This window comes from Cyrtonyx montezumae, unplaced genomic scaffold (assembly GCF_038088225.1).
Source record: "Cyrtonyx montezumae isolate F1298 unplaced genomic scaffold, pur_monq_1.0 scaffold_5, whole genome shotgun sequence".
In the NCBI taxonomy this organism is placed as follows: Eukaryota; Metazoa; Chordata; class Aves; order Galliformes; family Odontophoridae; genus Cyrtonyx; species Cyrtonyx montezumae.
In genome coordinates, this window is record NW_027072056.1 from 12291974 (window position 1) to 12540677 (window position 248704).

Sequence of the window (248704 nt, forward strand, 5' to 3'; positions counted from 1 at the left end):
TGGTCTTCTATTGATCAGAGCCGACAGACGGTCTTTGATTAATAATCTCTGCATCGATACTCACAACTGATACCATGCCAAAAATGCCACCACCCGACTGGATGGATCCAGTTCCTCGTACTACAGGACACATTCAGCTCCAGCCAGGGGCACAGTGATAAGGCTGACTGTATTACTAATTAGGAAAACCTGAAACAAGGTATTCCGTGTTCCACTCACCACAGAACACTCTCCCTTCTGTGCAGCCCAGCAAATAACCCCCAAACTTACATAGTGCCCCTGATAAACTAGAACCCTTACAGAGTGCAAATAGACTAAATCCAATAATTTATTCATTATAAATTATCTCCTGTTTTAGGAATTGTTAGAATGGAAAGGCCATACTTTATGGTGATAAAGCACTTCTAAAGAGCCCGCACTCTGACAAATTGATGCTGACTGCATTTCCCTTTGGATGAAATGCTGCTGTCCCCAGAGAGCAGGCGTTAAGCACGTCCAGCATAACCTCAGCTTTAAATCTCTGCCTTGGAGGTCTTCCACAGAACAACCTGTGTGTTATTCTGCTGCCCTGCCACACTTGGCCGTTATCGCGTTCCCAGCCCCAAGGGCTATGAGATGCTACTGCAAAGGGAATTTCAGATGGGGCTGGTTAGAAGTGGAATCCTGCCACCATGCCAATGTGATGGTGTAAAGGAGGCAGATGCACAAGGACAAGGTGGTGGGGCGGGGAGGAGGGTGCCGGAAAACACGGGATGAATCTCCTGGGCTCAGCGTTATCTCCTGTTTCCTTTGAGAGCCCACAAGGGACGGCCTTCCCAAAGCAACCTCTGAGGTGGCCTGTCCCGCTTTTGTCTCCTTCAGCAAAAAAATTTCTGCCCCAGCGGCTCCGAACAAGGCTTCCATTAACTCCGTCCCCGCGAGGGCAGCACGTGGGACAAAAAGCCCAACACCGCGTCCCGGCCCTCAGACAAGCCTGGAAACAAACGGTGCAGGAATTGGTCAGAATAGAATCACCCGCTCGGTGTCAGCGCATACATTTACCTACCTCAGTGTCTATTCAGGGCCCTTCCCAAAGGGCAATATTAACAGAGACAGATCGGACAGCATCGCTATAGCAACGTCACCGCCGAAAATTTATGGCTGCCCTAGCAAAGAGAAACCCTGCCTTAGGAGCCCCACAAAGCGCAGGGAGCAGCCTTGGTTTTACAGGCAATTCCCTTTCCTCTTACTTTCACTCCTTGCAATAAAACCATTCCAGCAATGTGAGTGGAAGGAAGGCGATGGGAGGACGTCCACGCGCAGCAGAGCTGCGGTCTGCGGGGCTCCAATGTGCACACTTGTCAGCAAAGCAGATCATCGTCCTGCTGCAGGAAACCTCCATGCAGGGACAGCTCTCCTGGTGCTGCCACACACAGCAAAGCCCAGGGCACAAAAGGCATCTGGATGCTGCATCTGAGAATTAGGAGGAAAAGCAAAGATAAGAGTTCCCGCTTTCATCGAATCACCAATCACTTATTTTTCCTCCATGAAAGTTGGTGGACTTCAATAAAGTTCTGGGGAAAAGAAAGGCAGGACAAGCAAAGAAAGCTGTCAGCAAAAGATGTAGGAAAAAAAGTAGGACTCACTGCAATGAGAGCTGCATAGAATAGAGGATATTAAATCTAGCAATCCCTTAACTCTCTAAATCAAGAATGCTGATCTGCCGTATGCGGTGTAGGAACTGAGAATCTAGGTATGCCTCAAACTAGTGGAGCACAGGCCCCAGTTTTTGAATACAGAGATGTAAGCCTGAGAGCAGGGATCAGGTGGATAATGGGACCGAGCATGGGATAGAGCATCACCTTGGAAGATCAGCCAATGCAGCCTCCACACGAGTTTTACTGTTTGCAAAGGTGGCAGCAACTCCATCCGCCCTGTCACAAGGTTTGCGTTCTCATGGAGCCAAGTTCTCAAGGGGAGAACGGTCTGGACAACTGCAGTTTGGGTCATTGGTTTGACTTGAATGGTATAGACATGTTTTAAGGCAAATGCAGGAGGACTAGCTGGCAGATCTCTTCCAGCACAGCATATAAAGCATGGAAAGAAGCATACAGGAACAAGATACCAAGTTAAGAACTGGTTGTTCTGCAAGCATTAGTACCTGTCCTGTAAAACCCTTCTCCTTTGAGGAGAGACATCTAATCTCCTCATAATCTAAGGAAACCCCTAAATATGAAAACACAATGTAATCTGCCCAAAGCCCCATGTCACTTTTCTCTGGGTTGGCAAGTGAGTTCTTTTCTACATATGCTGCAGTACCTCCACACTACAACAAAAGCAAAGTGTACCTGCTGAACTGGAGAGGACAGGACTGGTGTAGAAGTTGTAGGTACGTATGAGGAGTTGGGTGCAAGTGACTGGAGGGGATGAAGGACAATGTGAGGCTGAAATAGGGAGCACCTAATGAAGCACCTCATCAATAGGACTCAGGCAAGTCCTTCTTCAGCATTATCACTGATAATCTCAGCATGGGAGGTGGTTCTAATGAAATATTAGGACAAGGACAAAAGTTTTCGGGCCTCTCAAGAGGGAAAGAGATTCTGATGAGAGAGAAGACAAGAGAATCAGATAGTTGCAAGGATTGGAGTAAGTTAAAATAACTATGCACGTAGGGTGCAGCAGCATGAGTTTCCGCAGACACCTGAGCACTCAGTAGGAAATAGAAGGAACATTCCTGAGTGTATTACTCACACAGGTAGGCTGTGAGCAAAGACATGGAGATGAGAAAGCCTCAACAGCTATCACTCTAGGGACTGAATTAATAAGAGGCAGATACTACAAGAAATCAGAACCCCCTATTTATAACTGTTGTGGGAATTGAGTCCAGCTGACTTGTTGACTGCAGCCAGATCTCAGCTCACCAGGTGGGCTCCTGCAGGCTGAGCTGCCTGCCCTTGTGCTGTGTACAGGAGCCAGTAAGGAAGCACACAACCCCTGCACATCTGACTTTGTCAGTCCCTCTTTTCCCCTGGAACTCCTCAGCTGGGAGAAGTACAGCAATCCTTCTCACTCTCTGCACTGCAGGGTTATTCAAAGATTCTTAGATGACATGGGGCAGCACAGATGGCTGGCTGGGTGCTGTTCTATATGCTGAGCATGGACAACAGAGAGGTTAAACAGGGAGGAGGACGCTTTTATGTTAGTGGCATGACCCAGCCTTTGGAATCTGGTGAAGCTTTCAGTGCTGGGAAAGCATTCAAAGCACTTGAAAGTTGGAGTCTCAGGTGCTGACTTTCTAAGTTCAGTAGGCAAGAATCATTTCTGGAAGGCAGTTCGTCCAGATGCCTCACAGACACTTTCACTTCATGATTCTTGACAATTTACAGCGTTGATCTGCATTAAAACCAAAGCAAAAAGCTCAAGTTAGTTTTGTAATTATGCTGCAGAGCAGCCTCCAGTGACCTTCCATTAACATCTGCTCTGCACTGAAAGCTGAACATCAATTCACACTAGTTATGAAAGCTGGGCATGTAGCTACACCTCATAAGTTGGAGCACTTGGTGTCCTACTGCTGCCCTGGCTGCAACTTGTTTATCTACACACCAGTATGCTAGCAAAAGTATCCTGAGTAATGGAGAACACTCAACAAGCTCTGCTAGAATAATTCTTGGGTGGACATCTGGAGGAAAGGGCCTGAAGCGTGCACTGGAGCTGTGCCCTCACACAGAGACTTTTTTTTGGAAGTAAAACCTCCAGGTCTGAGCTATGCTAATCTGCCTGGGCCTGCTCTGCCTGTCCAAGCTCTAGCTGGAAAGTAAAGATGCTTTTCCAACAGACATCAAGCAAGTAACTCTATATTGGTACAGATAGTCTTTCTTCCCCTATAGACTTGGGTAAGGAGTTTCAAAGCGGTGTGACTGCAGTTCCTGCAGGACAGCCACATGCGGAGATCTCCTTCTGAAAATAATGGCACATTCATATAGCTAAAAAGCACGGCTGAAGTCACCAAAACACTTCTAAGTCAATCCCAAGACATACCCAGCACCCCAACAGACAAGTGTGACTCTCAGGTTCCAATGTCAGCCCCCTATATCTGCCATTTACGGGACTACCAGCAGACTCCTGCGTGCCTGCTCACTCTCCTGGGTTCTAGCCTCCTCCATCTGCCCTTCTCTGGGGCACACAGCTCCCACAGGCACAACAGATTCCTCCCTCTGCTCATTCTTCCATGCTTCCCAGGGCTCTGGGCTCCCACAGCTCCATCACACTGGGATCAGCAGTGGCAAGTTTCCTGCTCTGGGATCATTCAGGAATGAGAAAGGAACAAGAAAAAAAAATAATGATCATTTTGAGGAGAAACTCCACTGCATTCCATCTAAGACTTCATATCCACAGACAATGCATATCACGGCTCATAACAACAAACAGCCCCCTCCAGATTCCTGCCAGATACTTTTACAGCACAGTATGGTCCCTCCTTGGCCTCAGTTTCTGCCCTTCCAGATTTACTGGATAACCTCTGCAAAGTGGTTCTCCCAGTCTTAGTGGTAGGAAATATTTAGAGGCTGATGCTACATGTGATAAACAGCCCAGCCCTTGGCAGCAGTACGCCAGACCCTTCCCCTCAGCTGTGACCACAGCTTCTCCTTATTAAGCTCCTTACGTCATTAAGCGGCCCCACTGGGAACAGCAGAAAGCACAACTGGGAACATTAATGAAGATCTACAGCATTACAAGAAAAAGCTCAATGAATCAACGCCTCGTGCCTTATTCCCATGGCCATGACCTGTCCCCATTAGTAAGAGAAGAGGATTTGAAACAGGAGAAACCTCCCCTTCTCCTCTTTCCCTCTAGAGAGTCCTGCACTGCTCAGCACTAACGGCTGCTTTTAGGCCACAGATCGTGCTCAGGCTGCCCTGGTGCACCCGTGTGTCAGACCTCACCATAATGCTGCCCACCCCAGCAGCTGGGACCCGTGCTGCCTCTCTCACACATCCTTTTTCCAGCTGGCAGAAGCTGCATTCACCCGCAAAGCAAAAAAACAACCCAACGAACCAAAAAGAACCAACAAAAAACAACCACCAAACCCTTCTCTTGTGACAGAGCGGAGCCATCATTGGGCCCCAGGGCTCAGAATTGCAATCAGCAAGAGATATGAGACAGAAAGGGAGGATTAAGAGATTTCAGGCTGCCTTAGGAAAAGCCACAAAGCATGTGTAAGACACTGGCTCACACAGATGAGAAGCAGGTCTTACCTACTGAAATGATGATCTGAAGCACATGTTCAAAGTATACCACAGGAACCTGGGTAGGCAGCTGGGAGATTAGGACAGGGCTTTACACCTGCCCAAGTTCACTCACAGCTGGATTCCTACACCGATCAAATAGTTCAGGGCGTGGAGGGACAGGGTGAGGGCAGGGGTTGTGATGAGAAGCCCTGTGCTGCAAGATGAAGGCAAAGACCCACGTCAGGCCCACCACAAGCAGCCATGCCCTGCAGCCCCTGCAGGCACTTCACCCCAGGGCACCTGACCCAGAGCACAGCCCCGGGGAGCAGAGCCTGCTCCAAGCTCCTGCACCAACACCCCGAGGCCCAGAGCTGTCTGTGGGAACAGACCTATGTGTCTCAGTGTTGTGTCACACCACAGGGACATTTCAGTTTCCATCTGCAGGAATAAGCATGGGTGAAAAGCATGGAAACTTGGACAGATTTTCCTCATATTTCACATGCTTGCTGGGCAAGTAAACCAGTGACCCTCAATTACTCAGGTTAAACTCGGGGTCATTCAGACACAAGGTGGGGGGTATCCCCATTTTTACCTACTGGGGCACGAGAACGTATCCAAGGCTGTCCTGCAGGGAGTTATTGTACACAGGCCCTGCTATTACCCTGCTCTTCTTTGTACCTACTCTGAGATTAGAGGGAAGGACTACACAAAACAAAACAACCGCACATTTCTTTGCAAGGGGTTTCTGTGTAGGGATGAGCTCACTCTGCAGCAGTGAAGGCTCAGTGTGAGAGCTTCACTTTGCAACAAGGCAGTGATTGACCTGTGAAAGCACTAAACTCTTCCCACCTTGCTTTTCCTGAGGTGCAAATCACAGCTCCTGTTCCTTCTAGCTTTCTCCTTGTGGCTCCTCTGGGCCAGCAGCAGCATGGTGGCAGCCTGGACTGGGCAGGGCATGCTGCTGCCGCACAACCCAGAGCTCTGAACATGGTGGCTGTGTCTGCTCCTTGCAGGAGAGCTGGATTTCATCTGCCTTGGCCTCTCTGCTGAAAAAAGCACAATGAAAGAGCCAGTCAGCAACATCACATGCCAGAATACGTCTTCAAAGCCAATGCAGCGACCGGTGCTGTTCCAGTGGTCCCCCTCTCCCTTCATGAACACCTCGAGAACAAAGTGCAGTGCTAAGGCCGGGAGCCCAGCTCATGCTGCCTCATTATCTTCTCAGCCTCGTTTAGTCTTTGTCTCTCACGTAGATGGTACACTGTCAGGGGCAGTGACCACGACTTAGTTCACCGAGTGCCAGACAACTGCTGGAGTTCAGCTAATGATGAGGCAACTCCCATAGATGCATTGTCTTAAGAGGGAGTTTTGGCTAAGTGAAGACTTCAGGGATTTACCCAATAATAAGTCAGTAATTCAGGATGCACTTAAAGACACATTCAATGTGCCTTTGCAGCAACATCCTTGGGAAGTGAGCATTTGTACTCCAGAGCACAACTGTGAGGAAGTCTAATATTAATTAGGAAGCAAACTCAAGGGCCATGAATAGGTCCTCATAACAAAAGATCTTTTATTGAATAACTGTAGAGGAGTGCAATGCCAAAGTTTTTGTGCCAAAGTAGCAATAAATGAACTGCAGTTAATGCCTTTAGGACCGGTCTGTAAATTCAATATTAAAGAAAATAAGAAACTTCTGAAAACATCTTTTAGAGTACAGTGAAAGAAAAAAAAATGAATATAAACTTAAATAAAATACACAGGTTGATTCAACCTGTTTCAGCTGATAAACAGCGTGGTACTTGCTCTGTGCCAAAGTGACACTTGACCTCTATATATCTTCTTAATGAAGTCAGCATAGAAAGACACCCAGCGAGCCTTTGTAACACTGCAAGCGAGTTGCAAGCTGGGCTTCACTAATGGGAGCTGTCACTTGGTTTTTTCCAGGTCACAAACTAAGAAGAGCAATTAAATCAAATTGGAGGCTGCACAGATTGGAGCAAGCCTCAATAGGCCAGGTACCTAAATCATTAAAGATGTAGCTCTTTTCCGTGATAAATGGTTGAGGAGAGTGAAACGTGCTGCTGGTCATTAATCTAGGCTAATCAGTTTGAAAGCTGTGTTGTTTTATTTAGTAATTAATAGGTTATTTGAAAAAAATGATACATGGCCTATAGAGCTGCCATCCAGCAGATAATAATGCAGAGCAATGGGGAATCTCTTGAGGGCAATTCATGCCTTTTCAATTATAGCCATTGGCAAAACTCTGAAAAATGGCTCTGCGTTTGTATTGACACGTAGTGAAGAAACACACTCCGATGAACATAGCAGGCATCTCGTTGCATGGTGCTAATTGCTCTGGCCTACCCCTAACACAAACCTCACTAAAGCAAAGGAAACATTTTAGAGCTTCTTTCCATCCCTTGGATTTACAGCAAGTGCTCATCGTACCCTTCTGATGGAAGTGAGGAAGAAGAGCTGTTGTGTGGCGATGGTTTGGTCTGCAATAAAGAGGGGCCCAGCATTTTTCTTTCCCAGATATGGGCTGTATCCTCACACCAATGCACAATAACCACAGAATCACAGTTTGTGAGTGAGATCCCAACTGTAAAAATCCCAACCGTAAAAAGCCCAACCAGTCAGAACTGCTCCAGAAGTGCTCCATGGGATACTCAGCAGGTTGAGACTGAACACAGTTTTAAGTGAGGAAGCTAAAACCTATTTCCTGGGGAACATGCTGAGCAGGAACAGCAGTCAGTCAGTCCCTGCTGTCCCACATGTTTATTGAGGGACAAAATACACAGGACTGGCTGTCCATCTTTGTCCTGCAGCAAAATCAGAGTGAGCAGAACCAAAGTGAAAGAGTCAGTCCTTTTGTGAAAATAAGATGTAGGAATAATGTGGATCCCTTCTAACTGCAGTAACTAACCAGCCTGTGGAAGGTCACCATCACCCAGACCCAGCCACATTTCTGTTTTGTTTTCTTTTTTACACTTGGCCTTACCAGTTATTTTGCACAAGGGAGCCTAGACACGTATGCAAAAGCAAATAGCTCTCTCATTGCTAGCGACAGGTACTTCAGCCTCACCAGCAATTGCTTCCAGGCAAGAAAACCACACATTCCCGGAACAGATTTTTGTCCTTTGTTAAATATAAAAGACAGCAGGGAAGTTAATTCTGCCAGAAAAAGCCTCTGCACAAATCCATGAAAGAAAATGTCCCTAGGTTTTATTAAATACATAGACAACAGCTCTGGCTTAAGGAATTGCTGAACTGTGTGTTACTGGCAGACTATGCTGAAGTATCATGCATACTTGTCCTGTTTTTCACTATATCTCAGGCATGTGCTGCTGGCAACTGTTAAAGACAGGATACTGGGCTACCCAGACCACTGGTCTGATACAGAATGACTGCTCTTTTGTTAGGTTTGTTCTCTCAAGGTTTAGAGGAAGAGAAACGCACGACTGAAACCGCAGCTACAGAAAGGAAGGGCAGTACCACAAACAGGTGGGTAAGCACAATGCGAAGCGATGGCTGCGTTGCTCAGCCATTGGATCTAACCAACTGTACTTCAAAAATAATTGCTCTTTTGAGGAGTCTTTCTTTGATGGATACACGTAAGTTCATAAGTTCATAAGTTCATAAGGTTGGAAAGGACCTATAAGATCATCTAGTCCAACCATCCTCCTATCACTATCTCTACCCAACTACTAAATTAAGTCCTTTAGCACCTCATCTAAACGCTTCTTGAACAGCGCTAGGGATGGTGCCTCAACCACCTCCCTAGGCAGGCCATTCCAGTGCCTGACCACTCTTTCAGAAAAGAAATGCTTCCTGAGGTCTAATCTAAATCTTCCCTGGCGCAACTTGTGGCCATTCCCTCTCGTCCTGTCATTACTTATCAGGGAGAAGAGGCCTACCCCCTCCTCACCACAACCCCCCTTCAGGAAGTGGTAGAGTGCAATAAGGTCTCCTCTGAGCCTCCTCTTCTCCAGACTAAACAATCCCAGCTCCCTCAGCCGCTCCTCATAAGACTTGTGCTCCAGGCCCCTCACCAGTTTTTGTTGCCCTTCTCTGAACACGCTCCAGGGCCTCAATGTCCTTCTTGTAGTGAGGGGCCCAAAACTGAACACAGTACTCGAGGTGCGGCCGTACCAGAGCTGAGTACAGGGGGATGATCACCTCCCTGCTCCTGCTGGCTACACTATTTCTAATACAGGCCAGGATGCTGTTGGCCTTCTTAGCCACCTGGGCACACTGCCGGCTCATGTTGAGCCGAGCATCAACCAACACCCCCAGGTCCTTTTCCTCTCTACATTCTTCAAGCCATTCTGCCCCAAGCCTATAGCATTGCATGGGGTTATTGTGGCCAAAGTGCAGGACCCGGCACTTGGTCTTATTGAACCTCATCCCATTTTGCTCAGCCCAGCTGTTCAGCCTATCCAAATCCCTCTGAAGGGCCTCCCTACCCTCAGGCAGTTTGACACATCCTCCCAGCTTTGTGTCATCTGCAAACTTACTGAGGGTACACTCAATTCCCTCATCTAGGTCATCAATAAAGATATTAAACAAGATGGGCCCCAAAACTGACCCTTGGGGGACACCACTCGTAACAGGACGCCAGCTGGACTTAACTCCATTAACCACTACCCTCTGGGCACGGCCCTCCAGCCAGTTCTCCACCCAGAGAAGAGTGAACCTGTCCACACCACGGGCTGCCAGTTTCCTTAGGAGAATACTGTGGGAGACCGTGTCAAAGGCCTTGCTGAAGTCCAGGTAGACTACATCAACAGCCTTTCCCTCATCTACCTGTCTGGTCACCCAGTCATAGAAGGAGATGAGGTTGGACAAGCACGACCTGCCCCTGGTGAACCCGTGCTGGCTGGGTCTGATCCCTTTATTGCCATGCACGTGGCGTGTGATCTCCCTCAATAACATCTGTTCCATAACTTTCCCTGATACCGAGGTCAGGCTGACAGGCCTGTAGTTCCCCGGGTCTTCCTTACGGCCTTTCTTGAAGATGGGAGTCACATCGGCAAGTCTCCAATCTTGTGGGACCTCTCCAGATAACCAGGAATGCTGATAGATGGCAGAAAGTGGCTCGGCAATCACCTCTGCTAGCTCCCTCAGCACCCTTGGGTGGATCCCATCTGGCCCCATGGACTTGTGGGAGTTCAGATGGAGGAGAAGATCTCTGACCGTCTCTGCTTGAATCACAGGGGGTGCATTATGCACCCCGTCCCAGACTTCCAGGTCAGGGCAAGTACCATTTGGATAACTGTCCTGTTTATTAAAGACAGATGTGAAGAAGGCATTGAGAACCTCAGCCTTTTCCTTATCATCTGTGGTTATATTGCCTGCCTCGTTGAGTAAAGGAGGGAAATTTTCCTTAGTTTTTCTCCTGCTGTTAATATATTTGTAAAAGGGTTTCCTGTTCTCCTTTACAGCAGTAGCCAGCCTAATTTCAAGCTGGGCTTTAGCATTTCTAATTTTCTGCCTGCAGATCTTGGCCAGTTCTCTGTAGTCACCCCAAGTAGCCTGACCCATCTTCCAGAGGACATAGACTCTCCTTTTCTCTCGGAGTCTCAACAAAAGATCCCGGTTCATCCACACTGGTCTTTTGCTCCTCCGGCTTGACTTACAGGACTCCGGGACTGCCTGCTCCTGTGCCTTTAAGATTTCCATCTTGAAGAGCATCCAGGCTTCCTGGACCCCTTTACCCTTCAGGAGCAAGTCCCAAGGGACCCTTGCAACAAGTGTCCTGAACAGGTCAAAGTCTGCCCTCTGGAAGTCCAAGGTAATAGTTTTGCTAGTCACCCTCTTGACGGCACCCAGAATAGCAAACTCCACCATTTCATGGTCACTCTGGCCAAGACAATCTCCAACCTTCACATCCCCTACTAGTCCTTCCCTGTTAGTGAAAAGTAGGTCAAGCAAGGCATCTCCCCTGGTAGGCTCTTGCACCAGCTGAGTCAGGAAGCAATCATCCACACATTCTAGAAATCTCAAGGACTGCTTCCTCTGCGCAGTATTGTATTTCCAGCATATATCAGGGAAGTTGAAGTCCCCCATGAGAACGAGTGCTGGCCATCGTGCAACATCTACGAGTTGTTTATAGAACATCTCATCTATTTCTTCATCCTGACTAGGTGGTCTGTAACAGACCCCCACCACGATGTCACTCCTAAGGACTATCCCCCTGATCCTAATCCATAGACACTCTACTTTGTCATTTGCAACCACTAGTTCTTCAACATCAAAACACTCTTTGATATAGAGAGCTATGCCACCACCCTTTCTTCCCTGTCTATCCCTTCTGAAGAGCTTGTAGCCATCAATCCCAGTATTCCAGTCATGGGAGAGGTCCCACCATGTTTCTGTAATAGCTACAAGGTCATAGTTAGCCTGCCTCACAATGGCTTCAAGCTCTTCTTGTTTATTGCCCATGCTGCGTGCATTGGTATAGATGCACTTCAGCTGAGATATCTGCCTCACCCCTTTTTCCAGCACAGCCTCCTTAGGCGCTTTACTGGAGAGCCCTGTTTTATCCCCTTCCCCCGTCACAGCTAGTTTAAAGCTCTCTCAATGAGTCCAGCTAGCTCCTGTGCTAGGATTCGTTTCCCCCTTTGGGATAGGTGTGTCCCATCAACAGATAACAGGCCAGGAGCCGAGTAAACTGTCCCATGGTCAAAAAACCCAAAGTGTCTATCTCTACACCAACCTCTCAGCCAGTTATTCATCACTTGTGTTTTCCTAGCCCATTCTGTGTCCTTCACCGCCCCAGAAGGTATGGAAGCAAACACCACTTGTGCTCCCACCCCTTGAACTAATCGCCCTAATCCCCTGAAATCTCTTTTCATAGTTCGCAGACTTCTCTGAGATATTTCATTGCAGTCTGCCTGAACTACTAGTAATGGGTAGTAGTCGGTGGGGCAAATCAAGTCCGGGAATCTTCTAGTAATGTCCCTGATTCGAGCCCCAGGGAGACAGCACACTTCCCTGCGGTTTGGGTCTGGTCTGCAAATGGGGCCCTCAGTTCCCTTTAGAAGGGAGCCACCCACTACGATCACCTTCCTTTCTTTCTTAGTAGCAGCAGTCTCAATGCACGGAGGTGACTGCCTTGCCATTGGTGACCTCCTGCGGGAATCTTCCTGCACTTCACCCCTTATAACCTCTTCAACTTCCAAAGCTGCAAACCTATTGCTTAGGGGTATCTGGGGGCACTGGGGAGGCAGAGGGGGAGATCGCCCACGGCACCGAGTAGGGACTCTCTCTTACACTGGAGGTAAGAGGAGAGAAGAAAGAACCCGTTCAATGGGGCAGGAAGCAGGATCCGCCACGCAGGAGCAGCATCCACCATGCACACAAAGCTTGCGAATACAGGCTGTACAGAGTTATTAAACCTGGTTGTGGGGTCAGGAGAGTAAGCCAAGAAAGCTCCAGCCAGCTTAAAAAAGCACCCACTAATGAAAAACTTTACCAGGAAAGCAGATCACATCAAGGCCACACAGAAGCCTCAGATCCTTTAAGCTGAGCTTTGAAGACCGGTGGTGACAGACCGACAGATAAAGGCAAGGTCACAGGCCATCCAGACCCCCTCCAACACACCGTGCAGCTGAGTTGCAAAGAAGAAGAAAAATCATTGTTGCTATTTGACCAAACATTATAAACTAAAAATAGCTGAATATCTCTGATTAGGAGAATTCCCAGGGCTTACCATTCTTGCCACTCGGGGTCCAATTTTTCTCTCTTTTATTACAGGCATTAGGCTTTGGACAATACCAAGGCTACAGAGGGCATATGTTAAGTTAGTCTAAGCCTGCACCGTGCAAACCTTTGCACCCTATAAGCTACTTTGTTGAATATTTCTGTCTCCAAATGAGCTGTAAAGGCTGCAGTTGTTCTGGCAGCAGCCAGCACAGCTCCCATTAACAGGTTTCATGAGTATAATTTTCAACAGTATTAATAATCATCCTCATAAAAGTCCATGAGAGGAACTTAACGGACTAGACTGTTTTTATTTCCATGAAATTCCTGCTCTTTTTTAAAAGTTCTCCTTGCTGGGACTTAATATTCTCTACATTCAGACTTCAACCACCTCCTTCCAGACACAAGCTTTCTTGCTTCAACTGTGCTAGTGCCAAATGAAAAGTCTGGCCAGACTCTGCAGGTTGGGTTGAAAAAGTCAAAGGTGAAAGCAGTGCACCATCAGTCGGTCCCGTCAGATGGGCAGGGTGGGGCTCAGGGGAATCATTAGCTCTGAGCAAGGATTTTTCTTTGGACATCAGCTGTTGGGAAGGCCATGGCATGCTCTGTTCCACAGAGGATGGTAACAGGCTGGGGCTGTCCTCTACAGGTGCATGGTTTAGTTCCAGATGAGGATCTTGGGCCTGAGGTCAGGCAGAGGATGGGCAGAGGAAGGATTCCTCTGCTGTACTTGCATGCTTGGCTCACTTCAGCAAAGCAGAGTATCCCTCCCTTTCCAGGAACAGAATAGCCTGATTATTGAAGAGCAACAGTACGTAATGTTATGGCTGAAAGAGAGTTTACTTAAAATCCAAGCTTCATTATCTTTGCTTATGCACAGAAGAACTGAATTACTAACCTCTTAAGTTCAACATGCAGTCATAATTAACACTCTGAGGCAACGCTCAATTCAAGATGGTTTGTATTCCATATTGTATGGTTTGTATATATGTAATTCAGCAGACAAAATGCAGAATGAAACCTCAGCACTAGAAGCTATAACACGAACTTAGACAAAGTAGAGTGATGATGTTAATCAGTGAGAGTAATAAGCTTAGCAAATCAACCTGTTGACAAAATCCATCACAGAGAATTGTTAAATCAGCCCTCAGTGTTTCTTTCTTGCTTATCTTTTAGCCAAGGCAGAAGTTAGAAGCTTGATGCAGATGATCACAGAGGCAAATTCTGGTCTTTGCCATCTGCAAATACAAAATGGTCGGAATGGAAATACACATAACAAATTGTATACAAACAGATAAGGAATCTTTATTTGTTCCCCAATGCCTCTAAAATGCCCAAGAAAATAATAAGAAAAAACTAGGACTGGATCAAATACTTCGCACCAAAAATGAGCAAACCCCTTTGGATTTCCAGTGTCAGTGGAAACAAAGGGCATGAAAACCTGCACTTAAGTCAGAGGACACAAGCAACACTGAGCAACCCTGAAAACCCAAGATCAGTGTTGACAGAACAAACCCAGATGATCATCCATATGCACGATACCCCAGAATCTCTCCTGTGGACCAAGCAAACACATCAGCCCAGGTGTATCTTAGACCTAGCAGGTTTTCAGGTTGTTATAAATGAAATCAGTGTATACTATCTTATAAATATTCACTTGAAAAGTTATCCAGCTAGTTGGCCAACTTTCTCTTCATTGTCACTTAAAAAAAGGAGTTTTCTGTGCTGTGTTTGTCTGGGACTGTCTTTTCTGAGTTAATCCTTGCCTCAATTGCTCATTACAGTAATTGCAAGCAAACTGCACAGCATTGTGGAATCACAGCGATGACCGAGCAATGCGTAACTAATGGGAACGGCATTCAGAGAGACCTGAAATCCTGAATACTGGCAAAATGACTGGAGAGGAACTCACAAGCAAGTGGAAATTCATGCCATAGTTCTCCCAAAATGTTTTTGACAGAAGACTTAGCATATCCCCTCCGTCCTCTGTCACCTAAGGTGATGCTATTCCAAGGGAATCCTTTTGTCTCTTTACTCTGAATTAAGTTTGAGTACACGAGTGCTGTTTCGCAGAGGACTGTGAGAAAGCAGATTTCAGACACAGCATACTTCCACGGTGAGGCATTTCCAGGGAGAAAGGCCATGCCAAAGGGCTGCCTGTAGAATTCTAGTGAAGTGGAAAAGCCATCCCTGAATTTCTCATCAGCCATGTGGGTTTGCATGATTAAAACTCAGTAGTTTCTTCCAGGGCTCTCAGTGCTCCACGTGGCATACCGTGCCTCTCTTCTCTTTTCTCCACGTGTCTGATCAATACAGCCCTTGCTAATCTGTTTCTCCTTGGCCATTGGAAAGGAGTAGTGGTTTTGCCTTGCTGCACGTGAACACACACCTTGTCCTCCAGACCCTTCCCCTTCTCTGCAGCCCTCCTTTGGATGCTTTCTAATAGTTTTAAGTCTTTCCTCTTCCGCACACGCGGTGCTGGAGGTGAGGTGGGGGGCTAGGCCCTGCTGCCAGTCTCTTGCACACAGGAACTCCCCTCAGTCTCCTACTGCAGTAGCTGCCTGTCTCATCCCCTGCCTCTCTCTTCACCCTAAGGGCCCTGAAGCTCTAGCTGAGCCTTCCAGGAACAGTTTCTTCACCTACAAGCCTCATTCTCTAGTGAACAGTGTACAGGGATATACATTATCAAAAAGCAACAATCACATGAGTTGAGCTTATTGTAAAGAAGGGATAATATCAGCTTGGAATGTGTGGAAAAAAAAACACCTCAAACCCCAAAAATATCTGAACCGGACAGCAACTGGGAAATGAGCTTGTTGAGCTTGTGCTGTACCCAGCATTGGTAGGCATGGTCAGAACAGCAGCCACTTCTGCTGTGCACGTTTGCAGGTGGACATGAAAACACAGCAGATTTACAAGATGGATGGGCTCTTTTCTGTCATAGGGCTGATAGCTCCTGATTTCCTTTGTCCGCTTCAAAACTATTGCTAAAAAAAAAACAATAAACAACAAACCTTTGTTTTTTGTAGGAGCAAGAAAACTGGTCTTACTGCTCCCTCCTGGCTTTGGTATCAGTCAAGGCTGGCACAGTAAAGGCCTTGTTCCTGCCTGGAAGTTCAAGACAGTTTTGTTTAGGGGAAATAGAGGCTTCAGCAGCTGCTTTATGGTAAAAAGAATCTAATAGACAATAGGTGAATCACTCCCAAAAGCAGTCACTTGACATCAGACACAAAAGCTTCCAGCCTCATGATCAACGAGCCTCTCTGAACTGATATAGGAAGAATTACAGTGGTGCTTTCCTGAAGCACGAAGCTTTTCCTCTCCTTTTTGCTGGGAACACAATTACAATCCCAGTTCCCAGCCCCCTCAGCTCTGTGAATTACAAGAGTCAAGGCTGATGACAGGACTTGTCCCATCTCAGCACCTGGCTGGGAGCTGCGTGCTGGCCTCTTCCTTGTTCTTTGACCTTAGACTTCTTTTTAACATGTGACTACATTATCCTCAAAGACAGAGCTGTTGTTGTTTTTCTTTTTTCTTTTTCTTTTCGCTGAAACAGAGAAGAAAAAGAAAGCATCATTAGTTTAAGCCCAAAAGGCAGTAGCCCAGGCCAACCTTCTGTGTCCTCCAGGGTTATAGAGCTGGTGGGTATCTGTCTGGAATAGCAAAGTCCGTCATCCACAAAGGGTCTTTCTTTACAGATTCACCTCCTAACAGTGTTTGGTTTAATGTTTCATATGTAATAACTTAACAACAAGGTACTTTTCCAGGAAGACTCACTGTGATTAAGGTTCTCTACCATTTTCAAACCGTTGCCTAAACAAAGACTGAACAAGTTCACATGAAAAATAAAAGATGTGGGTGAAAGGAGAGATGTGAAGCAAAGGGAAAGCAGACATGCTGTAATTCTCAGCCTGGACCTATATACGAAAGAAATAATAAAGCTACAGTGAACAAAGGTCGAAAATAGCATGGAAGAAAATCTGTGTCAGTGTCTCCGTTCTTCTGGGACATGCTCCCACTAAAATGCACACAGCAGAATTACTCCAGTCTGACCCAGAGTGGTGACTCATGTGAGCAAAGGAGCCGGAGATGCTCAGTGAAGCAGAGGGGAGCAATGATGAAGTGAAACTATGGAGGCTGGGACTAAAGTGACTGTGGACCTTTATGGAAGCAGGAGCAAAGTTTGGTTTTTGAGAGGATAAGGGGTGAGGAGCAGTGCTCTGCTCAGCTATCAGGATGTGCGCACACACGCGATGGAATTTTGTATCAGCTGCATTTTGTTTCTTCCAATGCATTACCACGGAAAAGAAAAACTAATGGGCTTGCAACAGAGCATCGCCTTACCTGAGGGGATAGCATTAACTGTACTAATTCACAGTAGTTGTTTATCTTCCTGTCAAGTACTTTTCTCTACTTTCAGGCTCTTGAAGCTCGATCTGGACTCCTCAGCATAGACCTGCAACATAGCAAAGAAAGGTAGAAAAGACAAAATAAATAAACAAATAAAAAAGAAAGAGCTCCTTCAGCAGCAGCCTTGCCATTGCCTCCAGTGTTTTCAGGAAGAGTGTGGCTAGTTTCAGCATTGGTTGGAAGTAACCATGGCAGAGACAGGATGTTTGGTTTCAGAGAGCAGGCAGTAAGTTTATATTGTCAGAGCAAACACTTGCAGCTCTAAATCACAACATCCTTTGCTGTTTACAAAGTGTGTTATGCCAGAATCAGATGCAAAGATGCACTTCACAGTGACAAAAGAGGACAACACCATTATCCTGCATTTGTCAACAGTGTTACAGTGCTGAAGACTTTAGTTCAATATTTGCCAAGCAGTAAAATGAGCAATGCCTGTCAGTTTGTTGACCTAGATGCATCTGTTACTAGAAAAACTATATTGAGCAGACAGCAGTTCAGTTTCAACAGCTAGGGACTCACATCCAAGGAGGTAAGTAAGCGTTACTGAGTCATATTTACAAGAAAATTGTTGAAATCTTGCCCTGGTTGTCACCAGGATTCAACGAACAAGTGCCCTTATGTTGAGACACTTCCAAACTAAGCGTAGCAGCTATTTTGTTAGGCAGGCAGGCAGGCACTACTACACTTGCAGACTGAAATTTCAAGGGGGATTTAAAACACTTTAAATATCCTTTCTAAAAAAGGCTGAAAAACTTGCTAAAAAGTTACTTTCACTTTAACACAGCACGATCACTGTAGGCTCACTGACAGACCCCCCTACAGGCTTCTACATGTTAGACCACAGGGCAGTGTGAACAGTACAGACACTTTTGCAAAGACAAAGCAGGGAACAACAGTGAATTAAGACCAGAATCAAGCATGTCCTACTGATTCAGCCTCAAAGGGATGATAACACCCAGGCTACAACCCTAAGGGCAGACTGCCATCCCTGCCCTGCTGCGCTGAGCTTGCACCCCTGTACCTGCAGGTAAAAGTGTCAGGATCAGGACAAGGTCATGAGAAACCCCCTTAGCACACATCTCAGTCAGAAAGTGAGACAATTTTACAAATGCTTCGTTTGTGAAATCTACCATTGACAGCGCCTTTGGGTTTCTGTAGAGCTATTTTTGCCCACCTTGCCTCAGGAAGGACTCTGTCAGATGGGTGTTTACCAACCAGTAAATGCACCACAACAGCCATGAGAAATCCTGGTGTGTTAAAGGCAGGGTCCCACCAGTTAGCTTCATCCTGTGCTTTCCTAAGACAATGCACTTATGCCACAGCGATTCCTCCCCAGCTTACCCAAGCTCTAAGAAAGGCTTTTCTTTGTGTTTTAAAAGAGGCCTTAGATGCTAAGATACCACTCTGTTTTCTTAGGTAATGTCACAAGACTTCTGGTTTGGCCACACAGTTGCTCTTTAGAAATGAGAGTCCCAAGCAGAAGCATGGACAAGTAGCAACAACACTGTGATCTTTTTTTAATAAAGAATAGAGAAAAAGAGAGAGAGGAAAAAAGAGATCAGGAACTTAGCTCAGTCGCTCTGGGAACCCGGCCTTTATGCACTGTTTACCAAAAGGATGAGCTGGGAAAGAGCTGAGGGGCAAATGTGTGCATTAGGTCTCACCTGCTGCTTCTCAGGAGTCATGAATATTCTTATAATCCCGTATCTTGGCCCAACGGCCTACAAGTCTTTTCATCACAAAGCTCAATTTCAGTGAGGATCCCAGCATTGTCCTAAGCTTCAGCAAGCGGCTCAATATTCCCTTGTTTCCATGTGAAAACAGCCTCTTGCCACCAAGCAGTCTCCAACGTTTCTTTGCTACCCTTTATTAATTACATTTGTCTTTCAGATTAGATTAATCATGAATAAACTGTTCTGGGCTATGCATAGAGCAGGCAGCAAGTCCCAGTTTCTGAGGTCGCCTAAGTATGCGTACCTGGTACGTATGCTGAGATGTAGGTATATTCATCAAGTATGTGCTACACACTCTGAGTTAAAATTAAGATGCAAGAAACTAGCCTGAAAAGGGATGTGAGCAGCTGCATTAATTAATTATACTGCACACATATTTCAAGCTAGGTGGCTTACTGTGAAAATCTCATCTGACCTTCAATGCATCACAGGCCAGAGAGTGTCACCTGGCAGAGTAATTTACACAGGGCAGAGGAGGACAGGGAAGGAGGTTGTGCTGGCAGGAAAAACAAACAGGGTGTGTGAAAACATGTCACAAAGCAGGGCACAGAGATAAGCCTCCACAAGGTAACCCACTGCTAGCTCTGCTCCCAGAAGCCTGGCTGAATTCTGAATTTCGGGCTCTGGGAAATAGGGACCTGTTTTCTTTTAAAACAAATATTGAATAGCTTAAAAAAAAATCTGCCTTGCAAAAAAGATCTAATTGATCAGAGCTGCCAGATAAAGGCCAAGAAAAGAACTAGACTTTTGTCCACTCCTTAAAGAAAAGGTGTTACATGTTGAGAACAAAAGAATAGCCTTCCTTGTTAGCAGTGGAGGATTTTTTTTTTAGTTTTCAGGGCTTTATAACATCAATATTAATGCTGTCCTTGGCAAGTACTCACAGAGCTACATACCACAAGCACTGGAGTCCTCTGAAAGCATAAAACTCCTTTAGCAATAGGAGGTGGGGTGGGCAGGGATTGGCTGAAACATTTAGTCCGTAATTAATCCTAAACTACAAAAACAATTTGCACATACAAATAGCTTCAGGTTAGGAGTGTTTGAGATTACAGCTGTTAGATGAGCTTGTCTTCCACCTGAGAACGTAAACATGACACAGAGCAGTCACAAATGAAGCAAAGAGCTTGTTTTGGGGATGCCCCAAAATGCAGAAGTTTACTTTCTGAGCTTAACACAAATTGTATCATAAAATGTCATTATCAAGAAGGTCTACAAACACAAGTGGAAAACCTGTTAACATGTACAAGAATAAGATAATCATATTTTCTTGTATGTACCAGCAAGCTACAGTTCACCAATACGATATCATAAGCACATCTCCAGCTTTAAGGCAACACTCTTACCTGGGATATGACCGACTCCTTTCATTCCCTTTTTATACGTATTTTTCACATCAGCTGCAGTACCAGACTAGATCTAGATGAAGTTATTGCAGAACTGTCTCAGTATCTGATTCAGCTTGTGGAAGCCTTCTGCAAAGCACATGTGATGAGCTCAAATCATAAACAAGCCTCTCACTGAATTTCTAGAGGAATAAGTTGATGGAGGTTGTCATGCATCACCCATTCACCTGTGAAAGATGTATGCTGCTGTGGCAGTTAAACGATCCCAAATGTTTCTTTTCAGCAGAACACTTCCTTGAATACAGTGTGACATTTTTTCCTATTATGATTTAACTATGATTTCACACTCCAGATACTGGAAATTTACTGTGTACACTTGAGACTCGAGGGAGTAATATTTGCATGTTATAGCTGACATCTTCGGAATCCATTCCTTACCATGTAAACGTCATAGCACTGAGTGCAGAGGGCAAACTGACAACTGCACAGGATAGCTATGATGATATTCCCATCCCATGTTTTACTGCTGGTCAGTTTCTCTATTTTTTCCTCTACAGAAGGATGCACAGTGCAGGAAGATATGTTATTAAAGGACTCATTGCTCCCAGAATTCAGTCCTGGTATGCAGAAAACCGTTGCTTTCCTCATCTTGAAACACATGAGCCAAGATCAAATCGCTAAGCAAACCAACTTGGTGTTCAAACCTAAGACGCGCTCTGCCAAGTTCACATGTGGGTCTGAAATACTGCTCTGCAAACTGTTGCTTAGTGTGCACCATACTCAGTATTTCCCTATGCTTCAACACATTCTTCCCAGCAGAAATGTATTAACTCTGGGCTGTTCAAAGCTTGTGCTTTGTTTGCTTCCCGCATGCTCTTAAGACAGATGTTTCAAGGCATGAAATAGGATATAAATGTGTTCATAAAAAAAAAGCATCCAGGTGTTGAAGCAATGCTCAACGTAAAGGCGCTCCATTTCACTGCTTTCTCCTTTAATCTGTCAATTCCAGGGGACCGAGCGTGTCAGGACACGTACCCAGAACACTTTCTGCTCGGGTGAGTTCAGACAAGGTCTGCATTAACTCCTCAACCTGCAAGAAAATTATTTGAAACAAAAGGTTCAGATACATCCCCTTCCTTCCAACAAGCCTGGAAACAAATGGTACAGGAATGAGGTCAGAAAGGAATCATCCGCCTGCCATACCGCTGAATTCATTTACCTACCTCAGAGCCCATTCAGGGGAAGGGGTGGGATGGGGAACAAGGGATGATATAAAGCAGAATGAAGCTCTGGGGTCGCTCGCTACATTACAAGATTTGACAGGCCTTTGCCAGCCTTCAGCTTCTTTGTGTCTTTCACATAATAGAGAAACACAAACTGAGCAGCCTGTGATCTGGGGATTGCACTATTAGACGGAGCAAACTCTTTGCAAATGCTAATAGTATTGTAGCATCCTGTCAGGCAGCAACACAAAAAAGGATGTTGATTTTCACATGAAGCAGAACAGGCTCATTGTACAGAAGGTTGCAGTGAACGTTCCATCCTAGACAGTAAAAGTCATAGGCAATTGGCTCGTGGAGATGGGGCAAAACACTGCTTCAGACGTCCTTAAATATACCGAGCACACTGTTAGCTTAACAGCTGCTCTGTGAGGCTAGCAAAGATGACACTTCCTTGAAAGTGAAAATGACCTCTGTACTGAAATGATTTCTAACCTAAAGAGGCTCATGTTATCTACTGTACGTGACTACTGTTATTTTGGCTATTCTTTCATGAAACTTTTATAAAGTATCACTTTAATTAGTACATCGTGTCTTTACATGAATTAGGAATGGTTTAATCCAACTGATTAACCTTCTCATTGAAATTCTTTGGGTGAAAAACTGGAACAAAGCTCATCTTGTTGGTTGTCACTACCATGTATAGTACGAGAAATCATCTTTGTCTCAGAAAATGACACTGGGTTCAATGTAAAAGTGACAGCTTGGATATTTTCACTTTCCGATGTGCTAAGGTGTGGAGCTGATGGCAAAAATCAGCAACGTTTGCATACACAAATGTATTTTCCATGCCAGCACCACAGCGTGGATCAGTTACAACCTCAGTTTTCTTCTAGTCTCTTCCCTTTGATTCTGTAGTTATATCAAATGCTAAAAAATTCTCAACCACAGCCTCATCTTATGAAAAAACACCTCTGCGCTAAAAGGTATATAGAGCACTCGTAACAAATGATAGCTGTAAGAGTTATCTGACAACACAGAACCCATCTTGCAAGAGCTTTATAGTGCATTTACTTTACTAAATAGAAACAAGCACAAAGATTTCTGCAAGGGAAGATAAGACTATGAACTAATTATAAAATAGAACAAGATCCAATATATCTAAACTAAAATAAGAACCTCAACAAGTACCTAGGAGATGGTCAGTCAATATAAGGGCACCCTATGAAGGAAAGAGACAGAATAGTTCAAGATTTAAGATTGCTTGAAAGCTCTGTATCAGGGTGAAAGCTTTTTTCTTTATGCCAGTTATTACGGTTTATAGAAAAATATATTCCCATTGTGGAGGTGATTCTAGAGGTCACATCTATATATGAGACAGCAATAGCTGGAAATTAACTAGTTCATGCTGCCAGGGTAGTTTGTAATCAGACTTTTAGTCAAATCTCTCCTTTCTCTTCAGACTTGACTTTTTATTCAAGGAAATTCTCAAACAAGCTGCACACACGAAGGAAGTGGAAACAAAAAGTAGGTAGAGGAAGCAAATGTATTACCTGCTGTTTTCTGTGACCTTCATCAATGCACACCCCTTCCACGTGAGGAAGCACCATCGGGACGTTTCCTACGGCATCTCAAAAAGACAAATATCTTAAAGAAAATTTCTACTGTCACTCTGCAAAAACATAGAGGGATCATCCACAGATTGGGTTCATAAGGCAACATGTTCAAGACAAAAATATCCTGTGACATCTCCAGGAGCAAATTCCACCCAGAACGTTGAGTTTTAAATGACTGAAGGGGTCCTGGGTCAGACTCGTAAACCCCTTACTTCAACATTTCTCAATGGTAAGGTGATCATTAGTTTATGCTCTGAAATAAAACACAATATAATTATCACTAACTTGGTGCTCATACAACTCTTCTGAATCAGATGTTTTAGTACCATAACAGTATACTTTTTTCACAGTTTAACAAATGAGAAAAAGAAAGCCTAAGTGACTCAAATACAATAGAGCTGTGTTCAAAATTCATGTTTTATTTTTCCTTCAGTTACATTTTTATTCAATAAATATCTAGTTTCCATGGAATACATCATGCTAAGTCTTAGATGAGCAGCACAGAGGTCGGAACTAGAACTACAGGAACAACACACAGAGATGAACACTGGACTACTGGATGTAATATTTTTCAACATTTACATTACACAGAATTTTCTGACAGTGATCTCTTGAAGTAAATGCAAAAGTTTTGTGTATTTTTTTATACAAAGAGGAATTTAACACAAGTACAGACTTATTTCACTTGCTATACAGCTATGGAATCTTCTTTCAGAACTGTGCAAATATACATTTCTAAAGTTACTGTCAGAGAACGAGGATGATTGAAGCCTTTTTTCATTTTTCCATTCTTAAAAACTCATATTCAGAAAAGTAGTTTTAAACAACAAAAATAACCCCCAAACAGTAGGATCACCTTGCAATATTTAACTTCTCAACTCTTTATGAACAGCTCTATGTTAACTTCTCATACAACAGACTAAGTTCTTAATTGTCTGAATATCTGGGGAACATCTTACCAAAATTTCTTTTGCTTTCACTGTGGGCAAACGAGCACAGTAACTGTTGTAAAGCAGTCAGGCTGCTCTCCTTTGATTGCCAGGAGTTTAGAAATCAATAGCCTTTTCCAAAAGAGAAAATAACCTATGTCATTTTTTCAACCTTCATAATGAGACAACTTAAAACCAAACTGTTTAAAGCCTGACATCTTCTTCCACAGAAGTATTCAGAAATGTATCCAGATCATTTGTTGCAAAGTGTGGGCAGAAAAATATAGTGGTGATTAATCACCGGGCACCTATCACACAGAGCCTGTATCATACCTGCATTTGTCAGAAGTGACATTTCTGTGACAAAACTAAAACGCAGAGGATAGGCAATCCTTAGTTTTTACTACACTGAATTACAGATATCAAGTGGTTATGGAGGGACTCTGTGCACAGCATTCATATCAAAGTAATTTTGGTCTTATAGTAGCTATTAGAAACATATCATTGTATTTTTGCTTATTTACTTCAGAAGGTTGGACAAGTTGGAATTGTACAGACTATCTTCCTACATTTTACAGGTAATCAACTTAGTCTGCGTCTATTGGAAAGGGAAGATTTAAAAAGGAAATCAGTCTGTGCAATGGCAGAAATGAAATGTAATTGGCCACAATTCCAAGGAACAACATGTATTAGGCAAGAACTGGTAAAGGAAGCCGCTGTTGGGATCATTTCCTGAGCCAAACCTTTTAAGGTGTCAGTGAACAGCAGTCTGCACTTTCACTTGAAAGCACTTGAATTCCTTGAATGAAGTCTCTCAAAGAGAGTTTTGAGTTTAAATAAAATTCACAGCTTCTCCTCAACAGCTCAACACCATGCTTTAAAATCTGTACCAGAGCCATTAGAGACTGTTTCAATGACAGCGTAACAGAAATGGCATGACTTAGAAGGGTGTTGTAACGTACAGCCAAACACTAAAACTTTGTGTTAAACCTAAGGAGCATTTGCAGGCAAGAGTCCGACAACAGATAAAATCCCTTGATGAATCCTGATCCAGCTCCTCTGTACAAGACCGATGACAAAAACATAAGCAACTTCCTGTCAGGAAAAAAACCCAGCTCTTAAATGTAGAACTCTGGCAAGCTCCCAAGCTATCTCATCAAGACACAAATCAGGTTCTTCTGTCACATACATGTAGCTTCAAAAATTAAAAAAAAAAAAAAACAGGCTGGTTTGATTTGAGTTTCTCAATCCCAGGAGACATTAATTTCTTTTTCCTCCAACATTTCACAATGCTCCCCAAAAGGTAAGAGACAGAATGGGACATGAAAGCATTTTTATTCACTCTTCCTTGTGCATGGTATCCTGGAAAAGTCTGCATTCCTGTGTTAAGTTGCTGCTGAAACAAAAGAGATTATTTTAAAATGTGTGCAAATATATCACAGCCCTCAGGCTTCTGTTTTTTGCGAATTAATACAGAAAAAATGAAATTTGGAAGTGACCTAAGTGCATATATTTTTTGTTTACAATACACAGTGCCTATAAAGAGAAGATTTCAAAATGCTTTACAGACAAGAAAATTGCTTCCTCATTTTCATTCCAGTTTGTTACACTGTCTCTTAGCATAGGAAGAAATAATGAACTGAGAGTAATCAAATCAGAACAACTAGCCATTAACTGTATTTCTACTAAGTTTCATATCTGCTTGCAGCATAAAAGCTGAAAGAGCAGTTTTACATGTGTAGAAGCAAGCAGCTGCAGCAGCAGCCTGGCACTGGAGCAAAATAAAAAGGAATTTTCACAAAGTCTGTATGCAAATACATCCTAGATATGTGAATAATTCTTTTGTTCTGAACAGTGAAGAAACTGTAATAATTCTTTTATCATCTGCACATGATTACCTGCTTGAACAATCTATTTTTCTTGATGGAGGGCTTCTATGAAGGCTTCAAGTTTTTCCTGGATTTCCCGAACTTTTTCTGGAGGAATTAAAGAGATCACGATTAAAACATCTCACTACTTCAATTTTTCCACTTCAGAAGAAAAGGAATAGTCTCCTTTGAAGAACTTCTGCAAACACATTTCATGACTGTCATGCTTTATTAATAATTCTAAATTTTCCCAAAGCAATCTCACATTTGTAGAGAAATCCTGTACTTGTATTTCAGAAAACGGAAGCTTCCATTAGGTCATGTGCAGCAGAACTACCTTACACCTGCTACACCGAGGGAACTGTCCTTATTCTCCACAGCAAGTGCCACAAACACCACTAATCATTCTAAGAAAAGTTAAAAGCCATTGACCTTCCATCAGGCAGAATTTCAGGGAAGCAAACATCAATATTCAACGCCCCTATGCAAAACGGCGTGCACGTTATTATGAATGTTTAAGGCTTACACTTTATTTCTGTGCATTTTGGCAGTAACTATATGGATGTGGGCAGAGCCTCATTTTATATAAAACCTAAAGCTGGGAATTTCTTTCTTTACAAAAGCATTACTGGAACGCAATTGCAAATAGTTACCACTAATAAAAAGGCAACGAGGATTGGGAAAAACACAGAATTAGGCATTCTCATCCACTCTTTTCCCAATCCCATTCAATACTTGTGACCACATAACCTATTTGATTTATTCAGCAGCTTATGAAGCAAGGTTTGGAACCTAGCTGGAACTGAAAGCCTGCAAGCTTTCCTGCATATTCTCTCACCACATTCTCACTGAAGCTCCTTTATAGCCATGAAAAAAAATCACAGGTCAGGAGTATGAGGGAAGGGGTGGCAAGTGTTATGATGCACAAAAATAAGTTAGATGAGAAGAAACATGTAAGAAATGTCCTCCCCCCCAAAAAATAAAAATACTATTGGACTAGAGCTGTAAGTTTCTTTGTCTGAGATAAAAGTTTTGAGTTTTTCTTTCTTCCTTTAATAAAAGCCTTTATATATTCTATTAATGTCTTCTTCTCTTTATCAATATCATATTTGCAAATGGGCTTTGCTGAGCTGAAGTAACAGCAAAAGAGAAAGGGAAATACAGTTTTCAGCCTTAAAAATAAGATACATGAACATCATGGTGGGGCAGGAAAAATAGGACCTCAAACAGGAATGCAATAGGAATGCACCCAAGGGAACTGAACATTTCATCTAGTAACCAAGTGACAACCCCACAGATAAGGCTGAAACTCATTCTAGAGTAGTAATAATGGCAAAACCCAACAAAATCCCATAGCCCTGTCCCAGCAGAAGTAATTTGCATTTGAAACAAACGATGGAAAACAGCCTGCAGGGGAATGAAGAGGCCTTGAACTTCCATCTGTACAGTACAGCATTTTGGTGACATCTTTTACTCTCAGCACTTCAGTGTCCCCTTCCGCAGTGCTGCTCCTCTACTAACACAGAGGGCCTGCTGGCTTTGGTATTAAATAAAGGTTACAGTATGAGGGTGAAAGCTGTATTTTTAGAAGTTGTAGAACAGCAGTTGCTGATTATTTACCAGAAGAAGTCTTGATTGAGTTTAGCAGACATAACCTTTGAATGCTGACAACAGGAAAAAAAATAATAATCCTGTGATCACTGTGCTCCTATGAAGTTAATTTGAAGTATTACTATCTTAAAGTAAAAAAAAAAAGTGGGCATTTTTTGCATGTCAGTATGTAAACATTCTGTAACATAGCCAGCAGCACTATGGTGTTTATTTAGCCAGCCACACTGCACATCTCACAACATGGATGCTCTGCCATCCTTTATAAAATTAGCACTGAAAAAATGCTCTTTGACATAGGACAGAGTCTACCCATTTTTGGACCATGTTAATCCTGCATCTCCCTCTCCAAAACTGAGCAGCAGTTCCCAGTGGTAACTGGAGACCACATCTCATTAGATTAGTGCTCTTAATAGCTTTGATATTATGTGTATATAGTTACTATATATAATAACTGATACATTTTCCCTCAAATATGCTTTGTACGTTGATCAAGCCATTGACTCTGTGAAAGCAAAGAGATTTAGCAGTATTAAATGCAAATATTTTCCCTACTCAACCCCTCTGCTAATGTAATATTAATGTCTTGAAAATCCATAGCATCAGCAAAAAACCTCTAATTATATCACCTTTAAAAAAAAAGTTTGTGCCAACAAAAGCTATTTTAATTTTCTGATCAGGGCGTATTAAAATAACAGGATAGTAAATATTTATTCCACCAAAATGTACTGAATCAGCTGTGTTTGTTCAGAGAACAGACATACTAAAATTACCTCCATCTTATGAGCACTTTATTAGTTTTTATACTTGGACCAAATTGGAATGATTGCTTAACTGTAGTAATTATGAGGTCTAGAGGTAACTCAATACTTTGAAAAAACACGTGAGCTTAAGAAAGAACAGTTGCAATGAGTGCCAAACAGCAGCAGTTCCTCATGCCCTGCCTTGCACTCCTAGCAGCAGCAGACAGCAGCTGAACACTGATTTTCCCACAAGTCCACTCCATAGCACCAAGAAACAGTTGTATTAGTTCACTTTTTAAATAGGGAAACAGAGTTGTGCATTGACAGTACACACACCTCAATAAATCAGTAAATATAAGTGCTTAGCAATTTTCTAAAGAGTAGGAGTAGAGTGTCTGCAGCTCTAGTGGCCAACAGGCCCACCAGCACTACGTGATGTTGCATTTGTCACAAAATGTATTGTTCCAGTTCAAGTGTCACATGCTATCTGCCTTTAAGTAAAGAAGTTTTTGAATGCAATTCAAAATTCTCAGTGAAATAGAGAAACTCTGTACCCAAATTTGCACAGTTTTCATCGACAACTTGATCAAGATGTTACTGGTTTAAGCCTTCCTGAAAACAAAATGTGCTTTAATTTAGACGAGTATGAACATGTCAAACCCAGAATATCTCTTGAGTTTCAGACACAAACACTCACAAGGAAATTAAAAGACAGACTAAGTGATATTTCGCTCCTTCCATGTATTGTGGTACTTTTCCCATGAAGTAGTAAACCTTGGATAAAAGCATTCAGTTGCTGGCAAAATGATTTCTGTAACATGCTCAATTACCCCAGTACTGTAATGAAATGCTCCAGTAGGCTGGAAGGACTATTACATGTCTTATTACACGGTGCTTCTGAAGTTTAAATATGCGCTATTGCTTAATGTTACCCATAGCATCTAGAGAGAGCACAGTATCTGACAATTTTAAAGCAGAGCTGAAGTTGCTATCTGTTAAAAAGTGATCCAAAAATCAAACGGTATCAACAAAGAACAACTGTAACCAAACTTGTTTCCACCTTCAGAGCAATGAAATTCACAGGCCGAGGGGAAATGAATGGCTATTCTACTTCCCATTTACCCTGTGTTTACCTAAAAGATAAGCTGGTTCATACATCAACTCCTTATGCCTCTTGATCTGGTCATGAATATTCCCATAATCCTCTCTCCATATCCCATAAAACTTCATTGACAGAATGAGGAAATTCTTTCATCGGATGTCATGAGATCCTCATTCATGCTCAGTCTATCCTTATCTCCATATGAAATGATATTGTTACCCATTCATTTTCTTTTCATTAATCCTGTGATACTAGATTTAAAAGGCTCAAACCCAGACTAATTGGTCTGTAATTAGGATTTAGATATGCTGTGAACACAAAAAAAACCCCCTCACACTCAGAGATAAGAGTTTGCTTTTCTTAATATCGTAAGCTGGTCAGAAGAAAACCTCTTCAAATATTCATTCTTGCAAGGCCTGCACGCTCACTGATGGCAGCCTGTTATAACTAAGATTATCTACCAACTAACAGTGCAGAGGCCAGGGAATCACTCTAACATGAAACAGTTGCAATAAGGCAGCTATCAAACAAAGCTCCTGAGGTAAGGCCAAGTAATGCCAAGATAATATTAAACAAATTATGAAAGTAAAGCATGTTGCTGACTTATTCCACCAAGACTTTAAGTAGCAAGAAAAAATATATTTTCCAACTGCATTAATTGGTTTAATGAGAGATATGATCTCCCTCCACAAAATCTGTCTTTTATTCTGCTTCTAAAGATAAATTAATTTTCATTCAAAACATACATACTTTGATACAAATAACCAATGGGTTTAGTGCTGCATTTCAGAAGAAAAATCATGTCTCTTTGCACTATTGCTTGGAGGAAGCTACATGAGTATTTTATCATACGAGGCCAACAGAAAAGCTTTCCTGTTCCCTATTTACAACTTTGCACATATGGCATCAATTTTCAGTTGCAGCATGATGAAAAATAGTAACTTCTTTCCAGACAGAGATCCATCTTCATTTTGTATTTCAGTGCAGCACACTGCATGAAAAAGCACGATAACATCTGCTGATACCTCACTGTAAATCCTCCTGTTCTACAGCAAAGTGTTTTCTACCTCTAACTAATGTTTACATGGCTTTGATATTTTGCTCTGAGTTTTGGTTACAGTTCAGCACCTCCCCCTCCTCTTTCTCCCCCCCCAATCTTTCCTTCTTAATCCCTTTGTTGCCTATAAACATTGCCACTGCTTGCTATGCTACTTCTGTGTTATGGTTAATTAAGCATAAAGGCAAAAATCTAGAATTTACTGCTGTGAACACTTCATCTTTCCTCCAGCAAAAAGGAAAGCCCGACCTGTATTCAGATTTCACCAAAATGCCCAGAAGCACGCTATTAAAAACTGGAAACATGGATCCACAGTTTCCTATTGAAAGCTGAATTCCAGCTTAGGGCTACCCAAACCACAGATCCCACGTGTGTACTCAACCCCAACGCACAGCCAGGTAGAGAACTGAAAAAAAACCCTCCTCAAAGTTCAGCCTTTTGCACTGCATTCCTGAATTTTCTAGAGGCTATGCAAAAGCTAGACTTCTTGTTGAAACAGTAAGAGGCAACACACTAAAAGCCACTCCAAAAATGCCCCGGAAAGCAGACTTCCCCCGACTGTTACAGGACCTGCATGGACACGCTTTCTCCTGCCTCACCACTGCAGCCTAACAGCTCCTGTAATTCACCGGGCGTTGCAGGGTCGTGTCCTGCTGACGTTTAGAAAATCCTTTCAAGCTACCCATCACATTTTTTTGCCAGTTTCCTCTTGTTTGCATACCATGCTTTCCTCTGGACGGGGACAAGAGGAGAGCTAAAATTTTAAGAGGGGAAAAAAAGCAAAACCACCCAGGCTGCTCTTAAAGAGAGAGAACATCATTTATCAGCTGCAAAGACAGATTTATAAGTAGAGGGCCCCCTCTGTTCCTTTAAGGCTGCAAAACAGATGGGAAGTGAATGGACAGTCAAAGGGTCAAGAAAACACATGGGAGGTGCTGCTCGTCTGCTGTATGCATGTTCCCAGCATAAGAAAGAGGTCAAGATTGTAACTGCATGGCTGGGTGCTGGAAAGGCCTTTTCCTGAAGCTGTTATAAAGACAAACACTGTTCCTCATCCTGCTGTCAAACTGCTATAAATATTGGTTTGACAGGAGTTTCAGCATCTACTTTTTTTTTTTCATGAAAAGGCTGAGCAGGAAGATGAATCATGAGAATGGTTCTTAAACAATTAGCTCAGTGTAATAAAGCCTGCAAAACTTCGAGAAGTTTAAACAAATTAATAATGGTTCATATAGTAAATCCACTCATCAATAAACATGTACAACTTTTAAAATGCAAACTTGCAGAAAACAGCTAGCATAGCCTTCAGTTACAAGCAATTAAAATTGAGTGAAGGTGCTAACCAATGCTTTCCTTTATGATGACAATGCTTCCTATACCTATTGAATCTGGTAATCGATTTTACAGACAGCTTCATTGAATTATTTCCATAAATTCTGATTTCAAAGTGCATTTCCCAGTGCAATGGGATAATTCAGATGCAAAAACTACATAAATAAGTTTATAAATCATGTTTCCCCTCATGATTCCCTCTACCTTTATATTCAGAGTTGCTGACAACTTTTCTACTCATCTTAAATCCTGTTGCTATCCTGAGACAACGGGCATTTTAATCTGTGCAACATCTACAGTGTGCTCCAGCTATCAGTCCCAGAAAGCAGAGGAAGAGGACAGGGACACATTCTAGGCTCCTGAAGTGCATCAGGTGAGATGTTTTCATTACAAAATAAATTAAGCCAATCATTTCAATATATTTTCAAGAAATATTTACTGTAAAAACTAGAACAATTCATTAGGCATACTCTTTCATACTATTATTAAGGTCTCCAGGTGTCAGTCCGAACATCAGCTCCACAGATATGACTATCTATAACTGACCTGGCTGAAAATCTCCTTTAGAGATTAACAGAAGAAATTAATTTAGGCATTAACAGAAGAAAACATCAGGGAAACTGCTTTCTACAAAGATACTGTGAGCGAAAACTTTTCCCTCTTACAGCTACAGCAGGAAAGGGGAGGCTAGATTGTGTATCTGGGCTGCTGCAATGACATCTTAGTCTTGGGTCACTTTAGGCAGGAAAAAAAAAATTGAAGTTGTCATCACTGAAGTTTGTTGTGATGCAAGTATTCATACTCTGCTTATTGTACCTGAGCAAAACTACGTTACCTGTAGAAAAGAGCATCACTAAGTTCAGACTTAAGGGAACCAAGAGGCAGTAAAAGAGACCTTAATCTGAAAGCACTTCAGCTATTTTTACAAGGTACTGAGCATTGCCACGTTATTGTAGCATTACTAACAATGCTTTTTAGCACCTGAAATAGAAATTGCGTGTTGTGCTGATGAAATTGTAGGTTTCTAATCAACCAGTGTCCTGACCTGTAGCTGCCCAGATTGACAAGTGAGACCTCTGCAACTTCATGGAACAGCTGCAGCAACACATTTCCCCCGCCTCAAACAGAACAGAAGCTCACTGTGTTCCTTGGAGCAGCCACCAGGGCTCTGCAGGCTGGTGAGCATGAAGTCCTCCTGTGCCTGGCAGGGCAGGAGTGCATGAAACTGATGAACATGGTTGAAGTAGAAGTGACAACTACGCAGACTTCTGACTTTACATGTTTCTAAAAGTTATCACAGTTAAGTCCTGCTTGTCTCCAGAACATAAAGTAAACATTACCAAAGGATGATGTAGTATACATTTCTATATTGTCATTAACACGAGCTTAATGTACAAATGAAGCTTAATAAAGGTAATTATTAAGTTTATGAGAAGCATGATGTCTGCAACAGCAAGGTAAGGCTTGGGTTCCTTCCAGTCCTCTGTCTCTACCTTGGATTTTTAATTAAAACAGTACTAATAACTCAACCTTTCAACAGAATTTAGTTTTGCTGCTTAGTGGACAGCTAGTAGGAACTTAATAGCAGAATGACAAAGAAACCTCGTAAAACAGACTCACATCTCGAGTCAGACTTATGAAGTTTTCATTTCAAAATTAAAGCTGTTGACTTTGAATATATTTGAACACAATGATATTCATTATTTGGGGGTGGAAATGGCAAAAAGTAGAAAATAAAGGCAGATCAGAAATATTCCCCAGTGATTCACCCAGTGATGTAAAAAAAGTTCACTTTTCTTTTTCCTAATCGATGCAGAAAGACGTGTATAACTGTACTATTAAGTTATGTATGGAGAGGTCACCATTGTGTTTAGCTATAAAACTTTAACAGTATAAACAACTGATATATGTTCATTCTCCAACCAAAATAAAATAAACCAGCAGTTAGCATACTAGATCATTATCTAGCTATCAGGAATATTTATGTGAATTTTTTTTAGATCTTAATAACATGAAATTTCAGTTTCGATGTCAGAAACTTAGTGAACTTTAAGTGAAAAGCATGTGGTTCAGTTACTATTTTATTATTTTGCCATAATTACTATCAGAAAATACTTTACATTTTTTTTCAATCTTTTGTATAGACTTCCAGATTAGAAACAAAGTACAGTGTACAATAACATTTAAAATCATTACACTGATTTCTCCAGCCCTTGGAGATGTGAATGTTACTCTCTGCAGTACTCATACCAAACACATAACTACACTGCTTAGTTCAAAATTTTGCATTTATACAAATAGCAGTCTCTCAACGATGAGTACTTACAACTTGATTAATAGCTACCATCAAACAGTCAGTATTAAAAAGAAAATATCAACCAATTACATGTCTTGATCCTTGCATCACTAAGGGCGTTTTAGGAAAAAAATCAATTTGGCATACAACAGAATGACCCTCAAGTACACGAGGCATGGGCTGAGGCACAGGTCTAGCACAGCAGGCATTAAATATGTCATTACTCATGTAGCAGTTTATCATTATTTTTCAATGTCAGCTTTAAGTGATAGACTTCACTTAGCCAGTGATAAATGTGCTGAACTTTGCAAGGATCTGTTTTAGAACCTGGACACCAGAGCCTAACTCTTCATCAATAACTTTAAGAAAACACAGCAGACGGACCTTGGTCATCTGGGATTCTTAAGTAAAGTAAACCATCACTCCATCACGGGAGGTTTACAAGTGATGGATGTTCTCCCTGGAGGATTATTTCCCTCTCTGAGAAGATGCAGCTTTTAAAGCGCTTTCTGCTGTGACACAAAGCAGGAACTACCTTATCTGCATTTTGACAGAGACCAACCTACACATTCTTCTGGTTTTAATTCTTCAGTCTCATGCAGCTGCCCCAGAATTCGAAGAGAAAAAAAATAACATAACTTAAACTTACCTACTAAAAATAACAGGATGCATTTTAGTTGATTTGCTGTATTCAAAAGCAAGGGAAATGGAAGACATGGATGACCACACTGACCAATTTCAAGCACACTGCCCCTTGCCCATGCATCACAGAGCCTGGGGTCCTGTTCAGGACTCAAATGGAGCATGGGAGTCCTGCTGCCACCTGCATGCTGCTGACATCGGAATAAGCTTGAACTCATTTGACACACACGGCCCACAAGAGCGCTTTAGTTGATTGATTGAGATTTAGGCAGAAATGAATGTTTTCTAAGTGACAGTCTGCCTCTGATAAGATGCAGGCCATGGAGCATCCTGGTAGAAGCTGCTGGCAGGGGACTGTGAAGATAGCAGCTACCTTGCACGCGTTGGAGATGTATTTGATGACCCCCAGGGAGAAACAGCCCCTCTGTTTTTGTCTAGATAAAAGGCCAGAGCATCTCCTGTGCAAACTTCTAGCAGCTCAGAGTCAGCTCAGAACTACGTGCTTCTCAAAAGCACACTGCCACAATCTGCTGAATGGAGTGGAACAAGACTGCTGCCACTTCCATGAAACAACTCACAACTATGAAGTGACTACATTTTCCTTTAGTAGCTTCCCGAGCAATAGCTAGGCAGCAAGGAAGGAAAGAGAGCACAAAATTACTATAATTGTGCAAATTCTTAAAAACCACCTCTCCATTTGGATTTCCTGCAACACTTCCATTTTTTTCTACATTGTTCTTTGAGAATCCCTTGTGCAATATAAATGATAACTGGGCATTACAGTCAGAATTTTCAAAATTACACCTTTTTTCTCTCTTGTACATGCTGAAAACTATGCTGCTTCTGAACATGCACCTTAAACTACTAGCAGATTTTGCCCTTTTACTCTTTGGTTTCCAGGGGAAATTATCTGAGATCTACCCATCTGATAGCAGAACTTTCTTCCTACATCTGAGCTTTTCCCCCTACGCAACCTTTTAACCTTTTAAAAAATGTAAAGCTCATAACAGCAAAGAAAACAGAAGTAAAGGCATTAGAAAGCCTTGACAAAGCCAAGGGCATATGTAATCAACACTGTCATGTAGGACAGAGGTGAAAAATCAAAATACTGTTGACAGTCAACTCGAGACTGAAATTTAATTAGACTACAGTAATGACTACAAAACAGTATTAGTTTCACACAGCATTTTAATTCTGCAGCTAACAGCAGTGAAAGGAAAAAAGCCATGCAATTGCAGAGCTAGGCATTGTCTGCAAATACTACTCACAGACTTTATCCTCAACTTTGCATAAATGCATAATGAAAAAGGACAACTTGCTTGGATTTAAATCAGTCTGCAACATACAACAAACACAGGGCCCACTCAGCCAAACGTAGCACAGAAATCCCAGATCCTGAGTCACCAACTTCCATATGGAAGTACCAGAATTACTGCTAGCTTTCTAACTGCATTAAGGTTGATTATGTATATAGATGATGATATTCAATCATTTGAGCTCAAAGACAGTTTAAAAAATAGAACACAGCACAGTACAACTGCAAGGTTTATATTCAGCTGTAATGGATTCAACAGAAGTATCCTGAGCTGACATGGAAGCAATGGCTTTAGATATAAAACTCAGAAGTATTTTACTATAACGCTGATTTTTTTTTTTTTATAAACTTTAGTCTTGAAAATAATTAAGTTCCACAAATTATTACATTTTACAAGTTACAAATGTATGACAAAATTTAAGCAAATGGCCCCAAGCTAAGAACTGCCTTTTCTTCATGTGGGGGCTCACTACCTACAAGTTTCAAAAGGCTTTTTGTGCAGAACGAAGTCTCAGCTAGCCCAGGACACCTGTACAGGTGTCAGTGTTACCGACAAACAAACTTGCAAGGCTGACCCCTTCACATTCAAACCTAGTAATTTCAGGATCAAGTTTCCTCAGGCTTTCTGCAATGACTTTCCCCACCCAAATGCATTATGGTTTTATATAAAACTCAGGGATGTTCTATGATTGTTGTTTTTTTTTCTTTTTTTTTTTTTTAAGCCTGTGAGGAAATATTGGATGACCTAGGAAAGATGCTTTCCATGTACTAGCCCTCTGAGAGATTGTCCTGTGCAAAAATCACATTTTTACACAAAGGATGCCTTTATAACACTCATACCTTAGCTCTCTGAAAGGAATAAAGAAGAGGAAATAAGCAAGATAGAACATGCACATTTTCTTAGGCTCAGTAAAATATTTTGTCTTTAGTGTACTAAAAGGCAAAGCTCCTGCTGATAGCCTGAAATTAGGATTCACTGTAGGTACTCAATACATGTGTACCACCTAGCATGTTTTAAATGCTACTGCAACACAGACATTTGTAGCTCATGTTTAGGATAAAATACTGGAAGATCCCATTCAATTTCCTAATTTCTTAAAGCATTTGGATTGTAACAGTCAGCAAGCTTCTTTACTAAATATAATCTGCTATGCATTTGCTAATGAGGATTAGCTGAGAAACATGCCCAGCTCTTACGATATTTATAAATGTTACGTGAATTTTGCTTGTTTATGTTACATAAAACAGTAGAAAACAAGGAGAAGGCAAGGCAAATGCATCTTCCCCCCCCACACGAAAAAGGCTAACATCCAAGAAACAAATGCCCATTATGGAAACAAACGCTCACTGTGTATGCCACATTCATGCATCAAGGAGAGAGAAACAGTAACCAAAGATGAGAGGCTTGGCACCAGCCCTGGCTGCCATGCTCAACTCCCTCACTCCTATAAAGACCACTCATTGCCATCTTGTGTTGGAAAGTTGCAAAGCAACTTGACTGCTGTACAAAGTTCACACTACAGAGGAAGTTTCCTTTGGAATAGATGAGAAGTGAGTCCAGCAGAGTGGAATTCTGAAAACAGATGGGTAGTTCTGGGAAGCCCTTCACTGGGAGTTCAACAACAAACGTGGCCATGTTAAATGGTCTACAGGAAGATAAGTTTTATCCACACTGTCAGTTTTGCTCTGAACTACAGAGCACTTACTAAAATTACTACCCTGTCACTTCTGTTAAGAACAGAAGAAATAAAACATTCTTTATCTTGGAATAAAATTTTCTGACATACACTTTTTTTTTCCCCTGAAGAAAACATTTTGCCCACTACTGAAAACCAGAAGGATATAGCTCTTTCATACTAGCAGAGATGGTCTGATGTCAGAAAGAATTATATAAGTAATCAAGTGTCCTTAGAATTGCCATCAAAAAAGCCCTGAAGCTCATGAAATGCCAGCAGTTTTATAGTTCTAACAACTTCTGCATAAAAAAATACATTTTAAATGTATTTAAAAGACCTTTCAGTAACTTCAGAGGCAGACTGCTTGAGTATTTAATGTCAGTTAGAATACCACATAAAACCATATAATTCATATAATTTAGCAAATATAAAATATGACTGTTAGATTCAAGAAATACCTTCTAAATACTTGACAGACTTATTCAAGATTTACTCACCTTCTAAAACACTGTTACAGTGTAACTGATATTTAAAATGCATAAATGAATTGGAATTTTAGATGAAGTGGAATTTTTGTGTACAGCTACACACACTTATGCACAACACAGCTTGCCACCACTGCATACTGGATGTTGTATCCAGCCAGCAGCAGTGACTTAAAGCCTGTAATACAAACAGGATAGCCTTGACAGGAGGTATTTTTACAAATGAAAATTCTCCTTCAAAATATTCATGTTTGCCATAATACTTTCAGCTCCTCTTCCCTATTTTCCTTCTTACTGAACCACCCAGCACACAATGTGTTTAAGATAATGACTTAGCTAAGCATATAGAAAAAACACCAAGTTGCGTGTAACATAAGTTTCAAATCAAAGTGCTTTGTCCTTTGGCAGTATGCACAAGCAAGATGCATCTGCCAACTGGAAAGCAAATGTAAGTTGCCTTGTTGCTGATAAGGCCATCCAACATATGGTAAAAGACCTGGCTATGATTTTCATCTGTCAGACAACTTCAGCAGAGCACTTCACTATAAATGCTGCACCAGAGTTGAGAGGGAGTTTGTAGACAGCAACATTAAACCAGGCTCCTCCAATGGCTCAGTATGCCAGAAGTGCCCAACCAGATGTTCAAGACACAGCAGATTCCTTGTTTCCATATCCTCAGAAAGACAACAAAAAATACCTCAGATGTGTGTTTTAAAACAAAGCAAGGGAAGTAACTAGGCTGACTGTGCTGAGCTGACTTATTTCTCACTGAAGAAGTTGGAGCTGCAGCTGGAAGCCAATGCAATCATCATCTCATCACTCAGCAGTCAAGAAAGGAAATGAACTATGAGGAATTATTAGTAAAAGACCAGGTTAAAAACCAGAAAGAACTATAATACAACTTATAAGTCCAGAATGCAGGTACGGCCCAAATACTGTGTGCAGTTCTGCTCTTTCAATTCAAAAAGGGTTTAGTGGAACTAAAAGGGGGAAAAGGGTGGCCAGGCTGATTGAAATGGGGAAACAATGTCCTTGCAAGGAGCAACTACACAAATGAGGATTTTTCAACTCAGTAAAAAAGAACCATTGCTGGTAGTATAAGCATCTATGAAGTCATAAGCAGCACAAAAAATGAATAGATTACATTCAGATTACCGAATGTTTTTCACAGCACAAGAACTAAGGAGAACCAAATAAAACTGGCAGGTGGCTCAGAAACAAACAAAAGGAAGTACTTTTTCACACAATGTGTAGTTAAACTCTGGAACTAATTGCCACAGGATGCTGCAGATGCCAAAGTTTATAAGAGTTCAAAAAGCAATTAGAGAAATTCACAGGAGGAAAAAGAAATCCATGAAGGGCTATTAATCACAAAGATATTACCTCAGGATTAGGAAATCTTGGAACTACAGATTGTTCAGTGCTGAAAGAGCACACCAGACAAGTACTGCTGTATGTTTAACCTGTTCATATTCTTTTCCTTAAGTACCCATACCTGCTCACTGCCAGGGACATTGCTCTGGGATACATCCAATGCAAGACTCTTTCAAAATCCTATTAATCCTTAAGACTGGTGGCACAGGAATGTTTTAAAGTCACTTTTTCCAATTTAGCTATCCATCTTATGCTCTGCCCTGTCTTATACCTTACAAGTTCTTTTTTCATCTCTCTAGTCCCAGGGCTTCTTTATTTCCACCAACTTAGTATTTGTTCACTAGAACATGCATTAACATGATACATATGAGGAGAAGTACATTAAGTATGGGCTCTTATCTGAAGAGAACAGTACATTACAAAAAATATAGTTTCTTAGAAACTGTTCCAAAAGTCTGTTCACTCTTTAAAATATCTAGAATAAAACCTGAGAAGTAAACACTGAGAAGCAGCAAAACTCAGGACCTAAAGGCTAGAAAAAGAAGCAGCATTCATGTACAGTGCTGAAATACCAGTCTAGGATGTAGAACACAAACGAAACTTGCTCAAATAAGTTTTGGTATTTGTGTGAGCCCTCATTACAAGATTGGGTCATCAGGCTAGAAACTGTTTGCCTTCAACCACTATCTTGAACAAAAAGTAAAACACATCCAGTGTTCAACATTAAAGGACTGACAGATGGAAGTACGATACAGTTGCCATATCAAAAGGAAGCACTCTAACCTCAGGTCTATAAGGAAATTTTTATAATTATAGTTTCCAATCAGGAAGCTAATCTTAGCCTCATATTAACAAAATTACCCTGGAAATTAAAAGACAGTTTGTAAGCTTTGGAAGAATGATACAGTGGAAAAAATTTTCAGTAGGAATGGAGTGCCCCCAAAAGTTAGCTGATTTAAAGATGGAGCTCAAGATAAATGAGTGAGCTGGATTGTATAAACACAGCTGCCTGCAACAGAGGGAAACCAAACTTCATGACACAGGAGATCATTTCCATTCCATTCCTAATTAAAGTACAAGTACTCTACAAATGTGTGTTGTGGGAGCGAGGATTTTCTTTTCCTAAAGCACAATTCTGATCACCACTGAATGCTCTAAGAAGGAAATGCCTCGTAAAGCCACCTGAGAGTTCAATGCATTATGCTATCAAACTTTGTCTCAGGAGTACAAAAAAATTGCAACACAGACAAGCACTCTAGTCACTATGGGAACGGCAAAGAAATCCCTCTTCCCTGTCATTTGCCTATAAAAATTATAACCACTTAGCAATAAAAGCATGCAGAAAGTAGAAAGAACATCGCTGATTTGACTACAGAGCTGAGCAGTGGCAGTTTTAAAATCTTCCCGTAGGTGCAATAAAACAGAACATGTCAGCATATGTCATTTTGCACTGAATAATGATTATTTCGTTAGAAAAATGTACCAGGATCTGGGACCCCCTGAATCTAAAAGAAATACAGTGCAAAGATGGTGCTTTAGCTATGTAATAATTTTAAAAACACATACTGCAGAAGTGATGCATACATACACAGACAAGGTGATCTCAGAGGTCTAACCTGATTTTATAAAACTAAAGCTCCAGCCATTACTGCTTGGAAATGAAAGGTTACTCCTGATGCTGGTAAGAAGCAAAGCTGGCAATGCAAAAAAATTTAAGACAACTTCAGTGCCAAATAAAACCAGATTAATTTAAATACTCTGTTTTAGTGTTTTGTTTTAGTTGTTAGTGTAGTGATGGCACGTGAATGACCCACAGAGCATTAGGTGTTCTTAGCCTTAATTTCCCACTCTTAAAGACAGAGGTAGATTGGAATTTGTTTCACTTCAAACTGGTTCCAGAAGACTACTTACTGAGATCCTCTGCAAGCTGGACCCTTTTGCCAGTTAGGAGCTTAACTTTTTTTTCATTGTCCTCAGCAAAATCTTCAAGCACTTCCTTTACATTCTTCTCTAAGCGTCTTACTGTTAAAAAAAATAAAAATAAAAGTGAGTGATAAGGCTTTTACAACTGTAATGGCATCTTACAACTGATGTCCTTTTAATATCAAACATTTTATAATTAAGGAACACTGCAATATTAAAATCAGAAAGAATAATACAATTACTACTTATTGAAAAACTCTGCTTGGAAGAAGAAATTTACAATTGGCACCACGTAAGTTGAAAATATTTTAAACTGGAAAGCATCTCAATTATTTGACAGTCCACTTACATTAAATCATTCTAATTAAACAATTTCAAATTAATGTAAATGAAATTCAATTTTTATTTACTTTATATCCCTTAATCATCCAACCTGGACACAAAAGTTGCCCAGTCATGGTAAGCATGAAAGGAACAGGCAGCAGGGAATGCTAAAAAAGCTTTCAAAAAGATTTTTTTTATTTCAAATACCTCAACTCACTGTGAGCTTTACCTTCTGTATTGGTAAGCTGCTGCCTCAGTGTATTTGCTGTGATCGACAGCATTCGCTGTATCCGCCAGAAGAGGACAATATCATTACATTCAAGCTGAAACAAGGGAAGTTGTAGTATCAGACCTCCAGTGAAATGCACTCTCAACAACTGTACAGGTACATATATGCATCCTGATCTTGCACAAAAATCCCACAGAATAACTGCTGGAAGTAACGAAGACACATACTAAAAATACTTCTCTAAAAACACGTCACCCCTATTTGTTTGTTTGTAACAAACACATTGGAAGATAACTGCTAAACTCCACAAAGGGTCTCCCTGTCTGGCAAATGTCTCTGAAGACAGTGTTGAGCCAAGGTCTATATTAATTAACAACAGAAAAGACAGCTCCTACACCTGCAAAGATGGCAGAAAGGAGAGGTAACATTGCACCAGGTCACCTTCTAAGACAAAAATAAAAAAGAGGAGGCTAGACATCATGAAGCTGCAGCTCTCTATCCCATTTCAATTTCATCTCTTACAGAAAAAGGTATTTATGCACCAGATTTCTGGCTCCATGGGGAACACTGTTTCTCATTTAAAAGCAATATAAAATTGCACAGAATATCTGGTAATTTCCCTTTAACTTAAAATACAGTGGTAAGAAAACTGTATATTCTTTTCTTTGTAGGAATTTGTGCACACAGTCATTTGTTGTGTGAAACTGCAAAGTCCTTTAACAGAAAAGATAATTCTTTACAACCAGGTCACTGTAAACACTATAGTTGCTTGTTGGATTTTTTTTCCTGTTGATTACACACAGCTCCAAGCATTAACTCTAAGCCTCTATTTACCATACTTAATCCATAGAAATGCCTTTAGTTAATGTTTTTCCTCAATGTTTAGTATCAGCAAGGAAAACTAATATCAATGTAAAAGTGAGAGAAACAGATACCAAAAAACCACGGCTAAATCCTGTACAATACTGCTTTTAACAGTGTATTTTCAACACACATGGACAAATGATGGTTAGTTTGTAGCTGACTCCTAGTGGTCATTTTACATAACCATCGCTCGGATAGAGTTAAATCACAAGCCTTAAGGAAAACATCCAAGATCACCAGCTATGTTAAGATAAAGAATACAAAACAAAGGTTAGACTAGTTTAATGTGTATATATATATATATATATATATATATATATATATATATACACACATACACATATATATATATATATACACATATATATAATCTGCTCTTTAATTTACCTCCGAGTCTACAAAATGCCTCTGATAGTAATAGAAACCTCTTCGACAAAGGTTGCAGTGGTTCAAAGCAGTCTTCAGGAAATACCTTCTATAAATTTGGTGCCACGTGTCTTTTATCTAGAGAAAAATCAGTACTTAAAATACAGTTTTAAATTCTGTGCTAGAGTAATACAAATTATGCTGCTCTTGGCACAATGTAACCTTCACCTTAACATTAGGGATACATTTTTGAGTCATGCACATTCTTTTACTAGCTAATCTAGATTAATCTAGAATTACTAGCTAATCTAGACTAAAGCACAGAGAAATATTTATTTAATGGGTCTTACGTAAACAAAGATTACAAACTACTCTTCACTGGACTTGTGTTCCAACTCTTCAAAATTAAATGCACCCACAAGTATGACTCCATAAAAAAAAAGTATCAATTGATTAGATAGAAAGAAAATTCAGTTCGTGATCTGCTCATACAGCAGATGTGGATTTCTACACTGACCTTTACAGAAAAGGTATGATAAATGCCACATGAGAAAGGCAGCCAGTATTTAAATAGCTCTTCTACCCTTAATAAGTGCATGCATGAATATTGAAAAGGTAGCTAAAGTTACTGCAGAAAATAAATCACTGTTTAAAAAATCCACATCTATTACGTATTATTTGAATTTTCTTTTATTTAAAACCTTATGTTTAATTAGATAAAAGGTATAATTTGGTTAAAAGCCCTACTGCATTAAGATAAATCACTTTTCAGAATATTTTAAACCTACATTACATTCCTTTAGGTCACTCTAGTAAAACTGCTTTTTTGCAAGTATTTTTTACAAAACTAATCTCTCTTGGACATAGCTATGAACTTCAAACAATACGTACAACTGAAATGAAAACTTGCTTAGGAACGTGGAACATGTTTTTATTATATCTTGCTTACAAGGGCTTTGATTCTACTGTGTAACACATGAACAAAGATTTTTAAACAAGCTGTGGCATAATTCAGGTCTATACTGCAGGCGGGAAAATCTGCTCAGCAGATTCTGACAGATTCCAAAGTGTTGTACTGCACTTGTCTGACAGCCAACAGAAGTGTGTGAATTGCGTGCAAACAGCCATTTAGCAATCCATTTGGAAACATCTGGATTACACACTCAGTATTTAGATACAATCTTTTGTACACTTCTTAAAAGGATCATTCAAACGTTCATAGGGAGCCCCCATATGTTTTATTATAACGTGGCATCTTACCAGACATGGGTCCACTGTTATTCCTCTTGCTTCAAGATTCTTTCTGACAGTCGTCACTTCATCATTTGCCAGATATGCTGCATGTTCTTCATTGCATTTGATTAACTTCTCAAGTTCGTTTTTTGTTTCATTACGAATATTCTAGGATCAGAATGATTAGTTGGAACTGGTTATTACAGACACAGACATCATCAACACCTTCTCAATCAACAGCCTGTACCCTAATAAGCCATAACAGTATCAAATACCTTTGACACATTACTACATTTACGTGATCCAAAAGAATATCTATCTGTGCACAGACATCTCAAATAGAGTACTTATATATAGCTAATTAACTGTCTTTTTTATTATTATGCCCAGAAATGTAGAAGAGGAATAGAAAGGTAGAAGAAAATCAAAGATGTTGGCTTCCTTTCCTCTTCATGAATAGCTACAGTTGTGGTCCACATTTGTACATTAAATTATTAGACTGAGCTGCTCTGCAAGTCCCTATTTAGTTTTAGACTGAAGTAGACATTCAAGCAAAAAATTTACCTGAATTTTTGTGTCATTTAAATAAACGTAAGCCACAGGCTTTCTGACACCTACAAGAACTGTCAGCTTTGCCTACCAGCTAGCAAGAAGTCCACATGGTGCTGAGTTCCATGGTCCATACCTTTGAGTTGTCATTCATTACATTCAAGTTAATTTAGGTTGAAACGACTACCCTTCTCCCACAGTTGGCTGCACAGTTGACTGTAAAACTCCTACCTTTGAATCAATTACTTACTACTGCATTCTTTTAAATTCTATTTACTTCTTTAAAGTATGATTCAGTTTGAAAAATATCTAGAAAAAGTAACATAAAAAGCTCTTCATCAGTGGGCACTGAAAGGAAGCTGCTATTTAAACTCCAAAGCAGCAAACTCCAAAGGCTCTGAGCAAGTGAGAAGTAATGAAAGTAATCAATCTGAAGATACAACTGTGACAACAACAGTGATAATGCTATCATATAGTAATGAAATACAGATGAAGCATGGTAGGAAACTGCACAAGATTTCTGCTTAATAGTGAGTTTTGCTTCACACTTGAAAAAATACACAGGAGAATAACATCCACCCTCCTTTCATCAGTTTCTCTCTACTGAAAGAATAATATCGAGCTAATAGCATATTAGTAAGGATGCAATTCAACTGCAGAACAGTTTAAAACCCAGTATCTATTCATAATATGAAACAAATATATAGAATTATTTGTGATTTAATTAAAACTTAATAAAGAGAGAAAGCAATTGCAGAGTACTTGAAACAAAAGTTTTTCTTAAAATCTTGAAAATTGTGTGAAAAGGGTATGTATTTTTGAAAACTCACCTACATAATGCAAGTTCTCTAAAAGTTGGGAACAACCATTTTATTTTTTATTTTTGTTATTATTGTTGTTATTATTTTTAACTCTTGCCCCTGCCTCCTCCTTTTACCTGTTCTTTGGAGCGTCCTATCCAATACAACCATCTCTTTTTCCAGTCTGGACCCACCATATCTTCAATAACAGATTCAGCTAAAAAAGGAAACAAAGATATCACGTGAAATATATGGAATCAGCCAAATTTAAAGTTTTAAAATTAGATACAAGATTGAGAAAATACTTCGTGCCACAGGTCAGATATCTTTCAGCAAAATTAACAAATGACTGCCAATCAGAACTGGTACTTCCAAGAAGCATGTAAGAAACATGACAGCCTTCCATGTTCACAGGCTCCAAGTTTCAAGCCAAGAGTTTCAAATGAACTTGCATCAAAATTAATTTTGCTTGATAACCATAACTGGACCAACTACTTTGCTGAATTTATCTAACTCCCTTATATATTTCTCTGTACCATATTATTTTATTCTCTGTATCTCTTATCATTTATCTTCCAGAGGAAGAGCAGTAGCTTATTCAGGCTGTATCCTGACATTTGTATTGTATCAGTGCCATTTTAAACTAACTCAAGTTATGTTTGTACAAAAGCTTGCATTGCAGAGATGAGGAAGCTGGCTCAGATTAAAAACATGACTGGAAGACACTGCACTACTCACTGTCTTTGAGACGACTTTGGAGAGTCTCTTCCATAAAATGAATAGCTGCATCCCACTGCTGTTTATCAGATATTGACCGATCTTCTAAGGCATTGTGCTGAATCACTCGCTGCAATACAGAACTTCTTTTTAGGATAAAATAAATCATTTACTTGGTTATAGTAAAAAAAAAAAAAACAAAAAAAAACACCCAAACACCAAAAAACCCACCATGATTTCTGCTATTCTCTTTGCCTTTTGATGTCTATAACGACAGCATTTATTGGGCATATGGAATTTATTCAAACAGTTTTCATGGCATTGAAAAAATATTTTCTTGTGCTTTTAACTCTTTTGTATAGCCTAAGTAAAGTAAAAATAAAAAAAATGCAGCAAATATGAAATCCCTTCAGATCTTAGAATCTTTAAAGACAGCAGTGAAACGCTGTTGTTTTATGTGGCTATACTTAACAGGACAAGTAAGCCAACAGTGAATTCCAATAAGGTTGCCCTTAGCTGACCACTGAATTATGGGGGGCTTTTTTCCTGAACAACAAAAAATTATTATTTTATTAGATGTTATTTAGGGAAACAGTTAACAAAAGATAATCATAAAATGAATTGAGAAACATTGACTTAAAGCATTTCATAGAAAAGGAGAGATGGACATATTTCTCTATCATTTTATGATCACACTGAAAGAATAAAAAAATGTAATGTGCAACTTATCAGATGATTTCAACAGCATTTAGTCAACAATATAAAAAAAACCCACTACATTATACCAGGCTATCCTCTGCTCTCTCATTCCATTTATGGCGTTTAATACTTTCTTCTTTGACAGCTTGTTTCAGTTTATCAAAGATATCATCATGCTCTTTTCCTTTTTGTTCTGTCATGAAACGGGAAAATTCTTCTTGCAAAGTCTCCCATGCCACCTAGAAAGTTAACAGATAATCATTGCTTTACACTGACCATAGTATCATACATTAACCCATAGAGTAACACTGGTGTAAGAACTTATAATAAATTTGGGTACATTCTGAAAATAATGCACAAGCATATGGTACTGAATTTCCTTTGCCTTTAGCCATTACTAAAAAGGTCAACGCTGAAGTTTACTTCATTATGTGGCAGGTGGAATTCTGGTAAAATTACATGAATCTGTTCAATATAAATCCTAGTGTGAAGGATTTAAGCTTTCAAAATGAGGACTAGGGGTGGGTTACTTGTTAATTTTTTTGGCTGCTGGTGGTGTTTTTATATGGGGTGTGGAGGGGGTGTCTTTAGCAGAGAAATTCACTAGAAGAGCAAAACATGTTACTCTTACTGTATACATATGCTTCTTGATATCAAGATCACACTAGCCTTCTCTGACATGCAAGCTGGATAGAAGAACTGTAGGTAGCCTTTATCCCTCAGGATCTATGTTTTCATGTTATGAATTAGGACATTTTTAAAAATACCGGATATGGTAAATAGGAAAATGAAGCACATCTTTATTTACAGAGTTGAAATATCTTAATTTGACTAAATTCAAACCTCTACTGCTTTATTTGGCAGTTGCTTGTCAGTCCACTGCTTCAGTTTGATGTCTACAGTGGTGTTAAATGTCCCTGAGTTCATTGTCTGTGCTGCTGGAAGGTAGATATTCTCAATCACATGAGTAGATACCCTCTCCCATAACGTCTTCTGAAGAATCTCCTCCCTGAAATGCAAAGTTTCAACAATTAGGTAGTTTTGTATTGGAAACCATCATAACAGGTGTGCATTCAATTTGCCAGAAAAAGCTCCTAAGCATCAGAGTATAACCAGAATCTGCTTAGAACTAAGGACAAAGCTACACACAGTTCTGCCAGAAAAGACAGCTTAAGAAGTTCACTTCTACAAGGCTTTTGGCTCCCTCTGCACAGTAAGGGCACTTGCATCTTTTAATACTAACAGTAGAACTGTGCAGAACTGTCTGTGCATATTCATGGCAACAGCATGGTGCAGACTGTAAAGCACTGAAACATTTTAACAAAAAATTCCACGCCTCCATAACAAAGCATGTAGGTTTTGTTTATGTTGTATTCCAATTTCTTTGTTGGAACAAACTGTAGTTTTCCATCTGAGGTTTTCATTGATTGTTCCCAGATTTGATAAACAATGAAGCAAGTTGCAAAGTCCAACCTCGCACTAAAACATGCACTGACATTCATTTATAAACATGCCTCAAGTCACTACAAAACTAAGCACCACTTTCCTATGTATGATGTGTTTCAAGAAATAACAATGGAAACAATCTCACTTCAACTTTTTAAAATGACAATAAACTTACTCAGGAAACTTTGCAGCTGCAGTGAACCAACTCAGCTGAGCAGCCAATACCCATAGAGGCAGACATCCCCACTTTGGTCCCCATGGTCTACAGAACAAGTTGCAGTTTCTTTGCCAGTTAATTTGATGCTAGCTCAGCATGCTAAATCAACTTCCCATTGGGTCATAAGAATGACAGATGTGGTGGAACAGCGGAAACTGAGAGCCCAAGACTAAAACCACCTTCTGTGCTAGCAGAATCACTTACCACCCTTTTCCTATAACTAGGCTAAAGTTCAGGACATAAACCCCGTCCCTAACAATGTCCTTACTCAAAGGCATTTTTAGACTGAGAAACATTTCATATATACCACTCCTCCTATCGTTTCAACAACAGCATAACTGAAAACTTCTCACTTGTGTTTAAACACTCCATGAGATTTAAAAATTCTGAAGCTCTCTATCAAACATGTCAGCATAAATGGTTGTAGCTTTACTACTTTTGGAAAAGATCTTGAGGATATTTAGGGTAGTTCATTTCTACAGAATTTAAATGAACTGAAGCATTTAAATGTTGAAAGAAGTCACTACACAACAATTAATTTTGCACCCGGTAAAAAATGTTTTCCTTAAAAAGTTTTGTTCAAAAATAGAACCATTTAAATAGTGCCTAAGAAAATACCAATTTTGATCAAGAATGACTGCTGCTAAAAGAAATGAGGATGCAGAAAATTAATTTCACTTACAGGGTGTGCCAGAAACTGTCTGTTATAGATTTTATCACCTACAAATGTACTGTAGGAAAAGGACAGTCCTCTGATTAAGAAAAAATGCAATCTCATTTCTTCTTTACTGATCAATAAAAATGCATTTTTGATTTGCTTCATCCAATCAAACAATTGGAAAGAACTGAAATTTTAGTAGAATAGAATCATCTGTATTCATCAAAAGCACTGCTGGTTTTAGGCTGCCTGTAATTGCCAATAAAAGTAATTTCTATGACACAGGTGTCTAATTCTACTTAATAGCTCATGAGGTGCTATAAAACTAGAATCACCACTATATGCTAACTCTCAAAAGAAATGCATGGAAACATTCGTGTTATGCACCCACAGCCAATAGCAGCAAATACCAGAACAGCAAAATCATATTATATTTGGACTGCAACATAAATTCAGGCTTATCCAGTGCTTACATCACCTCCTCTGCTCACATCTACATGGCTGGACTTTCTATAATGTCATTAAGAGCAAGACATATTTCTTAATGTCCAAGAAACAGTTCATTTCAGGTAATTGAAAGCAAAGGCTTAAAGGAAACTTTGATTGTCAGTTGTGGTACAGAAATCCAAACATTGGGTATTCTCTTCTCTGCCTCCCTCTTCAGTGACTTCACTATGCAGTAATGCTACACTACTCTCTTTCTCACCTGCACCTGCCTTACAGACAAGGGTAGCTTATTAAGGTGCTTCATTTAGGCAATAAAGGAGATGCTACAAGTAGGATGAAATTCTCAGACATCCAGAGTGACTGTTTTGACAGCCAAGAATTAAATAATCTTTCAACTTCCAAACCTCTGAAATCTATGAAGTTTACTTCCTCCCAACTCAATGTGTTATATATAGAGTTTTGACATGCACCTTGGTACAAAACAGGAAGTTAAGAGGGATTACTGAATCAAATGAACATCCTAAAAACATCTTTATTATGATCACTCCCTTTCATTTTTGAGAAAAATCTACTGTTCATTATTCTGATATACAAAACATGAACTGCCACAATTTTTGTAAGTGGATTCTACAAGTTTTTGCTATCCTAGACATTTCCACGTGGACAAATGAAATAGTAATACATTGCCCTAAGAAAATAATCTCCTTATTCATGTTGGATAATTTTATTAATAGAATACTTTATATTTTAAGGCTAAATTTCTGCAAGACAACTAGAAAACTGAAAAGTTACCATACCAGTGCTTCGGTGTGACCTGAGTCAGACTTATGACTTCATCAAGAATCTCATTCTTTGCTTTTTCAAACAGTTCATTCTGTGCAAGAAGAAAAATATGAAATATATGATGTTAATTTATCTTTATTTTTACAGTTTGATCCCATTTTCAATTGAAGAGGAACAAAAACATTTTCTTTGGCCATTTTGAGCCTAAAATGGTACCTTCTGGACACATTCTGGACAACGTATGTGCTTGTGATAAGCTACCCTAGTTTAGCATGCATCTTCCCACCCATCTCTGACATGCCTCTGGCCAGGCATGGCATTTGAATATTCAGTCTCTATAAAAGAATTATAGAATGGGATCATAACTGTTTTGTTACTCTATCTGAAAGAACAGGGAATGTAAATTCATGCCACTTTTATTTATCATGGCCACAAAGAAACACAGATGTATCCCTGTGGGCAAGTTAGGACAATTAACTATATCCTAGAGGAGTGAAGGACTTGTTAAGCATTAAATTACCACAATTTAGAGGCGCATTACTTCACACAACATGAGAACTTGTATTTCCTTCCCCGAGGATAATTTATACTGTCCCCACATTTTAAAGGGTTGGTAATTTATGCTAACTTTAAGAAACCTCTACAAACAAGATTAAATGGAATGAATTTTAATTCACAGTCTTTGCAGCACACTGTAGAATAGAAATTAAAGCAGTGATGTAATTTACCCTGTCAAGCTCTCGCAACTGGGGGTAATTGTTCTTCCATTCTGTCTCAAGATTGAAACGTGTGGCTGCAAAGAGGGAAAAAAAAACATCAGAAAACAGGACTTAAATAGTCTATATGCACTGCATGATTATTTTAAAAAGTTTAGGAGTTACTGAAATTGCCATTGACCTTGCTTGTGACAAATCCTCCAAAAACTTTAAGTGGATCAGTAAAGGACGTGTTTTTGCTGACTGTCCTACCTATTGACTCTTCTGGCACTTATAACAAGTGAGTCCTTTATATCATTAATTATTTTGGTATGCTTTTAGAAAGATTAACTGGGACAATTACCACTTCATGAGACGCAATCATTTAACATATGAAACAACTGACCAAGCACGCTAGCAAAGCATGATTGTGGAAGAACTCTGTGACAACAAATCACTATTTCACTTTTTCTTTTGAAGACATACCCTTAAAAGCATCTGCTTGCTGCTCCACAGACTCTCTCACCATTTTCCAAAAGCAATCTGACACAGCAAGACTTAAATTCTTCGTTGTTACTTGGTGTGCCTTCAGCATACATGTCCTGTAATGAAAAAGAGCAATAGGAAATTCTTTCCATGCATATCGTTGATTCCTAGATTTCTTTTTCCCTTCATGAGGAAAAAAGCTTTGTCTTCTGTAGCAAAGAATAACATGACAAAGTGCACCTGCTCTAAATTCCGTTTTCTTCCTACAAAACATATCCAATACACAATCATCAATTTGAGGTGAAAATGACGTAATAAACTCTTTAATTCTAGAAGATGCTGTGTTAGGGACTGCAATCCTGCTGACCACGAGCCTCACTTTCAAGACAGGAGGTCCAACCATGTCAAATCAGAACTCCTCCAGCTCAATGAAATTCCAGTAAACCATATAATTTTTAAACCATATAATTTTATTTACTACTTAGAAGCACTCACATCTGGGCTGTTTTCATTCCTCCCAGCTGTATCAAACATCCAGGCATAGCCTGGGAACTAGTTTATCTTGAGCTTCTGAAGAGAGGCTCAGAACAACAGGAGAATCAATTGCTGCCTGAAGATGCCTCTCTCTCTATCTCTGTGAGTGTTAATTAACCAGGCTAGTGTGGTCATCTCAGCAAGCTGCTTAATTTAAGCAGAATACATCTCAAATAGCATTTTTGCACTGCAATCCCTAATAATACATTCAACAAGAAAATCTAACTTGAGCATTTACCAACATGGGTCCAGTTTAGTAAAAGTAATAAAATCCCAACATACTTCAACAGCTTGGAATTCTGAAAAAATTCTTCTTCATACTCTTTAATAGATTCAATGCTTTCACTGCTGTTTCCTGGAGAAAGAAAAGAGTGCTGCAACAGTTCTACTTAGACAATTTTCTCTGCTAAGAAAGAAAAACAAAATGTAGATCCAGAACTCTCTTTACCTTTTCCAGTAACAACTGCAAAATAACCTAAAGCTTTCATTGGGAAGAGTTTGCCTTCAATTATTTGCTGGATCTATGAAGATAAGGATAAAAAGAATATATATACATGATGAATTTATATATAAGAATTTCATCAGACAACTGTACGTTCTATTGATACTTAAAGAAATAAAATAAATGTAAGATAAAAAGGCCATCCATAAAACAAAGCATGTAACAAAACACAAAATAAAGTAAAAAGGCCTATTCCAGAACAACCTAGAGCCTTATGATCAGGTTTCATTTCCCAGAGCTAATCTGCAAGAAAGCATGCTATAGTCAAGCTGCGACTTGACATGTCACTGACATGACTAAGCTTAAGAGATATTAAAACAGCAACCATAAAAAATAAAAATCACACTGAATATAGAAATAAGCACTCAAAAATATCCAGGACATGTGGGCAAGGTCCAATATTTTGACAGAGCCACAACTATGTGCGACTACAGCCATCATAATATGAAAAAAAGTTTCAACTCACCCTGCTTGGGCTAGCCACATTTTTCTCAGCAAGATCAACTTTAGTAAGCACAAAAATTGTCCTTTTTCCCTGAGGATCCATTTGGCTGACTAAGTCTGTGACAATACTGCGTTCTGCATCCACTGATCCATCTATAATAAACAAAGTTATATTTTAAGGTCTATATAATGTAACTTAGGTTACCAAAGATACAGTAACCATTAAATATGTTCCACATTACAACTCAATAACAGTAAAAATTACATCTATGCTTAACTTCTGGGTATGTACAGAGAAAACGAGGTTCCTAGCATCATTAAGATGTCCATTCACTGTACAAGTTGTATCAAAAATCACTTTTGGAGGAATCTTGAATCTGATTACTACCATCATTTTCTATTTTCTTTTTGTCACTGACACTAAAGATACCTTAACTAACAAACAGACATCTCATAGCATGCAGTTTTGTATACTGTAGGAATTTACCCCATGGAGAAAAAAAGTATTTAATCAGGAGTGTTCCAAAAGGAACATAGGAATTACAATTAAAAAATCCTGCCACGTTGACACTCATTTATACTGTTATTACCTTGAATACAAAGGATGATGGCATTTGGATTCTGCATGTAGGCTTTGCTGATGCTAAAAATAGTTTCCTTTGTATCCGGAGCCATTCCTGATGTCACAGTCTTTAATATATATACAGAAATACACATTAAAAAGACAACAGAAAGATGTAAAAAAGAAAAAGAAAAACAGTTAATCACAACAACATTACTTAATTTACAGAACATAAACGTTTGCTTTTTTTTTTTTGCATACTTACACTAATGACTCCAGGTAAATCAACCAATACCATTCTCTGTAGACCAGGACCTTTCACACTTAAGGAGATAGTCTGTGCAATAAGATCGAAATGATATGTTTATACAAACACATGTCTACTTTGTCAGTACCTAACATACACACATGTATGTAAATATGGATAGTTTTTATATACACATCTAGCAACAGTCTGCAGTTTTAAATAGAAAGTCCAATTTTATATGCACACATTTATGATATAAAACTGATTTTAACAATTTAAATACAGTTTGCATAGAATAAGGAATAAAATGGAGACAAACTGGATACACAGAAGTATTGTAATTGAAGAATACTTACAAAAGATAGACATGTACAGATAATTGCCACTAAGTATTTGACAAGCCTTACCTCAGTGCTAACAGTGCACCCCTCCTTCACACTATTTCGCATTCTGATTTCTATCTCATTCCTCAAAGCTGCGAGCTGTTTCAAGAAAAGATATCAAATCTATTTCAATATTGATCTCAAACTTCCCCAATTGTGATAGAAGAAAAAAATCACAAACATTAACAAAAAATGTTTACTTGGAGATCGTTCAAGATCTCTGTTTATAAATACAAATGAGTACATTTATAAATGTAAAGTTGTGTCTCAAATGCACCAGGAAAGCATCATGCATCTTGAATAACTAGTTTGGTAAACATGGCACTACACAGCAGATCACCAGTGGAGTCTTGCACATTCTCCCCCTCCCCCCAAGTTTCCTCCTACAACATCCTTCCTGTCTAAGTGCTAGTAAAAAAATCATATTAAGAGCTACTTTAATATCTAATATAATGCTTTGCTCCACTCCACATTTTATTCTAATTAAACAGGAGCAAACAGCCCATAAAGATATACAGTTCTTCAGAAAATTAATCAAAATCTCATTAACTTCCAGCCATTTCTTTATACTTACATCCTCTTCTTTGGTCAGATCAAACTCCCGAGAGCTGTCTTTGAATAGAGCCACATGGTGAGGACCTTCACTAAGGGTTACCTAAATGGTAAAAGCCTTGCTTGAGAAAGAATGTTAAATCCAACACAGAGAAACATTATAAATAGATATGTATTCTTGTGATTGCAGACATACAACTTTTGCAAGCTTGTTAAGCAGAGAATCATTGTGTGGGCTGTAAACACAGGAGTACTTGTAGAAAAAGTACAACATGGGACATGCTGATTCAGAGATTATTAAGCTTCTTACCTTGACAGGGGAACGTGTCATCATCTCCCCAGACCCCCTAGGGAAAATTCGGGCTTGAGCAATCATCTCTAACACGCTGGTTTTTCCTGCACTTTGATCTCCAACAACTACCACCTTAAGTGAGAATTTAAACAGCAGATTATTTTGGAAGCTTAGACAACAGAGGACTGAAAGTATGTTAGTTTATACCAATACTAGCTGTATTATGTTTTACAGCAAATGCATTCATCTAAATATGGAACCCTGAAGAAATGCTAACTTCTATTCATGCTAAAAATTTGATTTTTGCTTCTAACAGCCCAGTCCATGAAGTGCTTAATCTTCCAGGCTATCTAATGACAGATGGAAGGGTTTGCTATTCTCATGACAGTTAGTACTTCACAGCTTGTGCATAACCATTTCAGATAGGCAAAAGGTTGAAAGTTATTTGTCTGATAAGATGCTTCTGCCCACAAAAGGCTAAGTTGTAATGAGCTGCTGTCACCTCTTCATTTTACTAGCTCATTATAGAAGCTGCTAATGCCACAGAAGGCTGTGCAAACATGCAGCACTACAGTAGGAAGTTAGCTGGGTTACTTTTATCCTCTCAGCTCTGCTGGCACCCACCCTGAAAACAACAATTTTTACAGTGCTGAAAAGGATAGGGTACACCAGGTAAGACCAATTAAAATAAAGGGTTGAGCACAGCAGCAATATCCATGTCTAGGTAGGGCTTTACATACAAGTCAAAGCAGACGTGACATACTTGTATTGGTTACTCTCAAAATTCACCATTTAAAATGGACAATATATTTTCATGCAAAAACTCTGGTCTAAATAACTCTGGATTATACTTACACATTCTATCCAATTACAAGATAGGACTTTAATTAAAAAAACAAAAACAACAATCCAAAACACAACCAATCAAACAAAAAAAAAAAATCAAACAAAGTAACTGAATTCTTCATTGACTTACTCGAGGTAGGTGATCTTGAGTGTTATAGCTGGCATCATAATCAGACAGGATATCAAGTACTTCAGAATACATATCAATCAAAGATTTCTACAGAAGTAAAATAAAAGAAAACACTCAGCCTACTAACAGAACAAAGACTGGGTTTCAACTGTATGCGCTATAAATTCAACTGTAAAAGCATGTTCACTCTATTCTCATTACTTGATCCATAAACTTTCTATACTGCAGCACAGGGTCTGTGACACCTTTTGTATCTGTGGATGAACACAACGTAGCTACAAGAGCTTCTTTCTGAAAGAACAAAATAAGGGCTCTCGCATACAGCACAGGAGCAATAGCATTCAGGTTTCACAGTTTCGAAGTTACAAGGCTGAACTGAATTTCTTTCACTAAAAATCCAGGCACAAGTTCTCAGCCTACTGAACAGTAAGTATTAAGAATGACATTGATAGTTCAAAATCTTCCTGTAAAAACAGGAACTCTGTCTTGCAGCTTCCAGGGAAAGAAGTTCCATACAGACCAGCAAGTGACACAAGGAGAGGCAGAAAAATGGGCAGGGAGTTGGAAGCATATTTATTAGCAAATATAGCAAAACTTTATAAACAAATCAAATAAACAACAAACCAAATTACAATACATACTTCCCACTAAGTTATTTAGCTAGAATGATAATCTCTTTACACTCTTCAACCAAATTTCTAGAGATAATACTCTTTAAAGATGTCAGCATATAAAAGCCTTAACTGTAAAAAAAATGTATAGAAATATTATAATAAATGAATGCTGATATATGCATTAAGAAACAAAACTTAGTGAAACTGTATTCTAAACTGATGATTATCAAATAAGTACCTTTAACTTCCTCTGATGAATTCCTTTGTCATCTCTTTGCAGTACCAGTTTTCTTAATTCTTTGTTCTCCTTCTCTAACCGCTCAAGCATCCGTTGGTATTTTAGCTACAAAACAGTGTTACACACGTACTGCTGTAATTATGGAAACAGTACAGCTTAAAAAAAATTTCACCCATGAAAAATATATATTCCCTCAAGCAAGTCTTGAAAAAAACCATATAAATAAACAAATAAACAAACAAATATGTCTCTATATAAAAACCTTTGCAACCACTAGGTTATATTCAAATAGAAGGCCAGCAAAAGAAAATGCTTAGAATGTTTTTTCCCAGCAAAACAACACTTTCTTCAAAGATTTTAGTAAGAGCACAGTACCAAACCAGGGGACAGAAGTCAATATTTAACCACCTCCAACATCAGTTTCAAAGGAGCTACAGATATACAGCTGGAGATAAATTAGTGTCAGTGGGAACTTGGGCTGTTCAAAAAGATCACACAAGGACTAGACACGAATTCACAAGTTCAGTCTAGACTCTTCCTTAAAATTATAATCCCAATGCAGGAAAAAACTCAGTCCTTTTATCAGCTCAGTCCTTTTGAGACACAGACCATGATATACTTCTGATGAGATATGTACAGTTGTGATACCTACTTCAAAAACTCGTTAATGAAATGCAAATGCATTGAACTGTGTAATGTTAAGAAAAAAATAATAATGTCAATCTTTAAAAAAATATATATAAATAAAATGCATATGCATATATGTGGGTAATTTTGAAAGGATGAAAATACAAGTAATAGCAAATATGTAAAGAGGCTATAAAGTACTCTAACAAAACAATTTGTCTATGCCTAAGACTGAATCATCTTAGGAACTAACAAATACAACAGAAGATTACAATAACCTGAGAAAAGTAAAAACACAGAACAAAGTAACAACTTTATACTTAAATAAAAATAAATATTAGTAATACACATAAACCAGGGAGAAGTAATCTACTTCTGGCTTGCTAACTAAGGAGATCAAAGCTTTATTGCACTGAGATTGGGTGAGGTCCTTACAAGTTTATGGCAAGGCAGCACACCTAGGACGACAAGGCAGATCTTTCTAGACCAGAACTGTAAGTACTACACCTGAGGAATTTCAGTTCTTGTCCTGTAAAGTCAGGCTCTGATGAACACTGCCTGGCTTATATACATCCCCAGGAACGTAATGACAATTGTTTTCCTTGATGGAGGACAAAAAGATCCTGTGTCTTCCTGAATGGCATTCCACATATCCAATATTATTTCCAGTTTTCCTTTTAAATCCCAGGTATTCAGTCAACAAATGCACTTAAGAGCCTCTTCTCTTTACTAGACATGACATTTTCTAACTTAATGGATTAAAATAAGGTAGGTAAATATATTTCCATTTTTTAACAAATATCTTAAATTTCAAGTACATTTTTTGCCCAGTAAATCTGAAACTGTGTCAGAGGAATGTCTACCTAAGATATTGGTAAGTCAGAAACGTTACCTGAGTGCGTAGAAGTTCTTCCTGAAGTTGATCCATCTTCTCTTTGTCAGAAACCTATCAAGAGAAATAATCATGGCTACTAACATGCTGTTTAATTAAGTAACAGAATCACAAACTAAAAGCTCCATTCCACATAAGAAAATTGACTTTACGTGCATTTTAAAGCAACTACGATTAAATTTACGCTTGAAATTTTATGTTGATGAAAAATTCTATCTGAAACAGGAGGATCACAGGGACGTCTAAACTTCAGTGCATGCAAATGCAAAGCTAACCTTTCAAGACTTAATACGAATAAAGTGGGCTTCAGGAAAAGCAAAACTTAGTCTGGTGCTTAGAGTTTTCTAGGCATTGGCCTCAATATAATTTTATAGTTGAATTCTCATTATATTCTATGTTAATGTCCTGAACTAGCAGGACTTGATAATATACAGTAGCTAAAACATCTGCTTGCCACACAAATGACCACCAGGTGAGTATTTACTATTTCTGAAACTTGAAGAGGATTTTAATTTCATATTGTTTTTCAGAATTACAATCCCCAACCATCACGCTCAACTTCATAAATTGTAGTTAGTCAGGATAGTCTTGGAAGGTTATTTTAGAATTATTTGAATTACAGTATAATAGAAAAAAATAGAATATTGAAACATTTTGTAGTTCAAATCATAAATGTAAGACGTTTTTAATCAAATACTTTTTAGATTCATCAGGAAGATGTCATAAACAGTTGTTCTAAAGAATCCAATTTTAACGCCCCAAAAACAAATCTATGAACGCAATACAAATTCATAGGATGTAAATCATTACAAGAAACACGAAACCTACGGTTGACAGATGAAATATTAAATTCAGGAAAAAAAAGATCATCAATACACTTGTTTAAAGAATGATATAGGCAAAAGCTTAAGATTTAAAGCTTGTAACACAGCTCAAGTTAGCTTCACATCAGAAATAAGAATTATCTAACATGCAAAGGACACCATCACTTCAGCGGACAAATCAATTTAGTTACTATAATTTCACTCTAGCTGTTACAGATTAAACAACAAATCACTGTTATCCATAGAGATTGATTTAATTAGAGTGTTGAACCTATAATACACAGGATCATGTATGCACTTCATAGGAAGCAATTCATGCTGACATTTCCATCTACATCCAATTTTTTTATTATTCATAACCATTAAAGAGGAAGTACTGCAAATTAACCTTTCCTCTTCTCTGCTAATTAGTTAGATGACAGCAACTGCATCAGAAAGAGAACTTTAGCGCACAGAGAAATTGATGCCTGCACCAACAGCACAGTATATGTAAATGCTTGTTTACATATACCTGCACGTAAAACACCTCTGGGACATAAGGGGAAAATAAAACAGAAGGACAAAGAATGGTGAGGGGGGTCAGAAAGAGCAATACAGGAAAGAGAAGGTAAACAAAGTGGTTCTATCTTGTGTAAATTTTCAAAGCAGCTAACACCTTCCCACTCTTAAGCAAGATCTTTCTGAAAGTGCCCCTGGAGCCTTACTGCATCTTTGATTTGCACACTGACAGATCACTTCCAATCACATGAGCATTGTCTTTGAATGCTTGCCTGCAATTAATACATACAGTGTTTTCAACATACAGTTCTATATATTCCTAATTGCTTCATAATTTGCAAAGCAATGTTAAAACTACCATAATATTTTAAATTACTAACAATCTCACATGATTAATTTAGGATTTCTATTCATTTTTAGAAGAATTATGGAAAAGTAACTGTTAGAAATGCCTAATAAACAGACACACACGCCAATATCTGCCTAATCCAATTCAGTAAGATCTGGACACTGAGATGCTTCCTTCTTTCCATAATGCCACCATAAACGCTTATAGTAAAATAAAAAAAAACCCTGTATGATAATTTTAATCATGCATTCTTGCATGCAAGATGCAGATACCTATTTACTAAGATTAGCAGAAGCTCCCATTTTATTCTTTTACTGAGTCACTTATTTTGCACAGTGGCTGCTATCTAGCAACTCTCATCCCATATTGTATAAAGCATGTGTGCCTCTGAAAATTCAATACATTTCAAACTTCAGTTAATTGTTTTTGTGTATTCTCTAATCAGACTATAAATAATTCTAAAGTAATTATCTACAGAAGAACCACAATGATTTCCAGTAATAGAAATGAAAACATCAAGACTTAGACATAATATACATAGGAAACAGCCATGCACATTACAGCTATTGAAGAGAAATCAATTACACTGCTACATATTTATCAAAAGATTGGCAAAAAAAAAAAATCAACAACAATCCATTACACTTTTACTTTTATTCCTTACCATGATTGTAAGTTGAATAATAGTACTCATTACCTCACAGTGAAGACGACTTAGCATTGAATAATTAAATTAAAACGGAAGATGTGCTAGTAAGTCAAGTGACAGAACTTCAAAGAATAGAAAATCATTTTCTCCTGTGGGCAGGCAAGCAAAGCAATGAAATTTAAAAAAATAAAAATGTTAGTTGAATGCCATTTTTGCAGGGCATAAATGACTGATTTCAATGACAATAACAACTTCTTCCAAAGAAGAATTTGGATAAATGGTTGGAACACTGGAATTTGTCTTCACATCAAGATGTGAAGGAAAATGGTTTATCACATTTTTCAACTTGCTTCTTGTGACAAAAAAAAAAAACCCAAACAAAAAAGATTTTTCCCCAATTATGTGTATCAAATATTGTACTGCTTTTCCAGTAACTTCTACATCTTCATATATCTCATAATAAACTTCAAGCTACTATTGCATATTCAGTTGTCTCAATAACACAATCTGACAGAGACTGAAGGAATTACTTTTCCTAAAGAAAGAAGTGAACAATCAGAATTATAATCAAAGACTATAAAGGCCCCTGAAGACATACTTTCCTTTACTACGTACACATCTGGAAAGGAATCAATGCAAGGATGAAAAAAAAATTCTGTTACTTTAAATCCAGAAAGAATATTAGTTACATAAATTTGAAAAAGGAAATGTAGGAAAAAAGGAATCACACTATCATTTTTTTTTGAATTATTAAAGGAAGATTGACAGTTTAGAGTGATTAGGAGTTGCAAAGCTAAATTATAAATATATATAGACAAGAAAATAAAATACTTAAATTTATAAAGCTACTGTAGTTTCAGAGAACCAAGTGATTATTGTAATGACCTCAATTAAAGGACTAAAAATCATGACCAATTGAAGCTGCGGAACTACGTCTAAAAGCTTGATTCATATTCACATTTACTGTGCTCCTCTTTCTGTGGGAAATATCTTGAAATCCAATTCACCTCAGCTGCATCACACTAAGTAAATTGATTAAATCATAAATGAAGTAATTAAAGTCATGTGGAAGTGTTCAACAACCACAGTATACCAGTACAAACTGCTTTAAAAGCATCAACAGATAAAGGAAAAGCTTGGATGAACATACAGTTTTTAACAGGAGTATTGATTGCCTGCACACATTTATTTCTACAGAGCTGCTGCTACTTTCAAACTGGTAATGTTGTAAATTGGGAATACAGTGTTGCCAGAGAGCACCAGCAAACAGCTGTACTTCTATCTGGTACAGCCAGTAAGCAAGCAGCAGCAGGGCAAGCATTGCTGTTTATTCACATTCTCTCCTTATATGCACTTCTTTAAGGAACAGCTTTAAGGAACAGGTTTTATAGAGGCAGAGAACACAGAACTTCAAAGTGACATGAAGTATTTATCCTGTTTTTAATACCATGCTTAAAAGCAACGTGGTTAAACCAAAAAAGGACTGCACAGCTGTACAGCAGTACACAGCAAGTAATAATTATTTTGGTCCATGACTTAAATGTTAGATTTTTTTTAGCTGAAATACAGGAGGCTGAAGTATTTGATTAGTGTGAATACGGTATGTATTGTCCCTTAAGCCATCACCTTTCGCTTCTGCTGGTATGAGCCCGTGTTATATTGGCCAGCGGCTCTGCGTGCCTCCTCTTCGTGCTGCTGGATTTGTTGTTGTAACAGAATGAGTTCACCAAGCAGGCCCTGCCATGAGTTTATAATAAAAAGGAAAGGAAAAATTGGGGGTGTAAGGAGAACGACGTTAAACCAAAGGGCATGACAAAGACAGATGAAAAAACAGGTGTGAGAATGTGTCAGTTCAAACAAAAAGGAAATTTTATTAGCAAGATCTCTTGCTAGCTAGCTGGGTCTGGATAAAGACAGCAAAACCAGGTATTTTGCAAATCCTGGTAAAACATGATAAACATTTAGCTAGATTTTATAGTTCTATTCAACAATATTTATACGATCTAGGTGCTTAATTCTAATAGAATTCAACCAAAATCACCTTAAAATTTTGTCAAATGGCTAAAGATTTCATTTCACTTATTTATACCAAACAAGTACCAGCAAATTTTCACAACTTAACTATGCAAGTATTTAAACAGTATTTTGGCAACCTTGCATGAAGTGGTACACAAAAGTTAAACTGGTTCAACCCTTGCCACAAACGCAAGAGCTCCAATTTCACTCCTGCTCTCAGAAATAAAAAACCTGTATAGAAAGATGACTTCTCCTGCTACTTAGCCTTCAAGAGAAGCAAAACAGTTTCTAGAGCATAAAATAGCCCTCACTTCCACAACATCGCAGTTTATAATAACGTTATTGTAATCCTTCCTGATCAGTTCAAAATCCTTGCAACCCAGTGTTTATTTCTTTACTTGTTCAGCACTTCCATAAAGCTTACATTTCTCCTCTCTCCACACCAAAAATACTTTTAAGTTGTCTTTCAAAAAGTCCACACTGGTTCAAAGATGCTATGTGATCCTCTAGGGGGACAAATTATTTTGAAGAATGCAGATACAAATACTAAAAAAAATTCTAATAAAAACAGTTGGAACAGATCTTGGAATAAAACTTTGGTGTAAAGAAATCAAGACATCTACCACCAATTTATACAGTAGGTGCAGAGGATACACACACAGGCATGTACACATAGGGATAAACAATATAGGAGAAAATGGATAAAAGAAGAGACACAATAAAATGACCAAACGTTAAACAGTGATCTGCATGACATTTTAAGAATAGAAAAATCCTCACATTTGTATTTTATTGAACTACTTTGAGATTTATTACATCCCTATGGTCAGACTAGCAAACATGTTAGAACTGTGCCAGGAAATCGGGTCAAACAAAAGCAAACCCTTCCACTTTACTTTCACTAAGTATCAAGGAGAGACATCAACGTTGCTACACAGTAATATTTTACTATTGCACAAACAAGGAAATTCTCAATACAATCTGACACAGTACCTCTACAAATCATACTGTAGATCAATAAAATACAAGGAAAACTGAACAAAACCTGTCATGAAGGCCACGTAGCATTTAAACAAGCACACTAACAGAAGATGTTTGAATTTATCATTGGATATGAAATTGCATTCTAGGACACCTGGTCCACAGGTTCTGACTGTAGTAGAACATGAAAAACCTTCCTCAACTTTTACAATTAACAGGATTTAAATTTACAGTTAGTTTGTAACGGCTATCAATTATGAAAGAAACAACTGGAAAGGAGAATAACATTAAGTTCACAAACTTGGTGGCATAAGCTGTGCAGTTATCATGAGAATCCAGGCACACAACAAATAAAGTAAAACAGATTTTGATAGTATCACTGCACAGACTTGAAAAAAAAGCAAAGCACATTATTTTACATTAAGAATTAATATGCTGCAGTTCAGTTGAGCATGACTATCTTAATTTAAAGTAACTCGTGACTAAAGTAACGCATGCTCTGCTTTCAAAAGCAACTAAAGCTTGGTTACTTGGCATGCCTTGGCTCCTTTTGCTATTTCCTATCAATATCAGTGAAACCACTCATGAGAAAAATTGACAATAAATCCACCGCAGTAAAAATAATTAAATGCTGAGGGAGGTAAAGGAGTGAAAATGATGGGGAACGTAAAGAGATCAATTCCAAAGAATTTAAATGCATGTTGCAATTTTATCCCGTGTATTTATAATGTGGAACTCCTTTACATTACTTTGAGAACCCAACTGTGCAATGAATATAGGAAGGAAAATTATGCAGACTGCGTTGCATAATTTACAGGGTAAAAAACCAAACCAAAACAAAAAAGATAAGAAAAGATTTTAAAAGTCTTACTGCAAGAGATAACATGTCAGCTATACAGAGAATACCTGAAAAAGGCCTTGGAAATACACAAAGAAGAATTTACAAACACACGGGCACCAGCTTTCCTATGCACAAAGCATATGTTCTAGAAAGGTACTTACACAAGGGAAATAAAGTACTATATGATCTCTCCTCAGCAATACTACAGTCAGTACACAACATGCAGACAGCTATTCCTTATTCGTTTTCAAGAGCTATTGATTCAATTTAATTAGCTTTTCTTTATTTTTAGGCCTATCAGCACTTAGTTTTGATTTTTGTCAATGCTGGCGCTTCTGAACTATAGATTTTTCAACTACCATTCACCAAACATGTTTTGTTTCCTAGACTTTGACTACTAACATGAGATGGAAGCTAATACGAATGACAAAGTTTCTGTAATTTCCTTTATTTTTAGGCTCAGCTAGACACTAGCCAGTCAAATTCCAGAGAAACCATCAGTGGAGACTTGATCCTTAAGGGTGTGTTAAGTTACTGATTCACACAAAATGGAAATTTACAGAAGAAGCATTTGAGAAGTTAGGTTACAATTTTTCTGAAAGATACAAGTGAAACTAAACCAGTTATATAACAGAACTGGAACAAACTGGCAGTACAGCATTCTTTTGGAATAACTGTCACACGAAGGGTGGAACTGATATCCAAGTCAAGTGGGATTTCTATTCCAAAGTCACTTTTTCATGCAGAATTGTTGTGTTGCTGCTTGTGCTTAGTAAGGCCGACCACATCAGTTCACTCTTTGCCAAATCCTTCACACTGAATCAGGTTCTTAAGGCATGAGTTTTCACTGTGGTATCAAAGGCAGTGAAAGAACCGTGTGGCTGCTTTGAATCAATACACACTGAATTATTTATTTACCTAGCTTTTAGGCCCCAAACCAATACCAAATCAAATCTTTCACACTCAATTCATCACAGCTATAAGCAATAATAAATTTCCCTTATAAGCTTGGGTAAGCTTTGGAGTTTGCTTGCCTTCCTAGGAAATGGAAACACCCTAAGAAGGTGATGGTGGGTTGTTTTTTTTATTTTGTTTGTTTTTGAAAGTTATGCTGCAGTGTTTGTCTAAGAAAGGAATGTTACCTTGTCAGTGCAAGAGCTTGAGCCATTCCCACAATACAAAATACACAATACATTTCACTACACTAGAGCTTTCACCATTATCTTCTTCCTCTGAAAGCACGATTTCTCATTTAATCCACGTAGAATCTGATTTGGATACCATTTATTTAAATTACTTATCTGAACACTTCAATAATTTTAACTTTGTCTTCTTTTCACAGAGCTATACCTTTCGTACCACATTAAAGGTCACAAAATAAATCCCATTCCTTAGGAAGAAATAAAACAGCCCAATTCCCTGTTCTGAACAACTTTCCCAGCTCTTTCTCTCACAGAATCATTTTGTACACTAATTTGTTTTTCAGTCATTCTACAGGAAGTTTTTACAGCCCTGAGGACAACGCCCAGTAACAATTCTAGAGAACATTCTCCACATGAGTATTTCCAAGGTATTTGCCAAATGAAACAATCAGACACAGCTCATCTCCCAGCAAATAATATCATGCCATAACATTTTGTACATCAACACAGTCACAATTCTTAGACTGGGATTGATTGGTAGCAGAAAGCACTGCATGAAAAAAGGGCCATCTTATCTATTGTCTAGAAAATAATTTTACTTGCCAACGAACTGAGTGAATACACTGTGTTAGCTGTTTGTATACTGCTTATTTGAAATATTTATGACCAAAATGATCAGACTAATTAGCAAAGTAGCACGTTCTAAGAGTAACTTGTTGGATGTAATTCAAATAACGAAAATTATCACCCCAAACTAAATTGTATAAATCACACTGGTTTAATATGAACTGATACTTCCTCCACTGCAGCCAAAGTTTTGATGTTAACATCAAAATGCAGTGACCCTTGCATGCGAAAAAAATGGAATAGTAGGTATTACTGATAGTACTAGCACTCAGTAAAAAAAAACAAACAAAAAACTCAGTTAATTTGCTTACCAAGGACAATAAACTAAGATGACCATTTATTCACAAATAAAGTAAAGAAGTGGTGTTTGTTTTTGATTTTTAACGCTTTAAACAGTAAAACCTGTGCTAAGCAATCACTCCAGAGAAATAATATAAGGGATAGTTTACTGACAGTTTACTGACAGAGTGGAAACAATGGTGTAAATTCGTTTCTTACGTATAATTCTGCTACCATTCCAAAGGGGAAAGAAAACGTAACAAGTGATCTTTGTACAAGCTTCACTGTATATTGCCATGCAGAATTAATGTAGAACGTATACATGCCTGCATATACAGAAATGCCTTTTTCATAAAGCCACACTTAAAGTTCAGCAAATGCTAAATACTCAGTTGGAAAAGAATAAGTTACATAATAATTAAATTCCCCCAAATTTATTGCTTTCTTTTTTCCTTACAAAAACAGCTTACACAGGAAAAATGAAAAGCCTTTAAAAGAACAAACAACATTAACACTGAAAGATAACATCTACTATTCATTAAAGCAAAAGATTAAACTTCATCTTTGACTTGAAAAAAAATCCCTTCAAGTTATTAAAATGCAGTATTTTTTTAAAGGAAATCATAATAAAAACGTGACTTTCTAAATGAACTAAAAAGACAGACTGCTTAAAACAGTTCTTTACTAAGGCAGAGATCTGTAAACAGGGAACCACAACTGTGAACAGGTCAACAGAAATGAGGCTGCAAGCAGAAAAACTTGAAAATAACACCAGAAGCTTAAAACTTCACTAGTAAGTGCCCAGTTCAAATGTCCCTGAGAACGCATCCAGGAAATACCAAGGTGCACACAAAAACACCGAAAGGACCTTCTTACAAACCAAGTTTCTGAAGAACATCATTCCTAAACATCGTTATGGCTGCCTTGAATTTTCCTTACACCAAAATGTTTTTAGCACTGTATTATTTATACAAGGCAAGAACATTGTCCATTACCAAGCTGCTTCAAATAAATATCTACACAAGTTATTGAAGTATGTTTGAGAATTACCTGCTGTCAATATTTTTTTTCTATTTTTGCTAAAGGATAATTACCTTTTTGTACTGTTTGTCACTGTCGTACCTCTGGTCTGTAGCTCTGAATGCTGTTTCTCCTGGAGTACCTAGAAGACAGTTAGAGAAACTCATTACAATATGCAAAACACACTGCAAGCTATTCAAACTACACCTATCCAATGTAAAACAAAAGTTTTAAACCCCTATATATTATCAAATCAGTAATCTTGCTCCAAGAAGATTTACTATAAACAGAAACTTAGTTTAGAATTCACCTGAAGAACTTAAATGCAGTTAGAGTGAGATCAGTTACTACCAAAAGGGAATAGGCAGCTTCACCTAGACAAATGTTCTTAAACTTTGCTTTTGTTAAATACATATTTCTGAGGATAATATAAACTTCATTGGTGTTACCATAATGAAAAAAAAAAGAATATATGTATTCTCTCCTACTGCAATGACACGGGTTTGCAAAGCAAGCTTCTTGGGAAATGCCTGCAATAAAAAGCATCAGCTAAGAACTATGACAGAGAAACACCAATAACTCATTCTCTCAAGAGCGGATCTAAGAATTTTTTAATATTTGGTAGTTATTTGTAATGCAAAACTAAATGCTGTGAATAGTTGCATTTACATTGACATTCACTCCTCTTGGTACAGTGCTGTTTTAAGAGCTGGCTTAAGAGGCAGGTTAAGTGCAGTAAAAAGGTCTTTTACACACCTAACAACAGAAGTAGATCAGAAGCTTCTATGACTTCACTAACCAAATTGTAACCTGTGAAAAATCAGCAGAAGAGGGGAAATAAAAATTATATATACAAAGCAAAATGCAAACCAAAGATGAGGGATCTTTGTCTCATTTGGAGGACAACAAAACCGTAAATGGTAACGATGCCCACGTGAGTAACAAAGCCCACTGTAATAGGTGATATCTCACAGCACAGCCAACAAAACACAGCAACTTTAAACAGCTATAACACACAGGAGATTGTCATCTATTTGTCAGTCTGTTGATCTTGATCCTGCTGAGTCCGTAATGAGACAAATCAAGAATTTCTACCATTAACAGTATTTTAAGAATGTGAAAGCACACTTCTGAGGTAGACTGATAGGCAAATATTTTCAAACACACTTAAAGCAGTGACTGTAACATCTCACAGATATAAACTTTCACAAATATGAATTTATCTGGTTTGGTAATCATTAAGGTATACATCAGAAAGAATCTTTCGTCCTGTTACACAGACCGTTGGATTGAGTTCTCAGCTGTGCTAAAAAGCAAGTCAGATAACCATGGAATTTTTTTTTGGTTAATTTTAAAAAGAAGTTCATTATTTAGAAAAACTTTAAGCCAGTCTGAACATGAGGAACCAACAAACCATCCCCCTATACGCTGTGAAGGATCGAGAACTCCTACTTACGGAACTTCTACCTAAACTGAATCTCCCAACAAATCCTTCTGGAGCTGTGGCCCAGACAGAAAATATTCCTCAACCCAAATGACATCCTTAGTTGCAAATCTCTTATTTCACATGCCAGCAACGTTAAGCACCATCATATGTTGAATATCCAACTCAGTCTTCCTACAACACCTCCAATGCCATTACTATCCAGGGCCACTCACAGTTTCTGCAAATTCCAGCCAGACACATCCTGCTTCCACGACTAACTGCAAATAACAGGTTTCAATCTGCTTGTTTACAGGTGCATAAGGATTCTACTTTTCTATTCAGTTTCACACTTTGGTTCTCAGCATTTGCTACTAGAATTCGTGCCTTTAAAAACACATTGCACTTACCTGCATCCATAACACCTTCAGGTCAGATAGTCAAAAATAAGCATGCATTTTGAGGATCCGCTTCCTTTTAGCATGAAAGGATGAGACCTCATCTTGTAATATCTTACGTTTTCAAAATAAAAACTAAGCTGAAAAATTATTCTCACCAGGAGAAAAAATTCCTTTCAGTGAGGTGAAGCTCTCTCCAATCTTGTCGAAGTCAGGCAGAAGTTTGGCAAGGTCATCAGCATCAGGAAGGGCTTTGATAAGTTTTTCTAGAAAAACAGTACAGGAAACAGTGAGCATTTTTTCTCTTCTATTATTTTTGTGAATGAAAACAGCTTAGGCTGTAATACCCAGTAACTTTTCCAGTACCCCTTAAAAAAAAAAGAAAAAAGCTTATTTCCACTGCCCCTCCCCCCATTAGTATTGAGAAAGTTTATCAGAGCTACAAAACCACCTGCTTCTTTAGACTTTGAACCTTCTGATAACTTGATTGCCTAAAGTACTTAAAAATTGTGTAAAACTAATTGTGTCAAACTTATCCATGCATTTCTCTGTATTTCGCACATTATCTCACATACTTTGGAGATGATATTTGTAAATTTTGCATCTGAACAAGAAAACATCAGTCTCCCTTAATCAATCCCAACATTTAATGTTATCTACACAATGCCTGTATGTGTAGTAGAAATCTTCCTCGACATTTTTTTAAAACAAAGAACACTACCTAACTACTCTACATACATAATAAGTACTTCAGTGTGTTTTTTACATTTCTATCTGAGAATATGCAAGAAAACTACTGTAACCACAAGGCTCTCCACATAAAATCTGTATTTTTCATTTTCTTAACTCCACATCTTCAAAACAGTTTATAGAAATGTCTGCAAAACTTCTGCATGTTCAATTAGGCATTTAATTATACATATTTTAATTCTCTATATTTTTGGTTTTACCTTCTAGGCATTCATAGAAAGAACCTTGTGCATAATACAGCCAAAACCTGTTTAAGTCATCTTGGTCTGAAAGTCTGATTTGAATAACATGAATACGTGGCCACATTAAAGGACTAGGAACATCCTCAAATGTAAGGATGAATCATGGAATATCAATGCTAAATGATACTTCTTCCAAAACTGATTGAAGTAACTTGGTAAGACAATACCTAAAACTCTGTAACAACACAAATTACTGCTATAAAGCTACCACTGCATTGGAGACAGGCACTACAAGACATGCCCTTGTGTTTAAGTTGTGTTCAGATATAGAGAAACATTTCCACTTTTGTGATACCGAAGTCAATATGTTCATCAAGCTCCCAGATGAAGTCAGGAATAATCCACTTATATTCATCGAGATCAGGCATCATGTCCTTCCACTGATCATATGTCTAGTACATAAAGAAAACAAATAGCAGAAGTAGAAGAAATGCATGTAGAGAAGCATATGAGCAATCAATTGAAAAGCAGCATCTATGCAGAAAACATACTAACCCACCATCTTTTAGATATGTATAACGCTGTTTAGTTTTTGAAAACCTATTTTAATCCTCTTAAAAATTTGTTTTCTATTTTACTCATTGTAACACAGTAGTGACACCAGAGAAGCTGAAGCAAGTGAGAATTTGCTCAAATGCAGCAGCCATGGGCACAGAAATAAAGGAAAGAAACTGCTTACCTTTGGAAGGCCTCAGGTAGGCAGGGATTTCCAGCAAGATATCCTTGCCTCCACTGCCAACCCTTAATGAGGTCTAGGAAGGGCTGGATCCTGGCTTCACCTCTTCCAGTCACTCAGGTGGCATGCAATGCACCTGAGCTTCCCTGGGGATCTGCCTTCCTACCAGGTGTGCAATCACTGTTTCAAGCTGTGACTTAGCATTTCTGCTACATTCATCTTTACTTTCATTAGTTAACCAAACAAAGATAGGCTCTATTTTTGTAGATATACCAAGAACTATTGTTATGCAACAAACAATAACAAAAATTAACAAATACGCATAAAATACTCCTCATGTTAGATACATACCTTCTTGGCTGTGTAACCTCCACCTACAGCAGACCCCAATATAAGATAGCGAATTTTGAGAAGCCTTGATGCTAGTCTCGCTAGCCTAAAGTTCCTGTAGGACTGGTATCCATATTTCACATTTAAAAGTTTTGTTCTGCGTAGAGGAAGACGATTAAGAGAAGAGAACTGTTGAATGGACATCCTTAGTGGACGTCTTTGAAGTTTCAAACTTGAATGGTAGGGATGATGCATGCTTCGGGAAACTAAGTGCAAGTTTTGAAGAGGTGATTTTCTTCTTATTCCACAGCTGCTATTTGCTAGACTCCGGCAGATAACACTAAAAGGAAAAAAGAAAGACTTCAGGTAACAGACATCCTCAGCTTACCATTACCTCAATAACCTCTTCACAAGCAATTCATGTTACATTTTAGCTGGTTAAAGATAAATTAAGAGCATTTTTCTCATGTCAAGCTATCATTGCTGTGCTACCAGGAAAATAAAAGCTACAAACAGTATTCATTGGTACAGCATTTACAGTGATTGCTGAAAAAAAAAAACACCAACAACACAAAAACCACCTTAAATTCTATTTATAAGTTCTGCTGCTAAGCGCATTTAAGTTCCACAGAAGATTAAGGGAAATAACATCTCAGGGGTAAAGCACACTTTGGGGAACAAGTATCTAAAGTTCACAGAAAATCACCATCCACTTGCTATATAAATAAAAGCTTTATAGTTTGACCTATTGCAATGTTACTCAAATCTAACTTTTAGAGAACAAATAAACTGGGTTTTCAAACATTAAAAAACAACAGGCAAAAAAAAAAAATCCCCAACAAAATGAAATTTCCTTTTTTTTATTTTTTCCCCCTGACAAAGCTGATCCTCCTGTGGAGCAGAAGGATTTACCTGAAGAAATCTTTCAGCTTCCTCACCTCTAACTTCCTATAGTCCTAGGAGTGCAGCATTACTGTTTTCTCTCAGGTCATGCACACACAAGACTACTTCTGGACGTGCTTGCACCATGCTTACTGAAGACTACAGTAAAGTAATGCAGATTTATTTACAATGAGGGCTTTCAGTGTGAATGAAAAGCACAGTTCGAACACAAAAACTTATCACTCCTGCCTGCATTAAAATACACACAGAAGTTAGAATACCTTGACTTACACTATTTGCATGCTTCAATATTTTGAGGTAGCTTTAGAGAAATGACAACTGCTCTGAAAAAAGTAATTTCTGTTATAGCTTTTCTGTTTCACCATCCTGAAAGAACAGTTAATATTAAATCATTTGCTAGATGCAAAATTTGAGTAAAGTGACAGTTCTTGAAATTAATGCTTGTTCCTTGATGCTTTTTCCAGGATTCTCAATATTCTCCAATGAGTTTACTTATGAAGGGGACAACTTAAAAAGAAGAAAGTGTTTCACGCCACTGAGAAGACAAATTATTAATCCTGCCATCCTTAACCATTTCACATGCAGGGATCCTAGAGAGAGTATGTAGGTGAATACAGAAATTGAAAATAAACAGAAAGTAAATATAATCATTCCTCTGTGATTTTCTGTGTTCTGGAGATGGCGCTGTCTCTCACAGGCAACCTCTTGATCTCCAAAGAAGTGGAAGATTTGGTTATAAAAACACTTCAGATGTAGAAATTGAGCCTTTGGAAGGAAAGTTAAAAAATCAATGTCATTTTCATCTCTTAAATAAACTGCTTTGCGTTTGGTGAATGCTTTTGAAGACACATTTCAACCAGGTTGTGGTAAGCTGGGATGAACCAAGCCAACAACAGCGCTGTTATTTCCTTTCTTGTGCTATCACTGCTGTTATACAGATATTTACATTTTTCAGCAGAGACCACATGGTAGCACACGCGACAGCAACCACTCCCATCAGCAGCCTGCAGCAGGTTAAAAGCGTTTTTAATGCTACATATCTTCCCTCTCTGTGATTGTCCCTTTAAAACACACTGTCTTTTCTAGCACTCATTCTGCATTGACCAAATCAGCTCTATCACAAACCATAAAGCAACAGCTTGAACAAGTGCATTCTGAGTGCTCCCTCACAGCTTAAGCTCCACTGCTTCCAGCGTGTATTTATAGAAGCTTACAGCAAAAACAACCGTTATAGCAGAGGTTCCATTTACTGCTTTGCTTTCTCTTCCTGTTGTAGAAAGCCACTGATGAAAACTGACCCCCTAAAAAATCACAAGATCTTCCTTGAGAAGCGCAGTTACACTGAAACCAAAACACTACTACTGAACCAGATGTTCCGTGAGTTCTGGGAAGCTGCGCTGAACAAACCAAACACGAACACACAGCTGTGCCACAAGAACCCGTCGGACTAGGGTCTCGCAACCGGACTATGTCGGTGTCTCTCAAGTCAAAGGCATCTTGGAAAGCAAAAGGAAAAAGGCGTGCCGCTACCATGCCCAAACACTGCACCTGGAAGTCAGAAATCCGCTCCTAGGGCCCGCCCCAACCCTCAGCCGCGGCCCTCTCCCCCGGCCCGGTGCTCGCTGCGGCCCTGCAGCACCCGCACCGCCCCCGGCCCTGCCCGCTCACCAAGCCTCCGCCGCCCTCGTCCGCCACATCCTAAGGGCCGGGAGGTTCCGGAGAGCAGGAGAAAGAGGAAGAGCCGCACCGAACTTCGCCGCCGCTCCCGGCGCCCCGCAGCCGAGCCAAGGGCAGGGGAGCCGCCGCCGCCGCCGCCGGGCCGCCGGGCCGCGCCGCTTCCGGGCCGCCGGGCCGCGCCGCTTCCGGGTCGCCGGGCCGCACTGCGGGGCCCGGCTGGAAACTCCGCCCCTCTCAAAGGTTCCGGGCTCGGCGGAGCGCCGCTGACGGCCGCCCCAGCTGCGGGGCGATCGCGGCCTCTCCTGAGCCTGCTCGCAGCCCGGCCGAGGCACAAAGCCCCAGTGGCTGTGCTGGTGACACGGTGGGGGCCGTACCACCCTCCCCGCCGCTTAATCACCGTTTGCCGGGGGGGTTGGAACAGCTGCGCTGCTGGAGTGGGTGGGAGTGGTGAGGAGCACGAGGAGTGTCAGTGGGCTTCTGCCCCTTGCTGGGTAGCAAGACACGTGGAAGAGGAACCCAGAAGGATCAGCAGGGCTGTCCCTCTGCCCACGGGCAGGGCCGGTTGCACTTAGGTTCACGCAATTCTTGGCGTGTGGCAAGCCTCTTGGTACAGACCTCAGGCGCTGGAGACTGGCTGGAGTCAGGCTTGTTATGACGTCTCAGTCTCCCTCAGGCTGCACAACACTAAGTCCATCTTCCCTGAACACCATGTCTCCCAACTCCGCTCACTTTATTCTCTGTGCTGTTCCTGGGCATCGTGCTGCACCCTGACCACTGCAGGACATAACTAGAAGTTTGGGCTGCGTTATAGGTCAGGCTGCTTTTAGTTGCAGGGGAAGTTGGACTGGGTGACATTTAAAGAACACTTTCAGGTTGGGTATTAGGAAAAAAACCTCCTTCTCTGGAAGAGTGTTAATGCATTGGGACCAGCTGCCCAAGGAGTCACTGTCCCTGGAGGTATTCAAGAAAAGGGTGCATGTCACACTGAGTGACATGGTCTAGAGCAATCACACGCATGGGTTGGCAGTTAGACTACATGACCTTAGTGGTCATTCCAACCTTAATCATTCTATGATTCTATAATATAGTGGTATTTCTCATATCAAAATAAATTGCGGAAGATCCCTGACCTAGGGTGCAATCATACGTACATGTATTTCAGGGCTGAGATAAAAATTGTAAGGCTGAGATAATACCTGTTTTTATGGTGTTTGCTCACTTTTAGATTTATTATGATTTTTTTCTGGGTTATCTTTCTTTTAAATCTTATCCTTTATATTCATTTCAAATGAATAAGGAAATTATAACACTCCCTGTAGGAGCCAATACAAATGACAGTTAACGTACATAAACAAATCTGTAATGCTCACTTTGAACAGTAGAGGGCAACATTTAACTGAAGGCTCTGCTGTAGGGCGTTCAAGTTCAATTTTCTCCAGATAAAAATCCTCTTTAAGAAAATAGACAGATTCCACCATCTTCATTCGTCCTAGATTAACAGAATTTTCTGAAATGCTATGACAGGTTGCTAACATATGGAAATTATGAATGTTTAAAATCTTTATGCCTCCTTTGTTTTCAGTTACTAAGATACAAATCTCCCAAAAAAGTGTGCTTAGGAGTAGAAAATGTGAACAGGAGCTGGACTCAGGCTATAAGCATTGAATAGGTTGGATGAGTCTTGATTGTTCCCTGAAGTTCCAGGCTTGGTGTGGTGTTCTGCTTGATACTCTCTTCTCCGTTGAAGAGTTGCCCAGTGACGCATGCTACATCCTACTCTTCTTCATGCACCACAAGGAGCGAGGCTGACATTTGATGAAGCAGCAAAAGCTGATCAGGCAGAAAATTTGACTGTGGCACTCCTGTTTTCCACTGCTGCCACCTCCCAAAATAATGAGTCATTTCCTAAAGCCATCAGCCTGCTTTGGAAAAGATACCTTTGTGGTTCTTTCCTGTCTTCTATAGCTTTTAGGTAGCACTGAACCTTATAAGTAGGTTTATCGTAAATGGACTACATTGCATTCTTTCTAATTTTTAATGGAAGTTTTGATTCTTATGTAATAACTGCAGTTTTAGTTGCTGAGTCTTGGAAGAACAAACTGAAATGGGCAATTTTTTCTTGCGTTGATTGGCCTACCTCCTTCATTTTCTCTCCTCTCTTCCATCCATTTCTGACATTTCAGTTTTTCTGAGTCTTCCAGTCCTGTCCATTGCATGAAACAGGCAATGACTATTCATGGTGCTTGAGATGTTTGTGGCTTATACAAGTGCATGCCATGTGGAATTGAAGTGCGTATGAGTAGGAACTAACTTGGCATGTCCTGGTCTGTTTCAGCCACTCTAGAAATAATAATTTAGTTTCCTTAACATATTTTCTGGAAGAACAGGTTTGCCTCTCCTGACCTCATTCCTACAATGTTTGACGTGTAACTTCTTAAAAAATAGTGAAGGACAAGGAAACAGTAATGAGAATGAATCACAAGAATAATAAACAATTCAGCCCTCAGAAGTGAAAAAAAAATGAAGTGATAAAACGCTTCTCTTTTTTGTTTGTTTATTCATTTGTTTCTAATTTTTATTATTATTTTGCCAGCTCCATTTTGACCTCGTACTAGAGGTCATAGACATTTGCACCCAGCTGTCTGACATCAGTGAGAAGCTCTAGTTTTTCTAGAGTGAATAAATAACTATAATTACTTTCCCCAGTGTTATATAGTAAGATGGTCTATGACAATATTTTTAATAATTAACAAAAATATTGATCAGAGACCCTAGATGGATGGATCCTTACACATAGTCAGTATATAAGTCAATCTGCACAAACTAGAGGAATATGAGGGAATCACAGCTGGACAGGCTGGTTACTATGAGTATAAGAACAGCAAGGCCTGTTCTCCTTGTCATTTGGATACACTCCCTAGTTCCCAGTAATTCTATAATCACTTGAGGAGAAATATCCATCTCTTGCCCACCGTGAAATATGCATGCCAGCAGCACATGCTGCACTATCAGAGTTATGTCTAGGATTCCTGCTGTGACAAATTCTTAACAGATCTAATTTTTTTCTTTCTCCCAGTGTCTTTGAATGAATTTTGTTTCAAGGTATCCCCTCAATCTCAAAACCCCAAAAACAGAATGGAAGGAGGAGGGATGAATGTTACCTGTTTACCCCATAGAGAGGGAGGAGCTCCATTCTTCAAACAAAAGCAGAGTTAGAAAGAAGGTGTGTACTTAGAGCACTTCCTCAGTGTGGACATTCAAGCCACACAACACTGAAGATTTGTCCAGAGGGTGCTGTAGAAAGTCTCCAGAAGGTCATTTCATGGGGGAAAATCCTGCCAAGAGCCATTATGCACAGCTTAACCAGGGAGAGGAGAATGAAATGGTGAGTCGCTTTATCTTTGTCTAGGCCTTTCTCAACTCAAAAGCAGCAGATGGCACGTGTTTTGCAATAAAATGCTACAGTCTGTAATTTGATTATGGATGGTGATGTCTCCATAGCAGAGACCTACAGTTATAAAAAGAGATATATGTATATCGATATTTCACTGAAACAGTACTAAGTTTTATATGTTCTCTAGATATAATTGATTTTCACCTCCAGCAGAGGACAATTTCACAGAATCTTAGAAGAAATTGATAGAATATTGATGTAGTAATATAAAACTAGCTGGTGCTGACCTTGTCTAAGCCTGAGAGTTGGTCTAGAGTAGTGTACCTAACCATTTAACAGCTGAATCTCTGGAAAAATCTCCATCTGAATGAGATGGGAACCTTGATTTTCTCTGGAACACACACACAAAAAAAATCCACATTTTGTATTTGTCTGAATTATTAGCTAAAGCAGTCTGCTGAATTAGCAGCACTATTTTAGCCTGAGAACCTGTATTAAACTGGATTTCTAACTACAGAACTATGTTTTTTCCAGGGAGGAGTACATTGTTGAGTGTGTTCCTAATAGAACAACATAGACCATTGTTCCTGGCTTCAGAGGGAACGGGAAAAAGCCTCTAATGATAGAGGTTCAGATTGCTAAAAGCAAGATTCAGATATTAAATTCATTGTGAATCTTTACCAGTCTTTCAAGTCTAATCCTATTTTCTGTTGCTATAGCAACAAGTTATTAGTAATAGGATACCTGGTGATTGGGTTGCCAGAATTACAATATTTCACAGCCTCTGTTCAGATTCCTTGCTCTTTATTAGCTACAAGCTGTGTTTTCACCAAGGAAAAGGGTGCCTGAACTTGTTTCACTTTTGCATTTAATTTCTACTGAGCAGATGACTCTGCAGTTACAGGAGTTTTTTTTTTTTAACCATAAGTAACAGACTAGCTGGATATTAGAGTAATAAGCTGTTGAGAACTGGCTTTGTATGACTGTAAATGCAGCTAAGAGCCTTTCATTGAACAATCATGTTTTCTGCCATCTGAACAGATCTAACAGTCCAGTAATTCGTGGTCCTTCCCTAGACCCCTCACTCACAAGTTGAAACCCTTCTCTATTTGTCACTCTTGTGACTGTTGGAGTTCCAAGAGAAAGGGATTGCTAACAGTCAAGGAAACAGTTTTACAGTACTCTACAATTAATTAAAAATTATGGCACAGAGATGAGTCCTGTGTAAGCCTCTTTTGTAGGCAGTGTTATGTTCTAATAACAAAAAACCCTTTGGAGTACTATAATAGCTGATCGTAGCTTTGGTTTCCACCATCTCTGAATTTTGTGCTGTATGAACCCAGTTTATTTGGCTGCATGTTATATATCAAACCCTAACAACGTGGCCATGGAATGCAGAAGTTGCCATGGTGCAAATCCCTATATTTCAGGCCAGCATATCTACATTAGCACTACTTCCTTGTGCAATGAAATACAAGCCAGCAGAAGCTATTCTCTTCCTTACCAACAAAAAAAAAACAAACAAAAAAAATAAGCTGACAGGTATGCTCTTATGGGTGACACCAACACCAAGATTTCTGTCAGCCCAGGAAGCATTGTTTGTCACAGAGGACAAATCCCAGTATTTTCTTGCCAGTTCTTTCCAGTATATACCTAGAAAATCCTGAAGAAGTTTGAAGGATTTCCAAGCACTAATTACTCTAAGACATACACATGGCTAGATAAACTTGCTGGGAAATTTGCATTATATATGCCTGTTCCCACCTCTTCATACACATTATGTTTGCTGGTGTTGTGGGTCACCTTCAGAAGAGCATATTTTGAGAATTCTTCTGAAGAACAATTCCACCTGTTGACTTATTTCGCAGGTGAGAATTGGTTTTATTTATTCTGTTCCTGTTTAAGCTAGGAGTTATTTATCTACTAAATATTTTTATGAATTCACCATTCATTGCTATGGTCCTTTCTGCTGAAGACACAGTCAGAAAAACACTGGAATTTAACAGAATGCTTTATTCTAAAGCAGAGTGTTGAAAGAGGGAAGTCTGGGACCAGACAGATTTGGAGCCTGGTTTGCTGCTTAGTTTTACATCTGAATGATGTGGCCCAGGTAACCTGCACCAGACATTTCCAGAACTTGGAAAAATCTTGCTTTACTTTAGCTTTGCTTTCCAGCTGCATATCCAGGCATGAAATGGCAGTTGATATCTGATGTTTACTCTTTCCCAGGTCACTCCTCGTAGAGCTTCAGAACACCTACATTCAGAAATGCCATGTTCATCTAAAAACAAACCAACCTGAACCAACATTAGTTTCTTAGGGCAGAGTGTGCGCTGTGTCAAAAAAGCTTAAAAGTATCTAGTTCAGGTGAGTCCCTTGTCAGAATCAGTGAGATTTAACAGTACTGGATGATCTGAGTGCAAGGCCATTTTTTTCCCCAGTCCTAGTTTTCAAGAGGGAGAATACTGAAGTTTTCTTGATTTTGGAAAATATCTTGAGACTAGAGAATTAAAGTGTTTTGTGTTGTTTGAGGGAAAAGCAAAGGCTGAAAACATGCAGGTGTAGGTGGAACTCAAATTTTGATGTATAGACATCTGTTTTTCTAGGCAGAGAAATGCAGAATCTGCCCTAGCTCCATGAATTCTGTTTGCTTGCTGTACCGTGAACGCCCTGTATTGTACAGGGATTAATTGTTTGCAGTGTCTTTTTATTTAAGCCCTTTTGGATGTTGATTCACATATACCAGGAAGCTTCATTTCAAAAATACAAAAAATTGGACAGATGCATTTTGCCACGTGACTCACCCCAACATTGCCATTGTGAAAGAGAACACCATTAACCCTCCAAACATGTTGCTTCGGTGGGTGGACCTCTTGGTTAATTTGACATGTAAGGCTTGGGGAATCATTTGGCATTTCAGAAGAGAAGAATACTGCCACCAGAAGATGAATCCAAATGACTGCCAATCATGCCTGAGGTGCCCACCCTCACCCTATTTAATTGTACTATCTGCAGGTTTATTGACCTCTCAGACTTTGGGTGTAATGCACAAAAGCTGGAAATTAAAGGAATGAATCACTCACAGAAGCAAGATGCACATGGTAGCAATCTCGTTCTTCCCCACCCTGATAGACAGGCTCATCCCAATTTGAAAAGATTATTCTAGTTAGTTATTTCAGGTGCAGCTATTTACTGCAGGAAATCTGAAGGCATGCTCTTTTAACAGTTCTTCCCTTAGGCATCTCTATCTACTTGGGAGTTTCTTTACCTTGCTGACAAGCTGTAATGTCTGGAGACAGGCATCCACATCTTGCTAATAACTAATTGCTGCAAACTGTGAGTTTGCATTGTTGTATGTACTATTCTGAATGCTGGTGCTGACACTAATTTTATAACCTTTTTGTTGAGAATGCAACTAGACAGAGGTGCATGGAAAGCCCTTTATCTGTCTATTTGAGCTATAATAGCACAACTGCTACACCAACCGCCTTAAAACAGTGTTGCCCATCTGCTGACCTGCATGAACTTCCTTCTGTCTGCTGTAGAATGCCTTATGTGCAGCTCAGAGAAACCTCTGAAAATGCTAAGCACACACATCTCAAGCTGGTACAAACAGGCCCTGCACAGTGCAAACCACTTGCTTGAATAGCCTACCATACTTTTTTCCACAATCGCTATTTTCTTCCGCTTAGAAGCCCTATGGAGACCACCTAGGTGAATGGAATCCATCTTTTGGGAAATGACAGAGGGCAGGCAGGTTGTTGCAGTGAGCGGAAACACTGGGTAGGGCCTGCGTTTTGCATAATAAGCAAAGGCACTAGCACAGAACCAGGAATTATGTATTACTCATCCTTCCAATTACATTATCTTATCTTCTCCCCTTGTGAATGGATCTTGCAATATCTGTAGCTGCATATATCTGATCTTGAGAAGCAAGTTGCACAATTGCTGCAAATACACTAAGAAGGAGATTGAGGAATCTTAACCCTTATGTTAGCAAATTCTCTTGGTCATTTGATGTAATTGCAGCTATTCTATCTTTCACTTAGATCAGGACTTGGTCTTCTCTCCAAAGTCACTTTGTACATTTTGTTTCACCTTTAGCCAGCCTCTGACAGCACTACAGGGAGAGAATTTGGCCATGGTACCATGACCTGGCAGTTCTTAAACTATAGTGCTGACACAGTCATCCCTTTGAAGTTTTGGGCAGGTCACCTTGCCTCATTGTAACCATTTCCTCAGCTTTAAAAAAGGAATAATGATACCTACTCACACAGCTACAGAGAGTAGCTTCCTTTTGCCCTCTGAACGTGTAAAGCATTGAGCAAGTATTCATTAGTTGTTCCTAATAACAGTTATTATTTTGGGATGTTAGGACAGTAGCACATTGGCAAGGTCCCAAATCCCTACATTGGAGATGTCGTGGAAGGTGGTAACTGCCCTACAAATACCGTGACAGTGCCAAGTTTTACAACGTAGCTCTTGCAGGTATCACCCAGGGATCTTAAGAAAAGCTGAGCAAGCAAGCTTGGCTTCCTGTCTCGAAGTGTAAAGGTTAGGACCTTCGTATTCTGATACCATTTCAACTCATCGTTACTTTTTCATCCACAAGATTACAAATAAATAAAGCTATATTAAAAGTTTGGACAGGCTACAGGAATACCCATTTTGTGCAGGTGGATGAAAGCTGTGTAAAAAGCAAAATTCTCTTCTGATCATGTACGATAATGAAGCTAAATCAAAGTTCTACACAGTGCCATACCAAACAGTGCCCGTGGAATAGCAGCATATGATGGGAAATTGTACTCTTCCAGGTGTGTGAGAGTGATTCTTTCCTTGTCTTTGATGTACAGGAAATTTTTGGCTACAAAACCCAAGGCTGCAGGAAGGCCCTGTGCATTGCTGGGTACATCTTGTCCTGTGGGGCTCTGCTGCTGCTGTTCTACTGGAAGCCAGAGTGGGACGTGTGGGCAAACTGTGTCCCCTGCAGCTTGGAAGAAGCAGACACTATGTTGCTTAGAACAACAGTAGGTGCCTACTTTAATCCTTAAATTAGTCCCTAGTATGTAGTTAATTGGAAGGTGAGTTAATTGGAATGCATCCAAGTTAGCTGAAATCTCTCATATTGCTGATGTATTGCAGTAATATCTTATATTTGGCATAACTGAGCTACAGAACTCTCAAGCATTACACAAACTATATGTAAGATGATGATTGGAATGAAGATTAACAGCTGATCAGGCAACAAACTGAAAAACTATGATGAAAAATCTGTAATATCTGTGATTTCACGCCTGTGTTCTTTGCTCTCAAGTCCTCCTGCTCCCTTCCACCATCCCCACGTTTTATACATTGCAAATCCATTCTCAAGATACTAAAGCATCAATCCTTCTCTGTGTCCATTAAGATGACAGTTCTGCAGTGAATGCTCCCAGGGCTGTTATGTTTGGCTGCTAGTTCTTACTTCTGTTGAGGACTGTGCTGAAGCTCTGCAATGTGCCTTGATTTTGCTTCATGGAAACTACTGCAAAACTGAAAGAAGCAAAATGAAGCTTAATTCTGAACTCTAGCTGAGCCTGAATACTCCAGGAGCTTGGCAGGGTGGTTTAATAATAAAAATAAAACTTTACAGTAAAAAAAATACTTCCAAAAGTTTCCTGAGTAATGGCATGTACAATTTCAAAGTGTTCTACTTTCGTATCTGAGCTATATTCTTAAATAAGCACAAGAGTTTGCAGCTAAAATGCTGGGCTTTGGAAATCACAGATCTGCCTATTGCATATTTTATGTGAAAACTGCATTCTAATATGCCAGGGGGAGATTTAAAAAACTTTTTTTTTTAAAGCAGCATATTAGGTTTAATCTTACTTTTTAATCTTCAGTTCAGTTTGTATTTTTAATTACCCACTCTCGTGTGTTGTTTTAAATGGATTTGGCTATGTCAAGCACTTTTCTGATAAGTGGAATTTAAAATGATCCTTTGTGTAATTAAACGAGAATTGAATCATATCATAAATTCTCCTTATCAGTAAGCTCTCTGAAAATATGCTCTGGGCATTTGCAATCGCAAATTTCTTTATGTTCTTGGCATGAAAATGACAGGTATTTTCCCCTACCTTCTTCCTGATTATGTTAGTTCTCAAATATGACAGCTACTGCTAATGAGAATACAAGTAATTTTGTCAGCTTGATCCTCAGAGTTCTCTTGTGCCTTACATAAAGCCTTCATTCATAATTTATTATCATCTCTGCAATGCAATTGAGGAGCCTATTAACTCACTTCTGTTATTGAAGTTTGTCTCACTGTAATTTAAATAATGAGCACCTGCGTTATTGACTGTTGCCCATCTCAATCCATGTCCCAATGTCTTCTGTTTCTGAAATCTAAATGAAAGATAAATATCAGAAAATAAATGATACTTGACTCAAAATATGGGTGTAAGGGGAGAAGTGCACAAATAATTAAGATAAATGAAAATCCTCAAAGATCTTCTCAACCATTATTCAAAAAGATGCGTATTTGGTACAGAATCTTATATTTCTGCTGTCAGTTCCAAGAAAGGTGTAACAACTTAGTTTTCAGAATCTGGCTAGCTGAGGTAATCAGCTTTTTCCATCTGCCCAACTTCTTACATACTGAATATGCTATATAGGTCAGTTGTATAGCTGGCTTTAATGCATGTGGGTCAGTGTTCAAACCTGAGACTCAGCATGCTGTTGCTCATTACAGTAGTTGCTCAAATCTCTAAGACTGAACTACCAGTGCTAGTTATCAGGCAGTTCCAACAAAAACAGCAAGATCGTGAGCTGCGTTTGTGGCAAAATCTTGTCTAAGATAAGAGCATCATGGTGCTGGCACTCTCGTTCTAATGAAATGTTAACACAGGAACAACTGCAAAAAAGCATTAAATATCCATCTTGTAGGACACTACTATATGCTTTTTGACCTTTTCTTTACAGTATGGTAACTACATCTCTGATTGTCCCATACCATTCACCTGTTCACTGATCACAACCTGAGTGTTCACGTTCCATCCTTATCAGCCAAGCAACAGAACTCTGCTCCATGAATTACTTTGAAGTACTCACATTTTGACAGGACTGTGGTTCTGCTCCTATTCTGCAGATTTATCTATCAGTCACAGGTGCTAGAAGGCTGCTGTAGGATAGATCTTTAGAAAACGTTGAGCAATTCTTGAGAAAAGCCTACAGGAATCATTCACTTTATAGTGTTTTTATAGTCTGATTTTAAGGAAAATTGTACCATTTCTCTTTTCTGTTCATTTAGGATGAATTTCACATTTATTCACGTAAGAAGGTGAAATGGATCTCTGTATCTGGAATTATCAAAAGCAGAACGGATTATCCAGGCATTGCCGAGGAAGACTCAATCTTCAGCAAAGCCTTAATGAAGCCAAGCTTACAGGTAAGTCAATTATTGCCTGCAGCATCTGGGAGATGTAGCAGATCTCAACCAGGCTTCATGTGGTGAACGTGAACCATGAAACATACCCAGCTAAGAGACCTGCTATTGATAACACAGTGAGATAAGGAAAAATGAGCTCGGAGCTTGCATTCACCTCTGTAAAAAGCCTCTTTTATTCCTAGGATGAATATGAATATGAGAGATTATGAATAAAAGACCCTCAAAACACTGGGGTCAGCAGTGAAGAATCAGACTTCCGTATCAAAAACTCAGTCTTGGCACAGAAGAACTTAGGGGTGCCTATGTGTCTGAAGGCAAACTGAGTAACTGAACAGCTCCAACAGCAACATGAAAACAGGGATGAATGCAGCTGAAGGGGGCAGAGAGCAGAAACGTGCCAAGGCAGAACTGTATCAAGAGTCCAGAAGTGTTTCATCCAGGAGTCTGTGGAACATATTTTCCTTTCCTGCCTTTGTGCACATCCATTTGTGCTTTGATGTGTATTTGTTGGATTCTAGTCTCGATCTGTCTACTGTTCTTAAAAAAATGTATCCCATCTTCTTCTAGTTCTAAAACTTGGAGATGCCAATGAGGCACTGGGAAGAAGGTGGAGGATTAATTGATCCAAGCAGATCACATGGTCTCACATGATTTGAGTAAATACAGTTATTGCTGTTTCAGAACAAGTACCAGATAGCATAGTTATGTGCCTTGTTTATATCATTGTAATATGTGACACTAAACAATATGAATGCAGTGGTGCATTTGCTAATATCTGGCTCTTGATTATAGACACAAGATTACTGCACTTGGTAGCCCATAGAAGAGCTATATGCCTTTCCAAGAAATAGATTTCTAACCTGTTAGCATTTATTTTCATATCTATTACATTTTTTTAATGAGAAATTTTCATTATAAGCATAGCTTCAGATAAGCAAAGCTATTGCCTTTTTTGCTGTTCTGTGTGGGCATATCTTAGTGTACATATGAAATATTAGTGCCAGCTAGTTTAATCAGCTTGCATGGCATGAAAGTGAGGACTGATTTGTAACATTCTTCAGAGGATCGAATTAGCAACATAAAAAAACCACAAACAAAAACAATATAGCCCCTAAACAATAGACCCTTTTAGCAAAACTCACATCAGTCAAAACATCAAGGCAGAAAAGGACAGATTTCAAGAAGTAAAGAGCAAACATAATACTTCACTAGCAATTCAAAAGACTTTACTTACATGTTGTTTATGAAATCTTACTGCTTTTTAAGCTACCTAAATCCACAAAGTACTGTGTAGTGCCAGAGAGCTTCCCAAGGGCTGCTCCTACAGCAAGTTGAGACCCTCATTTCCCAGTTCTGTTTTCAGCACTTAATATATTAACTCCTTTGCATTCACATCCTAACTACAGACCTCTTGTTAGGTTAATGACCAGCTATAGCTCCATTTTGAATCAGGGTGAGAGTTCAGTATAAATTTCATTCTTATTACACTGGACAGGTAAAGACTCCCAAAGCTGCTCTTATGTGTATACATGCATTGCCTTCTTCCAGCCTATATGAAACAATTATCTCTAACAAGCTTCATTATTATTGCACAGGACAAGACAATCTCCTTTGCATGTCATAAATGACAGCATGTATAACAGATAACAGCTGTGTGTAACAGATGTGTAACAGATAACAGCTCTGCAAGGGCTAAGCACTAGCAGTGGCTCAGAAACCATCCTGGATCAGCCTTTCTTGTCTATTGCCACATCTGAGCAGGCCTGGGATAATAATTCTTTGATGCGTTGCAGCTCTTGTTGCCTCTGCTTTATTTTGCAGGTGAAAAGTATCCAAGTACAAAAAATACACTATGTTTGGAATATCTATGCAAAAGAGTTCCAGAAAGTTGGGTGAGTTCCATACACCAATTACACAAGTCCCTGAGGAAGTCAAACATTCTGGGAAAAATGTCCTAAGGAAAACATACTTACATATTTATATTTTAGAGCCCTAGAAGACCACCACACTTGTTCAGCTATACACACCAAATTTGGCTCTGGTCTTACCCGTATTGAACAGAGTCTCAGGTATGTATTGTAAATCACTCTGAGTACTCATCATATGGGTTTCAAAGATATTTATATTCATTGTTTTTGGTGCACTTTTCTTGAGCTTCTTCAGCATACATTAGTATGCAAATAATATTAGATGAAGTGGCTATGCTTGAAAAATTGAATTAAAAGTACTAGGTCACTGGTCAAAGTTTTTTTAAAAATGCCTTTGAGTATCTATCACTGTTACTTTTCTCAGTCAAGAAATAACTATGCTTTGCAACTAACTGAGCTGTTTTTGCTTGGAGTAGCAGAAAGCATGGGATGGTGTAGGTAAGTTTGTGTGTGCTTCTTCAGTGGGACTCTGTCATTGTAACACAGACAATTCAATATAAGTTCAATACATTTCTTGGCTCTTGGTTTGAGTTGATCTCACTGGTAAATTAATCTTTTCTGACATAAGCACTGTAAGTGACATATTTCTTAACTTTTTGCCTTTGAGAAAGGTCCTCACAGACATTATGGGACCAATACAAACCTTTGGGATTATTAACAGCTGAAACTTCTTGAGCAAGCTACACAGTCATTATTTTACCTGTAAATGATGTATCTTTATCTCATACAGGAGAATGATATGTGGGCCAAACACTATTGATGTTCCAGTGATCCCTATTTGGAAACTACTCATCAAAGAGGTTCAGCATTTCTGTCAATTTCATTCTTAAGGCCGCTTTGGAAGGCGAAGTATACATATAGAATATGATGGACCCTATGTCTCATTAGCTTCTCAGTACTCACCTATCAAGCACAGCATTTTTTCAAATTCTATTTGTGAAATCATCTTAAAATCATTTATTCTCCATTGTTCCACAAGCATCAGCCCCACACCTATGTAGCTGCTACTGTTTTACTGTTTACATCTATCCACGTCCTGGGAGCTCATTCTGTTGACCTTATAAAGGCCAATGAATGTTTACAAGCTACATTTGAAATCAACTCTTTCAGGCAAAGGCTATCTCTGAATTAGCAGAGATGAAGTGAACAACACTAGCTGGCGTATGTCTACAGCTGTACAACAATGTGTGAAGTACCAATATCTTTTTTGATTGCAACTGGGTATATGCAGTCTAAGCAGAGCAATTGTGGAGATGTACTTACCCACGATGAGCACAGCCTTGCTCACTTCACAGTATGCCCCCAGCTTCTTGTGAAGAACAAAGCAAAACAAGGATAGTGTTGACTGGATTGAGCCATTCACATTGCAAATAACATCCCTATTGGTCCTGATTATTTGGCACTTTTGTTCCATGGAAATGGGCCAGACTGATTAGGCTGGGCCACTGCTCACATAATCAGAAAGATGGTGGGGGGAGATAACACTTAACTCCATAACTTTTAATCCAACCTAGCTCTAACAAGATGGGCTGCCTGGGGATACTGGAGCCATTTAGATATGGCCAACTCTTGAGTAATTATTTCTCTCAAAACAGGTCTTAAATCCATTTTACGTGTTCCAGCTGTTCAGTGTGTGTCTGTGGTTTGCTGAAGATTACGTGGAATATGCCACTGCCATCATAATCATGTCTCTCCTCTCAATTTCTTTGACAGTATATGATCTCAGGCAGGTAAGTGAGACATCTCACGTTTCTCCACAAGGTCTTATTTCTAATACCTGGAAAAGACCAGATGTTGCAACAAGTGCATGTACCAGGCTATGACAGTTACTCAAAGGTTTAGTCCTGTAGAAGCAGCTGCAGTGGCTTGGCCTCCTAGTCATAATATCTGTGTGGTACTTTAACCACATCCACCCTTCCCCATTCCAGTGCTTTGCTCTGTATCTTTTTTTTTGGCATTGTCTCCATAATTAAAGTGGGGAGCTTTTTCTATATGATTGTACAGTTCCTGGCAGGGACAGACCCCAGTTTATGAAGGCTCTCATAACCACAAATAACAGAATTGAATAGTTAGGGGATGAATTGCACCATGTAAGATGTAACACTTTTCTATGTTCACCTTCAATTTATAGCAATCAGTTAAACTGCAAAGACTGGTTGAGTCTCATAACAACATCATGGTCACTGTCTGCAGAAATAAGGAAGGTAACTCCTGTATACCTCTTCCCTTAATGCATTTCATTTCAGCAGCTATTTATATTGAAATTGAGAATGTATATTATCAAATTTCTTCTGGAGCAGTTGCCTCTACTGTCTCCAAGCCTTTTTAACTACCATGTGCAGATTGGTTTAGGTTTTACCCAGAAGTATGTTGTGCCATATCTATCATATTTGTAGTTGTATGAGCACAGCCTTACAAAAAAGAAATACCAAGGAAACAATGTCATTTTCCTTGAAGCAGTGCTAGCAAAGCCAACCACATAACCATTTAGCGCTTATGAGTCCACCTAATTGTTGCTTTCAAAGTCTATTAATTGTCATGATATTTGTGTCATTCAAAAAAAGGGGAGAAGAAATGTAGATCTAAGCATTTTCAGTCAGGTCAGTACAATGGAGCAATAGTTGTTAGTTGAGGTCTTACGGAGATAAGATATTCTACAATTTGAACTGATACCTAGACTTTTCTTGATAAGGGATATTGTATTCCCAGGTCCTACTTGCAGTCCATTGTTATCAGCCATTATATAGAAGTAATAACATATTCAGCTTCCTTGTATTCATACCCTTAACAGGGAGAAACACGTGAAGCAAAAAGACTTCATTACATGTCGCCTACAGGTTTCCAAGAGCTGGAATCGCATCATCTTGTTCCTGGAGACACAATGGTTTTTAAAGAGGGAAAAACCCTCTTGCCTTGTGACGCCATCCTGATCAGTGGGCAGTGCATTGTAAATGAAAGCATGCTGACAGGTACAGCTTGTTTTTTCCAGATTTATGATTAAAACATTATGGCCCTATGGTTTCTGCAAGTGGCACAGGACATACAGCATAATCATATATCATCCTTATTATGAGACATGAATTTTGGGAAGAACAATCCGTTTTCTCATCTCATGAGAATAGAAACTCCTAAAGCTCCTTTCCATTTAGGAAGCCTCAGATACCAGATATTTGATGAAAGTATTTCTATTGTCTTACCTGAATGTGTCTGCTCTGATATAAGAAGAATATTTATCAGCTCTCAATCACTAAGCTAAAGGCTCCCATCTTTCTTAGAAAGTTTCTTTGAAAGAAGAACCAGGTAATGCCACATATAGTCTACCTAAGGGAATAGTGTAGTGACCTGCATACGAAGTTCAAGCTAGGTGAACAACTTGTGGCTATCAACTGGAGTCTCACAACAACAGCTGAAGTCTCTGTTCAGATTTCTGTATCTCCTGCCAGAGCTCAGAGTCCTTGGACTGTTTTCAGTTCTCAGACTTACAAAGAGCTGTTGTGCAAGAAGCTGTTGTACCGGAGCAAAGGGGAGTTTTTCTCTGGCAGAGTCTGTTCTTTTCCACTAGGCTCAAACTCCTATTTATCCTGAAGATGTGACAACATAACATTTCTCTAAACTGGTTTCTCTAGGAAGTACACTGACTCTGTCTAGATACTTCAATGCCAGCAGTCTAATTTTAAGGCATACTGCACTTTTCCTCATCTGAGTTAATCTTCCCTAGGAGAAAGTATTCCGGTAACAAAGACTCAGCTACCCCAAGCCGACAACCTGAAGCCCTGGAAAATGCACTGTGCAGAGGATTACAAAAAACATGTCCTATTCTGTGGAACAGAGGTCATACAGACCAAGGGAGATGACAGAGGAGTAGTGAAAGCTGTGGTGCTACAGACTGGTCAGTCAGCACTTCAGTTTGCTTTGCCTTTCTTGCTTTTTCTTATTGCAACATGCCTTCAAGGTCTCCAGAGTCTGAAATAAAGTTCTCTGGTGCATCTTAAGCTAAAGGAGTTAAACTAAGTTCACCATCAATATCCCCATCTGGACTGAACTATTATATATTGTTTCAATTTGCTTAGCATACCTCTTAAATAAACCACTAGCATAAGATTGCAAAGAGGAATTTGTCTTTGCTTTGAGATGCTGAAAACAATCCTCCTGTTTAAGACAATTTTTTTCCTATATTCTCTAATATAAGCTCACATACCGTAAAATGAAAGATCCTCTTTCATAAGTTACTTCAATTCTATTTCAAAGTCTTGTATTTTTCTTGGAGAACTTTTGTAAGTTAATTCCCCATGTAACTATTTATTTTATCCTTTCAGGTTTCAATACAGCCAAAGGAGATCTGGTGAGATCCATTCTCTACCCTAAACCAATGAACTTCAAGTTGTACAGAGATGCACTTCGGTTCCTGATGTGCCTCATAGCATTTGCAACCATTGGAATGATCTACACAGTGTGTGTATTTGCACTTAGTAGGGTGAGTTACTAAATGCAGGAGAAATAGTCATACTCAGTATCAAGAGACTTGAAACTTCAGTGGCTTCCTATACATTAGTATAGGAAAGGATGATTTTTTATTTTTAATTCTCTTTACCTGAGTATATGAGGCCATTTTACAATTAAATTATATTTGTGAAACCACAAACTTAGATATTCAATTCTAAGGTGTCAAAAACCACTGTCCTGGTTTTCATTTCCCCTGAGTTCTTAGCAAATATGGAGAGAGTGATTTACAGATAATTGCATGCCCCTTCAGACACTTTTCTTCTTTCTGCTTCTTGCAGAGTCCTGAACAGCACAGGTATAAGCACAAATCCCCTTTACTGATACATAACTCCCTATTTTCTTCTGCCCCTTCTTTTATATCTTTGTGTGGTGGGGAACCTTCACTTAGTTATTGCTAAATAAGTATATCTTTCAGGAAATAACTTTTGAAAAGCCAAAGTGACTCACCCACGTCTCCACTTATTTTTTCCAGAGTTCTTTAGAAGGGTTACAAAGCATGAATTTGCTCTGTGGTACCTGCTTTGCGGTGTTTCTTGTTTTCCTTCTTCCTGAACAACCCTCCTCCCTCTTTGTAATATGTGAAGTACACACTGATGTTATTCTTCTGTTAGTATCACTACTAAAACTACTAAAGGATTGAATGCATTTCAAATTGGGGTCCCCAGACAGAGGCACTGCAAGCTAAAGCTAATCTGCAGTTCAGGTGGATCTGAAAACAATCATTAGAGTTCTGTTATTATCACTTCTAAGCTTGGAGGTTTGACCATAAACCATGCTGCATTTGACAAACTGAGTTTTCATTAATTTCTCATTCTCCCTTCACTGATATTATTACAGGCCACAAAAAGCTCCACTTTGACACCATTTTCAGCTACTGTCATAACAATACCAACATTCAGTGCACCTGCAACCATCTTTACACCAACCTCTTAACCTTTCAATCAGAGATTACTTTTAGAAATGTAACTTATACTTCCATGCCTCTTCCTCCACATAAAAGCCCTCCTTTTCATCACTTTCCCACACATCTAATCTGTCACCTTAATATGAAGCCCAGAGCTATGTCTATAGGCAGTTGGATCATGGCCTGTAAAAAGAAAAAGATTCTTTTGTGCTTCATGATAACAAGCTAGGTTGTTGCACCTTCAGTCAAGCCTATCTTGGCATGTTGAACTCATTCATGTGCTTTGTAGGTTTATTTGTACAGAGAATGCTCTTCAGCAGTGGTGTAGCCTCAGGCCCCTTGGTTAAATCAAAGCAATTCATTTCTTAGGGACATGAATATGTAATGTACCATAGGCAGAAAACAACAGAGTAATGAAGTATCTACAATGCAGAGAGATAGAGGGCTATTCTCAGATAATCCAAGCAGCACATCATCTTGCTGACAACTGCCTTTGGTTCCATACCAGGAGGAGGCAGGAGAAGTAGTGAAGAAGGCTTTGGATGTTATCACTATTGCTGTCCCCCCAGCCCTACCAGCTGCCTTGACAACAGGGATCATTTATACTCAGCGGAGGCTGAAGAAAAAGGGCATCTTCTGCATCAGCCCACAAAGAATCAACATGTGTGGACAGCTGAACCTCATCTGCTTTGACAAAGTAACTTCTCTGTGTTGGTCACTCCTGCACTTGCAATGGAACCAATGCTAAGGGTGGGAGAGTTTGGAGTTTGTCCAAGCATTTCCATTGTATTTTAGAAACACATGAACCAGTCTTTCACCCTTAAGTTTGCACTGTCCAAACATATGCTGTTGTATGTTGTTTTTCTTTTTTAACCTAGGAAATATCAGTAGTACTTTTACTCAGCACTGTGCTGGCATTTTCTTAACAGCAGCTTCTTAAAATGTCTTGTTTTTTATTCCTCTTGTAAATCTAATGTGCAAAATTAATTTAAACATATATTTTAAAATGTAGACTGGCACCTTGACAGAAGATGGCCTGGATCTCTGGGGCTTGCTGCCCTCTGAAGGAAATTGGTAAGGCTCTTTGATGACCTATGGAATTTAAATTCATGGGATAGTGACCAGTCACTCTACCAAGACATACAAACAAATCAGAAAGACAGATGTTCACATCAAAAACAATGAAAAGATTCCCTTGTTTAGATATCTAATGGTATTTCTGTAACCTTTGGAAAACAAATTGGTTGCCTCATCCCAGGGAAGCCTGCAGTAGATATTTTTGATTTGATCTCAGAGTAGCAGGAGTGCCCTGACCAATTATGACAGAAAGTTACTGTAACCCATGAGACTGCTGTTCAGTTCTTATGGTGTCAATGTTTTTGCCCATTTACATTTCTAGAAATGGGAATGCATAAAGATGCTCAGGCTTTTATCAGTCTCACAGCTTGAGTCCTTGCACAAGTCTCAAGTAACACTTCATAATAATAATCCAATGTTTATCACAATGGACTAGTAAATATGTAGAACATGCTTAGTCTATGTATTCCACCCAGGGATGTGCACAAGAAATAGCTTGTGGGAGAGAACAAATCCACAGAAACATAGAAAAGACCTCTAAGATTATCTAGTCCAGCTGTCCACCTACCAGAAATTTTACCCATTAACTATTTTTTTCAGTAAAACACTTCCACATTTCTTGAATGCCTCCATAGTAACTCAGCTACATTCCTGGGCAGCCTGTGCCAGTACCTCACCACTCTCTAGAAGAAGTTTTTCCTAATATCCAACCTGAATCTTCCCTGGCAAAACTTGAAGCCATTCCCTTCTCATCCAATCACCTTATAGCTTCTCCCCAACCCCTCCTCATTTGTGTTTGAGGTTTTCTGATTATAATTTTAATGGTCTCTTTTGTGTTAGCTTCCAGGACATTCACAGGTTCCCTGTGGACCGTACCCTGCCTTGGGGCCCACTACTCAGAGCAATGGTGGTTTGTCATTCATTGATTGTTTTGGAGGGCAAGATACAAGGAGACCCACTGGATGTGAAAATGTTTGAAGCAACTAATTGGGTAAAGCTGTGCTTTGTTCTTATGCAAGTAGTGATGCAGAGTTCTGATGTTTTCTTGCAAAAGAGAAACAACCCAAACCCATCTTTGCAAGTAGCCACTTTCCAAACATAAGTAAAACGGCCAAAAGCTGGAAGGGATGCCAGCTGAAGTACTGATAATTATCTAGGGAAAGATACAGCCATAAGCTGGTGCAAGACAAGATTCTGAGCCAGGTTAGCTAGTTACGTGGGTGACAACATTCACACCTGTTTTATATCTGCAAAATATGTAAAACAGTCAAGTTTCAAGGAGAAAGCTATCCAGCAATGACAGGAGTTAACAGAGTATTTTCTCCTCCAGAGCATCAATTCACCACTTCAGCCTTAGAAAAAAACAAACTATAAATTGCCTGAAAGAGGAATGATTGCATGCCCTTTGACACCATAAAATATTTTTATTCTCACAGTAACATTGCAATTATTAAACAGCAGCCAACCTGTGGAAGACCTCAAGAGTAGGCTATTTTGCTTTTGCCATTAATATAAAGTTTATTTATTAGACTTTCACAGAGACTATATCTAGGAAAAGTGCTATTGCACATTTGAATGCACTGTAACTGGCAAAGGGTTTGTTCAGGAAATAACACTATTTGCTGTGCAAGAGTACACCAATACCTTTGTGAAGCTAGTAAACCTCCAGATTTGTTTGCCAAAGGATGCAGTGAATTTCCTGCTACTGATGTGTCCTAGTTTGAGGTCAAGAATGAATAAAAGACCTCAATTTGAGGGAAGAAATTGCTCTGAGTGATCTGTTCAGGTTTCTTTCAGCTATACTGATGTTGTAATCTAAGACTTCTGCCTTTCAATACACAGGTGATTGATGATTCCAGTGGACACCAGACTGAAGGTCAAAGATCTGCACATGCCACTGTTGTTAGACCTGGACCTAAAGCCAGTAGTGTAAGCTACCTACAAGATAGACATTAATGATCAAGTTAACTGTTAGTGTAAAAGCTACCTTTCAGGTAAAGAAATGATTGGTTACTCTAAGTCCAAGAGCACTCTTCCACACCGTCTCACTTGGTTCGCATGTAGTGAGATCACCATACTCTGATGAAAAAATAGATACCAGAAGGAGCTTGTTGCTCACAGCAGAAACAGGACTTGAGCAGGAGGTTGCTAGATTGTCAGCCCAGGAATTTACCTCTCCTGGTGGCACCAGCCTCAGCCCAGGATCAGCTGAGAGGTGATCACCTCTAGAGCACTCGGGGCTGCAGTTGACTACAGAAGCTGATGTCAGACTTCTGCTGGTGACGCAAGGGGAAGCTTTCAAGCCTCCTCCAAAGGAAAAACTGCTACATTTTATACTAGTCTGTCTCTTCAAACAAATAGGACTCGTGAGTTCCTATCAGGAAACTGTATTAAATAGCCAGCTAAAAACACCAGTGAACTTTTCACATTGTTTGAATGAAATATTGCGGTAGGAACTCCACAAGTCTGTTCTGCCCCACTAAGAAAAAAAATCAGTGTATTATACATTGTTATCTTCTCAGCATGGCTCAGGGAACTCAACTGCTTTGGCTTGAGCTTAAACTCTTTGCTGCAGTATCTAATCCCTTTACTTTTCTCCTAGGCCTCTGTGGAAGGAATTATCATTTTACACCAGTTTCCATTTTCTTCAGCTTTGCAGAGAATGTCTGTCATTACTCAGGACATTGGTGGGGAAAAACAGGTCTCCACAAAAGGTGCTCCAGAAATGATAGCCATGCTATGCAGAGCAGAAACAGGTAACCAACATTTGTAAATGTTTATACCTATGTCTTTCTAGGAAGCATTTGGACCTTACACTACAACGCACTACCAAATGAAATCTCTGGGTCTTAGAATTTTTATCTCAACCTGAAAAGTTAATTGTGCTTCCAGTCTAAGGAAGACTTTTCATACAGCTTGCAGACAAAAGCAAGTACCAACTGTTGTACAAGGCATGCATCTTCTACCAGAAGAAATATTTGAGTTACCTACTACACACCAAAAACATTTTATTGTCTCATTAAGCCTTAAACAGGCAGCTGGCAGAGCACACCTCTTTCTGATATACTAGAAGAAGGTAAATCTATACAGAATAGTTTAAGAGCCTCAGTGGAGAGGCAATGATTTTGTAACTGAGCAATGCTCATTGTAGTAGCCATGGCCTATTAGAACTTTAGATATACCTTTCCTCTAGTACAGGAATCTTCCCTTCTCCCAGGCACCCAAGATCATTAAAAAGAAAAAAAAACACAAATGGCATGATGAGCTGTCTTTTCCTCCTTTGCAGTCCCATCGAATTTTGAAAGCAAGCTTCTGTTCTATACAGCACAAGGCTTTAGGGTGATTGGACTGGCATGTAAACCTCTACAGTCAGGAAAGCAGTCTACTGATCTAACAAGGTAAGCAATAGACAGCATCTTATCAGCCACATTCAGCCATAAAGCCTCACATTATATCTTTACCATGAGACCTCTACCATGACCAGGTCAATAGCATACATGGGTTTGTTAGGTGCAGGCTGAAAAGAATCTGACTTAAATCTGGATATAGGTCTGTCTATTGCCACCTGATACCTGTAGCACATACCTGGAATCTTTACACACTTCTTAATGAATCAACAGTCAGTTTTAATCTAGCACAACCTGCAGCCTAGTGCACCCCTCCTGTAGCCCATAAATATGGAAGGAAGTTGGTAGAAATTATCTAGACTTTCAGTCAAATGTACTGTTTGTTTTATGTTATCCTGTCTCCTTAGTTAAGCAAAAGTAGCAGATGTTCCCCATTACATTACCTATTCTCTAGCACAGAGAAAGTCAGCAGACCTCTGCTGCAGTCTTGGTCTACTCCTTTTAGCATTCTAGCTTTTGTTTTTTCTAGAAGTTAAAGAAAACTATTCTGCTATTCTCATGAAATTAGTTTTTCCTCAAGCCTCATCCAGGAATGCTCATGCATGAATCCATAGGCTCTTACCAAAACCCCTCTAGTTCCTGCCTGTGATACTCCTGAAGCATCACTTGTAAAACAGCTGCAGTTACTTAGTGCATCTGTTGCCCTCTCTGTTTACTACCTGCAGATCTTAATTCAGAAGATCACTTGCTCTTTCACAGGGTTTTCCACATTAATGAGAGGGCCAATTACACAGGTGCAAATTGCAAATCACTTTAGTTCATGTGAAGTGTCATAACAGACCTATTCAACCCAGGGGGCAAACGTGTATGATACAGCTCAGATTGTGTAATTGTGTGTGCAGTTCTATTTGGGTCAAATATAAACTGCCAGGAAAGAAAAAGGACTAGTGGAGGTCAAGCAATATTCCTTCTGTGAAAGTAGTGACTATTTAGTACCACCTGACTCAGCTACCCTGAGTAACTACTATGACTGCCTTTCAAGTGTTTGGCATCACCTACTTACTACAATGAATGAAAGCTTTTACCTCCCCCCCCCCCCCCCCCCCCACCTCAAACTCTCCAGAATCAACCTGGCTCCCTGGTAGCCTTTAATTCAAGCCTCAGTGATGGGCTTGTTTCCTAAGTTCTGTTCTCAACAGCATGTGTTCAGCTGTTAAAAAAAACAAACACAATGGCACAGGTGTAAAGAATAGTAAAGAATCCCTGTGCACAAATAGATAACCCAATTTATCATTCAGGCTTGATTTTCATAGGTGAAGATAGCTTCAAATTGGTTTTTTTTTGATTTGGTAATAATTAAGCAGACATGATCTGAAAGCTGCCTGTGTACAGAACTATTCCTTCATAAACAGCATAGAATGTAATAGAAGGGTGGAAGACAAACTGAGGAGTCTCTATTCCTCCATATTCAACTAGCACCACTTACTACTGGAGGAATGCAAACCCAGATGGCCCTGAAGTAGTACCACAAAAAAGTTTTTAACCATCTGAGGCTCTAACAAGTTATTTAAATCCTTTTAAATTAGACTGGACAATGAACAGTTATGACAATGAACAGTTATAACTGGCTAACAGCAAATTCAGTGCTAAAGCAAGCTAAAAGGAAAAATAAATTAAATCTCTCCATATGGTCTTCACTAAAGGGAGGAGGTGGAATCTGATCTGACATTCCTGGGTCTGCTGATAATGGAGAATCGATTGAAGAGAGAGACAAAGCATGTCCTGGAAGAGCTCAGTGCTGCCCACATCAGGAGTGTTATGGTCACAGGTATCAAAATGGGATGAATCGTTTGGACAGCTGCTAGCCCAGGCAAAGGACTCCATCACATGTGAGCAAGCAGTTTGCTGCTTTATCACCAGCACTAGTAAGAAGGCACAGACACGTGTGTCCTGCAGGCAGTTACAGTCCAAGAAGCTGTGCTGTAACAATCACAAGTTGAACCATGAGAGCTTATGTCTGACAACTTCACCAGGCTATGCCAGATACCTGACAATTTGTGTCCCAATTGTACCAAAGAAGAGACCCTTGCTTTCCAGTGAGCCCATTTCTTCACCCTACTAAGGTTGTCAGCTGACACACATGAAAGCTTGTCATGATGAGCCAAAATAGAGCACAGTTGCCAGAACAAAAATAAATAAATAATCACTGAGCCACGTGATATCTGGTAACTCATGCCTACAGATTCCTATTTATCAGTTTCTTTTTTCCCCCTTGAAGAGAAAGTTCTGATAGGATAAATCCCGGTTCTTCCATGGTCTAAACACATTTGTCTAGAAACCACACAGATCTCCCTGGGCTTCACCCCTTTTGCTATCAAACTTACACCAAAGTAATTTAGGGGCAATTACTGTGAAGTACTGATAATAGCAGTTTTCTCTTTCTACCTTTAACACGGAAACCAGGAACACATCCCCCAGTTACATTTCTTCAAGATTAGGTCAGATTAAGTATATATTTATCGAGACAAACCTCATTTGCAAAATTTTGAGCTTTAACTGAAGTGTCCTTATGCATAGACACTACAATCTTATTAATACCTGTGGATATATTTGAAAATTCAGAATTCAAGCAAAGGTTAATATTTCCTCCATGAACAATTCCTCACTGCAGATAACACTCCCTTTGATTTTTCTAGGTGATAACATTCAGACAGCTGTAACTGTTGCAAAAAATGCTGGGATGATTTCTGCAACAAGCAGAGTGATTCTTGTGGAAGCAAACAAAACACTTGGATCTTCCCCAGCATCTCTAACATGGAAACCACTAGAGGAAAACAAAACTAAAGATCATGGAAACTTGGTGAGTGTAAAACAAGCTATGCAGCAGGAAAACAAACTAAGTTGGAATGCTTGAAACAATGCAAAGTACCATCCTGTCCCTTACTAATGTATTATCTTGGGAATGCTATTATGACTAGCTGCTTGGATTAGGTCTGAGAACAGCTTGACAACATAACCCATGGAAGATTTGCCCATAGCCCTCACTTAGCCAGTGCCATTTTCAAGCATGTTTCCCTGCAAAGTAGGTGTGATAAAGGCCACATACTGTGCTATACTAAGTCCATGGAACCGCACTGAATGAACGAACCCTGTTCAAACAGGCAGGGAGTTAGTACTTCCCATCACATGGGAAAGTGAAACACAGATTAACCCAGGTCTCCAAGGGTCTTTACAAGTGCCCTCTCTGTGAATATCCTTCTCTTTGCCTGTAAAAGCTTTGGAGCTTTTTTTAATATTTTCCAGGACAGTGAAAGTCAGACTGAAAGAAGAATTAGGTTGGCAGTGGAGTCAGACCAGTACCATTTTGCCATGAGTGGAAAAACTTACCAAATTGTAGCACAGCACTTTAGCCACTTACTTCCAAAGGTAAGCTATGGATTACTTAATTGGAGTACAACCAATAGATTGGGATTACCCTGATATAATTAGCAGAAAAGATCTGCGCCAGGAATTTTCTGGAAAATACTTATGGAATTGGTAAGTCTCTGATACAATTGTGTAGGGGATGGATCTGAGAAAAATCTGATATTTTCCAGCACAAGAGAGTAGAGCATTCTCATAATGTGTGAGAGGAGGTCTTGAAATACTTATGGCCACATGACTGGCCTTTAGCATAGCCCTACTTCTCTCATATTTTGAAGAACAGGTGAAGATTGGTGTTACATAGCACACAATTTGACATGATTTACCTGTCTTATGAATAAGATGCCACATTGATTCTCTCCTAGCATATTCCTTCTTAATATGACACTGTAATACTAAAAATTGATGGAAAGTACAGCAATAATAGTAGGGTGACAAAGTCTTTGGCTACAGCAAACAAGGACAAACTCAAACACAGCAACCAGGGATGCAGAAATGAAAGAAGAAGAAAAAAAGTACCTACCTTTGAAAAGCCTCAGGTACAGGGATCTCCAGTGAGAAATCTTCACTGCCACTGCCAACCCTTAAATGAGGTCTGGGAAGGGGTGGATCCTGGCTCCACCCTTTTGTTCACTCAGGTACATTGATTGCATGCACCTGAGCTCCTCTGGCCTTCCCACCAGCTGCTCCATCACTGGTTCAGGCTGCTGCATTCCCACTATATGCATGTTCATCTTACAAACAACACACTGGACCTTATGTCCTAATTGTGATAGCAATTATTTCAAAATTAAAAAACCTTGTATCTTTGATTCTCAGTCTTCCCTGCCTTGGGGTCTAACATCAGTTGTTTGGAAATGTGACTTCTGGGTCATTTCTATTCTAAACTATCACTGAAATCACTGTGGCTCTTACACCAAGAGGTTAAAAAGTCCCTTTCCTTTGTTTTCTCGTGACAGCTCCTGCTAAATGCAACGGTTTTTGCCAGAATGTCTCCTGGTCAGAAATCCAAACTCGTTGAGGAGTTTCAAAAGCTGGAGTAAGTTCTTAGTAAGCACTGAGTTATGAAGTGTCTGATGAATTTCCAAACTTCACAAGAGTATAATAAAAGTTAGCTTTTCTCTAATGTACTGTTCCCCAGAAGTGCACGAAACTGAAGCTTCTACAGAGCTATGTCTTGGCAATTGAGACCCACAAGCCTATTAAAGAAGAGTCACTGAAGTCCACGTTGTTTTGACAATCTGTCAGAGACCTAACACTCCCATAGTTCTGAATTCACTTTGTTAATTCTGTCCTTCACTCTTACTTCTTGTTCAGTGTATGAAGCATTATTGCTGACTCAGCTTGATGAATCAGAAGGCACAGCAAGGCATTCTGCATTTGTATACCATGTGCTAACAGTCTTGGAGATATATATGTACATCCTTGAGTCCCAAGGATCTTGTTGCCTATTATTCAACTGATCAGAAAGTCTTGTCAAGATTCCCACCTCAGCTACCTGGTCCCAGGCCTTGCCTTAGAGCAAGGTAATTCTTAGGCTGTTCCAGCTTGGTATGAGTGCTGTCTGGTTTCCTTGGAGCACCTTCATTGCCTCCCATTGAGAACTTTCCCTGAGCTGGAATCTAAGTCTCAGCAACTGAAGACACAAGTGATTCAGCAGTAGTCTGGTTTTATTTAGATGCTGCTGATATAAGGACTTCTAGGTTTGACAAGCCCTGGCTTATCTTTTCAACCTCAGGCCAGGGAGCTGTCCCCAGATATCCTGTTATGCATACACTTTCCCTCCTCCAGCTGTATTTGTCACTCTGTCTGCCCCAGGAGATACAGGCAGGTCTGGACCCCAAAGCTGAACCCCAGCTCATATCTATTCCCTGTGAACATGAGGTATCAACATCTGCAATCCTTCATTTCTGAGCTGAGCAAACACCCGCCTCTGTCACGATGAACCTTACTATGCTCAGTAAGAGTGGGAAACTGAGTCAGTTGTGATGAATGTAAAACTACATGCTAATGTATACCTCAGACTGTCACAGCAGAAAGACTTTAGTGGAGACACATCTGTTGTTCAAACCCAGGGACATGCATATTTTAGAGTCTTGGACTTGTACTTCAGTCTTTCAGATTTTCAGATGGGCTTTTAACAAAAAACTGACACGACTTGCAGAAATAACTTGCGTGGGGGAGCCTCTTCTTCCCTCTTGTTTATAGGTCTGATTTTTCCCAGTGCTGAATTGTACGTCACTTTATTTTTTAGTTACTTTGTGGGCATGTGTGGAGATGGAGCCAATGACTGTGGGGTAAGTGAGAATTTCTTATATATATGTATGTATTTAAATTTAATTTAAATATGAATGCAGTGTCAGTAGAATAATACTAACTGAGTACATGCTGGAGATGGGAGCACTGCCATCTCAGCAGCAAAGCAGTCACTTGCACTGATATGAAGTCCCCAGGGTTTTCTCAGGGGGAGCAAGTAGAGAATCTATACATTTATATAAATTGTGACTGCAAAGAGGCAATGATAAAGGAGGAACAGCTAAACCTGCCTTCTGCAGCTGGTGACTGATGGCTTTGAGGTCTGTAGGAAATGGACCTTCTCATGCTGCCATTCCCTTACTGCTTTGGGCCTGATGCTCCAAATCCCAGTGAAAAAACGTTTTGGGTGGAGCACACATGGAGTGAGGAGGGACTGCTGCTGTTCACAGAACACATCCTGTAATAAGGGCTGATTTCTTGGCTGATACACCTCTTCCTGGGTTTTCCTGGCTTGTGAGTGCTGAAGAGCAATATGCCTTTTCAGGCGTTGAAAGTGGCACATGCAGGGATATCACTGTCAGAGCAAGAGGCATCGGTGGCTTCACCTTTCACGTCCCGAACCCCCAGCATAGCATGTGTGCCAGAGCTAATCAGGTAAGCATGGATTTTCGTTTCCCGTTACATGAAGGAAACATTCCCCACTGCTCTTAAATATTAGTATTGGTTGTTCCCACCAAGCCAGAATGCACATATATGGAGAAAAATAAATGTATTGACATTGAAATCGCCATTTTCCTAGTACCTGTCTTTAATACTCCTTTAAGATATAGACAGACATATTTCCTTCCAAACCACAGGAGGAAGGCAACTGCAGCTGAGCAGAAGAAAGGAATGGTAGAGATTTCTGTCCTTGTGACAAATGCTTGATTTTCCAACAGCATTTTGAGAGGACTGGCAACAAGAGCAGACCATCACCTAATTGGTGTCCTTTATTCACATATTCACACAGGGAAGGCCGCGCTGCCCTGGTCACTTCCTTCTGCATGTTCAAGTACATGGCTTTATACAGCACCATTCAGTACCTTGGTGTTCTCCTACTGTACTGGGTATGTCTTGGAAATATGGCACTTGTTTGATAGAACTGGATGAGCTACTCTCCTTTGTAGGAGAAACATAGCATAAAAGACACACACAAAAAAGTATAATGTGGAGCTTCATCTGAGCTGACATGATCATTTAGTCCTTCTGTACTCTCATCTGAAAACTGGAAAGATTCCTCCCATTAACTCCAGCCAATGGGCTCAGGATCCACTCTGGGCAAAAATAAAACTGAGATACTGAGGAGTATTTCAGATGTAGGAAAATCTGACACAAGCATATGCTGTTGCAATTTATTCAGTGTTTAAAGCATAAATTATCTTGGCCGTATGCAAAATCCCCTGGAGTGCCTTAAACCACTTTTACGTGGCTTCTTCCCAACTAGAAAGGAGGGCTTTACATTCTGAAATCACCCAGCATAGAGAAAGGACGTCTCTTCAAATAGACTTTTTTTTTTTTATTTATTGCATTGAGTGAACTGGGAGCATCATTTGTTCAAACAATGCACAAAAGAAGAGTATTCACCATGGGCCCAGTCATGATTAATCTATTGACAGTGCTGGATTGTGTGGTCCCTTTATCTGCTGAGTAGTGTATTCTTGGAATTTCAGAACAAGCAGCTGAGAATTAGCTCCACAAAAAAAACAAAACAACAAAGCTTTCTGGAGGTGATATAAACAAACCCACAGCAAATGTCTGATTTGTGATGTTTTACTTTTCTTTGTGTTTCTCTTTTCAGCAACTAAACTCCTTTGGGAATTACCAATTTTTGTTTCAAGATCCGGCTATTACCACTGTAATTGGTATGACAAGTAAGTCAATTAGTCATCCTCTGTATGAAGAGAATGTGTTTCATGTGTTTTTCACCTCCTTGGAAATGTGTAGTCCTAAGTACAGAAAGAAAGGAAACAGATTGCATAGAGTACTGGAAATTTAGATTATTAGAGATGACTTCAGGATAGTCAAAAATCATTAATTAACCTATTCTTCGGCCAGTAAGATTTTGCAAGAAAATAATTCTGCATTTTGAGCTTGATATAATAATTGCATGCGTTACAAAGACAATTATAGACTGTAGAAGTGTTGCCATTGATAACAGTCTGTAATGCACAGCACACTGCTGCTATTTTGGACCCCATAGTGAATGTCTCTGTCATGTTTCAGTGAGCTTCACAGAAGCCTACCCAAAGCTGGTTCCCTACAGGCCTCCTAGCCAACTCATCTCACCCCCGTTGCTGCTCTCTGTTGTACTTAACATCTTCTTCAGCCTCGGCATGCAGATTTTTGGATTTCTCATGGTGCAGAAGCAGCCCTGGTATTCCAAGACCGATATACACAGGTAGGCTTCCCTCCTGGGGCACTGGGTGACACAGGGCACACCTAGTGAGACAGCTCTACCTGACATGACTGCTTGTCTACAGCATCGATGAGCAGCTGCAGGCAGACCCTGTGCTTCCCCACCAGCTGCTTACAGTAAGCAGTGTTATATGCAGGTCCCAGATCTTTTCAACAATGCTCTTTTGCAGCGCCTGCCTCTCAGTGAACAGACACTCAGAGAATTCTTCCTCTGTCTCCACCTTGGGCCTCCATGGGATGAGAAATGGAGATGCTACAGGTGTAGACAATGGGTACAAGAGCTATGAGAACACCACAGTGTGGCTGCTAAGTACCACCAACTGCCTCATCGTAGCACTGGTGTTTTCCAAAGGAAGGCCTTTTAGGCAACCCATCTACACCAACTGTAAGTGCTGGGAGAGGGGAAGGGATCTGTGAGTAAGTCAGCTCCAGAAGTCAATTCATTAAGAAAAACTTAAAACTTGAATGAAGTGATGCAGTGATGCTAGCCAATAAAAGCAGGAGCTCACTATTGGATTCCTAAATGGCTGAAGGCCAGCTTTTCATAGTCATAGGACCATTAAGGTTGGAAAGACCACTGAGGTCATCTAGTCCAACCACCAGCCCGTGCCTGTGACTGCTTCAAACCACGTCACTCAGTGTGACATCTACCTTGCTTTTGGACACCTTCAGGGTTGGTGATTCCACCACCTCCCTGGGCAGCCTGTGCCAGATGTTTCTTTCTGAAGTTTTAGTCCCAGTGGCATCCTGCGGTGTGCCAATCTCAGCTGGGCTCACATTTTGTGCTGCTAAAAAATGACAGGAAGTTGTGTTTGGAGGGAGAATCACTGGAAGGCTCTCTGTCTTCTCAGGCTTCTGAAATCAGCTCAAATGATCAGAATACTCTTTTGACATTTTAAATCTGTGGCTTCAAGGCTCATGCCAGCCTTGTATGTATCAGTCTGACTAAGTAAAACTTCAGCTGAAATATCCTTGATATCTCATGGTGGTTTTTTGCTTGTTTGTTTTGTTTGTTTGTTTTGTGTATGTATGTGTTTGAAACAAGGAATGATGGCTTCAATATTCTGCAGTAAAGATAAACATCTGAGAGCTCTCATACAGCTGTGGTTTTATTTTCTTGTTCTTGTCCCTTCAGATGTATTCATACTCGTGCTCGTAGGGCAACTGAGTGTTTGCCTCTTTCTGATGTTTGCTGATATTGATGATCTCTACACTAAGATGGATGTGAGTATTGTTCCAGTGTGATTTTTCCTCCTATATCTGGTCCTGTTATAAGTGCACTGGGAGTGTTTTTAACAAAAGGCACAGATTATTGCATGGATGTTTGGCATCTCTGAAGACCAACTGGCTGCTATGGTAATAGGGCAATAGAGGATCTGTCTTGATAAATACCAGCAGAGCTTGGTTTATTTAGTCTGGCAGAATGCAACCTGGGAGTTACCTTGTGCAAATTCATCCTAGGAGAAATGTAAGGGAAGGATAAGATCTGAATCAGCCATAGGACAGTGGTGTCAATTTGTCAAGACTGGCAGTTATAAGGAAGATGTTAATATTCTTCACTGTGACTGTCTCACAGCCTTATAGAATGGGTCACAGGAACAAACAGCGAAATAAATGCATAGCTATATATATTTAGTATATTTGTGATCAGATTGATGAAGTGGTGTGGCCTTGGATAGCAAATACTGAACATGATACTGCTTCCAGTCCTATATCCTTGCATGAGAGTTAGAAAGTGGCTTTGGAAATTGGAATTATGAAACAAAACCAGAGATGAGAGGAACATACCCGGATTTTGAATGCCAAGCAGCCCAGCCACAGCTGCCTCAATGCACAGCAGAATCCAGAGCAGAGGCTGAGCAGGCAGACCCAGTTAATGAGTCTGCCACGAGATGGCACTTTAAAGCAGCAAGTCTTAGCCCTGCGGTGGACTGTAGTGGCACAGGACAGTATTAGCAGCGCAGCTATGCGGGGCTGAAATACCTCTGAGGAGAACTGCGGAAACCTGCTTTATCTGGAGGGAAAGCACTGTATTTGCTGAGATGCCAAAAGGAGGGAGAGGCAATGAGAAGCTGCAATAGCCTAGCCCTGGAGTATCAGGCCCTGCTGATCTGAGTATTGGATCGGAGCTGCGTATCCAAAATAAACTGAGCTACAGCCAGAAGTCCAGTGGTGCCAGCTATGGGATGCTGGAACTGAATCTGGAGTTTGAAATACCCCAAGCTATTTCTGATATTAGGAAGAGAGGAAGCATTTAGATTTCTTGCTGCTGCTCGGCAGTACTGGTTTCTCTGCTGGGTCATAAGTTTAAATGCTTCTTTATCAATAATTCCTAATGATAAGCAGTGATACTGTTTTGTCAGCAGTGTACAGCCATTGTGGGATTCTGGCTTTTGATGACACCAGCTCCCACCCGAGTCGGTACATTCACACATTGCTCATTCTGCTTTCCTCCCAGCTGGTCTGCACCCCCACCACGTGGCGGATCTCCATGGTGATGATGCTGGCAGTCACACTGGCTGTGTCCTTTCTTGTTGAGGTGAGTATGCTGCACTGAAGGCACCTGCCAGCACTATCTGGAGAGACAAAAGGATCAACTCTCACTCTTTCTCCATCCTTCCGTCCAGCTTAGGAATGACCTGTCAAACAGAAGCCATTGCTGCTACTTTACACTTCCTATCTGCCTTCAGATCCTCACATCTGAATGGCTGGATGTGAGGAACTCCAGGCCCCACTGCCTTTCTTTAATTCTGGTGAATGAGGTGTTTCAGACCCTCCCCCAAGCTGGAGAAAGTTGGCAAAGCTTTGGTAGAGCTCTGGTAGAGAAAAGTTCTCAGTAAAAGACTGTCTAAGGAGTGTGGATGAGCAGGAGAGGATGGGAGATTTAGGTCTCTACTACTTGCTCTGTGTGTGTCCTGTGGATAAAGATTAATAACTACTGTTGGATTCTCCAGAATTTCCCTTTTGTTCTTGCTTTTACAGGAAGCCATAATTGAGAATAGAGCCCTATGGCTGCTGGTGAAGAAGACCTTTCAGTACCACTCCAAAAGCCATTACAAGAGGCTGCAGCGGGTGTTAGAGCAGGACTCAGCCTGGCCTCCTCTGAATGAAACCTTCTTCTCGGATTCCGTGGCAGTATCAGTAGAGAAAGATATGGGAGGACATAGCAATCCAACATTTGACAGCAATGAGGATGTGCTCTAAAGGAAAACGCAGCAGAAGGATGTTGAGGATAGTTGCAGCTGGCTGTAGAAAGCCTGTCTCAAAGACATACAAACAGAGGAAGGACTGACCCATCTTTAACCCTCATTCTAATCCTAACTGGATCTGGCTCATTTTTCAGTTAACCAGAAGCAGAAAAGCTGTCTGAAGTAGCAGGATTCCGTAATGCTGTTTCTCCTCTCCCCTCAACCACATAGGAATGGCTGTCAGCTGCAAATGGAGCAGCCTTGTGAAAACTCACAGAGTGCTCATGGTTGAAATGCCATTGCTGCATCCTTCTCTTGAGCTGTATTACACAGCGGTGACTTCCAGGGACACATCACTCACTGTGCTGATTTTGTTCTGAAGTACATAAATGCAACACACCGAGCATTTCAGCAAAGTTCATCTACTCAGACAAGCAGCTTCAATAAGCGTATGTTTTCTTATTCTTTTTTTGATGCTAGGCTGACTTTCTGCTCACCATGTTTTGCAAGTCTGTCCACAGCTAGGTACAACAAGATCTCAATTAGTGTGACTTCAGAGCAGGGGGAACACTTTGTCCTTTGAGAAAGGTGTGTATGGGAGTTGTCCCCTCTGGATTGAGTGCACATTTTGTTATTTAAAGAAGTAACTTGCCCATGCATTTCCTGGGTAGGGCTGAGGAATGCTTTCTGAGAACTTTGACAGTGGAGACTGTATGTTCCTACAATTCAATGCTAAACCACTCTTGCATTGACACAGAAATCTAGAGATTGAGGCAGGTTGGGGGTCATGGTAAAGAATCCTTTGGTCTTTAAGAGTACAAAGCAGCTCTGAAAAAACAAAAGCAGTCACTGGAGTCACTGTTTTGATTCAACATGTCTGTATCAGAACCATCTTTGAAAAGAGATTAGCTTGAATAAAAAAAAATGTATTTTTTTCTACAAAGAAACACTTACTTGGCTCAAAGGATTTTTTCCCCATTTTAGACAACTTCAACACAAACAGATGGATTAAATACCTTTCTATCTACTATAATTTATGTGGCAGTACCACACAACTTCTCTCAAACTGAAAATGGTTCACTTGAATATTTCTCTGATGTTAAGATGAATTCCCAGTTTGCAACAATACCCATTGGTAGATGAAGATGAGAGGTTTTATCTCTTGCTCTTTGCAGTGCATGAAGCTTCAGGAGAAACTTTAAGAGCATTAGTGGAGTTATTCCTGCCATCCTCTGTTCAGGTTGCAGTAACAACTTCCTTGGAGACCAAATTCTCTGTCCAATTTATGAGCTCTCGCATACAAGAAATATGTTGCAGCATCTAACAAACTGGCAGCTGCAGTGGTTTGTAGACTAGGCATATAAGTTATGTTTATGTCACAATGGGGAATGGCATAGAAATGTCAGCTCTTGGTATACCTGAGGTGCTTGTAGAGTTGACAAGATAAAGACCTACTTGCCTACTAAGGCAGAAATACAGCTTTACCTGCAGGAAAACAGAATAAAGATGCTAGGCAATACTTAACCAATGCTGCTCTTTCAGATGCCAATCTTCTGTTCCATCTCCCTTTGCAAGTCCGGTGTCTCCAACCGAAGTGTGGTATGTTTTATCATCTCCCCTCCCTCATATGAGCCACAGTTTGATCAGCAGAGCTATGTGGTGTGGCCTTCCAGCACTGAGCTGCTTACACAGCATAGCTCTGGCCTTCAGGAGATGGGAGGTGTTACATTCATCACTGCTGCAGGGAGCAGCTCATAAGCACACTCCAAACACCCTATGTTCTGCACCCTCCTCTCTGCTGGGACATCACAGCTCACAGTCTACATCCTGCTGATGGGAAATTCCCTCTTGGAGCGGAGTGAGATTTAGGGTCATGCTGAGGATTAAATTATTAGTTTTGCTTTTTGAGGTGCTCATTAATTTGGAAGAACCTTATCCTTCTGGGTACCAGGATGGCACAAGCAATAGCAAGCAGCTTCTGCCTGCACAGTCTGTCTGGTACAGGTCACATGCGTTTTGTCCACCTTCATATGTCCGTGCAATACAAGAGAGGCAGGTGCAATGAAGGCGCTCAGTTCTGTCTAATGTTTGGATTTGTTGCTTAGCATTCCCAGGCTATTACACTGAAAGAACAGTAGAGAAACAGAGACAAACCTTACCCGTTTAATGAAAAGCATTGTTCTTCACAAGTGTGAAAGGAGTGTTCAGCAAATTCTGAGGCTGCATAAAGGGAGACCTAGCCTGATAGCTCTGGATGTGACTTCCACAGCCCTTGTTGGCAGCCAAAGCTATCCAAACTGAGCTCAAAACCCACCTGGGGGACTTGGGGGACTGAAGCTCCGGGCTCACTTTCTCCTTTAGTGGCTGGCACTGGACACTGATTGGATGGACCCCAGTGTTATCTGCTGGCAGACACTGTCCGTCCCAGTTAGCTTTACACAAGTGAAATCAAAGGGGCAGGCTGCCTGCAGCACTGACACTGCTGAGCTGCACAGGTTGCTTTTAACAGCTAAGTTCAAAATTGGATTTTTCTCTGAAAAACAGTTGTCCTAGATAATGAGAAAAAGAAATTGCATTATTTTCTGTCCTTCTCCTTTATTTGTTACTTGTTTATTTTGATTCAGTTATCACAGTTTCTGCCTACTACTCAGCACGCCTGCTTGGCAGCACACAGGAGCAAAGGAGGAACAAAACTCATTCTAAAAGATGCAAACCTTTTGCTTCTTTGGGGACAGAGGGTGCTATTTTGCTTCTGTCTGCACACTACCTGCTCTTTTCTTCATAATGCAACAGAGCCTTTTGACATGGCTTAGAACTTCACATTTCCTTATAGTTGAATGGACACCTGTCTCTTGTGCAAAAACAGAGCTTTATTGAGTGCACAAATCAGAAGAAGAAGCTGGATTGCCCTCCAGAAGGGCCTCCTTCTCCACTGCAGCCCAGCACAGCTGGGGACGCAGCCTTCTGGCTTGACCTGTTGGTTAGGAAGGCAGCAAGTGCCTCATGGCGTAACTCCGCACGTAGAATGAAGGCAACTGCCATGCTTCTTGGGGAATGCTGGCAAAGCAGAGTTCTGATGAAACATATCCTTGTGAAATTGAGAGTACCAGCAGGACACCATCTTGCCCCAGCTCAGAAGAGCACTCAGACTTGCCCTTTGGTTTTAGCGTTCACAAGTGTTTGCAGGCTTCTGCTTTCACATATGTAGGATTACTGCAGAAACTGCAGGAGTTGGTGGGGTCCTAATGCAATTGTTTTGCTTATTTCCATGCTTTGAGACAAGAGCCACCTACCCTGAGATTGTCCTTGGCACTTTTTTCCTTCTTTTCCATAAAGCAGGGACAAGATTTCCCTCTGCCCTAGGTAGCATCTAGAAGTTAGGAAATCTTCCTCAATATCTAACCTTGTTCCAAAAATCTAATTGTTTAATCTAACTAGAGATCAGACTGTTTTCTCCTTGGTCTCTAACAAAAATAAGAGAAAGGAAGAGAAGTTGACTGTCTTCTTTTCTGTATTTCAGGAGTTACAGTGTGCCAGTTCAGCCTTCTCTTTCATCAGTCAAACAAACTCAGTTACTCAACACTGCCTCATGGGTCACGTTTTCCAGACTTTCAGTCCTGTTACTGTTTGGACCCTTTCCATTTAGCTCACACCTTCCTAGAGCCTGACCTCCCGCTGAGACCTTGCTAGCAGCAAGTGGGGTGGAATAATGTCCTCCTGTCTCAGGTATCTCAGCAGCCTCCTGGAACCATGACTCAGAACAAGTCACATTTCTGGTAAGGTGAGACAACCTGTGGTGAGCTGCTTCTCCTCCTCTGGCACGCATCTGTACCACCTCCTCTTTCTTTTTGCATTTTTTTTCCCTCCAACTACTAAGTGCAGCACTTAACTGAACTCCCTGTGGTGATTCCATGTAGCTAGCAGCCCCAGATCTTCCTCATTTTGTCCCCCTAAGGCAGGTGGCTAACAGCTCAGCATCATAAAAGCATTTCATTTGCTATCTCCGTCCAATTATATAAGCTGCTAACAAAACTGTGAATATTCTGGTTCCCCAGGGTGGATGGTGACCACTGACAGCTACGTTGAGTTCAACCCTCTGGACCATCATAAAAGCATTCTATTTCCCAGTACCCTCTCAACCCATGGAGATTGCATGGGTGGACATAAAACACACCTCACTCAGATGGTCAGAATGGAGAGACTGAGTTAAACAGCCTGCTAACAATACCTTGCATGAGTTCCCTTCCCCTAGTGGGTGTCAGGAGGCAGTGGTTGCCATCATGTAACCACCTGCTTGCACTGGATTGCTCTTTATCTCTTTGTGAGATGTTTTATCACAAGAATGTCTTCAGATGGACCTTGTAAAAGTGCTGGCCAGGTGCCAGATTCTCAGGAATGAGTATTTCACCAGGAGTGATCTGCTAGTGGATCACATCCATTGACCTTCAGATTGTCAAGGGTTCTAAATGGCACTGATGAGAAAAAGGAAAAAAATATGTTTTCATACCATCACCCTGATTTTTCAGGTTTCCTTGGTATTTGGTCCATCTTTGCTGCTTCATGGTCACAAGTGCAGCTGACAGAATCCCCCAGACATGGATCTGGCTGAATCGTGTAGATCTGACCTTCTGAGGAGCTGTAGTCTGCCATATGATAAGGCTTCCCCTCAGCCTCTGCTCTGGGCTGAACAAACCAAGGGACCTCAGCTGCCCCTTGGTACATCTCACCTTTGTAGCCATCCTTTGGACCAAAATTCAGGTTTGGGGGATGCTCAGAGCTAGAGGAGATGTTCAGAATGGGTCTCCTGTGAGGAACAGTGCCATAGCATGCACCTGGACTGTGCTACAGCTGAGCTCAGGACCAGCTCTGTGACCTTGACCCTAGGGGAGACAACTTGCAAACACTGCTATTGGACACAGGGGCTCTTTGGGTGTTGGATTATATAACAGCAACAGACTGTGGATGAAGTCTGATGGATTTTATTATAACTACACACACTGATTACCAGTATAATTAAGCCTGAGTGGAATGCAAGCCATTTAAGCATAAGAAAAAAAGGAAGGGAAAAGCCACTTGCTGTGCAGGCAAGGCACAATACCTTTAACAATCAATCTTACCTGTCCATAAGCCATGGTTGGGCAAGTTGTTGGCATCTCATGCTCTCTGTCATGCTATTTGATGTCTTCTTCTCTGGGCAGCACCCCTGGACCAGCCTGTCCCACCTTGGTAAGCACAGCAACGTCAGGGATTGGAGAAATACATGTGTTACACAAGCTGGGCATTTAAGAGCTTTACACGTGAGTCTGGATTTTCCTCCCTCTCCGGGAGTGTATTAAAAACTGTGCGCATTGTGAGACATTCAAAGGCAGCAGGAAGGACCATGGGGAGAGCTATCTGTAATGCTGCCCTGAGTTCAAGTCAATAGCTGTGCTTGATGTTGCGTGACCTCACCAAGGACATCCAGGACTGAAAACAACGCAGTCAGATGGAGGAAAAGATTTGGAAGGATCATTATGTGCTCCTCAACAAGGATGAAGAAAATGAGCTGGTAAGGAGTGGGGGGCTGTGCTGGGGGGTCGGTTTCCCTGTGTGCCTCTTTCTCCACAGGCTTGTTTTGCATCTGCCTGTGCATTTTTCACCTCCACTCTCCATCTGGTTCAGCACAGCCTTAAGGAAGGCAAAACCCCCCGATCAGTTCCTGCTGACTTTGAGACTGATATTGGTTAAGTAAAGACTAACTGAGGAATGTAGTACTTCAGTCCAGAAGCACAAAACTTGGAAGAGACCTCTGCCCACCAGAAATCATCCAGCCATAGAGCAGTGTCCCTTTCTCCTCATCTATTCCATTGTCTTTTCCACCCTAACCTTACAGATCTCTACTTACAGGTACCCTTCCCCTTGCCAGGCCATCAAAAAACAAGTAACAGGAAAGGTGCTTACAAATTAGGTTCATCCTGGATCATTCTCTGGAACAGTGGTTAAATCTCTTCTCCTGACAAGTTAGGGTCTGTGCTGCTTAGCAGGGAGCAGTTGTACAAAGTCTACTGCAATTCCTATGGGAGCAATCCCTTGTTCCTCACCCTTTTATGGTAGCATTTACAGAGAAAAATTCTGTCCTTAAAAGGCTTTTAATTAATGTTGATTGAATCTACTTTCTGGTTTTAACTATAACTGATTATTGACTATTGATCATTGATTATATACACTAAGGGACTGCTTTGCAAATGCAATGAGTTGGAAACTCTTCCTGTACCTGCCAGCATGGACTAATCACTTTAAGCCAAGTGAGGGTGGGAGCAAGACTTTCCTCTCCAGTCTTCTGTTCAGGGACCATCTGGAATTCAGCTATCTCCAGTGCTGAGAAGTAGATGCCTCTGCACAGGTGTAAAATATAGCCCTGTCCATCTGTTATGCACATGTGTGTACATGCATGTGTGATGCTTGCACAGGAAGCACAGCTGTGCACTCCTCCCATGATGGGATATTCTGTCCTTTGCTTCTAGCATCCCCACCTTGCCCAGCCTTGAGGACTGAGAGGTGCCTAGACCACACAATGCAGATGCTCAGGGCAGGCACAGGTAGGGATCCTGCCCTGCACTGCATAGCTGTTCCTCTGCCTCAGAATTGTTCACAAGGCTTCTGATAGCAGTGGGGCTGAAGATCTGCTGCTTGCCTCTAGTAAATCCCTGCTGGGCTTTACTTGCTGCTCATGCAGCTCATGTGAGCTTGTTGTAGATTAGGAAGTTCAGGCTGGTTGAAGCTGTCTGTGTTCAGCACAAAATCAGAAAATCTGCTCTGGGAAACAAGTAAGGAGACAAACAGTGATTTCCTGTGTCGTGCTCATAGCTACTGTGTCCATCAAGGTGTCCCTAACTGCTGTGGGGAAGTGGTCCTCCATGCATGCATACATACGTGCTTCTGCTAGTGCAGGAAGCAACAGCAATATCAACTGCCAGATGAGGATGAAGGGCCAGCAAGTGTGGGTGGAGTGAGCCTTGCCACAGGCAGCCTTTAGCTGGGAGCTGTGCCTCTCTACTGAGCTGCACCATTTTCAGGAGACAACTCCCTGCCCATCCAGCCTCCATCCCTGCTGGCCTGGTGCTGCCTACAGGCTGACAACACATCATGACTTGTGCTAGACTGGCTTGTGCTGGGCTCTGCTTTTTGTCATACATCCTCTTGCTGCCCTGCTTTCTGGAGCAGCCTTACCTCTGTGTACTGTACTTCTTGAGAAATGTGTCTCAGTGGCAGCTCAGTGGGGCAGACACTACAGCTCTTCCCAAGCCTGGGCCGAGGACTTGATCCTCTCAATGTCTTCTGGGCGAATGTCCATCCCAGCTGCCACACCATGCTTCCTGCTTTCCAGACCTGCCTTTGGGTTTTATCTATGAAATTGCTGCTGTTACAAAACAAGCAAACAAAGACCACCACGCTGTGGACTAGTTTGTCCTCCAGCCCTGAGAACATCTGTAATTATTGCTTTAAACTTTCGTGTCCTTCAAATAAATAATATTTTGCATGCAGCAGGGCTGTGAACTCCAAAGCTGCAGAGCTGTTTTGAAATGGGTTTTGCTAACCTGGTACAAGGGCTGCATGATTATTTTTATTTCAGTTGAACTGCATTGATTTCAGCTTAGTTTATGTTGATTATGATCAGAGTTCAGATAAATCAAGTTAATTGCTCTCTTAAAACGAAATAGGTGCTTACTCCACTGCCTTTTAATCACTTTAAAATTATACCTGAAGTTGAACCTGCATAATTGTTATACAAGCCCTTGTCAAGGAGCTCTGCTTTGTTGCATATTCTATCCCACAGAGCACCACTCTTCCTTCTGGCATTTCTATCATGTATAATTCATTACTGAAACTTCCTCATTTTTATTCTCTTTACATTTTAAAACACCATTTCCTCCCTCCACTCAAATTCTGTGTCAATAGCAGGTTACACTGCCTCATCATATTGTGTACTTTAATTGGCAAACTGTGTCAATTAGACATATCCAGGCTGGACATCATTACATGCTCAATGGGTTTGCACCCCTGGATGCTTTAAACCCCAGCTGTGGATGGAGCATCTCCTCCTGTCCCATGCGGGCTGAAGTCCTGTCTGAGCTGAGCTCTGCTGTCTGCTCAGAGCAGCTCCTCTAAGGCAGTGGAGGAGTGAAAGCCCCAAAGTGAGCAGCTAATCCCTGTGAACTTTGAGGTGTGGGTTTCACTCCAGGCACTGCTTCCTTTGGAAGAAGATGTGAGTGTTTTGCTGTGCAGAAATTGCGAAGAAAACACCCTGCTCATAGAGAAGGATCCAGCTTCAGGGATTAAAGTTATCATTAGCCCTGTGGGGAGACTTAAGTCAAGCCAAAGTATACAAAAATTGAATGTTTTTCTCAAGGGGACAGACTAGAACTGGTGATTGTCGCTATCATAGAATCATTGAATAGTTTGAGTTGAAGGGGACCTTTAAAGCCACCTGGTCCAACCCCCTGCACTGAACAGGGACATCAGGTGCTCAGAGCCCCATCCAGCCTGACCTTGAGTGGCTGCAGGGACAGGACACCCACCACCTCTCTGGGCAACCTGTGCCAGTGCCTCACCGCTGTAATTGTAAAAAATCTTTTCATTGTACCCAGTCTAAATCCTCCTATTTTAGTTTACAACCATTTCCCTTTGCCCTGTCACAGCAGACCCTGCTGAAGAGTCTGACCCCTTCCTTGTTACAGCCCCTGTGGGTACTGACATGCTGCTTTCAGGTCTTCCTAGAGCCTTCTCTTCTCCAGGCTGCACAGCCCCAGCTCTCTCAGCCTGTCCTTGCAGGGAGGCATTTCATCCCTTGGATCATTTTTGTGACCCTCTGGATCTGTTCCAAAAGGTCTCTGTTATCTCCTATGAGTAGATGAGTACTGGGCTATCAAAGAGAAAGAGCAAATAGAGGAGATGATGTGATCTGGAGAATAAGTAAAAGGAAAAGAATGTACAAAGCTGAAAGTTTCTGCATGTACTTGTTTTCAAAATGTGGTGTACATGGTGGAAGATAACATGGCAGTGGGAATGGTATCTGGCAGCTAAGAGGAGGTGCCTGGGGGTTTGGCCATTTTCTTTCCATGAGGTAGAGGCTGTTCATTTTCTGCAAGGTGGATTCCAGTGCTTAGTTCCATAGAGAGTGTCCTCCTTGCAGAAGCTGTGTGTGCTTAACTGTGTCATGTCAGTCAGCAAGCTATGATTTCCAAAAATGAACTTGTGCTGCTAGGAGGCCTCAGTCACCAATCTTTCTTTCCAATCAGCTTGGGCTTTCTGATGAATGAACACCATGTTCAAGCTTGTTAACAGAGTGATTTCTCTTTGCTGTATAGGAGGCTTTTGGCTACAAAACCCAGGGCTGCCGGAAGGCCCTGTGCATTGCTGGGTACATCTTGTCCTGTGGGGCTCTGCTGCTGTTGTTCTACTGGAAGCCAGAGTGGGATGTGTGGGCAAACTGTATCCCCTGCAGCTTGGAAGAAGCGGATGTCATCCTGCTCAGAACAACTGTAGGTTGAACCCTCACACTTCACTGTTACTGGCAGAACCTGTGGCTTTCACAGATAGAGCAACTTGTCTCTCTTTTCCCACGTGATGCAGCAGGTTGATAACACTGTCTGTGTGTAGAGGTGGAGGGGCAGGGATGAGTCAAGCTTCAGTGGAGCTGTGTCCCTTCTCATCCTCTACGCACTGTGGTAGAACCAGCTGCCTTTGAAGAAGGGAACAGTCTCAGTCATTATGTCTGTTAGTAACCTTTCTGCTTGGAAGTTATCTATCAGACGATGTTGAGGAAATGGATTTTGAAGAGCTGGGTTTTAGGCTTTGGTTATATTCTAGGACTCCATCCCTGTAAATTAAAATCCCACAAAATTCTATCAGAGCAAATACTAACTATACTTAATGCTTAATATTTCAACTATATCCCTTATACAGATGTACTCAAACCACTTAATGAGCAGTGTGTTAGGTGACACAATTCAGGACAATTCAGTCTAATAAGTGCATCTGTAGCTGTAAAGCTGAGTTGCTTTTGATTGTGGATTTATAACAAGTAGCAGCATTACAGGAGATCTGTAGAGCTAAGTAGCTGGTGCTGAGGTTTCAATATTCCCACTAAAGGTATTTCAGAAGGCTTTTACTTGCATCTAGCTTTAGCCTAGTTTATGGACTGAATATCCATCCAGTAGCTACTGAAGCACATCTAGTTCCATTTTATCTTCTTTGAAACAGCTCTGAAGTATAAATCAAAGCAAATGGAGATGACTGTGTGTTTGACTTCAAAGTGCTTTTCTGCTTGGTACTGAAGCACTGATACCTGGCATCCCCGTTGCTATGGACTGACATTTGCTGTGATTGCAATGAGGCCGTGGGATTGTAGTTCTCTGGGTACCTCATATGAACTTCTCAGAGTCAGGAAATGTTATTACGGGCAATATTTTGGGTTGTAACTGAACTAGGATCTATTTTCTAGGATGAGTTTCAGAAATACACCCAGAAGAAGGTGATCTGGATTGATTTGTCCACTCTGGCACAACCTGTTGGTAGTAATTCAGAATGTCCTCTCGTAGCTGATAAAGACTCTGTTATAAACAGAGCCGTAATGAAGCCACAGTTAAAGGTAAGTTGTCTATAAAATGGAGAAGGATGGTGGAACAAAGATGGTGGGTGAATTACAGGAATCATAGCACTGTGAAGCTTCCAGAAAAGCACTGTCATCATCCTTCTGCAAGCCCTTTTATATTGAGTGGAAGTTTTCTCATAGAACATATGCAAATATTTCCCTAACACAGTGATGTGAATTTCCCTGAATGCCAAAAGGAATTTTTGTTGTTTGATCTTGCAGATGAGATATATCCAGGTACAGAAAATCCGTTACATTTGGGACTTTTCTGTAAAAGAGTTCAGGAAAGTTGGGTGAGTGCCAACAACTTACAACAAATCCCTTTGCAGTATGGGAGTCCCCTGTGTGAACTTTCTCCTGTTATCCTAGATCACTGGAAGACAGCAACACGTGTCACAGCATACACCACAAGTTTGGAGCTGGCCTGACAGGGGAAGAACGGAAGATCAGGTACTGTCTGCATATGAGTAGATGCATGAGTTATTTATAACAGTATGACCCATTAAATCCCCTTTTAAGTTCATGTGAGCTTCTTGCTTCTCTCTGTAGTAGTAAGGCAGCACAAACTGCACGGGTGGCATTCAGAGAGGCGGAAAGTTATTATCCCCACACCTTACTGAGCTTATTCTGTTCTGAGTGATATTGAGACAGGGCTGGGGAAAACCCCACAAGCTCCAGTCTTGTCTCAGGGCACAGCAAGTCTTGTCTAGCTGCCTTTGACAACATTGCCTTAAAAGACCTCTGGAGAGCTCATCACAGGGTTTAACAGCAAATTTACAACATCTTCAACATGGAAATAGCAAACTTGGGTAAAACCCTTTCAGGTACAATAGCTTCCTGACAGATTTATTTGTGCTGCTCAATTGTCTGTACCCCCAGGAGTTACCTGTTTAAGTGTTAGGTCCAATAATATTTGGGCTCATATTTTCCTGCTATCTTACCCATGTGACAAAGTTGTAACATCAGGAACTCTTCTCTTCCTACTTACAGGCATCTGGTGTGTGGGCCTAATGCCATCGAAGTTGAAATCCGTCCCATTTGGAAATTGCTTTTTAAAGAGGTCAGTAAAGCGGGCTGGCATGGAATGGGACAGTCGTGAAATGGTTTTGAGATTTGGTCTATGAATGATAGGTCTCCAAGAGAGTATGGTCAGCACTTTTCTGAACTTAAGAAGGAATTTGTCTGAAGATGTACAAAATACATGAAAAGCTCCAGGGCTCCTGAAATTGGTTGGATGTGATATCACCAACTTTTCAGTGCCCCCTGGAGATGGTCTTGAAGAGAATTCCAGTGCAGCACTCTAAAAAAGTTTATTCAATTTGAACTTTGCACTTCCATCTAAGTCTGAAGCTTCGTGTTTGAAATATTAATTGTAGTGCCTGAAGGCAGAGGGGTCCTGGCAGGCAGGTGGTATTTCAGTTCAGATACAGCTTCAGTGGCTGAAGACTGGCATTCTGATTTAGTGTCTGTCTCTTTGTCCTAGTGAATCTTGAATAGCGTATTAAATTTTCATTGAGGGACCAAATTTGTCAGATGAATAATTCATTTCAATTCAAATCCGTATGCAGAAAGCTCTTTTCGTTGGCATTTTTGTTATATGAGTTCTATAGAAAGTCTGTCACTCTTCACATAGTGGGCAATTCTCTGAAAAAATTTCATCTAACGCTTCTGTTGTTAGTTAGAGCACCAAAATTGTGTTCTCTGCTGGACTTCACTGGGGCTTGTTTCCTGTTTTAGCATAATTGAAGTGAGCGATGACTAGTATTGTAAAATCGTCACAGTGTGAAGTGGCCAACAGTGTGGAAGTGTGAGAAAATCCAGTCTTCAGCTTAGCTGTAGTCTGAGACTGATTACTGATGGACTCACGGACCCTTAGATTCTTCTTTTCTTGCAAAACAAAATTATACCCTCATTGACTTTCTAAAATCACCAAGTGTTAGATACATTGGCTGCAATTCAGTCCTTCTTTTCCATATTTGGATAGTGTCTTCTGTGTAGAGATTACTTAGAATCAGCAATGTTAAGGTCACGCTCATCAGTGGGAAATGGATTGACTGAAAATCTCTTAAACTCTGACTTTAAATTGCCAGCATAGATGCTGCTGCATAGTTACCAGTTAGCAACAGCTTTTAATTACAAACATCGTGAACAGTGTGTAAGCTGGTGAGTTCAGAGATGGAGCTATAAAAGCATACTGCCTTGAGATGGAAAATTGTCCTTTAATTTGGACTCCTAGCCATTGTGATGATATGTTCCCCCATCTTCCCACACCCCATCTTGTACTATATATTATGTCCATCCTCTGACAAGTACTATGTTTACATTTGCAGATTTTAAACCCCTTCTATGTGTTCCAAGCCTTCACTCTCACGCTATGGCTGAGCCAAGGCTACATTGAATACACGTTGGCCATCATAATCCTGTCAGTCATTTCTGTTGGCCTAACCGTGTATGACCTCAGGCAGGTGAGTGCCATGCAACCTGTTGACTTAGAATCATGGTGTTTTTTGGGTTGAAAAGGACCCTTAAAGGCTATCTATTCCAACCACACTGCAGTGAACAGGGACACACCTACAGTGCCATCAGGTGCTCAGAGCCCCATCCAGCCTGACCTTGAATATCTCCAGGAACAGGGCATCCACCCCCTCTCTGGGCAACCTGTTCCATTGCCTCACCAACCTTGTTGTAAAAAACTTCCCATACCATGCTGCTAGTGACTTCATTGCAGATACAATAAGCAGCTGTTTCTGTGCTCTTCCTGGCTATTTTCTATATTTAGATGTGTTACTGTAGATTTATTACTATAGAAGAGTTGAAAGGTTCAGACCCAGTAGTCTTGAACTTCCCAGGAATTGAAGAAGATTGAAGCCTTGACACATGGGATTCCTAAGACTGAGGGTGGCCAGTACTAATGAGTCTGGTTTGACCATAATTTAACAGTATTCTCTTGGAGAAGCTGGCAGCCCACATCTTGGGCAGGTACACTCTTTTCCTGGGTAAAAACCTGGCTGGATGGCTGAGGGAGCTGGGATTGTTCAGTCTGGAGAAGTGGAGACTTAAGGGAGAGCTTAAAGCTCTCTACCCCTACTCTGTAGAAGAGGAAAATACAGGAAGGTGAGCCTTACAGAGTGTCTGCATTCCCCTGAGTCTCCACATTCAGGTAGGTGAGGTGCCTGATGCTTCCAACTGGGAATTTGGAAACTCCCTCCTTATTCTGTGAGCACACTTTAAATAAAGGAAGAAGGCAAAAAACACATGGGAGGAAAACGACAAAATAAGTAGAAAAATAATGAAACCATACTTACAAAACACAGAGAGTACTCTTTTGTATGTTCCTGGGCTTGGGGACCTCTGAGTGCTGTGCTTTGCTGACATGGCAATCTATACATCCCTTTGCCAAGGACATGCTTTAATCTGCCTTATTCCAGCCTCACACTGCTCTCAGTGAGTGCCTTGTGAATAGCTGGGGCTCCTGCCAGCACAGGTGTGTTGGCCATGAACCCCATTTTTTTAATCTCTGACTAAAACCTGCATGTGCTGTGTAGGGTAAATAGCACTCCTATGTTGAACATGCACTCACATACATTTAAGAGCACCTGTATCCCTGAAGTGGAGATGCTATACCCTTGTGTAGTGCCGAGGATGGTGCGCTCAGCTTTTCTTGGCAAGAAAAGGGTTTTACTGTGACTGGTAACTTTGGCAGGAAGAATTATAATGTTCGAAGCCTCTGGGTAGACTTCAAATTGGTTTGACATCCTCATAAGAACAAAAAACTAATGAAGAAACCCACTCCTGGGGTTAGATTTTTGCAATTGCAACTTTCTAGATTGTGCATTCTCTCTGTAGGTTTTGCAATGACAATTGACTCAGTCATTATCTCAAGGTACACAATTGCCTGAATTAGATTGCAAAAACCAGAAAAAAAAGCCCACATCTGGCATCCTGACCTCTAAAGAGAGGTGTGAATACTCCCCTGATAACGCAGTGGAACTCAGTTTCTCTCATACTAGCTCAATCTCTGACTTGTAACATGCTGCTCAGCTTGAGTGTTGATGTTTCAACACTGCAATCCCTTTCCCACCAACAGCAGTCTACCAAGCTGCATGACCTCGTTGAGGAGCATAACAAAGTCCAGGTTACAGTCTGCACAAAGAACGAAGGTGAGTCATCTGCGTCTCGTTTTCCGCACCAGCCTATGTAATTAACTGCCATGTTGAAATGTATCTGGAATTGCACAGCTCCTGTTGATTTCCACAGCTGAAATGTGCAGAGTGAGCTGTGGGGAGAATGGGGTGGAGGGAGGTGAGCGGGGCAGGGCAGCAAGAGGAGTGGGCAAAAGCCTGTGCAGTGCGGTAATGATGCATCTGCGTCATTATCATCAGTATCTGCAGCATCTGTAATGATACAGGTGAACCTACTAATTTGTGTTAAGAGTTGGAAAGAGCTTGGAAAACTCAATTTCCCAAACAAGCAATCAGATAACAACTCTGGCCTTCAGAGATCTGTTTCTCCGCCCTGCTATAGGCTACTTTCACAATCTTGTAAAGTAACTTGTGAGCAAGTTTTCAGGAGTATAGACGTATGGTTCACACTGAGGTATACACTTCATTCCCCATGCCTCTGTTTCTTGTCCATAAAATAGGCCATATAGCTAATTTTGCCTCCTGAAGACACTGAGGTGTGCAGTTGCTGGTATGGTGGGGGATGTAAGGCCTTAGATGGATTTTTTTAGTCACTGTTTTATGGATACTAAGCCAAACTGCAGGCAGCCATTTGGAAGCAAATGTTTAGGGAAGAGCCTACCTTTACACTATAGTTTCTAGGCAAAAATTATTTCTAAGAGGCACTGGCCTTAGATCAGGCAGTGGTGAAATTTAGTGATGCTATGTGTGCCTTGAAACTTGTTTTTTTATCGCTCGAAATTTATGCACATGTTAAGTAAGTTCATTTTTGTATTGTTCTACAGGTTTCAAAGAACTGGAGTCTCGTTACTTAGTCCCTGGAGATGTTTTTCTTTTAGATGGAAAAAAGCTCTCTCTCCCATGTGATGCTGTCCTGATTGATGGAAGTTGCATTGTGAATGAAGGGATGCTCACAGGTATTGCCTTGGAGTTAGGAATGCTAACTCCTTGTGCAGGTTCTCTATCAGGGAGATGTCTTTATCTGTTTTGACAGCAAATTTTTTACTATTTATTTAGAATAGTTTGAAGCAGGAGGTGGGAGAATGGTGGCTTTAATAATTCACAGCTATCTAGGGCTTTTGAGCATTTCCATTGTATAATATACATTTCAAATCCACATGAAAATCAAGTAGGATTAATATACTGTCAGGAGTAGGAAGAAGAAATATTCAAATTCACTGAATATGTATTTTTTGAATTTTTGGATTCTGACCTCGCAGCACCTCACTCAAGCAGGTGGTGTATGAGCACAGGGGTCAGTGCCACAGCTAAACACCAAGCCACCACAAGGCATGAACTTGGGTCAGAGCAAAATCTGACCCATGCTCACTGACAGAAAATGCTCAGAGAAGCCATCTGATATGCTCTGAAATGAAAACTGCAATGGCTGTCACCACAAATCCACATCTGTAAGGACATGAGCAAGCTAATTAGTCAAGCATGTTTAAGCACCTAAAGGGCACTGTCATTATTTAACACACACACAATCTGATAAAACCTCTAAATCCCCTTTAAATGAAGCACATACTCCTGTTCTCAGGTGAAAGCATTCCAGTTATGAAGACCCTGTTGCCTCTCACGGAGAGCCCAGAGCCCTGGAAAACTCACAGCATGGAGGACTACCGGAGACATGTCCTCTTCTGTGGGACTGAAGTCATCCAGGCAAAGTCTTCTGGAAGAGGGCCGGTGCGGGCTGTGGTGCTGCAAACTGGTACGTCTATCCCTAAACTGGTTAGAAAATGGTAAAAGTGGCCTCCCAAGAGGCTTCCCATTTCTCACAGAGATGCCTTACCGTGTCACTGTTCAGTCATCTCCACTATGTAAGGGTCATGTCTTCGCACAGGGTTCAACACTGCTAAAGGTGACCTGGTAAGATCCATCCTCTACCCCAGACCTGTGAACTTCCAGCTCTACCGAGACGCCTTCAAGTTCATTGTAGGCCTCTCTGCCATTGGTGTGTTGGGATTGATATACACCGTTTGTGTGTTCACATACCACAGAGTAAGTATGGGCCATGCCTCCAGGTTGCAGGCCAGCTCCAAGACCTCGGTGGTCCGTGGTCATTGGAGTATCATCCAGTTCTGTAATCCAGTCTTCTTATGCCAGAAGCGAGGTGCTGGGGGCAGAACTAAGATGAATAAATCCATCATTCCCACGGTCAGAGCTTAGGGGGCATTACTCCGTATCAGGAGGATCAGCTCCCAGGGTAGCAGGGCTGTTACTACCTCACTGCCTGTTGTTCTGGCTGTTTGCAGAAGCCAGTGGCAGATGTTGTGGCCATGGCCCTCCTTCTCCTCACTGCGGCTGTGCCTCCTGCCATCCCTGCTGCCCTGACCACGGGCACTGTTTATGCCCAAAGGAGGCTGAAGAAAAAGAAGATTTTCTGCATCACTCCACAGAGGATTAATATCTGCGGGCAAATCAACCTCGTTTGCTTTGACAAAGTAAGACACTTCCTGGGGCAGTGACCAATGCTGGAGGCTGATGGGAAGATGGTGGTTATTTTATTTTCTTATTTTTCTATTTTATTTTTATTTTATTTATTTTCATTCCATCTCCCCTAACCCGCTCCCAGGAAATCACCCTCTCTAGGTGCCTCTGAGGCAAGGTAGCACTGCGGGCAGGAGGCCTTCTTTACCCTGCCCACGAAGGAGCTCTGGGGACTCAAAGGGAAAGGGGTGAGCAGGCACAGGATAACAGATATTTATCTCAATTTAGACAGGCACGCTGACAGAGGATGGACTGGACCTGTGGGGCATCCTCCCTTCTGAGGGAAGCCGGTAAGGAGGGATTTCCTTCAGAGATGATAACTCTTTTTAAATCCTCATTACTGTGGATGTTCTGCCCCAAAGTCAGGTTATCAGGGCTGGTGTCCCTGCTAGCTCATTTCCCCTCAAGGAAGTAGGCTGGCTGTCTTATCCATCAGCATGGCTGCTAACTCAAGGCAAACACACAGCCCAGAGGCCAACAGCAGTAAGAGTGCTTTTAATTACTCTATGGGGATTTAGAGAATATGCACAGAGCTTTTCAATTATGTCATTCACAGCATAGTTCAATAAATATTCCTAATCTATTCAATAAACCTTTCATCCTTTAAGTGTTAGGATAATGCTCCCTCTGTTGAAATTAAGTGTCGCCAGCTTCGATGCCTGTCAAATCTCACCTACCTTCTGCAAACACTGTAAAAATCCATGTGAGCACAGATCAGACCTACAAAGCCTAGGCTTTCTTACAGACTGCCTCCCACCCATAGCAAGTTCCATCTCAAATTCAAGCCCAAGGAGAAATGAAAGCCTCAAGAGATATCTAGTGCGTAAATATTAAACTTGACTACACCTAGAATTATGCTATTTCATTCACAGTATTAAAATACAGTAACAGACTTCAGCTGTGCAGTATAACTTGCTTGTTACACCAAGTCAAAATATCAATCTTTCGCAGTGGCCAGGATAAATCACACACCCCATACCTACTCCCAGATTTCATTAGTTGCTGTTAATATATCAGATACCTCAACACCAGAGATAATCATGCCATAATGAATGAAAGGATGAATTTATTACAGGAGGAGAAAAATCACATTCTCAATGCTCTCTCAAAGGACAGAAAGAATATTGCTATCTGATGCAAATTAATGAGAAGAGATTAATAAGTGTCAGCTGATAAAACATTCCTCCAGCAGGACCAATCCATTGGCACACAGCATGCTCTCTTCTTGGCACCCATCCAGTGCCCCAGGGGTTCCAGGCTAAGCTTGAGCATGCTGGGTGGGCTCAGAGCACACCAAACAGCAAATGGCAGTGATTCCACAGAGGTAGCCATGCAGGCAATGTCTGCTCACATGAGCAGCTGGACAAAATTCAACTGATAAATTGGGATAAATTCATGTAATAAAGAACTGTGAGGTGTCAGAACATAAGGCTTTCTTTGCTGATGTGCCCCTACACCCAGCTGGGAAGGAGTGCTGGTGGCTTGCCAGAACACAAGGAGGAGCTACCACTGGCTGTTTTGATCTCATTAGCGTATTTACATAATTATTCTTTCTTAAATATTCACATTCTTAAGCACATAAGACTAGCTGTCAGCTAATCTGAATACTGAGAGGCAATGACAGTAAAGGAATTTCATTCCACTTGCAAAATATCCTATTGTATGTTTAATACGATACGAGCGTTTGTTGGTTTTATGTTGTTTAACATTTTCGTGGTGTCTCTCAAGTATTAATTAATTAATAAGCCAATTATGACCAGCCTGAGAAGAAGGTATAATTTGCTGGAAACAGAACAGACTGATGGCCCAGAGGGATGACAGGTCCTGGGATGCATTGTTCCTTTTAACAGAGCTGCGAGCTGTCATGCTGCTCGCTTCCAGTTTCATTGCACTGTGCTTCTTTCAGTAACAGGGGATGCTTGCTGTGATCAAAGGTAAATAAAATCTATTTAAATTTCTCCCTAACATGCCAGCCTAAATGGTAATGGGCTGTGTTCTGGTCTGGCAGGCAGAGCTCGTCAGCCAGCCAGTTTCTTAGAAGGAAAAATGTGTGAGAAGACTCTGAGAAGTGGTGCAATAACAGAGCCTTGCCCCAGCACAGCATCACTGCTCCGTTTGTTCTGGAGGAAACACACCTCAAGGCTTTCCACTGAAATAAATAACAGCATTCCTCCAAGTAACTCGATAGGAGTCAGGCTTATCCATTTTTAAAACCAAAGTGAGAAGCAAGTATTTGGTGTCTGGAGATGCAGATGGAGCTCTACCAGTGGAAGCGGAGGTTCTCCTGGGCCATATTGCTCAGCTTCGTGGAGATCTCAGCTGCAAGTTTCCTTTCTCATAGAGTCTTCTCTAATACTGAACAGCATCTGTCAAGCAGTACTCCTGAGCCCATGCCAGCTCCTCTGAGTGTTTTATCTTCCCAGTTGCTTTGCATCAAGTTGAACTCATAATAATTTTGGGAGACTTCTTGGCCACCTGAGTTCCCTTTAGCTACTACCAGGATAGGTAGGACAATGTGTAGCTTGCTGTAATTGGGCGCAGCACCACTGAATGCAGCAAAGCAGCACCTGTACACACTAGCTGAAGACTTCTCTGCATCCCTCTTGCAAGCAGTCCCTCTAACCCTCTGCTTTATATAAGCTTTCAGAAAATCCACAAGTTTCCATCCTGCACTCCTCTGCCCTGGGGACCAGTGTGTGGAGCCATGGCAAGCTGCCACTCCCTGGTGGTTCTGGATAAGAAGATTCAAGGAGACCCACTGGACCTGAAAATGTTTGGGGGCACACACTGGGTATGGTGACTCATGTCTTCTGCACCCTCCACAGCACAGCCCCAGGGCTTATTCAAGGTCAAGCCCATATACATGTCTATAGGGATGTGTGCAGGCAGGATTCTGTGCCCATATGCTGAGGGCTGTTTTCTCTGATAAGCAAAGGGATATATCCCAGTGGAGAAGCCTTGGGCTGGATGAACAGCAAATCTGAGAGCTGGGGGGGAGGCAAGGGCCCAGGGCACATCCACAGGGATGAGGAATCTTTGCACTGGTGGGAGCAGGATGGAAGGAGGCAACAGAAGGAAAGCAGTGCCTCTTCCCATAACTCAGCCTGTAGGGGCTCAGGGATCACTGCGGCCAACTGCCCCATCATCCCTTTCTCCTTCAGCCTTTTGCTCAAGAGATCTGAGTCAATAAATAAAACAGATGGCAGCTCTTGGAGCAGCACTGCAGGAAGGCACCACGCTGTTGCTTACTGCTGCAGAAGAAAAGGCAAAAGTGGCAGCAGAGCTGGAGGGCTAAAGCATCCTACACCCAAACTCTCCACCCTGCTTCTGAGTAGTCTTTTAAAGATGGATTTTGGAAGATAAATCCAGTTAGATTGGGATTATTACATTTTCCTGATGTTACATGGCATTACATTGATGTGGAACTTGAAATTACAGAAACAACATTTGGCACAGCTTTTTCACTCTCATCAAATCAAAAGATAGAGGAAACTGTGGGCTTCTACTAAGAACAAGGCTGCAGGGAGACTGTCACACGTGATGGCTAGAAAGACCTCATAGACTCTAACAAAGCACTACTGCAGCTGTGTGCAAGGGGGAAATTCTCCCATATGCTGCTGCCATTGCTTTTAAATCAGGTGTGAAGACAAAAAAATAAAAAATTAAAAAATTAAAAAAAGCAGCATCAGAAATAATGCTTTTCCTCATACAGGAGATAGAAGAGTCCAGCACAGCTTGGAATAGGGCTGGTGCTATTGATGCCTGCATCGTTAGACCGGGGCCGAATGCCAGCAGCGTGAGTCCAGCTCTTTCTGGGAATGAATACTCTGTACTCTCAATCTGCAGCTTCTGAAGCTTCTTGCACATGTACTGTTAATTTACTGGGTTACTGTCTGCAAAGTGCCCTTCCCTTGCTCTTGGTCCTGTGCTGTACCTTCCCTGCAAACAGACCTCCTGGGAACTTAGGACTAGAGAAGCTGTGTGACTGGTCTAAGTGGAAACCAGTGCAAAGAAATATTGCTAACTGGATAAAAGTCTAAAGCAGGAATACACCTGCAAGAATATGCACTGCAAGGTCAGGCACCAGCCTCAACCTAAAGCAGCGTTGTTTGCTTCCTTCTCCCTCTCAAAAGGCAACAGCTCTGCATTTTGATGGTTGAAAATTATTGTTTCAAGCTCAAATGCTGAGCCAGCCAGCTTCTTCCCAGAGGAAGGAGGCTGATTTCTGTTAGCAGCACCAGGAAGACGGTGCTGTGTCAACAGGGAAATCAATCTTGTTTCTCACATTGCTCTGTTCCCTTGGTAATGTCACTGTAACATCAATTTTCAGTTCTCCTGTCTTTAACTCCAGGAATGTTGCATCAGGATGTAATTGCTAAAAAAAAAACCTTGGACAAAGTCTGAAAAAATGAATATTAAGAAAAACACTGAAGTTCCCAGGAAGTGTGTTAGGAAGCTACTGTTTTTGAAACTGCAATTCCTAAACTTATCATCATTGATCTGATAACACAGTCAAAAACCATGGAAATAGTCCCCTATCAATAATAAATCTAAGCCAGAAAGGCTCAGATGAGCTGAAGCTCAGGATGGATTTACTTTGTGTAATCCATGAATAAATCCCCAAGCAACATCTCCCTTTCCTGACCTCTTCCAGGCCCCTGTGGAAGGAATTGCAATCCTACATCAATTCCCATTTTCCTCTGGGCTGCAGAGGATGTCTGTTGTTTCACAGAAGATTGGAGAGGAACAGTATGACCTGTACATGAAAGGAGCACCAGAAACAGTGTCCAGCTTTTGCAGACAAGAAACTGGTACAGATGTGGGGGAGGGCACCATTATAGCATTTATTCAAACTTAATCCAAAGCAGACTTGGACTGTAATCCTAAAGGATTTGCAGCACTCATTCTGCAACTGCATGTGTACGATTCCACACACAAACAAGACTTGGACCTGTACAGAAGTTAAGAGTCATTAGCTAACAGCACAAATAAGCTTTCATTGATTGTGTGTATGCAGGGATGCACGCAGCCCAGCGGGTGGTGAGATGCACAGCCTGTGGTTCAGATGCTGTACATCACTTAGCTGACGTGCATCAGCTGAAAATAGTCTGTAAATAATGTTATGTCAAAATACTCAGGGTAGGTGTGGGATGGTGGTAATTGCATGTGTCACAGCTGCTCTGTTGTGCTGCATGAGTTCTTGAATTTTCTGTTAATTTACTGACCTGTAGATTCAGTATTTATTTGCCAACCCAACTTACAAAGACTTTAAATCTCAGCAATGGGAAACTTGCTGTGGCCATGCAAATTACTGTTATTAAGGATAATTACTATTAACGCTCAAGCCAAGGCTTCTGTCCTCTCTCTGCAAGTAAATATCAGCTTCTCTTTTGTGTGTGAGAGCAATATAATAGGCCTGTTCTCAGAGTTGTCTGCAAACTTGAAACCTAGGTCATATTCATTGCTTGTTTTGGAAGGGTGCCAGCCATGCAGAAGCAGTGGTCTGGGTCTCTGTGGTTTGTTATTTGAGTTGGCCACGACCTGAGAACAGGTGAAAATGGTTTTGAGGGACAATAGAAAGATTTACTTTAAAATTGCATAAGACCTAATGACACGGACCTTCAAACAATTCCATGTCAGTAAGAAAAATATCTTTAAAAAAAATTGTTCCACTTTCTCAGGTTTCTAAATAGCTCCTCTCATCCCGCTTTGATTGTTTCTCTATTGATTACAGCTTAATAAATAATTGGGTTCCACCTTGTAAAGTTATGATGGCAGGATGTAGTGATAACAAAATACTGTGAAGTTAAAAAGAATTCTTTCTTTTAGAGCCATTGGAACAATCAGATTTGAACATTCAGTTTATGGGAGAATTTTCCCATTAAGACATAAACATAAAAACTACTTTCTGAGCATTACTCAGCACATACACAGAAAGGACCAGGCCAGAACTATGGAAACACTCATTCATTCTCTGCTGAGTAATGCACCATGCATACCTGCTCCTTAATGTGCATTTTAAAGATCAGTCAGTTGCACAGCCTTAGTACAAGCCAGGTGACTTGTATGAGAGGGCACAGTACTGAAAGGTTATCAAGTGTGTCACAGGACAGACTTTAAACCCAGAGGAGGAATTGGCAAGAATGGAACATTCTAACAACACAGCTTTCTATCCTGTGAGCAGTCCCAGCTGATTTCTTGGAGGAGCTTAAGGCATACACAAGCCAAGGCTTCAGAGTCATCGCCCTGGCCCATAAAGTGCTGAGCCTCCCAGAGGATGTAGATGTGTGCGGCCTGGAGAGGTAAGCTGTGCTGAGGAGCTATGAGCATCACTGTGGGATTGCTTCCCTCCCTGAGGAAAAGGACTCCCATGTTTCTCTCCTTCTTCCAAGAGAGGAAGCAGAGTCTGGGCTGGAGTTTCTGGGCCTCCTGATGATGGAGAACCGCCTGAAGCCAGAGACGAAGCCTGTGCTGCGAGAGCTGGCTGCTGCCCACATCAGGAGCATCATGGTCACAGGTGAACCCCCCACAGCCACGTGCAGCTCTCTTCTCCCCATGGCAGAGGACTCAGGGAGCCAACCTCTCTGGTATCATTGGCAGGGGACAACCTTCAGACAGCAGTTACAGTGGCCAGGAGTGCAGATATGATTCATGAGGCCAGCAAAGTCATCATCGTTGAAGCCAGTGAACCAGAGGGCTCCATTCCAGCTTCCATTGCCTGGCGGCTGGCAGAAGGCAGCAAAGCAAGTACAGCTGCTCCCAGTGTGAGCACAGCCAAGGGGTGGCTGCTGGGTGCTAGCGTGAATTAACAAAGTGTTGATGTCTAATAGCTGGCTTCTTGGGTTTGGGCTCTCACTGCAGATTTCGATTCAGCTTTAAGAAGCACTGAGTGGGTTCCTATCTAGCCAGGCTACGTGGAGTGAACCATCCACCTGCTGGGAAGAAATAACTCATACAGAGGCTTTTTGCTCAGGACAGCATGCAAAATGACTGCACACAACACTGGCAATGCTCTGCAGATACAGTGGCCACTTCCCTCATGCTTGATGTGTGCCTAATTAATGCATTTAGAAATACTTGTCAGTGAGACTATTTGCTGGACCAAAATTCAGTGTTTAGATGAGCCAGTTATGCCTAACAGTTATCAGTGACACATGGGAGCAAAGCTAGAAAATCCAGTATTGTCAGGCCTGAAGCTGCAGGAAGGATGCTAGCTGCCTGTATCTCTGATGGGAGGCTGAAATGTGGTGTGGGTCCATAGCAGAGCTGGGTGCAAAGGGGATGTTCTGCACAGGAGCAGGCATGCCACCCTGGCTAAGAGTTGGTGGCGCAACCAGGGCTGGCTGTCAGCTCCAGAGATGGGTCTGTGTTGGGCTTCAAGGTGTTGTGATCTCAGTCTGAGGATAAATTCTGTCTTGTTCCTAGGAGGTGTGTGCCAACGCCCAGGAAAAGATCACCTTGGAAGGAGAAAGCTGCAACTACCATTTTGCAATGAATGGGAAGTCCTACCAGGTTCTCACGAAGCACTTCTACAGCTTGCTGCCAAAAGTAAGTGAAGAAGATATAAAGCACTTACCCTCCCCACTGCATGTAAACAGCAGTATTGTTCCAGCTGGAGAAAGGTGTCTTTCTGTCAGCACCTGAAGTGCTGTCACTTCTGACAACTCGGCAGCCTCCCAGCACAGCTCAGGGTTACCCTGAGCAGCTGGCTGTCAGCATATGTGAGACCTTGGGTGAGCAGGGTGGCTGAGGCACGTGAGCAGATGCATGGTGGAATGACTCTGTGGTCACCTCCTCCACTTCGATTTAATTAAAAACAGCAGCCTCATTCCCACAAACAACTGCCAGAGCTGGCAGCATCTTCTGCTCAGCAGTGGCAGGAGCATGAAATAGCTGCATTTAGCAGCAGAAACCTTCAGCTCCTGTCACCCTCCCATAAAATAGCTGCTCCTGAGAGAAAGAGCCCTCTGGACAGAACTTCAGGTTGAAAAAACCTCAGTCTGAGCAGTGTTATTGCCACTGTCACCATCAGCACCATCTGTGCTGCAGCAGGGAATGGTGTGGGACACCTTGTGCTGCAGAAAATGTGGTGATGCTGGTCTGCCAGAGAGGCAAGGCAGAAACCAGAGCAGGATGAAGTTGACATTAGGTGGAACCTGATCCTATAGGCAATTAAACTAATGTTGGGGCTGGGAGACAGCATTAGCGGTTTGTGCCACGCACCCATCGGGGAACCTGACCCTGCCTCTGTGTAACACAAACACACACCCAAGGCAGCCCCTCGCTCTGTCCCACAGATACTGATGAATGCGACTGTCTTTGCTAGGATGTCTCCTGGCCAGAAATCCAGCCTTGTTGAGGAGCTTCAGAAACTCGAGTAAGGTTCTGTTCCCTTTCTTCTTGAACCCAGGCGAGGAAAGGTGTAACCAGCACTGCCAGTCCCTGCTCCCACCTGCCGTGGCTGCATTGAAGGCTCTGTGAAATGGAGCTGAGATAAAGAGAGCAGATTCCCGAATACACAGATATTTCCTCCCCTCCCCCGCACCCATTCCCGCCCCTTGTTTTAACTCCTTTCATCACTGTTTTCCCTCCTTGCCCTCCAACAGTTACTACGTGGGTATGTGTGGTGATGGAGCCAATGACTGCGGGGTACGTAGGAGCAAATCTCCCACCCTCCTTCTTGTCACTTCTTTCAACCTATGGGTTCAAGTGGTGAGACACTGCCTGGCATACCACATCACAAGCATTTCCCAAGGTAGCACATGGGTGTGCTCAGTTAGTGTGTTGTTATAAGACACTGCCTATGTGCATTTTTCTCCTAGAAATAAGTATGCACTACATCTTATGTATTTGTTCAAACACAAATTTGAGGGCCTTCATGACAATTACTATAGAAGCATCAGGTTCTATGTTATCTATTACATGGCTATTCTAAAATGTGTTATTGTAATATAATTTTGTAACAGCACATTATCTGGTTTGGTGTAAGCCATTACCTGCCCCTGAGCGCTAGGCCAGAGAGGACAGGGTTGGCTCACACGGAACCTTGTAAGACAGAAAGAGAAGAAATATGATCAGGACACGGAAAGGAGTGGAAAGAAGATAACATGCTAATTCAAATAGTTTGGTGGGCTTTTCAACAGGAGAGATATGCACAAACTCCAGTGTGAGAAACAGAGCAGGATAGTTTAGAGAACTGTAAATAGCCTCAGTGGGATTCAGTGAACAAAAGAAATGTTTAAGCTGTAGGGGAGGGAAGATATCTGGAAAATGAGATCAGCTGGGCTACAGGATAAAGAAAGATCAATGACAAGGCATGCTTGAAGCAAAACTTGTGAAGCACCACTAAAAGAAATGGAAGGGGCAGATGGGTTCCTTTCCAGCTTCATGCTCTTGTGCGTTTCAGGCTTTGAAGATGGCCCATGCAGGGATATCGCTGTCAGAGCAGGAGGCATCGGTGGCCTCACCTTTCACTTCACAGATCCCCAACATCCAGTGTGTGCCAGAGCTGATCAGGTTGGTTGGCTGCTCCCCTGGGGTGGGCTCAGGGCACTGCCTCCACTGAGCTTGGTGTGTGGGGTCACGAGTAGGAGATGCACAGCAGTGCACAGGGATCCTAGGGAGCTTGGCAAAGGAAATAATTAATTTATGTTTGTTTATGGCTAGCTGCATGCATGTACATCCAACCTTAACAGTGCTGATAATTCAAACTTAATTTTGATGGATGAGAGGGACTGGCCTCAAGTTGCACCAGGGGAAATTCAGGTTGGATAATAGGAAGAACTCTGAAAGAGTTGTGATGCAGTGGCACAGGCTGCCCATGGAAGTGGTGGAGTCACCGTCCCTGGAGGTGTTCAAGAACCATGGGGGTGTGGCACTGAGAAGCATGATACAGTGGGCATGGTGGGAATGGGTTGGGGTCGAACTAGACAGTCCTAGTGATCTTTCCCAACCTTAACAATTCTATGATTCTACACTGGAGACAGTCTCTAGAAAAGGCAAGTACAACAGTTACCACAGAACAGATTAGCTTGTCATTACTTACAAATTTCAGATCCAAATGCTGTATGTAGTCATCGAGCAGCCAGGAACGATGCCATTTAGCCAAATGTATGCAAAGAAGATTTTATGTAGCAGTGCGCTTGATTCCTGGAACTGCTGAGCAAATTAGTAATGAAAAAACAACAGCAGCTTAAGCCAGGTATTAAAATCACAGCAGCAGAACAAACACAAAGAAACAAAACACTGCAGATGAGGGGTAGCTAAGTGGCTCTGCAGTCTCTTAAGGCCAGAATACATCTGTGGAATTTAAACTATTTTCCATGCTTTTTAGAGTTTCTAAAGCAAAGGAATTACTCTGCTTAGAAGCAGAAGCAACCTGTGGCACTAGAACACCAGTGCTGTGGGAAGGGGGCAGCTTCAGCAGTTTGTTTTGTTATTTTGAGCAGGGAAGGTCGAGCTGCTTTGGTGGCTTCCTTTGCTGTGGTTAAATACCTGACCCTGTATGGCCTGATACAGTTTGTTGGCACTGCTCTGCTGTTCTGGGTAAGTACATAATGGCCACCTTTCTTTGGCAAGCTGTGCTCACTGCAGCTTTTTGGGTTTTGTTGCATTACTCAATAGGAAAGAAATGGGAGACAGGACAATGTGGAACTCTGGCCATGCCTGCCATTACTGTGGGCTACAAGTGACCTGAGTCCACTACAGGGGATGGTGTCTGCTGGGATAAGGGTGGAAAAACACTCACTTGCCACTGGGTCACCCACAAGTGTTCTGATTTAGGAAGGGTTTAGGTGGCACTCAGCTTGCTCTGCTCCTGTAGGTGCTCCCAGATGCTGTTGTCAGTGTGCTGCAGCTCTGAAATAGCACCTGGGGCTTTATTTTGTAGTCAGATGGTGCCTTCTGTTTTTGTTTCAGCAACTGCAAATCTTTGGGAATTACCAGTATTTGGTTCAAGATGTGGTCATTACCCTCCTGGTCTGCCTAACAAGTAAGCAGCGTGAGGAAGCCCCTATGTTTGTTTGAATGCATGAGTATAAATAGCCAACTTCACTTCCTAGCAAAAATAAAAGAAGGAGCCAAGTTCTGCCATCAGTAACCATAACTGCTGGTGGTAGAGCATTCCTTTGGGCACCTGACTGCAAATCTCTCTGGTTTCTCTCCAGTGAGCCTGACTGAAGCCTACCCAAAGCTGGCACCCTATCGCCCTCCTGGCCAGCTCATCTCCCCTCCTTTGCTGCTCTCTGTTGTTCTCAATGTGTGCTTTACCATAGCCATGCAGACCTGTGGCTTCCTCCTGGTGAAGAAGCAGCCCTGGTATGTAGCGCTGGCCAACTGGAGGTGAGTCCCTCTCCTCTTCAGGACACTCAACACACAGCTCTGTTTATGGGGTGCACAGTGGCTGCCAACAAGGCCAGCCCAGACCACCAGTGCATCACAGAGATGGCATTTCTGGAGAAGCATATGCTCCTCATTGCTATGCCTCGAGCATTGTTGTCACTGTCTTGCTGGGACCTGAGATTTGGCACAGGGCAGTAGTCAAGCTGCTTTCTAAGAGGCATATTGTAATACTGCAATGCAACAGAAACACAGCAGTGACAGTGTAGTAGCAAAGTCCTAGGCTGCAGCAAGTGAGGGGTCGTTCAAATGCGGCAGCTGTGGGTAGAGAAACAAAGGAAAGAAACTACTTACCCTTGGAAGACCTCAGGTACACAGAGACCCTCACCTTCACTGCCAACCCTTAAATGAGGTCTGGGAAAGGGTGGATCCTGGCTCCACCCTTTCTGGTCACTCAGTCACATTACATGCACCTGAGCTCCCACTGGCTTGGCCCTGCCTTCTCACCAGCTGCTCCATCACTGCTTCAAGCTGTGTTGTTCTGCTACATATGTGTATGTATAATATTTATTTAACGTGGTTTTTATTGCTGTGGGTGATATCTAGTTAGTGTGGGTAAGGAAGGAGGAGTTGTTGCAGATCACTCTTGCAAAAGGCAGGAGCAAGATGCTGAGTGTCACCTTGCAGACATTGCTCACTTGGGAACCAGACCTTGCCCCCTGCCGGCGCAGGGGGAAACAGCACCAGCAGCAGTGCCCTGAGCACCGTCCTCAGCTACGAAGGCACAACGTTGTGGCCGCTGTCCTCCATCAACTGCATCATTGTGGCCTTTGTATTTTCCAAGGGAAAGCCCTTCCGCAAGCCTATCTACACCAACTGTGAGTAGTACTCCTCTTCCTGCCTCAAAATCTCCCTGGCAGGAGAGAAGGGAAGGAATAATGATTTTGTATCTGTACTAGCGACTGGCATGCGATTAAATTGTTGTGTATGCGAGCTCCTGCTTCCCTCCTAACAAATCTTAGTGAGCACTGCCTACATTCACTTCCTTCTAGACAAAAGGAGCAGCAGAGCTGAAAAATAAGACTGTGTTCTGAAAAATAGGTGCTTTCCAGAAGATGATGTCCTGTGCTTAGCGCAGAACTGTGTATTATTGAGATTACAGATCATGTGTAAGGATAAGATGTATTTGTTTCAAAATCCACACATCAAATAGGGCTCCTCTGAGATTCAGTTTTACCTTTTCCGACTTCCATTCCTAGAGATGAGAGAGAAAAACCTGTGATAATATCACTGTTAAAATCCCCTCACAATAACCTTTCTTTCTCTGAGTTTTGCCGAGTCGATTTACCCCTACCAGCCTCCTGCTAACTGGTAGCTCCTTTGCAATTGCAGCTTTTTACTCACAGATGAGAGAGCAAGATCTTGCTTAACCTTAGCAGAGCTGATTTCATTAGTTTTTTTGGCAATAGGCTGGTCCCAAACTCATTTCACAGTGTCCTGACCATCTGCAGAAGAGAGGAGAAGCCAGAAGGAAGTTGTACTGCAATGCCAAATCACTTGGGTGAGAAAAGCAGTGTAGGTAGGAACATTTGCAACAGTCTGCTAGGGAGTAGTTCCATTAGGTTTCAATTCTACAGGTGGTCTAGGCACAGCAACCCACCTCCCTGCCCCCTCCCCAGACAAACAACACCAGGAATGTACAGGCTAGCAGTTCTACAGCACTTGGGTCTCCCATGAGTGTATCAGAAGAGGTCAGGCACCAAAGCCCCTTTCCCAGGGCCACCCCCTTTTTTTCCCCAGATGTATTTTCAGCCCTCCTGACCCTCCAGCTTGCCTTCTGCCTCTTCCTCTTCTTCGCTGACATGGATGTTGTGTACAGTGGCATGCAGGTAAGCGAAGACAAAAGATGCATTTAATTTTTGCTTTGCTGGACCTTCGTCTATGCACACAGAACACAAGCTACAGGTACGACCATCCTGGAAATTAATTCACTGGTTTGATGATGTCTGGGCATCACTTTCATGTTTCTCTACCATCCATCCAACAAGGGCTTGATTAATGAGGCAGTCCTCCCCTCCAGACTGCAGTGGGAAGAAGAAAAAACAGTCTTTTGTGTTTAGCTGAGCTGTTCTCCCTAACAAAGAACACAACAGCACAGAGTGTGGGTTTGCATGTAGGAAGCTGCAGCTCCCTGGAATATTTGGGCACTGAATGCTGATCCTCTGGTGTCAGTCACAGAGTCAGGGGGCAGCTGTGTGCCATGGGGAACCTGGCATCAACCCCTCCAAATCTCTGTGACAAGGAGTTACTGCCACTGCCTGAAGCCTGTTCCATGCTTGCCATGGAGAAAGTGTTAGCCCCTCCAGTCATTAGGAACAGATGTAAATCTTGGCAAGGCCCTCAAACCTAATTACGGCTCCTGCTTTTTCCAACAGTTTGTTTGCACTCCTGTGATCTGGAGAGTTTATGTCCTGCTGATGCTCCTGGTCACCTTCTGTGTATCTTTTTTTACAGAGGTGAGCGAATTCATTTACTGTCTGCTCTCTGGGGTGAGCTGCATCTGTTGGGGACTTTCTTCCTCTGCAACCATGCTCTTCCTTCAAGCACAAATGCTCAGGCTTTTTTCATTTTTCTTCTCTTTTTCCTCAAGAGTCACTGTGTGTCAATCAAATCCACCTGATGGAGCACCATAGATGACTTATCCCACGTGCCTTAAGCTTGGGAGTTGCACATATATGGGCTGGCACATGTCACAGGGGCTGGCTTTGGGGCTGTCCACTAACGCCATACTGTGTCACTCTGCAGGATGTTCTCCTGCAGAACAAGCACCTCTGGATGCTGATTAAAGCCTGCTCTGGGTATCAGTCGAAAAGCCAGTACCGAAAGTGGCAGCGGATGCTGCAGAGGGATCCAAACTGGCCTCCTGTCAACACCAAGGACTTTGCAGCAAGAAGCACAGCTGAGGTTTACGTTAACCCCAGCTATGAGCACAGGGACTAGGCGAGAGCCTGCAGCTGGGCACAGGGCCGCCTTGTCTCTGCTGATCAGTCTGTTTGCATCACTCCACGCGCACCAGGCTTGGATTTCTGTGCTCACTGAACAAACCCCTCCATTCAGAGGCAGGCTGGCTGTGTCCTGGAATAGGGGAGAGAATTAGGCTTTCTCTTGCTGGTAAAATAACAGCTTTGACTCTACTCCATGGCAACAGCAGCTCTCCAGCCTTGCCAGCACCTCCTACAAAGGCTCAACAACAACTGAGCACAGCCAAGCAATGACTGTTGCTGCTCCAGCATTTAGCCACTGCTCCACCAGACCCTGTCACTGTACCCACGGGGCTTGATGACCCAATTAGTGACCTATCCTTGACTGCACTAAGGAGCACATGTGCAACTGCAAAATCCTGCATTAAATGAAACTGCAGCTTCCATGCAAAATTCCACTTACACAGCAATTCTGGTTTTCTTCCATTCTGGAGTGAATTACAAATGTGGGAGGGTGCACATGCTGTCCTTACTTCACCCTCCCTCGCCAACTTTTGCAGACACAATGTGCTGAGAGCAGGAAAGATTTCAGCTCAAGCATTGCAGTAAGTTGGAGCTGGGCGGGGATGTACTCAGGGAATGAGTAGCTGCCTCCTTACCCAAATTTAGTGCTCTCTTTAGTGCCACGTGACACCTTTGCTCTCAAGGCACACTGGGCAAAAATTTGCACTGAGCTGTTTGCTTTGTCTAAGCCACACCAAGCAGAGGTTAATGTGCACCAGTACTCTGCAGTCACATAGTGCAGGAAGCCTGGGTGGGTGTGCTCTCATCCTCATGTTTATTCAGCCACTTCCTAAGTGGAGTCTCAGAACTTATGGCTATATTTACAGGAAAACAGTACAGGGCTTCCAGATCCAGTTACTAAGAGCCCGGTTTTATTTTAATACACTTCCCATTTAAAAAAAAAAAAAAAAAAAAAAGGAAAACAACAAACAAACCCCAACAACCAACAATATTATTTCACTGTATTAACTACAAAATATGACCAGAAGGCCTGGCTTTGTTATTTCAAACACTGAAACAACTGTTGTTTAACAAAATCTTCTTGTCTAGTTATATATGTGATGAGAGCAGATAAAAATAGCAAGCTGCTTACTGACAGCTCTTGCTCCCATCTCTTCTTACAGTCCAGGCAGCTGCACGTGGTGAAGGCACTACTGGATTTCATTTCCTATGTACAACCAGAAAAAAAATACAGTTCCCAACATGCTAGCCAAATACTCTCCATGAAGAGTAATAAACCACACTTCCACTCAACAGCTTTCTCCTAGGACAGGCTGCATGCATGCCAGCTTTGTGCTTGGAGATGGTGGGGCTCTGTAGACCTGGAGCCGTTGAACAGCTCAACCTCCAGGTGTGGGCCTTGGGCTGTGCTGTCCTGCTGGCTGGGGAAAGATGTAATTTGTACTGGAAATAGAATCTGTCCTGCTGGTCAGTGTGGTGCTACAGGCCCAGCTCTGAGCACAAAGTCTGTCCTGTGGGGCCCAGGGGCTTTTTCTTATAATCACAGATCCATTACAGCTGGAAAAGATCTCTAAGGTCATCTACCTAGTCCTGCATGGGCCTCAACAGCAGTGCTGCTGTGTTAGTTCTGGTAAGGATTAAAAAAAAATGGTTAAAAACACAGGTTAGGGAAGGTTATTCATAGAAAGTCCACAGGACACAGTCTGCAAAAACAATGTGGGTGCCAAAAGTGCTCAGCAGAGCCCTGAGGTGTGAGAATAATGTGCCTATGCGCACTGCCAGGCATCACTGGCGATTCCAGGGCTGGGGCTGGCCTCTGCAAGAGGCACTGCTGGGAGCGAGGCCACAAACCACCCCGAATCCCAGCAGCTCCTGCCTGATAGCTCCTCAGTACTGCCTCTCTCGGGACCGGTTCTGCAGCAGGCCCAGCAGGGAGAAGGCACCGGCAGCTGCTGTCACAAACCCGATGGCACTGATGGCTCGGTTGGCCTGCAGAGAGGGGAGCAAATCACAGGTGTAGAAATGAAGAGCAGGCAGAGCTGACCAGGGCAATGAAATGAATAACGGTGATGCTGTGCCATTACCCTTGGATTGACCCCACAAGGGTCAGCACGCATTGCCTACCTGCTCAGAGACGCCCTCGCCATAGCGGAGCAGCGTGACGAAGTGCTCGCAGTTGTTGCCCAGCAAGTCATAGGACACCTCCTGGTTGATGAGGTACTCAGCACGCCGGATGATCTCCTCCACAGGGAGGGGAGTGTAGGTGCCATCATATTTGTTGTTGATGCGGTAGGAGTCGTTTCCTACCACCTCCTTCAGGAGCTGCATCCTCACCATGGCCTTTCGGCTGAACACCGACTTGGCACTGCCAAACGTGGCTGGCAGCCCCTCCTCTGGGGAAGGCACAGGGTGAGCCAGGCAGGTCCCACACAGCCTGGCTGAGACCCCAGAGAGCTTCTGCCTGGCCCCTAGAGGTGCCACCTGGGGGGCTTGCAGCCCCTGTCCCTTCCTCTTTCCCATCCTGGAGCTGCCATGTGAGGCTGACCACCTGCCCTTGATGCAAGGCAGAGTTCTCAGCCATCCCAAAGCGCCCACCCCACCCTGTCAGCCTTACCCACAGGTGTCACGTTGATGATGTACCCATCTCCCAGGTACAGGGCCCAGTGCTGGTATGCTGGCCGGAAGATCTCTATCAGGTCCCCAGGCTGAGGGTCTCCAGGGTGGGTGGCACCGAAGCTCTTGGTTGCTGCCATCTTGCAAGATCAAACTCAGGACATGCTCCTCTGGCTGGACAGCTCCAGGCAAGGCACGGCAGGGAGTTCTGGGGTACACAGAGGGCATTTGCTGGGGGTTGGCATGCTGGGAGGTCATTAGAGCCTGGCACGTGCAGCATAGGCTGGTGACAGCTGGTTGTTGCTGTGCTGGATTCTGTTTGCAGGGCCTGGCTGTGAGCAGTGCCCCGACAGAGGGCAAGGAGTGAAAGCCACCCTTGTCCTGCTGAGCGACAGGAGCAAAGGGCGAAGCCATGGCGGGCCAGCATCCAGCTCTCAGCACTTGCCCTCATCCCGTTGTTTTCTGCTGGGTTGAAGAGGCCGAGCTGCTCCCCTGGTAAACCCTGATCCTTTCCAGGCTCTCCCTGAAACAGCCCCCCGAGCCGACTCCGGTGCGCAGTGGCAGCCACTCTCACGGGGCTGCAGCATCCCAGGCTGTGCCCGCAGGGGCTCGGCACCCCGAGGCCACATCCCGATGCGGGAGCCCGCTCCCCGGCCCAGCTCTCCCCGCTCACCCCCCTGCGCGTGTCCGTGCGTCCCGCTGCTGCCGCTGCCGCTGCCGCTGCCGCTGCCGCTGCCGCTGCCGCTGCCGCTGCCGCCGCCGCCGCCGCCGCCGCCGCGGCCCCGAGCGAGTCTGGAGGCGGAAACCAACCCAGCCCTAGGCTCCTCCCGACCGCTATAAATAGCGAGGAGCGGACAACTGCGGGCTGCCTCGCGTTACGCAGCACGATGCCCGGGTGTGCAACGTCCCTACGGGGAGAGGGGTAAAGCGAGCATCCCTCACCGCGAGCCCTCCGGAGAGGGAGCGGCGGTGAGGTGCTCTGCCGCCTCACTTCTTGGCTGGCAGAGAGGGAGATGGAGCTCGGAGCACGACCCAGTTGCCTTTTTAGGGCAAAGACGTCTAGGATGGCTTTTCATGTGTCTTTGTGTTCTGTCCTGCAGATACAGAAGTGTGTGGCCGTGCCCAACAAGTCCTCTGGGCTGAGGGGTGGGCAAGTGCAGCTGAGTAGCTGTGGCTGCCCCACAGCTAGTGCCAGAAAGGAAGGTTCACCTCCAGCCCACCTTCACACACCAGCAGGTGTGTGCTCTGAGTAAGCTGAGCCACGCAGGTGGTTTAATGCCCAGCATTAGGAGAACTGGTTGATTTGCAAGATCTGAGTAGTGTCAGATTCGTTGTCTTTCTGGCTTTTATCATCAAGAATCAATGCATTCAGTGGAACACTACAGTCCTTCTTTCTTAAGTATTTCAGACTTGAAATGTAAATATGAAGCTCTGCAGTGGAAAACCAAAGCAATTCCTATGACACTGGAATAGCAAAGTGTATCCATGGAAACTCCCAAATCTGCTTCACCTGTGTTCAGATAGGCTGCGTTACCTGGGAGAGATGGAGATGTGATCCTGCAGGGTTTGGGGTGTCCTGTGCTCCCAGCAGCTGCAGCAGGATGTGAGCACTGTCAGCAGTACTCAGCATTCACAGAACTGCACGATTAGCAGGTACAGGAGAGCAATGGGAAGCTGCTGCTGAACAGGCAGGAAAGCTGCTTTCAGAAATGTGGTGAAATCGCAGCATGACATTGGCAGTTTGTTTGTAGACAGGGAGGTCCCTCACACTGATTCGTTCTCATTATGTAGTGAGGCTGAAAGCCCCTTTCCATTCATATCCAGCCCTCAATGGCTGGGCTGGGTGTGTGTGGACAGCTGGCACGTTCTTGAACGGACTGGAGCAAAATGCCTTTTATCCACCTGACTGCCCATGGCAATTATAAGTGCTTTTCTGGCCAGCGGTGCTGAGGGAGGCTGAGAAGCAAACACTTGGTAGAGGAGTAAAAGGAGGTCACTGCAGGAAGGAGATGAGTGTAGGCCTTGCTGAAGGCAAGGAAGCACTTGTCTGACTGTCACGGTGTTGTCCGTGACAGTGACCCAAAGGAAACCGAGAAGGGAGAGGGGAGAGAAAAAAGAAACTGCGTCAGTGGCCGCGCGGCCGCCCGAGCAGAGCCGCGCTCCGGGAGGGGGAGGGGGAAACGGCGGGAAGAGATGGGTCGACAAGAAAACAACGGCACGATCTGAGAAGGAACGGTAACTTTACTAAATCTAATAAAATTGAACAATTGAAAGAGAGAGAAAAAAAATTTCAAACCAAAAGCTATGAGCTTACGCTAAGGAGGACCCGCAGGGGAAGCACACGTGCTGAACCTCCACGGCAGCCCAGAGCAACGCGCCCAGACCGAGCGCCGCCTGCCTCCGGTGCGGAGCTCCGCCCCTCCCCTCTGCTGCTCCCCCAGCATTAACTCCTTAACTGCTGCATGATGCTCTGATGTGGAATACCGGCATCAAAACCACAAAACCACAACATTCCACCCCTTATTCCACATCATCACATCATGCTTAACACACATCTATACATAACCAAACAGTAATAACATGAGTTACATAGAAACATAGTTACATAGAAACATATATATATATACATACATACACACGTAATTACAGACTGCATTCCCCCAGCATCAAATTCCCTTGTGGGACACACTGGACGTCCCCATTTTTATCCATTACCCACCAGGTGCACCCAGGTCCCTGCGCAAAAACGGTTCCACGGAGGGGTTTGCCCTTTCCAGAGGCTGGAAGGACCCACACCGCTTTTCCCAACATGCTCCTCACATGTACCACAGGGACCTTATCTCCCTCTATGGTCTGTAGGGAGCTGGACTGTGTAGGACCCTCTCGGTTGACTGATCCCCTAGTGTTGACCAGCCAGGTGGCTTCTGCCAGATGCTTCTCCCAGTGCTTGAATGTCCCACCACCCATTGCTCTCAACGTGGTTTTTAACAACCCGTTGTAGCGCTCGATCTTACCAGCAGCTGGTGCATGGTAGGGGATATGGTAGATCCATTCAATGCCGTGTTCTTTGGCCCAGATATCCACAAGAGAATTTTTGAAATGAGTCCCATTATCGGACTCAATTCTCTCTGGAGTGCCATGTCTCCATAGGACTTGTCTCTCGAGCCCTAAGATGGTGTTTCGGGCGGTAGCATGGGGTACTGCGTATGTCTCAAGCCACCCAGTGGTCGCCTCCACCATGGTGAGCACGTAACGCTTACCATCGCGTGTTCGTGGCAAGGTGATATAATCAACCTGCCACGCCTCCCCATATTTATACTTTTCCCATCGCCCTTCCTGCCAGAGGGGTTTCATCCTCTTGGCCTGTTTAATTATGGCACATGTGTCACAGTCATGGATAACCTGTGCAACGGCATCCATAGTTAAGTCCACCCCTCGGTCTCTAGCCCACTTATAGGTCGCATCCCTTCCTTGATGGCCTGACGTCTCATGGGCCCACCGAGCTAAAAATAGCTCTCCTTTGTTCTGCCAGTCCAAATCGATCTGAGACACCTCAATTCTGGCAGCTCGATCTACCTGATGGTTATTTTTCTGCTCTTCAGTAGCTCGATTCTTGGGCACATGAGCATCTACATGGCGCACCTTTACACCCAACCTTTTTGTTCGGGCAGCAATGTCTTTCCACAGTTCAGCAGCCCAAATAGGTTTACCCTTCCGTTGCCAGTTGTCCTGTTCCCACTGCTGCAACCACCCCCATAAAGCATTTGCCACCATCCAAGAGTCAGTATAAAGATATAGCATGGGCCACCTCTCCCGTTCAGCCACATCTAAGGCCAGCTGGACGGCCTTTACCTCCGCAAATTGGCTTGACTCTCCTTCTCCTTCAGTGGCCTCTGCAACTCGTCGTGTGGGGCTCCACACAGCAGCCTTCCATCTGCGATGCTTCCCAACAATACGACACGATCCATCAGTGAAGAGGGCATACGTCTTTTCATTCTCTAGTAGTTCGTTATATGGTGGGGCCTCTTTAGCACGTGGTATCTCCTCTGATGGGGATGTTCCAAATTTCTTGCCTTCAGGCCAGTCCATGATCACCTCCAGGATTCCTGGACGGTTGAGGTTCCCCATCCGAGCTCGCTGTGTAATCAGTGCAATCCACTTACTCCAGGTGGCATCGGTAGCATGATGGGTGGGGGGAACCTTTCCTTTGAACATCCAATTCAGCACTGGCAGTCGAGGTGCCAGGAGGAGCTGTGTCTCAGTACCAATTACTTCAGAGGCAGCCCGAACCCCCTCGTATGCGGCCAAAATCTCCTTCTCAGTTGGAGTGTAGCACTCCTCTGAACCCCTGTACGCTCTGCTCCAAAATCCAAGGGGTCGGCCTCGGGTCTCCCCAGAGGCTCTTTGCCACAGACTCCAAGTGGGACCTTTCTCTCCAGCAGCAGTGTAGAGGATGTTTTTCACATCCTGTCCCAACCGAACTGGCCCCAGGGCCACAGCACGGGCTATCTCCTGCTTGATTTGCTCAAAGGCCTGCTGCTGTTCAGGACCCCATGCAAAATTATTCTTTTTCTGAGTCACTTGATAGAGGGGGCTTACTATGAGGCTGTAGTTTGGGATGTGCATCCTCCAAAAACCTACTACACCCAGAAAAGACTGTGTCTCTTTCTTGCTAGTGGGTGGTGACATACTGGTGATTTTGTCAATCACATCTCCTGGAATGTGACGACGTCCATCTTGCCATTTTACTCCAAGGAATTGAATTTCTTGGGCAGGTCCCTTCACTTTGTTCCGTTTAATAGCAAAACCAGCACCCAGAAGAATTTGGATTATTTGCTCTCCTTTTTTAAAAACTTCCTCTGCTGTATCACCCCACACAACAATGTCATCAATATACTGGAGGTGCTCAGGTGCCCCACCCTGTTCCAGTGTGGTTTGAATCAGCCCATGGCAGATGGTTGGGCTGTGTTTCCACCCCTGGGGCAAACGGTTCCAGGTGTACTGAACGCCCCTCCAGGTGAAAGCAAACTGTGGTCTGCACTCTGTGGCCAAAGGAATAGAAAAGAATGCATTGGCAATGTCTATAGTGGCATACCACTTGGCTGCTTTTGACTCCAGTTCATACTGCAGCTCCAACATATCTGGCACAGCAGCACTCAGTGGGGGTGTGACTTCATTCAGGCCACGGTAATCTACCGTCAGCCTCCATTCTCCACTGGCTTTACGCACCGGCCATATGGGGCTGTTAAAAGGTGAGTGAGTCTTGCTGATCACTCCCTGGCTCTCTAGCTGACGGATCAAGTTATGAATGGGGAGCAAGGAATCCCTGTTGGTGCGGTACTGCCGTATGTGCACTGTTTTTGTAGCGATAGGTACCTGCTGCTCTTTCACTTTCAGTACCCCCACAACAGACGGATCTTCTGACAGGCCAGGTAAAACAGACAGCTGCTGAATGTTGTCTGCATCTACAGCAGCTATTCCAAAAGCCCATCGGTACCCCTTGGGATCCTTGAAATGTCCCCTTCTGAGATAGTCAATACCGAGTATGCATGGCGCCCCCTGTCCAGTCACTATAGGATGCTTCTGCCAGGTTTTACCGGTGAGGCTTATTTCTGCCTCCAACACAGACAGTTCCTGAGAACCCCCAGTCACTCCAGAAATATGAATCAACTCTGTCCCTTTATAACTCGAGGGCATCAGAGTGCACTGTGCACCAGTGTCCACCAGTGCCTTATATCTTTGTGGCTCTAATGTGCCAGGCCATCTAATCCACACAGTCCAATACACTCTGTTATCCCTTTCCCTCCCCTGGCTGAGGGCAGGGCCCCTCTATTGGTTACCTGCAGTGACGGGAGCAATTTCATTGGTGGCTGATCTCTGCTGTAGTTCTCTCACTCGTGCTCGCAGTACAGGAGTGGGTTTTTTATGCCACTTCCTCATGTCCTCTCCGTTTTCTCGTAAGAAGCTCCACATGGCCACACGTGACATGATGTTACTGCCGTCATTTGCTCGTGCAGAGGGGCGGTTGCCTTTGGTGGCCGAGACTTTCAACAGTTTGATAAATTGCTTCATCAGATTCTTTGCGTCATGCTCGTCTTCATCAGGTGTTTCCAATACTGACACAGGTTCATCCCTATTCATCAGTAATGACAGTTCGTCCAGTATAGTTTTCTGTGTCTCCTTAATCTCACCTACTTCTTCTGCTACTATAGCTGCAATGGAAGCACGTGATGGTGGAAACTGCTGTTCAAAGTTTTGGAGTGTAATAGTCAGTTCATAAACTGGGAGTCTCCTGTCTTGACCCTCGAATCTATGGAACATTGCTACCAGTGTACTTGCGTACCTCTCTGGTGCTGTTTTTGAGAGCTTGCGATATACATCAGGTGTGCACCTTACTCTATCAGGATCACGGTCCTGGTGTGGGTTGTTAGGGACGAAATTGGGATCATACAGCATCTCTACTATGGCTGTTTCTCTCAAAAATTGGATGCCTTTCTCCACGGTGTTCCATCTTTCCACCTTAGGCTCCAGATCATCTTTGTAAGGGTATCTATCCTTTACAGCCACTAGTACTCGTTCCCAGAGGGTAGCGACTCCATTCAGACATCTGCCAATTCCTCTATCGATAGCTGGGTCTCGGGCAATGCTTGCCAGTTGGCGGGCTTCACTGCCATCTAGGGACACGCTGCTGGCACCGCTGTCCCAACACCGCAGCAACCAGGTGACAATAGATTCACCCGAGTGCCGTACAAACTCCTTTCTTGAACCTTGTATTTCAGTCATCTTTAGGGGCCGACGAGTAGTGGTAACAGTGACTCCATCATCATCGCTGTCTTCTCCATGTCTCTCACTTTTCTTAGTGGCCTTTTTAGGTGGTGGTGGTGGTGGTGGTGGTGGTGGTGGTGGTGGTGCTGAGGAGGGCCCCTCGCCTGGATCTTCCTTTTTTTTCTCTGCTTCTTCTTCTTTCCGTTCTAGGCGCGAGGACGGCCGTGTCCATTTCTGGCCTTCCACAGGGGCAACCGACACTGATACCGGTGCTTCCTGTGATTGGTCAGGTCTAACTTCGAGGTTTTCATTTTTGCTTTGGACCTTGGTTTGGAAACCATTTCTCTCCAGAATATCAATTATGGCTCGATAAGCACAAGCCAGACCCCAAACAATACATTCCTTCTCAGATCGTCCTGAGTCCCATGACTCCTTACCTAAACACTCACTGAATTTCTCAGGGTCCCACAGGTGCTCAAGATCAAAATTGCATAACACCGGGGGTCCCCACGCTTCTAATTTCTTTCCTAATTTTTTCCACCTTCCCTGCCATTCAACACTCTCTGGTTTTGAGGAAAGCTTCCTCCACATGATGTAAATTACTATTGCAGAGAGTGCATGCAGAAAAACAGATAACACAGTTGCCACAACTGCCGGGCTGACATCCTGAATATAGGTAAAGACCTGAAAAGAGTAATTGGAAACCGTTCCAAATGCCGCATAATCTGTCACGTTAGCCAGGGTGTTTAGGTAGGAGGCACGTAACCCCCTCAGCACACTAAAGTAGCTGTATATCCACACTACTCCGGTGCTGAACGCGAGGAGCTTAAAAAGACGCCAGCATGCTGTAAGGTACATGAAAAACCTTAGTCCACTCTGCACCAGATTTACAATGGAGAGCCAATACTGCAATGCCCGCATTCTCCACCAATAATTGTCACGGTGTTGTCCGTGACAGTGACCCAAAGGAAACCGAGAAGGGAGAGGGGAGAGAAAAAAGAAACTGCGTCAGTGGCCGCGCGGCCGCCCGAGCAGAGCCGCGCTCCGGGAGGGGGAGGGGGAAACGGCGGGAAGAGATGGGTCGACAAGAAAACAACGGCACGATCTGAGAAGGAACGGTAACTTTACTAAATCTAATAAAATTGAACAATTGAAAGAGAGAGAAAAAAAATTTCAAACCAAAAGCTATGAGCTTACGCTAAGGAGGACCCGCAGGGGAAGCACACGTGCTGAACCTCCACGGCAGCCCAGAGCAACGCGCCCAGACCGAGCGCCGCCTGCCTCCGGTGCGGAGCTCCGCCCCTCCCCTCTGCTGCTCCCCCAGCATTAACTCCTTAACTGCTGCATGATGCTCTGATGTGGAATACCGGCATCAACACCACAAAACCACAACACTGACTGATTTCCTTATGCCATGAGACCATGCAGAACTTCTGAGCAACAACAAGTGAACTTAGTGCAGGAGAGATCATCACAAATGACACCTAGGCACCCAGGAAGATCTATGAGCAGTAATTTCAGTGAGGGGAGACCACCTGAAGCCCCACCAACCGATTTCCAAAGTATTCTAAATAACTGCACATGTGAAATAACAGTGTATAAATAGTGTACTTTGGAGGAGTTATGTGTGTATCCACCACCATCAGTCAGGAACTAGATCAGAGATGTTGCTGAAACCCAAGGTGCTGATCCCAATCTTTCCTCTACTCTCTCCATCTCTGCCTCCTGTTATGGGTCATTCAGCCTTTAATAAAATAATGAGATTTAACTAGCTTCTGCCATCAATAAATCTTTTAATCGATTGTTCCTTGTGTCTCAGATCTTCACTTGTGCCACTGGAAATTTGTTCAGGGCTTACACAATGCCTAGGCAGTGCTTCCACCTTCCCAAGTGGTGTTGAGATATTGGGCTAATACTGGAGAACCAGACTGTCCAGTGCAGGAGCATAGGAACAGCAGCAATGTCCTGTTACTGAACACGATGGCACATGGTATGGGATATTTGCTCACTGGGATCAGCCATCCTGGCTGTATACCCTCCTGCTGACAGCCCTCATTCTTGTCCATTCCAGACAGACAGCAAGGAGGCAGCTGTCACTCAAACAATTGCTTCTTTCAGATTGGCACTCCCAGTGGGGTGGATGGAGTGGGGTTATCTGTTATCAGATGAGCTTGATGTTGTCTTATTTTTTTTTTGTCCTCTCCCCAGTGAACCATGCCTTGCTAAAAGAGCAGAACTGTTTCCAGCTCCGTTATCTGTTTCTCCCAAGTATTTGGGTAAGGTGATCTCATGACGACCTGCCTGAGATGCTATTGTTAATTCTGACCTTGTCAGTCTGCTGCCACCTCTATCAGGGGTACATATGTGATGGTGCGCAGTACAACTGTGCTACTGAACTCTGTCTGGATTTGCTACTTGAACAGCTCCTGTGGATAGCACAGTGGATAATGTGAGTAGAGAATCACTTCTGTTTGAGTGTACAACATGAGATCTGTTTCGGATGAAAAACTTCAGAATCTTCAGTAAATGCAGTTATTTATTATTCTGAAATAATTGGAAATATTATTAAAATACAAGAACAGAAATACACATGAATTGAAAAAAAAAAGCTAGCTACAGGTATGTACTTTGGGGTTCATCTTGGTCAAATGCAGCATTCACTACGTAGCCATAGTTGTGCTCACGTACTCTGTCACCCAATGAATCCTCAGACTTGTGTGAAGATGAATTCCGGGTGTTGATATTTACATCTGCCTTTCTTGTCCTTCTGTATGCAAACAAACAAGAATAGAAATTAAATGATGTTACTGGTGCTTATTTTTTATTAGAGGGCCAAATGGTGGTGTGAGTGTGCAATGTCAGATTCTGAAGAGTCCTAAGTTCTGTGGTAGTGATGCAAGCAGTGACGATGTAATATGTAAAAGAAATGGCATATGTTCATTTCTGTAGAAAAAGCTTTTCAATGTATTTCTTAAATGAGATCTTGAATGCTATATTTTCTGATTCTGCAGGTGTGGGAATAGCAGAAATTTGGGGGTGTACAGACACCAGGAGTGTGTGTGCCTTGCCCCTGCTGAATGTAGCAAAGCTGGGAGAAGTCTTACCTGTACAGATATAATGCGGAGGAGATGAGAATGACCACAACAACCACTGCTACTGTAACTCCAACAGCGATGGCAACTGTGTTGCTCTGGGAACTCTCTGGGATACTTGTGTCATCTGAAGAAGAGATAAGCCCTGTCAGTGTAAGCTGAGCGCTGTGAACAGAAGATTCTGCTCAATTTCAAGTGAGGAACTGTACTCTGCAGAATCTGAATGGGAAGCAGACACGCCTGTCTGCTTGGCTTATACGATGTTCTCTGGCTGAAGTAACTTCCTGGAATGGTGTCAGACCAAGGTCCTGCATGTCCTGCAGAGTCCTGCTGTCATGCCTTCTAGCATGTCTTTGCTGAGGGGCCTGCCCTCTTCTTTCTGTTTGGATGTATCAGTACAGACATGACCACCCAGTTTATGGTACAAGGCCCAATTTTTACTTGAAGAAATAGTGTCATTAACTTGGTTGGAACATGCAGTGGAATGAATTTTGGGGTCAGCTTGCACTCTGCCCATGAAAAGATGTGATGAGATCCCAGACTGCCCTGACACCTCCCCACGGGATTATTGATTCACAGCACAAAAATTAAAAGCCAGCTCAGTCTTCTCCATAATGGCACAGGCGTTTTGTTCTTTTTTTTTTTTTTTTTATAATGGTGTGTACAATTCAGACAGTGAAATCCAAAATGGTTTTGTTACCTATCCTTTCAATGTTGCAGCTCTGTCCTGTGTACAGCTCTGTACATTCACAGTAGTAGCTGTCAGAGGTGCCGTTGGTTGTTTCAGAGCAAATACCATCGTTCTGACAAGGGCTTGGCATACACGGTCCACCTAGCAAAAAGGAAAGAGAAATGCTTCAGAATCTCAGGTAAACCAGTCCTGAGAGAATGGTTCTTGGGAAAGAAACACTTTCTATGACGAAACATCAGAGAAAGTTCTCCAATAAGTTTATTATTTCTTCTGTTTAGACTGCTGCACCGATCCCAGACCCAGAGATGTCCTATAAGCAGTAATTCAAGACTTCTTTGCAATGAAGTAAAACATGATAGGTTTAGTGATTCACTTACTCCTGTAGCATCCACGCGTGTAGTTTGAAACGTTACAGATTTCATCAGAACCACATGCTATGTTAGAGCAGGTGACAGTGGAGCTCTCAGTGCACAGGCATTGCTGGGAGCAGTCATCAGTGGTGAACACTTCTCCAATCTGGAAGATTGCAGTTGAATGTTAAAAATGACTGTTATATCAAAACTATACAGGGAAACATGAACAGAGTTCTGGGGTCCCTTGCTACTCTGATTCTTCCTGATGAATGACAACATGGCAGACTTCTCTTTTTTGTACTTTGTATAAAGAAAGCAAGCAAGCAGCTTATTAACCCAGCTCCTTGAAACTCAAGGAACATTCAAGAAACTTTGAGGTGTGAGATCCTAGCCCCAAGTTGGGTACATGGACAGCCAACAGTATCTAACTGTTGCTGGAGATAAAGCAGCAGATGCATCATATTGTGCCTTCAAGACAGTGTACAAAAGTGCCATGTACCATTTCTCTAGCAAGCCCCATTTGTTTTTAGTGCCTACCTCTTCCCATAACGCCATCTCTACTTGCCTTAGGACTTGTCTGTATGAAATCTCCAGTATTGAAATGACTACAAAGCTTTCTATCCCACAGCTAGAAGTGTGGAACCTCTGGATTCCTCAGAATCCAGCCTTACTGGGGCTCTCTTCATGCCACAGCCAGCATTACGGACTCAGCCCTTCCTGTGCCACTCTGAGAAGAGAGGGACCATGGTGACCAATACAACTTTTCTGTAACTCATGTATTGTAAATTTTAGAGCCTATTGAGGCTCTTTAGAGTAATAAAGGTAAAGAACTAATATGGAGGTCAGAGTGTAATCGTATGCTTCCCCCAAGTGCCTGCAGAATATTCTGACAGGCAGAGTTTGAGGCAGACTGAGCAATGTATTCTCTCTTCCCTTCCTCCAGAGACCAGAATATTGTTAAATAAATTGCTCTTTGTTTCTAATGAAAAGTTACATGCTGAGGAGAACAAAGAGATTATCCAAATAATTAGCACAAGAAAATATTGTTCAGCACTGCGGGAGCTGTCTGGCCTGCTGAGACACTGTACCTCATAATATTTATCAAGGTATGTGCAGCCACATTCTCTGTAAGGCACACAGTCAGAGTCACTAAGAATGTAACCAGGGAGACATTCACAGCCTTCAACACAAGGCAGTTCACACTCAGAGGGGCTGGTCATGTCGCTGCAGGATGCTGGGCACGCAGTCATGCATGCGTTGTATTTGCTGTTGGGAGGACACGACATCTCTGTAAGAATAAGGAAAGTCCAGTTATAACAGGTTGCTGTTACACATGGCCTTCTCAGATCAGTTTTGTAAGAGTCAAAATGGTGAACACACATACACAGAAATGTTCACATGTATATAATGGTACTGAAGTTGTAAGCGAATGACTCCAAGGTAAGAAAATGCATTTTCAAAGCTATTTGGTATGCTGTGCTGAGTCCAGGTTTTCACTGATACCAAATTACTTCTCACACATACAGAGCAGCTATCTCTGAAAATATCAGAGTAGTTTCATAGCTCTGAAAACTGTTTCAACAGAAGTACAAAGTTGTGATGCACAGTATGGCTTGGATTAACCCCTCAATTTGGGGGAAAAAAAAGCTAGGAAAAAGAGGTTTGAGATTATTGTAAGGGCTATTTCAGCATTCTGTAGTCTGACAGACCCCTTGGAAATAGGGACGTTTTATTTCTAACTCACAGAGCCTCTCATGACAAGGGAGCTGACTGCTCTGCTTTCCTAAGCAGCTTTCTAAAGTGGCTAAGGTAAGGTCTAATGTGAAGCATCATCATAAGACCTGGAGTCAGCGACAGAAGAGCAAGTGTGAGTGCTAAACTATGAACAGCGATTGAAGTGTGAACCAATGTCAGTAGGACCTAAGAAGGTGTGACATACAGTGCTTCTAGTAAAAAACTCAAACCTCACATTTTGAGAGTCCTTTAGGCAGAAATTACACTTTCAGTTTCTTCCTGTGCTTACCACAAGGTGTCTGTTGCCTCCAGCCTTCCATATTGACTCCTTGCTCCTGACAAGCCAGCACATACTCTTTCAGACTGCGGCATAACGTGTCAGCATCATCTCCTTCCACACACATGTCAAACACACAGCTCCTATGTGCAACATGAGAAAGCGTTCATGCACTGTATCTTTTATTCTTTGTTTTTATTCTTTGTTTGCTGGCACTACCTTCTCAATTTCACTCATCATCTGAGTATCAATGGCCTGATTTTGAGACAGTGAGTACTGGAGTGTATGGGATCTGCAAATATATCTCAGAAAAATAAAGCAGCCACCAAGAAGGCAGAACAGGCTGCCCAACCATGTTTTAGAGTGAAGGGTAGGTTTACATTAAGAATCAGGATGTATACCCTGAAGTCAGTGGTCCATGTGTTTGGTTTAAGGTACTTACACATTCATATCACAGCTAAGAAAGGCTTTGGAGTGGGCACCACCTACCTTTGTGCATTACTTGCAACTACATAACAAAAGAAATCTAAAGAGCTACTTGGCCATCCTTTGACATTATGGATGAATGGTGAATGTAAGAATTAACCAACAGGTTTCATATAGTTCAAAACCCTGTGTGTGGGAACTGCACACATACTTGGCCAGATAAACAGAGGGAATTTTATTGCAGCTACCACATGAGTTCTTCACTAAGCTGTTTTTTTTTTTGCACCAGTCTGTGAAAGACTGAAGAACTGTCACTGACACCTTTGCCTCTGTGGCTCTGACCTGAAGGCTGCATTTTATGAAGCTACAATTGCTAGAAGGAATCTAATAGAGCCAGGTACTGACTGAATTATCACTGAATGTGAATGAGAACTTCAAACACACTAGAAATTCCAGCGTACAGGTTAATGTTTGCTGCTGCTTTATCTCTAGAGGTAAAGAGAAAAGCTACGTTCTAGAGATAACAGAAAGGCAAAACTCTAAACAGAGAAAAAACAATCTTCAGTTAAAAAACAAAACAAAAAAACAAATAAGGGGAACTAAATATGCAAATATATGACTAATTGAACACAGAGCCCAGTTCTCCAAAGACACTTACTACCTTCTGTCCCTAGAAATGAAGATGTACAGTTCTTCTCACAGACAAGCTCCAAAATCGTTTTGGAAATGCAGAATAAAATTGCCTAGATTGTTTGCATCAGACACTTACGTGGAATAGAAATCTGGTGAGACTACAGAATGACAATTTGCAAAAGGACCGTCCAATGCAGTCAGAATTTGACATTTAGAAGTGCTGTTTTCTTGCGTCAGCTTATTTTCACTGCAGCCTTGATAGAGCCCTGTATCTGGTTCCTCAGTAGGCTCCTCCACAGTGGTGTCTCGTCTGGAAATGAAATCGTCATGAAACCATCAGTTCTCTGCACATCCAGTGTTCATAGTACTAGTTCGTAAGTAACAGCAGTTCTGCCTTGTGATAGAAATGTCAGTTTATTTCTCTCTCAGTGCTTATCCTGAGTGGGAAACTTAACTTCCTGACTTCCAGTGGCTGTTTTTGCCAGGGATGCTAAGTAGAAAATTAGGTACCTAAAACGAGAGGTTCTTTTCACAGGAACTTTCCAGCTGTCACCAAACGCATTCACATTATTCAGCCAAACACCGTCTGGGTTTCTGAAGTCATTTCTATGTCTCCCATCAAAGTCACCACACAAACCTTCCACTCTGTCATTGTAGGTGTTGGCCAGCTTTATATCTAGGAAAGTTCAGAGGAAAAAAATGCCATTACAAAGAAATGTTTTCTTCTGAGTGTATGGAGGAGGCAGGAAGAAGTGTGAAGTACTAAATTCCACAGTTCAGACTGCAGTTACTAACGTGATGCAGGATTTGAAATTATCAGGAATACCATGGCTATATTGCATCACAAAGCAGGGATAACTCCGCTTTGAACAGAGGAGGTACTGTCTGTTCAGCTTACACGAATGAGTTTTGTGCACATGATATGAAACTCCTGCTGAGAAACACTAAAGAATAGGATTGTCTGGAACATGCTTGAAAGGAAGCATGTAAAAGAATGCACTCCCAGTTGTTTGGCTTGAGGACCTCAGCCCTGTAACTGGGTTAAGCTGGGAAAGGGACAGATCCAGACTTTGCCCTGTCATTCTGATCAGCAGCTTGAAGTAGCTTGCTTTTGTTTCCATCACTCAGGCCTTACATTATATGAAAAGTAGTTAAACAGTCTGACTCCTCATACAATTTCTCCTAAATTCAGGTGGATCCAGATAAAGAAATGGCACTTTTACACTCCCATGAGAAATACTTTCAGTTTTCTGGAACTTCATATCACAGTGAATCACAGGCTTAAAGGATGAAGATTTCTAGTAGGTTTAGACCTACTTTGTAATGATAACATTCTCTGACACTGCATAAGTATTCCCGCAGATGGTTTTAGTGTCACTTACCTGCATTTTGATTGCCATCATAGCTCAGGTATAAGCCAAAATCTGTCTCCAGGTTAATTCTTGTTATACTCTGATATATACGAATACCATCATGAGGACGAACAGGGGCTCTCACCCTTACACCATCCAACTAAAAGGGAAAGAATAAGATAATACTCATATTATACTTGCCAAATTCAGATGTGGCTTTGATGCAGGTAAAATGCTACAAAGGAGCATTCCTCTTTTCTGGTTTTATGATAAATGTATTAGATAGTTTAACCAGGTAAAAAAAAACAAACAAACATTATTTAAAGTAACAAAATCATATATTAAGGAAAGTGATCTGGACACAGTGTTCTTACATCATTCCTGAGAGATTTCCATCACTGAACTAAAAATGCATGTATGAGCTAACATAAACTATTATGTGCCAATGAAGAGGGCAGAAATAAAGTTTTTTCCAGCATAATTCACACTTGTCCCTACCACTGATCGTAATTTGTGTGGCTTTGTTATAAGTTTTGGATATTTAGTATTTTATTCTTAAAATGAATAAATAAATTGACATTTAAGAAGAATCTATCTTTCACAGCTTTAGAAAAAAACACAACTGAAATCACATTTTTGTTTGCCCCATAGTACAGCTGTAATAACACTCTGCCTCAATACTTATATTCTTCAGAACAGTCCTTTAATTATTTGTTTTACTATAAAGGAGAACTTTTGTCTGTGCTCTGAAATCAGTGTGAGACTTACCAATATCCGCTTGCCTTCCCTGAATCGCACTTCGTGATTGTAAACATTGATGATGATCTCTTTCAGGTAAGTAATGCGCCGATTTAGACGAAGAGGATAGTTCACACCTTCAATGCTGAACTGTGTCAGAGTGTCAGGTAGATCAGGGATGGTCTGAGTCAGAATATATGTGTATTTCCCCTGGAAGTGGTGCACCAAACCATCAAATGTGACATAATGTGGGTCGCCTATGATCCGGCACTTCCCAAAACCTGAAGAAAAAAAGAGTTTCATTGCCTTCCAATTTGAATGCACATAGCAAATCCTATGCATAAATAACTTTAATACAGGTTATATAAAAATAATTGCTGCTAGCATGCAATCCTTTCAAAATAAAGATGGGTGCTCAGGCATCACCCTAGTTAATGGGCACTCAGATGTTGGTATCATAATCCTCAGCAATATATTACTTAAAAATTATTTGAACATGATGAGCAGTATCTAATTTTGAAATTAGACAATGAAACTGCTGTAACACTGATTTCTTTCCACGTTACTAAACTGTTCCTTGGGTTCACCAGACCTATCAGATGCAGTGATTATCATCTAATATTCTTCTCGCCTAATGAGTGCAAAGCCAACTCCTTAAGACCACTGTGGTGCTTCTGCTGTGACATTCTGTGAAAAGGGAGCAAGGGGAAGCTGTATTTGTATTATGTTCCTGCATAGATCATCAATACAGTACGACCTATGCCATCCTATTCTTCAAAATAGAAGCATAGAGGCATTAGGCAACAAGCTACCTACTAAGCAGTCCAATTAACATTGAGAATATGGGATTAGCTGTAACTTAGCAGGGCTGACACCTCAATATAAGAGCTTAGCCAAAGCAAGTACTGTATGAAAATCACCAAGATTGGCCTCCTAAGTATCTGTTGAGATCTGCTCTGTCCTGTTTTGACTTTATTTTTAATATTTTCAAATAAATATGAAATTGAGAAAATAAAAAAGGTCATTGCCAAAGGACTAATAGACATTTAGACTTTCATTTTTGGTAAACGCAGCTGATTATATATATATATATATATATATATATATATATATATATATATATATAAATCAACCAGACTGACTTGCCAATTTTCTAGATGTACATAGATTTTCAAACTCTTGTTCTACTCCTCTCTACAAATTCCCTGTCTTGTACTGCAACATTCTATTATGAGAAATGGGGCCTTTTTTTGCTTAATAATAATACTGGCAAACCTGCCTTTTCATGTCATAAAAGTTAAAAGTGCCATGAAAGAAAGAACAGACACCCACATCCCTCCTCATTTTCTAGCCTTCATGGAATATCAGATGAAGACCTGTCTGCACGTACCAGTTGGATTGCACTTGTATTTTCCACTTTTGATGATGCAGGTTTCTTTAGAATCACATCCATAACTCTGACATTTGATGACACCATTCTGCTGACACTGACATCTTTCAGTGCAGTGTGGAGTTATCCAGGTCTCCCCAGCCTGCACACAAATTGTTCTATGTTACCAAGGTGCTGAGCAATAGAAAGTCAGTAGCAAAACACATGGAGTCTGGCTAGATGCATCCTGCTGACCACTTCACAATGGATCAGTCCAGGTGTAATCTTATCAAGAAATCTTATCAATCTCAATTCACTTATCTTCCACAAGAGAATTGCAACACATAACAGGAATAGGACAGTCCACACAAATATCTCTGATCAATTTGCTAGTTTCCAGTATGCCTCAATTTTGGCTTCAGGTGCAAATTACCACGTTCCTACATCCTCTAAAAACTTCAGCCCACAGCTTTTGCTAACCACATGAAATGTACTTAGAAAATTCTACAGAGTCTACAATTTTTTCTCATTCTGCTGGACAAGGGACCAGTTTCCTGCAAGTTTTACAGTCAGATTTATTCTACAATGAACTACTTACACTGTAGTAATTGTTGTCATCATCTCTGCAGCCACAGTTGCTGAGAGGAACACACTTATCGTTACTGAGCACGTAATTATCATCACACTCACAGCCCTCTGTGCATGATCCTGTCTTCTCACAAAGGGAAGAGGCAAAAATGTCATTGCATGTTGATGGGCAGGCAGAGGCACAGCTCGTGTAATGGCTGTGGGTTGGACAGGGCAATGCTGTGTGGGTGAAGAAAATAGAAGCAGTGTTATTAAATACATTTAAAACAAACATTCTTGCCCAAAAACTTCAACTTGGCCTATAAAATAGTGGTGTAGGACTGCCTTCTTATAGATTATTTTGATCATTAAAAAACTCAGGGTGGTGGGGCAGGGAAGAAGAGTTGCAGCAAAACCACAAACCCCCACCATCCTGTAATCCTTTTCTTCTTTTCTTTCTGTTTTTATAATTAGATGGTAGCCATGTTGAATGGATGGAGTGTGGCACATACAGTGGGATTCAAGAACTTGTCCCTTAATAAGCAACTGTCCAAATTGTCAGTGAGTGGCTTTGATCCCTGTATCCATACAGTTTCTCTTTTTTTTATTTTTTTTCCTCCTTTCTTGTTATATTATGATTATTATGGTTCGTCCTGATGATCTTCTAGATCTTCTCCAACATAAATGATGCTGTGATTCTACTTTTTTTCACCATTTTAGACTCACTGTAGTACCTCAAGATTTTCATTCGATTACTAAAACCATTCTAACTCCACACTATCATCCACAACTTATCTAGTTTTTATCACTGGGTTTAGTTCAGGTTTAGTTCAACTTGCAAACAGTTCAGCAAGACAGCCAAGTCATAAAATCATAACAGAATTGCTTTTTCTGAAAATTTTGGCTTAATTATCTAACTTGTCCACCTAATATATCTATCTTATACTGTCAACTGTCTGATTTTCTGTTGTTTTTTTTCACTTGCATATGCACTTACGACAAAATGTGCTATTCCTCCATGTAATGGTGATGCCTTGATTCCTGCAGGTATCCACATAGAATTGAACAACATCACAGAGAGCAGACTTCATGCCATCATACTGACACATGTCATAGGTGCAGATCTTTATGAAGTCTTCAGGATTCACCAGATCATGACATGCTTTGAATTTGTCTGATTTTAGGACATTGCACTGGCTTTCAATGATTGGTTTATCCTCAGGAGAGCAAGGCGGAACATCGTCTTCTCTGGAGTCTGATACACAACTGCAAGGAAGCACAGGAATGGCTACACTTGAGTTTCAAAGACACACGAGACAGAAACTGTAAAGTTTGTTGCCACTGAAAGGTACTAAATAAATAGCACCACAGACTGCAGATCTATTTCTGTCTACAACTGGAAGAGTAGCAGCAACAGATGTGCCTGGCAGTCACCATGCTGCCGCTTGAACTTGGCTGCACTAAATGAACCCGACAAGAATGCTGATTTCCCAGCTTGACCTTGGATCTGCCTCATCACTACAAAACTGTGTGGACTCTTAGCTGAGACTGGCTGTCACCCTAGGGCATGCACTGCTTGCCTTCTACGGACTCTGTGTTATGGGCTTTGGCTGGTTGTACAAGCTATGTTACCATGCCAGGCTCTAATTCCCTGAGTGTATACATGGATCAGTAAAATGGCTGTGATTTCCATCAGGCCTGTATGGAAATTTCTGGTGGTGATGGCTTTTTTTTTTGGAGCTTAACTGAAGAAGAAAAAATTCTCATATATACTGTTTGTATGTTACAAAGTTGTAAAATAGTCTTAGCAATTAGAGGAAGACTATTCCAAAGAGAGATGGGAAGGTATGAAGTAATGCTTACCCTGCATCACTGTCTTCTTCCACTTTCCAGCTATTTCCGAACTGTATGACACTGACAATTGTACCGTTAGGCAAGGACAGATCATCTTCATATTTATCATTGAAGTTACCACACATGCCTTGTACCTGCAAGCAAACAAGAACTATACTCTAAAAACAATCTGCTCTACACCAGCATCCCCAGTAACTTCCTAATCATTGCCTATGGAATGACAACCAACCTTGTGCTAGATATTTCAGACATACTGACTGCAGCAATAGAAAATACACAGACACTGTAATATCCTAATACTTCAAGCAATTTAATTTTATAAGCTGGACATATTCCCCTAGCTGGGTCATTTTCTGTCAGTACTCCTTTGGAACACAAGGAAATTTGTGTGAAGAGAAAAATAGGAAAAATAAAAGAGATGTGTTTGACAATACAGCTACAAAGAAAGATGCAGTAGCAAAATACAGCAAGAAAGAAAATGAAAATACATAGGCAGTGTTTCTGAAAGAGTACTGATGTATTTACACAGTAAATCTTACCTTTGAGAAGTAAGACTGTGGGAGTGTTATTTCCAGATGGTCATCACCATCAAACTTCACTACCACACCGAAGTCCGTTTCCACTACTATGTAATTGCCAATATTTCCAATGGACACACCCCGCACCCGGTTCTCCACTGGAGTGTAGACCCTCTCCTTGTTCAGCTGGAGACATAAATCATTCATCAGCATGGACAACCTCCCATAAAAGCTTTCCTGCTCAAATCTATATTCCTTGGAATGAGGAAGATTACTCTGTGACAGTTCTAGATCCTTCACACTTTTACTATTACATATTCCACCTACAGGTTGCAAAAATCAGCTTTTCAGCTGCAGTGAGCTAGGCAGGGCTCTAGCTATAGGTGGTTGGAATGGCAACACTTATTAAAGTGGGGAGGTACATCCTATAGCTCAGAAAACAGTTCTCAGATCTGGAGGCTCCACCTCCAAGATATGGCCAACAGAACAATAAACCTAGAAGATAAACCTTGGGAATTAGTCAGAAATTATATTTCCCCACAACATTAACTTAAGGAAGGTACCCATAAGTATTAAGGATATGCCTACATGTTTCTTACAAAGCATAGAAGTCCTTTTTCTACAGCTACTGTAGTGAGCTAATTTTAAAGATACTTATTGCTGGAATAAATAGCACCAAAACCTACCAGGATTTCTTTGCTCTTCCGAAGGGTGATTCGTACACCATACACATCTATGTAGACTTCTTTCAGGTATGTGGCCCCTCTTAGCCCTCGGTCTTCATTCTTGCCAAGGATGGTTATTGGGTTGACATTGTCATCAACAGCCTTAACCAAGGTGTAGGTGCAGGTACCCACAAATGTGTACATCAATCCATCAAAAGTGAAATAGTGGGGATCTCCTGCCACCTGACATGTTACTTGGCCTGAAAGTGAAAAAAATAACTGAAGGACTTTGGACTGGATTTCACCATGGATTCAACTGACCAAAGACATTTGCATTAGTGTAGCAACTTAATCCTCATCATTATTACACGGAGAACTTCTATAGAGGTATGTCAGGTTTATGTCAATGACATTTAACTGAAAATAAGAAATATCCAGTAGGTATTTTCTAAGTTTAATTTGCTAATTACATACAAACTGGCAACTTGGCAACAAACTAACTCTGTTTCTATATGCTATTGTAGCTGTGACACATGGTAATTAAGAGTAATCCAGAACTTTCCTATGTAGCAATACGAGAATATGTAATTATCATAATTATATGTGTAAATATAGCTATCATATGAAATATATGAATGTAAATAAACATGTATCTATGTAAAAAATTATGTGAGGAATTTGCCAACAAAGTCTCTCAGAAATGGTAATTCCTCTCAGTTAGTCTGAAGTTCAGAACTTGTAGCATTGGTAATTTGTTTCTTGAATTTGTATGATTGAGCCAAAGAGTACCCAAGGGACCTTACAGGCTTCAGGGCAGCATCAGTTTTTCCAGATATTAACTACAATAGAAGGGAATCAGTGACTGCAAGACAGCTCATCATGGCTTTTTTTTTTTTTTTTTTTTTGGTATCTTATCACTGGCAGCAGTTAGTGCAAACTATCTTTGCCATCACATAAAAAGATGTTCTCTCTATTAGATTCTCATTTTTGAGAAAGTTATCATGGAATTGACACAGAGAAGAATTTTCTGGGAGGACTTACCATTGGAATAGCAACCCAGCACGCCATCCTTAACACCACATTCCTCTCGTACTCCACACTCCCAGGATGAACAAGCAATCGTGTTATTAGCATTGCAAGTGCAGCGTTCAGTGCAGGAATTACTGGTGAACCAGCTTTCACCCAGCTGAGGGGAAGAAAAAATGTGGAATTATAAACTCTAAGATAAATAGGATGGTTATGTCACAAGAGACAATCAAATTACTAGTATTTGAACACGCACATGTGATCATTTATTCAGTTATGACCACAGAATTCAATGATCAAGAAGTCTGGCAAAGTGAATCTTCCTTGCTATTATTAACACTGTAAATAATAATTGTGGTAGTGTCTTTTCTCACAGTGATAGCAATTGAGATACAATGTGCTTTCTTCCCTTTTTCTTTAAATAATGTCTGTGGTAACTTGCCTCATGATAGTGGTTTTTGTCATCGACACAACCACAGTTGCTTTCTTGCACACATGTATCTCCACTCAGAACATAGCCATCCTTACAGAAGCAGCCCTCCACTGGCAATGAACTACAGGTATTAGCTGCTGAGGATGTCACACAAGTAGAGGGACACCTAGTACCACAGCCTTTGTAGATGCTGCCTCCCGGACAGGACATGGCTAGAGGAAAAAGGAAAAGAAAAAAAAGATCATTAAAGAGGGCAAAATTTTTATAATAATTATCCCCATGCTTTCACTGCTTGGTCCTGAAAATTAGAAAAACTGTTTTTGGAGTGTCTAGCTGAGGAGTACTGATTTAAAAGATTGAGAGACAGCCCTATTAATGTCATTGAGCAATCATCTTTATCACAATAACCAACCCATAGATACTTAAGTGTTGGAATATGGCCTTAGACTGTTGAGCCTAGAAGTCCATACTTTTAATCTGAGTTTGGGGTTTAGAAGCTATTTTCTTCTCATGTCTCGTCTTTATAGATGACTTGTCAGTGCACTGTCCTAGGGCTGATTTGGGTGCTTTTAATCAAAGGCCATTCTAAAGTCATTCTTTCACCAAACTGAGCAGCTTCTGCAGACCCAGGAGGAAAAACATCTCATGGCATAAGAAAAAAAGAGGATTGTTTATTTCAGTATGACTGATATAGGTCCTTTAGAAGTTGTCTAGCAAGCAGAATACTGCACTGTACTGCATAAAATGGGCACTAGTGGAACCTCTAGAAAACTTTTCAATAGAGAAGTATGAGGTCACTGTTCAAAGTTTCCCATAATATTATTCTGAACATAATTAGTCTGGAGATAAATCAGAATACTTCTGATATAAGAAATATCTGTAAACTCCCTAGAAAAACCTGTTTCTTAAAAATTTTTATTCAACTAATTTATGTCCAAAAGCCATCAATTAATATCTTGTTTACAAAGCCTAGAAATAACAGCAACATTTGTACTGAGGATGGTGGATCTTCAGTAAAGCAAAGTAATAGTCATTCTCCCAGTGTCAAAACTCTCCTAAGATACAGCTGAGAATAATCCAAACTTTCCAAGGAACTAATAGAAAATCATAAATATTTGAAGAATTGGACCCAAATATATCCATAAGTTCATGGAAATCGGTGAACTATATAAATACTGGAACAGTACTTAAGGTAAAGCAGACCCCCAACATACAAAATGCTATACTCACAGTTTTACATACAATGAAATGCCATTCATAAAAGTGATAAAGAATGTGCACTATTTAAACTTTAAATGCAGAATAAATATTTATAAACCACAGCACTCACGGCAAAGAGTAGCATTTCTCCACTCTATACATATTCCAGCATTGGTACATGACTCAGCATAGGCCTGCAGTCCATAACATAAGGAAGTTGCCTGTCCGTCAGTGAAACACATATCATAAACACAATTACTGAAGAAATTTTCTGGAGGCACTTTGTTGTGGCAATCCTTGAAGATTCCTGTGTAAAGGAAGAAAGATATATAGAGAACAGAAAAAAAAAAAAAAAAGGAGGGGGGGGAATTTATCACCATCATCATCTATTGTCTGTCATCGTAGACAATGTACTGAGTGCTCCAGGCCAACTTTGCCTGTTTAGTAAGTTAAACCAACACTTGGAAATGACCAGATACAATAAGACTTGGCCCTCTGGATCAGGCTCATTCCTTTTCCCAGTGTGATTTACACAGCACAGCATACATAAATTAGGAGCTGCTGGCTAGGCAAGCTAATAATTACAGCTTCAGGGGATCTCTAATGGAGGGAAAATCTACAGAATTTCAGATGAAGTATCTATAATTTATGCAATGACAGCACCCACTGAACTACTTCATTTAGAAAGCAGAATGCAAGTCACTATAAATCAAAAAGCAGCTATGGTTTGCAGTGATCATTCTCACATAATCTACATGAACATTTTGGCACTGTCTCGTCAGTTGACATATCTTGACCTATGAATTTAATTTTGTCCATTGGCTCTGGAGGTTTTATACATATTCAGTGTAAGCTCAGAACAATTAAAAAAAAAAAAAGACAACTACAAGCATTCTACCTGTTGGGTCTGTAATCATGCCACATGCTGTATTCTTCTTTGCTTCACTTTCCAGCACTGCATCACATTGGTCTTCTGTCCCAACAGAGCATCTTGGGAAAACAAAGAAGTTAAAGTGTTTACATGCATCTCTTATTATCAGATCTTTTGTGGAATACTGATGTACAATAACTCTGAACAACAGGGTGTATTTTGTTAGAGGCAGAAGATTTAACCCAGTTTCATTGAAAGGCTGATGTGAGCCCATTTCTGAATGAATGCCCCTGTAAAGTTTGTAAAAACAAAGAGACCAGTGCAAATAAGGAGGTGCTACAAAAAGAAGGAAAATGAATGCTCACCTATCTCCAAAGATCTAAGTTCACAAGGAAGGAATTCCAAAAAGGAGGGATCTCCAACAAGAGATCCTTCCTCAGTGTCAGTCAGCCCTTAAATGAGGGGGCCTGGCTTCACCCCTTTCAGTTACACAGGTGAATCACCTTCACCCCTGCTCCCAGGGCTGACCAGATCTTTCCTTCAGACGCTCATTCAATGGTTCAGGCTGTGACCCAGCAGTTCCCATACAGCCCTTTTCAATGCCTTTTGGGCTAATCAAAGGACTGCTTTTGCTGAAACAAAGAACTATGGGATCCAGTAAGTTAATGATTTCCAGTCAGGGATATGGACTGAAATCACACCTGACTCCCATAAATTGTTCTTGCTTTGGAAAACAAGGCTTAAAGGATGCAACTGCTCATTTCTGCTTTATTAAGAAGGGGGAACTCCCTATTTCTAGTAGGTAATTGGAAGATGCAGAATAATACTCCGATGAAAAAATCTGTGGGTGGATAGATATTTGATTTTACAGAGTTTGATTAGCAAATGTGATTGGATTCCTGTACATACGTGGTGTTATTCTCAGGTACAAGCCAGCTTTGTCCAAGTTCATTGGAATTACTTGCAGTGTCACCATTAGGCTTTATGTTGTCATCATTTGGATCACCATTATAATTACCTGTGAGGGTAAAAAAAAAGATTTTTAGGATACATGAAATTCACACCTGTAGAGAAAACATAGGTTTTAGGCTGTATGAGAAACTAGTGAGGTATATATCCAATACCAATGTGCACTGTACAAAATAAGAGGAGTATTTGTGTTTGGATTTTATCTGTAGTATGGGACTAAAAATAAAATAGTAACATTTATCATTACATTTTTAGGTAGGTTTCCTGAATTGAAAGTGAGAAATGACCACACAGAGATAATTTAACTGGAAATTTTCAGATGATCTAGATCAAAGAATAATCATAAAATCAGAAACTCCTTAGACAAGCAACTATTTCAATTACTACAAAATCATTTCCATTCTGAAGTATGCTTAATGTAATCACCTGGATTCTGGAATGTTCCAACTAAACCTGCTCAGATTCAGGCACTGCCAATATGGCTGATTAAAAATGGCTGATTGCTACAAATTCCAGTTAAATCCCACTCTCATTAGGTACATATACCATCTGTAACTGTCAGTTACTTTGCATTCTTACTGTACAGAATTTCTTACAGAATGTAGTAGAATGTGCCGTTTGTGTCTGACCTGTTCTTTCTCTCTCCCAGGAATCAAAAAGGATTTTTTGTGTTGTATACTGCACTTAATGTTTTGTGGCATTTGAACTTCTGAAATTTCTCTATTTTTTTTTCTCCTTATTCATCAAGTCTGTCACCTGAGGATCATCCATACTTGATCCATTCATTGCTGTTTTACTCTAGACATCACCTATCTAAAGGTACCCTATCTAAGGCAGAATTCAAAAGTAGGCTGTAGTAGTCTTTCTGACTGCATGATGACTAGATGCATGCAAATCATTACTTGAGCTAATTTACACTGATAAGTGAGTTTTGTGTGGCTAAAAATATTATTTGTAGTTATACCTTGCAGTATTCCAGACAGATAACATATCACTAGATGTTGTGTAACAGTCAGCAGAGACTGAAAAATTTCAGCAACTTTTCTTTACTGCTCTAAATTATAGTTCCTTTGGTAAATGGTAGTTTTATTATAGATTAAATATGACGGTAAGAAAAAAGTTAAAGCAACCATGACTGTGACTTACCACACAGGCCACAAAGCAGACCACTGTAGTCAGAGGGTACAGAGACTTCTGCATAGTGATTTCCATCATATCTCACCCACAGTCCAAAGTCAGTTTCCAAGAGAACGTAACCGCCACTGTTTTGGATACTGATTTTCTTTTCAATAAATATGGGTAGGTTCATTCTGCTGCCATTCACCTACACAGCAAGTTGTAGAAGTTAGTGTATGGCTGCTGGAACTCACCCAACTACAAGCAACTGGAATAGTTCAGTGAAATATGTCATTTTATTCACAAGAGAGCAGGACACAATTAGATAATATTTAATCCAAGCAAATTTTTTTGAAATCTCATTGAAAGAGTTACATGTACCCAATGAAAAGAGAAAAAACTACAATGAATTCTACAAAACAAACAAACAAAAAAACTTAATTATCTGCATGTTAGTTTAAAAATGTCTTTTAAAAAAATATTTTCTTACATTCACTTTCTTGCTTTTCAGCATAGAAATCTGGTAGCCATAGACTTCCACTTGCACTGACTTCACATAAGAGACTCTTGTGTTGGCTCCTCTGTGCTCATTTGTTGTGGACACATCAAAGTATGGAATATTCTGAGAGATGTTACACACTTTGGAGAGGGTGTAAGAACAATTTCCCATGAAATTATGAACTCTGTGGTCAAAAGTGTTGTAATGTGGATCCCCAGAGGCACTACAGGAAGCATGGCCTGGGAAAAAAAAGACAAAATGCTTTCCTCTGAATCTCTGCTGTAACTGCTGCAGTCACTTTGTTCCTATTACATGCTTTGCTTTGCTTATTGCTGTGCAGTTGCAGTAGTGATGGCATCAATCAAGAACAGAGTGCAAAGGAGGCACGCGAACTTTCCACAGGAGATAGCCCCTTTCTACAGTAACTGGAAATCACCCACATTCTGTGGCAATTCATGAAGACCAAGCCATCTGATCCAGAATCAGAGTTGTAGGGGTTGGATGGGACCTCTAGATATCACTGAGTACAACCCCGCTGCCAAAGCAGGCTCTCTAGACAAGGTTGAATAGGTAGGCATCCAGGTGGTGGGTCTTAAATACCTGCAGAGAAGAGGACTCTACAACCAATCTGGGCAACCTATTCTAGTGCTCCATTACCCTTACTGTGAGGAAGTTCCTTCAGACATTTGTGCAGAATTTCCTATGCTTCAGTTTGTGACCATTTCCCCTCGTCCTATCACCACATGATCAGCCTAACTCTGTTACTCTGGCTGTTAGACTTGAAGTAAGAAAACTGAACATGTAAAAAAGGAAAAAAGAAATGGAAATGGGAAACAACAATACCTGAACCTGACTGGGGTGTGGATGGTGTCTGTGGAGGCTTAGTTGATGTGTCAGGCAATGGGCTTGTGGGCTTTGGTATTGACGGACCTGCAAGAAGGCAGAATTAAAGGAGGTCAGAATTACTACAGGATATTTGTTCCAAGCACCTGATACAAATTACATTAAAAATTCGGCATCATGGCAAAAATTGTCTCAGAAAAATACACGTAGCAATGTGAAAAACACACCTGAACTTGGTGTAAAAGTTGGTGGAGCTGGTGTTGTGATGCCTGGCAAGGGCGTCCCTGGTTTTGGTGTTGACGGACCTAATGCAAGAGAGAGTCAATGGAGATGAGAATTAACATGGCAGTATTACTTCCAACAGCTGGTCCTCCCTTCTCAAACAGCCCAGTGCCATGACAATAGAGGCACAGGGCAGCGTATACACAAGTAAAGAGTGCCATTCAAGTACCCTACCAGCAGCATGGCTGGTGGAAAAGGAAACTATGACCCATTTTCTACAGCTATTCCAACCCCTAGACATGAACCTTTAAGTAAACTGCTTGAAGACTTGTCAAAAACATTACAAAATGAGCATGGGACACGACAATACCTGAGCTTGGTGTGGTTGTTGGTGAGTGTGGAGGGGATGTTGTGTTGTCCGGCAAGGGTGTCCCTGGTTTTGGTGTTGATGGACCTAATACAAGAGAGAGTCAACGGAGATGAGAATTAACATGGCAGTATTACTTCCAACAGCTGGTCCTCCCTTCCCAAACAGCCCAGCGCCATGACAATAGAGGCACAAGGCAGGGTATACACAAGTAAATAGTGCCATTCAAGTACTCTACCCGCAGCATGGCTGGTGGAAAAGGAAACTATGACCCATTTTCTACAGCTATTCCAACCCCTAGACATGAACCTTTAAGTAAACTGCTTGAAGACTTGTCAAAAACATTACAAAATGAGCATGGGACACAACAATACCTGAGCTTGGTGTGGTTGTTGGAGAGTGTGGAGGGGATGTTGTGTTGTCTGGCAAGGGTGTCCCTGGTTTTGGTGTTGATGGACCTAATGCAAGAGAGAGTCAATGGAGATGAGAATTAACATGGCAGTATTACTTCCAACAGCTGGTCCTCCCTTCTCAAACAGCCCAGTGCCATGACAATAGAGGCACAGGGCAGGGTATACACAAGTAAACAGTGCCACTCAAGTATTCTACCAGCAGCATGGCTGGTGGAAAAGGAAACTATGATCCATTTTCTACAGCTATTCCAACCCCTAGACATGAACCTTTAAGTAAACTGCTTGAAGACTTGTCAAAAACATTACAAAATGAGCATGGGACACGACAATACCTGAGCTTGGTGTGGTTGTTGGTGAGTGTGGAGGGGATGTTGTGATGCCTGGCAAGGGTGTCCCTGGTTTTGGTGTTGATGGACCTAATACAAGAGAGAGTCAACGGAGATGAGAATTAACATGGCAGTATTACTTCCAACAGCTGGTCCTCCCTTCTCAAACAGCCCAGCGCCATGACAATAGAGGCACAAGGCAGGGTATACACAAGTAAATAGTGCCATTCAAGTACTCTACCCGCAGCATGGCTGGTGGAAAAGGAAACTATGACTGACCCATTTTCTACAGCTATTCCAACCCCTAGACATGAACCTTTAAGTAAACTGCTCGAAGACTTGTCAAAAGCATTACAAAATGAGCATGGGACATGACAATACCTGAGCTTGGTGTGGTTGTTGGAGAGTGTGGAGGGGATGTTGTGATGCCTGGCAAGGGTGTCCCTGGTTTTGGTGTTGATGGACCTAATACAAGAGAGAGTCAACAGAGATGAGAATTAACATGGCAGTATTACTTCCAACAGCTGGTCCTCCCTTCTCAAACAGCCCAGTGCCATGACAATAGAGGCACAGGGCAGGGTATACACAAGTAAACAGTGCCACTCAAGTATTCTACCAGCAGCATGGCTGGTGGAAAAGGAAACTATGATCCATTTTCTACAGCTATTCCAACCCCTAGACATGAACCTTTAAGTAAACTGCTCGAAGACTTGTCAAAAACATTACAAAATGAGCATGGGACACGACAATACCTGAGCTTGGTGTGGTTGTTGGTGAGTGTGGAGGGGATGTTGTGTTGTCTGGCAAGGGTGTCCATGGTTTTGGTGTTGATGGACCTAATACAAGAGAGAGTCAACGGAGATGAGAATTAACATGGCAGTATTACTTCCAGCAGCTGGTCCTCCCTTCTCAAACAGCCCAGCGCCATGACAATAGAGGCACAGAGCAGGGTATAAACAAGTAAACAGTGCCATTCAAGTACTCTACCAGCAGCATGGCTGGAGAAAAAGGAAAATATAACCCCTTTTTTACAGGTATTCCAAACCGTAACCATGGATCATGAAAGAAACTGAACAGATGTCAAAAGCATTACAGAATGGTCATGAGACATGATAATACCTGAGCTTGGTGTGGTTGTTGGTGAGTGTGGAGCTGGTGTTGTGATGCCTGGCAAGGGTGTCCCTGGTTTTGGTGTTGATGGACCTAATGAAAGTGAAGTAATGGAGATGAGAACTAACACGGCAGATTTACTTCCAACAACTCGTCCACCCTTCTCAAACACCAAAGTATCATGAGAATAGAGGCATTGGGCAGTGTAAATACAGCAGATATTCTCGAAAACCTGTGCCACTCAAGTACTATACAAGCTGCATGGCTGAGGGAAAAGAAGCAGGATGGATTCCAGAAAGATACTATGGAAGGTTTAAAACATCATAGTTTTGATCACTGTACGTGGAAAAATTAAATAATAGAGAAAAGGACAGAGAAAGCTTTCAGTTGGGCACATCCTTCCAGCACTTCTCCCCATTCTACACTGCTTGAAGCACTGCAGCCCCACCACTGCTCTCCTCCATTCACCTGAGCCTGGCTGCGGTGTTGGTGTGGATCCGTCTGTCACAGGTGTGGTGGTGACGGGGCCTGGTGTTGTGGTCACATCGCCTACAAAAGACACAGTGGCACGTGCCAGTCAACCCTCCTCGCCCACATCCCGTTCAAGGCAGAAAGGGCATTGAGTGACACAAGCAGCAGGCTGCTTTTCCCCAGGCAGTGTCACATACCTGGACAGTATCCCTTTTCGATGGACAGATCATCCAGTGCTATGTCGCTGCGGAAATCTTCGCCCCATTCTCCCTCGAGGACAATCTAAGGGAAAGGTTGTTTTCCAGCATTAGCTCTGGAAATACACTCCGAGTGCCACTTCACAGCACTCTTTGCCTCCCGTGGCAGTTACAGCCCCTGCCCCTACCTGAAAGTTTCCTGTACTGTGCACCGTGACCTCTCCCAAGATCCATCTGTCCCCGTGGTTCCCAACACCTTGCCAGACCTCCAGGAGCTCTTCGTCCTTAGCCACATACACCCGCAGGGCCATGGTTTCAGCCACTCCGTACATGTGATACCAGAAGCGGAAGCAGTGTGGTCCCGTTGAATTGCACAGCGGGCTGACCAGCTGTGACACAAAGCCGGGGTAGGGATCGTCGCCATGCAGGTAGATGTAGTAGCCGTCTGAAACAAAGTGCCAGCCACGCTGTCATGCAACATCACCTCTGGAAAACACTCCCAGGTAAAACCCCATTGCAATTTTGGAGCACATGCTGTGGCAGGTCAAGACAGGGAATGGGAGGCAAGAGCAACAGATGTCCTTCTCTACCCACAGTTCCCTCAGCCCTCTGTCACAGGGATCCCTGGGCCGTGCCAGCTGCATGCCTTGCTGTGGGCAACGGCATCACCTCCAAAGCATCCCCACAATTCTACCATGGCACTTTGCAGTGTTGGGGCATTCATCACTGGCTCCTGGAGAAGCCAGCATCCCCTAAAAGAAACCTGTTCCTGTTCCCCAGAGACAGCACGGCACCAGATTTCCCACTTCTGACCCCCTTGCCTGGCAGAGACAGAAATCTTCTGGCAAGGAGGGCTCTGGCCCTGGGGGAGACTTTTGCAAAGCCCTCTGGATCAAGGCCAGAGAATTTATGGCTCGTAATTGCTGTCAGAGGTCGGTTGTGAAAACCTACACAGGGACACATTTCTGCCTGAAGGACAGCCACGTGCTGGTTGATGCTCCTACCTCCAGTCGTGTGGTCAAAGGAAGGGCCGGTTTCTGGCGAGGGCGTTGGTCCCTTGTGCCTTATCCAGTCAATGCTGCTGGACGGCTCCTGGACCCAGTCACAGAAGTCGACATCAAACGTGCAGGAGAAACTGCAGGCTGCTGGGGGAGCTGGATATGGTGCAGAAAGGAAAGCAGAGGTTTCCAGATGAGAGTGGGAAACCTTTCCCCAGCGTTCCGCAGGGCACACCTATATCCCTGGAGTGATTATGGCCAGGTGACGATGGACAACCAAATGCACATAGAAGAGAGCAATCTGAGGACAGCCAGGCAGTGGAGGAAGGTTGTTCCCCAGACATCGTCCCCACCCCGGGCACTGCAGAGTGTTCACTGCTCAATGCTTCTTCCTTCCTCCCTCAGCCTCTTCTGTGTACCATCTCTCCCTCCCTTGGTAGCACCTTGCTGAGCCTCCTGGGAGGGTTGGGGCTCGCTCTTGGGCTCATAGCTACCAATTATTTCTACAAATTCAGAGCCTTTCTAACTGATACTTGAAGAAGCTCTTCAAGTCAGTGAGATAGCAAGGCTGAAGTCACTCTTGATGTGCAGGGTATTGCCTTGTCCAAGCATCCCTCAGGAAACACTTGCCCTTCACAAAGGCAAAAAGCAGCTGACATCACTGGCTGGGAGGCTGATTCATCTCTGAGGACAAGCAATGCCTTGGAGAATACACGGGGCAGGACAAAACAGGAAAAATCTAATGACCATTCCAGACTCTAAGTATGCAAAATGCTATGAAAATCCAGTTGATTCACAGCAGTAGTGAGAAGGATATAACTGAAATCTTGGACCACAAAATAAGGGAGCTGTGTGTGCATATACTCAGAAGAAATGCAGAAGATGTATAGTGTTTGCTCAAAAAAAAAGAAGCAGACAGAATCCTCACCACAAACCGTGCCAGCGCTCCAGTCTCCCAGAGCAACCCCGGCCTCAGCACAGGCTGCAGCGTAGGAACTCAGGTCGTTGCACAGCTGCTCCGTGCTGCCACCTGTGGCACACTGGTCAAAGACACAGCTCTCAAAGTAAGTCTCGGGTGGCAGAACTGCATGGCATGGCTGGAACGGGCCACTGGCTTCTGTGAGCAATGCACACGTCTTGTTAGCTGCCTCCTCCTCTGAGGGGGAGCAAGACACAGACGGGCCGAGGGTCGGGTCACACCTGCAAAGCAGACAGACAGCCCTGAGCTCTCAGCAGTCTGGGAGCCCTGAGACACACCTATTCCCCACCCCCACGTCATGCAAAACCTCAGTCTCTGTGGAGTGCACATCCCTCCCTAAGACAAGGCACCCACATCTGTCATCTGCGAGTCCCAACAACAGGGCCCTCAGTTGCCATTCCCCTCTGGGGCGTTACAGGGGTTGAGGAAAATGACAGAGGCAGCTGTGACCATGGCTACTTGGGAAAACCACAGTGCCCATGGCACGGCCCACCTCACTGTGGCGTCAGGAACAGTGAGATACAGGGTTTCCAGTGGGACACTGGGCTCTGCACTGAGGTAACCGGGGGCCCCAGAGCACAGTGCTCACAGGGAGAGAGAACCATCCACAGCATGGGTGGATGGAGCAGAGAAGGGAAATGCAAGGGCCTTACGCCTGCTGCCGTGCAGCCTCTATGGGATCAAACGTGATTTTCCAAAGCCACCTCCATGCGTACCCTTAACATCCTTCCTCCCTTGGGCCGCTCACAGAACCCGACCGCCCGCATCTATGCAACAAAACAAGCACTCACTTCCACTCATCATCCGGCACTGCCCAGCTGGCTCCAAAGTCATTGAAGTCAGGCACAATGACCCCATTGGGTAGCCTGAAGTCATCTTCCTGGCTGTCGGTGTATGTCCCACACAACCCACACAGCTTGCCCTTGTGCTTCTCAGACACCCTCACCAGGAGCTCCTGGTCCCCGTTGAACTTCAGCTGCAGGCCCAGCGTGGTAGAGACTTGCACGTAGGAGCCACTCAGGGAAACGGTCACACTGGGCGTTGGAGAAGCAGGCAGGGTGGCCAGAACGCCATTGATCTAAAGAAGGAAGTGAGAGGGAGAGGGAAGCATAAAGAGATGTCCCTCCCGTGACAAGTCACTGGTCTTCCCTGCGATGGTGATGCCATCAGAGTCAGAAGCAGTGATGGCAAGAGAAACCTTTCCCAGCCCCGCAAGAACAACACCTGCTCTACTACCCACAGCACAGCAGAAGCTGCAGAGACCACAAGCATGCCTGCCTCTGCACCAGCACTCATGCCTGCCCTATTCAGAGTCCTGTCGTGCTCTCGTGTGAGCATGCCTGCAGTCTCAGGGAAGATCGAGCTCTTCTAGGGGAGGGAAACGCGGCTACGTAGTAGTACTTTGTATATCCATGGTTCCCAGGTCTAAAAACAAGGGGCTTACGTAGACTGCCTTATTCTTGAGCAGTGCAATGTGGAGGCCTTCCATGGACAGTGCCACAGAGTTCAGGGCCGTCCAGCTCAGGCTGCCCCGGTGTTCGTTGCGAGTGGTGACGCTGAAGCCCAGGGAGGAGTTGTCACAGGCCGTCACCACCGTGTAGTTGCAGGAGCCCTGGAAGTGGTGAAGCTTCCCGTCGAAGGTGTTGTAATGCGGGTCACCGTAGATGTGGCACAGAGCCGTGCTGGCTGGGAAACAGCCCCGCTGGCCGTTCTGGATCTTGCAGACCTCCTCCTCACCACAGGACAAGGCAGAGCAAACCATCTGGCCGCTGGCTTCACAGCGGCACTGGCGAGTGCAGTTCTCGCTCACAAAGGACTCGCCTTCCTGCAGGCAGAGAAACCCCAAGCACATGAGGCACGCAAGGAGGTGCAAAGCAGTGCCCTAGGCGGGGAGGGAGTCAGTGCAGGGATTTCACTCACGCTGTAGTAGTTGCCTTCAAAGAGGCAGCCACAGCGGGCCTCGGGCACACAGGTGTCACCGCTGAGGAGGAAGCCAGAGGCACACGCACAGCCTTCCTTGCAGGGCTTGGAACAGTTCAGCGGGGCTTGTCGGTCAGCACACGTGGCAGGACAGCCAGTCATGCAAGGGTCATAGTAGCTGTTGGCAGAGCACTTCAGGGCTGCAAAGGGAAGAGAACGTTAGCATCAGCAAAGCCCACAGGAAAGGGAATACTTTCTGCAAAGGGAAAGACCATAGCAGTGGCCAGAGGTACAGGACATGGGAAGAGCCCCATTTCCCTCCGGCAACCCAAAGTAGGGTACTCACGGCAGAAGGTGGCATTCCTCCAGGGGAGCAGAGTCACACCAGCTGCCTGGCATGCGTCAGCGTAGGCCTCCAGGGCACCACACAACACCTCCTGGGAGCCACTCATGGCACAGAGGTCGTAGGAGCAAGTCTCAAAGTAGCTCTGAGGGTTGATGACGGCGTGGCAGTTCTCAAAAAAGCCCGGTCTGGCTGTCAGCATGCCACAGAACTGCTCGGACTCGTAGAGCTTCTTGTCCTCGGCAGGGCAGGGCTCCGGCGGTGGGGGCACGCCGCAGGTGGGGTCACTGTCACTGCCCGGGACCTTCCAGCTGTCTCCCAGCGCATTGGTGTCTGCGGCTTGCTGCCCGTTGGGCATCATGTAGTCGTCCTCTCCCCGGTTGTTGAAGTTCCCGCACATGCCACAGGTCAGGTTGGAGTAGCTGGTGGGCACCTTCACCTCCACCGAGTGGTCAGCGTCGTAGGACACTTGCAGGTTGAAGTCTGTCTCCACGACCACGTAGCGGCCGCTGCTGCTCACGGTGATGGCTCCTCCTGCTGCGCTCACCGGCAAGGTCTGGTACACACCGTTCACCTGGGGCAGACACAGAGCAATGCGCCAAGGATCCCCCGTGGCCATCAGCCCCATGGCAACAGGCTCCACTCTCACACACTCACTCCTTCTGCTTGCAGAGAAGACCCTGCCTGAAAAAGCCAGCCCCGCCTTGCAGACCCACCACGCACACGCACACGCCAGCCCCGCTCCCTACCAGCACTCGGCTCCTCTCCTGCTTGAGTATTGTAATGCGCTCTCCATACACATCGACCACGACTTCGCGCACGTAGGACACTCGGGGGTTGCCACGATGCTCGTTCTTTGCCTCAACGTTGAAGTAGGGCAGGGAGGTGTTGGAGCACACTTTGGCCAGGGTGTATGTGCAGTTCCCCATGAAGTTGTGCGTCACCTTGTCAAAGGTGATGTAGTGAGGGTCCCCGTGGACGTGGCAGATGCCGTAGGTGTGTTCCAGGCACTCGGGTTTCCCATTCTGCACTCCACAGAACTGGCCTGCAGGGCACGATGCACTGGAGCATTGGACTTTGCCTCCTCGCGTGGGACACGTGCATTTGGACGAGCAGGTGTTGTCCGTCCAGAACTCGGAGCCCACCGGGTAGTGCTGCCCGTTGTGCCAGCACCCGCACTGTTGGCTGGGCACACATTGGTTGTTGTAGAGCAGGTACCCGCTGTCACATACACATCCCTCCACGCACGGCAATCCGCATGTAACAGGAGCCATAGGGTCAACACATGTTGCAGGGCAGGCTGCAGCACAGGACTCATAGTGGCTGTTGGCCGAACAGGTGATGGCTGCCAAGACAAAAGGAGAAGCAGGGATGTCATCAGTCTTCCTGCTTCCTCACACAGTGGCTAAACAGCTCAGGAAAACTTGTGGTTTTCTGCTTCTGACTTACGGCAGAATGTTGTGTTCCTCCACACGGCGATCTGGACACCAAGCGCCTGGCAGGCATCTGCATAGGACTGCAAGCTGTTGCACAGCGTCTTGTGATCAAGGCCCAGCTCACACAGGTCATACAGGCACGTGTCAAAGTAACCGCTGGGACTCAGCACAGCGTGGCAAACTGCAAACGGGCCGCTGGCATCTGTGAGGAGCCCGCAGAAGTTGCTGGTGGCAATGACTTGCTTGTCCGCCTCAGTGCAGGCTGGAGGGTTCTGCGTTCCCGCTGAGCAGCTAAAGTGAGGCAGAGAGAAGAGCCCCGGGGTTATCGGTGGGCTCCTCCTGGCACCTCCACTCCACCCCTCCCCAGACCTGCTGCGGCATAGCACACACCTACTGTCATTGGACACCTGCCAGCTGTTACCCAGGCTGGTGGAGTCTGGCTCCAGCACTCCGTCAGGGTTCAGGAAGTCATCTGCTGCTATCCCGTTGTAGTTGCCACACATGCCACAAACCTTCTGCCCAAAGGTGCTTGGAAGCGTCACCTCCACCCGATGGTTCCCACCAAACTTCACTCTCAAGCCAAAGTCTGTGGTGACCACAGTGTAGAACCCGCTGGATGAGACCTGCACGCCCACAGATGGGGTGCAGGGCAGCACCTCTGGCTCTCCGTTGACCTGCAAGGACAGAAACCAAGGCAGGGTTGGAGCAACCCCTTTGGCTCGGCTCTCCCTTTGCACAGCCCCACCATTGCTCCCACTTGTGCTTACCATCACCACGCCATCCTTCCCCAGCCTTATGTGCTGGCCATATACATCGACGTTCACATACTGGACATAGGACACGCGAGTGTTGCCTCCTCTGTGTTCATTGGCCGCTTCCACATTGAAGTACGGCAGCGAGCTGTTGGCCTCACAGAGCTTGGAGAGGGTGTAGGTGCAGGTGCCCATAAAGTGGTGTATTTGCTCGTCAAATGTGTGGTAGTGAGGGTCTCCCTCCACCACACAGGTTCCTGACAAAGGGAACACCAGAGAAAGCTTTCAGTTGGGCACATCCTTCCAGCACTTCTCCCCATTCTACACTGCTTGAAGCACTGCAGCCCCGCCACTGCTCTCCTCCGTTCACCTGAGCCTGGCTGCGGTGTTGGTGTGGATCCGTCTGTCACAGGTGTGGTGGTGACGGGGCCTGGTGTTGTGGTCACATCGCCTACAAAAGACACAGTGGCACGTGCCAGTCAACCCTCCTCGCCCACATCCCGTTCAAGGCAGAAAGGGCATTGAGTGACACAAGCAGCAGGCTGCTTTTCCCCAGGCAGTGTCACATACCTGGACAGTATCCCTTTTCGATGGACAGATCATCCAGTGCTATGTCGCTGCGGAAATCTTCGCCCCATTCTCCCTCGAGGACAATCTAAGGGAAAGGTTGTTTTCCAGCATTAGCTCTGGAAATACACTCCGAGTGCCACTTCACAGCACTCTTTGCCTCCCGTGGCAGTTACAGCCCCTGCCCCTACCTGAAAGTTTCCTGTACTGTGCACCGTGACCTCTCCCAAGATCCATCTGTCCCCGTGGTTCCCAACACCTTGCCAGACCTCCAGGAGCTCTCCGTCCTTAGCCACATACACCCGCAGGGCCATGGTTTCAGCCACTCCGTACATGTGATACCAGAAGCGGAAGCAGTGTGGTCCCGTTGAATTGCACAGCGGGCTGACCAGCTGTGACACAAAGCCGGGGTAGGGATCGTCGCCATGCAGGTAGATGTAGTAGCCATCTGAAACAAAGTGCCAGCCACGCTGTCATGCAACATCACCTCTGGAAAACACTCCCAGGTAAAACCCCATTGCAATTTTGGAGCACGTGCTGTGGCAGGTCAAGACAGGGAATGGGAGGCAAGAGCAACAGATGTCCTTCTCTACCCACAGTTCCCTCAGCCCTCTGTCACAGGGATCCCTGGGCCGTGCCAGCTGCATGCCTTGCTGTGGGCAACGGCATCACCTCCAAAGCATCCCCACAATTCTACCATGGCACTTTGCAGTGTTGGGGCATTCATCACTGGCTCCTGGAGAAGCCAGCATCCCCTAAAAGAAACCTGTTCCTGTTCCCCAGAGACAGCACGGCACCAGATTTCCCACTTCTGACCCCCTTGCCTGGCAGAGACAGAAATCTTCTGGCAAGGAGGGCTCTGGCCCTGGGGGAGACTTTTGCAAAGCCCTCTGGATCAAGGCCAGAGAATTTATGGCTCGTAATTGCTGTCAGAAGTCGGTTGTGAAAACCTACACAGGGACACATTTCTGCCTGAAGGACAGCCACGTGCTGGTTGATGCTCCTACCTCCAGTCGTGTGGTCAAAGGAAGGGCCGGTTTCTGGTGAGGGCGTTGGTCCCTTGTGCCTTATCCAGTCAATGCTGCTGGACGGCTCCTGGACCCAGTCACAGAAGTCGACATCAAACGTGCAGGAGAAACTGCAGGCTGCTGGGGGAGCTGGATATGGTGCAGAAAGGAAAGCAGAGGTTTCCAGATGAGAGTGGGAAACCTTTCCCCAGCGTTCCGCAGGGCACACCTATATCCCTGGAGTGATTATGGCCAGGTGACGATGGACAACCAAATGCACATAGAAGAGAGCAATCTGAGGACAGCCAGGCAGTGGAGGAAGGTTGTTCCCCAGACATCGTCCCCACCCCGGGCACTGCAGAGTGTTCACTGCTCAATGCTTCTTCCTTCCTCCCTCAGCCTCTTCTGTGTACCATCTCTCCCTCCCTTGGTAGCACCTTGCTGAGCCTCCTGGGAGGGTTGGGGCTCGCTCTTGGGCTCATAGCTACCAATTATTTCTACAAATTCAGAGCCTTTCTAACTGATACTTGAAGAAGCTCTTCAAGTCAGTGAGATAGCAAGGCGGAAGTCACTCTTGATGTGCAGGGTATTGCCTTGTCCAAGCATCCCTCAGGAAACACTTGCCCTTCACAAAGGCAAAAAGCAGCTGACATCACTGGCTGGGAGGCTGATTCATCTCTGAGGACAAGCAATGCCTTGGAGAATACACTGGGCAGGAGAAAACAGGAAAAATCTAATGACCATTCCAGACTCTAAGTATGCAAAATGCTATGAAAATCCAGTTGATTCACAGCAGTAGTGAGAAGGATATAACTGAAATCTTGGACCACAAAATAAGGGAGCTGTGTGTGCATATATTCAGAAGAAATGCAGAAGATGTATAGTGTTTGCTCAAAAAAAAAGAAGCAGACAGAATCCTCACCACAAACCGTGCCAGCGCTCCAGTCTCCCAGAGCAACCCCGGCCTCAGCACAGGCTGCAGCGTAGGAACTCAGGTCGTTGCACAGCTGCTCCGTGCTGCCACCTGTGGCACACTGGTCAAAGACACAGCTCTCAAAGTAAGTCTCGGGTGGCAGAACTGCATGGCATGGCTGGAACGGGCCACTGGCTTCTGTGAGCAATGCACACGTCTTGTTAGCTGCCTCCTCCTCTGAGGGGGAGCAAGACACAGATGGGCCGAGAGTCGGGTCACACCTGCAAAGCAGACAGACAGCCCTGAGCTCTCAGCAGTCTGGGAGCCCTGAGACACACCTATTCCCCACCCACACGTCATGCAAAACCTCAGTCTCTGTGGAGTGCACATCCCTCCCTAAGACAAGGCACCCACATCTGTCATCTGCGAGTCCCAACAACAGGGCCCTCAGTTGCCATTCCCCTCTGGGGCGTTACAGGGGTTGAGGAAAATGACAGAGGCAGCTGTGACCATGGCTACTTGGGAAAACCACAGTGCCCATGGCACGGCCCACCTCACTGTGGCGTCAGGAACAGTGAGATACAGGGTTTCCAGTGGGACACTGGGCTCTGCACTGAGGTAACCGGGGGCCCCAGAGCACAGTGCTCACAGGGAGAGAGAACCATCCACAGCATGGGTGGATGGAGCAGAGAAGGGAAATGCAAGGGCCTTACGCCTGCTGCCGTGCAGCCTCTATGGGATCAAACGTGATTTTCCAAAGCCACCTCCATGCGTACCCTCCTTAACATCCTTCCTCCCTTGGGCCGCTCACAGAACCCGACCGCCCGCACTCTATGCAACAAAACAAGCACTCACTTCCACTCATCATCCGGCACTGCCCAGCTGGCTCCAAAGTCATTGAAGTCAGGCACAATGACCCCATTGGGTAGCCTGAAGTCATCTTCCTGGCTGTCGGTGTATGTCCCACACAACCCACACAGCTTGCCCTTGTGCTTCTCAGACACCCTCACCAGGAGCTCCTGGTCCCCGTTGAACTTCAGCTGCAGGCCCAGCGTGGTAGAGACTTGCACGTAGGAGCCACTCAGGGAAACGGTCACACTGGGCGTTGGAGAAGCAGGCAGGGTGGCCAGAACGCCATTGATCTAAAGAAGGAAGTGAGAGGGAGAGGGAAGCATAAAGAGATGTCCCTCCCGTGACAAGTCACTGGTCTTCCCTGCGATGGTGATGCCATCAGAGTCAGAAGCAGTGATGGCAAGAGAAACCTTTCCCAGCCCCGCAAGAACAACACCTGCTCTACTACCCACAGCACAGCAGAAGCTGCAGAGACCACAAGAATGCCTGCCTCTGCACCAGCACTCATGCCTGCCCTATTCAGAGTCCTGTCGTGCTCTCGTGTGAGCATGCCTGCAGTCTCAGGGAAGATCGAGCTCTTCTAGGGGAGGGAAACGCGGCTACGTAGTAGTACTTTGTATATCCATGGTTCCCAGGTCTAAAAACAAGGGGCTTACGTAGACTGCCTTATTCTTGAGCAGTGCAATGTGGAGGCCTTCCATGGACAGTGCCACAGAGTTCAGGGCCGTCCAGCTCAGGCTGCCCCGGTGTTCGTTGCGAGTGGTGACGCTGAAGCCCAGGGAGGAGTTGTCACAGGCCGTCACCACCGTGTAGTTGCAGGAGCCCTGGAAGTGGTGAAGCTTCCCGTCGAAGGTGTTGTAATGCGGGTCACCGTAGATGTGGCACAGAGCTGTGCTGGCTGGGAAACAGCCCCGCTGGCCGTTCTGGATCTTGCAGACCTCCTCCTCACCACAGGACAAGGCAGAGCAAACCATCTGGCCGCTGGCTTCACAGCGGCACTGGCGAGTGCAGTTCTCGCTCACAAAGGACTCGCCTTCCTGCAGGCAGAGAAACCCCAAGCACATGAGGCACGCAAGGAGGTGCAAAGCAGTGCCCTAGGCGGGGAGGGAGTCAGGGCAGGGATTTCACTCACGCTGTAGTAGTTGCCTTCAAAGAGGCAGCCACAGCGGGCCTCGGGCACACAGGTGTCACCGCTGAGGAGGAAGCCAGAGGCACACGCACAGCCTTCCTTGCAGGGCTTGGAACAGTTCAGCGGGGCTTGTCGGTCAGCACACGTGGCAGGACAGCCAGTCATGCAAGGGTCATAGTAGCTGTTGGCAGAGCACTTCAGGGCTGCAAAGGGAAGAGAACGTTAGCATCAGCAAAGCCCACAGGAAAGGGAATACTTTCTGCAAAGGGAAAGACCATAGCAGTGGCCAGAGGTACAGGACATGGGAAGAGCCCCATTTCCCTCCGGCAACCCAAAGTAGGGTACTCACGGCAGAAGGTGGCATTCCTCCAGGGGAGCAGAGTCACACCAGCTGCCTGGCATGCGTCAGCGTAGGCCTCCAGGGCACCACACAACACCTCCTGGGAGCCACTCATGGCACAGAGGTCGTAGGAGCAAGTCTCAAAGTAGCTCTGAGGGTTGATGACGGCGTGGCAGTTCTCAAAAAAGCCCGGTCTGGCTGTCAGCATGCCACAGAACTGCTCGGACTCGTAGAGCTTCTTGTCCTCGGCAGGGCAGGGCTCCGGCGGTGGGGGCACGCCGCAGGTGGGGTCACTGTCACTGCCCGGGACCTTCCAGCTGTCTCCCAGCGCATTGGTGTCTGCGGCTTGCTGCCCGTTGGGCATCATGTAGTCGTCCTCTCCCCGGTTGTTGAAGTTCCCGCACATGCCACAGGTCAGGTTGGAGTAGCTGGTGGGCACCTTCACCTCCACTGAGTGGTCAGCGTCGTAGGACACTTGCAGGTTGAAGTCTGTCTCCACGACCACGTAGCGGCCGCTGCTGCTCACGGTGATGGCTCCTCCTGCTGCGCTCACCGGCAAGGTCTGGTACACACCGTTCACCTGGGGCAGACACAGAGCAATGCGCCAAGGATCCCCCGTGGCCATCAGCCCCACGGCAACAGGCTCCACTCTCACACACTCACTCCTTCTGCTTGCAGAGAAGACCCTGCCTGAAAAAGCCAGCCCCGCCTTGCAGACCCACCACGCACACGCACACGCCAGCCCCGCTCCCTACCAGCACTCGGCTCCTCTCCTGCTTGAGTATTGTAATGCGCTCTCCATACACATCGACCACGACTTCGCGCACGTAGGACACTCGGGGGTTGCCACGATGCTCGTTCTTTGCCTCAACGTTGAAGTAGGGCAGGGAGGTGTTGGAGCACACTTTGGCCAGGGTGTATGTGCAGTTCCCCATGAAGTTGTGCGTCACCTTGTCAAAGGTGATGTAGTGAGGGTCCCCGTGGACGTGGCAGATGCCGTAGGTGTGTTCCAGGCACTCGGGTTTCCCATTCTGCACTCCACAGAACTGGCCTGCAGGGCACGACGCACTGGAGCACTGGACTTTGCCTCCTCGCGTGGGACACGTGCATTTGGACGAGCAGGTGTTGTCCGTCCAGAACTCGGAGCCCACCGGGTAGTGCTGCCCGTTGTGCCAGCACCCGCACTGTTGGCTGGGCACACATTGGTTGTTGTAGAGCAGGTACCCGCTGTCACATACACATCCCTCCACGCACGGCAATCCGCAGTTGTATGGAGCTGTTGGATCAACACATGTTGCAGGGCAGGCTGCAGCACATGACTCATAGTGGCTGTTGGCCGAACAGGTGATGGCTGCCAAGACAAAAGGAGAAGCAGGGATGTCATCAGTCTTCCTGCTTCCTCACACAGTGGCTAAACAGCTCAGGAAAACTTGTGGTTTTCTGCTTCTGACTTACGGCAGAATGTTGTGTTCCTCCACACGGCGATCTGGACACCAAGCGCCTGGCAGGCATCTGCATAGGACTGCAAGCTGTTGCACAGCGTCTGGTGATCAAGGCCCAGCTCACACAGGTCATACAGGCACGTGTCAAAGTAACCGCTGGGACTCAGCACAGCGTGGCACACTGCAAACGGGCCGCTGGCATCCGTGAGGAGCCCGCAGAAGTTGCTGGTGGCAATGACTTGCTTGTCCGCCTCAGTGCAGGCTGGAGGGTTCTGCGTTCCCGCTGAGCAGCTAAAGTGAGGCAGAGAGAAGAGCCCCGGGGTTATCGATGGGCTCCTCCTGGCACCTCCACTCCACCCCTCCCCAGACCTGCTGCGGCATAGCACACACCTGCTGTCATTGGACACCTGCCAGCTGTTACCCAGGCTGGTGGAGTCTGGCTCCAGCACTCCGTCAGGGTTCAGGAAGTCATCTGCTGCTATCCCGTTGTAGTTGCCACACATGCCACAAACCTTCTGCCCAAAGGTGCTTGGAAGCGTAACTTCCACCCGATGGTTCCCACCAAACTTCACTCTCAAGCCAAAGTCTGTGGTGACCACAGTGTAGAACCCGCTGGATGAGACCTGCACGCCCACAGATGGGGTGCAGGGCAGCACCTCTGGCTCTCCGTTGACCTGCAAGGACAGAAACCAAGGCAGGGTTGGAGCAACCCCTTTGGCTCGGCTCTCCCTTTGCACAGCCCCACCATTGCTCCCACTTGTGCTTACCATCACCACGCCATCCTTCCCCAGCCTTATGTGCTGGCCATACACATCGATGTCCACGTACTGGACATAAGACACGCGAGTGTTGCCTCCTCTGTGTTCATTGGCTGCTTCCACATTGAAGTACGGCAGCGAGCTGTTGGCCTCACAGAGCTTAGAGAGGGTGTAGGTGCAGGTGCCCATAAAGTGGTGTATTTGCTCGTCAAATGTGTGGTAGTGAGGGTCTCCCTCCACCACACAGGTTCCTGACAAAGGGAACACCAGAGAAAGCTTTCAGTTGGGCACATCCTTCCAGCACTTCTCCCCATTCTACACTGCTTGAAGCACTGCAGCCCCGCCACTGCTCTCCTCCGTTCACCTGAGCCTGGCTGCGGTGTTGGTGTGGATCCGTCTGTCACAGGTGTGGTGGTGACGGCGCCTGGTGTTGGGGTCATATCGCCTACAAAAGACACAGTGGCACGTGCCAGTCAACCCTCCTCGCCCACATCCCGTTCAAGGCAGAAAGGGCATTGAGTGACACAAGCAGCAGGCTGCTTTTCCCCAGGCAGTGTCACATACCTGGACAGTATCCCTTTTCGATGGACAGATCATCCAGTGCTATGTCGCTGCGGAAATCTTCGCCCCATTCTCCCTCGAGGACAATCTAAGGGAAAGGTTGTTTTCCAGCATTAGCTCTGGAAATACACTCCGAGTGCCACTTCACAGCACTCTTTGCCTCCCGTGGCAGTTACAGCCCCTGCCCCTACCTGAAAGTTTCCTGTACTGTGCACCGTGACCTCTCCCAAGATCCATCTGTCCCCGTGGTTCCCAACACCTTGCCAGACCTCCAGGAGCTCTCCGTCCTTAGCCACATACACCCGCAGGGCCATGGTTTCAGCCACTCCGTACATGTGATACCAGAAGCGGAAGCAGTGTGGTCCCGTTGAATTGCACAGCGGGCTGACCAGCTGTGACACAAAGCCGGGGTAGGGATCGTCGCCATACAGGTAGATGTAGTAGCCGTCTGAAACAAAGTGCCAGCCACGCTGTCAAGCAACATCACCTCCAGAAAACACTCCCAGGTAAAACCCCATTGCAATTTTGGAGCACGTGCTGTGGCAGGTCAAGACAGGGAATGGGAGGCAAGAGCAACAGATGTCCTTCTCTACCCACATTTCCCTCAGCCCTCTGTCACAGGGATCCCTGGACCGTGCCAGCTGCATGCCTTGCTGTGGGCAACGGCATCACCTCCAAAGCATCCCCACAATTCTACCATGGCACTTTGCAGTGTTGGGGCATTCATCACTGGCTCCTGGAGAAGCCAGCATCCCCTAAAAGAAACCTGTTCCTGTTCCCCAGAGACAGCACGGCACCAGATTTCCCACTTCTGACCCCCTTGCCTGGCAGAGACAGAAATCTTCTGGCAAGGAGGGCTCTGGCCCTGGGGGAGACTTTTGCAAAGCCCTCTGGATCAAGGCCAGAGAATTTATGGCTCGTAATTGCTGTCAGAGGTCGGTTGTGAAAACCTACACAGGGACACATTTCTGCCTGAAGGACAGCCACGTGCTGGTTGATGCTCCTACCTCCAGTCGTGTGGTCAAAGGAAGGGCCGGTTTCTGGCGAGGGTGTTGGTCCCTTGTGCCTTATCCAGTCAATGCTGCTGGACGGCTCCTGGACCCAGTCACAGAAGTCGACATCAAACGTGCAGGAGAAACTGCAGGCTGCTGGGGGAGCTGGATATGGTGCAGAAAGGAAAGCAGAGGTTTCCAGATGAGAGTGGGAAACCTTTCCCCAGCGTTCCGCAGGGCACACCTATAACCCTGGAGTGATTATGGCCAGGTGACGATGGACAACCAAATGCACATAGAAGAGAGCAATCTGAGGACAGCCAGGCAGTGGAGGAAGGTTGTTCCCCAGACATCGTCCCCACCCCGGGCACTGCAGAGTGTTCACTGCTCAATGCTTCTTCCTTCCTCCCTCAGCCTCTTCTGTGTACCATCTCTCCCTCCCTTGGTAGCACCTTGCTGAGCCTCCTGGGAGGGTTGGGGCTCACTCTTGGGCTCATAGCTACCAATTATTTCTACAAATTCAGAGCCTTTCTAACTGATACTTGAAGAAGCTCTTCAAGTCAGTGAGATAGCAAGGCGGAAGTCACTCTTGATGTGCAAGGCATTGCCTTGTCCCAGCATCCCTCAGGAAACACTTGCCCTTCACAAAGGCAAAAAGCAGCTGACATCACTGGCTGGGCAGGCTGCAAAATGTCAGAAAACAAGCAATGCCTTGGAGAATAGACTGGGCAGGACAACACAGGAGAAATAGCAATTTGGAAAGGGCTCAGTTAACTCTACTGCAGCAATGAGGGTGTCTGGGATACTTTAAACGGCAGAAATGTAGCACAAGAACGAAAAATTAAGAACATGATCACCAGAGAAAGGATTCTGATTGTTCATTCCCTGTAATTGCCACTGTCAATAAAAGCTTGTAAAGAAGAGAACCATACGTGTGCTAGTCTCAGGGGGTGTTGGACTTGGAGGCTTCGTTGAGATGTCTGGCAAGGGGATCGTGGGCTTTGGTGTTGAGGAACCTACAGCAAAAGAGCATTAAATGTGATCTGAGTGAAGTTTTGTTCCAAGCACCTGGTATAAACTACATAAAAAGTCCTGCAACATGGAAGCTGAGACACGAGGAGGCTATTCCATAATGATGTCTTACAAACATCATTTAAATGCAATGTCAATGGGAAGAGTAAGGGATTCAAGCAGAAGCTCGGTCTCATTTCAAGAGGCGTAATTGATTTTTGTGTGAGCACGAAAGAAAACGGACTAAACAGTTACACTGACCCAGGGCTTCCACTACAGCTGTGCCAGTTCTTGAACTTGGCCATAAAGGGGACCAATGGAACACTCACCACAAACCGTGCCAGCGCTCCAGTCTCCCAGAGCAACCCCGGCCTCAGCACAGGCTGCAGCGTAGGAACTCAGGTCGTTGCACAGCTGCTCCGTGCTGCCACCTGTGGCACACTGGTCAAAGACACAGCTCTCAAAGTAAGTCTCGGGTGGCAGAACTGCATGGCATGGCTGGAACGGGCCACTGGCTTCTGTGAGCAATGCACACGTCTTGTTAGCTGCCTCCTCCTCTGAGGGGGAGCAAGACACAGACGGGCCGAGGGTCGGGTCACACCTGCAAAGCAGACAGACAGCCCTGAGCTCTCAGCAGTCTGGGAGCCCTGAGACACACCTATTCCCCACCCACACGTCATGCAAAACCTCAGTCTCTGTGGAGTGCACATCCCTCCCTAAGACAAGGCACCCACATCTGTCATCTGCGAGTCCCAACAACAGGGCCCTCAGTTGCCATTCCCCTCTGGGGCGTTACAGGGGTTGAGGAAAATGACAGAGGCAGCTGTGACCATGGCTACTTGGGAAAACCACAGTGCCCATGGCACGGCCCACCTCACTGTGGCGTCAGGAACAGTGAGATACAGGGTTTCCAGTGGGACACTGGGCTCTGCACTGAGGTAACCGGGGGCCCCAGAGCACAGTGCTCACAGGGAGAGAGAACCATCCACAGCATGGGTGGATGGAGCAGAGAAGGGAAATGCAAGGGCCTTACGCCTGCTGCCGTGCAGCCTCTATGGGATCAAACGTGATTTTCCAAAGCCACCTCCATGCGTACCCTTAACATCCTTCCTCCCTTGGGCCGCTCACAGAACCCGACCGCCCGCATCTATGCAACAAAACAAGCACTCACTTCCACTCATCATCCGGCACTGCCCAGCTGGCTCCAAAGTCATTGAAGTCAGGCACAATGACCCCATTGGGTAGCCTGAAGTCATCTTCCTGGCTGTCGGTGTATGTCCCACACAACCCACACAGCTTGCCCTTGTGCTTCTCAGACACCCTCACCAGGAGCTCCTGGTCCCCGTTGAACTTCAGCTGCAGGCCCAGCGTGGTAGAGACTTGCACGTAGGAGCCACTCAGGGAAACGGTCACACTGGGCGTTGGAGAAGCAGGCAGGGTGGCCAGAACGCCATTGATCTAAAGAAGGAAGTGAGAGGGAGAGGGAAGCATAAAGAGATGTCCCTCCCGTGACAAGTCACTGGTCTTCCCTGCGATGGTGATGCCATCAGAGTCAGAAGCAGTGATGGCAAGAGAAACCTTTCCCAGCCCCGCAAGAACAACACCTGCTCTACTACCCACAGCACAGCAGAAGCTGCAGAGACCACAAGAATGCCTGCCTCTGCACCAGCACTCATGCCTGCCCTATTCAGAGTCCTGTCGTGCTCTCGTGTGAGCATGCCTGCAGTCTCAGGGAAGATCGAGCTCTTCTAGGGGAGGGAAACGCGGCTACGTAGTAGTACTTTGTATATCCATGGTTCCCAGGTCTAAAAACAAGGGGCTTACGTAGACTGCCTTATTCTTGAGCAGTGCAATGTGGAGGCCTTCCATGGACAGTGCCACAGAGTTCAGGGCCGTCCAGCTCAGGCTGCCCCGGTGTTCGTTGCGAGTGGTGACGCTGAAGCCCAGGGAGGAGTTGTCACAGGCCGTCACCACCGTGTAGTTGCAGGAGCCCTGGAAGTGGTGAAGCTTCCCGTCGAAGGTGTTGTAATGCGGGTCACCGTAGATGTGGCACAGAGCTGTGCTGGCTGGGAAACAGCCCCGCTGGCCGTTCTGGATCTTGCAGACCTCCTCCTCACCACAGGACAAGGCAGAGCAAACCATCTGGCCGCTGGCTTCACAGCGGCACTGGCGAGTGCAGTTCTCGCTCACAAAGGACTCGCCTTCCTGCAGGCAGAGAAACCCCAAGCACATGAGGCACGCAAGGAGGTGCAAAGCAGTGCCCTAGGCGGGGAGGGAGTCAGGGCAGGGATTTCACTCACGCTGTAGTAGTTGCCTTCAAAGAGGCAGCCACAGCGGGCCTCGGGCACACAGGTGTCACCGCTGAGGAGGAAGCCAGAGGCACACGCACAGCCTTCCTTGCAGGGCTTGGAACAGTTCAGCGGGGCTTGTCGGTCAGCACACGTGGCAGGACAGCCAGTCATGCAAGGGTCATAGTAGCTGTTGGCAGAGCACTTCAGGGCTGCAAAGGGAAGAGAACGTTAGCATCAGCAAAGCCCACAGGAAAGGGAATACTTTCTGCAAAGGGAAAGACCATAGCAGTGGCCAGAGGTACAGGACATGGGAAGAGCCCCATTTCCCTCCGGCAACCCAAAGTAGGGTACTCACGGCAGAAGGTGGCATTCCTCCAGGGGAGCAGAGTCACACCAGCTGCCTGGCATGCGTCAGCGTAGGCCTCCAGGGCACCACACAACACCTCCTGGGAGCCACTCATGGCACAGAGGTCGTAGGAGCAAGTCTCAAAGTAGCTCTGAGGGTTGATGACGGCGTGGCAGTTCTCAAAAAAGCCCGGTCTGGCTGTCAGCATGCCACAGAACTGCTCGGACTCGTAGAGCTTCTTGTCCTCGGCAGGGCAGGGCTCCGGCGGTGGGGGCACGCCGCAGGTGGGGTCACTGTCACTGCCCGGGACCTTCCAGCTGTCTCCCAGCGCATTGGTGTCTGCGGCTTGCTGCCCGTTGGGCATCATGTAGTCGTCCTCTCCCCGGTTGTTGAAGTTCCCGCACATGCCACAGGTCAGGTTGGAGTAGCTGGTGGGCACCTTCACCTCCACCGAGTGGTCAGCGTCGTAGGACACTTGCAGGTTGAAGTCTGTCTCCACGACCACGTAGCGGCCGCTGCTGCTCACGGTGATGGCTCCTCCTGCTGCGCTCACCGGCAAGGTCTGGTACACACCGTTCACCTGGGGCAGACACAGAGCAATGCGCCAAGGATCCCCCGTGGCCATCAGCCCCATGGCAACAGGCTCCACTCTCACACACTCACTCCTTCTGCTTGCAGAGAAGACCCTGCCTGAAAAAGCCAGCCCCGCCTTGCAGACCCACCACGCACACGCACACGCCAGCCCCGCTCCCTACCAGCACTCGGCTCCTCTCCTGCTTGAGTATTGTAATGCGCTCTCCATACACATCGACCACGACTTCGCGCACGTAGGACACTCGGGGGTTGCCACGATGCTCGTTCTTTGCCTCAACGTTGAAGTAGGGCAGGGAGGTGTTGGAGCACACTTTGGCCAGGGTGTATGTGCAGTTCCCCATGAAGTTGTGCGTCACCTTGTCAAAGGTGATGTAGTGAGGGTCCCCGTGGACGTGGCAGATGCCGTAGGTGTGTTCCAGGCACTCGGGTTTCCCATTCTGCACTCCACAGAACTGGCCTGCAGGGCACGATGCACTGGAGCACTGGACTTTGCCTCCTCGCGTGGGACACGTGCACTTGGACGAGCAGGTGTTGTCCGTCCAGAACTCGGAGCCCACCGGGTAGTGCTGCCCGTTGTGCCAGCACCCGCACTGTTGGCTGGGCACACATTGGTTGTTGTAGAGCAGGTACCCGCTGTCACATACACATCCCTCCACGCACGGCAATCCGCATGTAACAGGAGCCATAGGGTCAACACATGTTGCAGGGCAGGCTGCAGCACAGGACTCATAGTGGCTGTTGGCCGAACAGGTGATGGCTGCCAAGACAAAAGGAGAAGCAGGGATGTCATCAGTCTTCCTGCTTCCTCACACAGTGGCTAAACAGCTCAGGAAAACTTGTGGTTTTCTGCTTCTGACTTACGGCAGAATGTTGTGTTCCTCCACACGGGGATCTGGACACCAAGCGCCTGGCAGGCATCTGCATAGGACTGCAAGCTGTTGCACAGCGTCTTGTGATCAAGGCCCAGCTCACACAGGTCATACAGGCACGTGTCAAAGTAACCGCTGGGACTCAGCACAGCGTGGCAAACTGCAAACGGGCCGCTGGCATCTGTGAGGAGCCCGCAGAAGTTGCTGGTGGCAATGACTTGCTTGTCCGCCTCAGTGCAGGCTGGAGGGTTCTGCGTTCCCGCTGAGCAGCTAAAGTGAGGCAGAGAGAAGAGCCCCGGGGTTATCGGTGGGCTCCTCCTGGCACCTCCACTCCACCCCTCCCCAGACCTGCTGCGGCATAGCACACACCTGCTGTCATTGGACACCTGCCAGCTGTTACCCAGGCTGGTGGAGTCTGGCTCCAGCACTCCGTCAGGGTTCAGGAAGTCATCTGCTGCTATCCCGTTGTAGTTGCCACACATGCCACAAACCTTCTGCCCAAAGGTGCTTGGAAGCGTCACCTCCACCCGATGGTTCCCACCAAACTTCACTCTCAAGCCAAAGTCTGTGGTGACCACAGTGTAGAACCCGCTGGATGAGACCTGCACGCCCACAGATGGGGTGCAGGGCAGCACCTCTGGCTCTCCGTTGACCTGCAAGGACAGAAACCAAGGCAGGGTTGGAGCAACCCCTTTGGCTCGGCTCTCCCTTTGCACAGCCCCACCATTGCTCCCACTTGTGCTTACCATCACCACGCCATCCTTCCCCAGCCTTATGTGCTGGCCATACACATCGATGTCCACGTACTGGACATAAGACACGCGAGTGTTGCCTCCTCTGTGTTCATTGGCTGCTTCCACATTGAAGTACGGCAGCGAGCTGTTGGCCTCACAGAGCTTAGAGAGGGTGTAGGTGCAGGTGCCCATAAAGTGGTGTATTTGCTCGTCAAATGTGTGGTAGTGAGGGTCTCCCTCCACCACACAGGTTCCTGACAAAGGGAACACCAGAGAAAGCTTTCAGTTGGGCACATCCTTCCAGCACTTCTCCCCATTCTACACTGCTTGAAGCACTGCAGCCCCGCCACTGCTCTCCTCCGTTCACCTGAGCCTGGCTGCGGTGTTGGTGTGGATCCGTCTGTCACAGGTGTGGTGGTGACGGCGCCTGGTGTTGGGGTCATATCGCCTACAAAAGACACAGTGGCACGTGCCAGTCAACCCTCCTCGCCCACATCCCGTTCAAGGCAGAAAGGGCATTGAGTGACACAAGCAGCAGGCTGCTTTTCCCCAGGCAGTGTCACATACCTGGACAGTATCCCTTTTCGATGGACAGATCATCCAGTGCTATGTCGCTGCGGAAATCTTCGCCCCATTCTCCCTCGAGGACAATCTAAGGGAAAGGTTGTTTTCCAGCATTAGCTCTGGAAATACACTCCGAGTGCCACTTCACAGCACTCTTTGCCTCCCGTGGCAGTTACAGCCCCTGCCCCTACCTGAAAGTTTCCTGTACTGTGCACCGTGACCTCTCCCAAGATCCATCTGTCCCCGTGGTTCCCAACACCTTGCCAGACCTCCAGGAGCTCTCCGTCCTTAGCCACATACACCCGCAGGGCCATGGTTTCAGCCACTCCGTACATGTGATACCAGAAGCGGAAGCAGTGTGGTCCCGTTGAATTGCACAGCGGGCTGACCAGCTGTGACACAAAGCCGGGGTAGGGATCGTCGCCATGCAGGTAGATGTAGTAGCCGTCTGAAACAAAGTGCCAGCCACGCTGTCATGCAACATCACCTCCAGAAAACACTCCCAGGTAAAACCCCATTGCAATTTTGGAGCACGTGCTGTGGCAGGTCAAGACAGGGAATGGGAGGCAAGAGCAACAGATGTCCTTCTCTACCCACATTTCCCTCAGCCCTCTGTCACAGGGATCCCTGGACCGTGCCAGCTGCATGCCTTGCTGTGGGCAACGGCATCACCTCCAAAGCATCCCCACAATTCTACCATGGCACTTTGCAGTGTTGGGGCATTCATCACTGGCTCCTGGAGAAGCCAGCATCCCCTAAAAGAAACCTGTTCCTGTTCCCCAGAGACAGCACGGCACCAGATTTCCCACTTCTGACCCCCTTGCCTGGCAGAGACAGAAATCTTCTGGCAAGGAGGGCTCTGGCCCTGGGGGAGACTTTTGCAAAGCCCTCTGGATCAAGGCCAGAGAATTTATGGCTCGTAATTGCTGTCAGAGGTCGGTTGTGAAAACCTACACAGGGACACATTTCTGCCTGAAGGACAGCCACGTGCTGGTTGATGCTCCTACCTCCAGTCGTGTGGTCAAAGGAAGGGCCGGTTTCTGGCGAGGGTGTTGGTCCCTTGTGCCTTATCCAGTCAATGCTGCTGGACGGCTCCTGGACCCAGTCACAGAAGTCGACATCAAACGTGCAGGAGAAACTGCAGGCTGCTGGGGGAGCTGGATATGGTGCAGAAAGGAAAGCAGAGGTTTCCAGATGAGAGTGGGAAACCTTTCCCCAGCGTTCCGCAGGGCACACCTATAACCCTGGAGTGATTATGGCCAGGTGACGATGGACAACCAAATGCACATAGAAGAGAGCAATCTGAGGACAGCCAGGCAGTGGAGGAAGGTTGTTCCCCAGACATCGTCCCCACCCCGGGCACTGCAGAGTGTTCACTGCTCAATGCTTCTTCCTTCCTCCCTCAGCCTCTTCTGTGTACCATCTCTCCCTCCCTTGGTAGCACCTTGCTGAGCCTCCTGGGAGGGTTGGGGCTCACTCTTGGGCTCATAGCTACCAATTATTTCTACAAATTCAGAGCCTTTCTAACTGATACTTGAAGAAGCTCTTCAAGTCAGTGAGATAGCAAGGCGGAAGTCACTCTTGATGTGCAAGGCATTGCCTTGTCCCAGCATCCCTCAGGAAACACTTGCCCTTCACAAAGGCAAAAAGCAGCTGACATCACTGGCTGGGCAGGCTGCAAAATGTCAGAAAACAAGCAATGCCTTGGAGAATAGACTGGGCAGGACAACACAGGAGAAATAGCAATTTGGAAAGGGCTCAGTTAACTCTACTGCAGCAATGAGGGTGTCTGGGATACTTTAAACGGCAGAAATGTAGCACAAGAACGAAAAATTAAGAACATGATCACCAGAGAAAGGATTCTGATTGTTCATTCCCTGTAATTGCCACTGTCAATAAAAGCTTGTAAAGAAGAGAACCATACGTGTGCTAGTCTCAGGGGGTGTTGGACTTGGAGGCTTCGTTGAGATGTCTGGCAAGGGGATCGTGGGCTTTGGTGTTGAGGAACCTACAGCAAAAGAGCATTAAATGTGATCTGAGTGAAGTTTTGTTCCAAGCACCTGGTATAAACTACATAAAAAGTCCTGCAACATGGAAGCTGAGACACGAGGAGGCTATTCCATAATGATGTCTTACAAACATCATTTAAATGCAATGTCAATGGGAAGAGTAAGGGATTCAAGCAGAAGCTCGGTCTCATTTCAAGAGGCGTAATTGATTTTTGTGTGAGCACGAAAGAAAACGGACTAAACAGTTACACTGACCCAGGGCTTCCACTACAGCTGTGCCAGTTCTTGAACTTGGCCATAAAGGGGACCAATGGAACACTCACCACAAACCGTGCCAGCGCTCCAGTCTCCCAGAGCAACCCCGGCCTCAGCACAGGCTGCAGCGTAGGAACTCAGGTCGTTGCACAGCTGCTCCGTGCTGCCACCTGTGGCACACTGGTCAAAGACACAGCTCTCAAAGTAAGTCTCGGGTGGCAGAACTGCATGGCATGGCTGGAACGGGCCACTGGCTTCTGTGAGCAATGCACACGTCTTGTTAGCTGCCTCCTCCTCTGAGGGGGAGCAAGACACAGACGGGCCGAGGGTCGGGTCACACCTGCAAAGCAGACAGACAGCCCTGAGCTCTCAGCAGTCTGGGAGCCCTGAGACACACCTATTCCCCACCCACACGTCATGCAAAACCTCAGTCTCTGTGGAGTGCACATCCCTCCCTAAGACAAGGCACCCACATCTGTCATCTGCGAGTCCCAACAACAGGGCCCTCAGTTGCCATTCCCCTCTGGGGCGTTACAGGGGTTGAGGAAAATGACAGAGGCAGCTGTGACCATGGCTACTTGGGAAAACCACAGTGCCCATGGCACGGCCCACCTCACTGTGGCGTCAGGAACAGTGAGATACAGGGTTTCCAGTGGGACACTGGGCTCTGCACTGAGGTAACCGGGGGCCCCAGAGCACAGTGCTCACAGGGAGAGAGAACCATCCACAGCATGGGTGGATGGAGCAGAGAAGGGAAATGCAAGGGCCTTACGCCTGCTGCCGTGCAGCCTCTATGGGATCAAACGTGATTTTCCAAAGCCACCTCCATGCGTACCCTTAACATCCTTCCTCCCTTGGGCCGCTCACAGAACCCGACCGCCCGCATCTATGCAACAAAACAAGCACTCACTTCCACTCATCATCCGGCACTGCCCAGCTGGCTCCAAAGTCATTGAAGTCAGGCACAACGACCCCATTGGGTAGCCTGAAGTCATCTTCCTGGCTGTCGGTGTATGTCCCACACAACCCACACAGCTTGCCCTTGTGCTTCTCAGACACCCTCACCAGGAGCTCCTGGTCCCCGTTGAACTTCAGCTGCAGGCCCAGCGTGGTAGAGACTTGCACGTAGGAGCCACTCAGGGAAACGGTCACACTGGGCGTTGGAGAAGCAGGCAGGGTGGCCAGAACGCCATTGATCTAAAGAAGGAAGTGAGAGGGAGAGGGAAGCATAAAGAGATGTCCCTCCCGTGACAAGTCACTGGTCTTCCCTGCGATGGTGATGCCATCAGAGTCAGAAGCAGTGATGGCAAGAGAAACCTTTCCCAGCCCCGCAAGAACAACACCTGCTCTACTACCCACAGCACAGCAGAAGCTGCAGAGACCACAAGAATGCCTGCCTCTGCACCAGCACTCATGCCTGCCCTATTCAGAGTCCTGTCGTGCTCTCGTGTGAGCATGCCTGCAGTCTCAGGGAAGATCGAGCTCTTCTAGGGGAGGGAAACGCGGCTACGTAGTAGTACTTTGTATATCCATGGTTCCCAGGTCTAAAAACAAGGGGCTTACGTAGACTGCCTTATTCTTGAGCAGTGCAATGTGGAGGCCTTCCATGGACAGTGCCACAGAGTTCAGGGCCGTCCAGCTCAGGCTGCCCCGGTGTTCGTTGCGAGTGGTGACGCTGAAGCCCAGGGAGGAGTTGTCACAGGCCGTCACCACCGTGTAGTTGCAGGAGCCCTGGAAGTGGTGAAGCTTCCCGTCGAAGGTGTTGTAATGCGGGTCACCGTAGATGTGGCACAGAGCTGTGCTGGCTGGGAAACAGCCCCGCTGGCCGTTCTGGATCTTGCAGACCTCCTCCTCACCACAGGACAAGGCAGAGCAAACCATCTGGCCGCTGGCTTCACAGCGGCACTGGCGAGTGCAGTTCTCGCTCACAAAGGACTCGCCTTCCTGCAGGCAGAGAAACCCCAAGCACATGAGGCACGCAAGGAGGTGCAAAGCAGTGCCCTAGGCGGGGAGGGAGTCAGGGCAGGGATTTCACTCACGCTGTAGTAGTTGCCTTCAAAGAGGCAGCCACAGCGGGCCTCGGGCACACAGGTGTCACCGCTGAGGAGGAAGCCAGAGGCACACGCACAGCCTTCCTTGCAGGGCTTGGAACAGTTCAGCGAGGCTTGTCGGTCAGCACACGTGGCAGGACAGCCAGGCATGCAAGGGTCATAGTAGCTGTTGGCAGAGCACTTCAGGGCTGCAAAGGGAAGAGAACGTTAGCATCAGCAAAGCCCACAGGAAAGGGAATACTTTCTGCAAAGGGAAAGACCATAGCAGTGGCCAGAGGTACAGGACATGGGAAGAGCCCCATTTCCCTCCGGCAACCCAAAGTAGGGTACTCACGGCAGAAGGTGGCATTCCTCCAGGGGAGCAGAGTCACACCAGCTGCCTGGCATGCGTCAGCGTAGGCCTCCAGGGCACCACACAACACCTCCTGGGAGCCACTCATGGCACAGAGGTCGTAGGAGCAAGTCTCAAAGTAGCTCTGAGGGTTGATGACGGCGTGGCAGTTCTCAAAAAAGCCCGGTCTGGCTGTCAGCATGCCACAGAACTGCTCGGACTCGTAGAGCTTCTTGTCCTCGGCAGGGCAGGGCTCCGGCGGTGGGGGCACGCCGCAGGTGGGGTCACTGTCACTGCCCGGGACCTTCCAGCTGTCTCCCAGCGCATTGGTGTCTGCGGCTTGCTGCCCGTTGGGCATCATGTAGTCGTCCTCTCCCCGGTTGTTGAAGTTCCCGCACATGCCACAGGTCAGGTTGGAGTAGCTGGTGGGCACCTTCACCTCCACCGAGTGGTCAGCGTCGTAGGACACTTGCAGGTTGAAGTCTGTCTCCACGACCACGTAGCGGCCGCTGCTGCTCACGGTGATGGCTCCTCCTGCTGCGCTCACCGGCAAGGTCTGGTACACACCGTTCACCTGGGGCAGACACAGAGCAATGCGCCAAGGATCCCCCGTGGCCATCAGCCCCATGGCAACAGGCTCCACTCTCACACACTCACTCCTTCTGCTTGCAGAGAAGACCCTGCCTGAAAAAGCCAGCCCCGCCTTGCAGACCCACCACGCACACGCACACGCCAGCCCCGCTCCCTACCAGCACTCGGCTCCTCTCCTGCTTGAGTATTGTAATGCGCTCTCCATACACATCGACCACGACTTCGCGCACGTAGGACACTCGGGGGTTGCCACGATGCTCGTTCTTTGCCTCAACGTTGAAGTAGGGCAGGGAGGTGTTGGAGCACACTTTGGCCAGGGTGTATGTGCAGTTCCCCATGAAGTTGTGCGTCACCTTGTCAAAGGTGATGTAGTGAGGGTCCCCGTGGACGTGGCAGATGCCGTAGGTGTGTTCCAGGCACTCGGGTTTCCCATTCTGCACTCCACAGAACTGGCCTGCAGGGCACGATGCACTGGAGCACTGGACTTTGCCTCCTCGCGTGGGACACGTGCACTTGGACGAGCAGGTGTTGTCCGTCCAGAACTCGGAGCCCACCGGGTAGTGCTGCCCGTTGTGCCAGCACCCGCACTGTTGGCTGGGCACACATTGGTTGTTGTAGAGCAGGTACCCGCTGTCACATACACATCCCTCCACGCACGGCAATCCGCATGTAACAGGAGCCATAGGGTCAACACATGTTGCAGGGCAGGCTGCAGCACAGGACTCATAGTGGCTGTTGGCCGAACAGGTGATGGCTGCCAAGACAAAAGGAGAAGCAGGGATGTCATCAGTCTTCCTGCTTCCTCACACAGTGGCTAAACAGCTCAGGAAAACTTGTGGTTTTCTGCTTCTGACTTACGGCAGAATGTTGTGTTCCTCCACACGGGGATCTGGACACCAAGCGCCTGGCAGGCATCTGCATAGGACTGCAAGCTGTTGCACAGCGTCTTGTGATCAAGGCCCAGCTCACACAGGTCATACAGGCACGTGTCAAAGTAACCGCTGGGACTCAGCACAGCGTGGCAAACTGCAAACGGGCCGCTGGCATCTGTGAGGAGCCCGCAGAAGTTGCTGGTGGCAATGACTTGCTTGTCCGCCTCAGTGCAGGCTGGAGGGTTCTGCGTTCCCGCTGAGCAGCTAAAGTGAGGCAGAGAGAAGAGCCCCGGGGTTATCGATGGGCTCCTCCTGGCACCTCCACTCCACCCCTCCCCAGACCTGCTGCGGCATAGCACACACCTACTGTCATTGGACACCTGCCAGCTGTTACCCAGGCTGGTGGAGTCTGGCTCCAGCACTCCGTCAGGGTTCAGGAAGTCATCTGCTGCTATCCCGTTGTAGTTGCCACACATGCCACAAACCTTCTGCCCAAAGGTGCTTGGAAGCGTCACCTCCACCCGATGGTTCCCACCAAACTTCACTCTCAAGCCAAAGTCTGTGGTGACCACAGTGTAGAACCCGCTGGATGAGACCTGCACGCCCACAGATGGGGTGCAGGGCAGCACCTCTGGCTCTCCGTTGACCTGCAAGGACAGAAACCAAGGCAGGGTTGGAGCAACCCCTTTGGCTCGGCTCTCCCTTTGCACAGCCCCACCATTGCTCCCACTTGTGCTTACCATCACCACGCCATCCTTCCCCAGCCTTATGTGCTGGCCATACACATCGACGTCCACGTACTGGACATAGGACACGCGAGTGTTGCCTCCTCTGTGTTCATTGGCCGCTTCCACATTGAAGTACGGCAGCGAGCTGTTGGCCTCACAGAGCTTGGAGAGGGTGTAGGTGCAGGTGCCCATAAAGTGGTGTATTTGCTCGTCAAATGTGTGGTAGTGAGGGTCTCCCTCCACCACACAGGTTCCTGACAAAGGGAACACCAGAGAAAGCTTTCAGTTGGGCACATCCTTCCAGCACTTCTCCCCATTCTACACTGCTTGAAGCACTGCAGCCCCGCCACTGCTCTCCTCCGTTCACCTGAGCCTGGCTGCGGTGTTGGTGTGGATCCGTCTGTCACAGGTGTGGTGGTGACGGGGCCTGGTGTTGGGGTCACATCGCCTACAAAAGACACAGTGGCACGTGCCAGTCAACCCTCCTCGCCCACATCCTGTTCAAGGCAGAAAGGGCATTGAGTGACACAAGCAGCAGGCTGCTTTTCCCCAGGCAGTGTCACATACCTGGACAGTATCCCTTTTCGATGGACAGATCATCCAGTGCTATGTCACTGCGGAAATCTTCACCAATCATACCCTCGAGGACAATCTAAGGGAAAGTTTGTTTTCCAGCATTAATTACTGCCATTTAGCTCCATTTTAAAACAGATTACTGTTACACCCTCTGCCCCTACCTGAAAGTTTCCTTTACTGTGTACCGTGACCTCTCCCAGGATCCATTTGTCTCCTTTGTTTCCTGCTTCTCTCCATTCCAGCGTTGCTGTCTCATTGTGTTGTACATACACCCGCAGGGCCATGGTTTCAGCCACTCCGTACATGTGATACCAGAAGCGGAAGCAGTGTGGTCCCGTTGAACTGCACACTGGGCTGATCAACATGGCTGTCTCGCCTGGCTTGTGCTCACTTCCTTGCAGGTAGATGTAATAGCCATCTAGAAATATCACAGAGCCACTTTCTCACATTTTTGAACAGGAGAAGACAAATTAACTTCATTTACATTTTTTATACAAGTACAATTTTCTGGGTGATATAAAGACAACATACAGTTAGGACTCATGCAACTGAAAGCGGATCACTTGTCTCTAGAAAACATGTCTTGACAGCTCTGTGTAGCAAGTTGCAGGGGAGTGGAAATATGAACAATTAGCCAGACTGCAATTCTTTAGTATGCCTCCACCCAGCACTGCCATTGTTTTTCCACTTCCCCAAGCGATTTCTAGATGATTACATTGTTCTTCTTCTCTGGGTAAGCTATCATGGTTAAGTTTGGGCAGGCTCTGAATGATCCAGTGTCAGCCTGGATACGTCTTTGCTGAAGCCTTTCTGCGAGTGACTCTGCAAACATATGTTACACACATTACATGCTCATAAATGTGCTGTGCTGTTCATCCACCCCAAGCCAAATTCCTAACTGCTGCAGAAAGCTCTGGACAAAGCCCAAGAAAGATGTTGCATGGATTTCCTGTTAAAACAGGTTCCTGTTAAAACAGGTTCCTTGCACTCTTTCCAAATATTGCTGCATCTGGAGTACGGCCAGATAGCGGTCTCTGTTCCTACCTCCTGTTGTGTGGTCATAGGTAGGGCCAGTATTTGGTGAGAGTGTTGGCCCCTTGTTCCTGATCCAGTCGAAGTTGTCATTAATTGCCTGTTCCCACTCACAGAAATCAGCATCAAACGTGCAGGACATATTGCAGACTGTTGGTGCACCTATACATGTTGCAGAAGGAAAAACAGTTTCCACAGTGAGGTCTGTAATCTTCTCTCTGTTCTGATAATGTCTGTCTAGATCTAATACATTCGTGTCCATTAAACATTCAAAGATGTTATGGAATGAGTAGAAGTAATCTGTACAGGCAGAGGGATTATAAAATATGAAATTCTAAGCGTCTGAGAATGTCCATTACTCAATTGTCATCATAATGTTCTATTATCCTAAGTGTTTACACTGTGCCACAGTCTTAATCTTTGGTCACTGGAAATCACTGAAAGCTCTCCTACTTGGAACAGCAGCATTCAGCTGTTCAGAGTGTAGCTTGGGGAGAAATCTAAACACTGTAATGAGAACGGTCTGATATTTCTTTTTACAGTTTCTAACCTGTGGTGAGAAATGTTGTCTGAGTTAGAAAGATTTCATGGATGGCTTTTTAATATCATAGACTAATCCTGTTCCTTCTGCTGGTTTTGACCATCACCTCTAGTAGTAGATAAACAGTTTCATGTCTCCAGCTTTACTACTATGCTGACTTCTATGTCCACACAGATAGTAAGGGTCAAACAGTGCTATGTCTAGGAGGCCAAATGGACTTTAACATGCAGGATGCCTTATTAATATTGATACTCTGGTTTATACACTTATAGAGTTATTTCACATTTGGTGAAAATCTGAGCTGTAGACTGGATGTGTAAATATTGTATTAACACTTCTTAAAAATGTAGAATATTTTAATGAAGCCAGAATTGTGATTTGCTTGGTAAAAAACACAATAAGTTGGTTTGGAAGAAATGTAGTGCTTAGTTTTCACTGGCTGATCATTCAACTAGCAGCACACGTCAGCTTTCATGATCCAGTAATGAACAACTGTATGAAGTTTAAAATGTTTGAACATCACGGCTTAAAGTGACACTGAGTGACCATTACAGGTGCAGACTAGAAGACTGATTTTCTCAGATTTTAAACAACCAAAATATTTCTGTCTCCCTGAATTACCTTTTCAGAAATTCTGCTCAGATCTTTAAGTCATTTGAGTTTACATTTGTAATGTGAGGATATAATTGAATGCCTATTTCCTGAATGACCTTGTAGCTTACCGCAGATGGTATCTTTCCTCCATTCTCCCAGATTTACACCTTCAAGCTCACAGGCAGCAGCATATGCCTCCAAAATTTTGCAGAATTGTTCAGAATTCCCCTCTGTGGCACACAGGTCATACACACAGCTCTCGAAGTACAGCTGTGGCGGAATGTACCAATGGCAGACCTCGAAAGGCCCACTATTTTTCAAAATAATTTTACAGACTTCTTCATATTCTTTCTCTTTTACTGCATCACAGGTGGGTGGTACAACTGCAACTGTATTGCATCTGTGTTAAAAATAAAAATATATTTTGCTTTATCCTGCAAGGTACACTTCAAGAATAATAGGATTCTATGCTGAATTCTGTGGACTTATTGAGTATTTTTGTCATTAGTTTGTCAAACCCAAAAGTGAGAAATTTGACCCACAGTTCCTCATTAAGAAAACAATAGTGAATTGTTGAGGTGCAACCACCTATCCATAGACAGAAGTCCAAAAGAAATCCACCATCCAGATATCTAAAGCATCTTACAACAGTAGACCTTACTACTGCTGCCCATAGTAAGATCACTACTTTGCATATGAGAGCATTAATAGGCAAAGAAATGCTTTGTGCCTCGCTTAACCAGTGTAAAATTACCTTAGAAATAGAATCTGAAGAAAATATTTAGCTTTCTTACAGTTAGATGATATAAAGGAAATACTTTAAATTATAGAGATAAGAAGAAAAGAAGTTTACATAAAAAAAAGCTCGATATCAAATAAATTATATGTAGTTTGTAACAAAAAGGGCACCCTTTGAAGGGTAGTTTTAAAATTTCAGTGCTTTCTATTGAAATGTAGAATTAGTCAAAAGGTTAAAATACTAGCCAAAATGTAATATCAAAAAAGGGATTCCACGGAATGCATATCATGTATTCTAGTTAATCTTTTAAGCAGAAGATCTATGTTTGACGTATTTTGTTGTTTCCTATAATATTATCATATACTTACATCCATTCATCATCCTTCACTAGCCAGCTGTCACCAAATTTATTTGGATCCTGTTCTAGGACTTTATCCGGTTTTAGAAAATCATCCAGCTGGTTGTCATTGAATGTCCCACACAAACCACACAACTGCCCTTTGAGACTTTCATCAACCTGAATAAAAAGGTCCTGGTCGCCATCAAACTTCACCTGGATCCCTACAGAGGTATCGATGACTACATAATGTCCTTTGACAGCTACTCTGCCTCCATGCTTCAAATCCACAGGAGGAAAAACCTGAACTCCATCCACCTAAAGAATAGAAAATTGACATAAATGGGTAAGTCAACAAAGTTCCTAGGAAAAAAGAAAAGAACTTCACAGATAATACTGCAAGTTTTCTTCATTGAGTCAGCCTTATCCTAAAGAGCAATGTAGACATAGAAGTTTGAAGGAACATTCATACTTGTCCCGTATCTTGAATACAGGTTTGTAGAACAACTTGAGCTCTTGTGCTGTCACAAGTACACGTATAGTAACACTTGGAATAGCAGAAAAGATAGTTTAAAGCCAGCTCTGGTATGTAAGAAAGCATATAGCGAAAATACTATTTCTGTTTTAAATACTAGAACTGTAAAATTCAGACTGACATTTAGTTCAGCAAAAGCTGTCTATTATTATTCTATTATGGATAAAGCTCCAGAGAAAGCTGCTTTTTCTAAAATGGCATGAACAAAAAATTTGAAAGAACATAATAAAGCTATGCTGATTTCTGCATTTTTGAAAAAATATTTCAGTGAATTCTTTCATATTCATTCTTTGGGGTGAATAAAGCAGAGAAACTTGATTCTGTTACTTGGGATGGAAAAATGCAGTGCACTGATATTACTGAGTATTTGTGTTTGAAGTGGAACACTTACATAAGTCTCTTTGTCTCTCCTCACAACAATATGAAGATTTTTGAGTGTGACAGCGACTGAATCCAAGGCTGTCCAGTTTGGGTTTCCCCTATGCTTATTTCTGGTTGTCACTGAAAACCATTCAGAGGAGTTTGTGCAAGTCTCGACCACTGTATAATTGCAGTCTCCTTGGAAATGGTACAGTCTCCCATCAAAGGTTACATAATGTGGATCTCCAAAAATGTGGCAGGTGCTGGGATTTAATGGATAGCATCCCAGGAGTCCATTCTGCACCTTGCAAACTTCACTTGCTTCACATGTGTCTGAATTGCAAAGTATAGTCCCATTTCCAGCACATACACATTGGCCTGCACAGTTTGCTTGCCAAAAAGTTTCACCTTTCTGTGGGAGATGACAAAATAAAAAGAGGTTAAAACATTTAATGTTAATAATCAACTGCAGAGTAAGTCTCTGAGCTATGTGGTAGAACAAACCTCATAGTATTTGTCATTCTGTAAGCAGCCGCAGTTGCTCATGGACACACACTGTGCCCCACTGCTGACAAATCCATTGTTGCACTCACATCCCTCTACACAAGGTTTACTGCAGTTGTTTGATGCAAGAGGGTCAGAGCAGGTTGCAGGACATGCATTGGTGCACGGATTGTAATGGCTATTGGCAGGACATACAACAGCTGAAAAAGAATAAAAGGCTCTCAAATGATGAACACAACTCACATCAACCCAAAAGATGGTACTGAGATTATTATAAAACACTGACAATACTTTATCAGAAATAATATTGGAATATAAAATTTCTATCCTGTTCTGAAATCAGAAAGTAAAATAACATTCTACAAGAAAAGGAAATGAATATTAACATATATCCTTGATATATAGAAAATTCAAATCCAAGTAAAAAATAAGCCACTCTACACCAGGTCTACTACTTAGTTGGTACATGAATTATTGATGTTCTTAGGTGTGGACAGGAAATTAACAAACATATTAACACTGAAATATCCTATAAAACTCAGAGGCGATTCCACATTATCAGGGACATACTATTATCTCTACAACATAGATTCTTGGGGTAATGAACATAGATCTCAGAAGATATCTAGCAGTAAAAGTAGTGGAGTGACCTTTGTAGAAAATTATTTCTCAAGGAATACATGTAGAAATTAACATCTCTATGTCACTTAGTGCCTGAAAGCAGCCTTTTGAGACAGTGAGGGAGCTATTCTAGGGACAGTTCTTTGTAGGTACTCACGGCAGAAGGTGGCATTCCTCCAGGGGAGCAGAGTCACACCAGCTGCCTGGCATGCGTCAGCGTAGGCCTCCAAGGCACCACACAACACCTCCTGGGAGCCACTCATGGCACAGAGGTCGTAGGAGCAAGTCTCAAAGTAGCTCTGAGGGTTGATGACGGCGTGGCAGTTCTCAAAAAAGCCCGGTCTGGCTGTCAGCATGCCACAGAACTGCTCGGACTCGTAGAGCTTCTTGTCCTCGGCAGGGCAGGGCTCCGGCGGTGGGGGCACGCCGCAGGTGGGGTCACTGTCACTGCCCGGGACCTTCCAGCTGTCTCCCAGCGCATTGGTGTCTGCGGCTTGCTGCCCGTTGGGCATCATGTAGTCGTCCTCTCCCCGGTTGTTGAAGTTCCCGCACATGCCACAGGTCAGGTTGGAGTAGCTGGTGGGCACCTTCACCTCCACCGAGTGGTCAGCGTCGTAGGACACTTGCAGGTTGAAGTCTGTCTCCACGACCACGTAGCGGCCGCTGCTGCTCACGGTGATGGCTCCTCCTGCTGCGCTCACCGGCAAGGTCTGGTACACACCGTTCACCTGGGGCAGACACAGAGCAATGCGCCAAGGATCCCCCGTGGCCATCAGCCCCACGGCAACAGGCTCCACTCTCACACACTCACTCCTTCTGCTTGCAGAGAAGACCCTGCCTGAAAAAGCCAGCCCCGCCTTGCAGACCCACCACGCACACGCACACGCCAGCCCCGCTCCCTACCAGCACTCGGCTCCTCTCCTGCTTGAGTATTGTAATGCGCTCTCCATACACATCGACCACGACTTCGCGCACGTAGGACACTCGGGGGTTGCCACGATGCTCGTTCTTTGCCTCAACGTTGAAGTAGGGCAGGGAGGTGTTGGAGCACACTTTGGCCAGGGTGTATGTGCAGTTCCCCATGAAGTTGTGCGTCACCTTGTCAAAGGTGATGTAGTGAGGGTCCCCGTGGACGTGGCAGATGCCGTAGGTGTGTTCCAGGCACTCGGGTTTCCCATTCTGCACTCCACAGAACTGGCCTGCAGGGCACGACGCACTGGAGCACTGGACTTTGCCTCCTCGCGTGGGACACGTGCATTTGGACGAGCAGGTGTTGTCCGTCCAGAACTCGGAGCCCACCGGGTAGTGCTGCCCGTTGTGCCAGCACCCGCACTGCTGGCTGGGCACACATTGGTTGTTGTAGAGCAGGTACCCACTGTCACATACACATCCCTCCACGCACGGCAATCCGCAGTTGTATGGAGCTGTTGGATCAACACATGTTGCAGGGCAGGCTGCAGCACAGGACTCATAGTGGCTGTTGGCTGGACAAGCTAGTGCTGTGTAATATAAAATAATAACACACAAGTTTATCTTTTAAGTACTGAAGTATTTTGTATTATTTAATTGCATATTCTGTTTTGTTCTGTAGTCTGGAGGACACCCTGCAGTGCTGTGGCAATGTAATCCATGCCTTTTTTGTTTAACTGCACTTTAGCATAGTTTACGGTTGTGGGCCCTAACAATTTCACTTTGGAAGAATTTACTTCAAGATCTTCTACACTGATCAGTGTTTTATTTTGTTTCCTGCATTGGGCTGAGAATATCACTTATTTTTTCTTGGCATGTGACCTATTTAGGCTGTAAGTCTGATACTTAGTTCTAATCATATCGTAGCTTCTTGATTCATATTTTTGTCAAATAATCAGGATGTAAAATCATCCTATTCTGTTTTTATACCTGGGTACATGTGTGACAATTTGAAAAGGAAATCTAACCTAATTCAAAGCTTTTATGTGAATCTCAGTCTTCAGTCTCTTTCCAGCTTCTGTACACTTACAAGATATTTAAATGATACATATGCTATTCTAGTCTGCTTCCTTAAGCAATGGAGATTGCACAATTACATTGTATATTTCCCTGTCCATCCTCCCATTAATTAAAACTGACCCAGAAATAAGTTAGTGAGCTTGATAGAGAACAAAGGCATAGTTTGAAATAGAAGCAAGGCAAGGAGGAGAGATCCTGCAAGCTCCTGGAAGAGAAAGAACAGCTATAGAGAATGTTTACTCCTGCTTAGAAACCAAAGAACTTGAGAGAAAGCCTCAACAACATCTCTAGAAAAGAGAATGCTCCAACAATCAATTGTGAAACAAACGTCCAGAGTAAATTTGGCTTCTGTCATTTCAGTGTTTGCAGACCAGTATATTTCTTCAGTCTCCTCATCTCCCTCAGGGCAGAGTTTACAAATGGCACAGTAAAATATACTGATTCCCAGATCTTCTGCTCTATTCATCAAACATTTTTCTGCCTCATCCTGGTCTCTTTGCACTGGTATCTTCAGACATCTTCACTGTTCAGTCTCAAAGCTAATCCTCTCACCAGTTTTAATTTCATTGTTCCAGCAGGAGCAACAAACTCTGACCCCTTGGCTGGCTACCTAGTCCATGCGCCTTGTACTTAGCTCAGCCAGCTCTTAATCAAAGCTCCTTTGTCATTGCCCAAGTCTGCCTGGATTCCTTATCCCCATGTATAGCTCTGCCTTTCATCAGCTCTGGCTCATATCCCTTCTAAGTTCATACAAGGTACTTGTCTTAATGTGTTTCTGCTGGGGTTGCTGTGAGAGGAGAAGACACAACTTCCTTTCTGTTAATTGGGTGTCTGCTCACCATGAACGGTAGGAAGGCTAAGAGAATACAGTAAGATAGCTCAGTGTCTCTTCAGGGAACGTGGGTGAGACTCTCACATCTACTAAGCATGTGCAAAATGAGGTTATTTTTTTCCTCAAAGACACTAAAGTTTAGGCACAGCTTCCTCGGAAAATAAAAAGCCCTCAAAATCAAATGTCCTTCATATACTTAACTCCCCTGAACAAAACTATAGGGGCAGGAGATAAATTCAAAAGAAAAGACCCGTATTTTCAACAGTCTTTCTGAAGGACTCTAGGACTCAAGCTGAGGACTACACATGATCCTGAAATCTTTAACCCGATCAGACAAGATTCACAGTGTTACAGGAATTTAAAACAGCTTTTTGTAATGCTTTCTCTTCAGGCAGTCCTAATTATAACCTCTTGACAAATGGTAATTTCCAGTAATCTTTGATACATACGGCAGAAGGTTGCATTTCTCCATGGTGTCAGCTGGACTCCCGCAGCTTGGCACATATCTGCATAAGCCTGCAGGTTTTGACAGAGGGCTTCACTGCTCAAATGAAGCTCACAGAGATCATACTGGCAGTCTTCAGAATAACTCTGTGGATCAACAACTGAGTGGCAGTTCTGGAATGGACCACTGGGATCAGTAATCAGACCACAGTATTCATTGCTTTGGATCATAAGTTTTTCATCAGCAGTGCAATTTGGGGTATGGCCATCATCTGGCAAGCAGCTAGTGTGGAAAAAATAGATGTGGAAAATGTCACTGGTGAACTTTGCATACAGTTGTACTCAAGATACTTTTCAAATCCCACCTATTAAAACTACAGGGCTGGCTGAGACTAAGGATGACTTGTAAAGCTCTACACTTCAAATGGGACAGGAGTTCAGATTTTAAAATGATCTCAACTTTACAACTTTTGTGATGTCTGTAAGAAACTTCAACATTAATTTTGGCTTTAAGTCTAAAAATAAGCTTTGTATGAGTAAGACACCAAGGAAGGGCAAGCAAAAAGTGAAAGCACTCAAACAGCTACCATCATGAAATAACATTGTATAATTATAAAATATACAATGAAGTATATCAAAAGAGTTCTAGCGGAATCGTTAATATGCTGTAACAGTAACTGGAATCCTAGGGGGCAATTGCAGGTGTATTCAGTTTTTTCTCTTTTTAAGCACATGTGAATTTGCTACAATTTTTCCCAGATATGTGAAAGAACTATACATACAAGAATATATTTTAGTCCATATTCCTGACATTCTGGGCCTGCATACAACAGCTGCTTAAAATACTGCTTATTACATAACTCCCAGAGAAGGCCAAACATCCTGACTGGAATCCTACCTTGAGTCATTGTAAACCTGCCAACTGTTTCCAAGGCTGGTTGAGTCTGTTTCCATCCCTCCATCTGGGTTAAGAAAGTCATCTTTTTTGTCTCCATTATAATTTCCACATATTCCACAGACTTTTGATTTATAGGTACTGGGAAGAGTGATTTCTGCTCTGTGATTTCCATCAAACTTGACATTCAGCCCGAAGTCAGTAGTAACCACAACGTATTGACCACTTAAGGAAATGCTGACACTATTCCCCAAGGTCAGAGGGAGTACCTGGCTGACTCCATCAACCTACAGGGACAGAGGAGGACAATCAACGTAAACACTTTAAAATACGTATACTTAATGGTAATCTTCTTAGACCACGTTCCTATCCAGAGCATAGGGCTTGTTCATTGAGCCTGTACTAGCATGAGGGACACACTATGTTGCATTTCTGGCTTTTTTTTAAGTCTTACATAACATGAATGCTATACATGGGCAAATGATCTTGGGCCTCAAGATCATAGTAATGCAGCTCCTCCTGCCACGTGTCAACTGTGATCAAAGTAAGCTTGGCAAACTAGACCCAGCTGGAAAAGGTCCACAAATTGTTGTGGTCTTTCAGCAGTAACTGCTCACAGGCTTACTGGATCAAACAAGAACATGGTATAAGATTTAGAAGACGTATTTAGAATGGAATCTCTGAAAATGCTCAGGATTGGACACATTTTGAAAACATTTTTTGATCCTTTTTCTTCCCTTTTTCTTATTCTTTTTTTCCCCTCTTCTTTTTCCTTCTTTTTAACATTCACATGTGAAATGCCAACAATAGGAAGGAAGTGTTCAATTAAAATTTTCGATGTATTTTAAATTCAGTAAAAGTAACATATACTTTGAACACTTGTTCTTATTATGTAATGAAGTGAGGGTTTTTTTTGCTTAGAAACATATGTAATGAAAACAGTAAATACAACGAAGAGATGGGAAAAAGAAACTTTTGGATAAATGTGCATATCAAGTTCACTATGCATCTAAGTTGTGAAAAGTCTCTGTGTATATTTAAATCCTTATCACCTGTCACATACATCACTGCACTATTTTCCTTATTAGAAGGGAGATAATGAAGTAAGGTGATCTATTCAGTTATTGTGGGTTTTGAGTCAAACACATATCTGCTACCTTGGCTCTTCATGAAGATAAGCTATAAAGAAGCCTTAAAATACAGCACCTGGTCCAGTGACACAACCTGAGTAACGTGAGTCATCAGGAAGTCTTTCAGTGACTCTTAGCTGGCTTATGCTTTATGGCAAGTGCCAGGTATTAAGTGAAATCAGCAGTGATGTGGAACAACTAGAAGTCAAAGAAGTGCATGCAGCTTCACAGGCTGGACAGTGTCCACCAACACAGGCTCAGCTAATGAAGGTGCCTTTTTTATTCCATGCTGCAGACCAAGCTTAGGAATGGAGGCCAATCTTAAAGGGCAGGCTTGCTCACCAACAGCATCTAGAGCATCAGCTGTAATCCCAACTGTTAGCAACACAGCACATTTTACCCTGCATTTTCTTCCCGTTCTGAATTGATCCCACAGTACTACTGTTTCCAAACATTTGATTGTCTTCTAAATATTACTTTATGCTTGCCAAGAAAGCTGTAGTCATTGTACTACAGTTTCTTCAAAGCATGATTTCCAGACAATAGATAGTGGGATCCAGACTTACCGTAACAACTCTGTTTACACCCAGATTGATCCTGAAGCCATAAACATCAATGTCCATGTACTGGACATAGGACACGCGAGTGTTGCCTCCTCTGTGTTCATTGGCCGCTTCCACGTTGAAGTACGGCAGCGAGCTGTTGGCCTCACAGAGCTTGGAGAGGGTGTAGGTGCAGGTGCCCATGAAGTCATGACGCTGCTTATCAAATGTTAAATAATGGGGATCTCCATGTATAGTGCAAGTTCCTTCTGGAAACAGGAAAACAGAGTATGTTTCATTAACATACTGGTGCATCCAGAAAAGCCGTCTCATACCTTCATTGTGTTGTAGGAAAACATAGTCATCCCCATTTTATAGATTACATATGAAAGAACTGGAACAGCAAAGACAGATTTTTATGGCATAAGGCAATGCCACAGAAACACACTCAGAGGAATCAACTCAAGTAGCACTGGTAGAATACACAGCTGCCCTCCTCTAAAACATTGACTATCACATGTGATTTGTTAAAATTACCTGTCACAGAAGGTGGTATAGATGCTGTTGGTGTAGGTGTTGGTGGCACAGGGGTGCTTACTGCATCTGTCAGTAGAAAAGACAAAGTAACAATGAATAACATTATATAACATTACACACTAAACACTACATACAAACCAACATACACAAGTTTCAACTTACTCTTAACCAGTTTAAAGTTAAAAGATTTTCACTGAAGAAATGGAACTGTCTGTATTTTAAAAACGAGGACACAGAATCTTTTGAGTTCTTATGGAAACTCATCTGACTACTATAGGTTGGTCACAGTGATTGAGCTTGTCCTTGCATGCTTCTCTGAAACTGGAAATGTATTTACAATTGGACATGTGATTCTCTCTTGTTTGTATGTTAAAGCGTGAAGTTGATGCTCCCTGCAGGTGTTGACAGGTCTGGAAATGTGTAGCCTGCCAGCAGATGCCATTTAACAGAAAAAAGAAAAGACTCTCAGGACACTGGTGGTTTCTAATCATAGTTTTATTGTGTCTACAAAATGCATTTGTTTCTAAGGAATGTATCTAACGCTGGAGTTTTCTGTGGTCAGATACGGTAAACAACGGTGCTAAGTCTCTGCTGATGCCCGTTTCTGATTGACGATACGTATTAACACATATTAGCATCTTCTCCACCTATATTTTATCCATCACAAAGGCATTTTCTAAAACAAGAGATCCTCCTGATGTATTTATGTGTGTGCTAGCAACCCCAAGGTGTATTGTAGGCATACAGTTTGGCAGAAGGAGCACCTCTCTAGTCTCTTGGAACTACATTAGTGCACCATCCTGTGGCTGAATTGTGTGATAATAAGCCTAGAAAAATGAACAACTGGTACTCCAAATGGGCCCTAAGTATTTTTCACAGAATTTTAAAGAAAGTTATATATTCTGAGGGCATGCACAGAACACTTCACCATCCAAAAATCCTGGCTAGTGTAAATTTAAAACATTTTACTGACATTATATGAGTAGTGTTTCACAGAGATGTCTATGAAGACCTGATGATTTTCTGTACCGTATTCAGCAGCATGTTTCTTGTAGAATTCATATTTTGTAAGTTTTGCATTCATAACAATAAAGTTGGGATGAAATTGTGATTCATTTTTGGCTCCAAGTCTTCCACAAACTGTGCAAGTCTAGGCTGACTTATTAGAGGGTCAGAGATCAAGCTCAAATTACTGATTTATAATCAGATATGTTAGTGAAAGTCATCATTATTGATTCACCATTATATTTTTATTAATTACATATGGCAGTTCAGTGTATTTTCTGGCTTATATTGAACAGAGATTTGCTGTAAAAGGATGTTTAGAACATTCAAACCAGAAGTAAGACTCTACGATCCTTGTGGGTCCCTTCCAGCTCAGGTTATCCTATGAACCAAGACCTTGGCTGAGTTTACAGATGCACTTCATACTTCAAGTTTGTTGGACCATGTGAAAATGGTCACATTTACAAAGAAGTTAATAGCTTATTCTCTGTGTCTGAGGCACTGAGGACAGATTTGGGAAGGATCTTCAATAAAAGACGTAACATTTACATGAAGTGAGCTGTAAAGTTTTTTTCATTTCTCTTTTGTGGTTTGGAGTATGAGGAGTTTCCTATATTGCAAATGAAATCGAATAATTGTCAACAGCATAAATAGAGATGAGGAAGGCACAAATATAGACTTACCACATGATCCATCTCTTACTCTCACATTGTCCAGTGCCGTATCTGCATACTCTGTCAGACCTCGGACAGCCTCAAAAATAACCTAGGCAGGGTGCAAAATGAATCACTGCATCAGTTGTTTAGGCATATGTGAGAGAATTTCCCTCAGCATGTTTTCAGGATACTCTTTCTGGTGTATTTCTAAGTGCAATCCAGGAAAACCAATAGTTTTCCTAGTGTTTCAGAATTAAAATATATAATCTGTAATAAGGCAAGGACTTAAAGAAAGAATGTTCTCTATTATTTATTTGTTTGCTTATTGGCTGGCAAGTGACTTTTGAGAATTAGTTATCTGGATTCTACAGAGCAGTCCAATGTAGGGAGCATCCCAAAGCTTAAACCTAGACTCACAGCAGAAAACCTTGTAGTCCATAAAAAGGTACCTAAAGTCCCTGACATCATGATAAAATGAGGGAAGGAGAGACTGTGGGAAGGAAGAAAAGAGAGAGCAAATAAAATATATTTTATCTCCTAGCTAAAAACACCAGAAACCTCAGGGAGTTGTTATTTTTTTCTCTTAGATTATTGGCACAAAGCATGAAGGCATTAAAATTACAAAATATAAACAAAGAAAGCTTTGGTTATCATTTCTAGCTTACACACACAACCTTTTACAGTCAGCAAAGGCTGAGCAAATCATAAATGCTGATGCTGTACAAATAAATTTATTCTCAAAATATATTACCTTTATCGTTCTCTTTGTTGGAAAAGTATGTGTGACAGCACCATAAATCCAAGAGGAACTTTGGTTTCCCTTCCGACTCCATGCCATAAACTCCCCTGTGCTGTCTTGGATAAGCACTCTCAGTTCGTTCCTGTCTTCTGACCCAAACATATAGTACCAGAAGTCTATGCATATTTTTTCAGAAACCAGAATATCTGGGCTCTCAAGTCTGTTAGTGTCGAATGGGATCAGATTACTTGCTTCTTGGTAGATGAAATAGCCTTCTGCAGAGTGAAAAAAAAAAATATATATATATATATATATATATATGTATATATATATATATATATATACACACGTCTGAATCTTTCTAACTTGTTAGGTGCCACTTAAAACTGAAGTACACCTCAGCTCAGGAAGAAATCAAGCACATCATTAGCAGTACAAAGAAGCAAAGTCGTAAATGTTTGTAATTTGCATTGCAATGGGTAGCACTGTGTAGTTAGCTGAAGTACAGTGAGACCTGGAGAGAAAAGCAAATATATCTTACCTCACACGAACAGTTATTTTGGGATTGTAAATAAAGATTTAAGTTTCTTTCAAGAGACAGCGTATTCAGACACAGTGCCCAAAATTATCTTTGTTCAGTTTCCTCCTTCCTCCAAGGAAAATAACGTGATCTACTATGCATCTTCTCTACACCTTCTCTTGCGAGATATGATTGAATGATAAACAAATTCCTGGCATCAGGAAAATTCTAACCCTCAATATTTGCTTTTGTCTCAAAACAGAGGGATAAGAAAAAAATCAGATATTTACATTAAAATGTTAGGTTTTACATTATCAAAAGGAATCAATCTTTTCAAAATTCAGAATCTCACAATATTTGTTTTGGGGATTTAAATACTTTACTTTGAACTTATTCATTATGCAATCACATTTTTCCTTACTAAAACTGAAGCATTTTGCTTCTTATCACATATATGTATTAAGACTAAAACTACATTTTGTCAGTGCAGTTTTATTAAGTCTCTCCTATCTGACTATGGAAAGGATTAAAAAAAAATGACCCTATCTACATTATAAAGCATTACTCCACACAAAGTATCTAATATTCAGTCTACTGTTTTAGAGTTTTATTAATAGTAAGAAAATGTAAGTAACACTTGAAGTTATATGGACCCTGCCAGTTGAAAAAATATATGTATAAGTGGCCTTTCCAGTCTACAGATAATTACAGAAAACATTATGGTTACAGATTGATCTGCTATAAATGAATCTTCTAGTGCAAAGCTGATGGTTCAAACAGACAGAGATGGAGCCATTTTAAACACTCTTTTAATGATATGACCACATTAGAACTCAGTTTTTCAATCACACGTAGCTGAAAACAAGATTTTTAAATATATTCTTTAATTTCCGGGTTTAATTACCAAACTTGTAATGCTTTGCTAGCATGAACATTATCCAGAGTTAGTATAGCAATCCTTACATTTCTTGGCATCAGCTGTTATCACTGTAATTTGACAGTAAAACTTCTCTTGAGTAACGATCTGTTGAATGTCGCTGCATTCTCGCTAAGGTCTTAAGTAAGAGGCAGTTAGCATTCTCCTACTTTCTTTCACTGCACTGATTAATATTTTCAATCTATCATGGGGCAAGCCAGCTTATTCTACCTGTGACTGAATGCAGGAAAAGTCATAGACAGGTGTCAACCAAACCAACACATTTCAAAGAATTTCATTCAACAGTTCGTGAAAAAGAAAGAAGAAAGATAGTCAAGCTATGTTCAAAATGAAGTAAACAATGCCATAAACAAGCACTTACTTCCATCAGGATAGTCTCCATCAGGACCTGTTCCATCCGTTGGAGTCTCATGCTTGGTTCGTATCCACAATCCCTGGTTCACAGTGCAAGGTTGGGTCCAGTCACAAAATGGTCTTGAGTTGTTATTAAAATCACATCTAGTGAGGTAAGCTGAAACACAAAGCAAGGAAAGTAAGGAAAAGGAGGCAGTATATTCAAAACCTGCCTTGGACATTAACAGCACTATATACAAGCAGTTACCTGTATCAGGATCCCATGTTCTCAAGCCACGAGTTGGTCTGTGTTTGATCCTGCCAAGAAAAATAACACAGTGAAACCCCTACAGATTCAGTGACTCAAAAATTGTTTAAGAAAGAGTGTTGGGACTAACAGAAGTCCTTGGGTGTTCTTACTGAATTACTGCCCAGACTCAGGGCCTCAGCTGTGTCTGACTCCTTCCCTTCCCATCTGTCTTTAATCCTTCATTAAGAAGTTCTGAAAGCTACAAAAAGGTATGATTTGTTCACCTCATCCTAGTCTAGAAGGATCTTCTCTATGTATCCCTCTAAAATGAAGGGAGACCAGCTCTGCTAGGCACAGGGAGCTACAGGAGAGATGGCAAGGTACATCAAAGCTCAGACAATACCAGAATAACACAAAAGACTTGCTACTAACTTGTTTGTAGCATTGTTATCCTCACTGCTGCAAAGCAAGATATGTAAATGACAGTAAACCGTTATGTCACAAAATTCTCTATTATTTGTTGGAAGGCTTATGTTTCCTTTAACCACTACCAATATTTCATGACCACAGACTGTCATCTCATTCAGTTTTTCTTCTAGCTTCCCTAAAAATGCTACAGGGCAAGGGTAGCTGGAAATAGATAAGGTCCTTGTGGCACTGCAAAATCCTGCAGAGGTGAGATGACATAAAACCAAAGCTCTGTCACAGATCACAAGAAAGATAGCTCTGTTCTTTGGATCTCGTACAATGGAAAGGAATTTCCAGGACTGCAAGTGTACAGTAGCTGATCTTGACATGTTCTGATGGGAGTCTACAGCTTTAGGAGGCAGCATCTGGTTCCTGCCCCTATGGTGCCCACCATCCCAATTGTCCTTGTTGTACTTGATGCAGTATAGAGAGAATCTGTCCATAAGCAAATACGTCACAGCAGAAGTCCCCACAGCCCATCAAAATCTAAGCAGAGAGATTCAGAAAAACTAGGGAGGTTCATAGTATCGTAAACAAACAGGATCTACTTCAACAATGAAACACACCAAGCAACTGCAAAACAGATGGAGCTAAAGCTAAGGAGGAAAGAGGTGTGAAGATAGATGAGGAACATTTTCTTCCTTCCCCACAAGACAGCTGTAACAAGCTGCAATTTAGTCTCTATTCCATGCTATGTTTAAACCACTACACATCAAAGTGCTAAGGCAAAGGTTACTGTAGGCATACTTAGAAAGTCAGAAGCATTTGATAACTGCAGCAGATCTTCCCTTCAGGTCTGCCACTAGAAATTCACAGGTTACACATTCTCTCACAGACAGCAGCCACTGTAGAATTTTGCAACAACAAAACTCAGTTATTTCCTTTTTTAAATTTAATTGTGCAACATTCGTGTGTAAAAAGTTAAGAAAGGACATTTATAATTAACAACAACTAAGTTTCCTGAACTATGGTACATTCAGCATTATGCTACTTACCCTGTGATATTCAGCACAAAAATACAGAATAGAATGAAAATGCATTGTAAGTGCCAGAGGGTCCCCATGCTAGAAGACAATCAAGTCTTCTATGTGGTACAGTCTACATAGTAATCCACGAGCTGTGCTCAGCAAGAGCGAAGTGAGGATGATTTGCAGTGCAAGAGAGGAATATATTGACTAAAGGGTGGAGGCGATTGTAAAAACTCTGTCCAACCCTGTTCAGGTGAGCTTCCTGGGTAATCTACCTGAAGAAAAGTACACACTAACAGAAAGTTTGTATTCTGCGTGAGTTGTTTTGACACCCTTCATTGCCTACTGGAGAAAATGATTTGATTCTTGAAATGTTTATTGCTTCTCCTGACTATTTAAAATCCTTGTATTTTCACAGAGTTTTTTCTCACACCAATACTTAAGTAGCTGCCATCATTTTAAAACTCCTGCCCAGCTTTCATTGCTAGTGTCAGTGGGATTTCTTTTATTCACTGAACTTTCTCTCTTCTGTTAGTTGTAGGTAGAGAAAAAACAGGTTGGTTGTTCCCTCTGCCAGTTGGGCATTTGCTGTCCTGCATCCCTTCTGCTAGGGTCTGTAAAGAAATGACTTGAAGGCTGTTAAACTCCCTATGCCACCTAGATTTTATGAGTGATTAGAATCAAAGGAAAATCAAAGCTATTGAACCACAGGAGCCCACCAGAAGCCATCAGATGGATATAGCTGATGCTCACCTGACTGGTAAGCCTCCATCCCCAATGAAAATCTCCCTAGAAAAGGCATGCATTTTTGCCAGTCAGTACACAAGGAAGAGTATTTCTGTGATTTAGAGACAGAGGAAATTTACTCCCCAGATAAAACCATTGACCACACTTTTCCTATTCAGTTGAGGAGACCTCTGTGTGAGGGGGAGAATATAAGCAACCTTCAATTAGAAGTTGCATCAAGCATATTGCATTTACAGCAGGGTTGTTGAGGTGTCAGTCCAGCAGGTGGTAATCTGGGCAATAGCTGTCCTTAGTGCTATAATGGGTAGCCTTCCATGTATGCTCACACTTTCCCCCTGCAGAATGTTCATGGAATCCTCATGAATCCGATGCTGCACTGCATGATTCTGACAAGATATGAATCCATCTGCAAACAGCCACATAGGCCTTCCTAGTGAGGAGATATTGCCCTTCTTGGAAATAAATCCACATCTGGCAAATCTGTCTATTCAGATGATGTAATGTCTTTGAGTCCTTCTCACCCATGGCAAATATGAGACACTGAACACCATGAGCACTCCTATCAAAAGATCAAGTCATGCTCTCTAGCAGTGGTGGGAGGCAATTTCCATCACCTTGTCACTCTTATTTAATGCCAGCTGAGGTACTCTGTGACTGGTGAGCTGGAGAACAGACAGTAGGGATTTTCACCAATGGACAAACATTAATGTCCTTTTTATATGGAGAAAATTCCATTGGGAATGAGGTACTATCTTGCATTCCATGACAATTTTCTGCCTTCCCTGTTTACTTCTTTTGTATGAGAATGGAGAGCTCTTGCACTCTAAGAAATGCGTCCTTATAGAGTTTCCAGCTCTTATTGGTTATTCTGTCCCTAAGTGCAGTTCCCAGGGAATCCCATCCAGTAAATCTTTCAACAGCTAGAAATTCACTCTTCTGAAGTTCAGGGTCCTGACTTTGATCTTTGCCAGCTTTATATTCCTCAAGATCATGAAAACATCTAAGGTGTGTCTGCTGCAGCCCAGACTGCCTCTGATCTTAGTCTCTTTAACATGTTTAATGTGTTTGTGAGCACCAGGTCCAGTAACACTTCTCCTCTAATTGGTTTGTTAAACACATGAACCAGGAAGTTGCCTGTACCACATCAGGAATTTCCCGGATTACTTACAGTCTGCTGGGTCATTTTCCCAGCAGAAATTCAGGTGGCTGAAGTCCTATTTCATGATGAGTGCCTGTGAACATGATGTAGCTGAAGGAAGAGGGCCTCATCAGCAATTTGCACATATAAAGTAAACATCTTCATCAGATTTTCAGGCACTATAAATGAATTTTTAAAGCCCAATGAGAAAAAACTACATCAACTTTAATTGAATTGATACAATTGTAGTATGCACAATTTGAGCAGCTCTAGTATAATTGATATAATTTGATTAGAAGGATCTATCTGTTATTTTACTCTTTGTTATAATTCAGGCAATTAAAATGCAAGACCTCTGTCACAGTTTCTAGAATTCCTGGTGCTTTCTGCTTTGCCCTTATTGATGTTGTATGAGAAGTCACCATCAGACCTCTAGTTCCTTCAGAAAGCTGTTTATTTTGCACTCTTATTGGAGCTACCTCCAAATCAGTGCTTTGGTAAGCCTCCACTGGGGAGTCACAAAACAAACAACCAAGACTCATAAACCCATAATAAGGTACATTTAGATTATATGATAGTGCAATGAATCCCACCTTTGCTCTGTTGAGCAACATGTATTGATAGGCTGAGGAGGAAGTACACACACAAATATTCTGTTGCTAGAAAATAAATGGATGTTTCTTTGATGAGTAAAGTGTACTTGTGCTCTGTAGAACACAAGCTGAAGTTGATTTTCGAACTACTGGCTCTCCAGACCGAAGCTTAGATTTAAAATTCAAACTGCCTTCTTTCTGATCTAACAGCTGTAATTATATTACAACCAGGATGTGGATTCTCACTAGGGTACAGACCAAAATTTCATTCCATTTCTTATTTTTTAACAGAAAGTAAAAAAGTAACAGCTTTTTGGTCAGTACTCTTAGCTGTCAGCTGCCTATGAACAAAACTCCTATGTGCAAACCACATCATACTGTGACCTGAAAGAAATGCATTTTTGAGGTAATGTTCATGAATTTATTAGGTGCTTACAACTGTGTACTATGTGGGCTATGTATTACTTGAGTTGCAACTGCTCGTGTATTTCTTACCTTCGAACTGAAATATGTTGTGGGTGTTTTTTGCTTCCAGCATGTCAAGAGGAAGAACATAATGTCCTCCTCACTTAAGGCAAGACATGATTTTACTGGCATTCCAAGTAGTATTTGAATAAAGGAAAGACAATCATAGGTAAAAGTAACTTTTCCAAATTTAGGGATGCTGCGCTTCCAATCATGAGATTCGTAGATCAGCTTATAAAAGTCCAAAAATTTTCTCAAGTCCCTCTCTTAATAATAGACATAAAGGATACCATTGAATAAGCATTTTGGGAGCAGACCTCTGGCAAAGGGACACTGCTGATATTGATTTTTTTAAACTGCTTTCTTTGTGTAGGGATTTTTTAAATTATGTTTATTCAGTGATAATCCAATCAACTGCCTCTGTCTTGCTGGAGTTCAGTGATTTCATATTTGCATCTTTATGTATTTTTCATTTATTGGCTTAGGTCTACATTACACAACAAACATGTGAAGTGCAAAGACCATTCTGTGGTGGTAGTTTATTTCACAGAGCTGAGCTATCTGTTTCCATTAAAGGGTTTGTTTGTAAATCCAAGTTAGCTATAGAGATAAGGGGTTAGATTACTGCAAAGGTCTGATTCTGCTCTTGCAGTGTCTCAGTTTCAATATTCTACTGTAACAGTTAGTGGTTCTGTTCCTAATTCACTCTAGTGAAATCCTGGCTCAGTCTCTGGAAAAAAATATTGGTATTAAAGATACAGCTGTTTCTAAATGTGGAACTCTCATGTTTGTGCTCGGCTGTTTTCATCCATGTATTCTAAATGAACTGGTGCAGCTCTTTGCCTTCCATCCCTTTCATGTCCTGAGTAATCCTGTAAACATCCTACCTCTTTCTAGTTGTTTCAGAAAGGGGGACTTTCTCCACATGTTACATCCTGGGTAGGGCTACTTCCTCTCAAAGTGAAGTCTATGGCCACTTCTTAATGGAGCAGAGCTCTCAGGATAGCCAATGGCTCCTGTAGTTAAGCTCTTGAACCTGGTTAATGCAGTTGCTTCACCAAAATTTCTAGTACAAATTAGTTTTTATTTAAACTGAGACGCACAATGAATTTTGCAAAAACGAAAGAACTTGTCAGCATCAATTCATTCATTTTGCTGATCTATATCCTGCTTTTCCTACAACCAGTGGAGACTCAATTGCTCACTGTTAGATTACACCCCTACAGGAAATCCCAGATTTTTCCTAGAGGAGATTGAGTTGATCTAAAATAAATCCCAATCTAGCAGTTCCTACAGCTTTGATAAGTGGAGAGAGACAGTTAACCTGCTGCTTGCTCTTAGCCTAGATCATAAAATAAACCCACACCAGACTCCAGCATAAAGTATGAAACCTGTGACATACATTATTTGTGCTTTGTTCCATGAGCTCTACCTCTGAAATGAACTGAACTGAAACACAGATCACCTGTGTCATCCAGAGTGAATGATCAGCATTCTGCTATTTGCTTTGTAATTAACTGTATTTACAAAAGAGTATGAGTTTTTAGCTGTGCAGGAAAACAAGGCTTTTGTCCCTGCAGGTAAGCAAGGTTCCTCTTCACAAAAGCATTTTGGACTCTAGTCTATACAATGGGTGTGTTTGCATACTTGCACATTAAGATTTTTGTGAACCAAGTTTAGCAAGTATAGGTAACCACAGAGCATTTTCTGCTCCAGGAACTAAAGACGTTTGGACAGCATTTTTTATCAGTTAAGCTCAATGTGATATTGTAGATGAAAATGTCCTGGTTTGGGTACTGCTGGTCTAAATTTAAACCTTGTATGTTTCAGACCTTCCATCCTTGCCAATGAGTCAAAAAATCATTGGACATTTGAAGTCAAACAAAGTGCTTCCAAATCTTGGAAGCAAATAGCAAAGACATCCAGTTCTTGATGAACACCACTGATTGATGTTATCCCTATAGGAGTAATGAGATGGCTGACTCTTAACATTAACATCAGAAAGATGTATTGCCATTATACTAGAATCATACATGACCCCAGAAATAAGCAGCCTTTGCATAGTTAACAACACAGAGCTGGAAAATGCTTTCATTGTACCCCTGAAGTTATTCCCCATTGAGAACAAATATATTTGCCACATACAATCTACTTTACCATTCTTTCCTTGTACATAGAGAATATAAGTAATAACACCATATTTTTCAAAGCAGGTCAATAATATCACAATATACTTACTACCTTTATTTCAGGATAGTATGCCAATATGTGTAATCGTACAAGTTTTGTAGTAGTGCTTTTATTCAGATAAGATTACAGCAGCTGACATTCCCCATCTTGACAAGCCCACACAAATACATGAAACTTTGTTATCGTATAATAATGAGGAATGGAACTCTGACAGTCACCTGGTTTACATCTTGCTTAAAACCCAGGTAGATTAAAAATTACATCAAGTTGGTCTGGGCCTTGTCCAATCATGATGGCAAAATCATGGCCTGACTCTGAATCCTGGGTTTGCCCTACTCCGTTTTTTAAGAATTTATTATTTTTCTTAATATATACGTAATTGGTAATACAAAACCCCCATAAAAATAGTTCTCCACACCTAAGTTCAGGAATGTATGCACAACTGTCTGTATGTGTGCCCTAGCCAAATAAAATACAACAAAGACATTTCATTAACAAACAAGCCAGAGAAAGAATTTGCTTTACTTGGATAACAAGTGCATTGTGCATTTGCACCATAGGTAGGACTGTGCAGATGTAAATGTTGAAAATACATGTTAGGTTTCACAAATACTTATGTGATATCTTAATAAAAACTCATCTTCAACTTTTCTTCACTGTACTGAGAACTCTGAGCCTCCAGCTCGTCATCAGCTTGTGTTTTTGGGTTTTCAAAGAAGGAAAATGCTTCTCTGTCATTGTTGTTTATAAGCAAATCATTACCTGTGAGTCAGAAATACTCACTTAACTCCACAAGTTTAGATTTATGAATACAATTTTGTAAGACTAGGATCAAAATGGGAGAGTTTTCCATGACAGAAAAACAATTGAATTCCTTCATCAACAGAAGCAGAGGTAATTCCCTTCAAACTGATAATATTGTAAGTACAGGTCTTCCAAAAGAAGCAAACCTGTAAATCTTTGTTGTAACTTTGGATGAGCCTTTTGGAGGTGGAACATGATGCTCCCAAGTACTGGCAAATTCACTATAATCTAGCCTGATATACAAGGAGCATAGGAATGGATAATCCATGAGAAAAGCTTTACAAAAAAGCCCTAAAAATTAAGTAGACCAATCAGTTAAGATTTTATTATGGAAAACAGCTTTCATTTTATCTCATAGTTCTCCTATTCCTTCGTATTAACATGTAAATCCATAAGAGAAATAAAATGAATAATACAATAATATACTCAGAAAAATCTTCTAAGCAACAAAAAGTTGTAAATCATTTCTTTGAGTTCTTTGCAAGCAGGCTACAAGGAGAAGAAGTTCCCAGACTGCTGTGCTTAAAAGGCCAAGTGTAATAAATTTCTCTTGTTGCATTCACTCAGCAAGACTGCTTGGGTTTCCTCCTTTTTTCTAAAAAAAGGCTGTGCACGGCCCAAGTTTCAGAGCTGCTGGTTTGTTATCATTTTGCAGAATAGAAAAGTATGAGATTACAGGACTTGCGAGAGATCACAGTGGAAAGGAAATCAGGTCTTCATATCAAACACCTGCTTAATGGAATCTTCTACCTTAGTCAGGCTATCTTTCTGGTGCAGGTGTATTTAATTATTTATTTATTCATTCATTCATTTATTTTTAAAGCAGATCCACTGGAAGAATTACCAGGTTAAAAGCATTCACCTGAGTTGTAAGACACTGAAGTGAAATGGTGGCAACAGTAAAGGTAATGGGTGCCTGAGGAGGGAAGCAATACTGGAAGCTTTCAGTTGATCTAATTATGGCATGCTGGAAATAAAACGCTGGAAAGTGTAGTGGCAACATCCCTTGAAGGTTGGTAGTTGAGCCACTGCCAGACTTTGCTTGGTTTTTCTAAATGCAAAACTGGTGAGGTGAGGACAGTAAATTGCTTCTAGGCTTCACGGTGGTAAACAGTTGGCCTAGAGCAGGATGTTCCCCTCTGCCCATCAGTGGGCTGAGCGGTGTTCCAGAGACATAGGGAGCAGAAGCTGGTGTTAAGTGGGGTTTTGCTACTTAAAACTTCTTATAAAAATTGAGTTTTGGGAGTACGGAGCATGTCTACCAGCTCTGAGCAGCCGTGGCCGGGACCTCTGCCTGGTGGTCTTGGCAGATCCATTCCAGCCCCATCTGGGGCTCTGTTGTGACCACACTGCAGCCCGGCTCCATCAGGGGTGCTACAGATTGCCTCCTGTCCCCTGGCTGTGCCTGAACTTGTTTCCCCTCACCAGGTCTCACTCTGACCTCCCCACAGCTCACGGTGTCAGGAAGGGCACTGTGCAGAGCAGCTCAGTGGCTGCAGCTGGGGGGGGCTGGTGATGCCCTCACTGACAGAAGTTTTTAGGGTGTGGCCTAAGGTGCAAAAGCTGGATGAGAAGTGAAAAGAAAGAGGGACTGGTGTGGCGGAAGGAAGCCATAGCACGCAGCAGTTTGTCCCGCCACACTGCCCATCTCCTCACAGGACAAATTGGGCGGGAATGGAGCATCGCTCACAGTGAGGGAGGTGGGGAACAGAAGTTTGGTGTGAATGGAGCACAGGAAAGAGGAAGGAAAGATGCTTGCTGAAGCGTTTTATTATTCATATTCTATTTTTCACTGTTTTCAAGTAAGTTGTCAAAGGTTCAGCTTATTTGCCAATGAACTAAATAAAGCCAAAATCCTCCACATATTTTTTTACTTTATTTATTTTCCCGTTAGATTTTAAAGTCATAACTCAGTTTGTGTAAACTTGAAAAGTGTGGGCAGTTCTCAAGTGCTGAGGGGATCAGATGGATTTTATGGCCTTTTCCTTTTGATTCCTTTTCTATGAGATGCAGACTAAGGTTTGAATCAATCTTTTGTCATTCAGATCTGGTTCAGTGAGCAATTCAAAGGTGTTTTCCGTCCGGCCCTATGGGTCTCGGGGAACCTAATCAAAGTTTCAAATGTCTCTGAGGTTTCTCCAGCGTTTTGCTGATTCCACTCCTGGAATGCTATGAAACTGAGGATAACCTTCCACAATGTTTGGGAAATACTTGTTTCCTCATTCATGCATATCTTTGGGCACTATCTTCTCGTTCCTCTAAATTTTAAGGCTGAATTTCACACAATTTTCCTTGACAGAAGCGGAATCCATGGAGCCAAACTCTGACGTGAAGATTACAGCCAATAATTGAGGCAAGACGATGGTTTCACTAGTCCACTTCTTTGATGCTATTCGTGCTAACTTTTATCAGCTCTGCTATCTCTGGAGACCACTAGACACTAAGGAATCTTCAAATAAATAAATGAAACAAAGGTAAGAGCATGGAGAGGAGGGTGTTTGTTAATGTCAGCACTGTTAGTGCGGTCGAACTGTGCTGTGGTCCCTCAATTAGAGACTTGCTGATGTCGTAGTCTGTAGAAGAAATGCTTAAGGATGTTTCCAAAGGAGACACTCTGCATCTTTAGGGTTGACATCTAATGTTCCATTGTATCTTCATTCGCGTGCTGGAAATACCTCAGTAAGCACTTTAAGCGTTGATGCTTATACATGGTCCCTGTCTGGCAGCCAGTACAGACTGTAGCAAACGCAGTCCTCTAGCAAAGCCGGATTCTTTGTGCCATGCAAAATGTTTATGTGTGACCAAGTTTTAATTGCTGAAGAGTTTCTTTTCCAGCTCTATTATGTTAAATCACGTAAGGCAGCTATAAACAAGGGGTTATCGCAGTGTGGATGTGTTTCCCTTAAGTAGTTTAGACTTAGTTCATGGGCGTACAATCTTTAGTATTCTGAGCAATGATTTGGAGTGCATCATAAAGTTGTGACGTGATGAGGTGTCCAGGAAACGAGGATTTATGAATATGTTAGATAAGGAGGACTGCAGGACAACGGTTCAGGAATCTGCAGAGCTGGTAATATGCATGCACATTCATTTAAGCAAATACACAGTCATACCTCTGTTACCAAAATACAGTCTGTGCTTATAGGGTGATGACAGGAAAAAGGGAGTTGTCTGAAATACTGGGTGTGGCACACTGTGGGTGTTCACAGTGAATGGTCAGCAGAATTCAACACCATGAGTAGAACAGTGGATATCATTTTAGGGGCAATCCTGAGACATATGGGGAAGTATAGTCAGCTAAGCATCTTTGCTCATTTGGAGTATGTCATTTTACTCTGGAGTCAACATTTCAAGAAAACTCCTGAAAATATGGATGTGATGGAAGAGAACAGGTAGAATCTTATGATACTGGAAGACGTTATGTGGCTGGACACATAATATATGATAACGCAATTAAATCTCAGTGGAAGATGGGTTCAAACTAAAGCAGAATACTTTTAAAATCTGTTACTATAAAGTTACAAAGTCTTCAGTTTTATAAATAGAAAAGGAGTGTGAAGTTTTTTTGGCTTTTTTTATTTGTTTGGGGGAAAAAGGAGAAGGTAGTTAAAAAAAGGTCTGCATATAGTAAAAGCTTGTGTTGCATTTTCCTCTTAAATGGTACTGTGCCAAAGAGAGAAGTACTTCATGTTCTTCTGTTATGACACCTTTAAGTTACTGGTGAGGTGGGACAGATAAGCACTACTGTATCTAAGTGTTACTGGTGGCTTTTTTTAGTTTCTCATGCTTTCTCTGGACCGGTACTTGCAGATTATCTATTTACTCTGCCATTGACTTTGCTGCTGTTTGCTGGGAGCAGAGTTCAGGTAGTGCAATGCCATCCCACCTTCTGTATGCTCGAGCCACATTCTGACCTTCTCCTCGCTCTGCCTCAAGTTACTACTTTGTACCTTACCTTATACCAGTCCCAGATTCCTTTCCCATATCCTATCCCCATTTCCTCCCAATTATGCCCTTTTCTTGCTCTTCTCCTGGGGTTCACGGATTTCTGGTTCTTCTGGTTCCAACTCCTGTTACTTTCCCTTTCCTTTCCTACTGCTACACTGGTCTCTGTTTCATTATGCCATCCATGGGAGGCAGTACGCTTTGTCTGTTATCATAACTTATCAGTTTATTCCCTAACAACATATTTGGTGTTGGGTGAATGAGACATTGCTCATACAGAGTTGGGCTGGAACTTGCTGAATGCGCTTCATGTAGTCAGAATAAGAAATTCACTTAGAGGGATCTGGTCAACCTGCATGCCGGTCAGAAATAAGCTTCTTCAAGCAATATGTAGAGTTCTGATAAATGTATTTCCTCTCAAACAAATAAGTTTTGTTTGTTTGTTTGTTTTTTAAGGGAGAGAAAATACTAGCCTGTAATGTAGAAAAGGTCATTAGAATTTGAAAAATACAGTCCAAATAGAAAATAATAGAATCATTCTGGGGGAGTTTCTTTGAGTGGACTAATATTTTGTCTAGAGCATACTATCAGACCCAAACCTAGGGCTCATAATCCAATTGAAAGGGTCAGCCCAAATTGTTTGGGGCAGCTGTATCACTAGTAATTGAAGATAGTCCAAAGTTTCCCTTTTAATTACTCAGTATTTTAATTCTTCCCTGTTGCTTAGCATCTCCTCTAGTGGATTCAAAGAGTTGAAAGATTCAAACCACTGGAACAGATGCCCCTGTTCTTGAAGCTGTTCCTAATCTCTCTTTTTGTTTTGTTTGTTTGCATTAGGGAAACTTGAATATAGGATGAAACAACAGCAGACCATGTATTTCTGCACTGCAAACCATTGTGCAGATATACCCCAAGTGAAATTCCCTAATTGCCTTGGACTGCAGCTGTAGAAAGTACAAAGATAAAAGGAATTCTCCACAGTAGCATAATTATCTTAAATGTTGCCCTTTGACATTCTATGACTATGAGCTTACACTTATGCTATGCTCTTAACAATAAAGTTTTTAGGGAATGAAAGCATAGCAGCTATGTGGTTTTTAGTTTACTGAAAGAAAGTAGGGGTTTAACTGGCAGCCTCTACACATTCAGAGTGGGAAGTGATGGATGATGCAGTTTAGGAAGTTTAAATATTCTTCAGTTTTCCAGGCATGTCGTGCTATGGTCTTCAAACTGAGACCGTCCCAGCTCAATAGCTCTTCCTGAAACCTTTGGCTAAAATCTAGTCTCAATATGGTAGTGACATTCTCCGAGATGTATACAGATGGAAGATACTGCAGAAAAGATCATCTAGGAATGGAAAAGTAAAGAACACTTTATAGTAATTTCTATATTAATCTGTAGTATACATATGTATCAATGTATAATATTTGCATATGTATGCTATAGATTCTTTCACATGCCACATAGATATCAACTAGGAAATTTCCATGAATTTCTAAAAGGATTTTAAACTTTGAGGAAAATAACTTTATTTATTCAAGATGGTTTCTTCATCTCTTTGTAACAGAATTCTTCAAATGTTGTACTTGGTGATTTACGCTGTTGAGGAATGGAATGTGTTCATATTATCTATTTTTATTATAGTGATTGCTAAATGAGCATTGAAATTCTATGGCCCAGCTCTTCCCAGCAGAGAAATTGAATCTTCTTCAGACAGAAATAAGTTAATGGTGAAATAATTGCAGATAGGTACTTCCCTGTCAGATCTTCAGCCATGAAATACATTCCTCTTCCCTAGAGGACAACTTGAAAGTTTACATTCAGTTAGATACTGGGCAGAAGGCACAGAGTTAAACCCTAATTCTTGAAATCTAATCACACAGTGATGGACAGATATTCTAGTGTAGATTCATGTGCTGGCTTGGCCACACAAACTCTAATACAAAGAAATTTGAAGAAAGGCAGGTATGGAGAGCCAGCCTGGCTGTCTCACCAATCTCAGTCTAGAGGCAGTCTAGCCATGTTCACATAGGACAGATCTGGCAAGTCAGGATAAGACAGAGGTATGCTAGCTCAAAGAAATGTTGTAAGGTGCAGCTTTACCCTGTGAAAATAGTGATTTTTAGCTTTTATCAGCTGATATAGGGCTCTGAGCTGCAGTATACAATCTGGAGGTACCTTTGTTCCACAAAGCCTTTCTGCCTCTCATCTGTGTGGTCTTTGGGTACAACCTTTCTGTCAATGTACTTTTGTACTACAGTGTTTCTGACCTCAGCAGAGTCACACTGTCTGTGAGTGGCAATAAATCCTTGTCTGACTAATGCAATTTTGCTGCAGCTGATCATGACTCCATAGATTCACTGGTTTCCAGTTTGCTATTAGGTACAGTTTATTCACTGATTTCAACCTAATAAACCTTCAGGACTTGATTCATTCTTCCCTTACAGAGACCCTTTCTGCTGATGTATCTCAACAGCAGTGATCAACTAAATCTACACACTGATAAATCAAAAGAACTGTGGAGAGCTCTGCCTTTGCCCATCAGTTCTTCCCTCAGTCAAGCCAGACTGCATAGATTGGCAGTACAATAAATGTGAGTTATATTTTGGGTGAGGCTTCTGCCTGTAGGTGGGGAAGAGCACAGGTCATTGAGTGTGAAGAACTCATTTTCACAGTCAAACAAACAGTACTATGTAAGTTGAGTTTGTCTTGTTCTGTAAATATGCGAGTATTCGAGCCACAGGAGTAGAACACAACCTGGCACTGCCTAGTAAATGATGACTATGGGGAAGAGATGGCACGCTGTAAATAGGAGGAAGTTATTCAGTACTTGAAGCTGAAGGTTTTACCAATTTAAATCCCTGTCTACCCTGGTGATGACCCAAATCAGAGAGCAGGACTGCACAGCAGGGAATAAAAGGGTTAGGCAGGCATGAACTGGTCACTACTGCGGGGAGTTGAACTGCAGCTCATGGCAGGTATTTCCGTTTTAACAGCAGCATATGTGGTGTGGCAGCTCTCTGCCCTCTGTCTCTTTGCTGTGAAGCTTCTCATGGATTTCCTGTGTGGCAACTTCTGAAAAATCCATCAGTTCATGAACTACAAACCTTGCCATATGGCTGCTATACAGCAAATTGAGGTACATATAGACATGTCTTCTGTTGCCTGGTGCTTGCCACCCCACAGAAGTTTTAGTTTTGCTTAAACCACTACATAACAAAAAGATCTTCAAGTCTTTACATCCCTGGGCTTCATTAAATCAGTCTCTGTTCAGACAGACTGGACTGAAAATGTATGTTAAGCAAATCAGAAGGAATATCTGAACGCATCCAACTGAAACAGATTTGTTTTCTAAGTTTTATTTATCACTCCTGACACACACATTTTAGAAGTGCTATACTGCAGGAGCTTTTATGCTAAGGCTTCTGTGTAGAAGCACTTGCAAGATTAAGGGCTGCTTGTTAGAATATATTTTTCTCAGAAAGAAAGTTGTAGATATAAGAAAGTGCTAGCTGTATAAGCCCTTGGCAGAGGATGCACATACGTAGTCAGAAAATTTGTATCTTGGATCCCTTGTGGGAGTCATCAGCTCTCTCAACTAAGCCCTGCTCAACAACCCTACAGTTAATGTATTTTGCAAAATAATGAGATGGAAAAAGCAAGCCACTGTTTAAAAAATGGCATGTGATTGTCCCAACTTCAGACGGACCTGCTGATGCTGCAGAATGGGATTGTGGTTGTATGCAGCTTCCTCTGCATCACTGTGGAGTGACAGAAGATGTGGAGATAAGAAGGCAGAGGGATTCATCCACAGCAGTGGAATGAGGATGCACTGAACCAACTGCCACCTCTGCATCAGAAGGTGAAGTCTCATAGTAACAAAGATGTAAAAGGAATTCATGAACTAAGGGCAGTTCCAACTTGGCTGTGATCTCCGTGTACACTGACTCCCTAGAGGGTTTCCTCTTGGAAGTGCTGACAGAGGGATGGAAAAAGAAAGGAATCCAAACTTGCCAATCCGTAACAGACAAGCACACTTTTTTCAGCAGTTCAAGCCTGCTCAAATGCTCAGGAACTATTTACAGGAGTCCATTCCCCAGATAAATGTAACCTTCCTTTCTGCTGCCCTCAGATCATGACAAAACACATTTGAAATCCTGAAAAATCTATTGCTATTTCAACTTCTGACTGTAACTTTCTACAAATTGGAGATTTTTCCACTGAGCTCATTTAGCCCACAGCTATTACTCTAGTGCAGACTCGTTTGCCTCCTCTATCTAGCGTTTTAATTTAACGACTGAAGCCGACTTTCCTCTTTGTTTTCCAGCAGCCACCAACACACTGCTCTTGCTCGGTTGCACCGGGAGGTGGCACCGTGTAAGCCCTGCAAAGAGGTGGCACCAGCTGGATGGCAATCAGCAGGGGCTGCGGGACCTCTGAAAGGCCGCTCCCAGAGCAACAACGACTAAACTAAACAGTCCTTTTCTATTTCAACACGTTTCAGTTCTTTCTGGTCCATAGGGTGCAGAAGGCAGCAGATTCGGTGGAGCTGGCTTTCTGTTTCCTGTTCCTCACCAGCCCTTCCTTCTCGTGTTTCACAGTTAACTGAATGCTGAGTATCAGTGCTTGAGCTGTGACGTTGAGTGTAGTCAAGCCTTACAAGCTTGTAAATCGTTGCTGTGTTTGTCTTAAATCACAGTTTTGTTTATCTAGAAGTAGTTGTACTTATGACTAAGTTTCTGTATAGCTTTATCATTGTACTTGCGGTACCAGAGAGTAATATTTCCTCCAACTAAAAGCCATTCTATTAAACCACAGCGAAATTGAAATTTGAATGATTAAAAAATGAAAACGTAGAGAAAAATTGAGGACTTTTTAACAGAGCAAAACATATCAGAGCTCAGCTCAGGGATCTAATTGTATGTTACTGCCTTTTCTAAATCACAGTCTCCAAGGTACAGCTTCCAGAATAGTACCTTGGGAATGCTCTCTGACTGCTCTGTTGCATTTGTGAGAGACAGAGCACAGAAAATCTGAATAGAGAACAGACAGAGGGAGCAAACAATGTTGTCTAATTTAAGATTCATGGTTCGCACAAGGCAGTGTTCATAGAATATTGTGAGGAATTCAGGAGTAGGTTTTAGACACCTACAATTCAGGATGTATGGGCAGTCTCCTGAGTCTCTGTTTTTCAGCAATAGAAAATAGGAACACAGACCTGGAGGAAGCTGCAAAAATGACAGAGTCCCTCTGAAATCACAGCAACTAGACAGTCATGGAGACAGAGGTTCTATGAGTCCCTCTCTGTTAGGAAGCAGAGAAGATAAAGAGTCACTCTTTGATCAGAAGGAAACTTCTACCACATCTGTCTACTCTGACTCAGGCACCAGCTGGGCTGTTACAGGAATGCCAACACTCCTAATTGCTAATTCTTTCAATTGCTACTGATTAGGAAGGAGGGAAGAGGAATGAGAGGGGATGGTTTTTCCCTTGGTGGGAGGTAAGAACAAACTCCTGAAAGTATCACCAGTATAACAATTATTGTTAAAAATTACTCTTTTTGTTTATTTGTTTGCTTTTATCAAGTGTCCATAGGAGATGGGTGGAGAGGAGCCTTTTGAAGTTCAACAAGTGCAAGTATAGAGTTCTACAAGTGGGGAAGAATAGCTGCACATATCAGTACAGGTTAGGGGCTGACCTGCTGGGAGAGCTCTGCAGGGAAGGACCTGGGTGCACTGGTGGAGAGTGACCATGAGGTAGCAATGTGTTCTTGTGGCCAAGAAGGCCAGTGGTATCCTGGAAGGCATTAAAAGGACTGTGGCCAGCAGGTAGAGGGAGGTGATTCTCCTCTGCTCTGCCCTGGTGAGGCCACATCTGTCCAGTTCTGGCATCCTCAGTTCTAGAAAGACAGAGAACTTTGAGGAAAGTCCAGTAGAGGGCCACAAAGATGATGAGAAGCCTGGAGCATGTCCTGCATGAGGAAAGGCTGAAAGATCTGGAGAGGAGAATACTGAGAGGGGCTTTATATTCATTTATCTGCCTTTTACTAGAATGTTATAGATAAGTAAATGACTTATCTCTTAATTGGCATCTGCATGACAAACTGGGACAGGCTGTTTGTCCCTCTCCTGTTAGGGAAGAAACTGCCACACTCAAGGTCCGGAGCACAATCTTGCTGTGCAGAGGAAAGCAGCAGTGCCTCTTGAAGCTGCTGGTACAAATGGCACGCAGAGAGAGGCCATGCTCCCAGGCCAGCACGCGTCCTTTCATAAACAGTCTTGGTTCTGGTTGTGGCCACATCAAATGCTGCAGGAGACTGAACTATGAGCTCTATGGATAATTGTTTGGGTATTAATCAGAAGGCAAATATTGCATTAAACACTGATAATGTAGCCTCAAGTAGCAGAAATTAAAGATTCAAAAACACACTTGTTGGTATCAATATAACTAAATAATATGGGGGGAGCATACAATTCTGCAGGAGATGGCTTTGGCACGCAGACTCTCTCCCTGCTCCAAACTGCTGGCAGCAGCCTGGCTAGGTTACTTGAAATGGGATTTGATTATGGTCTGCCAGCCAGAGCTTCCTCTGCTGTGCCTGACTGCACAATGTGAGCATGTCAGGACAAATTCACTGCAAAGGAGGCTGCACTGAAGTCAAGAGAGTTGCACTAAGAACAAATTCAGCCCATCATTAGGCTATTTTCAGGGTGAATTAAGTGCTGACATAGGCAGGCACAGCTCCCAGTGCAATTGGCAGGATTCTTTTAAGAGTCTCAGGCCTGCCTTTCCGGCAGTGCCCTGCCCTGGGATCTGTCAAATTATTCAGTGTTTCTTGTCACACGACTGTCCTCTGGAGACAGAGATGTCACTGAGGACAAGTATCACAGGTGTTTGTAGCTGTGAAGTAAACTTCAGAAACCTAAGCAAAATATGTCAGTGATAAACTAGCACTTTTTTGGGACTGCAGACAGCATGGAATGCTACATTTGAAGGATCAACATGCAGTTATCCCAACAAAGTCATTAATGTTACTACCTTAACAGAGTATCTGTCAGTTCCATTTTGCCACTGATATTACATAGGCCTCTAGTTAATTTATTTGTCTCATCATCTCAAATTGCCTTATATTCCAGCCAGACTAGCACTCATTGCCCTCCCTGCCCACTGTTCTCACTGTCTCTGATTAGGACGGCTCCTGCATACCCATGCTGAGCTATCAGAGTAGAGATCAGAACACATGAAGCCAAATATGTGAAGCTGTCCAGCGAAATCTGATTTAAAATTATATATATATACATTTATATAGAAAGGGAGTGTGTGTGTGTGTATGTGTATATATATATATGTGTATATATATACATACTCAGACATTGCTCCAAACATTGCATCATTTTTTGGCAATCATTTATAGAGGAAAAGAAGGAACAGTTTTCAAAGGTACCTACTACAAAGCTTCAGGGCAGTGCATTGGTCAGATATAGAAATTGGAGACCCTTGCTGCAAAATGGAGGCTCAGAGTATTCCATGAGTTCCTCAGCAGTATTCCAGATCTTTTGAGATTGTCTTCTAGGCGTGTTTTCTCGGGTTTTGTGCTCATTTTTCTTCGCTTGAATGTTTAGAAATAGAAGAGTCAACTTCGGCTACAGGATCTCTGTCCCATAATGTATACCAGCACAATATCATTTCTCCACAGGCAGCAGAAATCACTGTCAGGCACAGATTTGGACAGAAATGAAGATATCAGTGGAGTGGCATTTTTCTAGATCCCAGCAATAAATGAGATACTAGTATTTCTAGTGGTAGTAGACATGATATTTTGCTGAAGGTCAGTAGTGCCATGGGAATCTTCTGTCCTTTGGTGTTAATAAACCTGAAATGTGAATCACAAAGCGCGCAGATAAAGCTCTTCCATTATCTGCTTTGCAAAACCTAGTGGACTTCATGAAGACAATGGCTTGAAATCATGTCCAGGATCCATACAAGCCTCTGCTTTCCAGATAGGCTCAACCTTTGTAGGCAGTGTCTCTTAAATACAGCTGCTGCTGTCATTGCAGTCCCAATATGCTGAGCTTTTTTAAAGGGCAGAAACATAAGTATTAATTTGTAAACAGTATTGAGATATTCAGTCGTTAAGTGAATGGCTGAGACTGTACGTGCTGAAGTGCAGTTCCTGGCATTGTGGATTTCTCTGAGAATGTTTTGAAAAAAGGTTTTCTTATTCAAACTAACTGTTCCTTCAGAGATCAGGGCAAGAGGGGGTGGGTGTATTGGGGGAATTTCAGATGGTAAGTAATGTATGATTGGGAGACCACAAGTGGAACCCAGCCAGGTTTTGATTATGCTGGTTCAGAGCAGCACAAAAGAATCACTGACCTGCTGGATTTAAATGCTCGGCTTTACTAGCCTGATTCTACCTTTTATGTTAAACCTCATCAATGCTTCGTTTACATCATTTTATATACCCTTTGCCTGATTGAGGCTATAGAGAACGAGCCAAGCACACACTGTGGCTCAGGAGGCACAGCACTGCTGATGTCAGGGAAGTCCCATCCCCTTCTCCCACTGTGGTATTTGACTCTGGATGGACAAATCTATGGGTCAGCCCTGGGAGGTGGCAGCTTTCAAATTGTACTGATTCACATGTAAGCACCCATCTCCTACTCATCTGCAGACCTGCTCAGCTATTATGATGGGACACTAAGATATGTGTATGTGGGAAGCACAGGAAATTAAGAACAGGAACATATTTACTTGTGTGCGTTGAATTTACTGTACTCGGAAGAGGTGCAGTGCATTCAACTTTACCTGCAGAGACTGTTAGGACAGGCATGGGAGATACTGGGATGTCACAGGCACACTTATGTGACCACAGTTTGCTTCTCTTTGCTTTTTGATATTTCTACCTGCCTGTAATATGAGATGTCTGTGATGCAATTGTATGAAATTAGGCCTAGAAGCACACCCTGAGTGCAACTAAATACAACCCCCTGGCAGACCACGCATCATTAGCTTTGCAGTAACTGTAACTCAACTTCCAATTGAGAATAAGAAGACTTCCAGGAACTTAGATGTCACTCCATCCATTTTCCTTGCCATGGGCTGTGCAGAATTTGTAAGGGATTTGGAATTAACGTTATACCCTGTCTTCTATTTAGTTTTATTGACTCACATGAAACACTTTTCCATGTTTGTACATACTTTGATGTAAATGAAGGAGAACAAGAAGTCTAGTAGGATAAAATAGTCATTTAAAAGGACTGTGTATTTAAATAAAGACAAGAGAGCTGATCTCAGCACCAGAGAAACAAGAGTAATGCCAGGCAGAGTTCCAAATTCTGCTAGACTCCATGCAGAGGCTGAGTTTTAACAATTTTCCTCTTTAGCTGTTTGGCATTGAGCAAGACAGCATTTCTGAATCTGCTTTTGCAGAACAAGATAAATGTATCCATTCATCTACATCACTAAGTTTGGGCAGATTTAAGTCCTCTCTGAACTATGGGCCCGAGTCTCCTTTTCCTTAAGTTGCAATCAACCGTAACACTGAGAGAGCTCAGTTCAAGTGAAAATAAAAAGGACATTTTCTCAGTGTCCATGAAGTAGGATGAATCTGTAGTTTCTCTTGGTGTTGATTCCTTGGTAGCTGGGGTGACTTTTCTCTGCAACAGCTTTCAGGTTTTGTTGTGACATGCTTTGCCAAAAGGTGATTAAACCACAGTATTTAACGATGTATTCTAAAATCTATCTACTGCCAGCACAACTGCTGCAGAATTTGTTTAATACATTCACCCATTTATATGATTTTAGTGTTGAAAGTGCTTAGCCACCTAGTCTTAAGTACTGCTTACACTGCAATTCCTAATGAGGTAGGGGAAATAATTCAGATGTAAGTGGTATTGTTAGTTAAGAAGATATGTGTGGATTTGTACATGTGCATAAATGCACTCTTATACAACTTCTGCTCGCAGCACAGAAGGAAAGAATGTGGCATATGTGTATTTCCACAAATAAGGATGAAGATTTTTTTAAGCTTTCCAGAAATAAACTACAACTGGGAGCAAAGAAAGAAGCAGAATTTCATTATGAAGGGGATTAATTGTCTAAATCTCTGAGGAGAACAGAGTTGTTCTCAACATGGAAATGATTTTCTTTACTGTTATACTTGCTACATTAAATGTAGTTGGATCAGTATGATAGGTTGGTCAGTAAACACACAGTTCTTGACTGTGCTTTTCTCTGGTTAGTTGTATTGTGTTGCGTTTTGGATGCATCTGTGTCGCCAATTGTGTTTAGTGATCAGTCTGAGAAGCACTAAAAACTGTCTCCCATATACCTGAGTTATGGTTGCTTAGATGAGAAAGATCCCCAGTTTATGAAAGTCCCCTAAGCCCAGCAGGGTTCCTGGCAGCCTTGCTGTTCATGAAATCTATCTTTGTCACAAATAGCAAATCATGGGCTATGGAATATCGCAATCTCATTATGGGATGTCATCCTGCAGCACAAGTACATTATTCTCAGTGGATTTACAGACAGCCTAGCCAACATTGCCACCAGAACATGACAGATGTACTGGGTCCAGATTTACACTGAAACATGATTTACACTTGTCAGGACAGTGGCAAGAACAGGCTGCAGAGAACACTAGAAATACTGTCGAGAGAGTTTCTCCTTCATGGTTCCTTAGACACCATAATCCCTGTCCTAAAGCATGAGGAGGGGGAGGGAGCAGCTCTCCCTTGCTCTTTCAGTTGCAGAATTGTGTGGGGAGTAATATTCTGCCCAGAATTTCTGACTGTGGCACCTGGAATGTGCCTGCCATTTAATCCAAGAACCGGTTGCTCTAAGATGGGCAAACATAAATTATATGGGAATGATGGTAAATCAAACTGAAACGGGGAAATCTGCTCTGTGAGAGCCTAAAATAAATGTGAGCAGACTTTCAGGCATCTGTGAGATGAGACAAATGGGAGAGGAAATTATCCACTTAGAACTAGAGGAGTCCAGTTATTGTTGTACCTTTGAGGGGGCAACAGAAAAGGCTTTAGGGAATGTCTGCAGGGAAATGAACTAAATGCCACCCACAGAGCCTGCAGGACTGATGGGACTCAGTATCATGTCAGCCTTGTTGGGGAAACCAGAAGTCTCTGTTTCTGGGACACAGAGAGCAGACCTTTATTGCTCAACAAAGGGGGCAATTAGAAACTCCTTGCTCATGTATATGAAGTGAGAGTGTGGGTTACTGCAGGGAAGAAGACACACTGTTTTCTGGAGAAAGAAACAATGACGGGTGCAGGGATCAGGGAAGAAAAGGAACTTATCTCAGATGTAAGCAAAATCTGGAGAGACTTGTGAGATGTGAAACTCACCAGCCATCTCAGCTGGGATCTGATTGACTAAAGGGGGTACAATTCAACTTTGGCCTAAGGTTTGGATGGCCATGCCTTCCCAAAGCAGAGTACCCTTACACATGAACAGCAGTCCTCAGTGAAGTGCTGAAGTGAGCTCTTGATCCAATTTCAAGGCCTCCCTGGTTCAGTAGTCCTCTAGCCCAGCAGAAGGTAAGCAAAGCAGAACAGAGATGGCATATTCCCAGCCAGCAACTAACTGCCTAATTCCCATTTCTCAACTATGGGCATTTAAAGGCTAAAGATTTCCGAGTAGTGTCTGTAAAAACCAAGGCCTTTCCAATCCAGAGGGATTGTTTATGGCTCAGATCTGCATAAATCTAGTGCTTAAATTTCCCATCTGTGAAATTTTAATAGGCAAACCTTAGAAATAAAGAAATTCTGCATGGCTTTACAATAAAATCCAAGATGCCCAGATTTATGTTTTTAATATGAGACCTCCACTGTGCAAAGTCACAGATAAGTACAAGGAGAAAAAAAGTGAATAGAAAATGAAAATTAAATGAAAAGATTACCTGCATGAAAGTGAAATTCTGTTTTCAGATTACATTTTTTCCTGTGGTCACCAGTGCAAATAGTCTGGCTCCTTGGACACAAATTAGTAAGCAAGAAGACCAATTGTTCCTGTGTTTCTACTGCAGATACTTCTCTTGCAGTGTTCACACCAGTACTGTTGAATGCTGAGGTTTAAGAACTAAGAATAAGGGAAGGGTCTCTTGAAATGCTGAAGAAATAATTCCTACCAAAGGGAAATTGATAGTGTTGCCTATGAAATGGCAATATACCATTGATTTACAGTGCTGCATATTACACACTTCTTCTCCCTAAAACACAGCAGGCTTGAATTCATTGTATAAACGCGTTGTTTTCCCAACCCTGAGAGAATGAAAATCAGAAGCCCACCTGGGAAACAAGCATATCTAATGACAAAATAGCTTCAGAAGCAGTATGTAGACATTGCTATGTCTCATTAGGTCAGGCTACAGAAAATTCCCAAATTAAATCTCTACAGCTAGTGTTGCAGCATGGTCGGTGTGGGCCTTGTATAATGGATGAAGCAGGGCTCTTATCCTGCCAGTCCTCAGTTCTCACCTCCCCAGCTGCCATCTGCTTAGCCCAGCTGCATAGGGGATTTTCAGGAATGCCAAGAGGACTTTTGGTTTACTGGCACTTCCATCTGCTGACAATCTAGAACAGCTTTTCCACTTTCAATTTGCAAGCATCTTTCAAAATCTCAGCGACTCATGATCCCTTAGATCTTCCTCTACATCATCAGCAGGGCAAAGACAAGCACTCAGGGCATGGGAGGAGTCCTGCTGCTCAGCAACGAGGTTGTAGGAAAGGGCTGGAGTGTTGTTCAAGGCTGTTCAGAGCCCAGTAACTCCAACACTCTGTGTACTGCCCGCAGTACATTGCCAGCATGTGTCCCCTTCTGTTGTGCTTTATCACTTGAGCTGATACGTTGTTACTCATCCTGAGCTCTGCTTCATGGGAACCCATCGCAGCTGGGCCCTCATGTTCTTATTCACACATACCTACAGAATATCTGATGGTTTCTGGGTTTGAATGAAATTCAGAGATGTTTGCAGGTTGTCACTGCCTGCCACATAGCTACTTTCCCATCCTACTCTTAATTTCTTTAACTGAGCAGGTACAGATTCCTGCATCTACAGTGATTTGCACACACAAAATTGTATTCTAAATTCAGAGGCCTTTTTCACACTCTGGCTTTGCTGGAGAATGTGCATTTGCTGACTGTTGAGCTGAGTGTAGGGCTACTCAAGTAGTCTGAAAAACAACTTCCTCTCCTGTGGCAGGAACACTATTCTGCTGGAGAGTGACAGGCTCTGGTGGATCATCTCAACACAGTGTAAGCTTATTAGAGAAGGTGAGCAAATGTAGTTAGAGAAGCCTGCCAGCAAGAAAATGAGTTTTAACTTACACCTGGCATCTTCACTGTATGGAGCTGTATGGGAAGAACTGCTGAGAGCAACCCAAATGTTATAATAAATCATGCTGCTGTTATGGAGATTTACAGACAACTGATTGGCTGATCAATCTTTTGGCCATAATATGCAGTCATCAGTGTCAGCTCACTAACACACTGCAAGGCATAGTTTCTATTACAGCTTTCCTGCTGGAAATTGAGTAAATATACTTAAAACAAACAAAGAAATTATAGTTCATTAACAAAAACTGAGCAGAACTGAGAAAGCAAGAGAAGGTGAGATCTAAGAATCAGGAGCTATTACCTGTGGAGAGCATAGATAACAATCAGATGGTGCCACTGTGCATTACAGCCAAAATGTTGGTCAGACAGACATCTATCCATCTCTGTAACAACCTTGCATTATGGTTCTGCCCACCTCTGCTTTCCCGTGACACAGAATGCAGCAGATGTCAGTGACGCAATACATTTTGTTTCTAATATCCCTGAGTTGCCCTATCTGAAGGCATGACTTACTGTAGTTTTATCCATAGCATGGCTAAGTCCTATCTCTATTTTACCCTTCCATGAGCATTTGATAGTTTTTCTTCTCTATATTCTAAGTCTTCAATTCCTTCTCCCCCAGAAGCATGTTATTTACATGCCCTGCGTAAAGTCATCAAAGGAACTTGAGAGATGGCTGGTTTGCTCCATTTGGTTTTCTGTAGGAGGGCAGGTCCCTTCTTCAAACTTTGGAGCAGCACTGTACAGGCATCCTCAGTTCTCCCAGTTCCCTCAGAATGAAGAAGCCTGTTCTGCCCAGCTTAAGACGCTGTTTGAAGTCAGACTGTATTTGTCTATACATCAGTGAAAAAAAATATCTGCACTGAATTACTACCAAACTGAGCTCACAGCTACTGCGTAGTTTCACCCACTTGCCTCATTTCCTTCAGTTCAGCACTATGTATTATTTTATTTCCTGTTTATATAGGGTCTAGCTGCCATGCATGAGTCTAATACAAACCGTAAAAAGAGTAAAATTTACAACAGAGTTGCTGTGGTATCTAAAGCTGTTCCAGTGAATTTTCTGTTAATGAGCCCGATGTCTTAGCAGTTCTTTTGTTATCCCAGCCAGGGTACTGAAAATACAAAATAGCTATATTAAAGCATCTGTATGCTACAACAAAGATACTTCTGAGACTGTTCCCCTGCTGTATGGGAACTGCCGAATCACAGTCTGAACCACTGATTGGTCACCTGAGGTGAGCACCAAGTCAGCCATGGGGCCACAGGTGGAGGTGATATACCTGTGTGATTAGAAGGGGTGGAGCCTGGCTCCACCTCTCCCAAACCCCATTTAAGGGCTGACCACCAGGAAAGGGTCTCTTCTTGGAGTTCCTTCCTATGTGGAGTCTACTGTGAGCCTCTGTCATCTTTAAGGTGAGCCATCTTCCTTTTTGTATTATTTGTGTACCATCTATGTAGACCTATTCAAATATACCATCATCTATACTATTATTTGAGTATCATCTTTGAGATTACTCACATTACACCCACCTTACCTATAAGTGTGTTTGACTAAACATGATCAGCTCACCTCCGTTAGGGAACTATATGTATACAATGCCACGATCCTAAATGTGGGCATTATAGTGTGGGACCAGATGTGACAGACATAGACTCACATGTCACCATGAAAAGCCAGTGGTGGACAAGGTTGTCCCTTCCCTTCCAAATAGCATCAGGAGAGTGATAAGCTTCTTCTTCTGCTCTTCCTGATTTTCTTGACTGCTTTGTGAAACTCATTGTGCACACCAACCTGCAGGAGACAACACTGTAATCTTTTTTGGTGTTATCATAACATATTGCCTATAAGGAATAACGCATCTCAGCTTCAAAGTAACTCTGGTACACGAGCTGAAAGCTAAGTGGAGTGAATGGGGAGACACAGAGATAAAACAGGCAGCTCTCAGATATTATTTGGAAAATTAAAGTGAGTGGATGGAAGATATACATCACAAAAATAATCTATTACAGTCTATGTACTAGAGCAGAACTTTCACCCTTTTAAACTCCCATTAAAATGTAGCTATTTTTGTTTCAAAGAATTAATATGTTGGCTCTAAAGAGAGAGGGAAAATGTGATTCATGGTGTGCTTGGAATTAGATATTGTTAATTGAAAATAACCATAGGCACTTACACAGTGCTTTTCACTCAGAATCTCAAAACTCTTTTTCTTTCTTTCTTTTTTTTTTTTTGGGGGGGGGGGAAGGGGGGGCGATGAAATTCATTCATGTAAAACAGCTGCTGAAGGATTGCGTGCAGCAAAAATCTCACAGAGTACTGTGGAGCTCTGGTGTACCTACAGCTAGGCAAGCCTCAGCTATGGGCAGAGGTCTTCTGAAAATGCAAGTTCTCACTGTCACATAAGAACAAAATACCTGTCTGAGAAGATAACAGGAAATGATTTATGAAAGTTTGGCTACAGCTGAATGAATGTTTGTACAGCTAGCTAAAACAAGCCCTCTGGAAAGAACACAGTAGTGCAGTCTGAATTCTGTCTCTGGGAAAATACTCAATGTGAAATGAGGATTTCATTTGTGAACTCCCCAACAACACAAGCATAAAGACAAAATTGTCAGTGGTGTTTGTTCACCACAGTAGCCTTTATGATGCTCTGAATCCTCCAGTTTATCAGAGTGATGCAGGGAGGCTGGGGAATTCAGAGCATCATAATATCCTCTGCAGTCATCAGCCACAGCAAAGTTCCCAAGGAACATCAACAAAAGCTCTAAGGTAGGCAGATTGTTTATGGAATTAAGGTCAGAAACACTCAACTCTCCTGCATAGCAAATAATGTCAGTGCTTGGCAGAGGGAAAATGGAGGCACACACAGTATAGTGGCTTGCCTAAGGTTACAGAAGAATTTAATCCAGAGTAAGATGAAAAGCTCTCCATTATGTCCTTTCCCCCACCCTCTCACCCTCCCAGTGACAAATGAAGGAGCACTGTTCATGAGTTATGGTAATTTCATAAAGCGCAAGAGCAGAAGTCTTTAGAATTAATAAAAGCAGAAACAACTCAGAGAGTGTTCTGTTCTTCCTTGGCCTCTGGAGTATTACAATGGCATCTTGTAGTGGTGTTGTGAGGATTTACAGTTTACTTATACAGTACTGCCATTGACGTGTTGAAGGTTTAGCTTTGTAAGCGATTTGTTTCTGAACTCTTTGTGACCTACTTTAAGTTTGTTGCTAAGTGGCTGAGATTTAGACTGGCTGGGACAGTGATGTAATCAAATTCACACTTTGGAGGAAAATAAGTCATTGGGATCAATGCTAGGCCAGGAAATTTTGCAGTGTGCCACCAGATAAAATAAATCACTCTGGAATAAAGATGAGGAGGGCACTATGCACTGAGAGAAACAATCTGCTTGAAGTGAATAGAACAGAAAGCTATATTTCACATGGCTAATCGATGTGGTAATTCCAGCAGGAAGTCTTGTGACTGATGAATGCATCTAACACCTCCAAAACTCTCCTGGGAATCAGAGATGGTGATCATTGATAAGCCATTTCTGCAGGCTTCTGCTGTTCTTTAAGGCAGAGGATGGCTTTTCATTGCCCTTCAAGCTTCTAATGACCTTCTCATATAATCAGCTGGAGTCTACCATCTACAGCTCCCATGAATGGAGATAGCTTCCTCTCACACTGTGTCTGGGAGGCTGATAATTAGATAGGGAGAGATACAGATCCAAAAATCAGAGGAGACAACTAGATCTAAAAGAATGCATTTTGTACTCAGCTTTGAATCTGACTTTTCAGAGGAAAAACAAGCTGTAAACTGCATGTAAACAGGCTAGTGACATTAAAACTCTTGGCTCTGAAGAGGGCTGGGATTGAGGAATGCCATGTAGGAGAAGCTGTTGTTCTCACTTCACTGTGTACAGCTGTTAACCTCAAAGATTGGTGGAATGAAGCAGACTGGAGGGAAAACCATTAGGATGGGCAGAGGGCACTACCTGGAGTGGGCTTCTCACAGAGTCATAGAATGGAAGGTCTGTGTACAAATCCCTCACACCAGAAACCCAGAGAAGTCAGTGAAATAGGTCTTATTGTTGTCAGCAAGGATTTCACAGAAGCCTGACCCTTGACTTTATGCAGTCCAGAATGCAGGTCACAGCCTCACAAGGGGAGCTCCCACAAACCATGGCACAGGAGTGATTTTTGTCTCTTTTATGTGTCACCATAGCTTTTATGATGCTGCTTTCTCTCATATGTGTGACCTCTTCCAAGTTTCTGCAGTGAGTTCCCTGTGGAGGCCATTAATGCCTCTCAAGGGGCAACAAATGTAGTAAAAAGAGACAAAGAAATATTTGGGTTTCTTAGGAGCTCAGTACAACATTTTAGTAATACTGCTGCTTCCTGGACAAGATACAGGTAGGCCTGGAGCAAAGTTGATTCTCAGAAGGTTTTCCAAGCTCATGATTGGAAAAAATAGTTTTGTTTTTTTTCAATTAGCACTTTGCAAGTGTCCAGACATGCCATGGTCCTCAGAGCTCTGAGTTCACTGCAGTACTGAGCCTCCATGTGTTAATGGAGTGGGACCTGCTGCTGTGTGCAACACCTCGGAAAGCACAAATCCCTGGCAGCCCAGAGAAGAGAAGTGGGAAAATCACTGTGGTTGTTCAGTTCTAAAAGAAGGCAGAGTTTAATGTTCCACAGTAAAAGTCACAAACAGCCAACCTAATCCTCATCCGTTGTTGTCTCCCAAAATTAAATAAATTTCCCATGGAAATGAAAGGAAATTTTATCTGAATAAGCATCCAGCATTTACTAGCTTTTCTTTGCTTAAGTAACCAAGGAGGATTTAAACTGATCATTTATTTTGCCATGGAAAAATCCCATGAACTGTAAGAGAGGACACTCTGAAAGGCTTTTATCTCAATTACTGCAGAAAATTACAGAGAATTAGATCCTTTCTAATGGTTTTCTGAATCATCCTTTGGGATTTGATAGCAGGAATGTAATTCACTATTGAATTGTATAGACTAGTGGAAAAACAATGCCTATAGAACAGTGTTCACTATCTATTAATGTCTATAGGGCTTCCCTATAAAAGATTTCAAAGAGCCTTTATTTACAAGTACTTCCAAGGATTCTATTTATGTTGTACACCTCTGCTTATAATGCACACTCATTAGTGTAAGAAAAGCAAGAACAGACTACAGAGACCAATGATCTTTTTTCTAGGAAAAAGTGTGAAATCACAGGAAGCCATCCTCACAACCCCATGAAAATGCATCAAGAATAGTGAAAAAAAGCAAAAAA

General features: G+C 43.0%; 5 protein-coding genes across 9 annotated transcripts; 2 read left to right on the top strand and 3 right to left on the bottom strand.

Moving 5' to 3' along the window:
• Positions 1-23636: 23636 nt before the first annotated feature.
• Positions 23637-74701, bottom strand: OPA1 (OPA1 mitochondrial dynamin like GTPase). Of its 5 annotated transcripts, none has more exons than XM_065748387.1 (31): positions 74579-74701; positions 72029-72347; positions 71297-71393; positions 70168-70275; positions 68945-68998; positions 68263-68330; positions 62909-63019; positions 58963-59016; positions 57444-57548; positions 56592-56678; positions 55634-55747; positions 55346-55426; positions 54796-54870; positions 54407-54478; positions 54170-54269; positions 53602-53732; positions 53082-53154; positions 52916-52988; positions 52100-52215; positions 51647-51711; positions 50933-51009; positions 48211-48376; positions 47454-47606; positions 46690-46798; positions 46089-46168; positions 44630-44770; positions 43391-43507; positions 42140-42233; positions 41575-41685; positions 26064-26141; positions 23637-25558 (listed from the first exon to the last, which is right to left on the bottom strand). In XM_065748387.1, the coding sequence occupies exons 1-30, from the start codon at positions 74605-74607 to the stop codon at positions 26077-26079; spliced, it is 3045 nt and encodes a 1014-aa protein (XP_065604459.1). In that variant the 5' UTR covers positions 74608-74701; the 3' UTR covers positions 23637-25558; positions 26064-26076. The 5 variants fall into 5 exon arrangements, with proteins under 5 accessions (XP_065604459.1, XP_065604458.1, XP_065604460.1 ...); XM_065748386.1 differs by having other exon boundaries at positions 23637-25561; XM_065748388.1 differs by lacking the exon at positions 68945-68998 and having other exon boundaries at positions 23637-25561.
• Positions 74702-77840: 3139 nt separating this feature from the next.
• On the top strand, positions 77841-109966 carry LOC136056180 (probable cation-transporting ATPase 13A4). The gene is made up of 30 exons (XM_065748223.1): positions 77841-77972; positions 82835-83008; positions 85270-85407; positions 87229-87299; positions 87396-87476; positions 88066-88135; positions 88931-89065; positions 89467-89539; positions 90173-90304; positions 91054-91224; positions 91652-91809; positions 93251-93439; positions 93755-93816; positions 94660-94810; positions 95662-95748; positions 96422-96575; positions 97106-97217; positions 98870-98994; positions 99863-100026; positions 100470-100592; positions 101549-101628; positions 102844-102886; positions 103390-103499; positions 103855-103951; positions 104683-104755; positions 105108-105282; positions 105470-105684; positions 106435-106523; positions 107758-107838; positions 108282-109966. The coding sequence occupies exons 1-30, from the start codon at positions 77910-77912 to the stop codon at positions 108501-108503; spliced, it is 3618 nt and encodes a 1205-aa protein (XP_065604295.1). The 5' UTR covers positions 77841-77909; the 3' UTR covers positions 108504-109966.
• Positions 109967-113972: 4006 nt separating this feature from the next.
• ATP13A5 (ATPase 13A5) lies at positions 113973-140562 on the top strand. Its single transcript, XM_065748224.1, has 30 exons — positions 113973-114035; positions 117835-118008; positions 118971-119117; positions 119343-119413; positions 119490-119570; positions 120111-120180; positions 121451-121585; positions 123208-123280; positions 124087-124218; positions 124842-125012; positions 125145-125302; positions 125557-125745; positions 126020-126081; positions 128432-128582; positions 129504-129587; positions 130446-130602; positions 131976-132093; positions 132184-132308; positions 132392-132555; positions 133220-133339; positions 134089-134168; positions 134398-134440; positions 135198-135307; positions 136240-136336; positions 136709-136781; positions 136957-137131; positions 137816-138006; positions 138929-139017; positions 139564-139644; positions 139934-140562. Exons 1-30 carry the CDS (start codon positions 113973-113975, stop codon positions 140126-140128), a joined length of 3579 nt encoding a protein of 1192 aa, XP_065604296.1. The 3' UTR covers positions 140129-140562.
• Positions 140563-141780: 1218 nt separating this feature from the next.
• Positions 141781-142998, bottom strand: PLAAT1 (phospholipase A and acyltransferase 1). The gene is made up of 3 exons (XM_065748591.1): positions 142748-142998; positions 142258-142526; positions 141781-142122 (listed from the first exon to the last, which is right to left on the bottom strand). Exons 1-3 carry the CDS (start codon positions 142884-142886, stop codon positions 142021-142023), a joined length of 510 nt encoding a protein of 169 aa, XP_065604663.1. The 5' UTR covers positions 142887-142998; the 3' UTR covers positions 141781-142020.
• LOC136056295 (IgGFc-binding protein-like) lies at positions 142902-220261 on the bottom strand. The gene is made up of 97 exons (XM_065748411.1): positions 220190-220261; positions 218745-218794; positions 218505-218654; positions 216699-216961; positions 215975-216056; positions 214287-214352; positions 213774-214018; positions 212081-212364; positions 211188-211465; positions 208821-209416; positions 208075-208645; positions 207297-207496; positions 206824-207204; positions 205929-206215; positions 204950-205221; positions 203699-203848; positions 202446-202526; positions 202091-202332; positions 201714-201997; positions 201337-201614; positions 200637-201232; positions 199891-200461; positions 199545-199744; positions 199069-199449; positions 198416-198702; positions 197574-197845; positions 197166-197249; positions 196249-196398; positions 195433-195689; positions 195245-195329; positions 195045-195125; positions 194690-194931; positions 194313-194596; positions 193936-194213; positions 193236-193831; positions 192490-193060; positions 192144-192343; positions 191668-192048; positions 191071-191301; positions 187289-187438; positions 186912-187195; positions 186535-186812; positions 185835-186430; positions 185089-185659; positions 184743-184942; positions 184267-184647; positions 183614-183900; positions 182768-183039; positions 181846-181995; positions 181030-181286; positions 180842-180926; positions 180642-180722; positions 180287-180528; positions 179910-180193; positions 179533-179810; positions 178833-179428; positions 178087-178657; positions 177741-177940; positions 177265-177645; positions 176612-176898; positions 175770-176041; positions 174848-174997; positions 174032-174288; positions 173844-173928; positions 173601-173724; positions 173185-173268; positions 172818-172901; positions 172447-172530; positions 172072-172155; positions 171701-171784; positions 171330-171413; positions 170942-171042; positions 170738-170824; positions 169886-170133; positions 169426-169603; positions 168220-168328; positions 167338-167429; positions 166570-166746; positions 165249-165451; positions 164822-164966; positions 163802-164040; positions 163137-163301; positions 162607-162731; positions 161741-162009; positions 160775-160983; positions 160198-160339; positions 158838-159088; positions 158100-158229; positions 157228-157393; positions 156854-157027; positions 155671-155801; positions 154736-154935; positions 153672-153810; positions 153304-153435; positions 152616-152730; positions 143321-143538; positions 142902-142954 (listed from the first exon to the last, which is right to left on the bottom strand). Exons 1-97 carry the CDS (start codon positions 220255-220257, stop codon positions 142902-142904), a joined length of 22596 nt encoding a protein of 7531 aa, XP_065604483.1. The 5' UTR covers positions 220258-220261.
• Between the last annotated feature and the right edge of the window lie 28443 nt (positions 220262-248704).

Coding starts and splice junctions, on each gene's coding strand:
- OPA1 (XM_065748387.1), bottom strand. CDS start 74,607: ATGTGGCGGACGAGGGCGGCGGAGGCTTG. Junction 71,394..72,028: donor GAGGTTACACAGCCAAGAAG/GTATGTATCTAA, acceptor TTTATGTACTAG/ACATATGATCAGTGGAAGGA. Junction 54,479..54,795: donor GGTGCACTGTTAGCACTGAG/GTAAGGCTTGTC, acceptor CTTATTGCACAG/ACTATCTCCTTAAGTGTGAA.
- LOC136056180 (XM_065748223.1), top strand. CDS start 77,910: ATGGGGGAAAATCCTGCCAAGAGCCATTATGCACAGCTTAACCAGGGA. Junction 96,576..97,105: donor GCTATGCAGAGCAGAAACAG/GTAACCAACATT, acceptor CCTCCTTTGCAG/TCCCATCGAATTTTGAAAGC. Junction 103,500..103,854: donor TGTGTGCCAGAGCTAATCAG/GTAAGCATGGAT, acceptor ATATTCACACAG/GGAAGGCCGCGCTGCCCTGG.
- PLAAT1 (XM_065748591.1), bottom strand. CDS start 142,886: ATGGCAGCAACCAAGAGCTTCGGTGCCACCCACCCTGGAGACCCTCAG. Junction 142,527..142,747: donor CATCAACGTGACACCTGTGG/GTAAGGCTGACA, acceptor TGCCTTCCCCAG/AGGAGGGGCTGCCAGCCACG. Junction 142,123..142,257: donor GCGAGGGCGTCTCTGAGCAG/GTAGGCAATGCG, acceptor CCCTCTCTGCAG/GCCAACCGAGCCATCAGTGC.
- ATP13A5 (XM_065748224.1), top strand. CDS start 113,973: ATGGAGGAAAAGATTTGGAAGGATCATTATGTGCTCCTCAACAAGGAT. Junction 119,571..120,110: donor GGGGAAGAACGGAAGATCAG/GTACTGTCTGCA, acceptor TCCTACTTACAG/GCATCTGGTGTGTGGGCCTA. Junction 139,018..139,563: donor TTGTGTACAGTGGCATGCAG/GTAAGCGAAGAC, acceptor TTTTTCCAACAG/TTTGTTTGCACTCCTGTGAT.
- LOC136056295 (XM_065748411.1), bottom strand. CDS start 220,257: ATGGGGACCCTCTGGCACTTACAATGCATTTTCATTCTATTCTGTATT. Junction 218,655..218,744: donor AACATGGGATCCTGATACAG/GTAACTGCTTGT, acceptor TTTGTGTTTCAG/CTTACCTCACTAGATGTGAT. Junction 191,302..191,667: donor TCAAGAATAAGGCAGTCTAC/GTAAGCCCCTTG, acceptor TTCCTTCTTTAG/ATCAATGGCGTTCTGGCCAC.